The 227,619-nt window shown below is 39.0% G+C and overlaps 1 protein-coding gene and 2 pseudogenes across 4 annotated transcripts; 2 read left to right on the forward strand and 1 right to left on the reverse strand.

Moving 5' to 3' along the window:
* The first annotated feature begins 13,611 nt into the window (after positions 1-13,611).
* On the forward strand, positions 13,612-15,457 carry LOC128572133 (pre-mRNA-splicing factor CWC22 homolog; annotated as a pseudogene).
* Positions 15,458-25,314: 9,857 nt separating this feature from the next.
* ROCK1 (Rho associated coiled-coil containing protein kinase 1) lies at positions 25,315-185,939 on the reverse strand. 4 transcript variants are annotated; one of them, XM_053571384.1, is made up of 33 exons: positions 184,921-185,939; positions 147,165-147,246; positions 113,755-113,855; positions 113,078-113,215; positions 108,180-108,355; positions 107,320-107,404; positions 105,148-105,292; positions 104,706-104,844; positions 101,979-102,070; positions 95,088-95,247; positions 91,040-91,100; positions 82,712-82,800; positions 79,187-79,235; positions 73,785-73,920; positions 72,575-72,666; positions 72,223-72,469; positions 66,362-66,468; positions 64,855-65,005; positions 60,389-60,549; positions 57,564-57,748; positions 55,706-55,775; positions 52,581-52,675; positions 44,957-45,122; positions 42,701-42,794; positions 42,183-42,271; positions 41,641-41,829; positions 40,163-40,322; positions 34,104-34,174; positions 33,813-33,901; positions 32,182-32,260; positions 31,760-32,021; positions 29,527-29,734; positions 25,315-26,776 (listed from the first exon to the last, which is right to left on the reverse strand). In XM_053571384.1, the coding sequence occupies exons 1-33, from the start codon at positions 185,011-185,013 to the stop codon at positions 26,770-26,772; spliced, it is 4,068 nt and encodes a 1,355-aa protein (XP_053427359.1). In that variant the 5' UTR covers positions 185,014-185,939; the 3' UTR covers positions 25,315-26,769. The 4 variants fall into 4 exon arrangements, 3 of the variants coding, with proteins under 3 accessions (XP_053427359.1, XP_053427361.1, XP_053427360.1); XM_053571386.1 differs by having other exon boundaries at positions 82,712-82,797; positions 184,921-185,890; XM_053571385.1 differs by having other exon boundaries at positions 25,315-26,773; positions 184,921-185,890.
* LOC128571755 (motile sperm domain-containing protein 1-like) lies at positions 140,393-141,141 on the forward strand (annotated as a pseudogene).
* Positions 185,940-227,619: the final 41,680 nt, after the last annotated feature.

Below are 227,619 nucleotides of genomic sequence, written 5' to 3' on the forward strand. Positions count from 1 at the left end.
CAAGCCCATACGCGCAATTGTTCCAGAAACATGCTAACTTGATGTCTCTGTGTCACATGTTGGTAATTTTTACAGTATTTTCAACTTTTTATTTTTTTTTGAGACAGAGTCTCTGTCCCTGGGGTAGCAATGCTGTGGCGTCATAGCTCACAGCAACCTCATTCTTTTTTTTTTTCTTTTCCTTTTTTTCTTTCTTTCTTTCTTTTTTTTTTTTTAAAGACAGAGTCTCACTATGTCACCCTTGGTAGAGTGCTGTGACATCACAGCTCACAGCAACCTCAAACTCTAGGGCTTAAGAGATTCTCTTGACTCAGTAGCTGGAATTACAGGCACCCACCACAATGCTGGCTATTTTTCTGTTGCACTTGTCATTGTTGTTTAGCTGGCCGAGGCTGGGTTTGAACCTGCCAGCCTCAGTGTATGTGGCCACTGTGCTAACCACTGTGCTGCAGGTGCTGAGCCAGCAACCTCAAATTCTTAGACTCAAGAGATCCTCTTGCCTCAGCCTCCCGAATAGGTGGGATTCCAGGCACCAGCCAGAAGGCCCGGCTAGTTTTTCTATTAGAGATGGAGTCTCCCCTGTTGCTTAGGCTGGTCGGGAACTCCTGAGCTCAAGTAATCCACCAACCTCAGCCTCCCAGAATGCCAGTATTACAGGGGAGAGCCACCAGGCCAGGCCAGTATTTCCAACTTTTTCATCATTGTTAAGTCATGGTATTCTGTGATCAGTATCTTCAATTTACCATTTTAATTGTTTTAGGAGTGCCATGAACTATGCCAATACAAGACAGTGTATATTTTGATAAACATGTATATTTTGACTTCTCTACCAACTGGCCATTCCCCCATTTCTCGCCTTCCCTTCAGGCAAGCTATTTCCTGAGACATAACAATGTTGAAATTAGGCCAGTTAATAATCCTACAGTGGGGCGGCGCCTGAGGCTCAGTGAGCAGGGCGCCGGCCCCATATACCGAGGGTGGCGGGTTCAAGCCCAGCCCCAGCCAAACTGCAACAAAAAAATAGCCGGGCGCCTGTAGTCCCAGCTACTCGGGAGGCTGAGGCAGGAGAATTGCCTAAGCCCAGGAGTTGGAGGTTGCTGTGAGCTGTGTGATGCCACGGCACTCTACCAAGGGCAATAAAGTGAAACTCTGTCTCTACAAAAAAAAAAAAAAAAATCCTACAGTGACCTCTAAGTATTTGAGTCAAAGGAAGAGTTTCATGTCTCTCATTTTCAATAAAAAACTAGGAAAGAAACCAGGAACAGTGGCTCACATCCATAATCCTTGCACTCTAGGAGGCCAAGATGGGTGGATTGCCTGAGTTTATGAATTAGAGACCAGCCTGAGCCAGAATTAGACCTTGCCTCTAACAATAGCCAATTATTTAGAAGATCGTTGATGAAGGTGGCTACACTTATTTTTAATGCAGACAAAAGCCATATATTGAAAGAACATGCCAACTAGGACTTTCATAGTTAGAAAGAAGTCAATAGCGGGCTTCGAAGGACAGGCTGGTTTCAGGCTGATACAAAGGACAGGCTGGCTCTCTTTTTAGGCTGATACAACGGTCGAGCTGGCTCTCTTTTTATTTTATTTTATTTTTTATTTATTTTATTGATTGATTTATTTTTTCGGAGACAGAGTCTCACTTAGTCACCCTCAGTAGAGTGTAGTGACATCACAGCTCACAGCAACCTCCAGCTCTTGGGCTTAGGCGATTCTCTTGCCTCAGCCTCCCAAGTAGCTGGGACTATAGGCGCCCGCCAGAACACCCGGCTATTTCTTTGTTGCAGTTTTGGCCGGGACTGGGTTCGAACCCTCGACCCTCAGTATATGGGGCCAGGACCCTACTCACTGAGCCACAGGCACTGCCCTAGGCTGATACTTTCTAAGTCTTTTTATGGTGACTTTAAGTTGAACTCAGTGCTCACCATTCTGAAAATCCTAGGGCCTTTAAGAATTATGCTTTAGATACTCTGCCCTTATAAATAGACTAAGAAAACCTAGGTGACAGCATATCTGTTTACAGCATGGTTTACTGAATATTTTAAGCCCAATATTCAGATCCACTACTCAGAAAAGAGATTCCTTTCAAAATGTTACTATTTGTGGAAATGCACCTAGTCCCTCAAAAGCTCTGATGGAGATATGCAAGATGAATGTTGTTTTCATGCCTGCTAACACAACAAGCATTCCGTAGACTGTTGGTCAAGGAGTAATTTCAACTCCCAAGTCTTATTATTTGAGAAACTCATTTTTGTTAGGTTAAAGAATCACTTTCTATGGCAGCTATAAAGAATTTGGACAAAGGCTCAGTGCACGTAGCACAGTGGTTACGGTGCCAGCCACATACACCGACCTGCTAAACAGCAATGACAACTGCAACAACAAGAAAAAAAATAGCCAGGCATCATGGTGGGCTCCTGTAGTCCCAGCTACTAGGGAGGCTGAGGCAAGAGAATCGCTTAAGCCCCAGAGTTTCAGTTTGCTATGAGCTGGGTTGCCACAACACTCTGCCAAGGGCAACATAGTGACACTCTGTCTCAAAAAAAAATTTTTTTTGGACGAAGTATAAACCTTCCAGAAAAGAGTCACCATTCTAGATATCATTAAGAACATTCACAGGGACTGGGCACAGTGGCTCACACCTGTAATCCTAGCACTTTGAGAGACCAAGAAGGGTGGATTGCTTGAACTCAGGAGTTCAAGAATAGCTGAGCAAGAGGGAGACCCCATCTCTACTAAAAATAGAAAAGTAGCTGGGTGTTGTGGCAGGTGTCTCTAGGCCCAGCTACTTTGGAGGCTGAGGCAAGAGGCTCTTTTGAGCCCAGGAGTTTGAGGTTGCTGTGAGCTATTACACCATGGCACTCTACCCTGGGGTGACAGACTCTGTCTCAAAAAAAAAAAAGAACAAAGAAATCTTAGTTGATAAAACCATAGGAGGCAGGTTTGAGGAAATTGACCACAATTTTGGAAAAATTTCTATTGCGGATAAAATGCTGTCAAACAGCATTGTATGTTACAGATAAATCTTTCCTGAAGGGAAGAATCAGGCAAGAGAATCTTTTGAGTCTAAAAGCTTGAGGTTGCTGTGAACTATGACACCATGGCACTCTACCAAGGGTAACAAAGTGAGACTCTGTCACAAAAAATAAACAAATGTTTCTTTTTTATTTTTCAGACAGAGTCTCACTTTGTCACTCTTGGTAGAGTGTTGTGGCATCATAGCTCACAGCAACATCAAGTAGCTGGGACTACAGGCACCTGCCATAAATGCCTGGCTCATTTTTCTATCTTTAGTAGAGATAGGGTCTCATTCTTGCTCAACTGGTCTTGAACTCCTGAGCTCAAGCAATCCACCCACCTTGGCCTCCCAGAGTGCTAGGATTACAGGTGTGAGCCACTGTGCCCAGCTAAAATGTTTCTTTCAAAAACAAAAATATCCGGGCGGCGCCTGTGGCTCAGTGAGTAGGGCGCCGGCCCCATATGCCGAGGGTGGCCCCATATGCCGAGGGTGGTGGGTTCAAACCCAGCCCCGGCCAAACTGCAACAAAAAAATAACCAGGCGTTGTGGCGGGCGCCTGTAGTCCCAGCTGCTCAGGAGGCTGAGGTAAGAGAATCGCGTAGGCCCAAGAGTTAGAGGTTGCTGTGAGCCGTGTGACGCCATAGCACTCTACCCGAGGGCGGTACAGTGAGACTCTGTCTCTACAAAAAAAAAACAAAAAAAATATCCACAGTTGGACACAAACTGATTCTGGCTTATGTCTGAGATTTCCCTACCTATACTATACGTACTAGATTAAATTCAGTGATGCTTGAATACGCTGAGCTTTTTTGCCTTCTATGTCCAGGCCCTACAATGTTCTTCCCACATCCTCTCCCCTTAACTCATGTCTCACCTCCATGATACAAGCTAGGAACTTTCTTCTGCTCTTTAAGCAATTGCTTTTTGCAGCATTCAACATTTTTTTTTTTTTGCAGTTGTTGGCCAGGGCTGGGTTTGAACCCGCAACCTCCAGCATATGGGGCCGGCACCCTACTCCTTTGAGCCACAGGTGCCACCCAGCATTCAACATTTAATTATTATCTTTTAATATTTAACATGTTTTAACATTTCCTATTTACCATTTTTTAACAGTAGTTGCTGTCTTTTATACAAAGCACTTATATTTTATCTTTCCATCTAGATTATGATCACTTCTTTTACTTTCTTAAAAATATTTTCGGATTACTTCAGTTAGAGAATTCAGAATTATGACATACTCAGAAGCACTTTAATAATTATCCTTGGGTCATTACCTGAGTAGTACCTGCTTCGTAACTGGACAGTGAGTGTATTCTATCTTGTTTATCTCTGTGCCCCCAAGGCTTGGCACAGACCCAGCAGGGAGTAGATGTTCTATATATTTGCCGAATGAATAGATTAAGGGTATTGGTGATAGGAATTTGGAGAAGAAAGAAATTGAAGCAGGTAGGAGGCAAATGGAACCAGATGGTTCTAAAGAAATAGACAATGTAAAACCCCAAAGCAGTCCACTTCATTACTTCCGTGATTATTTATGGATTGGCTACTCATCCACCCAGAGAGCTCAGAATCTATCATAAAACGTGGAAAAAAGTATTATACCATCTAACAGCTAGGCATCTGGAGGACAGGAAGGAGACTAGCTAGAATAGAGCAGAGGACATCTGTCTGGGTCATAGGAACAGATAAGGTGGGCTGGGCAATATGGCATGTGGTGACAGACAGCCTGAGTGGTAGGATAAAAAGTGATATAGTATCTCCTTTGAGTGACATTTTCTATCTTCTTAAAGTCACTATTCATCACAAAGAAGAAAGGCAATCTGGAAATTTCCATGTGCTAGGCTTTTCCAAGCGATCTCTCATTCCAAAGAAAACATCTAACCTAAGTGAAGAATTTTTTTTTTAATATATTCTGGTTAAGTAAGCCTTTCTATTTTTTTATTGGACAATAATAATAATAATAATGTAAAGAAAGTAACATTCACATTGTCAAATACGAGTATGTCTATTATAGAAGGCTTTAACTCTGAGGTTCAGTATGGAGTCATCAGTTAACTTCTTATTTTTTTTCAAAGTCTCAAAAAATAGACAACTAATACTTATAAATAAAAATAAAAGATAATTTCGGGCGGTGCCTGTGGCTCAGCTGGTAGGGCGCCGGCCCCATATACTGAGGGTGACGGGTTCAGGCCCAGCCCCGGCCAAACTGCAACCAAAAAATAGCCGGGCATTGTGGCTGGCGCCTGTAGTCCCAGCTACTCGGGAGGCTGAGGCAAGAGAATTGCTTAAGCCCAGGAGTTGGAGGTTGCTGTGAGCTGTGTGAGGCCATGGCACACTACCGAGGGCCATAAAGTGAGACTCTGTCTCTACAAAAAAAAATAAAAAAATAAAATAAAATAAAATAAAAGATAATTTCAAAAAACAGATCATTCCAAATCTTATAGACAATAGAAAAAGAAGAAATACTTCAAAATCATTCTAATGATTAATGATTAATCTGGATACACCTGATATTAAAATTGGAAAAAGAGGCTCGGCACCTATGGCTAAGGTGTCAGCCACATACATCTGAGCTGGTGGGTTCGAATTGAAGGGACCGGGGGCAAATCCTAACCCTGCGGAGGGGCGGAGAAGGGGGAGAAAAATGGCTACAGTTTAAGAAGACCTTTTTTTTCTCTAGTTCTTTTTTTTGGCCGGGGCTAGGTTTGAACCTGCCACCTCCAGCATATAGGACCAGCACCCTACTCCTTGAGCCACAGGCGCCACCCTTTTTTCTCTAGTTCTAAATGAGTAATTGACCTTGGGTCTTCTGCAGAATGCCAGCACCTTATCTCAAAACTACTTGTAACATAGCAACCACATTTTTTTTGCAGCCAGAAAAAATAGTTTTTAACAAACTTTGTAGTAACTCTTTAATTGCTGGAAAGAGAGGGTTTTGACTGCAACACTACAATGTTAACTAACTCCCACCCAGAGATGTTAAGGGCAGTGGGAGACATAGTGGATATAAGAGAGAGAGAAGATAAAAAGGCTAGTTAGCAGGGTGAGGAAGGTGGGGGGCGGAGTCAGTCTTTCACCAGGGGCTGAGAGATTCTCAGCAGCTGCCCCCTGGGTGAAAGTTGGCCCTGGTGCCCCAGCCACAGCCTCCAGCGGGGTCAATTCCAGACGGAGCCAGCCAATCCAACATGCACTCCGTTGTTCTCACAGCCTCCAGGTAGGGCCAGTGCCGGATAGAGCCAGCCAATCCTAAACCTCCTAAGTTACCTCAGTGTCCCTGCATCGACCAACCCCCAAACTTGGTCCCGGTTTCCCCCGGGGAAACCCAAACTGCATCATGACAAAGAGTGTAAAACCCACCATCATTTCTACCTTGGGGTCATCCCCTCCGAGCAGAGTCCTGCCGGAGGTACGGCCCAAGCATGCTTGAATAAAGTCACTCCTTTGCTTTTTGCATGTGTGTCTGGTGATCTCTCAGTGGCGGAATTTGGTCTTAACAGAATCCAGCGCAGACCTGCCAAACAACAATGGCAGCTGCAACCAAAAAATAGCCAGGCGTTGTGGCAGATGCCTGTCATCCCAGCTACTTGGGAGGTGGACACAGGAGAATCGCTTAAGCCCAGGAGTTGGAGGTTGCTGTGAGCTGTGATGCCATGGCACTCTACCCAGGGTGACAGCTTGAGGCTCTGTCTCAAAATAAATAAACAAATAAATAAATAATGAAATTAGAAAAAGTATATTATTGTAAAGGGGAAATTACAAACCTATTTCACTTATAAATGAGGATGCAATATCCTAAAAATATTAACAAGTTGAATTAGAAATTAATGTTTAAGTAATGTACTTTGGACCAAAATTAAATCCAATTTATGTGAGAATTAGTCACTGTTTTCTTTTCTTTGTTTTTCTTTTCCTTTCCCTCACCCACTCCCTCCTTCTCTGTCTGCTCTCCCCTACCCCCATGCCCCACTGTGTCATTAATTGCCATTGATTGTCCTCATATCAAAGTTGAATACATAGGATTTATACTTCTCCATTCCTGTGATGTTTCACTAAGAATAATGTGTTCCACCTCCATCCAGGTTAGTACAAATGCTGCAAAATCTCCATCTCTTTTAATGGCTGAATAGTATTCCATGGTATAAATATACCATAGCTTGCCAATCCATTCCTGGGTTAAAGGGCATTTAGGCTGTTTCTACATTTTACCAATTGTAAATTGAGCTGTGATAAACAGGCTAGTACAAGTGTCTTTATAATAAAAGGTTTTTCTGGCTCACCTGTGGCTCAAGCGGCTAAGACACTCACATATGCCTAAGCTGGCAGGTTCGAATCCAGACCAAGCCTGTCAAACAACAATGATGGGGCTGCAACCAAAAAATAGCCAGGCATTGTGGCAGGTGCCTGTAGTCCCAGCTACTTGGGAGGCAGAGGTAGGAGAATCGCTTGAGCCCAGGAGTTGGAGGTTGCTGTGAGCTATGATGCCACAGTACTCTACCCAGGGTGACAGCTTGAGGCTCTGTCTCAAAAAAAAACAAAAAAAGTCCTTTAACAAGAATAAAACGTTTTTCTTCCTTCTGGATAGATGCCCAGTAATGGGATTTCAGGATCAAACAGGAGGTCTAGGTTGAGTTCTTTGAGGTTTCTCCATACTTCTTTCCAAAAAGATTGTATTAGTTTGCAGTCCCACCAGCAGTGTAAAAGTGTTCCTTTCTTTCCACATCTGCGCCAGCATCCGCAGTTTTGAGATTTTGTGATATAGGCATTCTCACTGAGGTTAGGTGATATCTCAGGGTGGTTTAATTTGCATTTCTCTAATAATTAGGGATGATGAGCATTTTTTCATATCATTGCTAGCCATTCATCTATTGTCTTTAGAGAAGATTCTATTCATCTCTCTTCCCCATTGATGTATGGGATGGTTGGTTTTTTTCTTGTGGATTAATTGAAGTGCTGGATAGATCCTGGTTATTAAGCATTTGTGTGATTCAAATATGCAAATATCCTTTCCCATTGGGTAGGTTGTCTATTTGCTTTGGTTGTTGTCTCCTTGGCTGTACAGAAGCTTTTCAGTTTAATTAAGTCCCATTTGTTTATTATTGCTGTTGTTGCTATTGCCATGGCAGTCTTCCTCATAAAGTCTTTCCTCAGGCTGATATCTTCCAGTGTTTTTCCTATTCTTTCTTTGAGGATTTTTATTGTTTCATGCCATATATTTAAGTCCTTTATCCATCTTGAATCAATTTTTGTGAGTGGAGAAAGGTGTGGGTCCAGTTTCAGTCTTTTACATGTGGATATCCAATTCTCCCAGCACCATCTACTGAATAGGGAGTCTTTCCCCCAGTGGACGCTCTTGTTTGGTTTATCAAAGATTAGGTGGCTGTAAGTTGTTGGCTTCATTTCCTGGTTTTCTATTCGATTCCAAATATCTATGCCTATGCCTCTATTTTTGTGGTAGTACCATGCTGTCTTGACCACTATGGCCTTGTAACACAGCCTAAAATCTGGTATGGTGATACCCCCAGCTTTGTTTTTATTACTAAGAACTGCCTTAGCTATACAGGGTTTTTTATGGTTCCATACAAAATGCAGAATCATTTTTTCCAAGACTTGAAAGTAGGATGTTGGTATTTTAATAAGGATGGCATTGAATCGGTAAATTGCTCTGGGAAGTATAGACATTTTAACAATGTTGATTCTTCCCAACCATGAGCATGGTGTGTTCTTCCATTTGTTAAAGTCCTCTGCTATTTCCTTTCTTAAGTTTACATAATTTTCTTTATAGAGGTCCTTAACATCCTTTGTTAAGTATGTTCCTAAGTATTTCATTTTCTTTGGGGCTATCATGAAGGGAGTTGTGTCTTTAATTAACCTCTCATCTTGGCTGTTGTTGGCATATACAAAAGCAACTGACTTGTGGACATTGATTTTATATCCTGAAACATTACTGTATTTTTAAATGACTTCCAGGAGTCTTGTGGTTGAGTCTTTGGGGTTCTCTGAGTATAAGATTATGTCGTCAGCAAAGAGAGAGAGTTTGACCTCTTCTCCCATTTGGATGTACTTTATTTTCTTTTTCTTTTTTTTTTTTTGTGGTTTTTGGCCGGGCTGGATTTGAACCCACCACCTACGGCATATGGGACCAGCGCCCTACTCCTTGAGCCACAGGTGCCGCCCCCCTTTATTTTCTTGTCTTGCCTAATTGTATTGGCTAGAACTTCCAGCACTATGTTGAATAGTAAAGGTGACAGAGGACAACCTTGTCTGGTTCCAGTTCTAAGAGGAAAAGCTTTCAGTTTTACTCCCTTCAGTAAAATTTTAGCTATGGGTTTGTCTTAGATAGCTTCGATCAGTTTAAGAAAGGTGCCACCTATGCCTATACTCTTCAGTGTTCTTTTTTTTTTTTATTGTTGGGGATTCATTGAGGGTACAATAAGCCAAGTTACACTCTTCAGTGTTCTAATTAGAAAAGGATGCTGGATCTTATTAAATACTTTTTCTGCTTCTATTGAGAGTATCATATAGTCTTTGGTTTTACTTCTGTTGATACGGTGAATAATGTTTATAGACTTGTGTATATTAAACCAGCCTTGCATCCCTGGGATGAAACCTACTTGATCATGATGTATGACTTTTTTGATGATAAGCTGAAATCTATTGGCTAAGTCCCCTGTTATGGTATTATAGGATATCATATTGCTCAAACTAAGCAAGGTCTGTTTCAAGAATCTGGAAGCCTTTAAATTGGGTGCATAAATATTTAGAATTTAAATGTCTTCTTGTTGTATTTTTCCCTTGACCAATATGAAGTGACTATCATTGTCTTTTTTGACTTTAGTTGCTTTAAATCCACATGAATCTGAAAATAAGATTGCAACCCCTCTTTTCTTCTGAATTCCATTTGCCTGAAAAATTGACTTCCAACCTTTAACTCTGAGTTTTAATTTGTCTTTTGACATGAGGTGTGTTTCCGGTAGACAGCAAATAGATGGCTTGTGTTTTTTAATCCAGTCAGCCAATCTGTGCCTCTTCAGTGGGGAATTCAAGCCATTGACATTTATTGGGATAATTGGTAAGTGTGGTAGCATTCTATTCATATTATTTTGTGAAAGTCCATTGCTTAGTTTTGTCTTTTGCATCATTGTGGAAACTAGGTTCTGTCCTTTAATTTCTGGGTGTTTACTTTGGTGAAGGTCCATTGTGATGGTCAGTGTGTAGAACAGGTTGAAATATTTCCTGTAAAGTTGCTCTTGTTGTGGCAAATTTTCTCAATGTTTGCATATCAATAAAAGATTTGATTTCTCCATCAATTTTAAAGCTTAGTTTAGCAGGATATAGAATTCTGGGCTGGAAGTTGTTCTGTTTAAGTAGATTAAAGAGAGATGACCATTGTCTTCTGGCCTGAAAAGTTTCATTAGAGAAGTCCACGGTCATCCTGCTGGATTTGCCCCTGTAGGTCAGTTGGCGCTTACTCCTGGCAGCTTGCAAAATCTTTACTTTTGTCTTGACTTTAGAGAAATTCATCACAATGTTCCTTAGAGAAGCTCTATTTGAATTGAGGCAACCAGGGGACCAATATAACTCTGAAAGGAATATGTCAGAATCTTTGGTGATATTAGGGAAATTTTCATTTATAATATTCTCTAGAATGACTTCCATTCCTCTGGGGCATTCTTCTTCCCCTTCTGGGATACCTATAACTTGTATGTTTGAACGTTTCATAGAGTCCCATAATTCTATCAGCGAACGTTCTCCTTTCTTTCTCTTCTTTTCTGCCTCTTTAACTATCTGAGTTATCTCGAGAGCTTTATCCTCTACCTCTGAGATTCTTTCTTCTGCATGGTCTAACCTGTTGTTGATACTTTCTATTGCATCCTTAAGTTCCCTAATTGACTGCTTCAGTTCCTTCAGCTCTGTTATATCCTTTCTATATTCTTTGTATTGTTCATCTCTTATTTGATTCTGTTTTTGGATTTCCTTTTGGTTATTTCCCACTTTCTCAGTAATTTCCTTCATTGTTTTCATCATCTGTATTTTAAATTCCCCTTCTGTCATTGCTAACATTTTTTTATAGGAGGAGTCCTCTGCTATAGCTACCTCGCAATCCCTAGAAGAGATCTGGACTGGTATTTCATGTTGCCAGGATTTCTCTGCTGATTCTTCTTCATGAGTGCTTTCTTGGATCTGTTTCCTTACCTAATTATCCTTTCACTTCTTCTTGCTCTTTAAAGTTTTAATGAGTTCTTTTGGTACGGGACCAGAAGGATAAGAAAATTGAAGAGCAAGAAGGGAAAAAAGATTTTAAAAAGAAAGAAAAAAGAGAAAGACGAGGGGTGAGTAAAAGGAAATACTGACAAAAAGAAGAAAGGCACCGAAAGAAAGAAACAGGAGTAATATGGGTGTATAGTAGGGTACCATGACCCAACCTTGAAGACCCCCAATCTCTGGGGCTGCTGGGTTGGGTGATTCCCTTGAGGTCAATAGCTCTTTGCCAGCTGGATCAGACACAGTACCCCACCTCCAGCAGGTAGAGAGGAAAGCCAAAAATACTATAAATCAAACCAAAACAAACAAACAAGAACACTTATGGAGTAATTATTGGGGGGAAACAAAACAAATAATAGGGGCAGAAACACTGGCAAAAATGAAATTTTAATTGTTAAAGAAGGCAAAAATGGAAGATTATATTTAAACTAGGACAGTGGGCGGGGGGAAGAAAACAAGAAAAATGCCAAGGAAAAATGTTGAAATTAAGAAAACAAGCAATCAAAAAAAGAACACACACACACACACACCCCCCGCCAAAACCCAAAAACCAAAGATCCAAACAGTATATGTATCTTGCTGAATATTGTCCAGGCAACAGGTGATTATCTGAGATATAAGATGTTAATCACAAAAGAAGAACACACACCTCCCCCGGCCCCCGCCAAAACCCAAAAACCAAAGATCCAAACAGTATATGTATCTTGCTGAATATTGTCCAGGCAACAGGTGATTATCTGAGATATAAGATGTTAATCACAATGTTGATACAGCTGTACAAGACGGAGACTGGAGGCCTCTGCTGATCTCTCAGACCCCTCAGGCTTGGGAGCCCAAAAGTCTCCTCTGCCCACTTAAAAGACACTCCAAACTATGAACCTTGGCCAAGCAGAAGCTTTCCAAGGAAAGTACTTACCCCTGAGATCTCTCCTGGTGTGGCTGTGTGCTTATCCAGTGTGCCAAGTCCAGACTCCCACTGTGCCCCTGAGGGCCAAGGCTGTGAATCTGCCACACTTGGATCTCCGCACTTCCCTAGTGTTTCAGTCCCTGCCTTTAGGCAGCTCAGTCACTAGATTATTTGCCCAGGGTCTCCTGGATGATCCCCACACTGCAACATGCAGGGGCAGCCCACAGCTGAACGATATTAGCTCCTTCCTGGCTCAGCTTCTCAGACTAGGGCCCCAGATAATGCCCAAAGTTGTCTGCACACACCAGCCCAAGATCCCCCAAGGCATCCCCAATCGAGTGCCCAAGTCCAAGAAAACCAAAACAACCCACAGGTAAGGCTTCTCCTGCTTGCAGTCTTGCTGTTGCTATGGGTACAGCTGAGGCTTCCAACCAAATAAAACCACCTACTACTTGCCAGATTTTCCACTGCTTCTGTCCTCCTCGTGGGGTCCAGAAGTCTCTCATCGGCTTCCTGTGTCACCAAAACAAGCCTCTGGGCAAAACCCACCGGCCAGAGATGGCTGGAGTCTTCTCTTGCCACTCTCACGGCACCAGGCTACACAGAATTGGTTGTAGCCCTGGAAGTCCTCCATTCCAGAACACTTCCCAAACCTAATATAATTCACATCACCTGTTGACCTAAAACAAACTTATGCATTCAATTAGGAAGTATTTATTGAACACCATTTTAAGCAAAGTACTGTTCTGCTGCATTGATAATATATAAACACACACATACATACATATGGTCCCAAATTACTTAAGGTTTGTCTTTTTCCATCTAGACTTTATAATTTAGTAGAGAGAGAAATATAAAAATATTAAAACTACAGATTTTATAAGAAAATTGAGTGATATTTGTTTTTCTTGTTTTGGGTTTTTTTGTTGTTGTTGTTTGTTTGTTTTTGGTAGTTGCTGGTAGACAGAATAATGCTTCCAAAAATACATTCTTGCCCTAATCTCCTGAATCTTTGAATATGTTACCCTTGAAACAAGAACTTGGGGCAGCGCCTGTGGCTCAGTGAGTAGGGTGCCAGCCCCATATCCTGAGGGTGGTGGGTTCAAACCTGACCTTGTTCCAACAGCAACAAAAAAATAGCCAGTCATTGTGGCAGACACCTGTAGTCCCAGCTACTCAGAAGGCAGAAGCAAGAGAATCGCCTAAACCCATGAGTTGGAGGTTGCTGTGAGCTGTGTGATGCCACGGCACTCTACAGAGGGTGATAAAGTGAGACTCTGTCTCTACAAAAAAAAAAAAGGACTTGCTGATGTGATTAAGTTATGGTTCTTAAAATGAGATCATATGGGTGGGGCCAATCATCACAAGGACCCTTATAAAAAGGAAGGCAGAGGTCAGAATTAGAAAAGGAGCTGTGATGACTCAAGACAAGGAATGTGGCCTGAAATTAACACAAGTGTCACCAAGAGGAATCAATGCTATATTCGAACACCTTGAAACATTCTGCATGAGTCTGAAATTGATAAGAGCGTTCAATATATGATTGAAGTGATGTTCGCTTGTATGAATGGATGGATTCAAGGACCACCCCGTTATCCTAGAAGGACTTGACTTAGTGGAGGAAGATGATCAGTTCACCCATATGCTCCCTTCGGAGGATAACTACAATCCAGAAGAGGTTCTTAATGTGTTCCAGATGGATCCTAATTTTATGGAGAATGAAGAGAAGTATAAAACTATTAAGAAGGAAATTCATGATGAAGGAGACAGTGATTCAAACACAGACCAAGATGCTGGAAGTAGTGAGGAAGAAGAGGAGGAAGAGGAGGGAGAAGAAGATGAAGAAGGACCAAAAGTGACTATTCACGACAAAACAGAAAGTGGTCTGGTCTCATTTCGTCATACAATATATCTTGCTATTTGGTCAAGTGTAGATTTTGAAGAATGTGCTCACAAATTGCTGAACATGGAATTCCCTGAAAGTCAAACCAAAGAACTCTGCAGCATGATCCTGGATTGTTGTGCTCAGCAAAGGACATAAGAGAAATTTTTTGGCTTATTAGCTGGGAGATTTTGTATGCTAAAAAAAAGTACATGGAATCCTTTGAAAGTATATTCAAAGAACAATATGATACCATCCATCGCTTGGAAACAAACCGATTGAGAAATGTTGCTAAGATGTTTGCTCACCTTTTATACACTGATTCCCTTCCATGGAGTGTTGTTGAATGTATAAAACCGAGCGAAGAAACCACCACATCCTCCAGTCGAATATTTGTCAAAGTATTTTTTCAGGAACTATGTGAATACATGGGTCTCCCTAAACTTCATGGGAGATTAAAGAATGAAACTCTACAGCCATTCTTCGAAGGATTATTACCCTGAGATAATCCAAGAAAGACTCAGTTTGCCATCAACTTCTTTACTTCCTCGATAGGTCTTGGGGGTTTAATGGACGAACTGCGTGAGCATCTCAAAAATACGCCATCGTGGCCCAGAAACCAGATGTTGAGAAAGATAAATGCTCCCCTTCCTCTTCCTCTTTCAGCGTCCTCCTCTTCAGAGTTTGACTCCTCCGACTCTGATTCTGACCAGCAGCCATAGCAGCTCAGAATCTTCCAGTGAAGAGAATGATTCTTCATCAACCAGCAGTCACAGCTCTGCCTTAGCTAAAGATATAAGGAAGAAGAGATATGGGAAGACCATAAGTAAAGAAGTAGATAAATTGATCAGGAGCCAGCAAACAAATGGTAGAAAACATGAAGAAAGAAGATTAGAACACAGGCACCAGGAAACAAGGACTGAGAGAGACAAATGGGCAGAAAAACAGAGGGATGGAAATTCAAGAGATTCAAATGGGAGAGACCCCATAACAAAGTGCATGACAGAAGTGTTCCCCCTGAGCGAAATAATGACAGTGGAGCTGTGACTGACGGAGATCAAGAAATGCACAGAGATTTGGAGAACGAATGTGGTGATCACAAAAAGAAAAGAGGAGAGAGAAGAAATTCTTCTTCTGAAAATGAGAAGCACAGACATTGAAATAAGAACAGTGAAAATTTTAGAAGAAGAGATAGATCAAAGTCAAGGGAAACAGACAGAAAACATGCAGGCTCTAGAAATGATGAAGATAGGTATCAAAATGGTGCAGAGAGGGACTGGGGAAAATCTACGCCGAACATTCCAGAGACTCAAGGAAAAGTCAGGATGGGCAAAGAGAAAAGTCTCCTACAAAGCAAAAACAATTCTACAAAAGGGCATAAACTGGGCATGCCTTATGTAAGGTTGAAACAGATTATTTTTCTTCTTTTACTTTTTTTTTTTTTTGTAAAGACAGAGTCTCACTTTATGGTCCTCGGTAGAGTGCCGTGGCCTCACACAGTTCACAGCAACCTCCAACTCCTGGGCTTAAGCGATTCTCTTGCCTCAGCCTCCCAAGTAGCTGGGACTACAGGCGCCCGCCGCAACGCCCGGCTATTTTTGGTTGCAGTTTGGCCGGGGCCGGGTTTGAACCCGCCACCCTCGGTATATGGGGCTGGCGCCTTACTGACTGAGCCACCGGCGCCGCCGAAACAGATTATTTTTTACATTGATCGGTGAACTTTGTAGAGAATTCTTGTATTAAGGACTGATTTGTATTTGTAAATTTTGAAATGTTTTGTTTATAACTTGTTTTATAATTGATACATCTCAAGGATCTTCCTTTAAAATTATTTGAAGTGGGGGCAGCGCCTGTGGCTCAGTCGGTAAAGGCGCCGGCCCCATATACCGAGGGTGGCGGGTTCAAACCCGGCCCCGGCTGAACTGCAACCAAAAAATAGCCGGGCGTTGTGGCAGGCGCCTGTAGTCCCAGCTACTCGGGAGGCTGGGGCAAGAGAATCACTTAAGCCCAGGAGTTGGAGGTTGCTGTGAGCTGTGTGATGCCACGGCACTGTACCGAGGGCTATAAAGTGAGACTCTGTCTCTACAAAAAAATAAATAAATAAAATAAATTATTTGAAGTGAACAGTTTGACCAGAAAAGGATGTAAGTCTTGCTTATATTTTGTGAATAAAATGATCAAATACTTGTTGAAAAAGAAAAAAGAAAACGTAAAAGTGATCATCTGGTGATGAAAACATTGGCCCCCTTGAGGGTATTATGGATCAGGAGGGATAACAGTAAGTGTGCCCAGAAAAAGCCCCAGAGTGTCTTTACAACTAAAGTCATGGGGGCGGCCCCTGTGACTCAGTGGGTAGGGTGCCGGCCCCATATCCCGAGGGTGGTGGGTTCAAACCGGGCCCTGGCCAAACTGCAACAAAACAGGTGTTGTGGCGGGCGCCTGTAGTCCCAGCTACTCGGGAGGCTGAGGCAAGAGAATCACCTAAGCCCAGGAGTTGGAGGTTGCTGTGAGCTGTGTGACACCACGGCACTCTACCGAGGGCAATAAAGCGAAACTCTGTCTCTACAAAAAAATAATAAATAAATAAAAATAAGGTCACTGGACCTGCACCCCTCTAATCCAGCCTTGATAAGTCACAGGTGATTCATCTACGTAGGGAGGTGCTGAGGGCACTGTTGGGTAATCTATGTTAACATTCCCAACTGTGAGACTACTCAACCGGTCTTCCAATTATTTGATCTCAGCTGCCATAATAGTCGAGGTATTTTCTTGCTTATTCATATTTGTATCATATACTTTCTCCCCTGAGGAAGGGCCAGAAAAACTTTCATATGCTCCTGATTCCCAGTTCGCCTCAGGTTGGGTTCCCACAGAACCTTAGGATCCTCCTCAATTTCAAAAATCATACCAACTGGGTGGCGCCTATGGCTCAAGGAGTAGGGCACCAGCCCCAAATACCAGAGGTAGTGGGTTCAAACTGGCCCCAGCCAAAACTGGAAAAAAAAAAAAAATCATACCAACCAGCACAATAACAGTTTACAAATACCACGATAATCCTGGAAGATAACTCTACAAGATCAGGAAAGGGGAAGTTTCCCACTTTGGGGAACTCTCTGCTCTTTCCCAGAAAATTCATGGATATTCTTTCTACCCCCAGCTTAACATATTAGGGAGGCTCAGTGCCTACAGCTCAAGTGGCTAGGGCGCCAGCCAAGTACACCAGAGCTGGTGGGTTGGAATCCAGCCAGGCCGCCAAACAACAATCAAAAAATAGCCAGGGGCAGCGTGGCTCAAAGGGGTAGGGTGCTGGCCCTATATGCTGGAGGTGGCGGGTTCAAACCCAGCCCTGACCAAAAACTGCAAAGAAAAAAAAAAGAATGGTTCCTTATGCCAGAAAGGCAAAAAGGAGTTTTGAATTTTTAAAAAGTGGAAAATTATGCTATATTCTAAGGATGAGTGATTCTGAACTATGACACCGACAAACACATGCTGGCCTAATAAAAACTTTCTTTTTCGGGGCGGCGCCTGTGGCTCAGTCGGTAGGGCGCCGGCCCCATATACCGAGGGTGGCGGGTTCAAACCCGGCCCCGGCTGAACTGCAACCAAAAAATAGCCGGGCGTTGTGGCGGGCGCCTGTAGTCCCAGCTGCTCGGGAGGCTGAGGCAAGAGAATCGCTTAAGCCCAGGAGTTGGAGGTTGCTGTGAGCTGTATGATGCCATGACACTCTACCAAGGGTCATAAAGTGAAACTCTGTCTCTACAAAAAAAAAAAAAAACTTTCTTTTTCTTAGAAAAAAAAAAAATATAGCCAGGCCTTGTGGCAGGCACCTGTAGTCCCAGCCACATGGGAGGCTGAGGCAAGAGAATCGCCTAAGCCCAAGAGTTTGAGGTTGCTGTGAGCTGTGACACCGTGGCCCTACCCCAGTGTGACAGCTTGAGACTGTCACGACCCCTAAGGCCCTGGTCTCAGTTGCTGCAGGAAGGAACCAAGCATGACACAATTTAGAAGTACAAGCTTGTGGGAGGCGGGCTAACCTTAAGTGCAGGTAGCCCAGAGCCTCCTCCGCAAGGGCTATTTATTAAGGTTATACACAACAGGTGTGGAGAGTTAAGGGCATTACATATGAGGGCTGCATGCATAAACATCGCCTCGTGCTCTTTCCTCACAACCTTCATGAAGATACTAAGCATCAATGTTTAACACATGCTCACTAGTGAATGACCGATCTTATCTCGTTCTGGAACACTGAGTTACTCGGGGGATTGCCCCCAAGTCACAAACCGTCTCTAGGCTTGCCAGGAGACTGTCCTGTGCTCAGCATTCCTTTTAATGTGATAAGAATCAGTAACTATCCTATGCAAGCATGGTGTCCGTTCCTCTACATGAGACTCTGTCTCAAGAGAAAAAAACAAAAAAACATATCATTAGGGATTAGTATAAAGGATAGACGGTCACACTGGGGGGCTGCTATTCCTTATTGGAGTAGTCTGCCCTCTATTGACTTTGAGAGTACACTATCCTTTGTCTTTAAAATTAGGGTCTCCTCACAGGGAGTTGACCAGTTCCTTCTCCAGAAGGTTCTATTTTTTTTTTTTTTTTTTTTTTTGAGACAGAGTTTCTCTATGTCGCCTTCCACAGAGTGTGGTGGAATCACAGCTCACAGCAACCTCCAACTCTTGGGCTTAAGCAATTCTCTTGCCTTAGCCTACCCAGTAGCTGGGACTACAGGTGCCCACCACAACGCCTGGCTATTTTTCGTTGCAGGTGTCATTGTTGTTTAGCAGGCCCAGGTTGGACTTGAACCCGCCAGCCTCAGTGTATGTGGCCAGTGCCCTACTCACTGAGCTACAGGCGCTAAGCCTGATTCTTCCTTTTAGGAAAGATTTATCTGTAACATACAATGCTGTTTGACAGCATTTTATCCACAGTAGAAATTTTTCCAAAATTGTGGTCAATTTCCTGAAACCTATGGTACCGCCTCCTATGGTTTTATCAACTAAGCTATTCTTTGTTAATTTTTTTATTTTTTGAGACAAGGAGTCTGTCACCCCAGGGTAGAGTGCCATAGTGTAATAGCTCGCAGCAACCTCAAACTCTGGGCTCAAAAGAGCCTCTTGCCTCAGCCTGTTAAGTAGCTGGGATTAGAGACACCTGCCACAACACCCAGCTACTTTTTCTATTTTTAGTAGAGATGGGGTCTCGCACTTGCTCAGCTAGTCTCAAACTCCTGAACTCAAGCAACACACTCTCCTTGGTCTCTCAAAGTGTGAGGATTACTGGTGTGAGTCACTGCGCCCAGCCCCTGTGATTGTTCTTAATGACATCTAGAATGGTGACTCTTTTCTGGAAGGTTTATACATTGTCCAAATTCTTTATTTTTTTTTTTTTCCGACACAGAGTGTCGCTATGTCCCCCTTGGTACGGTGCCGTGGCGTCACAGCTCACAGCAACCTCAAACTCTAGGGCTTAAGCGATTCTCTTGCCTCCGCCTTCCAAGTAGCTGGGACTACAGGCGCCCGCCACAACACCCGGCTATTTTTTTTGCAGTTGTCATTGTTGTTTAGCTGGCCCAGGCTGGGTTTGACCCTGCCAGCCCTGGTGTATGGGCTGGCACCGTAACCACTGTGCTACAGACCCCAAACCCGCACTACAAATCTTAATCACAGTTGTTCTTTGTTTTTATAATGCTTACTGCTCAAATCAGTTTTTGTTTGTCACCATTGGTAGAGTACTATGGCATCACGGCTCACAGCAACCTCCAACTTCTTGGTCTCAAGAGATCCTCTTGCCTCAGCCTCCCAAGTAGCTGGGACTATAGGCACCCACCACAACACCCTGCTATTTTTAGAGATGGGGTCTCACTCTTGCTCAGTCTGGTCTAGAACGCCTGAGCTCCGGCAATCCACCCACCTCAGCCTCACAGAGTGCTAGTATTACAGGTGTGAGCCACTGTGCCTGGCCCCTCAAATCAGTTTCTTTTTTGTGGTTTTTTGGCTGGGGCTGGGTTTGAACCCGCCACCTCCAGCATACGGGACTGGCGCCCTACTCCTTGAGCCACAGGCACTGCCCTCAAATCAGTTTCTTGATAAATAATACCTATATAAAAAAGCTGCTCTTGGGCGGCGCCTGTGGCTTAGTTGGTAGGGCGCCGGCCCCATATACCAAGGGTGGCGGTTCAAACCTGGCCCCGGCCAAATCTGCAAACAAAAAATAGCCGGGCGTTGTGGCGGGTGCCTGTAGTCCCAGCTACTCGGGAGGCTGAGGCAAGAGAATCGCTTGGGCCCAGGAGTTGGAGGTTGCTGTGAGCTGGGTGAGGCCACGGCACTCTACCAAGGGCCATAAAGTGAGACTCCGCCTCTACAAAAAAAAAAAGCTGCTCTCAATGCTCTAGGCAAATTTACTGCAAAATCGTTTATTCTTTTAGTGTTATTTTTTGAACAATATCTGTGTTTATTACACTAAATTAAATGCAAAAGAGTATTAAAGTGCTGGGAGCCATGGCTCATGCCTATAATCCTAGCACTCTGGGAGGCTGAGGTGTATTGCTTGAACTCACGAGTTTGAGACCAGCCTGAGCAAGAGTGAGACTCTGTCTCTAAAACTAGCCGGAGTTTGTGGTGGGCCCATGTAGTCCCAGCTACTCATAAGGGTAAGACAAGAGAATCCCTTGAGCCCAAGAGTTTTTTTTTTTTTTTTGGAGACAGAGCCTCATGCTGTTACCCTGGGTAGAGTGCTATGGCATCACAGATCGCAGCAACTTCCACCTCCTGGGCTTAAGCGATTCTCCTGCTTCAGACTCCCAAGTAGCTGGGACTACAGGTGCCTGCCACAATAGCTGGCTATTTTTTGGTTGCAGCCATCATTGTTGTTTGATGGCCCGGGCTGGATTCAAACCCGCCAGCTCAGGTGTATGGCTGGCACCTTAGTTGCTTGAGCCACAGGCCCCGAGTTGAGGCCAAGAGTTTGAGCTTGCTGTCAGCTATGACACCACAGCACTCTACTGAGGGTGACAAAGTGAGACTCTGTCTCAAAAAAAAAAAAAAGAATAAAGTAAAAAGTCAACGTCTTCCCTCTAAATACCATATCTACCTGACCAATTCCTTAGTAACCAATAGTAACTGCTGGAATGTCTTCTAACGGGTTATCTCCAAAGCGTATGTAACTCGGATTTTTGTATGGAAAGCCTGACATACAAAAGATCTCTCTTTAGCCAAGTATTAACCAATTGTCCTATGAGAATTAAAACGCCACGGCATTCTACCTGGGGTGACATAGTGAGACTCTGTCTCAAAAAAAAAAAATAGTTATTGCCCAAGCTATCCTATTTATTTAGATATGCAAGGGGAGAAATAAAAATGTTTAGGAAAACATTGTATAATTCAAAGCTTGTGAATAGAGTAATATTTATGTTATTTTATCCTATAAATATGGTTCTGCTAGTATGTAGAATAATTTATTTGTTAAATTGAATAAAGTAGCTTATTTGCCTGGGTCAATGTATAAAATTACTGGAAGTAAAGAAAATTCTTATTTCCTTTACTACATTCATTATGACTTTGAGATACGCCAAGATCTTTAAACTGTCAAAAAAGTCTCAAAGTCAAAACATAACTTTCAGTTATAAAAATTATTTTAATTCTCCCCATTCCTAGATACTCACCTTCCCTAATTTACACATGAGGAAACTGAGAATTTGAAATGTTTAATACTCTGTTCTAGTGCACACAACTACAAATCCCAATTTTCCAGATGGCATGTGAAAGTTAAAAGCTTGGGGGAAAACACACTCCTGAATTTGAATGCTGACTCAACCCTTGTTAGATTTTAGTATATTTCACATACTGTAACCTATTATTTAAGGGAGGAAATTTTTTTTTGTTTTAAGATGGAACCTCACTCTGTGGCCTTGCCTTGGTATCATAGCTCACAGCAACCTCAAACTCCTGGATTTGAGCGATCCTCTTGCCTCAGCCTCAAGAGTAACTGGGATTACAGGCACCCACCACAACACACGGCAAGTTTTTCTATTTTTTAGTAGACACAGGGTCTTGCTCTTGCTCAGCCTGGTCTTGAACTCCTGAGCTGAGGAGTTTTAACTGCCTCGGCCTTCCCAAGTGCTAGGTTTACATGCGTGAGCCACGGTGCCCAGCCGGGGGTGGGGGGGAAGTTATTTTCTTTCACTATCAAGGTATGGAAACAATGTCTCTTGGTTTTCTAAGTTTGGTAGCATGAACTCATCACACATTTATAGTAGGCAAAGATACAGAGAGAAAAACATTTAATCAGATGCAAAATAACACAAATACAGTAACAGATGATCCCAACGTTGGCCCCCTTGAGGGTATTGTGGATCAGGAGGGCTATCAGTAACTGTGTCCAGAAAAAGCCCCAAAGTGTCTTTACAATTAAAGTCACGGGGGCGGCACCTGTGACTCAGTGGGTAGGGTGCTGCCCCCATATACCGAGGGTGGCGGGTTCAAACCGGCCCCAGCCAAACTGCAACAAAACAATAGCCAGGCATCGTGGCGGGCGCCTGTAGTCCCAGCTACTGGGGAGGCTAAGGCAAGAGAATGGCCTAAGTTCAGGAATTGGAGGTTTCTGGGAAACCCAGCCCCGGCCATAAACTGCAAAAAAAAAAAAAAAAAAAAAAAAAAAAAGTTGTCTTTAATTATCATCCTGATAGCTGCTAATAATTTTGTTTTCTTTCTTCTTATTTTTTAATTGCTCTTGGTAGAGTGCCATGGTGTCACACTTCACAGCAACCTCCAACTCCTGGACTTAGGTGATTCTTTTGCCTCACCCTCCCAAGTAGCTGGGACTACAGGCACCCGCCACAACACCTGGCTATTTCTTTTTCGTTGTAGTCATCATTGTTGTTTGGCAGGCCCTGGCCGGATTCCAACCCTCCCATGTATGTGGCCGGCATCCTAGCTGCTGAGCTACAGGCGAGCCTACTTTTTTTTTGAGCCAGAGTCTCAGTCACCCTTGGTAGAGTGCCGTGGCATCATAGTGATACCGGAATTTCACTCTTCAGTAGGTCCTGGGTCTCCGGGATTCGAAGAATGAACCCAAGGACCACAGATCAGTGGTAGGATAGGACTTTTATTAGAAGTTAGAAAATAATACAGAAGTAAAAAGCACCAGAGCTTCTGGAAGGGGAAAAGAACTGAAGAACTCTCTTGGGAGTCTCCAAGTGGGCTCTTTATCACACGTGGCCAGGAGTTGATAGATGGAAAAACATCTTTTCAAAGTGAGTGAGTGCATTAACAAATGAATGTAGTTCCTCCTTCACTAGGGTGAGGTTATCAGATCCTTTACAGTCTTTGTTCCTGAGAAAGGATTAGGGTGTGCTCCTTCTCAAGGTGGAACCACCCAAAAAACCATCACAGGCTGCTTTGTTCATGATCTTATCAGAGCCCAGAGGGTGTGACCCAAAAAAAGGCAGTCTGCTTGTGCCTGGAAATGGAGGTCTGACCTCTGAGCTCACTTGGGCCTAGAGAATGGGGTGGGGGGGGGGTGGGGGTGGAGAGGGGAGGCTCCCTGTCTAGCCCTGAGTGGTGGAATCCTGTATCAATAGTTTACAGCAACCTTAAACTCCTGGGCTCAAAGTCCTCTTGCCTCAGCCTTCCAAGTAGCTGAACTACAGGCGCACACCACAATGCTTGGCTATTTTTTAGAGACCGGGTGTGTGTCTCACCCTGGCTCAGGCTGGTCTTGAACTTGTGAGCTCAGGTGATCCATCCATCTCGACCTCCCAAGTGCTGGGATTACAGTCATGAGCCACCAGCCCTGGCCCCTTTTGCTTCTTTTGTTGATATAGCATCTTACTTTTTGTCCAGGTTGGAGTGCAGTGGTGCAATCATAGCTCACTGTAACACTGAACTTCTCGGCTCGAGGGATCCTTCTGCCTCAGCCTCCTGAATACTTTAAATGAAGGGTGGTCAGGTTAAACTGAGGTTTGAGTTTAAACTGAAACCTCAAATGATGACTAGTGATCACAGTTGGATTATGTGAACCAATCAGTGAATAATGACAGTGGCTGTTCTTTTTTCTTGCCCACAGTTTGAATCCCTGGTCTCAGCTGAAGCTTGCAGGTGAGGGTGGATTGGGCTGGCTTAACACTAAACCTCCTTTCCACACTCCTAGTGGGTGCTCTTGTAATAAAGTGGAGAGGAAGCTGGAAGCTACATTTCCCAGACTTTCTTACAGCTAGGATTCTGGATGTGATTTACTTTTGGCCAAGCAGATGCATCTATACAAGGCAGATGTGAGAGCCAGGCTGTGCTAATGAAAGGGTCATGAAAGTGATTTTTCTGAGGCAGTATACAAAATTCTTACACTTAGGAACAAAGGAATAGTAGAAAACATCTAGGGTGGGCCATAGCAGATGGGCCAAGTGTGGAATGCCACCAGTGATAGTGTGGCTACCTGATCACAGCACTCCCCAGATCCTCACAATGTTGGTGTGCTAATTTAGGTTTGGGGGTGGATAGTTCTAAGAATGTTATAAGCAGGCTGTCAGAAACTGTGATGAAATTTTATCCTATTTGCAAGCTATCAGTTAGCTTGTCAGTTTCATGGATCCTACAGAAGACATGAGACCCCTGGGTCAGACTCAAATGACTTCATTACTCACAGCACAGCAAGTAGCATAGTGAGCTTCATGTTCCTGTCAGTTCTTCCCCCAGGTTCTAGGTGGGCAATGCAGAATGGCCCAAGGAGGACACAATGGGTTTGAATCACAGGTGAGGAACCTGAGGTTTAGGGGACCCAAATCTTTTATAATCTTTTTACCCTGGTGAGAGACATTATCTCTATTATATATGGACAGTAAACAAATCTGCCCTCCTATCAAGAGAGACACTATCTTCTTCCGAGGCTATTCACACTTCATATATCCTTGGAAAAGACAGTCCAGAACTAAAGTTGACAGAGTCTCTATTAACATGATGTGAAGAAAGGCTAGAAAACCACGGAGAATTGTTTCCCAACAGACATTAGCCAATGTTTTATTGGGACTAGTCACTCCTTTTAGAGCCCAAGACCAGGTTTTATTTTTCAAAAATATACTTTCATCTAGTCATAGAATTTAACAAACATTTGTATACAGTTACAGACTAATATTTAGTAAGCTTTCTATTCATTCCAGACATGAGAAAACACCATAGCAGTCATCAATAAAGATATCCATCCATAAATTACTTTTATTTCTCATTAAATGAGCACAGAGTCATTAGCATATTAATAACAGATATGTTTATTATTACATATCCATCAGTGCGGCTTTCATACCACTCGAAACATGCATATCATCCTAGAGACGATCAGTTTTCCAGTGCTTCTTATTTGACACACATTACTGCAAAGCCATTATAAATTACTGAGGAGGTATTTGGTTAAAAAAGAAACAATAAATCATACTGCCCACATGAATTAGCTCTTGTCATGAGACAAGAGTTTAACAGTATTTATCTGGTAATTCCTATGTTAACTGGAAAACATCACGAATGTATTGCCATAATTTTCTTTTTGTATTGGTGCAAACTTCTACATTTTTTGCAGATAGTTTTATAAAGTCCTTATAGCAGGTAGTTCGATGCAAAGATTGTACTCAATTTATGAAAGTCCAACAAACCTCTAAATATTTTAAATTAAACCAATTATCAATGAAAAAAACCACTGACACACATAATTTTTTGAAAATATGTTTTTTGAAATTTCTATACTTACTTATGGCAGTAAAATAATTCTCTCAAATTTAAGGCACTAAAAGGGCAATGCAATTCCCATTGAAAGTGTTCTAAGAATAATTTACATTTCAAACAGTGCATACATTTCTTATATGTTTGTTAACTTAATGTCTTTATCACTTAAAACCACAAAGAAACACATTATACAATTATAGAAATGATGTACCCCACAAAATGCTTTTAAAGTTGGTTCTTTTGCACAGTTAGTTCCTAATATCTCTAGTAGTAAAATAACTCAATATGGCTTGGCAAAATGCATAGATTAAATGTAATTTTTTTTTGTCTTCTCCCACGCCCCCAACTTGCTGAAACATACACAGAATTTTGTAAAGCATAATGTAAGATACTTAATTTCTCCATCCAGTCCTCCATGGGCAATCAATAGTAAGGCTTTTCAATTCTACAGTGAGGGCACTGAAGTTCAAGTGATACCACTGCTTTCCTAAAATAGTTTTGTAGAGTCTTGCAAGAGCACAAAAATTTAAGTCATTTAAAAAAACTTCAGTTTGTCTCATTTTGAGATATTTTCATTACTCTTTCCATGAGCTGATCTTGATAGTGATGGCCATTCCACTTGAAAGTGAAAGTCCCTTCCTCTCACTCATATGAGGAAAACTCTGTTCTATCACGATTGACAGGCATTTTCTTAGAAATTCAAAAAGGCAGCACCTTTTTAAAAAAAATATATTTACCTAAGCTTCCCCCCAATTGTACTTGCATTACATAGTAATAATTAATCTAATCTACCTGTAGGCAAACCCGCAATAAAAAAGAAAAAACCCTCAGTGTGTTGTGCCAAAGCAAGAACAGAATAACAGCAATCTTAACCCTGAAGCCTGTGATATTTGTGTCAAAGAAATAGCCTGTCTGCTTTGCATGGTTAAAGAAGCCTGGTTTTTCAGGTAGCTTTCCACACGATTCCACAAGGCACTAGGTTGCCTGGTTAACTGCTGGGAAAAGAAAAAAACCAAAAACCCTGTAATTCCAGAAATGCATTCAGTTTTAAAATACAAGAAACAAAAATGGAAAGGAAAGGTAAATACATATTATTATTTTTTTTTTTTTTGAGACAGAGTCTTACTTTATCGCCCTTGGCAGAGTGCCGTGAGGTCACAGCTCACAGCAATCTCCAACTCCTGGGCTTAGGCGATTCTCTTGCCTCAGCCTCCTGAGTAGCTGGGACTACAGGCACCTGCCACAACACCCGGCTATTTTTCGTTGCAGTTTGGCTGTGGCCGGGTTCGAACCGCCACCCTCAGTATACAGGCTGGTGCCCTACCCACTGAGCCACAGGCGCCACCCAATACATATTATCTTTAGATATAATAATTAAAAATTACACAAAATTTGGAAAATGGGGAAAAGGAAAAATATACCTAGTATTATCCCTTCTTTGTTTCTACTCTTTGTTGTTGTTGTTGAGACAGAGTTCTACCCTATGCCCTGAGAAGACTGCAATGGCATTGTAGCTCACTGCAACCTCAGACTCAGGCTGTGGGCATCCTGCTGCCTCAGCCTCAGAAGCCGCTGGGATTACAGGCGCTTGCTACGCCACCCGGCTGGGTTTTTCCATTTTTTTTCCATGAGTTGGAGTCTCACTCTTGCTTGGGGAACTCCTGAGCTCAAGCAATCCTCCCGGGTCAGCCTCCCACAGTGCTGGGATTACAGGGGTAAGCCACCGCGCCCGGCTTGTTTCTATTCTTTTTCAAACACATTTTCTTACTCAGCTATTATCCTATTTTATTCATTTTAGATCCAGCTTATACCCTATGTCCAGGGGAAGGTTGATGTACCATCGTACAAAATTAAATCAGGAATGGTGATACACGGTAGTATGGTGGCTGAAGAAGGTAAAAGAAGGAAAGGGGGCGGTGCTGGTGGTTCAGTGGGCAGGGCACCGACCCCATATCCTAGGGTGGCCCATTCAAACCTAGCCCTGGCTAAACTGCAACAAAAAAAATAGCTGGGCATTGTGGTGGTCGCCTGTAGTCCCAGCTACTCAGGAGGCTGAGGCAAGAGAATCGCCTAAGCCCAGGAGTTGGAGGTTACTGTGAGCTGTGTGACGCCATGGCACTCTACTGAGGGTGATAAACTGAGACTCTGTCTCTAAAAAAATAAATTAATAAATAAAAACAAATTTTAATAAAGGCTCAGCACCTGTGGCTCAAGCGGCTAAGGCACCAGCCACATATACCCAAGCAGGCGGGTTCCAATCCAGCCCAGGCCCTCCAAACAACAATGATGGCTGCAACCAAAAAGTAGCCAGGCGTTGTGGCAGAGGCCTGTATTCCCAGCTACTTGGGAGGTGGAGGCAGGAGAATCACTTGAGCCCAGGAGTTGGAGGTTGCTGTGAGCTATGATGTCACAGCATTCTACCCAGGGTGACAACTTGAGGTTCTGTCTCAAAAAATAAATAAAAGAAGAAGGAAAGGATAGGAGTTTATTTCACAGAATTAGACTTGGTTACTGACAACAGGAAATGAGGAGAATCAGTATTTGGTCTCAGCTTCCACTTTCCAATAGCTCTCTTAATAATCTGCATGACCTGATGTAAACTGCTTTATTCTCTGAGCTTCATTCAGCCATCTATAAAATGAGAACTGAATGAGATTTCATAAATTCTCTCCAAGAAATGGTTTAATTGTAAATGTGTATCATAGCATATATTTTTTATTTATTTTTTTTTTTTTTGGAGACAGAGTCTCACTCTGTTGCCCAGGCTAGAGTGCTATGGCCTAAGTCTAGCTCACAGCAACCTCAAACTTATGGGCTCAAGTGATCATCCTGCCTCAGTTTTCCACATAGCTGGGATTACAGGCCCTGCCACAAAACCCTAATTTTTCTATTTTTAGTAGGGATAAGGTTTTGCTGCGCTCAGGCTGGTCGAAAACTTCTGAGCTCAAGTGATCCTCCCACCTTGGCCTTCCAGAGTGCTGGATTTCAGGTGCGAGCCACCGTATATATTTTTAGAAAAATATTCCGTCAGAAAGTTAACCTCCGACCCTTGCCCCCGCAAAAATAAGACTTAACTGGGCAGTTTATTTGTAATAATATAATCACTGATAATATAAATAATACTGACTTCTAGAAAAACTATGCCAACATAGTTAAAAATAAAGATCAAAGTTAAAAATAAAGAAAAGATAACAAGTTTTATACAAAGCATTAAAAAGATTACCTACAAGTTGGTTAAAACATTAAGAGCTCAATATATGGCATTTACGCCAAGTGTGACAATAAAATTCAACACTGAAATAAATAAATATCACATTATATTTATTAATATTCTTAATTTCTGACAGGAACCAGTTAAGCTCATCTATGAATTAGGTATAAATGGTATCCTCTGTGTTGAAAACAATTAAATTTCCAATTTTTTTTTTTTTTAGAGACAGTCTCACTTTATCGCCCTCGGTAGAGTGCCATGACGTCACACGGCTCACAGCAACCTCCAGCTTTTGGGCTTACGCGATTCTCTTGTCTCAGTTTACCGAGCAGTTGGGACTACAGGCGCTCACTACAATGCCCGGCTATGTTTTGGTTGCAGTTTGGCCAAGGCCAGGTTTGAACCCGCCACCCTCGGTACATGGGGCCGGCGCCCTACTCACTGAGCCACAGGCGCCACCCTAAATTTCCAATTTTAATAAATGTCATCTAATCATTTTCACATTGTTAAAAAGGTTAACAATTCAATCCTTACCTGCTTTTTCCAGATGTATTTTTGACCACTTTTCGGAAAGACTGATTTGCAGTAGATCTTGTAGAAAGAGTTCGAGGGGAGGCACGAACAAAACCAGATGGTGGATTCTTAGGGATTTTCTTTACTAAATGTGTTACCCATTTTTTTTGTTCATCCTGAGAACATGCTAACAGCAGCATATCTCTTGCTGATGTTACATCATAACTTACTACATTAAAAAAAAAAGCACAATTAAAGTCATATAATTTTTTTTTAAAACTCTATCAAATGTACAATTTTTTAAGTTTTTTTTTTTTTTTTTTGAGAGAAGAGTCTCAAGCTGTTGCCCTGGGTAGAGTACCATGGCATCACAGCTCACAGCAACCTCCAACTCTTGGGCTCAAGGGATCCTCTTGCCTCAGTTTTTCTACCTTTTTTTTTTTTTTTGCAGAGACAGGGTCTCGCTTTTTGCTCAGGCTGGTCTCGAACTCATGAGCTCCAGCTGTCCACCCACCTTGGCCTCCCAGAGTGCTAGGATTACAGGCGTGAGCCACTACACCCAGCAATTTTTCAAGTTCTTAAAGTTTTAAAAGATTTACTATGGGGTGGCGCCTGTGGCTCAGCTGGTAAGGCGCCGGCCCCATATACTGAGGGTGGCGGGTTCAGGCCGGCCCCGGCCAATACTGCAACCAAAAATAGCCGGGCGTTGTGGCAGGCGCCTGTAGTCCCAGCTGCTCGGGAGGCTGAGGCAAGAGAATTGCTTAAGCCCAAGAGTTGGAGGTTGCTGTGAGCTGTATGAGGCCACGGCACTCTACCGAGGGCCATAAAGTGAGACTCTGTCTCTACAAAAAAAAAAAAAAAAAAGATTTACTATGCTTAGTTAAGGTTGGATAGCCTTTCTTTATCCTTAATTTAATTAAGGCTGAAATTTAAAAAGAAAATATTAATCATAACGTAAAAAGAGAAATCAAAATCAGAAATAAAAACTGTGTAAGTAAAACAGATAAATGTATTTAAAGAACATAAATTCCTTATCCTAAAATAGCTACAGTTCCCTCACATTACCTCCATTAAACTGGAAGACATTTTGTCTATAATATACCATGCTGGTCCAGGTAGTGAAAGCCAAACAAAAAGATAACAAGTACTCACTACTCTTTTTTTTTTTGGGAGATAGCGTTTCACTCTGTTACCCCACGGTAGATTGCCAAGGCATCATAGCTCACAGTAACCTCAAACTCTTGGTTTCAAGCAATCCTCTTGCCTCAGCCTCTGGAGTAGCCAGGAGTACAGGTGCCCACCACAATGCCCAGCTATTTTTTTTTTTTTTTTTGCAGTTTTGGCCAGGGCTGGGTTTGAAACCGCCACCTCTGGCATATGGGGCCAGTGCGCTACTCCTTTGAGCTACAGGCGCCGCCCAATGCCCAGCTATTTTTAGAGAGGGGCTCTTGCTCTTGCTCAGGCTGGTCTCGAATTCCTGAGCTCAGGCAATCCACCTGCTTTGGCCTTCCAGAGTGCTAGGATTACAGGCATGAGCCACTGCGCCCAGCCCTTCACCTATCACTCTTCTCCCCAACTTTAGAATAATTTCTTAGTGGCCTAATTATTTTTTAAGGGAAAGATTCTCTTTAAAAACATTATTTTCAAAGTTAAATCTGCAGCTGTGAAATAACAGAAGTATATTGCTCCACCAGTGCCAAAATATTACTACTTTTGGCTTGGCGCCTATGGCTCAGCAGCTAGAGCACCAGCCACATGCACTGGAGCTGGCAGGTTCGAATCGGCCTGGGCCTGCCAAACAACAGTGACAACTGCAACTAAAAAATAGCTGGGCATTCTGGCAAGCGCCTGTAGTCCCAGCTACTTGGGAGGCTGAGGCAAGAGAATCGGTTGAGCCCAAGAGTTGGAGGTTGCTGTGACACCATGGCACTCAATCCAGGGCCACATAGTGAGACTGTCTAAAAATAAAAAATATTACTACTTTGTTTTTTATGAGTAAGGGGGTCTTCTGTATTGTTCAGGCTGGAGTGATCACAGGTCACTGCAACCTTGAACTACAAGCCTTAAGAGATTCTTCCACCTCAGCATACCAAATCACTGGGATCACAGGTATAAGCTACTGTGATGGGCCAAAGTATTCTTTCTTATAACCTATTTTCAACTTGGTATAGATAATTACACTTGAAATTATTTATTTCACTGGGACTTGAAACTAAGTTTGTTATAAGTTGTAAAAATAATCATCTTTCCTTACCTTTACATGGAGAAATTAAATCTTCTTTTTTATCTAAGTGATCTCTGTGGCACTTCACATGGCATCTTCGACACTCTAGGGCTGGGGGTGGCTTAAAAACATGCCAGAGAGGTTTGGCACAGGCTTCACAATTGGCAGGAAAATGGTAGAGGGTAGGAATGAACTCATGGCCTTTGTGATTTTGGAAACTGGTTTTCTCTGCTTGTTGTACTGGTTCCATCTCTACATCTTTTCTACATTCACCTTCATTTGCATATAGTATCTGCATTCAGGAGCGGTGAAAGGAATAAGATAATACAATCTTAAATCCGTACATAAAATTTTCAAATATATAAAAGCATTTTTATATTTTACATTTACGTCAGAAAAGGACTTAGTACTTAGGTAAAAAATAACTTGAAATTATGATTTCAGATTTTTACCTGGAATATTTTAGGAATTTCTTCAGTTTCAGCTCTATACACATCTCCTTGGGTTACAGGTCGAACATGAAACAATTTACTAAAATGAAAATAAACATAGGCCTTTAAGAAAACTCATATATACCAAAGGACAGACATTGTCTGAAGAGGACATAAAGATGACAGTAAGTACAAAAAAAGATGTTCAACAACATTGATCATTAGGGAAATACAAATTAAAACTACAGAGAGTGTTACTTTACATCTATCAGATTTTTTTTAAAGAATAGTATTATTTATTTAATTATATCTATAGAACCATATGAAGTGACATGTAGAGACACTATGTATTATAATGCGGAAAAAGTAAATCGCAGATATATACACATCTATCAGATTTTAAAAATAATAATAACATCAAATGCTGGTGAAGATTTAGAGAAACTAAATCACATGCAACACTGCTGACAGAAATATAAAATTACACAGCCACCCTATAAAAGTATGATACACCCATAACATAGACTACTACCCAAAAATGAAAACTAAAAAAATTACAAATTGGATTGATTTCAAGGGAGATATGCTGGGTGAAAGAAAGCTAATTGCAAAAGTTACACATATTTGATTCCGTTTATATAACATCCTTGAAGTGACAAAAGTATAGAGACAGAGAACACATAAAAATGTTGCCATGGATCAGGGAGGAACGTAGGAAGGAGCTGCCTGTGGCTGTAAAAGGGTAGTATTGGGAGCCTTGTGATATAATGGTCTGTATTTTGACTGTCGTGGTGGTCATATGAATCTATGTATGTGAAAAATTCTTTTTTATTAGAAAGAAGGAAGTAAAATTATCATCATTTGGCGATGACATTACATAGTCATCCTTGGGTATCTGTGGGGGACTGATTTTAAGCTCCCCAAGGATACCAAAATCAATGATGCTCAAGTCCCATATGAAATGGCATAGTATCTGCATATGACCTATACACATCCTCCCATATAATTTAAATTAGATTACTTATAATATTTAATACAATTTAAGTACTATGTAAACAGATGTTATGCCGTATGGTTTGGGAAATAATGATAAGAAAAAAGTTCATACACATTCAGCACAGAGGCAACAATCATAGGCTTAACTACATTTTTTCTTTCTTTCTTCATAGGGATAGGGTCTCTCTTTGTTACCCAGGCAGGAGTGCAGTGGTGTGATCATAGCTTACTGTAACCTCAAATTCCTGGGCTCAAGTCATCCTCTTGCCTGAGCTTCCAGAAGTTGCTAGAACTACAAGTTTGCACCACCGCTTTTAGCTAATTTTTTAATTTTTTGGATAGAGATAGTGGTCTTACTGTGTTACCCAGGCTGGTCTTGAACTGCTAGTCTCAAGTGAGCCTCCCACCTTGGCCTTAAGTTAAGTTCTAGAAAAACTCCTGCCTTGAGTCCAGGAGTTGAAGGTTACAGATAGCTATGATGCTGCCATTGCACTCTAACCTAGATGACAGAGTGAGACCCTGTTTCAAAAAAAAAAAAATAAGAAAAAAGGAAAGATAATGTTATTTAAATAACACAAAATATAAACTGCAAATCTAAAAATAATTATCAAAAGTTCACACTCAACTACCTCAAAATTAAATCAAAGATAACTTACTCTATGTCCAAGACCATAGACGGATTGGATTGTTCCTTATCTTGTTCATCATTGTAGAACAAAATTTTTTTGCTGCTAACTACAACATACTGAAATGAGAAAAAAGAGGGAAGTTACAAGAGCACCATTAACTTGGTTTAAAGTGATAAGTGTAATATTTGCCATTTATGTTTAGATTATACTGTATTAACCTAAAATCAATGCTCATAAAAAAGCAGTTAATATAGTTTGTATGTTTCAAAGTAAAATACATTTAAAAAATCATGTAGGAAAGAATTAGGCATATGGTACCTGTTTTTTCCAGCCATATCGTTTGATATTTCCTCTATTTGGTACAGAAAGCCAACCTTCAATTCTTGATTCTAGGAGGAAAAAAAATGTAATAGTCTTAAATTGTAACAACAAGAAAAACTATTACAAGTTGTCTGACAGCATGCAGCAACAGGCAATTGAACACAAATGAATAAGTGCTAAAATTTGCTCTTCCATGCTTTAATCACACAAAGAAACTTTAATGGCCATACAAATATTGCAGAAAAAAATTCCAAGCCACTTTACCCATAAAAAATTAACATTTAGTACTCAATTACAAAAGTATGAAGTAACAATACCCTTAAGAGCCAGGCAAGACTGGAATGGATTGCAGCTTAAATGGGATATGACAAAGAGGACTTTAAATATTTAATGTTCATATAAAAATACTTAGCAAAAAGAAAGAAAAAGAAAAGAAAAATTATGCAGCAAGTAGAACAAATCAGAGCCATGATTTACACAAGAAAGAGCAAGCAAAAGTACTGAAGTGTCCTATTACTCACAGAAGATAAGAATAGAAGATAAATAAATAAGGAATGCAGGCAGAATCAACTAGATATAAAGATAAGAGACAAGCATTTTATTTGTTTTCTCAGTATAACATTCTGATAAACTTTTTGGTAAAATATCCACAACAATTTTAATGAAATTATCCAAATTTGGTTGGGGGGGGGGCACTTAATGGTAGTGGTAAGTCCAATTATAATCCTTCTCAAACTGATGAGAAATAAAGACTTTTAAGTTTGTGATACTACAATTTAATAAACAATAAAAGAACACGTAATTCAGCTGGTCAACTGGTAATATTTCAACTAGTTTGTGCATCCCAGATATTCTCTGATTATTTTCATCAAGACATTTTATAATTATTATTCTTATTTAAATGTAACTAATATTTATCAGAAATATCTGGGGATAAAGATGACTACACTAGACATAGTTATTATACATTAGATTGTAGGTAAGACAATTCATTCACTTTAAATGCTTTCTGTATCAATCTTACTATGCTTGAAACCAAAGACTAGAAAAGTAACTAATTTGAAAGGATGATATTATAATGTGACTGATTATACTATGGTTCAAATCATAATTTAATGGGAATATATGGTGTTCCTCTGTACATAATTTCAAAGCTATAAAGCTTAGTCATGCACTAATAGTAACAATAGGTAACATTTACTGAACATTTATTATTTACCAAATGCTTTATATATAACATCTCATATTTAACCTATGTATAATCCCACCAATACAGGATATTTATATCCTTAGGAATGTAGGATATGTTCTATTATGAAGAGATCAAGGCTTGGCAAAGTCAACTAACTTATCCAAGGCTACTCTATCAGTACCTGTCAAAGCTCTAGGGTTGAAACTCAGGCATTTTACAGGGTGTCCCAAAGGCTGCACACAGAATCGTCATACATAGGAAATTGTAGATAAGTAAGGTACCTTTATCTACAATTTCCCATTTTTCCTATGTATGGTGACTCTATGCACAACCTTTGGGACACCCTGTAATTTCTAAGCTTGTTTGTATAGTATAACACTATTTTATGCCTGAACAAACTTTGCAGTTAAATGAATTGGGGTTATTCACTCGATTTCCACCATGTACTTAATGTCTCCACACCTTTGCTTATGTTAATTCTCTGTAGTTGTTAAAAGGGGAAACAGTGAGATAACTTCAGTCCAAAATGAACCTTTTGTTCTCTCAACTTTTTTCTTCCTCTTTTTTTTTTTGTAGAGACAGAGTCTCACTGTACCACCCTCAGGTAGAGTGCCATGACATCACACAGCTCACAGCAACCTCTAACTCTTGGGCTTACGCGATTCTCTTGCCTCAGCCTCCCGAGCAGCTGGGACTACAGGTGCCCGCCATAACGCCCGGCTATCTTTTTGTTGCAGTTTGGCCAGGGCTGGGTTTGAACCCGCCACCCTCGGCATATGGGGCTGGCGCCCTACTCACTGAGCCACAGGCGCCACCCTGTCTTCCTCTTTTTTTTTTTGGAGACAGAGTCTCACTTTGTCACCCTTGTAGAGTGCTGTAACATCACAGCTCACAGCAACCTCCAGGTCTTGGGCTTAGGCAATTCTCTTGCCTCAGCCTCCCAAGTAGCTGGGACTACAAGCACCCGCCACAACACCCACCGGGCTATTTTTTGTTGCAGTTTGGCTGGGGCTGGGTTCAAACCTGCCACCCTCAGTATATGGTGCCGGCGCCCTACAGGTGCCGCCTAACTTTTTTTCTTTCTTTCTTTTTTTTTTTTTTGAGACAGAGTCTCACTATTGTCACAGCAATCTCAAACTCCTGGGCTCAAATGATCCTCTTGTCTTAGTCTCCTGAGTAGCTGGGACTACAGGTGCCTGCCACAATCCTCGGATAGCTTTTCTGTTTTTAGTGGAGACTGTGTCTTGCTCTTGCTCAGGGTGGTCTCCAACTCCTGTGCTCAAGAGACCTGCCTTGGTCTCTCAGAGTGCTAGAATTACAGACATGAGCCACTGTGGCCTCAAAATAAGATTTTTAAATTTGCAAAATTCAAAGCAGAGACTTAACTGATCATGACAAGATACCCCCTGAAAAGATTCCAGGCAGATCTCTAGATGTGAGAGATAATTAAATCAGAATCTTATTCTAACTGATGATGTCTAATAGAAATATTAGAAGTCACAGTATTGGCTCAGTGCCTGAGGCTCAAGCAGCTAAGACACCACCCACATACACCTGAGCTGGCGGGTTCGAATCCAGCCTGGGCCTGCCAAACAACAATGACGGCTGCAACCAAAAAATAGCCAGGCATTGTGGCGGGTCATCCCAGCTACTTGGGAGGCTGAGGCAAGAGAATCGCTTAAGCCCAGGAGTTGGAGGTTACTGTGAGTTGTGATGCCACAGCGCTCTACCCAGGACAACAGCTTGAGGCTCTGTCTCAAAAAAAAAAAAAAAAAAAAAAAAAAAAAAAGAAGTCACAGTATCAGTTCACCCAACTACTTAAAAAAACCCATTAAACTAAAAATATGACCATATTTCAAAAAGCCATTATTTTAACCATGAGTAAACTTAATCTGTTCAAAGTCCTTCCTTTTTTAGTCTTTAAGGAGTATCAAAATTCTTCAAGAATTCTTCCTAGATATGACTACAAAGCCTTAACTTTGTTAGGGGCCATTTTTGAGACTTTCAATTTACTAGCAAAATATCTGACACGAAGAGAGATAAATAACACTGATAAAGATTATCCATTAATTCTGACTTCCAACATGAAAGTCAAGATTCAGCACTGTTGAGATTTTGCAGTTTCTAGACTGAGAACACAGTAATAGGAAAAGAAGAATCCTATTTGCCTTATTTTATACTAATGGGGAATGGCCATCTTTTTTTTTCCTTTCTTACTTGGTTTAGGCTTTAAAACCTTAAACATAAAATCCCTAAAAGCACACCGATATTCTAAGCAACATACATAGAATGCAGCCAGTAGAAATATTTTTAAATCTCTTTGCTGAATGACTCCTAAGTCAATTTATTGGGACAGATTTCTGAAATGTAAATGTATTCCTACTCTAAGTCTGCCAATCAACCCATCTGACAATCCTAGTCTAAGTTTAGCCTCCCTGAATAAGCCAGGTGATAAACTCATCACCTTATTCTTTGTTAGTGGTCTCACCAACTCATTTTTCAATTTAAGTGTTCTAAATAGTATACACCAGTAATGTACCAGTCTCTAAAATGTTTAACCCAATGCAGAGAAAACATTATAAACAAAGTTAAAGGGTAGTGGGCAGAATAAAGGGGGGAAAGCCTGATCAAGATACTAAATAAGTTAAAATCCCTTTAGTAGATAACTCCAGGAGTATCTTGAATTTATTTTGAGCAGCCTAACTCCATGGTGAAAGTCAAAGCTGCTGCTACACCTCTCGCTAGAGAAAACTGTGGTTTTGTGAGTAGCAGCTGTTTAAAGTTTTATATGTTCTTGTGTTAAAACTAAGAATATACTTCATGATCACAACCACAGCAGCTGTATACAGAAGTCTATCTAATGCAGTAGTGATAAATTTAATCAGACTTTATTAAGTTTGGAGAAACAGGTAAAAGGAGTTGGGCAATGCAGTAGGAATTAAACTACAGTTTCAGTTCAACAATTGAAGGAATGTAGCCAAACACCTCCAAAAGTCATATTCTTATTGATGAGTAAGTCTAACTTTAGAAAGATGTTTAAATAACAGCTGAAGCTAGAAGTTCTTGTTAAATCCAAAGTGATCCTCAGTAATGAATCATGTGTGTAATTACACATTTTTCAAGAGGCAGGCAGTTTCAGAGAGCCAAAAATAGAAAAACAGAAAGAATTCCTTGGCCATTAGAATACAAAATATTCCTTCCCTGTCCTTTCTTTCTCAGATACCTGATTTTGGACTAGCAAAGCCATCAAAAAATGAGGGCAGGAATCATATGGTATACACACAGCAGTTAAATTCACTTCTTACTTTGAGACCCACTTTTTTTTTTTATTTATTATTTATATGCAGTTTTTTTTTGTAGAGACAGGGTCTCACTTTATGGCCCTCGGTAGAGTGCCATGGCCTCACACAGCTCACAGCAACCTCCAACTCCTGGGCTTAAGTGATTCTCTTGCCTCAGCCTCCCAAGTAGCTGGGACTACAGGCGCCCGCCACAACGCCCGGCTATTATATGCAGTTTTTGGCTGGGGCTGGGTTTGAACCCGCCACCTCCGGCATATGGGGCCGGCACCCTACTCCTTTGAGCCACAGGTGCCGCCCAAGACCCACTTTTTTTTTTTTTTTTAAAGTCTTCATCCTCTATGTGATAGTGGAGTCCCACTTTTTTTTTTTTTTTGAGACAGGGTCTCACTTTGTCACCCCTGGTAGAGTGCCATGGTGTCATAACTCACAGCAACTTCAAACTCTTGGGCTCAAGCAATTCTATTGATTCAGCCTCCCAAGTAGTTGGGACTACAAGCACCCGCCACAACCCCCGACTATTTTTTTTAGAGATGAGGTCTCACTCTGGCTCAGGCTGGTCTCAAATCTGGGAGCCTCAGCCTCCCACGTGCTGGGATTATAGGCGTGAGCTACTGTGCCCACCTGGAGTCCCATTTTCTTGAGCAAGAAACAGATCATTCATTTTTTTGCAGTTTTTGGCCGGGGCTGGGCTTGAACCCGCCACCTCCAGCATATGGGGCCTGCGCCCTACTTTGAGCCACAGGTGCCACCCCGATCATTCATTTTTTTGAAGTGATGTATCAAGTTTCATGTATCAAAATTCTCAAAAACAAGTAATATCTATTAAAGCTTGAACTAAGAATGTATAACATGTAAGTTTTTTTTGAAACAGAGTCTTAGTATGTCGCCCTTGGAGAGTGCTGTGGTGTCACAGCTCATAGCAATCCCAAACTCCTGGATTTAAGTGATTCTCTTGCCTCAGCCTCTTGAGTAGCTGGGACTATAGGAGCCTGCCACAACGCCTGGCTATTTTTTGTTGTTGTTGTTGTTGCAGTTGTCATTGTTGTTTAGCAGGCTGGGGCTGGGTTTGAACTCACCTGCCTCCTTTTACCTTACCTTACCCAACTCCTTTTTACCTATTTCTCCAAACTTAACAAAGTCTGATTAAATTTATCACTACTCCATTAGATAGGTTTCTGTATACAGCTGCTGCAGTTGTGATAATAAAGTATGTTCTTAGTTTTGGCACAGGAATTCATAAAACTTTAAACACCTGCTGCTCACAATAAATTCATAAACCTCTTTAGGTTTCTATTCAGGTACATTTTCTCAGGTCTACTTTAATAGCCTAAGCTCGTTTATAACTGTTTTTATTCTATCAAACACACTAAGTATATAATCATCATTAGGCCTTGACTATCAGAAATCAGAATTATTTTTTAAAATTATATGGGCACACAGCTATGATTTAACAAGAAAAAAAATTATATGGGCAAAATGACAGAAAATCAAAGGAAAGAAATACACACTAATTTCTATGTCTCTTTAAGCAAACTTGAATGATGTAATAGAATTATTCTTACCTGGAAGGTTTCCATCAGTTTCATCAGCACTAGGAAAACTAGCAACACTTGTAGAATCCGAAAGGTCCAAAAGTTTAGCTCGTAATTGCTCAATATCGCTCTCTTTGCTAGCCAACTGCATCTGAAGCTCATTCCTATGCGTACATTCTTCTACCAATTGCTATTTTTGAATAATATCAAGATAATATAAGTATTCAGGCTCAAATATTTTCCAACATTAAGCATTAACTGAAATATAAACAAGTAATTGAAATTGCTTGGGCGGTGCCTGTGGCTCAAAGGAGTAGGGTGCTGGCCCCATATACCAGAGGTGGCAGGTCCAAACCCGGCCCTCGCCAAAAACTGCCAAAAAAAAAAAAAGAAGAAAGAAGTTGCTAATACCTAAAATTTACTGTAAACTTGGTGAATGTTTACCACCACAGATTTTGACCCATTATAGAAATGTAAGTACTTTCTCAGTAATCATTACTTAGATAAACTCCTTTTCTCCTTGTTTTAAAGGAGTTTTTATTTATAAACTTAAGGGACATCCCCAAAAGTCAAAACAATAGAAAATGCTTTTCTTTCTTCAAATGAAATAGTTTATTTTTATTTTTACATTTTAAATTTCAGAATCTAATGGGGATAGAAGAGTTTGGGTTAAATGAATTGGTTATATGTAGTTTGAGTCAAAGTTGTAAATGTGTCCATTACCTGGACAGTGTGTGGACATAGGCTAAAAGGTATAAGAAACTTCTCGGGATGGTAAAACTATAAATGATGGAATTATGCTTAATATTTTGATTTCAGAAAAGTGAGTCTTGCCTAGAAAAATAACTAATCTAAAATATATCATAACTTCTATCCCAATTATGTCAATATTATAACAGCCATATTCATATTTCAATCTGAACCCAACAGGCAAAACCCTTGGTTGTCTCTGCCAAAACAGGGCCTGCAATCAAGCAGCTAACAATGAGTAAAAATTACTCAAGATGTAATAGGCAACAGAATGCCTCTTTAATTTTACACGAACATGGTTCATATTAGAAGTAATAATGACCAAACTGTGAAAAGTATAAACTGTGTGTTTTTTTGGTTTGTTTTTGTTTTTGAGACAGAGCCTCAAGCTGTCACCCTGGGTAGAGTGCCGTGGCATCGCAGCTCACAGCAACCTCCAACTCCGGGACTCAAGCGATTCTCTTGCCTCAGCCTCCCAAGTAGCTGGGACTACAGGCACCCACCACGACGCCTGGCCATTTTTTGGTTGTAGCTGTCATTGCTGTTTGGCAGGCCCAGGCTGGATTCGAATCCACCAGTTCTGGTGTATGTGGCTGGCGTATTAGCTGCTTGAGCTATAGGGGCCGAGCATAAAATATGTGTTTTTTATATGAGAAAATCCAATCTAAACAAGATAGAAGTTTTAATGTTACAGATAATAGGTAAATACAGTGATAACAACTTAAGAAATCAATCGCACATGCACACAGAAGCCTTACCGCTTGCATCTCATTCAGTTCCTTCTGATGTTTCACTACCATCTGGTTGAATTTTTCTCTTTCTTGGTTGAGTTCCAGTTGTAGCTTTCGATTTTCCTTTTCTTTCTTTCTCAAATCTTGTGTATTAGCTTTCTTTCTATCAATTTTAAAATCTTTTCGGTTCATTATTTCTGCCAGCTTGTTAACAGCCTATGCAAATATTATAATACCATTAGTAAAGATCTATACAGTAGCCATCCAATTTAAATCTCATTAAGTTAGGCCATAGTACTAGCAAGTAAGGTTTCTATGCCTTGGCTCCTATGTCCTTACTTTGTATAACTGTGCAACCTTACTAGACAAGTGATAGCTTTCTTAATCAAATTCCTATTTCACAAAATACATTTTCCATAGTTAAGAGGGGAAGAATTTACATTTGTTCTAATGACAAACATGAACCTATAAATCTCGGTTTTAGGAAAATGTGCACAAACAGCAATTATTAACTTTAAAGATATGATACTCAAATACAAAAACATGGAAAAAGCTGAAAGCATGTATACCTGGGTTTTAAGGGTTCGTTCGGTATTGATATTCTTTTCATAGGCAGCTTTAAGATTACTGATTTCCTCCTCCTTCTTCAACTTACACTCTGTCAACAAATAACATAAAATGTTACTGTATAGCTCAGGGGTGGGGAACCTGTGGCCTTCTGGATCTTTTGTGGGACCTTTTGACTGAATGAAAATTTCACAGAACAAATACTTTTAACAAAGAGATTTTTTTTCTGTGAAGTCTGGATTTGGTCGAGGGGCTGCACTGGAGGATCTGGAGGTTACCATGTGGCCTTCAGGCCACAGGTTCCAATTTCTCCATCCCAAATATCAATGTCCTTAATTATTTAAATTAGTATATACTACATAGTTAACTTTCAGTAATCTCATTAAGATAACTCTTAAGGCTACAGAAGCTATTTAATACACAAAAATAGATATTTAAAAAACCTAACACATAAGACAAAAATTGCTAAAGATTAATCACTAAATTGGTTTTAACATGATGATTTAAAATAACCACATACCCTCCTCTGCCCTCTTCATTTTCTCAGTTAGCTCTTCATTTTCTTTTCTTAATAATTCAATGTCTTTGGTTAGCATGCTGTTCGTTTCTTCAAGCTGAACAAACCACACAAAGGTTTAAGGTATAGAATCATGACTATCTTCATATTAAAAGCAATATTCTTTAAAATGAAACTTTACATTTTCTACTGAGCAAGACACGTAAGACATTACTAAACTATAGAAAATGCCTCATTTTGGGGCGGCGCCTGTGGCTCAGTTGGTAAGGCGCCGGCCCCATATACCGAGGGTGGCGGGTTCAAACCCGGCCCCGGCCAAACTACAACCAAAAAATAGCCGGGTGTTGTGGCGGGTGCCTGTAGTCCCAGCTACTCGGGAGGCTGAGGCAAGAGAATCGCTTAAGCCCAGGAGTTGGAGGTTGCTGTGAGCTGTGTGAGGCCATGGCACTCTACCGAGGGCCATAAAGTGAGACTCTGTCTCTACAAAAAAAAAAAAAAAAGAAAATGCCTCATTTCTAGCCAGGTGTTGTGGCGGGCGCCTATAGTCCCAGCTACTCGGGAGGCTGAGGCAAGAGAATCACCTAAGTCCAGGAGTTGGAAGTTGCTATGAGCTGTGACACCACAGCACTCTACTGAAGGCGATAAAGTGAGACTCTGTCTCTCTAAAAACAAAACAAAACAAAACAAAAAAAAGCCTCATTTCTAATTAAAAAAATGTGGATATGGGCGGTGCCTGTGGCTCAAAGGTGTAGGGCACCAGCCCCATATGCCAGAGGTGGCGGGTTCAAACCCAGCCCTGGCCAAAACTGCAAAAAAATAAAATTAATAAAATAAATAAATAAATAAAGTGGATATAATTAAGTCCAAAATTAAAAAAAATATTAATAGCTTTGGGCAGTGCCTGTGACTCAAAGGAGTAGGGCACCAGCCTCATATGCTGGAGGTGGCAGGTTCAAAAACTGAAAAAAAAAAAAAAAAAAAGTTAATAGCTTCCCCGAACTATTTCAGTGAAATCTCCCCTTTTATTAATATATATTATAAACCTAGATATTTAAAAAACCTAACATATATGATATTAATAAAAGGGGGGGAAAGAACTAGGCTGGACAACAGAGAATTTGTATTGAGTTCCAGCTCTGCAATTAGTTTACTATGACCCAAGTCATGATCTTCCTGGGCCTCAGTTTCTTCATCTGAATGATGATGCAAATGACAATAAAATATTTATTGTTTGCTTTTAGTGATATATTTATTAATCATTCTATCTGTATTATTTCATTTAATCCTGATAACAATCATGTGGGATAGTACTACTGTTTTATACATGAACAATCTAAAGCTTAGAGAAGTTCAAGTGACTTTGCCAAGACAATAAAACTTCTTAGAGCCAACACTAGGATTTGAACCTGAGCCTGTCTATACCAGAGCACTCGATGGTGGCATACATGTATATATACACTTCATCTGGCAGTCATCTGGAGTATTGGATTTCTTATAATGGATTTGTAGATTATCCAAAGAATTTCTCATCCCAAAATAGTTGCTCTGAGTTTCACAGAATTCTGGCTCATAAGATCAGTTGCAATACATGAATTTAAGCTAAGCATTTCTTCACATAAAATATAACTAATAACATTTATAGCCAGAAAGGAAAAAAGTTCAATGTATTGAATAAAAAAAAATTTTTTTTTAGACAAAGTCTCACTATTTTGCCCTTGGTAGAGTACTGTGGCATACCTCAAACTCTTGGGTTTAAGCAATTCTCTTGCCTCAGCCTCAGCTTCCCAAGAAGCTGGGCTACAGGCACCCACCACAGCACCTGGCTATTTTTTGGTTGCAGCTGTCATTGTAGTTTGGTGGGCCCAGGCTGGATTCGAACCCACCAGTGCAGGTGTTTGTGGCTGGCGCCTTAGCTGCTTGAGCCACAGGCACTGAGCCCGGCTATTTTTTGTTGTTGTTGTTGTTGTTGTTGTTGTTGTTGTAGTCACTGTTGTTTTAGCTGGCCTAGGCCAGGTTTGAACCCGTAACCACTGTGCAATGGATGCTGAGCCTAAATAAGAATTTTAATCATTAAGAACTGTCTTAGAAAAAAAAAAAAAAAGAACTGTCTTAGATTATATCAGCTGTTTTATAGATGAATACAGAATAACTATTATGTATAAAGTAGAAGTAAATACACGTATATACATATTCACCCTAACACTTTAAGATGTGATCTATTTTAAATCAAGTTACATAACATCTCATCATCACACTTACCCGACTAACAGTATGGTCTTTATCTGTAATCTCTTGTCTATTTCTTGAGGCAGCTTTCTTGCTCTCTTGGGTCAATTCGAAATACTGCTCTTCTAGAAGCCCTCGAGCCAACTGCTCTGACTCGGCTTTTGTTTCTGCTAGGTCCAACTGAGTTGCAAGAGTTTCTCTGCAATGGATTTTTAAAAGAAATTAATATAAACAAATTTAGTTCATTCTTCCAAATTAATCATATACTTAAAAACACAATTATCTTCAAATTATTAATAAAACCTAAATATTTTATTGCTTAAAATAAACTTTGAGGCTGGGCGCCCATAGTTCAGTCGTTAGGGTGCTGGTCACATGTTCCAGGGCTGGTGGGTTAGAACCCAGGCCTGCCCAACAACAACAACAACAAAATAGCCGGGCGTTATGTTATGGTGGGCACCTGTAGTCCTAGCTACTAGGGAGGCTGAGGCAAGAGAATCACTTGAGCCCAAGAGTTTGAGGTTGCCGTGAGCTATGATGCCATAGCGCTCTACTGAGGGTTTTACAAAGTGTGACTGTCTCAATAAAAAAAATAAAATAAAATAAAAAAACTTTGAATCCACTGCAGACTTTCTATAAAAGTAATGACTTCAACCTCTCACACTTAAAAAATTATACCAATGTGGGTGGTGCTTGTGGCTCAGTGGCCCCATGTACAGAGGGGGGTGGGTTCAAACCCAGCACCGGCCAAACTGCAACAAAAAAAATGGCCGAGCGTTGTGGCGGACACCTGTAGTCCCAGCTACTCAGAAGGCTAAGGCAAGAGAATTGCCTAAGCCCAAGAGCTGAAGGTTGCTATGAGCTGTGACGCCATGGCACTCTACCAAAGGTGACAAAGTGAGACTCTGTCTCTAAAAAAGAAATAAAATAAAATAAAATCTTAATAAAAAATTATACTAATGTAAAGAACTATTTGATCTTCTTCTTCTTTTTTTTTTTTTTTTGTAGAGACAGAGTCTCACTTCATGGCCCTCGGTAGAGTGCCGTGGCCTCACACAGCTCACAGCAACCTCCAACTCCTGGGCTTAAGCGATTCTCTTGCTTCAGCCTCCCGAGTAGCTGGGACTACAGGCGCCCGCCACAACGCCTGGCTATTTTTTGGTTGCAGTTTGGCCGGGGCCAGGTTTGAACCCGCCACCCTCGGTATATGGGGCCGGCGCCTTACCGACTGAGCCACAGGCGCTGCCCTAGAACTATTTGATCTTCTATATGCTTTGTGCTTAACTAAGTAAAGGTAATAAAGCAATGGCAAACAGTCAATTTTTTTTTTTTGCAGTTTTTGGCCAGGGCTGGGTTTGAACCCGCCACCTCCAGCATATGGTGCTGGCGCCCTACTCCTTTGAGCCACAAGTGCTGCCCTGCAAACAGTCTATTTTGAAATGAATTTATTGTGGATGTTGAAATGGAAGGCAGCATAGCACACTGGAAAAGTCACTGTCTGGCCGGGCTAGATATTTATTCTCTTCTTTAGGGATGCTGGGCAAGTTCCCAGATGAATCAAATCTATAAATTAGAGGCTTAAACTAAATTATCTGTGAGGTGCCTTCTAGTTCTGACATTCGATGAGCTTGCATCTTTTGGATAAGCTATTTTATCCAACAATCACCACTGTACACCCTGTATATAGTAGGTGCTCAAAAACTCACCTTCTATTTCCTAGTAAGGAAGTATTACAAATAAAATTTTCTGCCTTGAGCTAAAGAAGGGGACATATAGTAACCACAGAAAAGGAATATTCAGTCCTTTCACCCAAAAACTATTCATTTGAATATTTCCTTTGTGCCAAATACTGCTCTAGGAATTAAGGATCTTAGCAGTAACAAAGTTCCTGCCCACAGGGAGCATGAGACAATTTAAGAAATGAACAAGTAATATAAAGTATGCCACAGAGAATGATAAAAGACAAAAGGTAGGGCCGGGCGCGGTGGCTCACGCCTGAAAGCCCAGCACTCTGGGAGGCCGAGCGGAGTGGTTTGCCTCACAGGTTTGAAACCATCCTGAGCCAGAGTGAGACCCCATCTCTAAAAACAGCTGAGTGTTGTGGCAGGCGCCTGTACTCCTAGCTACTCAGAAGGCTGAGGCAAGAGTATCACTTGAACTCAAAGAGTTTGAGGTTGCTGTGAGCTATGACACCTGTGAGCTGTCAGGGCACTCTACCAAGGGCAACAAAGTGAAACTCTGTCTCAAAACAAACAAAAAAAGATGAAAGGTAGAAAAACCATGAATGTGGCTGATATTTTATTACAGGGAAATCAAAGAGGCCTCTCTGCTAAGATGACATTAAAGAAGAGGTGCCTGTGGCTCAGTGAGTAGGGCACCGGCCCCATATGCAGGCAGTGGCGGGTTCAAACCCAGCCCCGGCCAAACTGCAACAAAAAAATAGCCGGGCGTTGTGGCGGGCGCCTGTAGTCCCAGCTGCTCCGGAGGCTGAGGCAAGAGAATCACATAAGCCCAAGAGTTAGAGGTTGCTGTGAGCCATGTGACCTCATGGCATTCTACCCGAGGGCAGTACAGTGAGACTCTGTCTCTACAAAAAACAAACAAACAAACAAACAAAGAAGAGACACAAAGGAAGTGAACCATGCAGGTATCTGGGAATACAGTGTTTTAGGGAGAGGGAAAATCAAGGAACAAATGCCCCAAGGTTGGTCTGAATAAAGATGAGTTATAGTGAGAGATAGGGGGAAGTTGTGAGAAATGTTGTAAGGAAGATGAAGGAAGAAAACAACAGACATTGTAGGGTTTTCTAAGACAATGAAGGACTTTTGGGTTTTTTTCTGGTACTTTGATGTTTTAAAAAGATCATCCTTTATGTATTAAGATCAGACAGTAGGAGGACAATGGTAGAAGCAGGGATACCAGTTAGGAGGCTACTGAGAGATAAAGACTGGAGACAATGGCAGCTTGGACCAAGTCAGCAAATGGCACAGAGGTAAGAAGTGGTCAGATTCAATGTATAATTTTTAGATACAACTAAAAATTTTAGAGAAAATTTGTTAAGATTGCATACAAAGATTTAAAAAAAGACTCTAAGATGACTTTGAATTTTAGACTTAAAACAACTGGGAATAACAGAATTGATAATTTCTGAAATGGGGAAGAAGGGACGAGCAGGCTGGCAAAATGAGGGAATCAGGACTTTTCTCCAGACTTGATAAGCATGAGATGCTTACTGAACACTCAAGTAGAGATGTCCAATAGACAGCTGGATATACTACCCGGGAATTCAAGGGAGAATGTACTTGTACCTTGATGCTATTTAGAACCATGAGGCCAGATGAGAACCAGGAAGTAATCCCTTGGGCCCTCTAAACTGTAATGATCTTAGATATGAGAAGGAACAAAGGAGCAAAGAACTCAAAAGAGAGTAGCTAGTTCAGTTAGAGAAAAATAAGGTGTAGTATTGCAGAAGCCAAGTAAAGAAATTTGCTGCTATTAATTGAGGACCTAGAACTAACTATTGTCTTTAACTATTAGGAAGAACCCAGTAACCTAGTGGTGAGTCATTTTATTAGAGTGATGAATGCAAAAGTCCAACTGGAGTAAGCTCAAGAAAGAATAGGGACGGCTTGGGTGGCGCCTGTGGCTCAAGGAGTAGGGCGCCTGTCCCATATGCCAGAGGTGGCGGGTTCAAACCCAGCCCCGGCTAAAAAAAAAAAAAAAAAAAAGAATAGGGAGGGCAGCACCTGTGGCTCAAAGGAGTAGGGGACCGGCCCCATATGCTGGAGGTGGGGGGTTCAAGCCCAGCCCCTGCCAAAAAAACCCCAAACAAACAAAAAAGAAAGAATAGGGAAAGAGGACATCTGATACCTGGTATGCCACTTTACAAGTAAGTTTTCTATAAAAAGCAGCAGGGGGAGGCACCTGTGGCTCAAGGAGTAGGGTGCCAGCCCCATATACTGGAGGTGGCGGGTTCAAACCCCAGCCCTGGCCAAAAACTGCAACAACAACAACAACGACAAAAAAAAAAAAAAAAAAAAAAAGAAAGAAAGAAGGCTACATTGAACAGTTTGATGAGAATATTTCAGATTGTGGCTCAGCACCTTTGGCTCAAGCGGCTAAGGTGCCAGCCATATACACCTGAGCTGGCGGGTTCGAATCCAGCCCTGGCCTGCCAAACAACAATGATGGCTGCAACCAAAAAATAGCAGGCGTTGTGGCGGGCACCTGTAGTCCCAGCTACTTGGGAGGCAGAGACAGGAGACTCGCTTGAGCCCAGGAGTTTGAGGTTGCTGTGAGCTATGATGCCACGGCACTTTACCCAGGGCAACAGCTTGAGGCTCTGTCTCAAAAAAAAAAAAAAGAGAATATTTCAGATTGTATATGAAACCAGCACATTGGGCGGTGCCTGTGGCTCAGTCGGTAAGGTGCCGGCCCCATATACCGAGGGTGGTGGGTTCAAACCCGGCCCCAGCTGAACTACAACCAAAAAATAGCTGGGCGTTGTGGTGGGTGCCTGTAGTCCCAGCTACTCGGGAGGCTGAGGCAAGAGAATCGCTTAAGCCCAGGAGTTGGAGGTTGCTGTGAGCTGTGTGATGCCATGGCACTCTACCGAGGGCCATAAAGTGAGACTCTGTCTCTACAAAAAAAAAAAAAAAAAAAAGAGAAACCAGCACATTGTATCCCTTGATTGCACTAATGTACACAGCTATGATTAAATAAAAAAATTTTTTTTAAAGTCAAAAAAAATTAAAAAAGAGAGGGATAAATTTAGGATAGTGCAATGTCACAGATACTATGTAACATGGGAAAAAATGGCCTCAAGCAAAATGCATAGAGAAAATAAGGATAAGAACTGAGCAAAAACCAGTGTTTCGGGCAATTAAAAAAAAAAAGAGGTTGGTTAGTAGACAGCTCACTAACAACACATATCCCTATGTATAAGATAGACTGAGGTGTAGATATTACCAGGGACAGAAGCTGTTAATGTTCTTCTCAGGGCTATAAAAAAAAAAAAAAGAAAGAAAGAAAGCAAACATAAAAAGTAGCAGAAAGGCTGGGTGCTCACGCTTGTAATTCTAGAACTTTGGGAGGGTAAGGTAGGAGAATTGCTTAACATCAGGAATTCAAAACTAGCCTGGGCAACAGGCCAAGACTGTCTCTCTCTCTCTTTTTTTTTCTTTTTTGAGACAGAGTGTCACTATGTCACCCTCAGTAGAGTGCTGTGGCATCACAACTCACAGCAACCTCAAACTCTTGGGCTAAAGCGATTCTCTTACCTCAGCCTCCCGTGTAGCTGGGACTACAGGTGCGTACCACAATGCCTGGCTATTTTTTTGTTGCAGTTGTCATTGTTGTTTAGCAGGCCTGGGCCGAGTTCAAACCCATTAGCCTCAGTGTATGTGGCTGGCATCCTACTCACTGAGTTATGGACACTGACCTTGTCTCTTAAACAAATTTAAAATAAAAGTTATATATTCTAATAAAAAAATGAAGAAAAAACAATAAAAATAAAATATCTCCATTTTGTAACACCTTACCTACTAAGGATCTAAGACTAAGTGTCAATGGTTCTTAACAACAAAGAGAAGCAACCAGACATTAGGCTCAGTGGCTCATGCCTATAATTGTAGCACTCTGGGAGGCCAAGGTGGGAGGATGGCCTGAGCTTGGGAGTTCAATAGTTCCAGACCAGCCTGAGCAAGAGCAAGACCTCATCTCTAAAAAGTAGCCTGGCTCCTCGTTAGTATAGAAGGGAGTAACAAATAAATAAATAAAATAAAAACTAGCCTGGTGTTGTGGGGGGCACCTGTAATCCCAGCTACTTGGGAGGCTGAGGCAAGAGGACCACTTGAGCCCAAGAGTTTGAGGTTACTGTAGTTAAGAGGCCAGGGCACTCTACCCAAGGTGACAATATGAAACTCTGTCTCAAAAATAAAATTATATACATGAAGTAGTTTTTTTTGAAACAGTCTCACTATGTTGCGCTCAGTAGAGTGCCGTGGCATCACAGCTCACAGCAACCTCAAACTCTTGGGCCTAAGCGATTTTCTTGCCTAGACTCCCAAGTAGCTGGGACTATAGGCACCCACCACAATGCCTGGCTATTTTTTTGTTGCAGTTGTCATTGTTGTTTAGCAGGCCAGGGATGGGTTCGAACCCGTCAGAGTCTGTGTATGTGGCTGGAAACCTAACCACTCAGATATGGGCGCTGAGCCCATGAAGTTGTTTTCTTCCTTCTAAAAATGAAATTTGAATCTCTTTAAGCCACCAGATCAGGAATGTCCAATAATGACTTTTTACAATGTTCTGTATCTGTGCTATCTAATACAGTAGACACTAATCAAATGGGACTATTGAATACCTGAAATATGGCTGAGGAATTAAAGTTTTAATTTTATGTAAATGAATTAAAATTTAAATTTAATTGGTTGACTACAATATGGCTAGTGGCTACCATATTTGGACAGAATAACTCTAGATTTAACTACTGATCTTCAGGAAACATAGAGAAAGGGAGTGGGGAAATGTTCAACTAACTATGGAAATGAGATCACCAAAATCAAAACTGAAGGACAAAAGATCCAGTTTCTTCAACAAATAAACGTCGGGATAGTGATTACTCTTTTGGTGGGAAGAAAGAAGGCACAATTAAAAGGCAGGATGCAATGGGCTTCTGAAATGCATAACAAGGTTCTTTCTCATTCATGCATGATAGTTACGATGATACTTGTTAATGTAACTCATAAAACTGCATTGTTTTGCTGTTTTCTGTTTTTGCTTCTATAATATTTAAATAGTTTTAAATTTCTTTCAAAGATGGTTAAATGTAAAGAGAATATAACAATGTCAGAGCACTAATTGCAGTGTCTGTTCTAACACTATCTAGCTCCTGTATCAATCTCTACAGGCCAGTCAGCTGCACTCTAAAATGTGGTTGTTATATTTAAGTAGCTTTAAAGGGTTTTTTCCTTCTAAGGCCCTAAACACATGTAATGAAAATCAACCTACATGATAATACTAGGAGGAGGACCTTTAGGTATTTTTATATACCTTTTTTTTTTTTTTTTGAAACAGAGTCTCACTTTGTCACCGTCAGTATACTGAGTGCCATGGCATCACAGTTCACATTCTCTTGCGTCAGCTTCCCAGGTAGCTAGGACTACAGGTTCCTGCCACAACCCTCGGCTATTTTTAGAGACGAGGTCTCCCTCTGACTCAGGCTGGCCTCCAACCTATAAGCTCAGGCTATCTACCCACCTCGGCTTCCCAGGGTGCTAGGATTACAGGCATGAGCCACAGTGCCCGGCTATAAACCTTTATCTGATTTAGAAATAATGATCTGAAAATACAACATGAATTACTTATATACAATAATTTTTGTGTAAATTATTTATATACAAATAGAGGATAAAGACCCTTGAAAACAATTAATTGCCAAAACATTTTTGTCAGTTTAATGAACGTCTGTGCCATTGCTAGTGCTGATTTATTACACTGTTTCTTTACCATCAAGGTAAATTTCAGTCTGACTCGTTCTGAATTAGCCCAATGAATTGTGCTATACCAGTCCCACCAGAAAAATGGCACAGCTCACTGTTTCACACTTAAGAATGCCTATTGTATTGATTCTTGTTCTAAAAAAAAATGGACATACTTTTCATTTTGCAGTTCCTGTATTTTCTTTAAATTTTCTCTGTTTTTTTCTTCAATTTCTTCTTTAAGTTCTTTTACTTGGGTTTTATAAAGTGTCTGTAAAAGAAATGATAAATAACTGCTTATGGTAGGTTAAAACATGGCATGGCAGTTTATTAGAAATCACCATTAGATCCAACACCTCTACTCCCAAGTATTTATTCGTGACCAATGCAAATAAATTTCCATACACAGTCTTATGCATTAATTTTCTTTTCTTCTCTCTCCCTTTTTTTTTTCTCTTCTTTTTTTTGAAGACAGAGTCTCACTTTGTCACCCTCGGTAGAGTACCCTGGCATCAGAGCTCACAGCAACCTCATACTCCTGGGTTTAAGCGATTCTCTTGCCTCAGCCTCCCAAATAGCTGAGACTACAGGTGCCCGCCACAATGCCTGGCTATTTTTTTGTTGTAGTTGTTATTGTTGTTTAGCTGGCCTGGGCCAGGTTTGAACTCGCCAGCCTTGGTGTATGTGGCTGGCGCCATAACCACTGTGCTATTGGCACTGAGCCTCAAGCAATTTTCTTGTCTCAGCCTCTCAAGTAGCTGGGACTACAGGCACCTGCAACAATGCCTGGCTATTTTTTCGAGATGGGGCACTCCCACTTGGTTCCGGCTGGTCTTGAACCTGTGAGCTCAGGGAATCCACCTGCCTTGGCCTCCCAGAGTGCTAGGATTACAGGTGTGAGCCACTGCACCTGGCCCTGTGCGTTAATTTTCACTGTGGCATTGTTCACAGCAGCTCCAAATTATAAGCAATCCAAATATCCATCAACTCCTAGGTTAAAAAAATTGTGACAAAGCTACACTACTTAGAAATAAAAAGGAGCAAACTACAGATAAATGCAACATGATACATTTTAAAAAATATGCCAAGTCAAACAAACCAGATACTAAAGAAGGAGTATATATTGTGTGATTCCATGCATATGAAGTTCTAGAACAGGTGAAAATAATCAATAGTGACAGCCAAATAGTCATTGCTGGGTAAGATTGACTCCAAAGGGATGCAAAGGAACTTTTTTTCCTAAAGAAAATGTTCTACATATTGATTGTAGTGTGGTCACACAGGTGTACACATCTGTCAGAATGTATTGACCTGTATGCTTAAAATAGGCATAATGTATTATATAGAAATTATATCTTAATGAAGTATATAATAATTCTAATTACTCAAGAAAGTATTATAAAGAAACTCAGCCAGGGCCGACTGCAGTGGCTCCTGCCTGTAATCCTAGCACTTTGGGAGGCCAAGGCGGATGGACTGCCTGAGCTCACAGATTTGATACCAGCCTGAGCAAAAGCAAGACCCTGTCTCTAAAAATGGCCGGGTGTTGTGGTGGATGCCTGTAGTCCCAGATACTCGGGAGGCTAAGGGAAGAGAATCACCTGAGCCCAAGAGTGAGGTTGCTGTGAGCTCTGATGCCATAGAACTCTACCGAAGGCAACAACGTGAGATTCCATCTCAAAAACAAACCAACCAAATAAAAAAAGAAACTCAGCCCATACTAAGAATTTAAAGATTAGATCAATCCTTGAAATGAACCATGTTAGAAAAATCACTTCCCTTTTGGGTGAGCGGGATAAAGTGTGTGGTTGGAGATGAGGTAGAAGGAGTATACACAAATTAAGATTGAACAGATATTCTGTTAACATTACCAATGACATATGCTCCTCACAGTATGATGGTTCTTAATTAATTCACTAGGCTTTTGTCAACTCTGTTAGCAGATCAGACTCATTGTGTAAGTTGCTGAAGTTGTACAATAAACTTTTAGTTCTGATATCTATAAGTTTTTCTTTTCAAACCACCCTTTTTAGTTTAAAAGATGGAATGAAAAACAAAAAAACAGCAAGGGTCTGTGAATACCTGGGAAGAACTATTTTTATACTGTGCACTTAATTATCCCTCTAAGAAACAGTACTTTTCTAGGGGAAAATACATTTCTAAGGGAATGAAAATGAAGAAAGAGTAAGGACTTGTTCTAGTTCAAGTATTTATAATTTCTAAAATTAAACAGTCCATTTTGGCTTTTGAAACCAGGTTCTCATCTCTTCTGTCTGACTTCAAATACTGAAACTTATTTAAGTAATTAAAGGAATTAAAGAAGTAATCTGATATAAAACCCTGATTAAAGACAAATCACACATTTGCTTCTTAACAGCTTATCAAATTAAATATAATGTAACCCAATTATCATAAGCAATCAACAATCACGAGATAGGGTCAGGTTTTTATTTTATTTTCTAGAGGCAAAATCAAGAATCCCGGGAACCATCACAAGCATTTGACATCCATCCAAACATCTAAAAGCACTGGATGGTCACCCTGTGGAAGTATACGAACAGTAAGTGTACAGAATACTACAGACTACCTTGCAGGAGTTAGTAGTATGCACTTTGAATAATTAAGGTTAATATGCACTCAGGGAAAGAATTTCAACATCAATTTTTTTTTTTTTTTTTTGCAGTTTTTGGCTGGGGCCGGGTTTGAAACTGCCACCTCTGGTATATGGGGCTGGCGCCCCACTCCTTGAGCCACAGGCACCACCCTCAATTTTTTTTTAATTAAGGCTGGCGGGTTCGAACCCGGCCCAGCCAGCTAAACAACAATGACGATGGCAACAATAAGAAAAAATAGCTGGGTGTTGTGGTGGGCGCCTGTAGTCCCAGCTACTTGGGAGGCTGGAGGCAAGAGAATCACTTAAGTCCAAGAGTTGGAGGTTGCTGTGAGCTGTAATGCCATGGCACTCTACCAAGGGTGACATACTGAGACTCTGTCTCAAAAAATAAAATAAAATAAAAAACATACACCAATGATAGCCTAAGATGCTAACAAGGAAAATAGACAAAAAATAGAAAGTCACTGTAATTTATTTAGATCCTTTTATGTGAATGATTCTTTTTTTTTAATTTTTATTTATTTATTTTTTTATTAAATCATAGCTGTGTACATTAATATGATCATGAGGCACCATACACTAGCTTCATAGGTGAATGATTCTTTTTCAATGAAAAAGAAGTCACTTTTTTAAATGAATCATCTTGAATGATTCATTGAAAAAAAAAAAAAAATGATTCTCACTTACCGAGAAATACTGCTCGGCTTCAAGCTGATCTTGTAGTTCTCGCATTTGTCCTTCGTTTCCTCTATATTGTCTTCAGATAAAAGAAAAATAAGAAATAAATGTTCCTATTTATACTAGACTTCATATTATTCTTAGTTTGCTAAAGTTACTAAAATAATGTTGGTTTTGAAAAGCATACTTCAATAGGAAGGAAAAGCCAGAACAATCAATTGACAAATGAGGAAGACGGTAGATAGAGACAACTACATGTATATAATACACACCAAACAAAGAGAACAAACTCATAGAGCGAACAAACTCAAAAAGAGAAATACAATGCATCCCAAAGATACAGATTTTCAAGGATTAATAATTTATCAGCAGCCACTAGGCTTTCATATTAGATAGTAATAGGTTTGTATTTTCAGTGACTAAAAAGGCAGATGGCTGATAAAAAGTACATAATAACTGATGAGCAAGTTATTTTGGGAGAAGAAAAATATAAAACATATTACTTGTTAAAAATGGTGGCTCTAAAAGGGGAAAAGAATTTCATCAATATAAATCCAACTTAATCAAAACTGACAATTTTATCCAAGAATCACTAAGTCGTAAATAAAGCTGGCAACTGAATTTATTATCAAACAAATTTGGAAGAAATACAACTTAGTGTAAGAAGTGCCCATCTTCGATAGTAAATTTCTGAAGTATATATGTCCTTACATAAATTCTGAAAGCAATACTGACACCTAGCTTTCTACATGTTTCATGTAAGCAGGGCATATCACATCTCAAGAGTAACAGAATAAAAAATACACTTTACATTCTGAGATGAACCAAAGAAACAAAACAAAACACAATATAGCATCACCACGCCTAATTCTAGTCTCTTAAAAAAGGAAGTTCAGCTGGGCGATGCTGGCTCACACATGTCATCCTAGCACTCTGGGAGGCTGAGGTGGGAGGATCACTTGAGTTCAGGAGTTGCAGACCAGCCTGAGCAAGACCTTGTCTCTACTAAAAATAGAAAAATTAGCCAGGTGTTGTGGCAGGCACCTATAGTCCCAGCTACTCAGGAGGCTCAGGCAGGAGGATCACTTAAACCCAGGAGTTTGGCTGGGCCTGGTGGCTCACGCCTGTAGTCCCGGCGCTGTGGGAGGCCGAGGCGAATGGATTGTCTGAGCTCAGAGGTTCAAGACCAGTATGAGCAGCAGTGAGCCAGAGTAAGACCCTGTCTCTACTAACATCATCAAAAACAGCCAGCACCACCAGAGGAAGAAGAAAATCAACAAAAAATGAGTACTTCAAACAAAAAAGAATGAACAAGCAAACTGAAATTAAAAAAAAAAAAAAAAATTAAAAACAAAACAAAACAAACAAAAAACCCCCAGGAGTTTGAGGTTGCTCTGAGCTAGGCTGATAGGCTGAGGTCATAGCACCCTAGCCTGGGCAACAGAAAGTCTGTCTTAAAAAAAAAAAAAAGAAAGAAAGAAACACTGAACATTTTCTGTAGGGTATTATTGCCTTAATAAAAAGAAATTTATCTCTGATTTTTATAATTCTAATCTGAAGAAACATGATGATTTGTGTGGATATGAAAATCATAGGATAAAATTGTGTTTTTTATCCTAAACATAAAAAGTCAGATCTCCTTTTTGTTTCCCTTTAAAGACATGTATTTTTTATTTAGTTAGCCAGTCTTTCCAAAACCTGAACTCCCTTTTAAACCTTCTTTGCAAATAAATTCTTTTAGTTTTAAATGCTTTTTTCTTTCTTTCACAAACTCTAAGTACATAATCTGTACACATACAAAATATTTAACACATAGGCCACTGCCAAACACAAAAAAGAAAGAAATAACGTGATTCCCAAGGCTTACTTTGTAAGCTGAGCTAACTCAAATTCTAACAACCTCTTTGCTTCCAATAAAGTATTTATTTCCTGTTTCATCTGCTTTTGTAAAACCTTTAAATTGTCTGCCTCAAATGCTTGAGTCTTCAATTCATTTTGTAACAACAGCCGCTTATTTGATTCCTGCTCCAGTTGTAGGGTTAGATTCTTAACCTGCAAGTGAGAAAAATAATTGGGATCTTAAATTTCTTTAATAATTTATTACACGTTATTTGAGATTTACTGTTGCATCTAATTAATTAACAAATTTCAGAAATGAGTTTAGGAAAAAAATCTGGTTTCTTTCTACCCTGACCAGCATGGAAATTTTGGAGTTCATACAAAGTGACCATAAAAGCTATTTTAGGGCTGGTAGCTCATGCCTGTAATCTTAGCACTCTGAGAGACAGAGGCGGGTAGATCCCTTGAGCTCAGGAGTTTTAGATTAGCCTGAAAAAGAGCAAGACCTTGTCTCTACTAAAAATAAAAAAGCTAGCCAGGCGTGGTGGTGGGTGCCTGTAGTCCCAGCTACTTGGGAGGCTGAGGCAATAGGATCGCTTGAACCCAAGACTTTGAAGTTGCTGTGAGCTATGATGCTACAATACTCTACCCAAGGCACAGAGTAAGACTCTGTCTCAAACAAAACAAAAACAAAAAAAGCTATTTTAAGCTAGGTACAGTGGCTTCTGGCTATTGGTCCCATCTCTTCAGAAGGCTGGTCATCTATGAATATACCACTGCATTCCAGGCTTGGGCAACATAATGAGACTCCACTGCTATTAGACAAAGTCACGTTAGGGGGAGCGTTACAATGGGGTAAGGTTTATGTACTCTAGTCTACAACCCTCCAAATCTTACAAAACAAACGGAATGTATATTTAATTCAATTCAACAAACATTGACCAAGTGGTCATTAGGTGCTGGGACCAAAGAATTCAAAATTCTTACAGTGGTTTACAATGCCCTTCATGATCTGCTTTCTACTTCTGTAATCCTATCATTGTCTATTCTCTATAATCTGATCACCTTCTTCAGATCCTCAAATCCAATAAACTCTCAGAGTTCTTGTACAAGCTATTCAGTTTTAACTTAAATGTCATACCCTCAGCAAGGCTTTCCTTATCTCCTGGATGTGATTAGTCACACACTCCTACAGCATCTGTACTTCCTTTTAATTATTTGTCATGCTTGTAATTATTTTAGTATCTCTCTCTCTTGGCTTTCCAATAAAGTCAAGACCATACCTATATCTTACTTGCCTTAGTAATCCCAATTCCTAGCCCAGAACCAGGCAAATCAAAGATGGTGAAAAAATTGTGTTTTTAAAATGATCTTTCATTTTTTCAACGTACATTCCTCCTGCATGCTGCTTCTTACAGATATCTCTAAACTTTCTCCTTTCTAGTACATTCTATATACCACTGCCAGATTAATTTTCCTAAAAGAATGTTTCCACCTATGGCTCTCATGCAAGTTTTAAAGAACAGCAATACTTTGACCCTCAGGTTTATCCCACAACTACTCAACATGTCTCTTCTCTGGTCAGATCAAGTTCTGTTTTGTCCCTTACTTATCCATTTTCTTACCCATCTAGTACTCACTCTTACCCATACCTTTACTGATAATATTTCTTTTACCAAGACAAGCTCTCGGTCTCAAACTACCACCTTTTGAGGTCTTATTCAACCTCTAAAATCGGTAGCAACCTACCTTTCCTTATGAGGCCTTTCTACATTCAATTTTATTTATTATTATTTTTTTTGTGACAAGAGTCTCACTATGTTGCCCTTGGTAGAGTGCTGTGGCATCACAGCTCATAGCAACCTCAAACTCTTGGGCTTAAGCGATTCTCTTGCCTCAGTCTCCCAAGTAGCTGGGACTACAGGCGCCCACCACAATGCCCGGCTACTTTTTTTATGTTGTTGAAGTTATCATTGTTGCTTAGCAGGCCTGGGCTGGGTTCAAACCCACCAGTCCCTGTGTATGTAGCCGGCACCCTAACCACTGAGCTACGGGCGCCACGCCTACATTCAGTTTTAGAAATAAATTCTAAAATACATCAAGTAACTACAGGATATAATATCATTTTATTGTTGTATATGTGTATCCTGTGCTTTCTATCAATCTAACCTAGAAAAGACTGCACTGTTTAAAAAACAGAAGAGCAGGCCAGGCTCAGTGGCTCACACTTGTAATCCTAGTATGCTGAGAGCCCAAGGCTGGTAGATTGCCTAAGCTTAGGAGTTTGAGACCAGCATGAGCAAAGCAAGACCCTGTCTCTACTAAAAAGAGAAAACTAGATGGGTGTTACGGTTGGTCTCTGTAGTCCCAGCTACTGGGGAGGCTGAGGCAAGAGGATAGCTTGGGTCCAAGAGTATGATGTTGCTGTGAGCTATGATGTCATGGCATTCTACCCAGGGTGACAAAGTGAGACTCTGTCTCAAAAAAAGAAAAAAAATCTAAGAGCAAATACTTTTTTCTTTAGGATTATAGGACAGTTAACGATAAAAGCTGTTTTTTGGGGGTTTTTTTGTTTTTTTAAAGCAGATGGTCAGTTTCTTCTGGGGAGGCCCTCTGACACTTCAGTACAATTGACTATCAAAGTACAAAATGGTATAGTCCCTACAGAATGAACATTCAATAATTATTTGAAGATAAGAATTCTGTATGTAGGATGATCATATAGTACTGAACATAGATACATGTGAGTTATTTCAAATCTCCTCCATGGTATTTAAATTACAAATAACTCTTCATTCATAACATGGTAGTTTCTCTTTTAAAAATAAACAAAATCAGTTCTATTTTTCTTACTTCATCCTCCATCCTTTCTTTATTTTCAGTCAAATGCTCTAGCTTCTGCTGAGATTGTTTCAGATCAACATCTAACATGGAACATTGTTTCTCAATCTGAACAACCCTATTTTCAGCTTTCTCTCGAGTTTCTCTCTCTTCTTTCAGCTTTTTTTCCATCTCTGTGAAAGCAAAAAGTTATATATATTTAAAGAAAGAGAACTTTAATATATTTAAATTTACATGGGCTGTAAATTGGTTTCAAATCTCTCCATTGTTTTGATCCTGAGACTCTAACAGAGCTATTAATTATAGAAGTTCTCATGTTATTTGAGTTATTTGCATAGTACGAGTTTCTAAAGTAAAGGAGTCCTGAAATATGAGCGACGCCTGTGGCTCAAAGGGGTAGGGCACCGGCCCCATATGCTGGAGGTGGCAGGTTCAAACCCAGCCCCAGCCAAAAACTGCAAAAAAAAAATATTAATAATAATAATAAATAAATAAATAAATAAAATAAAATGAAACCTTCTAAACCCAGCCCTGGGCCAATGATATGAGAGATTATTCAGCACCATTTTCAGAACAGAAAGTGAAGCATATAGATGGAAAGACAGTGGAATAACAAAGGAGGAAAATGGGAGTAGGTCAGGCAAAAGCAAGAAAATATCGTTGTGCTAATTAATCTATACCTTTTTTGTTCTAGAACTTTAAAGACACTTCAGGCTATCAGCAAAACTCTAAGCAACTCAGACGAACAAAATTCCACAGCAGTATACTAGTCTACACAGAGGTTCCTCTTGTGAGATATGATAATGAAGGTTCTGAGAGGTTATGTGGGTAAACATTAGGACAAGGTTAACTTTTCCATGGTCATGTAACTGATAAGCTATACCAGGTTTCTGGCTTAGGGTCCTGGATAGTAAGTAGTACCTATACCATCACCCAGAGCCATGATAATATCCACCATTTACTGAAAGCTTTGTATGCACAGGAACATCCCAACCATTTTCTCATCTAACTTTAAAAAACATAATAAATACTGTCACCTTTACTATTCAACGTAGTGCTGGAAGTTCTAGCCAATACAATTAGGCAAGACAAGGAAATAAAGGGAATCCAAATGGGAGCAGAGGAGGTCAAACTCTCCCTCTTTGCTGACGACATGATCTTATACTTAGAGAACCCCAAAGACTCAACCACAAGACTCCTAGAAGTCATCAAAAAATACAGTAATGTTTCAGGATATAAAATCAATGTCCACAAGTCAGTAGCTTTTGTATACACCAATAACAGTCAAGATGAGAAGCTAATTAAGGACACAACTCCCTTCACCATAGTTTCAAAGAAAATGAAATACCTAGGAATATACCTAACGAAGGAGGTGAAGGACCTCTATAAAGAAAACTATGAAATCCTCAGAAAGGAAATAGCAGAGGATATTAACAAATGGAAGAACATACCATGCTCATGGATGGGAAGAATCAACATTGTTAAAATGTCTATACTTCCCAAAGCTATCTACCTATTCAATGCCATTCCTATCAAAGTATCTACATCGTACTTTCAAGATTTGGAAAAAATGATTCTGCGTTTTGTATGGAACCGGAAAAAACCCCGTATAGCTAAGGCAGTTCTTAGTAACAAAAATAAAGCTGGGGGCGTCAGCATACCAGATTTTAGTCTGTACTACAAAGCCATAGTGCTCAAGACAGCATGGTACTGGCACAAAAACAGAGACATAGACACTTGGAATCGAATTGAACACCAAGAAATGAAACTAACATCTTACAACCACCTAATCTTTGATAAACCAAACAAGAACTTACCTTGGGGGAAAGACTCCCTATTCAACAAATGGTGTTGGGAGAACTGGATATCTACATGTAAAAGACTGAAACTGGACCCACACCTTTCCCCACTCACAAAAATTGATTCAAGATGGATAAAGGACTTAAATTTAAGGCATGAAACAATAAAAATCCTCAAAGAAAGCATAGGAAAAACACTGGAAGATATTGGCCTGGGGGAAGACTTCATGAAGAAGACTGCCATGGCAATGGCAACAACATCAAAAATAAACAAATGGGACTTCATTAAACTGAAAAGCTTCTGTACAGCTAAGGAGACAATAACCAAAGCAAAGAGACAACCTACACAATGGGAAAGGATATTTGCATATTTTCAATCAGACAAAAGCTTGATAACCAGGATCTATAGAGAACTCAAATTAATCCACATGAAAAAAGTCAACAATCCCTTATATCAATGGGCAAGAGACATGAATAGAACTTTCTCTAAAGATGACAGACGAATGGCTAACAAACATATGAAAAAATGTTCATCATCTCTATATATTAGAGAAATGCAAATCAAAACAACCCTGAGATATCATCTAACCCCAGTGAGAATGGCCCACATCTCAAAATCTCAAAACTGCAGATGCTGGCGTGGATGTGGAGAGAAGGGAACACTTTTACACTGCTGGTGGGACTGCAAACTAGTACAACCTTTCTGGAAGGAAGTATGGAGAAACCTCAAAGCACTCAAGCTAGACCTCCCATTTGATCCTGCAATCCCATTACTGGGCATCTACCCAGAAGGAAAAAAATCCTTTTATCATAAGGACACTTGTACTAGACTGTTTATTGCAGCTCAATTTACAATCGCCAAAATGTGGAAACAGCCTAAATGCCCACCAACCCAGGAATGGATTAACAAGCTCTGGTATATGTATACCATGGAATACTATTCAGCCATTAAAAAAAAAAATGGAGACTTTACATCCTTCGTATTAACCTGGATGGAAGTGGAAGACATTATTCTTAGTAAAGCATCACAAGAATGGAGAAGCATGAATCCTATGTACTCAATCTTGATATGAGGACAATTAATGACAATTAAGTTTATGGGGGGGGGAAGCAGAAAGAGGGATGGAGGGAGGAGGGTGGGGCCTTAGTGTGTGTCACACTTTATGGGGGCAAGACATGATTGCAAGAGGGACTTTACCTAACAATTGCAATCAGTGTAACTGGCTTATTGTACCCTCAATGAATCCCCAACAATAAAAAAAAAAAAAAAAAAAAAAAAAACATAATAAATACAATTGTTAAGGGGCAATGTAGATTTACCTGTTCCAAAGCCTGGGCTCATAAAACCTCTATGGCCAATTATTAACCAGATTGGTGAGAATAAAGAATACGAGCAGGCTTGATGGGTAAGATTATTAGTTTTCCTTTTAACAAACAGGACTTAAGGTACCAACTGTCACACTCAGATTAGCAGGTTAAAAGGGAGCAGATGGTGAAGAAAAAACACCTTTTTTTAGAAGCTTGGCTATTTATTCAGTAAATAAATAAAACAGTGATAACTGGTAAGGATCACAGTTTGCTGCAAGGGTTTATCCATTTGTTTTTAAGGTGGGAGAGACTTATACACATTTACAACAACAAAGAAGGCAGTGGAGAAGAAAAGGTTGCAAATAAAGAGGAAAAAAGTAAGTTAGGGTGAGATAAGAGAAAAATGGATTTAAGTACAGCTAGGATATATTAGCCAGGACAGGAAAAGGATCATCCTCCTCTAAGATGACAGGAAAAGTAATGAAGATGGGTAAAGCAGGAGGACAGACTGGTAAAAGAACTAACACTTATCCTGTTGTTATTTTTTTGTGAAACAGGAGGAAATTTCATGTAAAGATGGAGAGATTAAGAAATGGCATAGGAAGCTTGAGAAGATAAATACAAGTAAGAATAAACTGCTGAGATAAAAATAACTCAGCCCAACTGAGGTCAGAAATAATACAATGGACCAACACTCCGCTATTTAAAGTGAAAAAAAGTGGCTGATTGGTCTGAACTAGGTTTGTTTCAAGGCATAATTTTTTTTTTTTGAGACAGAGTCTTATTATATTGCCCTTGGTGGAGTGCCGTGGCATCACAGCTCACAGCAACCTCAAACTCTTGGGCTTAAGCGATTCTCTTGCCTCAGCCTCCCAAGTAGCTGGGACTACAGGCGCCTGCCACGACGCCTGGCCTTTTTTTTTTTTTTGTAATTGTTGTTTAGCAGGATGGGGCTGGGCTCGATCCTGCCAGCCCTGGGGTAGGTGGCTGCTGCCATAACACTGAGCTATGGGTGCTGAGCCTCAAGACATAATATAGTAGAAATACAGAGGAATAAAAAAAAAATAAGGATACAGAATAAGAAAGCAGATAAATTAACAATTAACAATTCCAAATGGATCAGGAAGACAAACCAGGCAAGGGCTGAAAAACTGGGAGAAAAGAGATATTCCATAAACCTTTGTAGGGAATAAAAGGTAGCAGGGTGAGGGACTAAGGTGAAAGTGTATAATTAAAAAAAATTATACTCTAGGGAAAAGATGCCTATGTTATACTCCTATAAAATGAAGCTTTGATTCAAAAGAACTTTTTTAAATCAAAAGTTATTATTTCAAATTAATCTCATAAAAAAACATTAAAACCAACACTTACCACACATTGCAACAGACTTTGCCTCTTCAATAGATTGATGTTTGTCAGTTAAACGAGCTTTGGTTACCTTGTGTTCATTTACCTCTTGTTCAAACCGCTGTTGTAATGATTTAAGTCTATAGTTTAAATCTATCTCTAAATTATTCTTTTCCTGTGAAATGAGAGTAAGAATCATACAATAAACAGTGTGAGAGGCATGTTATTAAAGCTTACATTTAATGTCCAATAAGAAATAAATATCATACTTTAAAAATCACAATGAACATACATAACTGACAGCAAACTTCACCCCTCCCTTCTCATTTCAATCATTAACTATGGCGATGGCAGAGCAAGGTTGTGCTTGTGGTTATGTATAGGACAATTCTTCAGTTTATCTTATTTTTGCCACCACTTTAAGAAAATAATAAAACATCCTTATCAACATGTGCATCTATAGCGACATTTACTTTGACAAAAGAAAACCCCACAAAATGTTTCCCGTTTCCGTTTTGGTACCTCTTCTACGCTTCCTTCTTTTATCCTGTGTCCCTATTTACACCAGCTAGGCTATCACAAAACTATTTTAATTGTCACAAATCATGTCTAAAGGACAAGACTAATAGTGGCTTTTCTATGATTTTATCTGAAACTTTACTGAACCTCTAACATTTCAGGGAGGCACTGGAAAAGTCAGAGTTAGAACTGTTTATTATCTATTCAGTCCTTTTCTTAGCACAGTATGTAACAGAGGATAACTAATGAAATTTTTTATTCTAAATGCAAAGGTCAATCATTTTATGTACTTTTCTATTTTGCAAACTCTTACCAACTGAACTAAACAAGCATGCCTGGTCTACTTGGTCTATATAATACCAATATAAGGCTGGACAACTAAGTTCTCAAACTTATCCTAGAGTGCTACATACCTCACTGCTAAATATCACTATGGTCACCTTGAAATATTCCCCCTGGCAAGCTATGCACTGATGTAGTATGTAGTCCACACTTCAGAGAACTTTTTCTAGGATGAGTTCATGAACTTAATTGCTGGACAATTAAGTTATATGACAACAACTCTGATAGCCATTCCAGAAAAAGAGTTCTAAAATTGCTTTGAAGGGTAGACTAGGCACTGGCATATACTGTCCTACCTCATATATTAAGCCCTTGTTTTCCTTTTCCATAAGGCCTTATGGCAAGGATCGGTACCTTCACCTTACTCGTTTACAAGAAAAAGGGGAAACATTCTTTTAGAAAAGGTATTTCCAAAGCCAAAACAATTTGTGATGACCTGTTAACATTAAGCATCTAATGATTGCTAGGGTAAAAACAAAGAAAAATAACACAAAACCAAAGTCCTAAATAAAACACACGTCTATATCTCCACATACCAACCAACCAAAAAACATAAAAACTTTTAGCAATGCAACTATAAACATTAAGAATGAATGCTATTTTATAAAACCACCTGCTATCATCAATAACTAGTGAACACTACTTACAATTGGTACGTTAAACCATTTACCTTTTCTGAATGATTAAGCATGTCCTGAGCATCTTTTCTTTCTCCTTCCACTCTTTCAAGATTATGTTTGAGATGCTTCACCTCCTCTTGCAAAGATGTAATTCGAGCTACCAAGTGAGAAAAAAGTTCAAGTATATAGTCACTGAAATAAGGCTTTTGTTCAAGGTTACCATTTAGTTTTTTTTAAAATGTATTAAATTTCCTCTTTTTTTGAGACAGAGTCTCAAGCTGTCGCCCTGGGTAGAGTGCACTGGCCGTCATAGCAACCTCCAACTCTTAAGCTCAAACGATCCTCTTGCTTCAGTTTTTCTATTTTTAGTAGAGGCCGGGGTCTTACTTTTGCCAAGGCTGGTCTTGAACTTATGAGCTCAAGCTATCTACTTACCTCAGCCTCCCAGAGGGCTAGGATTATAGGCATGAAAAACCACAGCTGGCCCAAAATAAAATTTATTAAGCGTTTTCTTTGTAGTTTACACAATAAACACAATATACAGTGACCCTGCCACTCCTGGGTACTAGGTATAGACCCAATAGAAAGCACATACATAAGTATTTAAAAAAACACATACAAGAAATATCTGCACTATTCAAAATAGCCCCCAAATGGAAATAATCAGAATCTCTATTCCCCACAGAATGACTGATAAGTAAACTGCAGTGATTATACATAGTAAGTGAGATAAACAGGGAGCATAAGCTACCATCATACACAGGCAGTCCAAGGTGGTGAATGAGTTCTACAGGTCTGACCTTAAATTGAATTTGTATGTAGGATGGAACAGGCACATTTACCTATTATCTGTAATAGCCTCTGTTCATAAGTATGAGTCATACTTCAGTTGGATGTTTGTAACTTGTGGACTGCCTGTACAACAATATAGATGACCCTCACAAATATGATGAATGAAATAAACCAGACATGAAGGAGTATTCATTGCATGATTCCACTTATAAAACGTTCAGAAATAAGCCAAACTACTTTGTAGTATAGTTTGTGTAAATGTAGTGCAGTGTAGATACTATAGTGTAAATATTCATGACAGTGAATATTTAGAAGATGGAAAGAGGATAGTGACTGAGAAGAAGCGCAGGGGACTTCTGGGTTGCTGGTAATGTTCAATGCTGGATTCTTCTTAACATGGTGGTGTTCATGCTGTGAAAATGCCTTTAGACATATATTTTCTATTTATTGTATTTTAGTATATGCATATATACGAAGTTTCAGCCAAACAAACAAAAAAAAACTGACTTAAATCTAAATGTGGATCAGGCACAGTAGCTCATGCCTGCAATCCTAGTGTACTTTTGGGAAGCCAGGGATGGAGGAGGTTCACTTGAGACTGGAAGTTTAAGACCAGCCTGGGCAATAGTAAGACCTTATTTGTACAAAAATTAAAAAAACAAACAAACAAACAAAATGGCTTGGCGCCTGTGGCTCAAGCGGCTAAGGTGCCAGCCACATACACCTGAGCTGGCGGGTTCGAATCCAGCCTGGACCAGCCAAACAATAATGACGGCTGCAACCAAAAAATAGCCGGGCATTGTGGCAGGCGCCTGTAGTCCCAGCTACTTGGGAGGTGGAGGCAGGAGAATCTCTTGAGCCCAGGAGTTGGAGGTCACTGTGAGCTGTGATGCCACAGCACTCTACCCAAGGTGACAGCTTGAGGCTCTGTCTCCAAAAAAAAAAAAAAAAAGCTAGACATGGTGGCACATTCACGAGTTCATAAAAATAGTTTAAAAATTCACTCATTACTTTGGAAGATACTGGGTAAATGCCATATAACTCGCTGTTCTGTAAATTGATAAAGAATCAAGTACTCAATTTTCTTCTGTAAGTTGTACCTGAAGGAAATTGTATAATTGAGAAAAAGTTTCTCTTTATGTTAGTATTCTGGTTAATGAAGGGGAAATGATACAAATAGATGATCATCATTGCCAACTCCTAAAGAAGCAAATGATCTAGGCAATGATAATCAGTGGCTGCTAACATCACAAAATAGCCAGACTCCATATGACTCCTGGTGTCTAAACAATACTATTTACAAGTATTCTTGCCAAAGTCCTACCTAAAATAGATCAATGTTCTGTATCTAACTTTCAGTTTAAAGTATTACAAAGCATACAGCAACATGTTAAAATGACATCAGCAGATGAAATCAACAATTCAGAATGGGAGATACAGGACAAAACACTTGGTTTCTCCGATCACAAATAACAGTAACAACAATTATAAAGAACAAAAAAGCAGGGAGGAACATATAGGTTAAAAAAATTTCAAGGAACATATTAATAAAATTCAACTTTTAGACTTTGGATTTTAATTCATATAAAATAAATGCACAACAATAACAAATTATGAGATTATAGGAAGGACCTGAGCACTGATTAGATATTTTACAGTAATAAATGTCAACTTTTTTTTTTTTTTTTGTAGAGACAGAGTCTCACTTTATGGCCCTCGGTAGAGTGCCGTGGCGTCACACGGCTCACAGCAACCTCCAACTCTCGGGCTTCAGCGATTCTCTTGCCTCAGCCTCCCAAGTAGCTGGGACTACAGGCGCCTGCCACAACGCCCGGCTATTTTTTTGTTGCAGTTTGGCTGGGGCTGGGTTTGAACCTGTCACCCTGGGCATATGGGGCCGGCACCCTACTCACTGAGCCACAGGCGCCGCCCAAATGTCAACTTTTTTTTTTTTATCTTTAATAATGATATTGTGGTTGTGTTTAAAGAAAATCTTTACCTTTAAGAGATACTAAAATATTTACAAATTATTGATATGCTTGCTATCTGAGATCTGTCTCAAAATAATTCAATATCAGATTATTGAGGAGGGCAGGTGGGAACATAAAATGAAACAGACTGGCTATCAGATTAAGATTTTTGAAGTTGGGTGATAAGTACATGGGAATCATTGTAGTACAGGTTGAACATTCTTAATCCAAAAATCTAAAATCTCAAATATTCCAAAATCTGAAACCTTTTGAACACTGACATGACACTCAACAAGAAATGCTAACTGGAGCATTTTAGATTTGGGACACTCAACTAGTAATTATATATATGTATAGTGCAGATATTTCAAAATCCAAAATCTGAAATGCTTCTAGTCCCAATCATTTTGGATCAGGAATATTCAACCTGTATTCTACTCTGATAAATGTCTGAAATTTTCCAAAATAAAACACTAAAGAAAACCAATAAAACAATATTGTTAAAAAGAATTTTAAAAATAGTTAAATTATAAAATTTGTCTTCTTGCACTTTTTCTGAAGAATGATAAACTTTCTAGATGAAAGCTTATCACTCAGTTAAAATTTTCATTCCTCCATGACATTTTTCTCATTTTTGTTAAGCTTCTATGGCCTGAACTTTTGGAAGTTTTCTGTGTAATTGCAGCCTTACTGACACAGCTAGCCTTGGTATTGGCAAACTTCAGGCCTGCAATCTGTTTCTGTACAGACCTAAAGCTAATAATGGTTAATATCATTTGAAAGGGTTATAAAAAGTAAAGACTATGCAATAGAGATCAAATGCAGCCTGAAATATTTACTGGTAAATAATTCAATTATGTTTGGAAGTCATTTCTCATACTTAAGAAGAAGATTCTGCCCCACTAGTGTGCACAGAGGATATTCAATTAGGGAATAACAATCATGACCACCAGAAACCTAGCATCTCAAACTAAATTTATACTTGAGGGACCTGAAAGACCAGAAAAGATTAATGTAAAAATTATAACTTTTTTTTGCCACAATGCAACTTTATATGTATGCTGAAGCTCACAGAAGTTGTATGTATTATTTTAGTGCATATGAGCTTTGATTTACATTTAAGTTCAAAAGTAATAAAGGAAACATAGAAAAAGAAAAAATTAACAAAAAAAACCCCCATGCTATAAATTTTCCTTAATTTTCACTGATATCTCAAAATAAATTCAGCTAAGAGCCATTGTTGATAAGGACATGGACAATGGCCTCTGTCATGGAAACAAGCAGTTTAAACCTGTCATACACGGAAGATCACAAACTTAAAAGAATTTTAGAATTGGAAGGTTTTCCAGAAGTAACCTAGTCTCCTTGGTTTATAGATAAAGAAGGGAGGTGATGAGATTTTTATACAGCTAAAAAGCTGTTTAAACAGGCCTAGAAAAACAATTTAAGGAAGCCAAGAATGAAGTTTTCCAAAACTTCATATAAAGAAGATACTCTCTTGGTTATACTAAGATCTATTTTCAGCTTGGTCCCTGAGAGATAAGATTATGCAATACTCCTCAGCTAAGAACCAATAGAGATCTTAATTTCTGTTTCCTTAGTCACAAAAACTGACCCTGACCTCTCTCCACAAAATTATAGCTAATCATCAAGCCCCATGGGACCCAAACTATGTTCCCATCTGAGATTAGGGTTAAAATAGAACCCCTCCATCCAATTTTTCCGGAGAAATCTGGCAACTTCCATACATTACCTGTTTTGATTAGGTAGCATGGATGCTGCTGCTAAAAGAAACAGAAAATAGAAAAATATGGGACAAATGCATAAAGCCAGGCGTCTTTTGAGAACAAACTGAATTTCATTACCATTTGAAAATTACTCCTGGCTCAGCGCCTGTAGCTCAAATGGCTAGGGTGCCAGCCACTTACACTAGAGTTGGTGGGTTCGAATCCAGCCCAGGCCAGCCAAACAACAATGACAACTACAACCAAAAAATAGCCTGGTGTTGTGGCAGGCTCCTGTAGTCCCAGCTGTTAGGAAGGCTGAGGCAAGAGAATTGCCTAAGCCCAAGAGTTGGAGGTTGCTGTGGGCTGTGATGCCATGGCACTCTATCCAGGGTGATAGCTTGAGACTCTGTCTCAAAAAAAAAAAAAAGAAAAAAGAAAAGAAAGAAAGAAAGAAAAAAAAATTACTCTTTTATTCATTGTTCTACTCAACCTTTGCCTTTTAGATTCACAAAGACTGTCAACATCTCTAGTCCTAACCTTCCCAAGTACCTAAGTTTTCATTTGTAATGAGATTCTATCTTGGCAATTGAGCTTCTATTTCTACCAACAATGTATGAGGCATTCCTAGGTTTTAATAGTGATAATCCTCTTTGACTGGATTAGTTGCACTTTGAAGAAGACCTTTATGAATTAGACACATTTTTAAATTAAATTTTCAGTTAATTTAGCTATAAAATTGAACGAATATCCACATTACCTCCTCACAGGGATGCCTGTGAGAGTGAAGAATTACAATGTGATACAGATGTAGACATTACCCTGAAAGAGAAAGAACGCTAACCATTTCTAGTTTCACCAAAGTCATTTTCTTTATGAAAGCAGTATGATCAAAAATGTATCCTTACACTTAAAAATAATTAAGATGGTGAATTTTATGTTATTTGGGGGATGTTTTCACCTGTAATTAAAAAAACAAATTAGAAAAATTACTTTCCATTGACAGAAGAGTAGATAAACCAAATGTGGTATACATACACAATGAAATATTACTGAGCCTTAAAAAGTAAAGACATATGCTACGAGGTGGATGAATCTTGAAGACACTAAGCAGGTGAAGCAAGCCAGATACAAAAGAACAAACATTGTATGATTTCACTTGTATCAGGAACCTATAGTATATAAGTTCATAAAGAAAAGTAGAATGGTAGTAATCTAGGATTAGGGGAGGGGAAAATGAAGAGCTGTTGTTTAAAGGTACAGAGTTTCAGTGTGGGATGATGAAAAAGTTCTAGAGGTGGATAGTTGTGATGGTTGCACAACAACGTGAAGGTGTTTAATACCCAATGCACTGTACATTTCAAAGTAGTTACAACAGGGAATTTCAAGTGATATACATTTTACCACAAGAAGGAAAAATATTACCTTGAAGGTCTCCAATCATCTCAGAATCATGACCCCTGTCTCTTCGTTCAGCTTCTAATACAGCTTGTAGCTGGTAATAATCCTTGTCCGTTTGTGATTTCGAAGTCTCTAAAATTCTATTTCTCTCTTGCAATTCTCTGTTCAGGGACTCTAGCTGACTAATTGACTTGCTCATCTCTGTGTGACTCTTCCTTAATCTTACTGCTGTGTCCGATTCTGTTCTAAGTAAGTCATTGGCTTCTTCTAGCTATTTAAAATAGAAAGCAAGACATAGGTTTCTGACCAAGATACAACCAAACTTGTTTTCATTAAATATACTTTTAAATAAAGATACCTCATTTGAAAAACTTACCTGTTTTTGTAATTGTGCCAGCTTCTCATTAGCAAGCTGTGAATTCTGACTTACTTTCTTTAAGTCTTCCAATTGATCCTTTAATGTAGAAACTAGAAAATGAAGAAATAATATGTAGAAATTATAAAGTTTCCTTACAGGATATAAAAACTCCTTTTAAAAAATGACATTCAGTGATATGTATTAGGTCATAATAGTCAGCCACATTAGGTCCACTGCCACAACCAAATTCCAAGCTTAGACATACTTACATTTTAAATTCATCAAAAAGTAGAGCATAATTTTATAATATAGACTGCAAAAATGAATTTGTTGTCATTCATCTCTCATTCCAAATTCTTTTATTCTCTTTATATAAGATAAATCTATTAGTGTTATATTGTAAAGCTAGTTTTAATATTATGTATTTTTGAATAGTAGAATTACTTACGGAGTTCAGTACTTTAATAATAATACATAATTTATTTTATTTTTTTTTTGTAGAGACAGAGTCTCACTGTACCGCCCTCGGGTAGAGTGCCATGGTGTCACACGGCTCACAGCAACCTCTAACTCTTGGGCTTACGCGATTCTCTTGCCTCAGCCTCCCGAGTAGCTAGGATTACAGGTGCCCGCCACAACGCCCGGCTATTTTTTTGTTGTTGCAGTTTGGCCGGGGCTGGGTTTGAACCCACCACCCTCGGCATATGGGGCCTGCACCCTACTCACTGAGCCACAGGAGCCGCCCAATAATACATAATTTAAAAGGTTCCAATTGGAGGTAGAAGAGAACGAGTCTTTCTCCTTGTGTTTGTCTTCTGGTCCTTCTGTGTCTCCTGTCTCTTGACTCTGCTTCTCGTACAGGTGTTTAATAGAAGTATACATACACAAACCACTTCTACTTTAAACACAAATCATCTATACTTTGTTTCTATCATTTAAAGGCACTTTTAGAGATTCTTTTATAAGTTTAGGCATGGGTATTCTTTAAAGTTTCCCAGGAGATTCCAATATGTAAACAATGATGACAAAGTATTCTAGCTAAACACTACTTACTACTGACTTTAATATGTTATAAATTTAACTTGGGATCTAGGTTATTTCACTTATGAAGTATTTTAGAATTGTGGCTTTATACATATATCATGGGCAATAAATTTGAGACAACCCATGACAAAGAACTCAAGAATAGTGTAAGAAATTACAGCATTTTTAAAAAGTAATAATTTACCTTCATTTTCTACATTTCTCCTCTTTTCATTTTCCTGCTCAGCTTTTCTTTGGTATTCATTAATTCTATGCTGTAGTAACATTTTTTCCTTCTCTATTTGGGACACTGTAGATTCTAGATTTCTTCTTTGATTTCCCTGAAATTATAATGTTAAAAGTTACCACTGCAATTAGAACTCTTCTCACTTATTCAAGAGAGTACTTTGTTCTTAGAAACAAAGAACAACAAAAAGATACAGACAAATATTTAAGATGGATTTTTTTTTTTTAACAAAACTAGATTGCAACTTCTAATAGTGACTACTTTTGTTTTGAGAGACAGGGTCTCACTCTATTGTCCAGCCTGGAATGCAGTGGCACTATCACAGCCCACTGCAGCCTCCAATGCCTGCACTCAATTGATATCCCCACTTTAGCCTCCTGATAAGAATACCCCACCATGCTCAGGTAATTATTTAAAATTTTTTGTAGTGGGCAGCGCCTGCGGCTCAAGGAGTAGGGCGCTGGTCCCGTATGCCGGAGATGGTGGGTTCAAACCTAGCCCCGGCCAAAATCCACAAAAAAAAAAAAAAAAAAAAAAATTTTTTTTTTTGTAGAGACAGAGTCTCACTATGTTGGATATTGCCCAGGCTAGTCTTGAATTCCTGGACTCAAGTTATCCTCTGGCTTTGGCCTCCCAAAGTGCTGGGATTATAAACGTCAGCCACTATGCCTGACTAACAACTTTTTAAAAACAGAAGTAGCTTGGCTCTCACGAGACAGTGAAAAACTCCTTATTTGAACTAGATATGTAAAATTTTCAAAGCCTTTTAAATCTATGAATTTAAAATACAACCCAATGAATCTTCCCATCTTAAATTGAAAGTTGTTTTCTTAGTTTAAGACAAACAGATGGTATTATACTACAAATATAGTGGTTTATTACCAATCCTAAATTTAAGGCATAAAACATGAAAGGATCAGATAATAATTATATACTTATAAAGTGATTCAAACTCAAACGGTATCAAATAGTACAGAGTGTGCAGTGAATTTACCAGTTCTTCTATGTCTCCCTTAATCCTCTCGCTGTCTCAACAACTTGCTAATACTTTCTAAGATGTTCTATATATCTAACTACTCATATGTATTAAAAAGTAATCAAGGAAATAATTATTTTAGAAAAAGAAACCACAGGGGAGAAAAGGACTATAACTCAAATTTATACTAGTTAAAAAAAAATTATCTTCTGCCTCTGAGTTACCCCTACCAGCATATCTTGTTTCTGATGCTTCATTTTTATCTTTAAGACTCTAAGTATTGGGAAAACCTGTTTTATGGTATGTGTTTTTCTGGGCTTTTCCATCTTTAAACAAAAATTTTACATATATCATTCAAGATTATTTCAAATTCTAAGATTGTCTTCTTTTAGGCAATTAAAAAAATTAAAAATACAAAACTGTTAAAGAATTACACATTCATACAAGTTGCAAAGATAGTACAAAGAGGTCCTGTGTACCCTTCCACCGTTTCCCCCAATTGTTACATTATTTATAATACACTAACAAAATCAACAAATTGACATGAAGTATGTATAGTTCTGTCATTTTACCACATGTGTAGATTCAAGTAAGCACCACCATAATCAAGATGAAGAACTGTTCATCACAATGATCTCTTTCCAGTCACCACTTAGCGCCACACTCATTCCTGTTCTTTCATCTTTCACCCACACTCTAGGCCAATCAGTGGTCCTTCATGTCTAAAATTTGTCTTTTTCAGAATGTTATTTATTCATTTATTTATTTTTTTTTGTAGAGACAGAGTCTCACTTTATGGCCCTGGGTAGAGTGCCATGGCCTCACACAGCTCACAGCAACCTCCAACTCCTGGGCTTAAGCGATTCTCTTGCCTCAGCCTCCCAAGTAGCTGGGACTAGAGGTGCCTGCCACAACGTCCGGCTATTTTTTGGTTGCAGTTTGGCCGGGGCCGGGTTTGAACCCGCCACCCTCGGTATATGGGGCCGGCGCCTTACTGACTGAGCCACAGGTGCCGCCCCAGAATGTTATTTAAATGGAACCATACAATATAATTTATTTTATTTTTGTTCTGGATCTGGGCACTCATATATGACTTTTTTTTTTTTTTAATTGAGACAGGGTCTCTGTCTCTTGCCTCAGCCTCCCGAGTAGCTGGGACCACAGGGGTCACAATGCCCGGCTATTTTTTTGATACAGTTTGGCCAGAGCCAGGTTCGAACCCACCACCCTCGGTATGTGGGGCTGGTGCCCTACTTAATGAGCCACAGGCACTGCCCTCTGCCTGCCTTTTTATTTTTTAGTCTGACTTCTGTTGCTTCTTCATTTTCTCTTTTCTGCCTCTGAGTGGGTTACCTGAACGTTTTTTAGAATCCCCTTTGACCTACCTGTGCTGTCTGAATGTAATCTCCCTGCATTGCTTTGTCAGTGGCTGCTCTAGTTTTATTATATATACATAGCACATCATAGCATACTGATGTTGACATCTTATCAGTTTGAGGAAAGTATAAAAAGCCTTACCTTTCTTTATGACTCATTATTACCCTCCTGTTTGTAATTATCTTAAATATTTATTCTATATTCATAGAGAACCATAGCAGACAATGTTATAAACTCTGCTTCAACTGTCAAATATAAAAAATGTGAAGAGAAGCAAAGTGTACCGTAAGTACTCATATTTTACGGTTTTCCTTCTTTTTTTCCTGATAATTTAAGATCCCTTCTTTTACCACTTTCTATTTAGAGATTAGTTTTCCCTCAGCTGAGAATGTCATCATTTTCTTTTTATTTAGGAAGAATATTTCATTGAACATTAGAATTCTAGATTGATTATTTCTGAAGTGTTTATAGCAGCTGAAAAATGTGCAGTTTCTGATAAGAAATATGCTGTCATTTACAATGCTTTTTCCCTCTAGGTAAGGTGCTTCTTGCTGTATTTAAGATTTCTTCTTTGTCATTAGTTTTGAGAAGTCTGACAATTGTGGCTTGGTGTGGATATCTTTGGGTTTATTCTTTTTTGAGGCTCACTAAACTTACTGATTTGTGTCTTGTGCTTTTTGCCAAATCTGTGGCATTTTTTAGCCATCATTTCTTCCCACCCCCTTTTCTCCTTCAGCAATTTCTTTTTTTTTTTGTAGAGACAGAGTCTCACTTTATGGCCCTCGGTAGAGTGCCGTGGCCTCACACAGCTCACAGCAACCCCCAACTCCTGGGCTTAAGCGATTCTCTTGCCTCAGCCTCCCGAGTAGCTGGGACTACAGGCGCCCGCCACAACGCCCGGCTATTTTTTGGTTGCAGTTCAGCTGGGGCCGGGTTTAAACCCGCCACCCTCAGTATATGGGGCCGGCGCCTTACCGACTGAGCCACAGGCGCCGCCCTCCTTCAGCAATTTCAATGACAGAATATTAGAGCTTTATTGATACAGTTGTACAGGTGCCTGAAGCACTGTCATTTTTTTTCCCTCAACCACTTTTTCTCTGTTGTTTAGATGGGGTAATTTCCATTGTTCTGTCTTCAAGTTCTCTGATTTTATTTTTCCTCTGCATTATTCATTCTGCTGCTGAGACTATCCTTGCCAGACAACCCTAATTATCTGTGTCATCTCAGTGTTTATTGTTACTGTTCATTGTCTTTTCTCATTCCTAATTCTCATTCTGAGTAACTTTCTCTTCAAAACCAGACATTTTGTACATTATCTTACAATATTCTGAATCTTATTTAAATGCTGTTTTCTGGTAGAACTAAGGTGGTGCTGCCTCATTTCTGCCAGGTGGAAGAAGGAGTTCTGGCACCCCCTTATGTCTCCATACCATGGCTGGGGAGTGAGGAGGAAACTTGCTAATGCTCCTTACGTGGTGTCAACAAACATTGCATTGTGGAAAGGGGCTTGCTATTTTCAGTGTAAAAGTACTGACTCCCTCCTATGCCTCTTCTGATACCAGCCATGCAGGCAGAGGGAAGGGAGCCCCGTTACTGGCAGGTGGAAGTCTAGACTCCCTTCATGGCCTCTGCTACACTGGTGAGAGGGGAGAGGTCTGCTATTAACCCAAGGAAATGACAATTCCTTTACCGGGCCTTCTCTAACACCACTTTGATTAGAGGTTAGGTGTTACAGCATGGCAGAGGAGAAAGTCTAGGTGTCCTACTTTAGCATTTGCTGCTGCCAAGTGGGCTACATTTTTCCTTTGTTGTTCCTTGGTCTAGGGAAAGGAGCTTTTCTTTGGGCTTTTGTGTTTCCAGGTTGCTGGCCTCCTCCAACACCCAGTCTAGGATATATGTAGGAATAAAAGAAAAGACAAAAACCCTGAGTATTCATTTCTGTGTTCTCTTATCCATGTTTCAAAATCTGTTTAATTTATTTTTAATGTCTCAGGTTTTTAGTTGCACTTAGTGGGAAGAATAGGGAAAAGTACTTTACCTTTCTAGAGTTGGTACTATTCTAATTTTTTATCACTAAATCTGTCTTTGTAATTTGCACTCGGAAAGACTTGAGTAACTTGAATCTAACACATTTGAATATTATCTGTGTTTTATAAAAAGTGGAGGACATGCAGAAAGAATTCCTTAAACACTTACAGTCAAATACACAGTGCTACAGTTAAGTACATCATGACCAATGGCAAATTGGTAAAATGCTATCTAAATCTTCATGGATGACTATATGCATCTCCAAAGCTACAAAGGGAAGAAAGCAAACCATTGACAGATACTACTGCTTCAGGGAATAAAAAAAAATTCAAACAGCATAATAACTATCAGAGATTAAATCTAAAAAGGACACAAGAAGCAATATATTAGAGGAAGGCCACAGAGAATGTATTTTTCAGAGGACTCTTCATACACACAGTAGAAAGGTATCTAAAAGTTATCTAAGAGGAATCAAAATATACTTCATGTTTGCAAACATCTGAATCATATATGCTGTTTCCCTGATAAAAAATTTTGGTAGGTAACCATAGAAAAGATGAATAATTCTAAAATCAATATATTTCCCACTTGATCATGAGATTATATCAGTGTCGGTCCTTTTAAAGTATTTTAAAGTGTATTCTTTTCTATTTGTCTGTCTCTTTGTGAGAAGTTCCAGATTTAATTTATGATCTCTTGCTTTTTTCTACCCTTTCAACTATCAAGAACCACTGAACTGAAATATTTGTACTAAACTTTCAACATGGTTGCAGTAAAATTATACAAAGGAAACTAAACAATAAGCTAATCTTTACCACTTGAATATGCAGCTCTAATGTGAGGCTTTCATCATAATTCTATGGTTCTGTTTTGTATTTCAGCCTATATAGTTCAAATGCAATTTTCTCAGGAAATAAAATAATTTGAAAGGAGGAAAAATCTCAAAAGGGAAAACTTCTGATTAGGAAACAAAAAGTACCTCTTCATCCAATTCTTTCATTATTGTGTCTAGTTTTATATTTGAAGTTCTGTAAAAACAAAAGTAATACAGATTAGAAAATATATTCATTTCCCTATTGCCCAGAGTTGAACACTAATATTCCTTACTTTTCCATTTTAACTAGTGTTTATTAACCTTTTTTTGTACCATGGAGCTCTCTGGCAGTCTGGCAAAGCCTTTTCTCAGATAATATTTTAAAAAGCAGAAAAATAAGCCAATTATATTGAGATATAGTAATAAGGTTTTAAAAAATATGATCCAGTAATATCCTTATTAATATATTAAATCACAAGATCTAGTGGCAGTAATTTCAAAGTTGTGATGAGCATAAAAGAGATAACTGTAATATAAGAAAATAACTGTAATTTCTATTGGTAATAAAAAAACTCAAAGCTACTGTTAATAACTGTGGATTGTTGCCAGCGTTCAGAATTGAAGGAAATGCTAAATTTCAGTTTAAGTTAGAGAAAATATTCACTTTTTCTCATTCAAGTTTCAGGACCTTGAATTCTGTCCATGGACCTTTTGGGAAGTTTAGGGATCTCAAGTTACAGATCCCTAAGCTTCCTCATGCAATCCTTATTACTACACAAAAATTAGCTATTTAACCTTTAATACTAGATTAAGTAAATGAAGGGAAAGGTGGCATAGATCAAGTCAGTAAATGTACCTCTTGGCAACTTAAGCAAAAATTTGAGATAAATTTAAAGTGTATTATCTCCATTACAATTTTTCTTTGGTTCAAAATGTAATTCTGACCTCCAAACCTGTACATAAAAGTCTTCACATGGATGTCTCATCAAAAGCTTCACTCACCATCTCCAAAAATGAATTTATTTCCTCTGCTCCACAATCCTACCCCAATATAAATCTGCTTGTCCTTTACAGTCCCCAAGTAAGTGACATCACCTAGGAAACATGCTTGACTCGTCTTCCTCTTCTACTTCTACTTAGCTGAATAAATGCCAAGGGCCACCAATTTACCAGGACGTTCTTTTTAAAACAGCAAATTTGATACATATTTTTTACTTGATATACTTTATATTTTTAGTTTAATAACTTTTTTTTTTTGAGACAGAGTCTTAATATGTCACCCTCGGTAGAGTGCCCTGGAGTCACAGCTCACAGCAACCTCAAACTCTTGGGTATACGTGATTCTCTTGCCTCAGCCTCCCAAGTAGCTGGTACTACAGGCACCCACCACAACACCTGGCTATTTTTTGTTGCAATTGTTTAGCTGGCCCAGGCCAGGTTCCAACCCGCCCCCTAGGTGTACTTGGCTAGCGCTGTAACCACTGTGCTGTGGGCGGCGAGCCAGTTTAATAACTTTTAATCACGTCTGGAACAAATTCCAAATTTCTTAGCTTGCCCCCGGAAAGTACTCTGAGATCTACACACCGAAACCTTCTCAGCCTTACCACAGGGTTTTTATTCTCTTGCATCTTACTGGCTAGTCAAGCTTTTACCTTATCTCACAGATACCCATTCCCAGAACCTAACACTTCCTTCTACTTTAAATAATTCCTATTGACCCTTCTAGTTCTAGCTTTTTCTGATCTCTAAAAAAATACGACTAAAAAAATAAATCTCTGGATATATTCCTGTATCATTTTATTATTCTCTCTAGCTTTTATTGATAATTATCTGTCTTCTTTGCTAAATTACAAGTTCCATGTGGACTGAGGTTACATTTCATTTTGTACTATGTGGGGGGCAAGCACATTACCTGACACATTAACTACAATTTTTGTCAAGTAAATGAATGTAACAAAAATTTTAATCCAGAGAATTAGACTAGCTAGATCAGTCCTAACTCAATTTTGGTGGTGATGGTCGTGATGAACTTCTAGACAAAAATTTGTTTTTAGTCTGCCTGCTTATTTTAACTCTTGGGCTTAAGTGTTAAGCCAGCTGCTGCGTGGAGAGAGGCTAGAAGGAGGATAGGGAAAGCCAAACTTTAAAAAACAGAGAGCTAAATTTTTGTGAGATACAGGGTTCCAAACAAAGCTCCAGTGCAAATTCAGAAAGAATTTGTCAAATATTTGAACTTTCATAAGAAAGTACATCCAACTAAATAAAAATCATTCCACAATTCCTAGCACCAAGTTTTTATTTAAAAACACAACTTGGGTGGTGCCTGTGGCTCAGTAAGTACGCTGCCGGCCCCATATACTGAGGGTGGCGGGTTCAAACCCAACCCCGGCCAAAACTGCAACAAAAATATAGCCGGGCGTTGTGGCGGGTGCCTATAGTCCCAGCTACTCGGGAGGCTGAGGCAGGAGAATTGCCTAGGCCCAGGAGCTGGAGGTTGCTGTGAGCTGTGATGCCACAGGACTCTACCTAGGGCAACAAAGTAAGACTCTGTCTCTTAAAAAAAAAAAAAAAAAAACCTCACAATTTACCAATTCAATATATAATTTTTAAAAGTCTCCTATTTTATTTCCTTAAGGTTACACATTTTCATATGATTATTAGCCACTCTGGCAATTCTTATTTCTTCCTCAACTGATCCCTACCACCAATGAACCAGTTTGTCAACCCCATTTGCTTTTAATTCTGTTTAAAACATTTCTTGGGTGTAGAAATTTTTTTATTATTCATATAATAGTCTATACCTTGTTCTTCCATTTATTTCCATATTTTATACTTAGAAATTCCTTCTAAATCCAGGAACCAGTTAATGATTTGCTTATATCCAAGACCTTTTTTTTTTTAAGTTTGTATTATACACTTTCCTATATCATCTATCAGGAGTAGCCTAAAGTGGTAAGTTTTTTCCTACTACCCCCTCCAACTGCCCCAGGCATAAAACAGCCATTTTTTTCCAATTCTATTTGTTGAATACTTAATCTCTTTGTTACCTTTGCATTTTAATTACTCAATACTATTCACTAAGACCATAATTATAAAAAATAATTGTTTATAATTAACTCAGGATTATGCCAGGTTATTTAAAATAATCTTGACTACCCTGTATTTTACAAATAAGTATGCTGTTATTGGAATCATACCCACAGGAAAACTATTCAGAGTTACTGATCTAGAGAATCACAGTGGAAATTAAAATGGCTGCAACAAAAATTTAGTAAATTTTAATATTTGACATTTTACTTGTTTGTATTTATATTTTAATATTTGACTTTCAGAAAGCACCTTATTTAATGTAAAATAATTTGCCTCTTCTGTTACATAATTAAACGAAGAGAGAAAAAGCAATGAATCAGGCAACTAAGTAAATTAGCATATAGCTTTTTTTTGTTTGTTTGTTTAAGAATACTGCAAGGAGCAAATGTACTTTAAATGCTATGAGGAAACATGACCAACGCCACGCCATCTATGACCAATGCCAACATGAATATTACTTGTCAACTTACTCTTCCTTAATAGTAACCTTTATCCTCATCTTCCATCTACTTTCAAGTATTTGCAGAGTATAAGCTTTAAAATAAGCATCTGCTACATACAACTTTTAACATGAAAAACATAAGTAAAGTAAATTCTCACCTGCACTTCTGCTCCATTTCATCTTTTAATTGCATTTCATTATGTAGCTGTTCTTCCAGCTTATAGATTGTTTTTTGCAAACTTTCCTGCTTTAATTAAAAAGAAACCCAAGAAACTCATTCTACTAAGAGAATTTACAGAGAAATTAAAAATAGCAAGTTTGTGTTAATATTTTATTCCTTTTTAGAAAATAATTATTTAGTTTAATCTTACCTTTTTCTTTTCTATTTTAAATTTAGTAAGTATTTTCTCAATATCTACAATATGTGGGGGATTGGGTTAAGCATTAGTTATACAAAAATGAAAAAATTTTTCCCTGTTCTCATTAAGCAACAGTTAAACAGAGGGGGAAAAGGGATATGTGAGGGTGAAAAGAATCTATAATGTCCCAAAGACCCATACACAAAATATTAGAATACAATGTGGTAAATGATAATACGATTATATACAAATTGTTCTGAAGGATAGAGGGGGTCACTTTTAATTTTGCCAAAAGCATACAATGCGTGAGGTGAGAAATTCACCAAGCAGAGAAGGTGAGAGATAGGAGAAATTTACCAAGATGAGAGAAATTTACTAAGCAGAGAAAAGTGATAGAAGAAAGACATTTTGCCTAGAATGAACAATTAATCCAAAAGAAAGGAGACAGAAAAAAATAGGATATATTGTGAAATGAGAGGAAATTAAGCAATAAGCAGAATACAGAATATATAGGGAAAACAATTCACATTACACCTAAAAAGGTTAAGTGAAATCATGTTCCTTGTATACAAAAATAGGAGTAGGGGCTTGGCACCCATACCACAGTGGTTACAGCGCCAGCCACGTGCACTGAGGCTGGCGGGTTCGAACTGGACCCAGGCCAGCTAAACAAAGATGACAACTGCAACAAAAAAATAGCCAGGCGTTGTGCTGGGCACCTGTAGTCCCAGCTACTTGGGAGGCTGAGGCAAGAGAATTGCTGAAGCCCAAGAGTTTGAGGTTGCTGTGAGCTGCGATGTTACAGCACTCTACCGAGGGTGACATAGTGAGACTGTCTCAAAAAAGAAAAAAGGAGTTGGGAAATTGAAACTGATCATTTTAAATGACCTAATATTGGGATCTCAGAAGAATCACTCCAATAATAATTAAGTGACTAGATCAGGGGTCCTCAAACTGCGGCCCGCGGGCCACATGCGGCCCACCGAGGACATTTATCCGGCCCGCTGGGTGTTTTTGCCACAGCTGCCTGTCCTGCTTAGTAGCCGACTTGTCCCTGGCTGCAGTGCGCATGTGTGGAATGTGCCCCACACTCTCCAATTCCCCTCCCACTCTCCGACTCCACTCCTTCTCTCTGTCTCTCGACGACTCCTCTCAGTCTCTGGTGTAATCAGAGGAGTCACCAGGTTGCCTATGTAGAGTCTGCTGCTGCCTAAGGACTGAGGTAAGAACAAGTTAGGATTTTCTTTTTTTTTTTTTGAAGTTAGGAGGTCTTTTTTTTTTATTTTGCAGTTAGTAAAGCCTTTTTTTTACAGTTAAGGGGGCCTTTTTTTTCTGAAGTTAGGTTTTTTTTTTGTTCTTTTTGTTTTTTTTTTATAGATAAGGGGCACCTTTTTTTGAAGTTAGGAAAGCCTTTTTTTTTTAAGTTGGTTAGTTGGTTGGGGGTAGTTTCTAGGGGGGTTGCATCACAGTGATAACGCAAATAGTCAGAGCTCAGTGCTAATGCAAATTGTCAGTGCTCAGAGGTAATGCAAATGGTCAGAGCTCAGAGGTAATGCAAATAGTCAGTGCTCAGTGTTAATGCAAATTGTTAGTGCGCAGTATTAATGCAAACTGTCAGCAGTCAGTGTTATCGCAGTCAGTGGTCAGTGTTAATGCAAATGGTCAGTGCTCAGTGTTATCGCATGGGGGCCCCAAACTGGTAATCTGCCTAGGGCCCCATGGGAACTTAATCTGGCTCTGCAGACAGCCGAGGAGTAGGAAACCCAATTTAATTGCCAATAAGTGCATTTATATTCTGATTGCTATTCAGTCGTGTATGATGTTGTATGTTGTGTGCTGTGTAAGCCCCGGTTCACACTGTTGCGATCTCTGAGCAGTGCGAGTTCAGCCATATGCTTGTACAGCTGAACTCGCATTAGATTCTGAAGAAAAAAGGCATACGTGCCTTCTTTTTTCCTGCAGTGGAATCCGATCACATGGGTCTTCTCACCCATGAGATCAGATTCCTGTGCGAGTTCACAGATCACAGTGCGGTTCGCAAGGGTAGTGTGAACTGGAAAGGTGGTGGAGGAACCAGCTCTGTAACTGTGCCCGCACCGCACCCGTATGAGCCTGAGGTAAAAGTGGAGTTCCACCATATGGGCACTGGCAAGGCTGAAATGATGTGGCTGCACTGATGGACACCGATCAGACTGCATTGATGGGCACTGCTCAGACTGCATTGATGGGCAGTGCAGTCTATATGTCTCTGTGTGGGCAAAGTTACTGCTGGTATATTGTTTTTGTAGCACTGTATATATATATATATGTATATATATGTATGTATTTTACTAATACATAATACATATGTATGTATATATGTATACATACATAATATATGTATGTATTTTACATATATATATGTATGTATTTTACTAATAGTAATTTGGAATCCCTAGGAAACAATGATATCAAGAAAGAGAAAAATTGACTTGGAGTGTAGGATATTCAAAGAACAGTGGACTTATGATTACTTTTTCATGCAGTACAAGGAAAGAGCTGTATGTTTGATATGCCAGAAAAATATGATAGTTTGGTTGGAGAAGTGAGAAAAGATAAAATATTAAAACTGAAATATACATTGACAACTCAGCAAAATACTTTTGTGAAGCAGAAACAGCTAAATACTTCATTACTGTGAGCAAGTTTTCAAGTCGCCAAGATAATAGCGTGCACTGGCAGACCATTTGTGGAGGGAGAATTTGTTAAAGAATGCCTTTTTTCTGTTGCCAAACAGATGTGTCCAGAGAAGGCCGATTTATTTAGTACAGTGAGTCTTTCAGGACCCTCAATTACACGAAGGATTGAAGAAATGGGAGACAATTTGCATCAGCATTTGCAAAACTCCGCAAAAAACCTTTCCTATTTTTCCTTGGCACTTGACGAAAGTAATGATGCTCGTGATTCTGCACAACTTCTAATTTTTATTTGTGGTACGAATGACTATTTTGAAGTCACAGAAGAGCTTGCTGCACTGCAAAGAATCAAAGGAACAACTACAGGAGAGGATATTTATGAAAAGGTTTGCCAAACTATGAATAGTTTGGAGCTGGACTGGGCAAAACTAGCCAGTGTGAGAAGTGATGGTGCTCCTAGCATGGTGGGGGTCTAAAAAAGGAGTAATTGCTTGCATTAACCAAGAGATGGACAAACATAACCATTCTCATCCAATAGCCATACACTCCCTCATCCACCAACAAGCTCTGTGTAGTAAATTACTGAAGTGGGACTCTGTTATGAAAACTGTGGTATCTTGTATTAACTTCATTAGAGGTAATACACTAAACCACAGACAATTTTAGGAATTTCTGTCTGAGCTAAATGTTGCCTGTGAAGATGTTCCGTACCACACAGAAGTCCACTGGCTGAGTCGAGGGAGAGTTTTGAAACATTTCTATGACCTACTTCCACAGATTACAGCTTTTCTGCTTTCAAAAAACAAGTACCACAGCTCAATGATGCAGAATGGAAATGGCACCCTGCCTTTCTGACAGATGTAACAGAGCTAATCAACAGTTTCAATGTGCAACTTCAAGGAAAGGGGAAGCTCATCTGTGATATGCAATCACATGTGAAAGCATTTGAAGTAAAATTAGGCCTCCTGATCAAACAAGTGAAAGAGGAAATTTTCTGCCATCTCCCCACAACTCAAAATCTGTTAGGAGAAAATCCATTGATTGCATTCCCAAATAAAACGTGTGGATTCACTGGAAAAGTTGCAAAAGGAGTTCCAATTTAGATTGAAAGAGCTTCATCTCCATGAACAGGACATACAGCTTTTCCGTAACCCATTTTCTATTGACATTGAAAATGTGGAGACGATTTACCAAATGGAACTGGCTGAACTGCAGAATTGTGACTCTCTGAAAGATTCATTCAAGTCAAGCAGCCTTCCTAATTTCTATGCATCTCTCCCCTCTGAGACATATTCTAATCTCAGGAACCATGCACTCAAAATGGCAACCATCTTTGGTAGCACTTACATCTGTGAACAGACTTTTTCCAGAATGAAACATCTGAAATCTCCAACCAGATCTAGACTAACGGATGCACACTTGCATCACTTGTTATGACTAGCAGTGACAAATATGGAACCGGACCTTGACCATCTCATTAGCCCAAAGCAGGCCCATAGTTCCCATTGATATACTGGTAAGTTTGTTGATTTAACTTTACTTGTTCTTCATTTTAAATATTGTATTTGTTCCCATTTTGTTTTTTTACTTCAAAATAAGATGTGTGCATAGGAATTTGTTCATAGTTTCTTTTTTTTAACTATAGTCCGGCCCTCCAATGGTCTGAGGGACAGTGAACTGGCCCCCTGTTTAAAAAGTTTGAGGACCCCTGGACTAGATTAGAGGGCAGTAAAATTCTAAGAAAAGCAACCAGTTAAAAAGCTATTGAAACAATTCAGGCAAAATAGAATATGGATCTAAGGTAAGGCAGAGGTGGTAGAAATGAACAGGCAGAAATGAATAAAAGTGTCAATTAGAAAGCAGAAATTATGACCTGGAAACGAATTAGAGATTAGAACAGATATAGCACGCTTGTGAAAGACAGACAATGCAAAAATAACTGCTGGAGAGGGTATGGAGAGGGAATAGTGAGCTAGCTTTGGCCTACTATGAGGAACTTCAGAGGAATATGGGGAGAAAGATAAAAAGTCAGGCCTGGAGGTCCAAGGAGCAACCTGGACATACATGAGATTACCCACAGAACTCTGGGAAACATTTAATAATTGAGCAGAAAAAGATCCTGCAAAGAAGACTGAAAAATAAATAAAATTACAAAGGCAGAAAGAAAAAAAGGAAGAACATAAAAGCGTTACAAAAGCTTGAAGTTCCAAAGAAGAAGGAATAATCAGCCAAGAAGAAAAATGTTATGGACTGACAATTATTCATTGTATTTGGCAACTGTACAGTTGTTATTAGCATCTCTGCTAAAAGGTTTTCCAGGAATAGTTGAAAATTAGGTGATTTTTTTCACTTAATGCTAGGTAAATATACTATACATAATACTGAACATACACGGCACTCTACCGAGGGCCATAAAGTGAGACTCTGTCTCTACAAAAAAAAAAAAAATAAAAAAAAAAAAAAAAATAAACAGTCTTTCGCCTCCCCTATGATCTTAACAGAGAAAAGATAAAACACAGCTGCCACTGGCAGAAACTTATTGCTAATCATCACTGAACAGAATCAATCCAAAGAAAATACAAATCCTTTTGAGTATTTTTCAAGTCCTAATATACCTCTAATCCTATAGAGAAGTAATTCAGCGAGAGCTGGGTTACAGCAACTCCTTGTTACCTTCCCTAGATCAAAGATGCTTTATTTATTTTTTTTTTTTTTTGTAGAGACAGAGTCTCACTTTATGGCCCTTGGTAGAGTGCCGTGGCCTCACACAGCTCACAGCAACCTCCAACTACTGGGCTTAAGCATTCTCTTCCCTCAGCCTCCCGGTAGCTGGGACTACAGGCACCCGCCACAACGCCCAGCTATTTTTTTGGTTGCAGTTTGGCCGGGGCCGGGTTTGAACCCGCCACCCTCGGTATATGGGGCCGGCGCCTTACCGACTGAGCCGCAGGTGCCGCCCAAAGATGCTTTATTTTTAAAGATTTCTAAGCCCTTGTAGCTATGTAACTTGCTAAATATTTCTACTGGGATCAAACTTAAAAGAGAAAGATGACCTAACAAGTACTCAACAAATTCTTTCCCCCTTTTCTCACTTTCCCTTCCATCACATGTTCTCTTACATTTAACAGTAAATATATCAAGGAAAAAGAATTATATCAGCTTTTAAAAAATGTCTGCTACCATCTTTTCTTCTCTATTAAAAATATGTAGTCTATACAATTTTGATATGAGGACAATTAATGACAATTAAGGTTACGGGGGGGGGGGGAGGAAAAGCAGAGAGAAGGAAGAAGAGAGGGGGTGGGGCCTTGGTGTGTGCCACACCTTCCGGGGGCAAGACATGATTGCAAGAGGGACTTTACCTAACAATTGCAATCAGTGTAACCTGGCTTATTGTACCCTCAATGAATCCCCAACAATAAAAAAATAATAATAATAAAAATATATGTAGTCTATAGCACATGAAAAGTTTAAAAAAATGCTCTTAAGAAACTGATTTTTTTTAGGAACATCCTGGTCAACACAAAAAGGATCTTCTCCAATGTTAGCAAGTAAGATTATCTCATGAACAAGAGCTGTATAAACAATAGAAAAAATTCAAAACTAAAATTTATTTCCTAGAGTAATTTACTTCTCAGTGGATAAATTAGATGATGCTGACTATGATGCTTACTATTATTCTCCATTCCCCCCATTCTCTTCTAGCCTTGAGGACCCATCCTCTGTTCTTCCTTGCCCTAAAACCTACACATAGCATCATCTTGGTTCTGTTGCCCTATGATTTTAAGGTTAGCATCAGTTCAGAAGAGACACCACTGAGAAATCAGAAGGTAGAGAAAGGAAACATTCACTACTCCCCTGCCCTTCCCACTTCACTGTGGTTCTCCAGTGCTGCCTTCACGGGTACCCCCACACTGTCTCTGCTGTGGTTCTGACAGTGTTCTATGTTCCTCTTCTGTGTTGCCAGGCTTTCTCTGAGCTATGGTAACAAGATTTTCTCTCCTTGCCCCTTCAGTATAGGGGCAGTGGCTTCTGACTATCATTAGTCAATGGGTGTTTTAGCACCTTTCTTGTTACTTTTTTTTTTCTTTGTAGAGACAGAGTCTCACTTTATCACCCTCAGTAGAGTGCCATGGCGTCACAGCTCAAAGCAACCTCCAACTCCTGAGCTTAGGCGATTCCCTTGCCTCAGCCTCCCAGTTAGCTGGGACTACAGGCACCTGCCACAACACCTGGCTATTTCCTGTTGCAGTTTGGCCGGGGCCGGGTTTGAACCCGCCACCCTCGGTATATGGGGCCAGTGCCCTACTCACTGAGCCACAGGCGCCACCCTTTATTGTTACCCTTTACTGACAATTACAGTTATATTAATCATCTCATCAGTAAACTCTCATTTAACAGATGCATGAAAAGGTATGTATGTGCAACAGAATATTATTCAGCCTTAAAAAGAAAGGAAGCTCTGACACATACTATAACATAAACTTTGAAGACATGTTAAATGAAATAAGCCAATCACATAAGGACAAATATTGTATGATTCAGTTTGCATGCAGGACCTAGAACAGTCAAATTCATTGAGCCAGAAAGTAGAATGGTGGCTACTAGGACTTTTGGGAGTGTGGTGAAATGAGGAGCTATTGGTTAAGGGTATGGATTTTTAGGAGAGGATGATGAAAAAGTTCTAGAGTTGAATGGTGGTGACAGCTGCAAAACTATGTGAAAAATGCTTAACGGCACTGAACTGTATATTTAAAAATGTTTAAAATGGTAATTTCATGTTATTTACCACATGTCATTTAACCACACATACAAAAGAAACTCTTTTCATATAAATCTTTTGAATGTTACCTGTTTTCTTGGCAAGACTCTTAATGATGCACTGATTTGTCATATATTCCTAATTTCAAAGATTAAAAAGATGACCCCTATCAATCTGTATAGCAATTTATTTTTTATTTTTTGGAGACAGAGTTTCACTTTGGCACCCTCAGTAGAGTGCTGGGGCATCACAGCTCACAGCAGCCTCATAGTCTTGGGCTCAAGTGATCCCCTTGCCTCAGCCTCCCTAGTAGTTGGGACTACAGGCACCCACCACAATGCCTGGCTATTTTTAGAGACAGGGTCTCAATCTAGCTAAGGCTGGTCTCAAACTCATGAGCTCAGGTGATCCACCTGCCTCGGCCTCCAGAGTGATGGGATTACAGGCGGGAGCCACGGAGCCTGGCTTCTGTGCAGCAATTTAAAGCTTACTAACTATTCCTACATATTATTCCATTTGACACTAGTGAAAAAATCAGACTGAGAGGAGACAGTATATAAAAGTGCCATAAAAATCTAAGTTCACTAATTGCTTCTTTGCAAGCATCACATACTTTTACTCAATATCATGCACACAAATACACAATCTACAAAACAATTTCTTAAAAACAAACAATAAGAAAACACCTACCAAGCTTTTATCCACATTCGAGCTAGTTCTGTTATCATTAGGATTTGCTGAAGATAAATATCTGGGGGAAAGAAAAGTTTAAAAAGAAAACAAACAAAAAAGCTCTTTAATTACCAATAAAAACCAATGACAAATGTAACATCCTATTATACAGAGGTTGTCAAAAAGTTAAAACCTGTATTTTTAAATTTGTAATGCTCACGTCATGTTTGACTTCTGCAATTACAAGAAGTGTTCAATGCAACTTGTATGCATTTTGTTATCAGTATATATTGAGTGTTACAATTTTAGTACAGTTTTTCCTTTCCTAAAATGTGTATGTGTGTGTGTATATATGTGTGTGTGTTGTGTGAGTGTGTGTGTTTGAGGGGGCACCTTCTTATGTGTTCAGTATTATAGGACCCCTGCTTGTTAAAAATTAAGTAAAGGTTCATAATTATTGTAGAAACGTAATTCAGATATGTAGAAACGTAATTCAAATGTAATTCAGTTACACATATTAAAATAAAACCCCCAGTTGGGTCTGGAGTAGCTGCCTGTAATCATAGGGCTTAGAATTCCTGCAGCAAACATATGAATATTCATACCAAGTAGGATAAATAAAAAATATAAATAGTTTCAAGTTAGTTTATATCAGGTTTTTTGGCTGTAAGAGCACATTACAACAGGTTTTGCCACCAAACAAGTAAATAAAAACATTAGTTTTCAGAGCTTTTTGGATTTAAGAATCACAGATAAGGAAATACTGACTTACATAGACTTGTGCACCTGCCCTGCACTCGACTGTCCTTCAACAAACCATTACATTGTCCTTCCGTGTAAATAAAACATAAGCATTCTTGCCTGAGTGGTTGAAAGAACAATACCAAAGTTTGGGCGATATCCTGCTAATCTTTTAGGACTCTAAACCTTGCAGAGTTCTTTAAATTCAGTGAGAAGTTAGAATTATATATACATAAAAGCTGTTAGTGAATTTTAGACATCTCATTAAATTCTCATCTAAATAGATCACATATGTGAAAAAAATGTTCAAAGCTACCAAATGTTATGTAAGCTACCACTATTGCCACCATGCTACAATTACCTCAATTGCTACTTCTACCATCACCACCACTGTAGTCAGCAGCCTGATTAACCAGCAGAGCTCTCTCAAAAGAGATCAAACAGTTACAGCACATCTCACAGCTGCTAAGGGGCAGTTGTTAACACACTAGACAATTAATAGTGAATAACAGAAGATAATCAAGTATTCTTTAAGTAGCATTAAACCTACAAAGTATAATGATGTTCTAAAAGAAATAGGTACAAATACGTCATTTCTTAGGTCTTCCTTTAAAAAGTATTCCACTCCAATGGAGAGTCAAATAACTGGGAGACAATAATAGGGGTTACGCAGGTTTATAGAGGAAGGGACCTGTGTAAATGGCAAATTCTACATGTAGTGCAATTTAATCCCATTAACCATCCCAGAAATTCAATGTGAGATTGTTTATACACATACCGCAAAGCCAATGTAATCTAATTAGATCAGACTATGTGCTCTCTAAGCTATTGTCTAAACTTGATATATAAATGAAATTGACATTTAGCCTTTGGCAAAATTAGTAATATACAATTCTCTGAATGCAGCAAGGGAAATGTAAGAATGCTACCTGTATATATCCATTCCAGTTTCTATTTTCTTTCAAGGTCCTTTTGCATATTATATTGTTGCATTTACATAGAATCTGGTCATTTAGGTAACGTTTTATGAAAAAAAGAGCCCATTAGGAATGTAGGTAAAAGTCTAAGGCCATCGTACAAATAATGTATAATTCAGCTGTACTTAGGCAATGAAGATCTCCTTGTTAGCTAAAAGCATGTTTGGATTTCAGGGATAAGAATTTCAGAAGTTTTCTAAAGAATTTCATACCAGTATGTTCAAAATTATACTTACATGTTACAGCAAGGCTAACCAATATTTTGCTGATTCTTTAATTCTTAAAAGCAACCATACCTTTTTCCATTCATGTAATAAGCAATTACTTAAACAATATTACATACATTAGTTAATAATGCTGTCACATTATACAGTATAATTCAATTTTTAAGAAACTTAGCTATTAGTTCAGGATATGAAACACGAACTCAAGGAAAAACCAGAGAACATAATCGAGTGCAGGACAATTATAAGTATAATTAATGTTAATTTAACCTAAATAAAAATAGATAAAATAATTAACAGCTAGATTCTACTACAGAAAATCTAAAAATGCTGGGGGTTGTTTATGTCCTCATCAGTGTTTCAGAAACCAAGCCAAAAATTAACTGATAAAAACACAAAAAATGAAAGGATGCTTCAGCAAAAACTACCCTGAAGCTCTTCTATGTATGTATGGCAATATAAAGTAGCTACACTATTATAGTCATGAAATGTTAAGGAGAAAAAAAAAAAAAAAGATTAAAATATTGGACTTTTCAATGGGTCAAAACATCATCATCCAGGTAGCTAGATGGATGATGATGTAACAAAAAGTATTTAATACTACTTCACAGTGGATTATTGGAGAAGTTTCAAAAAGCAGAATTAAATTCCCTTTGTGTTTTTAAACTTGACCTGAATTGTTCTTATAAAAAATGCACTTATACTGAAATGACAAGACCCTTCACATAAACGTAAGTGTAGCTATAATAACCTCAAATTTAATAATTACTCCCAACAAATCAATTATCTAATACCACTCTAATGGAGTATAATTTAATTGGAAATACGTATTTTTCAAGTAATTAAAAAATAATAGTGCCTTGGCACTGTAGTTCAAGCGGCTAAAGCCCCAGCCACATATACCAGAGCTGACAGGTTCAAATTCAGCCCAGGCCTGCCAAATAACAATGACAATTCCAACAAAAAACCAGCCAGGCATTGTGGCAGGTGCCTGTAGTCCCAGCTACTTGGGAGGCTGAGGCAAGAGAATCACTTAAGCCCAGGAGTTGGAGGTGTGATGCCACAGTACCCTACCCAGGGCAACAACTTGAGGCTCTGTCTCAAAAAAAAGTAAGTAGATTTAACATATCCAGTAAGTGTTGCTTACTGTATTATATTTACTGTATTATACAGGTCTAGCACTTTGTTTAGATTTCTACTATCTAGTACTTACCACTCTATGTTGTATAATTTATCCATTTCCTCACTAGGATATAAACATCTCAAGAGAAGGTACTATATCTTATTCATCCTTCTCCATGCACCTTGGTGCTTAGTATATACCTGACAAAGAGTAAGTTATCAAATAGATCTGTTGAAGGAATGAGTGAATGCTTAGCACACTAAAACAATGTTGAATGTTTAACTTGTATCTCAAGTACATTTGAAAAGACTAAAGCTAACATTAGCTCATATTAATGATAATAGCTAACACTGATAGCTTACTACACACAAAACACTGTTCTGAATGCTTTCCTGTGTTTTGATTTACTTAACTCTTACAACAGCCCTATAAGGCAAGTAGTAGCAGCAGCAGCAGCATCCTTAGTTTTGAAGAAAAGGAGGCATAAAAGGTTAAATGCATTTGTTCAAACTCACAGTGTATACACTATGTGTTATAACATATGGTAAATTCATTAAAATGGGTTTGGAGAGGAATAATTTAATTTTCCAAGAGCTAAAAATTATGGAACTTTGATAGCACCAATACAGTGACGATAATGCTAGCAATGTTCATATGTTCTACTAAAATAGTATTATAAACTGTAACTCTTTAGATAATATTGGCCAAAGCATCAACATTAATAGTATCTTTTGTGCTATTAATTGCCATAACATGAGAATATATAGTATATAATTTAGCAAAACAATTTTTAAAAACAATATCCTAAATGTGGGTGAATCTGAAAAAAATTAAATATGAAATACTAGAAATATCAAGCATCAATGGAAAATAGCATTATTGTAAGATACATCTTTATACACCAGTAAGCTTACTTTAAAATGATTTAGAAATCCTGAAGAAAACAATATGAATGTGACAAAATCAGACCTATTCCTAAAATCACAGCTTAGAACACTTACCTACGATTGCTATAATATGTAAATCCTACAAAAGGTAGCTGATTGCCAACAAAAGCTTTAGGAATAGGAAATGTTTCTTCATCTCCTTTATCTTCTTCCAAGTCATCAAAATTACTAGTATCAATGTCACTACTTAAATCAGGTACGACTGGTGCTACAGCTAAAAACAGAAGCAAAATTAGGTTCATTTCAAATTTAATATACAAATAAAATGAAGTAATGAAGCACAAATTTTATATCAACTAGTGATGTTTTCTCTTATGAACAGCTTGCAAACCACAAATTCCATAGGAGTTGAATCCCATTATACTAAGCTTTAGTAGAATTAAACATTATGATATTGATCATTTTGTAATTCTAGAAAAAAATTACCGTGTAATTATCTATACCTCAAATATAACTTGTATATTAAAAATCAAGTATTATTAAAGTTTGTTTGAGATACACCAAAGTATCTAATACACAAAAGCACTTGGGATTACAGAAATGACTTTTTAGAAGCTATACCATAACAAACCATACTTTGAAAAGTTGGTTAGTTTCAAATACAGTAAAGGCATCCCCCAGGTTCCTGAGAACATCTTTAGGTCAAATTTGTATGTAACTCAAATCTCTGATGAACAGTGCATATATGGTAATAATAATCATGGTAAAAATAATATGGTGTAATGCTATAGTAATAATAATAATTAGAATACCCATGTAATAATGTTATAAAAACTATTGTGCTCTTCCTTTTAATTCAAACAAATGGAGTACAAAAACAAACTCATACAAAACTTTTAGATAGAATACAGGAAAAATCTCAAAAAAGAATGTTAAAGGTGAACTGTCCTCTAATGCTGCATCAATATAAGGCTAGTAAGAATGTTACACTTATTCTGATCTTCTAATCAAACCAATAATAACCTTTCCATTTTAATAATTAATCCATTAGTAATACCATGAAATCTTAGTAATAATTGATGCTTTCACTGGAGCACTGCCTTTCACATGTTCCATTATTCTCACTTTATCCTTACAATTATTCCAACAGTTAGTTGCACTACTAATGCCTAATGCCTTCTCAATCAATGATGACATCCGGCCTTTCACTGAATGCTTACTTACTATTTCTACTGTTGTTTACAAAGTTGTTTGTAATCAACTTTCTCTTCACTACAGGTTCAGGACTTGCAATGGAATTTCACTTTGGAAGATGGTCATAAGGGTAAACACAGACCCACAAAATCAAATTAAAATGTTAAAAGTGATGCTGTGTATAAGTGACCATATAAACAATGAGACTAGCTGGTAGCATAAAGATGTTGCAGCCACAAGTCACTCATGCCATGTGGATTTGCTTACATATACGTGGAAGAAACTACTCCCTGAATTATTCATTTAATTATTCATCATCCTTAGGGGAGCTTTGGAGCCCGTTCGTAAGTAGAGAATGCCGTAAATTGGGTCATAAGTAACCTGGGAACTGCTTATGGTTTCTTTAGTTTAATCTGCTTTATAGCAAACTAGAAATCAAGGTTACTTCTTTAGTTTCCTGGATATAATAATTTGGAACTGAAATAATGTTACTCACTTAGAATGATCAATACTCCTCTCCCTCACTTCAACATCTCCATAAGCTAAAGCCATAAGGATCAAAATATTTTGAATTATATTTTCAGACTAACTACCCCCAGAATTAAGTGATTAAGGATCAACTGAGTGAGGCATTTATGATATAATTATCGGGAAAAACGAGTAGGGATACAAAACATGGATACAACATCTTCAAGAATTATAGTCTTGATGGAAAAAAGTCTTATCAATATGTGACAATGTCTAAATATTCATGACACAGGAAAAGATACTATACGATACTAACACTACTATCTTCTTTTGGAGCTTGAATACGTTAGAAGGAATACATTTAAAATAAATTTTGAGAGAAATGTTTTTTCAGTTTAAAGATACTACAGCACAATAAAACATCACTGACTTACTAGGATTAAAATACTGAAAAATTATTTTCAACACAAACATCTCATGTTCCTTTATAGAAAAAGATGAAGATGAGCAAACAAACAAAAACAGCTCCACTAGTTTTATACTCAATCTCCTTATATAAAGGAATCATTTGTCTTTTTAATCATCTGAGTATTTTAGGCAAGAAATACATATTGTAGTACTATCTCAGATATACTGAACTGTTCACAGAACAAAACACATTTAGCTCAATGAAGCTGCAATACTATTAACAATAGTAAGGACAGAGTAATAAAACAGCTTTGCTAACATTCCCTTTCCTTACTGGCCACGGGGACTGTGTAACTAGGCAATACTGTTTCCTAACACTAACTGCCTAATTTGTAAAATGAGGGGGAAATAAAGATTGCTGCTCCTTGGAAAGTACTTGGCATAAATTTCATTTTAAACCAGTGGTTCTCAGTCAGCACCTAATGAATCCAGGGATGCTGGTAAATATACTCCTATGTTCAGGACAACCTCACAAAAAGATTTATCTGGGCAACTGCCTGCTTTAAAATTATCATATAAGGAAGATTTTCAAGAGAAGCAGAGTAGTGTTGTACAGTAGAGCTGTATTTTCTCTTGATGTTTCTAAGGGACCTGTTTGTTTTAAAGATGACATATTATTTCATAGTACTTTTAATTTTTATTTGATTTTTTTTCTGAGACAGTCTCACCATGTCACCCCTGGTAGAGTGCCATGGTGTTACAGCTCACAGCAATCTCAAACTCTTGGGCTTAAGTGATTCTCTTGCCTCAGCCTCCCAAGTATCTGGGACTATAGGCACCCACCACAATGCCACAACATTGTCATTGTTGTTTAGCAGGCCCAAGGCCAGGCTCGAACCCATCAGCCTCGGTGCATGTGGCTGGCACCATAACCACTGTGCTTTGGGTGCCAAGCCTCCTAGTTTTTAAATGAGACCAGTTCTATCTGTTTAAGTTCTGAGATACAAGTGAAGGAAATCCTGGAAGATTTGTAAAATTAATTATTTCTGCTTTGAAATTAAGACATGTAGCGTTTACACAGTGCCATATAACGGCAATCACTTCAGAACTCATAAATAATAAGAATAAAGGCAGCACTATTGAATTATCACTAATATATAAGGTATTCAACTTATTAACAAATTAGCTCTGATTAAGTAACTAATCACCTAAGAATATTGTTCCATAAAAAAGAATCCAGTTAATGTCACCAAAAGCAGGTTAGGGAATTCTAACAACCCATATCTCTACTGAAGCAACTACTTAACTGGCAAAAACTATCAGAAACAACCTCTTGAGAATTTTGGAATCTAATAAAAAATTTATAAAAAGTAGCCGGGCATTGTGGCGGGTGCCTGTAGTCCCAGCTGCTCGGGAGGCTGAGGCAAGAGAATCGCTTAAGCCCAGGAGTTAGAGGTTGCTGTGAGCTGTGTGAGGCCACAGCACTCTACCCGAGGGCGGTACAGTGAGACTCTGTCTCTACAAAAAAAAAAAAAAAAAAATTTATAAAAAGGAGGAAAGCATTTAATAAAGAAAGAGGCTGCTAACTTTTTGGAATTTAAAGTAATCTCTGTTCCTGGCTAAGATAACAGAATGGAGACTTAGTATATGACAAGGAGCACAGACTTTGCAAAAATAGTTTGGAAAAGTCACTAAATGAATGACTACACCTACAACAGTGACTTTCTAACCAGTGTGGCTCTAAACTGAGGGTGAACAAGATCAGGAAGCTCATGAACTTCTACCAGAAACCAAGCTATATTCTGTATCCTCTTCTGATACCACCAAGGAACATGAAGTGAAGACTAATTGCCTCTGTAACTTGGGAACATGTGAGTAGTAAAACTACCTCCCCAAAACTGTTTGTATAAGAAAGCAATTTTGCTAAAGAAAATGGAATGTCAACAAAATTAAAAAAAATTAACAACTGTTAAATAATTTTTTAAAATTTAGCAGGTTAGAGAGTCAGTTCAGAATAAAAGAATTCTTGGTATTTTAGGGGTGGGAAGTGAAGGGATAGGAAGAGGGTAAGGGCAGAAAAGAACAGTAAGTTCTAAGAATTCAATTTTTCTTTCTTTTATTTCAATAACCACAAAGAGAACTATTAGAATCAGGAAAAACCTACCAAAATGTTTACAAGTATGCCAAATCTAAATATACTATAACACAGATAACGATATAGCTCTTAAAAACATAGAGAAATGATAATACTAATAACATCACATAAAGATATTAACAGAGTATCTTTAAAATATAAATAAAATTTGCTTAATTTAGGTCAATGAAGTATTTCACTTGCTTTTTTCACAAATAAAAGCAGTATGAAAGAGGTTCAGCAATATAAAAAAATGCCATTGTTTTAGACTCTAATTTTTTGAGCTCCATAAGGGAAAAAAACTTTTGTTTGATCACTTTTTCCCAGTAACTGAATCAGAAAAATGTTCAGCACATAATAGGTGTTCAAAATATATTTGTTACCTCTTCTTCTAATTAAATCATTTTCAACATATAAAAGAAAATACATTCTCCTTATGTTTCAAGGTGATTTACTATGTGGTTATTATGTATTATTTACATTGCCTAACTTTGTTTGAAAAAGAACTTAATGCAATACAAAATATACTTCAATCCCATTAAAAAATTTTTCATATTTACGATCATATTTGTATGTTTTCAGTCTTCTTAAACTTTACTAAGAATGTAATCTGAATAGAAAAACAAAGCTTTTGGCCAGGCGTGGTGGCTCATGCCTGTAATACCAGCACTCCAGGAGGCCAAGGCAGGTGGGACTGTCTGTGCTCACAGGTTTGAGACCAGCCTGAGCCAGAGTGAGACCTCCTCTCTAAAAATAGCTGGGCATTGTGGCAGGCGCCTGTAGTCCTAGTTACTTGGGAGGCAGAAGAGATTCTCTTGAGCCCAAGAGTTTGAGGTTGCTGTGAGCTATGATGCTATGGCATTGTACAGAAGGTGACAGGAAGGGAGGGAGGGAGGAAGGAAGAAAAAAGAAAAGAAAAAGGAAAAGGAAAAGGAAAAGAAAGGAAAGGAAAGGAAAAGAAAAACAAAGCTTTTCCATGTAACCATTTGTCTCAATCCCTGTTCATCTCTTTGTTTTTTGTTTTTGTTTTTTCCTGAGACAAAGTCTCACTATGTCGGTAGAGTGCTGTGGCATCACAGCACAGCAACCTCAAACTCTTAGGCTTAAGTGATTCTCTTGCCTCAGACTCCCAAGTAGCTGGGACTACAGGCACCCACCACAATGCCCTGCTATTTTTGGTTGTCATTGTTGTTTGGCACGCCTGGGCTGGATTTGACCCCACCAGCTCTGGTGTATGTGGCTGGCGCCCTAGCCCCTAAGCTACAGGCACTGACCCCATCTCTCTGTCTTGCAATAATTTCTCTAATTACAGCATGAAGAAAATAATCATGTCACATATATTTCTGAAAAGGAGGAAGTCCTTTATTTACTAGTTAATAAATTCTCTTAACATCCGGCTGCTCCTGTAGCTTCTCCAGACAGCTGGCCATTCAATGACCTTCTTTGTTGTGGTATAATTTCTTAAATTTCCAGAAGAATTTATTTCCCCCTTTCCCTTCTTAGACAATTTTACACCTTAGTACAATGAATGTACTGTACTTGAAGGCAACATAACTGTTCTTTTAAAACATCTGGTAAGTAGAGTTACTTCACTAACACATTAGCAAATTTACATACTCTATTTCAGCAGAATTCACAAGATTTTTTTTCTCTCATAAATGAACTGTCCTTTACTGTCTCAACTAGATAGGCAGTTGACAAATAACTAATACATTAAAAGTTTCTAAAACTACATAGCTGAGTTCATGTCCATTATTAATGTTCAATACTATTGCTACCACATCAAATTACAATATCCCTTCTCTGATAAATAAATAGGAAAAAGAGACTTCAAACAGGAGAAAAATGAACTCTTTACCTCCCAACTCTACAAAGATGATGGGAATCTTTGGTGATATCTTAACTTTGATTCAGCCATGTCGCACAAAGTTTTCTTTCTGTGAATCGCCTTAATTTTAATTTTTCTTCAAAAAATAAGAAAATGTTCTAAACTGAAAATTAATTTCTTGTATATTACGTATTTTAGTATTTCTAAATTATAAGTTCCAAAGCCTAATGGAATCAAAAATACTACAATTTCCTGTTGCTGTATAAAGAGAATTAAAGTGAATTCTGACATTTATTAATAACACAATTTTTTCATGTTTTAGGTTTTAATGAAAACAAGAGAATAACTTGTCTTTTCACAAAATTTTTAATTTGAATCTCCCATAATGAGATAAGTCTTAAACAATTTGACAAATATCAAAAATCAAATTATGACTGCAAACCTAAATCCATTGCATTTATATTCTGTTCCATCTTGGAATCTTTTTTTTTAGCCAGGGTCTTCCTCTGACTCCCAGCTAGAGTATAGTGGTATCATCATAGCTCACTGCAACCTAAAACTCCTGGACTCAAGTGATCCTCCTGCCTCCACCTCCTAAGGAGCTGGGACTACAGACGAGCACCACCGTGTCCAGGGAACTTTTCCATTTTTTTTTTTTTTTTTTGAGAGACAAGTTATTGCTCTTGCTCAGGCTCCTGGCCTCAGCCTCCCAGAGCACTAAGATGATAGGCAGGGGCCGCTGCATCTGGCCCATCTTGGTATCTTCAGTAGGAGTAAGAGAAGCAGCAGTACAATTTCCCCAATATTATCAAATAGCCTCTCTTTAATTGGGCTAAGACAATTTCCATACAAAGTACCTGTGTGCCTTTGATTTTCATTAGATATGCACAAATACTATGCAAGGCAATTTCAGATTATTTACCACAACTACTTTCAAATATTTACTGCAATGTGCAAGAAAAAAAAAACTTACTGTCTCGAAGTGTTTCCCAAGCCCACTGATCATTTTTGAAGAAGAGATGTCGTTTGATTTCTTCTACACCATTTCGCCCTAATCTCACTTCTCTGAATAGAGAGGAGAAAAATAATTAATCATTTCTTACTATGTTTTATAACCTGTCCAGTTTATTTGTGACAGAATGCTAAATCTGTGTAGGATAACAAATACAGTTCTAAGTCACCCTTGAAATTATATTCATTGTCAGCATTATTTTCAAATAGAAAATATTTCTATTCTCAAATAGAAAATATGTTGAAGAGAACATTAAAGAAAAATTTTAAAAGAATACTAAAGAAATAATATATAAAACCATAGATTTGCTGATACTCTATGACTTTTTGTTTGAGACACATCCTCAAGCTTTGGCCCTGGATAGAGTGCTGTGACATCACAGCTCACAGCAACCTCCAACTCCTGAGCTCAAGCAATTCTCTTGCCTCAGCCTCCCAAGTAGCTGGGACTACAGGCGCCCACCACAAAGCCCAGCTATTTGTTGGTTGTAGTTGTCATTGTTGTTTGGCAGGCCAAGGATGGATTCCAACCCGCCAGCTCTGGCGTATGTGGCTGGCACTTTAGCCACTTGAGCTACAGGCGCCGTGCTGACTTTTTTATATTAACAAGGAAAACACATGAATCATCACCTTGTTTCATTAGCATAATAAAGCAAGCATTTTCCTGACAGTTTCTTTCTCACAGTGGTAAAGTTACATTTCTTTTTTTCCTAACCTTTAACTTTGGTAGCAACACTAGATGCTACCAAAAACTCTAGAAACATATTTTAAATTTCCATTTTATAATCTATTAAATATTTTTGACCAATCAAAAACCATTAACAACTAATTCTTTTTTTTTTTTTTTTTTTTTGTTTGAGACAGAGTCTCACTATGGTAGAATGCCGAGGTGTCACAGCTCACAGCGACCTCAAACTCTTGGGCTTAAGTGATTCTCTTGCCTCAGGCTTCCAAGTAGCTCATGGCTATTTTTTTGTTGCAGTTGTCAATGTTGTTTTTAGCTGCCCCAGGCTGGGTTCAAACCCGCCTGCTTCAGTGTATGTGGCTGGTGCTGTAATCACTGTGCTATGGGCGCCAAGCCAAACAAATAATTCTTGACACAATTCAGAGCAATGGGCAAGTTATTGATCCCTGGTTTCTTTTTGGTGAGCATAAAGATTTTTTAAATGTGACTTTAGCTGAATTGGAAAGAAGAACTCAGCACCTTTTGTTCTCTAGCAGTGATTATAAATAATGAGAATACTCTGAATTCTAAATTTTCTAAGTTAAAAGATAAATTAGATGTGTTACTTTCTCTAAAAAGCTTTTGTGTATTCTTCCAGACTAGATTAGAAAATCTCTCCAGCACATAGTACTTATCTCTTGGTAATTATCTCTCTGTACTATAAATGTCTGATTTGCAAGTCTAATTTCCCCAAAGGGCTAGGTCTTTCAGAAAAGGAGCCATGTATCTTCCTCACTTCTATATTCCTAGCACGAATACACAGCATAATATAGTTCTTTATATTAAAATGTAAAAGTTTCAAAAATTATATTTCCTTTCAAACTCAAAAGGACATAATGAAGGAAGATAAAGTTAATTTTAATTAAAGTAGATCTCAAATTGAAATATATTTAAAATTACTAGGCCTCCCTACTTTTAAAATAAACAATATACAATCATAAATAGGAAGTATAATCTTACAAATTCAGTTTTATATTTCAAAAGTAAACCACCAGGATACATATAGTATACCATTTTTGTTTCAAAACATATACATTAAAAAAAAAAATATATATATACATGTATATTCCATCTACATTTAGAAAAATGATTGCTGAATCTGAAGATAGAAAAAAAGACTGTGTCTAAAAGAAAGGAGGTAGAAAATACAACTCTGTGTGTGTGTGTATATATATGCATACACATATATTTTCTTATAGCTTTATACTATTTGTTATTTCAACAAGCATATATTGTAAATTATCAAATCTAAAACAGCATAAATTAGATGTATCATTTTTGTATCACTAGAAAATAAAAGCTCTCCATTAAATTAATATGTATCATTGATTATGAGATAAAATCTGATTTTAGAGATGTTAACATGTTTAAAAAAGCTTTTAGAACTCAATAAAATACACTATCATTTTTATAACTAGCTAAGTTAAAAATTCTACAACAAAAGAAAAACAATCTTCTGGTTTGGACATCAGCCAAGACTTTTTTTGGGGGGTTGGGGGGGATAGTCTCATTATGTTGCCCTCAGTAGAGTACCATAACGTCACAGCTCACAGCAACCTCAAACTCTTGGGCTTAAGTGATTCTCTTGCCTCAGCCTCCCAAAGTAGATGGGACTACAAGCGCCTGCTACAAAGCCCAGCTATATTTTGTTGTTGTTTAGCAGGCCCGGGCCAGGTACGAACCTGCCACCTTTGGTGTGTTGGCTGGCGCTTTAACCACTGTGCTACAGGCACCAAGCCCAAGACTGTTTTACTACCAATTTCTTAGGTATGATGAGCACGCTGAGATCCAGAAAAGACATCCAGAATATCATAAAATTGTATCAGGTTTATTGTCATGAATAATTTTCAAAATTATTAAATTCTAAATATTCATAGGCAGAAGATTCTATACAGACCTTAAAATCTGAGCAACAAGATGGGATGTCCTTAGAATTAATAGAAATTCAGTGATAAAATTATTTACCTGTCAGTAAGGAAGGCACAAATAAGATTTTTTGCTTCTTTTGATATGTCATTGTCATCAGGGAAGGTAAGTGAATTTTTATGGTTCATAATCTTACTATAAGTCCCAACCAGAGAATCTGCATAAAATGGTGTATCACCTGAATAATTGATAGAGAAAACAAAAGCAAAATACATATGAAAAAATCTGTTTCAAAGAAAGTCAAAGTTATCTGTTAAAAAAATTATGTGTTAAACTGAAAACATACTTAATATAAAAAAAAGAAAACATCACAAAGTTGCTCTAACCCTCTAAACAGCTTTAGAGCACATATAAAGCAGGTTTAGATCATTTTTGTTTCCTACAAAAATTATCATTGCTTAATGTAATGAATTTTATATAAGAAGACAACTGATGAGTTTTGAGGTGAACTCAAAGAGACAAAAAATCCTCCTCTACTTACCTACAAGCATCTCATATAAAAATACCCCAACAGACCACCAGTCACATTCTCTTCCATAATAACCATCGCCACCTTGGGATTTCAATACTTCTGGGGAAATATAATCAGGTGTTCCAACTGCTGTATCACATCGTACCATACCTTCCTAAAAAGAATGGCAGGTAAAATTATGAATTAGGATATAAACTCCCAATTATTTAAATTGATTTTTTTCTTAATATAATTTGTAGAAGTCCAAATCTTTGGGCTATAAAATTTCACATCATATCAAAACTTAATGCAAACTTGACAGAAGCAATCACAGCTTAATCATATGTGCATGCTGTTATACAATATTCATAATATATACTATATAATGCACGATCATTGGTTTTTATTTTGTAATAACAACCACTAGAAAGACATATTGTCACCATTTATTATTCCCCCAGTTGTGCCAATATAATGATCTCATTTTAACTGCAGAAAACAAGTATATAAGCCAAAGCAAATAAATCAAGGGGCTGATAGGATGGGGAATTTTATATAACTTATTAATATAAATGCTGACTTCATCATTTTTTGACTAAAATAGCTATTCAACTATACTTGAAACTATGAAAAAAACATGCAAAAGTTAACTATACAAATATAAAATGGGGGAACATGTATGGGAAAAAAATCTAACAGTGCTAAGCATGCTGAATTCCTATCAGATATGCATTTTATTATTTTAATATATTACTAATGTATAATTAATATATTACCATTAATTCTTAATATATTCTTTAAATTATATATATATATATTTTTTTTTTTTTTTGGTAGTTTTTGGCCGGGGGCTGGGTTTGAACCTGCCACCTCCGGCATACGGGGCCAGCACCCTACTCCTTTGAGCCACAGGCGCCTTTTTTTTTTTTTTTTTTTTGGAGACAGAGCCTCAAGTTGTTGTCCTGGGTAGAGTGATGTGGCATCACAGCTCACAGCAATCTCCAACTCCTGGGCTTAAGCGATTCTCTTGCCTCAGCCTCCCAAGTAGCTGAACTACAGGCACCCCCACAACACCCAGCTATTTTTTGGTTGTAGTTGTCATTGTTTGGCAGGCCCAGGCTGGATTCGAACCTGCCAGCGCTGATATATGTGGCTGGTGCCTTACCCGCTTGAGCCACAGGCACTACCATCTTTAAATTATATTTAAATTTAGTCACAGGGTTCTAAACTTACTGCCCAGTTTGGAATGCAGCAGTGTATTATAGTAGCTCACTGCAGCCTCAAGCTCCTAAGCTCAAGTGATTCTCCCACTTCAGCCTCCTAAATAGCTGGGAAAGAAGATGTGCACCACCATGCACAGCTAATTTTTTTTTTTTGAGACATGGTCTCACTATGTTGCCCAGGCTGGTCTTGAACTCCTGGCCTCAAGCAGTCCTTCTACCTTGGCCTCCCAAAATGTTGAGATTTTATATGCATGTGCTACCATGCTAGTCTGAAAATGCATTTTAAACCACCTCCCACCAAAAAGAAAAAAATATTTACACGTTATGCATTTTAGCTGGTATTAATGCTACAGAATTATAATTAAATGTTCACACAAAAGTTCTCATGCAATGCTTCTAACCAACAAATTTTCTTTTAAAATATTAAATGTAGCCTCCTCACTACTGCTTTGTGATAAGTTTCAAAGACTATAAACTGTTTCAACAGAACATAAAGCAGTATACTTGCTTCCTCAGCTGTGTACAGAAGTTATTATACAAATAGTAAGGACAGCTTTCTTTTAAGACCAAATCCTAAAACAAGTAGTAAAATCATTTGCAGATTAACATAAGGTAAGTAAAATACTAAAAAATCCCACACATTCTGAAATCCAATTTTTATGAGAGTCTAATTTTAACAATGGCAAAAGTATTTAGCGACATTTAAGCTAATTCCATTCCTAGTTACCAGTAGTGTATATTACAGAGTTGTTAGGAAGGATTTAGTAAATCTGGCAACCCACGTTTACCCTAAATAGAGAGGAAAAAATAAATCTCTAACAAGTTACTAATACAACATTGAAACCATGGTATCTAGTTTAACAAATAAGGTCACATCAATTCTGGACAAGTCCAGATATGGTTAGTAAATTCTTACAGCATTTTCTAAAGAAGCATCTATCTTGAATTACCAAAAACTAAATTCCCATTAATTAATTACCTTATTCATCTTCATACAAGTACCAAAATCTGCTAACTTCAAATGTCCAGATTTATCCAGCAGCATGTTATCAGGCTTCACATCTCTGAGGAGAAAAAAACAGTGGAGTATTTCTGAAACAGATTAGACACACTGTAAAGACTGGGTCATTTATTTCAGGTATCCTCACCCCATGTAGATAAGGAAGGACTCTTGATCCACCATATTTTCTACTCCTATCTATAAATTGAATTTCATCAGGAAACTCCCTTGTATGTTAATCCCCAGAAAAAGACACATCTATTTCTCTTTCTTTTAAGTAGAGTTTGATTCTTCCAGAAGGAAAATCAAATCATTTGAGACAGATTAACCATCAAAAATATAACCTTCAGACATAAAAGGTAATTGACACATAAGAAATAGATCAGCACATAAATAACCACAGGACATGGTCTAAGTCACTGTTATTTTTGATCCCTGACACACAGACATAGCAATTGCACACAGGATTTAAGCAGTACGTGCAGAACAAATGAAAACTATTCTAATGAATACATATGATCTATCCACTAACTAATTAAACTGTTAGGATCAAAGTTTTAACACTCTGACACATACCTTAGAAAACTATTTAACAATTTCTACTTTTCAGAGTACCATACAAAAAGTATATAATCTGATGAGGGATATTGAAGAAAACATATCAACATTAAATTGAAAGGCTAAAACAAGAACTTCAAGGTTTTAAATTCTGAAATCCCACTCGTATGTCATACAGGTTGAAAATGGGTAGATTTAGAGTAGGAAATGTTACTCACATACAGTTTATTTCAAGTACTTCCTTCAACAAATGAGACAATTTTAAGCATTTTTGTCATTACCTATGGATAAAACCCATGGAATGAATTGCATCCAATGCAAGAACTACTTCTGCAGTATAGAAACGTGCCCATTTTTCAGGTACATCATAGTTGCTCATTAAATTTACAAGATCTCCACCAGGCATGTACTCCATCACCATGTAGAGATAACGATCATCTTGGAATGCGTAGAAAAGCTATACAAATACAAGAAACAAACAAATTTGTTAATATGAAACAAAACTTTCATCTTAAAAGTATCAAAAATAGTAATATAAGATTTAAATAAAATAAACCGCAGAACAGTAGTTACAAGTACATTTCTTTAAAAAAAAAGGCAACCAAGTACCACAGAGACCCTTATATATGCAAAAAGACCATAAACTGTTACTCTGAAGAGTCAGATGAGGGAGACATGTTTTTCTTCATAGCTTTCGTTGCTTTTTTTTAGAGACAGAGTCTCACACTTTATAGCACTCGATAGAGTGCCCTGGTGTCACAGCTCACAGCAACCTCCAACCCCTGGGCCTGGGCTTAGGCAATTCTCTTGCCTCAGCCTCCAGAGCAGCTGGGACTACAGGTGCCCGTCACAACGCCTGGCTATATTTTGTTGCAGTTTGGCTGGGGCTGGGCTCGAACTCGCCACCTTTGCTATATGGCACCCTACCCACTGAGCCACAGGCGCCATCCAAATAACTTTCTATACTATTTTAATTTTTTAGAAATTTCAGCGTTTTCAATAAAGAACATATAAATCTCCTAAGCACAGAAAGATTGTTTTTTTTCTTTTTGAGACAGGGTCTCATTCTGTCATCTGGGATAGAGTGCAGTGGTGTAATCACAGCTCACTGTAACCTAAACTCCTAGGCTCAAGTGATTCTCCTGCCTCAGCCTCCTGAATAGTTGTGACTACAGGCACCCACCACTATGCCTAGCTAATTTTTCTAATTTTTTGTAGAGATGGGGTTTCACTTTTGCTCAGGCTGGTCTTCAACTCCTGATTTTAAGCAATCCTACTGCCTCAGTCTCCCAAAGTGCTAGGATTATAGGCATGAGCCCCTGCACCTAGCCAAAATACTAGACTTCTAACTTGTACGTTAGTGGAGTCTACTCTTAAATTTACATCAAGACCACAATTCTCAAGCTGGCTATGATAAATTTTCAGTGTTCCTTAGCTGTGTGGGCTTTGGTAGTTTGTTTAACCTCCCTGTGTACCTGTGAATATAATCCTTTCTAGAGAGTGTAAAGGATTATACCTTAACTTTTATACTTGTTAATCAGTTAAGCATACAGATGCCTGGCAGTTAGCAAGTGCATAATAAATGTATAAAGGATAAAAACATGAATTAATAAACACTAATTAGTAAACACTAATTATTGAAAGTGAGCATACCAGTAAATGAAATAATGCATAGGACAGCCCTCAACAACAAAGAATTATCTGGCCCAAAATGTCAATACTACTGAGCCTGATAAGAACAGTAGACATTAAAAGTTTAGTGGAGGTGTATCTAATAGGAATTAATTATCATTTAGAGTTGTTAAAGATTCTTGAATATAGAAAGCACTTGGGCAGTGCCTGTGGCTCAACGGAGTAGGGTGCTGGCCCCATATGCCAGAGGTGGCAGGTTCTAACCCAGCCCCGGCCAAAAACTGAAAGAAAAAAAAAAGCACTTAAATTAATAAATGCTCAAAAAAATAACAAAAGCCAAAGGAGGAGCCGTAACAGCTAACAAGAAAGTAGAAAGAGGGCCTTGGCTAGAGTCCAAGTAGGAAAAGTAAAATTCACTAAAATGAAATTGGCAAGAATATCAGGCAAATACAGAGGGCGCCAAAAAAAATGCACAAACATTTTAAGAAAGGGAAAAACTGTATTAAAATTGCAATGCTCACTATATAGCAATATTTGTGATTCTGTATATTTTATCTTTTATAATTACAGAAGCCAAACGTGACTTGTGTATTAAATTTTAATATAGTCATTTCCTTTCTTTTCTTTTTTTATGTAGAGACAGAGTCTTACTTTATGGCCCTCAGTAGAGTGCCGTGGCCTCACACAGCTCACAGCAATCTCCAACTCCTGGGCTTAAGCCATTCTCTTGCCTCAGCCTCCCGAGTAGCTGGGACTACAGGCACCCGCCACAACGCCCGGCTATTTTTTGGTTGCAGTTTGGCCGGGGTGGGTTTGAACCCGCCACCCTTGGTATATGGGGCCGGCGCCTTACCGACTGAGCCACAGGCGCCGCCCAGTCATTTCCTTTCTTAAATGTGTATACAATTTTTAGACATCCTCTGTTATCCAGTAAGTCCCAAAAGTTGCCCTATACACATACATAGGGAAAATGAGAAACTACAGCTAAATGTACTTTTATTAACAAAATATTTACTATAAAATATTTCTCTACATGATGCGGTGCCTGTGGCTCAAGAAGTAGGGCGCCAGTCCCATATGCCGGAGGTGGCGGGTTCAAACCTAGCCCCGGCCAAAAACCAAAAAAAAACAAAAAAAAATTATTAAATATGATAAAAAATATCAGTTAAAGTTTTCTTTTTTATGGAGAACTTTGGCACACCCTGTTTTATGTGATCAGAGCTGAAGTAAAAAGAAGAGCAAATTTATAAAAGAACTTTTAAAGTAACTATGAGGAGCTGAGAATTAAAGTAAAATAAGCCCTACAGAAAATGGTATCGACTTTTTTTTAAGTCTTCATGTTTCATTTTCTTAATACTGTTTAATAATTTCAGTTTCCAGGCTCAGCACCTGTGGCTCAAACAGCTAAGGCGCCAGCCACATACACCTGAGCTGGTGGGTTTGAATCCAGCCCGGGCCTGCCAAACAACAATGATGGCTGCAACCAAAAAATAGCCCAGCATTGTGGCAGGCACCTGTAGTCCCAGCTACTTGGGAGGCGGAAGCAGGAGAATTGCTTGAGCCCAGGAGTTGGAGGTTGCTGTGAGCTGTGATGCCACAGCATTCTACCTAGTGCGACAGCTTGAGGCTCTGTCTCCAGAAAAAAAAAAAAAAAAAAAAAAAAAAAAATTTTTTTTTTTTTCATTTTCCAGATTTAGTGATTTTAATTTTAAAAATATATTTTGGGGTGTGGGGGAAGGGTAAGAAACTAATCAGTATTTCATGACCATCCCAAATTAAAGTGTAAAATTTCTCATTTGGGCTCCTAATAAAAGAAACATTGTTAATTTGGTGGCAGTTTACCTATTCATAGACAGTGTATCCATAGAAACAAAGCACTGAGTACCTAAATAGTAAATTTAACTCTTGAAAGTAACAATTATGTAACACATCTTTTAACTTTCTGAAAATGCACATTCATGTATTAGTAGCTGTTTATCAAAAGCGATACTATTCCCCCACTGCCTAAACCTACTACCAAAGGACATTTACCAACCTCTGAACAAATGTTCAGTTGTCACAACCAGTGTGTGGGGTGGGGAAAGTTGGTTGCTGGCATGTCCTAGGTAGGCGCTAAGAATAGGGCCAAACATCCTAAGTGAGCATACCAGTAAATGAAATAATGCACAGGACAGCCCTCAACAACAAAGAATTATCTGGCCCAAAATGTCAATACTACTGAGCCTGATAAGAACAGTAGACATTAAAAGTTTAAGAAGTGTTATTACATAAATCTTCAACATTTTCCAGATCCTTTTTATTCTAGTTACTAGAGTACCTCTTTAGAATGATCTTCATTATATACTAAATCAATCAATCAAGCAATCAATCAATCATAAAATACATGTTAGAAAATTAGGAATGGTCTAGCAGAGGTCACTTCCTCCATATGAAATCTTTCACATTATATAAGATAGATAAAAACACAGAGCTACTGTCACTAAAGAGGTAGAAAACCCAGAATTACAATCTACCAAAAATTCTACTTGACCCTATGACTTTATCCAAGGTACCTCCACAACTAAAAATAACCAAAGACAACTACCACATTTATGAGTGGGGAAACTGTGACCCATAGATGTTCAATAATTTAGCCACAGCTTCATAGACAGACCCATAGCAGTCAAGGCAAGGACCCACGACTGACTTCTGGTGTATTTTTCTTTTTTTTTTTTGGTTTTTGGCCGGGGCTAGGTTTGAACCCGCCACCTCCGGCATATGGGACCGGCGCCCTACTCCTTGAGCCACAGGCGCCGCCCTTCTAGTGTATTTTTCTTTCTACTGAAAACCTAAGGCCAACTCAGTATTATTATTATTATTCCTTATTTATTATTGGGGATTCATTGAGGGTACAAGAAACCAGGTTACACTGATTACATCTGTTAGGTAAAGACCCTCTTACAATCGTGTCTTGCCACCAAAAGGTGTGGTACACACCAAGACCCCACCGCCTCACTCCTTCCCTCTCTCTGCTCTTCCTTTCCCCACCCCTCCCACCAACGCAGTATTATATGGTGACCTTGCTTAACTCAGTTTCCTCTCACTTTCCCTTCATTTCCCCCACTCCCTCCTCTCCACAATGAAAGATGAGTAGATACTTAAATAAGAGAATCTCATGTTTAGAAAAAAACTTAAAATTTCAATATTAAATGAAAGTATTTAAAGTTAAATGTTTAATAATGCCTTCCCTCAAATCAAAGTTGTTTATTTTAATTTTCTATATCATTTGTATTTAAAATATAGAATTTAAAATTCTATACTTAAATTCTACATTTAAATTATGTTTTCTGTATTTAAATTCTACAGAAACATAATTATTTTGCTTTGGTCTTTCATTCTAGACCTGAATCAATAAAATTAAACTTTATGACTTAAAAAATGATATATTAGATAATTTTGTAACTGCCAATACATTTGCTTTTACTGTTTTAAAACACATACTACAGCTTTTCAGATATATTTAGTTACAAGGTAATAAAGCAATAATGAAATAGTGGCAAAATCATACCTGAACAACCCAGGGACTGTTAGCAAAAGCCATGATGTCTCTTTCTTCCCAGAAAAAAGCAGAATCAGATCTCTTAATCATTTCAAATTTGCTAAGAAGCTTCATAGCATATACCTTCCTGGTGGACTTATGCCTTACCTTGAAAATTGAAAAAAATGAACCTTTTATGAACACTTACAGCTCACTGTTTCACAGAACTTATTTAATGATTCTAATACTTATTAAATAATTTAACATTATTGTTTTAGCTACTTTTATTTCTTCTCTTCTATTTGTTCCAATTAGCTAATCTCGATTACTAGAAATAAGTAATTATTTTATTTCCTGTATCATAGTATACTTCTCTCTATCCCCCCGCAGTTTATGCTGCTTCCTCTTTATAAAGCCTACTGATGCTGTGGTATGGTATAGCATTTTACATAGTCTAAATTAGGAGCAAAGATTTCTTTTCTGGTGCTTGAGACCTCTTCTCTACCCATGAAGGCCTAGGGAAAGCCTTTCCTACTGTTGCTGGATTTGACCTTGGGCTTTCATACACTTAGACAAGAATGTCTAGAGCGGTGTAAAGTAAGAATTCTATAAAAACAATACTTTGCCAAATAATAAATAAAACACACAAGTGGATTTTTAAAAATTTAATAAAATTTTTCTTTTAAAATCTCATTAAAATAACTTACCAATTGAACTTCTCCAAATGCACCTCTACCAATCACCTTTACTACTTCATAATCTTCAGCTTTCATTCGTAAATCTCTAATTTTATTTATTGTATCTTTATCTGTATGAAAAGAAAAGTTTATAATTTTAAATGACTAAAAAGCATTATAACTAAGATTATTTACTTTACATTCTAGTTCTTGAGAAATACAATAAAAAACAAAAAAACTTCATGAAGGATTATTTGATATGTAGTTAAACCTGAAGTTATAAAATAGAGAAAAATACAATGTGCTGAGATTTTTATTTTTTATTTTTATTTATTTATTTATTTATTTGAGACAGAGTCTCACCATGTTGCGCTCAGTAGCGTGCCGTAGCATCACAGCTCATAGCAACCTTAAACTCTTGGGCTTAAGCGATTCTCTTGCCTCAGCCTCCCAAGTAGCTGGGACTACAAGTGTCTGCCACAACACCCAGCTATTTTTTTGTTGCAGTTGTCATTGTTGTTTAGCAGGCCCAGGCCAGGCTTGAACCCGCCAGCCCCAGGGTATGATTACTGGCACCGTAACCACTGAGCTACGGGTGCTGAGCCTGTGCTGAGATTTTTAAAAAATAAATTCTAGAAGAACTTCGTTCTAGCTAATAAAAGCTTTTATTAAAATCTGACTTAACAGAATGCTTTTAAAACAAATGTCACACTACAAACAAAAACTGCAAGTAATTAGCTAATTTGTTCCTGGTATTTTAGGTACATATCAAGTTTGAGTTTAAGAAACTTGATGAATATTTTAGATTAACAGAATAATATTTTCTTTATTTTAGGTCAGTTTCGATGATCCTTTAAAAAAGATTTAATTAATTTAAGATAGTAAAGGCGAATATGCTAAAGAATCACAGTAAGTTTTCCAACTGGCAATCTTAATATTTTCATCATTTCATTTTTCAATTCAAGCCTGGATTTAAAATGCACAGTGAAAAATCACTATAATTATTTATATAAACCTGTCAAGCCACAAACTACAATAATTTAAAAATCCCCACTGGATAGATATTCTAATTCCTAATTTGGTCATAGATTAAAACAGGGCTATTTTAATTCACATGGGTCAACACTGGCATGAGATTACATGGAAAAAGCTTCACATTTCAGAGTTGCACAAAATACAGACCAGCTATTAAACTTAAGTTCTAGTTAGTAACGAAAGTTGCATTAACATTCTTGTCTTTCTTTTTAAGTGCACATTTAAACTCAAATGTTTGTGTACACTGTGACCAATAAACACATGCAATAGAGAACAAATTTCCACACAGGGATAACAAAGGCACATTTAACTTTAGTTACATATCCACCGCAAGATGCACCAGAAAGATATAGACAATAAATTAATTCACTGCAAAAATAATTACATCTACCATACATCAAGCTATATAGTAATCAGTAGAGATACATATAAAGATAACTTTACAACAGTTACTGCTCTTAAGTAGTTCAAACTATAGCAAATCAAACAGAAACAACCACTGAAAAGAATAATTCAGAGAAAATGCGTCAAGGGAAATAAGCATAGAGTTTTGGAGTACTGAGGCAGATACCTAACTACGCTTGTCTGGGTAGGAGATGGCTAGAAAGGCTTTCTGGAGATGCTAACACATGAAACAACTCTAAAATGAAGAGTAGCAGTTGGCCAGGCCAGAAAGAATGAAAGAGTAAACATCATAGGAAGATGCGCAACATAAAGCACAGTGGAACTGTGTATAACAAGTTCTTTCTACATTGCTAGAGTATACATTTGTAGCCAAGCCTGGAAGAAGAGGCTGGAGAGCCCCTTAAATTAGTTAAGGAGCTTGAATTTCACCTGTAGGCCAGAAGTATAAATTACTATTTATCAAAAATCTTGTTCACATTAAAGTAGGGGCTCATGCCTATAATCCTAGCTCTCTGGGAGGCTGAGGCAGTGGACTGCTTGAGCTCAGGAGTTTGAGACCAGCCTGAGCAACAGTGAGACCTGTTTCTAAAAATAGCTGGGCATTGTGATGTGAGCCTATAGTCCCAGTTACTCAGGAGGCTGAGGCAAGAGAATCACTTGAGCCCCAGAGTTTGAGGTTGCTGTGAGCTGTAACACTCTACCAAGGGTGACACAGTGAGACTCTGTCTCAGAAGCAAACAAACAAAGAAACAAAAAAGCGTTTAAAACAGCTCAATGTGTAAAACAGAGCAAAGAAACTGCTCTGCTTGGGGAGGGGAGGGTGTCAAAGGTGTCAGGGAAAGGCTAGAGACTCATCTACTTTATGAACTTCCATAATACAGTCCCTGAAAAGTCTGGTGGAATTTTGCTGGCAACTGAGAAGCACAATTTGAAAATCAGTACTATGGGCAGGAAGCCACGAAAAGAAATTAAGACAGATCAAACAACAGAGTCGAACTTATATTCAATTAAACTACTCTGGGCAATATGTAAAAGATGAATTCAATAAGGGCAAAACTGGATGTAGGGAGTACTGTAATATTTTAGTATTAAGAGTACTATAATATTTTAGATGAAATTCAGTAAAGTCTGAATCAAGATAATGTGTTACACAGGGTGGACATAAAGTTTGTACAATTTACTATGTTAAAACATTTTAAACTGCACATGAACTTTATGTCCAGGCTGTATAACAGCTTGTGGGGCTGAGAAAGGATCCTTGGCACTAGTTACAAGTTTAGAGCCAGAAATAGGCTGCAACATCTTAAGGAAGACTGCAGAAAAGTCATTTGAAATCCAAAAAATCATTGGCTTTCGTCTGCACTAATATAGATTTACACGCCAAGTGTTAAGTGCCTCTAGTTTTATGGTTTAACTCAAACTCAGAGTTTCTATGGCTCTTGTTTAACCAGCTCCTCTCACCAAGGGTTCAAGAATCTTTTTTGAGACAGAGCCTCAAGCTGTCGCCCTGGGTAGAGTGCCGTGGCATCACAGCTCACAGCAACCTCCAACTTCTGGGCTCAAGCGATTCCCTTGCCTCAGCCTCCCAAGTAGCTGGGACTACAGGCACCCACCACAATGCCCGACTATTTTTTGGTTGCAGTCGTCATTGTTGTTTGGCGGGCCCAGGCTGGATTCGAACCCACCAGCTCAGGTGTATGTGGCTGGCACCTTAGCTGCTTGAGCTACAGGCGCCAAGCCAGAGTTCAAGAATTTAATGGTAAAGTCTAACCAGTATAATTTAGTTTCCCAAACACTCAGGAATATTTATTCCTATATACCCCAATATCAGGGTCTTCATTACTATAAAGCAGTAATGTTAGCAGATCCACTCCTTGGGGATACTATTATAGACTACTCTTCCAAGGAATATGGCTCCTTTGAGATTTAAAAAAAAAAAAATGCATATGGCCAGCCTGCTTGAATTTGAGATAAAAAAAACAATGTATATGTATTTTTTGTAGAAATAGCAGTCTTGCTTTGTTTCTCAGTCTGGTAGGAGTTTGAGACCAGACTGAGAAGCACACCAAGACTCCTATCTCTGCAAAAAAATACAAATATTAGCTGGGCACATTGGTGCATATATGTAGTCCCCGTTACTCAGGGGGCTGAGGTAGGAGGATTGCTTGAGCCCAGCAGTTTGAAGCTGCAGTAAGCTACGACTGCGCACTAGTCTGAATGAAGACTGAAGTCCTTTCTTTAAAACAAGAAAAGAAAAAAAGAAAAGAAACCAAGGCATATACTGGAAGATGTTTTGCAAATCAATCTTAGATGAGTAGATGTTATCCCATCTCCATATTCCACACATGAGAAAGTGGGGCTGGGTCTTGGCTGGAGTCTCTGGGACAGTCAAGAGTATCCGTAAGAACAGTCCCACTTACTTTATTTGGCACATGGCTTTCTTAACCCCAATTCTGTGTTTTGTGTCATAATTAGTGACAATCCCAGCTTAGTCAATTCCTTCCTCATCCCTTATCAGCAAATTCCTACCCCTGCAAATCTGAACAATCTCTGGGACCTCTTATACACATTTAGGCAGCACAGGGCATTCCAACACATAGTAATACAATGGCTACTCATTTTTTTTTCATTCTTCATAACCATAGTATCCTCAGATTTACAACTAAAATTAATTGTAAATATAAATCTTATAATCCCAATTAATACCAAAACACCAAGATAGGACATAAATAATAAAAACAAGGCAGAATATTAAGCACAGGAAGCTGAGTGGTAGCTATTTTCTGAAATCATTTCCTAGTGCCACTAAGAAAAACAGAGAGCAAAAGACAAATTGGGAGGGAACATAAAAAAAAAAAACTTGTTGAGTTACCATATGTGAGGAAGAGATAAGAATCAAGGAAGATATATTTAAGACAAATATTCACTTGGAATCCACTATATGATAGATATTTTGAAAATTCGGTACAGAAATCATGGGGAGAGAAATAATAAGTAAGCATTAACTATAAAAAGACCAAGCTTTCGGGCAGCGCCTGTGGCTCAGTGAGCAGGGCACCAGCCCCATATACCGAGGGTGGCGGGTTCAAACCCGGCCCCGGCCAAACTGCAACAAAAAAATAGCCAGGCGTTGTGGCAGGCGCCTGTAGTCCCAGCTACTCGGGAGGCTGAGGCAGGAGAATCGCCTAAGCCCAGGAGTTGGAGGTTGCTGTGAGCTGTGTGATGCCACGGCACTCTACCGAGGGCCATAAAGTGAAACTCTGTCTCTTAAAAAAAAAGACCAAGCTTTCCAGAGTCTGTAAGGGCAGACTACACACAAGAGCTGATTCTTCAATCACTTCAAAGTCAGAGTTGATTTCTCAAATAAGCAAGCGTCAAGGAAAAGGACTCAATATTGTCTTGTATTTTAATTGACTACTGATGTTGCCTCCAGTGTCCTCAATTCTTCAAGCAGCTGTACTTGCCCAAAGACTAATGGATTTAAGCAAGTTTTTTCAGGGGTCCTCAAACTATGGCCCGTGGGCCACAGGAGGCCGTGTGATTGTATTTGTTCCCGTTTTGTTTTTTTACTTCAAAATAAAATACATGCAGTGTGCATAGGAATTTGTTCATAGTTTTTTTTTAAAACTATAGTCCGGCCCTCCAATGGTCTGAGGGACAGTGAACTGGCCCCCTGTTTAAAAAGTTTGAGGACCCCTGCCACATTTGTTTGGCTGCAGCAATCACACCCCCTCCAGTGAACAGGTTTCTCTGCTTGGCTAACAATTAACATTTCAGCCTCATTTTCCTTTAGTTTTGTGAAGAAATTCTAGTAGGATGAGATATGCCCATTTAAATTTTCTATTTTTCCAACTGCTGCTGTCTTATTAGTTGGGAAGATTATAATGACGGTTGGCGTGGTAACGTCCAATGTACACTGTACTCTTAGTGTAGCTATACCATCACTGCATAACAGAAATTATCTTCTGCCATTTAGCTTGATAAAATAACCCACACTACTCCACTGTGCCTGGAAAGGATATCTGAAGTACACTTTTCTCTTCTTATTTTGACACAATGAGTATGTGCTGGTAATTTAAAAACTAAAATGTGTTACAGTGATGCATATAGCACTCAAAATAGTCAAGCTGCAACTGCAGTGTGACTGGGAACAGACTCACAGTAACAGACTGTGCTGAGCAGCAGTGTGATCCCTGTTGTAGCTACTTAACCCAGATGTTACAGCACAAAAGCAGCCCATAGATAATAATGCACTTAAAAAAGTTTGGCAATGTCCTAATAAAACTTTATAAATATTGAAATCTGAACTTCATATAATTTCTCATTTATAATATATTATTCTTCTGTTGATTTTTCTTCCCCCTTCATGAGGCCCAGGCAAGCTCCTAACTCACTGTTCCCTGCTTGCAGGGCCAGCACTCTAACTACTGAGCTATGGCGCCCAGCCTTGACTTTTTTTTTGATCATCAAGAAATACAAAAACTGCTCTTAGCCCATAAGCCCTGCAGAAAACTGGCAATGGGTCAGATTTGTTCTGTGGGCTGTACTTTGCCAATCCCTGCTCTAGTGAAACCCAGCTCCCCTCTGAAAGCACAGCTTCCCCTGCAGCTCTCCAGTGGTGACCTGACCTCCCACAGGCTTAGACAACTAACCCTGGAAGTGAGATGGTGAACCCCACTGCCATCTCCACATTCCCACTCCCACATCTGTCGGCATTGATTTTCATTGTATTAGGTTATATCTCTCACTACCTCTCATTATTGCTGTAAACCACTGACTCTCAGGCCACCCTATCTTGCTGCTAGACAATTTTAGCTCCTGGTTTACTGAACTTCCCTCCAAGATTCTCCTGTCTTAATTCTTAATGATTTTAATGTAGGCACAGATAATATTTACAATACCCTGGCCTCTCAATACCTATACTTCTTCGATGATGGGTCTTGTTCACTATCTTATCTCAGCTACTCATATCCATGGTAACCTATTAGACCCAGTAATTATAATCTTCCCACAATTTCAATTTCCCATAATTTTGACATAAGCACTTTAACTTTCTGGCTTAGTCCATCTAACAGCTTAACTCCAACAATTCCCATCCCCATGAAGATCTCCAATCCATTGGTCCCACCCTATTCGTACTATCCCACATGACACCTACTTATAGCCTCTATTTCCTAACTACTCAACCTCAATTCTTAGCTATGTAATAACTGTCATTATTACTGTAATGTTTTCAGTTATTACAATCACTCCCTTGAATACACTATCTTCAATGTCTTGAGCTCTCTTCTCCTTCACTTTAGTTTGACAAAACCATAATGCTAGTGAAATCCCAACTCTCCAATTACTCTATGTCGGCATTAATGCAATCGAGTATCCTTCAATAAATATATAAATATATAATATATAAAATCACATTGACTGATTCTGCCACAACGCCCAGCTTCCCCCCCCCACCCCCAGTTGTCATTGTTGTTTTAGCTGGCCGGGGCCAGGTTCAAACCCAACAACCTCAGTGTATGTGGCCAGTGCCCAACCCACTGAGCTACAGGGGCCACCGACTGATTCTATTTTAAATTCATAATCACAAACATCAATCCGGCCCTTAAATCTACTTGACAATCTTATATGTCTGGTCTAGTCACTCTCCCACTTTCTTGAATATCGTATTTTATACTTTCTTCTTTCTTGTCATACTTCCCACACCGATACTCATTCACATCTACTGATCTTTTTGGTTACTACACTGAAACAAACGAAACAATTGGGAAAAAACTGCCAGGGACTTATTATCTTATAAATGCTCAATGTCCAGTATGTTCATTCACTTCTTTTTTTTTTCTTCACTTTTACTATAGAATACTCTTAAGTCATTCCCTCCATCAGTGCAGTACATGTCATCCTTTTTCAACAATGTAATCCAAGGACATTGCTCTTGTAATTCTTCCTGCTTTCTCCAGTATCACTAAGCTTTCCTTTGCCTAACTGGATCCCATTGGGCAGTTTTCTTTCCCATCTTAAACAGAAAAAAAATCTCTTGATTCCCCTTCTTTCACCAGCTATTCTCCATTACTCAACTCCCCAAGCATACTCTTTCTTCCTACGTATTTCCTCCCATTTGCCCTTAAACCACTTTAGGTGGGCTTTGGTCTATACCTTTCTATCATAACTACTTGTCAAAGTCACAAATAAGCACCAAGTTGCTAAATCTAATGACCAATTCTAAGACTTCATCCTGATAAATCAGCAGCTTCTTCTTTTTTTTTGAGACAGAGTCTCACTATATTGCCCTGGGTAGAGTGCCGCGTCACAGCTCACAGCAACCTCTAACTCTTGGGCTTAAGCAATTCTCTTACCTCAGCCTCCCAAGTAACTAGGACTAAAGGCACCCGCCACAACGCCCAGCTATTTTTTTGCTGCAGTTGTTTAGTTGGCCCGGGCTGGGTTCAAACCCACCATGCTCAGTATATGTGGCTGGTGCCATAACCACTGTGATAAAGTGCTAAGCCAATCAGCAGCTTTGACATGGTTCATTTGGTCACTCTCTCATGGTATGCATTCTTTACTTAACTTCCAAGATACCACATCATTTCAACAATACTGAGGATTTTTGTTTTTTCTCAACATCAGTAGTTACTTCTAGTTGCCTTTGCTGGTTCCTCCTTTTCTCTGATATTTCTTAGAAGGTTCAAGTCTTGATGGTGCTTTCTTTTCTCTCTACACTCCCTTTTTTTTTTTTTTTTAAAGAAACGTCTTTTTCCTATCACCCACACTGGAATGCAGTGGCGCCATCACAGGTCACTGTTACTTCATATTCCTGAGCTCAAACAATCCTCCCACCCTCAGCCTCCCAAAGTATATGGGTTATAGGTATGAGCCATCACACCTACCCAACACTCAAAGTCTTTGGTGGGTTTTAAAAAACATCTAAATATAAACTTCCAAATTTTTATCTCTAGTCCAGATATCTCTTAAACTTAAGACTTATATATTCAATTGCTTTCAAAATATATCCTCCTGGGAAGTAGATTATCTCAAATTTAATGGGCCCCAAACTGAAGAGTTATTCATACCCAAAACCTATACTTGTAACTCGTACATTTTAGCTGATGGCTCAATTTTGCTCAAAGCAACAACCTAGGAGGCCTTCATGACTCTTTTTTCTTCTACACTCCACATCCAATCTTTCAGGAAAATATGTTGTCTCCGTCTTTGAAATATATCTGGAATCTGATAACTTCTCCCCAACTACACTGCTACCATGCTGGACTAAGCCACCACCGTCTCTTTCTTGATTACTGAAATAGCCTTTTAACTGATTTCCCTGTGTCTATCCTTGCCTCTTCATAGTCTTTCTCAAAACATGATGACGTTCTCAAAACACAAGTCACATAATGTCACTTCTCTGCACAAAACTCTCTAATGTTTTGCCAACTCACTCAGAACAAAATCCGAAGACTTTACAATGGTGGACGAGACCATATGACTTACCCTCCCTTCTTACCTAGTTCTTAACTTGCTAATATCATCCTACAATTCTCTCCCTTGCTTAATCTTCTCCAGCCACACTGGCTTTTTCCTCAAACAGGCCAGGTATACTCCTCCCTTCAAGCCTGTGCACCGGCCTTTCTTCTGCATGCCACTCTCTTCTCTCAGACATCCACATGGCCACACCACCAACTACTTGAACTCTTCTTAAATGTCATCTTTAGGGAGGCCTATCATAGCCACTCAGTATAAAACTGCAAACTTCTCAGAACTTCCAATCATTTTTATGGTATTCTATCTTTTACCACAGCAAATATTAACCTCTGTTATTCACAGAATGACTGTTTCATGCAAAACAGTACTTGCAAAATCACAAGTTTGGGGGGCACTAATTCATCTGGACCTCTAAATAGGATTGTGCGACCATCTAGACTCTTTTAGGAATTTCTGGTTGTCAACTAGGTTGAGGCAGGGGATGCTGACAGAAAGCTAAGATTCAGAGAAGTGAATATTACTATGCACCATATTAAGAAAGAAATGAAATGAGCAAAACTGAGTCATAAACAAAAACTAAAAAGTCCTGACAACCACTAATAAGCTAATCATTCAACAAATAATCACAAGTTATCAAAAGGAACAATACTAAAATGTTGAAAATTTGTAATATCCAGGTTATAAAATTTTGAAGATTTTTCATAAGAATCTTTTAAAATCATACTTTATACCTAGTAAATTTAACTTCTATGAATTTATCCTAAGAAAATTAAATACATGGGACCAAGATTTCTACAATAAAATATCTAAAATTTTAAAGAGCAAATAATTTCATACATGGCATATCCGGCAACATTAAAAATTGTGCTGTTGAGGGTGCAGCAAGATGGCAGCCAGTAACAGTTTCCCTGCAACTGGGCACTGTGACTCTGGGAAGATAAGACTCCAGGCATCTCTGGCTGGTGGGATCTGCCAACAACCATCTCTTTGAGGATACAGGGAATCAACAAGGGACTTCTGGACCCCAAGAGGAGGACAAAAACAGTCGAAAACTAGCAAGTGGTTGTGTGTGTTCAATCGACCTAATCCCGCTGGCAGCCATAAGAACAAGCAGGAGTGAGACTGCAAACTGGAAAGGCCTTACCTGTGAACTGTTTCGGTGTTTTTGGACTTGGCATTCAGTTGAACCGCCTTGAGGAGAGCTTGAGCAGGAGTGTAGAGAACTAGGGCTTTGTCTAGGGCCCCAGACTGAGCCGCTGAGCCTGACGGATCTAATAGTGTTCGGCTGTGGGCCGCAGAGAGTCATTGTGAGAGAACCTCCCTGGCAATCTCTGCCTCAGGGACGCAGAGAAAGGGTTGGGCAGGAGCTAGTAACCTAGAGACTGAGCAGCCTAAAGGCGAGGACTGAGCTGCCTTACAGCCTTAATGCTCAGGGGCAGAGTGAGACCGGTTTTGGAGCCTTGGGCTGTTGCCCTGGGTAGAGTGCCATGATGTCACAGCTCATAGCAACCTCAAACTCCTGGGCTTGGCGCCGCCCAGACCTCCATAAGACCTGCACCGTGACCCCCGACCTGCAACCTGCGACCTGCGCCCACCGGACCTCCGCATGCCCTGACCAGGAACTGCGGGAGCCCTGCAACCCCGCATACGCCCTGGTATACTCTCCCTGCCTCCACACCGGCCCGCTCATCTGGCCAGAGACTCTAGTAGCTGCGTGCCCTCCAAAGCCCTCCCTGCCTCTGCGCAGAGCCCTTCTCCTGGCCAGAGACTGCTGGAGCCTTGGGCTCTCTGTGCCAAAGTCACTGGGTGCCAGGCACTCCCACAACCATGCGCACCACCTCTCGCCCTGTTGCTGGATCTGGGTGTGTCACACTCCAGAGCTGCTTCCACAACCACAACTCCCTGGCTGGGCCAGCCCCAGAGGAACTACACAGGGTCACTCCCTACAAAGATCCAGAAACAATAGAGTGATCCCGCTGGGATCTAATCTTGGAGAGACACCTCCCCAACCCTGAGGACGGCCAAAGGCAATGGTGAAAAACAATCATGAGGCAAAATCAACAGAAAAACTCTGACAATATGAATAATCAGAGTAGATCAACTCCCCCAAGGATCAATGGGGCAGACACAGCACAAGATCTCATGCACAAACAAATAGCTGAGATGTCAGAAACCGAATTCAGAATCTGGATAGCAAATAAGATCGAATTAGAATTCCAAGCAGTAACCCAAAAGATATCTCAAGAATTCAACGAATTCAAAGACCAAATGACCAAAGATTTTGACACACTGAGACAAGAAGTTGCAGCCCTCAAAGATCTGAGAAACACAGTAGAATCCCTCAGTAACACAATGGAGCAAGCAGAAGAAAGGATTTCTGACATTGAAGACAAAGCTTTCGAATGCTCCCAAACTCTCAAAGAGGAAGAGAAATGGAGGGCAAAAACAGATCACTCTCTCAGAGAGCTCTGGGATAATTTGAAGAAAATCAATATTCATCTTATAGGGATCCTCGAAAGCGACGAAGTGGCTTCACAAGGTACAGAGTCTTTTCTCCATGAGATTATGAAGGAGAACATTCTGGACATGCCAAGAGATTCTGAAACTCAGATAGCAGACAGTTTCAGAACTCCAACACGACTCAACCCAAATAAGACACATCATAATCAATTTCACTAAAGTTAATATGAAGGAGAAAATTCTGAAAGCAGTCAGATGAAAGAGAACCATCACCTACAAGGGCAAGAATATTAGAATAACTGCAGATCTCTCTGCTGAAACCTTTCAAGCCAGAAGAGGATGGTCATCAACTTTTAATCTCCTAAAACAAAATAACTTTCAACCCAGGATCCTGTACCCAGCTAAACCTAGTTTCATTTATGACGGAGAAATTAAATACTTCAATGACATTCACATGTTGAAGAAATGTGCCATAACTAAACCAGCTCTCCAGGATATTCTCAGACCTATCCTCCATAAAGACCAGCGTAATCCTACACCACAAAAGTAAACCCACCCAGAAAATTTTGATCAAATTCCAACTTCCACAGTCGCAAAAGGATGAAAAATGTCCACCGGACTCTCAAAAGGCTTATCAATATTCTCAATTAATGTGAATGGTTTAAATAGTCCTCTAAAGAGGCACAGGTTGGCTGACTGGATACAAAAACTCAAGCCAGATATCTGCTGCATTCAAGTATCGCATTTTACATTAAAAGACAAATATAGACTCAAGGTGAAGGGATGGTCATCTATACTCCAGGGAAATGCAAAGCAGAAAAGAGCAGGCGTTGCGATCCTTTTTGCCGACGCAATAGGCTTTAAACCAACCAAAATAAAGAAGGATAAGGATGGACACTTCATATTTGTTAAAGGTAATACTCAATATTCAATTATTAATATTTATGCACCCAACCAGAATGCACCTCAATTTATAAGAGAAACTCTAACAGACATGAGCAACTTGATATCCTCCAGTTCCATAGTAGTTGGAGATTTTAACACCCCTTTAGCAGTGCTGGATAGATCCTCCAAAAAGAAGCTAAGCAAAGAAATTTTAGATTTAAACTTAACCATTCAACATCTGGACTTAACAGACATCTACAGAACATTTCATCCCAACAAAATTGAATACACATTCTTCTCATCAGCCCACAGAACATACTCCAAAATTGACCATATCCTAGGCCACAAATCTAACCTCAGCAAATTTAAAAAAACAGAAATTATTCCTTGCATCTTCTCAGACCATTATGGAATAAAAGTTGAACTCAATAACAACAGGAACCTTCATACCCATACAAAACATGGAAGCTAAACAACCTTATGCTGAAGGATACATGGGTTATAGACGAAATTAAGAACGAAATCACCAAATTTTTGGAACAAAACAACAATCAAGACACGAATTATCAGAACCTCTGGGATACTGCAAAGGCAATCAGAAGAGGGAAATTCATAGCACTGCAAGCCTTCCTCAAAAAAACGGAAAGAGAGGAAGATAATAACTTAATGGGACATCTCAGGCAACTGGAGAAGGAAGAACACTCCAACCCCGAACCCAGCAGAAGAAAGGAAATAACCAAAATCAGAGCAGAATTAAATGAAATTGAAAACAAAAGAATTGGGGCGGTGCCTGTGGCTCAGTCGGTAAGGCGCCGGCCTCATATACAGAGGGTGGCGGGTTCAAACCCGGCCCCGGCCAAACTGCAACTGCAACCAAAAAATAGCTGGGCGTTATGGCGGGCGCCTGTAGTCCCAGCTACTTGGGAGGCTGAGGCAAAAGAATCACTTAAGCCCAGGAGTTGGAGGTTGCTGTGAGCTGTGTGATGCCATGGCACTCTACTGAGGGCCATAAAGTGAGACTCTGTCTCTACAAAAAAAGAAGAAAAAAAAGAAAACAAAAGAATTATACAACAGATCAATAAATCCAAAAGTTGGTTTTTTGAAAAGATCAATAAAATAGATAAACCTTTGGCCAACCTAACCAGGAGAAAAAGAGTAAAATCTCTAATTTCATCAATCAGAAATGGTAACGATGAAATAACAACAAACCCTACAGAAATTCAAAAAATCCTTAATGAATACTACAAGAAACTCTACTCTCAGAAATATGAAAATCTGAAAGAAATCGACCAATAGCTGGAAGTACACCACCTACCAAGGCTTCGCCAGAACGAAGTGGAAATGTTGAACAGGCCTATATCAAGTTCTGAAACAGCATCAACTATACAAAATCTCCCTAAAAAGAAAAGCCCAGGACCAGATGGCTTTATGTCAGAATTCTACCAAACCTTTAAAGAAGAACTAGTACCTATATTACTAAACCTCTTCCAAAATATAGAAAAAGAAGGAATATTACTCAACACATTCTACGAAGCAAACATCACCTTGATCCCCAAACCAGGGAAAGACCCAACAAGAAAAGAAAATTATAGACCAATATCACTAATGAATGCTAAAATACTCAATAAGATCCTAACAAACAGAATCCAACAACACATCAAAAAAATTATACACCATGACAGGTGGGATTTATCCCAGGGTCTCAAGGCTGGTTCAATATATGTAAATCTATAACTGTAATTCAGCACATAAACAAACTAAAAAATAAGGACTATATGATTCTTTCAATTGATGCAGAAAAAGCTTTTGATAATATCCAGCATCCCTTCATGATCAGAACACTTAAGAAAATCGGTATAGAAGGGACATTTCTTAAACTAATAGAGGTCATCTATAGCAAACCCACAGCCAATATGGTATTGAATGGAAATTGAAATCATTTCCACTTAGATTAGGAACCAGGCAAGGTTGCCCACTGTCTCCATTGCTCTTTAACATTGGAAGTTTTAGCCATTGCAATTAGGGAAGAAAAGGCAATCAAGAGTATCCACATAGGGTCAGAAGAGATCAAACTTTCACTCTTCGCAGCTGACATGATCATATATCTGGAAAACACTAGGGATTCTACTACACAACTTTTAGAAGTGATTGAGGAATACAGCAGTATCTCAGGCTACAAAGTCAACACGCTTTATATATACTAACAATAACCAAGCCAAAAAAACAGTCAAGGACTCTATTCTTTTCACAGTAGTGCCAAAGAAGATGAACTATTTGGGAGTATACCTAACAAAGGATGTGAAAGATCTCTACAAAGAGAACTATGAAACTTTAAGAAAAGAAATAGCTGAAGATGTTAACAAATGGAAAAACATACCATGCTTATGGCTGGAAAGCATCAACATTGTTAAAATGTCTATACTACCCAAAGCAATATGTAATTGTGACACAATTCCTATTAAAGCTCCATTGTCATATTTTAAAGATCCTGAAAAAATAATACTTCATTTTATATGTCATCAGAAAAAACCTCAAATAGCCAAAACATTACTCAGAAATAAAAACACAGCAGGAGGAATCACGCTACCAGACCTGAGACTGTACTATAAATCGACAGTGATCAAAATAGCACTGTACTGGCACAAAAGCAGAGAAGTAGATGTCTGGAACAGAATAGAGAACCAAGAGATGAATCCAGCTACTTCTCATTATTTGATCTTTGACAAGCCAATTAAAAACACTCAGTAGGGAAAAGATTCCCTATTTAACAAATGGTGCTGGGTGAACTGGCTGGCAATTTGTAAAAGACTAAAACTGGACCTACACCTTTCACCATTAACTAAGATAGACTCTCACTGGATAAAAGATTTAAACTTAAGACATGAAACTGTAAAAATACTTGAAGAAAGTGCAGGGAAAACTCTTGAAGGAATCGGCCTGGGTGAATATTTTACGAGGAGGACTTCCCAGGCAATTGAAGAAGAAGTGTCAAAAATACACTACTGGGACCTGATGAAACTAAAAAGCTTCTGCACAGCCAAGAAAATAGTTAAGTAAAGCAAGCAGACAGCCTCAGAATGGGAGAAAATATTTGCAGATTATACCTCGGATAAAGGTCTACTAACCAGAATTCACAGAGAACTCAAATGTATTAGCAAGAAAAGAACATGTGATCCCATCTTAGGGTGGGCAAGGGCCTTGAAGAGAAACTTCCCTAAAGAAGACAGATGCATGATCTACAAACACATGAAAAAAAGCTCATCATCCTTAATCATCAGAGAAATGCAAATCAAAACTACTTTGAGGTATCACCTAAGCCCAGTAAGAGTAGCCCACATAACAAAATCCCAAAACCAGAGATGTTGGCGTGGATGTGGAGAAAAGAGCACACGTCTACACTGCTGGTGGGAATGCACACTAATACGTTCCTTCTGGAAGGATGTTTGGAGAATACTTAGAGACCTAAAAATAGACCTGCCATTCGATCCTATAATTCCTTTACTAGGTTTATACCCAGAAGACCAAAAATCACAATATAACAAAGACATCTGTACCAGAATGTTTATTGCAGCCCAATTCATAATTCCTAAGTCATGGAAGAAGCCCAAGTGCCCATCGACCCATGAATGGACTAACAAATTGTGGCACATGTATACCATGGAATATTATGCAGCCTTAAAGAAAGATGGAGACTTTATTTCTTTCATGTTTAAATGGATGGAGCTAAGTATCCAATGTACTCAGCCCTACCTATGAAGCTAAATTATAGCTTTTTTTTTTTTTTTTTGTGGTTTTTGGCTGGGGATAGGTTTGAACCCCACCTCCGGCATATGGGACTGGCGCCCTACTCCTTGAGCCACAGGCGCCGCCCCTAAATTATAGCTTTTACATGAAGACTATCACCCAACTATAGCACAAGACTATGGGGAATGGGCCAAGGAAGGGGAAGGGAGGGGCAAGGTTAGGGTGGAGGAAGGGTGATGGGTGGGGCCACACCTACAGTGCATCTTAAAATGGGTACAGGCAAAACTTACTAAAGGCAGAACACAAATGTCTACATACAATAACTAAGAAAATGCCATGAAGGCTACATTGAACAGTTTGATGAGAATATTTCAGATTGTATATGAAACCAGCACATTGTACCCCTTGATTGCACTATTGTACACAGCTATGATTTAACAATAAAACATAAATAAATAAATTGTGTTATTTAATAAATTTAATTATACAGAATGATGGTCAGCATACAATCTTGAGCAAAGAAACAGAATAAACTGCATATAGTGTATGAACTCAATTTCTAAAAAGACAAACATATATGAGCATATAAATATGGATAGAAAAAAGACTGGAAGGAAATATGCTAAAATATGGCCGAGCAGTGGCTTACACCTGTAATCTTAGCACTCTGGGAGGCCAAGGTAGCTGGATTGCCTGAGCTCAGGAGTTCAAGACTACCCTGAGCAAAGCGAAATCTCATCACTACTAAAAACAGAAAAACTAGCCAGGCATTGTAGTGGGCGCCTATAGTCCCAGCTACTCAGAAGGCTGAGATAAGAGGAGCACTTGAGCCCAAGAGTTTGAGGGCTCCTGAAACTATCTTCAAAAAAAAATTAATTCAGTAAAAGAATAAATGTAGTTATCTTTGAGTACAGTGGATTTACAGGTTATTTTCTGTATATTTGAAGTTTTATGTAATGATTGTGTTTTGACTTTTCTAATTAAATAAGACTGCAAGACACTTGGTGGCGCCTGTGGCACAGTGGGTAGGGAGCTGGCTCCATATACCAAGGGTGGTGGGTTCGAACCCAGCTATGGCCAACCTGCAACAAAAAATAGTCGGGCGTTGTGGCGGGCACCTGTAGTCCCAGCTACTCGGGAGGCTGAGGCAAGGGAATCGCTGAAGCCCAGGAGTTAAGAGGTTGCTGTGACCTGTGACACCACAGCACTCTAAGGAGAGCGAGAAAGTGAGACTCTGTCTCTAAAAAAAAAAAAAAAAAATGACTTCAAGACACATTTCAATTTCAGAAATGTTAAGAGCTTTTTTTTAATGTCTAATAGGCTTGGCTTGGCGTCCCTAGCACAGTGTTTATGGCGCCAGTCACATACACCAAGGGTGGTGGGATTGAAACCGGCCTAGGTCAGCTAAACAACGACAACTGCAATAAAAAATAGCCAGGTGTTGTGGCAGGTGCCTGTAGTCCCAGCCACTTGGGAGGCTGATGCAAGAGAATTGCTTAAGCACGAGAGTTGGAGGTTGCTGTGAGCTGTGACGCCACAGCACTCTACCAAAGTTGACATAGTGAGACTCTTGTCTCAATAGGCTGGACATGGTAGCTCATGCCTATAAATCCCAGCACTCTAGAAGGCCAATGTGGGAGGATCATTGAGCCCAGGAGTCTGAGATCAGCCTGGGTAACATAGCAAGATACTATCTCTCCAAATAATAAACAAAACTTTTAGCCAAGCGTAGGGGCATGCACCTGTAATCCCAGCTTCTTGGGAGGCTGAGCTAGGAGGATTGGTAAAACCCAAAAGTTGGAGGTTACAGTGACCTATGATCATGCCACTGTACTCTATTCTGAGCAATAGAATGGGACCAGTCTCTCTCTCTTTCTTTTTTTTTTTTGGTTTTTGGCCGGGGTAGGTTTGAACCTGCCACCTCCGGCATATGGGACCAGCGCCCTACTCCTTGAGCCACAGGTGCTGCCCTCTCTCTTTTTTTTTAGAGACAGAGTCTCACTTTACCGCCCTCGGTAGAGTGCCATGGTGTCACAGCTCACAGCAACCTCCAACTCTTGGGCTTAGGCGATTGATTCTCTTGCCTCAGCCTCCGGAGTAGCTGGGACTACAGGCACCCGCCACAACGCCCGGCTATTTTTTGTTGCAGTTTGGCTGGGGCCAGATTTGAACCTGCCACCCTCAGTATATGGGGCCAGCGCCCTATCCACTGAGCCACAGGCACCACCCAAGGACCAGTCTCTTAAAAAAAAAAAAAAAGTCAGAAAAGATAAAATTTGGTAATAAAAGTTAAACACCCTATACTGTTTGGTTGCTAAAGAAGCCCAGAATACCATGCCTTCAGAGTTGTCAAAGCAGCCCTAATAAGCTCTAAAATTATCTAAATTTATCTGAAAAATTCACAAGAATGTTAATCTGATTGTGTTAATGTAAAAAATTATCTTCTCCCAAATCTTCAAATAAAATTAAGCTCCAGGAAAAGTTCCAATGTTTTGACAGTGCATGTGTGTACATATGCACCCACTCACATACATACAGAGTAATCCAGTTCGCTTAACAAAAAGACAAAACAAATCCAGACTCCTAAATTCAAACTCTTCAACATGCCCTGAAAGAACATTTTGATCTTGTCAGGAGCTCTCTAATCTTACATTTCTAGTTACTCCTCCCAACAATACTCTAGCAATACATAGTTACTTGTGATTGCCCACTTAAGCCACAGTTTCACATCTCCGTGCCTTTGCAGATATTGATCACTAGCCCAAAATGACTTCCTCTACCACCTTATTTGAGTAACTATCAAACAAAATCTAATCTTGTATTTCCTCCCTACTCATTCCTGTTTCTCTCAAGCAGAGGTGAGAACTCCCTCCTCTGGGACACTACTATTTCCATATATTTTACCTATTGAACTGAACTGGAATTGCTTATATAATCTGTTTCTTCTACTAGATTATATATTCCCATAATCCTTAAGGATACAGACTTATCCTTATACTCAATGATGCTTGTGAAACATTGATAACTTTTAATGATATTTACAAATGTAAAGAAAACTAGTATAGGCAGCTTTGTTCAAGGACATAGAAAAGCTATACATATTTACTCCAAAGTAATAAAAGCATATTATATAATAGAACCTCTGTAAGCTGACCACCCAAGGAACTGTAACAAACTCATCAACATATAGAGGTGGTCAACACGAGAAACTAGGCCTACTACTGTATTTGATACATACACATGGTACATGTCTAGTCTATGAAAATTAGGACAACTTAAAAACGGTAGTCAATGTAGGGAAGTGGTCAATTACGGAGATTCTACTGTATTTAAAAATTAGCCTTGGATTTCTCAAGACATTAAACACAGAATTGCCGTATGACCCAGCAATTCCATTTAGATGCATCTAAGCAAGAAAAATGAAAACATATGTCCACAAAACACTTCTTCACAAATGTTCATAATGGCATTATTCATAAAAGCCAGAAAGTGCAAACATTCAAATACGTATCAAGTGAGTGGATAAACAAAATATGACGTGTCCATACAATGAAATATTACCGTCAATTAAAAAGGATGAAATGCTGATACCTGAGACAACACTGATGAACGCTGAACATATTAATGCTGAGTCAAAGACAAAAGTAACAAAAGACCGTATCCTATATAATTTCATTTGTAGGAAATGTTCACATAGGAAATAATAATATGTGTATTATATACCCATTTACAGATGAGGACCCCAGGGCACAGAAAAGTCAAGATCACATTAGTAAAAAGTGTCAAAGTTCAAAGACCACATTGGTAAAAATTCTCAAAGTACCAATGTGACTTTAAATCTAGGGTTCTTCCCCATGGTTATCATACTACCTGCATTGTTTCAAAACAGACTGAATTAGAGAGTATAAAAAAAGAGATGTGCCTTGGGCAGCGCTTGGGGCTCAAAGGAGAAGGGTGCCGGCCCCATATGCCGGAGGTGGCGGGTTCAAACCTGGCCCTGGCCAAAAACTGCAAAAAAAAAAAAAATAAAATAAAAAATATATATATATATGTGTGTGTGTGTCTTTAGCCCCATTCTTCATGCCATGCCTGTTGATTAAGGGGCCAGTGACCATCTACCTTAACAATGTTAGATGCCAGAGAAAATGGGCAGGCCCCATGTTTGGGTTTTATAGACATTTCTTTCTGGCCCCATGGACTGAATCAAGCCTCTTTTCCTCTGAGATTGGCAATGGCCTTTCTCCCAGACACTCAGAAGTAATCAATAGGGCTTTAAAGAAAGTAAGCTGGTCTTGAAAAAAGTTGTTCCTCCTGATTTTTCAAACTGCTGAAATTAATACCAGCTTTCATGGACCATAAATACTAATTTATTGAGTACGTATTGTGACAAAGTCATTGCACTGTTTTACACATTTGTCTTGTTTTCATATCTCATTGAAACAATCATCATGCTTGTTCATCTCATTTTACACATGAGGAAACAACTTAAGGGAGGTTAAGTAATTTGCTTAAGATTATGATGTAGCAAGAGGTAGATGCAGAATCCATTCACAGGAGGAAGACTCCAGAGCTTGAACACAGCTCAGAAACCTGCATTTATCAATCTTATCTTTAGTTTCTTTTCTTCTTCTTTTTTTTTTTTTGAGACAGAGTCTCACTTTGTCGCCCTTGATAGAGTGCCATGGTGTCACAGCTCACATCAACCTGCAGCTCTTGGACTTGGGCGATTCTCTTGCCTCAGCCTTCCAAGTAGCTGGGACTACAGGCGCCCATCACAATGCCCGGCTAATTTTTTTGCTGCAGTTTGGCCAGGTCTGGGTTCGAACCCGCCACCCTCGGCATATGGGGCCAGCGCCCTATTCACTGAGCTACAGGCGCCGCCCTTGTCTTCAGTTTCTTACAACCACACCATTTATCTCTCTTTAATTTTGGGCAACTCTTTCATTCTCCAAAGTTTCTCTAAAGATAAAACATAAAGCATCTTTATGATGAAGCATGTTAATTCAATATTCCAGGGTGTAATCTGCCAAGATTTGTGGGTATAAACTAATTTAAAGTGCTTAAGTTCTTTTCTCTTTCCCTGAACTTCAATTCCTTAAGTTGTTTTGTGCGGTGCTCTTAGGGTTGTTTTTTGTGAGCTTTTTGTTTTTTGTTTTTTGAGACAGTCTTGCTTAGTTGCCCTGGCTACAGTGCAAGGGCACCACTGTAGCTCACTGGAACTTCCAACTCCTGGGCTCAAGTGATCCTGCTGCCTCAGGCTCTAGAGGAGGGGGAACTCCCAGTGCATTGCCATCACACCCTGCTCATGTTTCTATTTTTAAGAGAAATGGGGTCTTACTCTTACTTAGGCTGGTCTTTTTGAAGACTTTCTTTAATCCCTTAAGATCTGTGTGTATCACTACATTCTCTGCAAATTTCTACTGTAGTATTATAAAGGCACATATGTAGTATAAGTTCCTATTTGCTTCTGTGTGTATTTCTATCCACAAGATGGTAAGAGCTACAGTTTTTAATAAAAACAGTCTTACTCTTCATATGTCTTTGGTGAGTGGACACTCAAGAACTATTTCAGAAATTGTTTCATGTAATACACTTACCTTTTTCTCATCTATCTTTTTAATTGTTTTTAAATTTTTTATTATAGGTTTCTCACACCTCTTGAATCCAATTCTAAGGGGGAAGACTGGAGGTGGGGAGAATGACTTTTAAATTTCTTTAAAACTTTTCATAAGTGGGCGGTGTCTATGGCTCAGTCGGTAAGGCACCGGCCCCATATACCGAGGGTGGCGGGTTCAAACCCGGCCCCGGCCAAACTGCAACCAAAAAATAGCCGGGCGTTGTGGCGGGCGCGTGTAGTCCCAGCTACTCGGGAGGCTGAGGCAAGAGAATTGCCTAAGCCCAGGAGTTGGAGGTTGCTGTGAGCTGTGTGACGCCACGGCACTCTACCAAGGGCCATAAAGTGAGACTCTGTCTCTATAAAAAAAAAACAAAAAAAAAAAACTTTTCATAAGTTTTGGTTCACCACAGGCTACTAGCCTAACTCAATTTTTATAGATTTATACTACTTTCCTGCATTTTTGTCTGGATACGGACTCTTATTTCTGATACAATGTTCATATGCTTTCACCAATTTAAAGTAAAGGTGACTGTGGAAGAAGTATAACTGATACCTTCTAATACTCCTTTTTGAAAGTCCATCCTTCACTTGGAATCGCTTTTAATTGGGCTTTTATATAAATCTGATTAAATTTCATAAGCTTGGAGCACTTGTCTAACTGTGCCAAGCATTTCTTTCCTTCATTGACATTAACTCTTAGGTGATGGTTCTCAACGGAGTGCAACATAGCCCCTCGGGACATTTAGCAATGTTGAGAGACATTTCCAATTGTTATATTTGGGGATAGTGGGTTGGGCTATACTATTATAATTAAGAAAGTAAAGCCCAGGGCCACTGCTAAAGATCCTACAATGCAAAGAGTAGCCTCCCACCAGGTTGCTGCTCTTGAGCAACCCTGGTCTAAAAATGAACAGAATTGCTGCATCTCAAGGGCTTTGTCACATCCTAATGCTAATCATCCAGATTTTTGATCACAATTAAATTCTGAAAAGTAATTATTCTCATTACTTTCTCAATAATTACATTATTCCCAAAGCAAATAAAAATTATTGACTGTTCGTATGCTTTTATAGACTGATAGCTGCTGCAATAACATTACCACAGCTATAGGGCTAATTTTGTAATCTATAGTAAACTACCATAACATGTCATCTCTGGCTTCATTTTTCTTATTTGATACTCTCTATTACATTTAGGCTTTCAGGTTCATGAATTTTCTTCATTCATTGTTCTTTCCTCCTCTATTTCCTTCTTTTAGATAGTTAAGATTTGTTTGATAAGCATGCTTTTCTTTTCTTTTTAAAGAATATAAAAGTGTAAGTTTATTTTATATTAGAGAAAAGGAAGGGAGGGAGACAGAGACGATGGGAGGGAGGGAGGGAAATGGGAGAAGAGAGAGAGAAAAGAAGAAAGGAGAAGAGAGTAGGAAGTGAGAGAAGGGAAGATGAGGGGGTGGGGAGTAAGAGAATGGCAAGGCATCCCAAAGAATGGAAGAAAAAATGCCAGCTAGCACGCTTTTCTATTAACATATCATAATTATGAATCTTACAGCTAAATTCTACAACACTTATAATGCTTTGTAAGCATATACAATCATAATCACGGTATCAAAATCCCCCCTCTTCCTTCAAATGCTTCTGCTCCTAACATGTTTCTTCAAAAATAGGACTAACTCTCACCATGATAGCTTCATTTTATCTGGACTCTCTCTACCGTCTACTGAAGGCTCACCTAAAGAAATGTTTTTATCAGGTATGTAAGATTGACAAACATTTTCTTTATAGTACTCATTATTTAGGTATCATACACCAGAGTTTAGAAAACTAAGTTTTTATATTTAACTATTTAGTCAAATGGTTATGGATTCTCTTTTCTTTTTTAGTTTACACGCAATCCTCAACACGGATGAAATTTAACTGGTTGGAATACAGTTAGACCTAAAGATTTAAAATAATACATGAAGCTTATTTTAATAAGACTTATGCTGAATTCTTCAAAGAGAAAGTAGTTATCCCATATTCCAGGTGCATTCTTAGATTAATACATGAGATATATGTCAGCAAAAGGTAATTTGAAACAAAACATTTATCTTTAATAAAATAATTTTTAGCTGGGCGTTGTGGCAGCTGCCTGTAGTCCCAGCTACTTGGGAGGCTGAGGCAAAAGCCCAAGAGTTTGAGGTTGCTGTGAGCTGTGACACCACAGCACTCTACCTAGGGTGACACAATGAGACTCTGTCTCGAAAAATAATAATAATAATAATTTTAATGTACTCACTGATGAAAGCTATAGTCATATAAAAATTTCAATAGCATATAAATACTTATCTATGAATATTACTCTGTGATATATTACATAAAGATAACATTAGGAAATAAAGCAGAATGTTATAATTGTGTTAGAAAAATAAGATTACATTTATTTAGATTTACAATTCACCTTGATTTTGTTCAAATTTTCTTATTTTATTATGATTTCATGTTAGCCATGTATGTTGTCTTCCTTTAAAAATTAACTTAGGGCCATGCACGATAGCTCACATCTATAATCCTAGCATTCTGGGAGGCTGAGGGAGGTGGATTGCCTGAGCTCACAGGTTCGAGACCGGCCTGAGCCAGAGTGAGACCTTGCCTCTAAAAATAGCCAGGCATTGTGGTGGGTGCCTGTAGTCCCAGCTACTCAAAAGGCTGAGGTAAAGAGAATAGCTTGAGCCTAAGAGTTTGAGGTTGCCGTGAGCTATGACACTACGCACTCTACCAAGTTGGTTTATAAATGGTAAGGCTCTTTGGGAAACAGTTTGGTCCCCTCCCCCCCAAAAAATTAACTTACATGGAATTGGGTTTTTCACTCAAACGCACACATTGCTTCAGAATTAGGTTCATTAAATGAGCACTAAATTTCATTTTCTTTTTTTTTTTTTGTAGAGACAGAGTCTCAGTTTATCACCATTGGTAGAGTGTCGTGGCATCACACAGCTCACAGCAACCTCCTACTCCTGGGCCTAGGCAATTCTCCTGCCTCAGCCTCCCGAGTAGCTGGGACTACAGGTGCCCGCCACAACGCCTCGTTATTTTTTGTTGCAGTTTGGCTGGGGTCGAGTTTGAACCCGCCACCCTTGGTATGTGGGGCTGGCACCCTACCCACTGAGCCACAGGCACTGCCCCTAAATTTCATTTTTTTTTTAAAGTGCAGCTAATAAATACATATTTAACGGAGAGCAATAACCCGTTTTATATGCAGGTTTCAATGAGTTTTGACCAACACATACACACTCATGCAATTATCACCACAGAAAAAGTCACAGGATCCAAAAATTTTGTCACATCCCTTTCTACGCCCTGCACTCTCACCCCAAACCCGCTCTCAAAAGTTTTGTATTTCCAGAATATCCTATAAACAGAATCATATAGTATGTGGCTTTTTGTGCTTTTTTCACAAGACAGCATGCTTCTGAGGTTTACTGAAGAGGTTGCACATATCAGTAATTTATTTCTTTTTATTGCTGAGTAGCATCCTATTATCATGTGGTTATACCACAATTTGTTACCCATTGACCAGTTCATGAGTACTTGAGTTGCTTCCAGTTGACAGCAATTATACATAAAGCTGCCTTAAACATTTTAATAGAGTATATGTATGGACACGCACTTTCATTTCTTTTCAATTAATATCTACAAGTGGGATTCCTGGATCATTTAGTTAAGTGCATGTCTGATTTTATGAGAAATGGCCAAACTGTTTCCCAGAGAGCTTTACCATTTATAAACCAACCAGTAACATATCAGAGCTCTAGCTGTTCCATATTTCCATAAATATTTGATATTGTCAGTTTTTCAGATTTTCATCATTCTGATATAAGCATACTGGTATCTCTACTGTGACCATAATTTGCAACTGCCTAACAACTAATCACTTTAAGCAGTTTTTCACGTGTTTATTGGCCAATTGTACATCTTTTGAGAAATGTCTATTCAAATCCTTTTCTCATTTTTAAATTGAGTTATTTGTCTTTTCATATTAAGGTGTAAGCCTTCTTTTTCATTCTAGATACCAGTCCTTCACTAGGTATGTGATCTGCTAATGTGCTCTCCCATTTTGTGGGTTGCCTTTCTACTCTCAATAATGCCCCTTGAAGCACAAATAAAAGTTTTAAATTTGAATGGTGTCTATTTTATCTATGTTTCTTTCTTTCTTTTGCAGTTTTTTTGGCCAGGGCCAGTTTTGTTATCTACGTTTCTTTACTCGCTTGTTTTTGGTACTACATCTAAAAAACAAATGGCGCCTGTGGCTCAGAGGAGTAGCACGCTGGCCCCATATACCGGAGGTGGTGGATTCAAACCTGGCCCCAGGCAAAAAAAACAAAAAACAAATGCCTAATCCAAACTTATGAAGATTCCAAGTTATGAAGATTAAGAGCTTCAACTTTTTAACTCTTACTTTTGAGTCAATTTTCTGTATATGAGGTAGGAGTCCACATTCATTCTTTTGCATATGGATATCCAGTGGTCTGAGCACCATTTAAGGAAAAGATTATTTTTCCTTTCACATGTTTTGCAACTATTTTCCCCAGCCTATGGCTACCTTTTTTCATTTTCTTAACAGTGTCTTCTGAAGAAAAGAAATTTTTATTTTGTTAACATTTATCATAAAAAATAGGCTTTCTGAGGAGTCGGTGTTGCTGAGATTGCCCAAATGTTTGGAGTTTTTTTTTTTTTTTTTTTTTGTAGAGACAGTCTCACTTTATGGCCCTGTGAGCCTCACACAGCTCACAGCAACCTCCAACTCCTGGACTTAAATGATTCTCTTGCCTCAGCCTCCTGAGTAGCTGGGACTACAGGCGCCCGCCACAACGCCCGGCTATTTTTTGGTTGCAGTTTGGGCCGGGTTTGAACCCGCCACCCTCGGTATATGGGGCTGGCGCCTTACCGACTGAGCCACAGGTGCCACCCCATGTTTGGAGTTTTTAACTGAAACTAAGAAAAGTCCAAAATAGATTGAAGACTAAACAACAGAAGCTACAGCAAGGAGGATTCAGTGCCAATGCATCAACAAAAAAGACAACCAGAGTTAGTGGAAGGAAATCTTCCTGTTTTCATGTGTCCCATGGAGCTAATATTTTATGTAGATGATCAGTAAACACATAAGCAAGTGTTGACTCTGTCTTATCACTACGAGTTTGTCTTAAAGTTCAAAGTTTTGTGTACTACTCCAAATAAGTATGTTGTCATTGATGCTGCAGGTGCAGTAAAGCCTCAGTGTTGTGTGGATATTGTATTTGTCATACAGATGTTCAATCCTGTCACTATGGTGTAGTAGACAAATTCTGCCCCCAAGTTTCTGAGCAAAACCAGAGGAAAGCTTTGGGAAGGAAAGAGGTGGTTGCTACTCTCCTCCCATCTGCAAAAGAACAACAAAAGGAAGACAAGGAAAAAAGAATAAAGGAACATTTAAGTGAAAGTTTTGAGCAGCCATTTCAACCAGAAAACAGAGTTGTCTCCTCAGGACCTAGTTTACTATCTGTCTTCCTGGGAGTGGTGTACACTGCAACCCTGATGCTGCCTACACTGGGGGATGTAGAATCTCTGGTGCCTCTCTACCTCCAATTAAGCGTGAATCAAAAATTAGTGGCCGCTTACATCTTAGGTCTTATTATAGTGGCTATACTTAGAACATGAGCAAGTATTTCAGCTGGCTTCTAAAGGAAATTTATCTTTTTTTTGTTTTTTTGAGACAGAGTCTCACTTTGTCACCCTGGGTAGAGTGCTGTGACGTCACAGCTCACGGCAACCTCAAACTCTTGGGCTTAAGAGATTCTCTTGCCTCAGCCTCCCAAGTAGCTGGGACTACAGGCACCTGCCACAACACCTGGCCATTTTTTTTGTTTTAAATTACTCTATAATTTTATTTGAAGGACTCTAGCACATTGTGTTACAGACAGCAAGGATGCTTCTGAGTGACACCGAGGAAATTATTTGAAGAAATTATTTTTATATCTATATCTTCCCTATAAAAGACTTTAATTAAAGCATTTTTTATTTTCTCATCATTTTCCAATTTACTTTGATTGTTAAGGGTCACGTGTTCTTCAAAGTTAAAGGCTTATAAGAACAAATTGACTACCCTAAGACAAAAATTACATTTATTTCCTAACTAAGAACATCAATGTTACTAAATAAATTATACCTTGCCCTCAATCATTATAAATAGTTGCCATGGTGTTTCTAAAATAAGAGTTTTATAGATAATGTGTAGAGGATTAAAGAAAGGTACTAAGGGATCATGCTTATCCTAGGATCTCACAGAAGACAGGACATATTTAATTCATCTTGTGAACTACAGAATGGGTTTTTCGGACAACAAGCATATGGGATTTTTAAAAAACCTAATAGAGGCTCGGTGCCCATAGCACAGTGGTTACAGCGCCAGCCATATACACCAAAGTTGGCGGGTTCAAACCCAGCCTGGGCCAGCTAAAACAACAATGACAACTGCAACATAAAATAGCCAGGCATTGTGGCGGGCACCTGTAGTCCCAGCTACTTGGGAGGCTGAGGCAAGAAAATTGCTTAAGCCCATGAGTTTGAGGTTGCTGTGAGCTGTGACGCCAAGGCACTCTACCAAGGGCGACACAGTGGAACTCTGTCTCAGAAAAAAACAAACAAACAAAAAAACAACCTAATAGAAGAGAAGTGGTCAGGCTTGGTACCCATAGTTCAGTGAGTAGGGCGCTGGCCACACACATCGAGGCTGGCAGGTTCAAGACCAGCCCAGGCCAGCTAAAGAATGCAACCAAAAAATAGCTGGGCGTTGTGGCGAGCACCTGTAGTTCCAGCCACTTGGGAAACTGATGCAAGAGAATCGCAAAAGCCCAAGCATTGGAGGTTGCTATGAGCTGTGACGCCATGGCACTCTACCGAGGGCAACATAGTAAAACTGTCTCAAAAGAAAAAAAAAAAAAAGAAGAAGAAGAAGAAGTAGAATGGCCTGTTTGGTCTCAGAGTTGTAAAGGCATTTGTTGAGTTAGTTGGTTTACCCTGGCTTTACCTCCGGGGAAATCCCTTTATCTTTTCTCGCAAGCTCCTAGCCTGACTATAAGTGACTTGCCCAGACTGGGATTATCAGATACCAGGTGATTTATGTGGAGATGATTTTTCACCTTTAAACTGTAAGCCAAGTATAGGAAACCCTTGATAGCTGTTGTCTATTTTATATTAGTCACTAAGACTTTTGTTTTTTTTTCTTTGAGACAGAGCCTTAAGCTGTCGCCCTGGGTAGAGTGCTGTGGCATCACAATTCACAGCAACCTCCAACTCCTGGGCTCAAGTGATTCTCCTGCCTCCGCCTCCCAAGTGGCTGGGACTACAGGCACCCACCAAAACGCCCGGCTATTTTTTGGTTGCAGCCATCATTGTCGTTTGGCAGGTCCCGGGCTGGATTCAAACCTGCCAGCTCAGGTGTATGTGGCTGGCGCCTTAGCCGCTTGAGCCACAGGCGCCAAGCCGACCAGGACTTTTATTTAAGTTTGTATTTATTATTAAAACTTTGCCACAGCACAACTATTTACATTTCTTTATAGCCTCTTCTGATCTCTAACACATATGCAATTTTAACTGTTATTGTCATAGTAACTGATCTTTTAGGATTTTTATCTAAAAGTATAATGCATTATTAAGTCTCTTGAAAATAATTCATCTTTTTTACAGAAATGAACTTACACACTGCTACTGTAGTGTTCTCAAGGAGTATATGTAAACATAAATGTATGCCTGAGGTTGGTTTTTGCAGGAAACAGCACTCTGCTTCTAAAACCTTGCTTCGAGTCTTTCATAGGAAATCCCATTTTTTAACCACTTGGGGAGCATAAATCATTAAATGGATCATGTATATACATTGTGTAATGACTGAAAAGCAAATAAATGCAATCTTTTAATTTGTAAAAAATTATGTCTGGAGACTCTCTTTGTTCCTCTAAGTCCTTTGTGTGTGTGTGATAACACATTGTAAAGAAATAAAAATTACTTTAAAAAATAAAAGAAAATGGAGACCTGGAAAAAAAATAGTTTGTTGTCATTGTTGTTTACTAGCCAAGGTGGGGTTCGAACCCGCCAACCATGGTGTATGGATGGGGCTGGTGCCCTACCTACTGAGCTACAGGCGCCGCCCTTGCACCAAGATTGGCGGGTTCAAACCTGGCCCAGGCCAGCTAAAACAACAATGACAACTGCAACAACAACAAAAAAACAGCCGGGTGTTGTGACAGGTGCTTGTAGTCCCAGTTACTCAGGAGTCTGAGGCAAGAGAATACTTTAAGCCCAAGAGTTTGAGGTTGGTGGATTCAAGCCTGGCCCAGGCCACCTGAACAATGACAACTGCAACCAAAAAATAGCAAGACGTTGTGGCAGGCACCTGTAGTCCCAGCTACTAGAGAGGCTGAGGGAAGAGAATAGCTTGAGCCCAAGAGTTTGAGGTTGCTGTGAGATTTGACGCCAGGATACTCCACCTAAGAGTAACAAAGTGAGACTCTGTCTCAAAAAAAAAAAAAAAAAGAAAAGAAAAGAAAGAAATCCTTGCCTAACTAAAGCCACAAATATTTTCTATGTTTTCTTCCAGAAGTGTTATTGTTTTAGCTCTTACATGTAGGTCTATAATCCATTTTCAGTTAACTTTGGTGAAATTTGGTGAAAGTAAGGTTTACATTGAATAACTCTTGTCACCTTTGCTGAAAATTGAATTGACCATATAATACATTAACGTGTATGTATGAGTCTATTTCTAGACTCCTTTTTTCTGTTCCCTTGATTTATGTGTTTATTCTTTCACCGAGACTATGCTGTCTGAATCTTGACTTTAGTGCTCCAACTTTGCTCTTACTTTTCAAAACTATTTTGGCTGTTCTCGAACCTTCACATTTCCATATAAATTTTAGAATTACTGGTCACTTTATACAAAAATGCCTGCTATGGGTTTTGAGAATATGGAAACTCTATATGGCAATTAATTTGGGCACTACTAACAAATGTCAAGTTGCCCAATCCATGAATATTAAATCTCTTTTTTTTTCCTAATTTCTGTCTGCAACATTATATAGTTTTCTGTATAGATATGTTATACATATTTTGTGAAATTTACCTGTGAATTTGTTATATTTTTATTGCTATTGTATTTGCAATTTGAAATACAATTTCCTGAATTTGTCATGTCAGTTTCTAACTGCCTATTGCTAACAAATAGCATACAAGCGATTTTTGAATATTAATTTTCTAACTTAAAACCACCTTGAATGTGCTTATTAGTTCTTATAGCATTTTTGTAGAAACTTGAGAATTTTCTATATTGAAAAGCACAGTGCTACAATTAAAAAAGTTTCATTTCTTCAATTTCAATCTATATGGCTTTTCTTTATTTTACCTTATTGCCCTGGCTAGAACCTCTACAACAATGTTGAATAAAAGTGGTGAAAGAGGGCAGATTTGCCAGGAAAAGCATTTCGTTTTACAAAATTAAATACAATTTGAACTGTAGGTTTCTTGTAGATTCCCTTTATCAGGGTAAGGACATTTGTATCAGTTCCTAGTTTACAGAAAGATACTTTAAAATTATGAATGGATACTGCTTTTATCAAATGCTTTATCTGCATCTACCAAGCTATTATGGATTTCCTTTTCTAATACATTAATATGGTAAATTAAACTAATTTATTTTGAATCTTACACTAACTTTATAATCCTGCTATAAAACCTCACTGGTCATAATTTTTATATATTGCTACATTTGATTTGCTAAAATTTAGTTATATTATTCTCTATAGTTTTCTTCAATTTAAAACTTAAACTATACAAGTTTACAAGTTAAAAATTTACTTTAGGTTTATACTTTCATTTCATTTTATTTACTTCTACTGAAGCTATTAATGTTCCTATTTACAAAATGTAATATATAGGCATACTTAATACTAGCAAAGCAAGAGTGCCAGGCACGTTGGCTCAGACTCTGGTAGACTGAGGCCGGTGGATTGCCTGAGCTCAGGAATTTGAGACCAGGCTGAGCAAGAGCAAGACCCTACCTCTACAAAATAGCCCAGCATTGTGGCAGACGCCTATAGTCCTAACTACTGGGGGGACTTAGGCAAAAAGAATAATAGATTAAGGAAGCATGGGTGTCAATTTTTTGCTACCCTACTTTACAAAATCTCTCTGTCACACATACACACAGCCTTTGCACTAAGAGTGCTTACCCTTTATCTACCATCAAATAAGAAATAGTCAAGTCTTTCCTTTTCTTAGTTCTTTCACTATATTGTCAAGTAGGAAGGTAAGCAAATGTAAACACTAATACAATTTTGTTGCTATTTCAGTAGGATGTGAGAAACTAACTTTTATATTTAAAAGGTTCTCAATTCAGAACCTGGCACAATATTCCAAAATAAAATTAAGACCAAAAAAGCATTTTTTTAAAAAAGAAAAAACTAATTAAAAAAAGAAAAAACTAAAAGAATGTAAAATTGTTAAGTAAAATTCTGAGGTAACATCTCAAAGGGTAGAAATGATAAAAAGAAATTACAACTAAGTAAAAAGATATAACTATTTATAACCTTTCTAATAACTGTAACCAAATTTTGAAATCAATTTTGTAATTTTCTAATAAAAATGGAAAGATAGGCTCGGCACCCATGCCCAGTGTTATGGTGTCAGCCACAGACACCAAGGGTAGCAGGTTCAAACAAAAAATAGCTGGGCATTGTGGTGGGCACCTGCAGTCCCAGCTACTTGGAAGGCTGAGGCAAGAGAATCGCTTGAGTCCAAGAGTTTGAGGTTGCTGTGAGCTATGATGCCAGAGCACTCTACTGAGGGTGATATAATGAGACTGTCTCAAAAAAAAAAAAAAGGAAAGACAGCACCAAAACCAACCTAATTTAAATGTATCAGTATTTATGGCTTAAGAACCATAAATAAGTAAATGGGATGGAGAGGATTTTATAGTCTAAATCTTATTATCAATTCTTTTTTTTTTTTATTGTTGGGGATTCATTGAGGGTACAAGAAACCAGGTTACACCGATTTGCATTTGTTAGGCAAAGTCCCTCTTGCAATCTTGTCTTGCCCCCAAAAGGTGCGGCACACACCAAGGCCCCACCCCCTCCCTCCTTCCCTCTCTTTGCCCTTCCTTTCTCTACCCCTCCCTCCTATTATCAATTCTTTAAGAATGTAAATGCAGGGGCTGTGCCTGTGGCTCAAAGGGGTAGGGCACTGGCCCCATATGCCGGAGGTGGTGGGTTCAAACCCAGCCCTGGCCAAAAAAACGCAAAAAAAAAAAGAATGTAAATGCAAAATTATTTTAGTAAGTTATTTAATTAAATTTTAAAATGCTGAAATCCAAAAAGGAGTTTTTAGAAAAGAACATCTGTAAAGCTTAAATATAAGACAGGTTTTGTGGAGAAAATTTCCCCTATCTCCATAGTAGGAAGGCTTTTCATATGTATCTACCCTTAATTGTTGGTTTTAAAATATAATAGTCAACTCATTTATAAAAGAAAAATAGAGGACAAATGTAACATTATTGAAATTCAATACATATATTTGTATGTATATACATATTTTTAACACATTTACTTTATTTTTCATTCTGATAGACATCCAAACTGGCTAATAAAGTTTCTTTCACGCTTCCTACAAATCTTAGGTAGGAATTAGGGATGAAATAACCAAAACGTAAACAGAAGGGGGGGAGGGGGAGAGAAGGGCTTGAATAATCTAAGTCCATATGTAGTTATATGCAGTCTGTCATTAATCTCCCTCCACAAAAAATTACTTACATCTGCTTAAAAAGTTGTCAATGTTTTTGTTTTTTCTTAAGGCAGGAAAATCCAAATCATATACCAAAGCATCCAATCCATCCTAAAGAAACAAAAACACAATTAGTTTCTTTGCTCACATTATGAACACTTTACTTTTATGAGTAAAGAAAATAAAACATGCTTTAAAATTCCATTTCCCCTCTCAACACATCTTGTGTACAGTTAACACTTCTCCAACGTTACATGAGTAGTGGGAGAAAAGAGTTATTTTTATCTCATATGTACATTTTTGACTTTCTAAATTTGCCAGGTAGAGGAGTAGGAAAATTACCACAGTTGGCCACAAGTGATTTTCATGCACTTGACCCTGATAAAAGAACGAAATTTTATTCTCACTTCCCCTTACTGTTGCATACCTTCATTTCACAGATACTCATCCAAATCGTAGATTTGTGTCTACAGATACTATACAAGGTAATGGCTTTACTAAAGTTAATGAAACATGAAGTTTAATGTAAAATAAATTATCCATAATCACAAATGCAAGTTATGCACATTTGAAATTATGAAAATGTATTGTGTTTTCACTGGGTCCTCTTTCTTCTATGAGGCACTTTCTAAGGCAACCAGTAGTAAAGGATCAACATTAGCTTTTTTGCTTTTAAGTGATTACTTATTACTGAAAGTTGTAAGTGGCAGCATCCAGACATGAGACCAATTAGTGAAGAGGCAAGGCATTTATTCAGACTGTCCCTGCCATATGACAAAATCAAAAGGAAAATTCAGATAATACTTACTACGCAGTCTTCATTACTAAGTAACCTACGGTAAATATTGTTTCTATCACTGAACAGCACTAGGGAAAAGAATGATTTTTGAGTCATGCTTAATAATGTAATAAATTCCAGATGGGTCAAGAGACTCAACCATGAAAGAAATCAAGCAAATCTATTTTTTTTAATTGTATATTTTGGGGTCGGGTGTGGTCTGGACTGCCTGTACTGCCAGCACTCTGGTAGGCCGAAGCGGGTACACTGCCTGAGCTCACAGGTTCGAGACCAGCTTGAGCAAGAGCAAGACCCCCGGCTCTAAAAAGAGCCGGGCGCTGTGGCCAATACCTGTAGTCCCAGCTATTTGGGAGACTGAGGCAAGGGAATCGCTTGAGCCCAAGAGTTTGAGGTTGCTGTGAGCTATGACGTTATGACACTTTACTGAGGGCAAAAAAGTGAGACTCTGTCTCAAAAACAAATAAATAAATGAAAAATAAAAATAAAAATAAAATAAAATAGTATATTTACACGTTACTGTTGGGAGAACAAGTCACATAACCTTTCTAAGCCTCAGGCTGCTTCTTTGTAAAATGAGTATAATGACTACCCACCTACAACTCACAACAGAGTTGTGAAAATCAAATGAGTTAAGTACATGAAGTGTTTGGTTCTGAATAGTCCCACTTTCCTCTCTTTCTTTTATTTCTGTAGGTGACATTTGAAAGCTATATAAGTTAGTCCACATATTGATAGGAACAACATATACAAAAAATAGACATCTTAGTCATGTGGGCATAAAACCGTAACAGTAAATCTCAGATCACAACTTTAAACCCTTTCCCAATGTAATAATCCCAAGGATATATATATTTTTTCCATGTGAGCATTTGACTTTTGGATGACTACAGCATTTAACCATAACTTGTGGGGCAGGGGCACAGTGGTTCACTCTTGCAATACCAGCATTTTGGGAAGTAGAGGTGAATTCCTAAATTAAAAAATTAGCTGGGCAAGGTGGCAAGCACCTGTAGTTCCAGCTACTCAGGAGGCTGAAATGGGAGGATCCCTTGAGTCCAAGAGTTCAAGGTTATAGTGAGCTATGACAGCACCACTCAATCCAATGTGGGGGACGGAACGAGACCCCACCTCAGTCCTCCCTCCGTCACCCCCCTGTCCCCTGCAAAATACATGATGCACTTGTTAGGTCCTTCATGAATTGCGTATGGCCACTAGGTGCTTAGATCCATTATCTTACCCTTTAATTTTATTACAGTAGCATGGGAAAGAGTATTGCTTTTTACCATCAACTACAAACAAAAGTATGTGCCTTTATCAGAGTAATAAAATGGCAAGAAGGTATTTCTTCTAGCATAATCTAAATTCCAAAGTATGTCAACTGAAGCTAAGGGGAGTCAAGACAATGGGGTGGGAAAAGGGATGCAGGCTTCCACTTTAATGCAGTGGAGAAACTGCATAATGCAAGCAGTATATTCATCTAACCACAATTGGGCCAAGGAATCCTGTCTTTTATTCAACACTCCAAAGTTCTGTAAAGTAATGCAGGCTAAGGTCTCCTCATTTCCTAAAGTCCATATTCTGGTACCAGGACTCAGAACCTAACAGAAGGTAACATTCCTCCATGTACAAACATTCCATAAAGAATGATCATCAAAGCAGATAGTCCTACTGCTCCTTCACTTAATGATTTAACCATGAAGGAAAGCTACCTTCTACTTTCACATGTCCATCACATAGCATAATCATCAATTCAGTAATGCAGAGGGTTTACAAGAGAAAGTCCACTCGATGTCAAAAAATTAAAATAATGAAACTTTTTGCTACTAATAATTGAAAAATGGTACACCAGTTGTAGCAGTTATATTTTTTTTTTTTTGGCCGGGGCTGGGTTTGAACCCACCACCTCTGGCATTTGGGACAGGCGCCCTACTCCTTGAGCCACAGGCACCGCCCCAAAGCAGCAGTTATATTTTTAAAAAAGGTAGACACATTAAGAGAAGTACTTTCACATATACACACAAGGACAGGCATAATTAATTGCCAAGTAGGACATTTTATAATAATCTCTAAAGCATGAAAATTTCACATTTCCTGAGAAACACTGATATTGATGGGGGGCAATTGTGTTATCTTAAAAGAGAGCTCAAACAAAAGGAGAAACAGAAAGACAATATTCAACAAAACACTATTGCAAACTTCAGTTTTCTGGATAGTTCTGAATTACAAAAATGAGAGTCCTCATTTTTTTAGTGTTTTACACTAATGGTACGAGACATAACACATACATTATAAGGTATGAGAATGTAATGGCACCTTAAAAGATGGTATACTATTACAACATTTATCTTTAGGTAAATTTTCAAAATCTAAATGATTACTATTCAAAACCTCATAGAAATTTTTTTTAAAAACTACAAAAAAATTCATTGTAACTATGGCAACAAAACCATGGTTTCTGAAAAACAAACGTTTAATTAAAATAGGCTGACCATTGGTACTAAAAGAATGCTGCCACACTTCAGCAATAGAGGATGTATCATTTAGATAAATATTTTTGGTGTAAACAGCAAATGGTTGTTTTAAATAAATTACTTCACTAGATAAAGAAGTAAGAAATTTCTTGAAATTAAGCCCTAATAAGAAAATGAAAAAGAATTTCCCTAGGAAATTTTAACAACCTAATATTAAATGCAATTTGAATCTGTTTAACCAGTGTGAAATTCATATCAATGCTCCCAAGAACAATTACAGTCAAAAATTAAATATACAGGCGAGATGAGGTGGCTTACAACTATTAATGCCAGCAGTTTGGGAAACCAACACAGCAAGCTCAGCTATGGACAGAAGTTCAAGACAAGCCTGGACAATCTAACGAGATCCTGCCCCTACAATATATAGAACAATTAGCCAGGAGTTGCGGTGCTTATGCTTCTAATCCCAGACACACAGGAGGCTGAGGTAGAAGATCGCTTGAGCCCAGGAGTTCAAGGTTATAGTGAGCTATGACACATGTACTCCAGCGTGGGCGACAGAGCATGACCCCATTTATGAGTGTACACACACACACACATACACACAGAGGTTCTAAATTATCCAATACAATAAACAATGGCTCTTCCCAGTCTCCAAACATAACTGTTTACACTCATTTTCTCTACATGCATACAGCTAGACTTAAACTCTAGGGAGCTACCAGCCAGTTCCCAAATAAGCCAAGCTCACTCTACCCCACTGCCTATATCCCTGCTCTACTCTCCAGCTGGAATGTGAACATTTTTATATTCAGACTGCCTCAGATGTTTCCTTGTGCTACCTTCCCCAATATCTCAAGACAATGTTAATAGTTACAGTCTGCGCTACTACAGAAATTATTATATTTAATTGCTACTGAAATCACTTACTTATAAATCTTCTCCTTTGTAGGAGAAAAATACTTTCTGTCTCTCAAAGTTCAGAGATTAGTAGGGAGGAAAAGTAAATACAAAATACCAACTGTTGTAAGTAGGCAGGAAGTATATAAACAGAGAAAGGATTATTCAGTGCTTCATAAAGGAGATGAAATTTGAGCTGAACCTTAAAAGGAATACAATGGAGACAGGGCAAGGCAATCTAGAGAGAAGAAAAGCAAGGAAAATTGAGAGAATACAATGGTCTGGACTGGGAAGCGTGAGAAAAAAGAGGCACAGAAGACAAACTTTCGGTGGCTTAGGGAATGTTTTTTTGTTTTTTTTTTTTTTGTGGTTTTTGGCCGGGGCTGGGTTTGAACCCGCCACCTCCGGCATATGGGACCGGCGCCCTACTCACTGAGCCGCAGGCGCCGCCCAGCTTAGGGAATGTTTTAAGGTGTAACATACCAGGCTCAGACTCTGGGTATTGATATTCTGATATCCATTTGGAAGCATAGGAATTTAGGGGAGGAAGAAGAGTAGCATACTGACTTTTATTTTAGTAAAATCTATCCATGATAAAGACAATGATTAAAAGAGAGATAGGTGGAAAAGGGAGACAATTAGGAGAATATTGTGGTAAAATAAGCAAAAGAGAATAAAAGAGGGAACTAAACTGAGGAAATAAGAATGAACAGTAGAAGCAAAAGGATCTGATGAATAACGGAAAGAGCAGCAGGAAGGGTTAAGAATAATTATGTGACCCCTTGATTGCACTAATGTACACAGCTATGATTTAACAATAAAAATAAACAAATTAAAAAAAAGAATGATTATGTGATTATTATATGATTATAATAACCATTATATATCCTCTAGTTGATGTGAGTAGATAGTGACTTCATTAACCAAGGCAAAGAATTCGGAGGAAGAAGATACATATTCTACATATTGTAAATTTAAAGTCCCTGTGGGACATCATTGTATGGATAACTAGATGGCAGCTGAAAATATGAGTGAGTTCAACAGAGATTGGGACTATAACGTAGATTTGGGATCCATGACAGCACATTAAATTCTTGAGAACAAACGCAATTACCTAACCCGAATGAACATAGGGTGAATAGAAAAAAAGTGAAGAACAGAGCTCCGGGAAAAAAACGACGTTCAAGAAGTAGAGCAGGGCCGCGCCTGTGGCTCAGTGAGTAGGGCGCCGGCCCCATATGCCGAGGGTGGCGGGTTCGGACCCAGCCCCGGCCAAACTGCAACAGAAAAATAGCCGGGCGTTGTGGCGGGCGCCTGTAGTCCCAGCTGCTCGGGAGGCTGAGGCAAGAGAATCGCGTAAGCCCAAGAGTTAAGAGGTTGCTGTGAGCTGTGTGATGCCATGGCACTCTACTGAGGGCGTACAGTGAGACTCTGTCTCTACAAAAAAAAAAAAAAAAAAAGAAGTAGAGCAGAGCAAAAATGGTTGATAAATACATAGAGAAAAAGTGAGATTAAGTAGCATCATGAAAGCAGAAGTAACTCCTAAAAGGAATTTAGCAGAAATGCCTAAGAAAAAACTTCAAATGCCACAGAGAGATCATACAGAATGAAGAAGGCAAAAGAAGTCAAATCTTTTGTAATCAAAACATCACAAATGATGGCTGCACTGTTAGGTAGCTAGCTAGCAATCCAGTTCTCCTGGAAAAGGACAAAAGTAAGGACCCTCAGGCCCCCATCTCAGTGCCGCCCACCTTAATTCTGCCCCAGGTGACTGCTCACACCCGGGGAGGAGGGACCACCATACCAATCTACCAGTTAGAACTTAGCATGCCAACTGCAAAAGGATAAGGAGACTCTCTAGCTCAATGGCTGGGCCTCACAGGTACAGAAGACTCTTCAAAGTGACCTAAAATAACCTTAAGCCAATTTAACATATCACTGACTTAAATCTATACTGCAGTCCACATACCACCCAATGGGCTCCCAGGCTCATTGGAGGTCCATGCACACAGTAAGACTCTGAACCGCAAGGTACGCCGAACCCAGATAAAAGCATGGAGAGGCATTATTCAGAGCCTTTTTCCTTGTGACAATGGGGGCTGTTTGCTGTCCATGCCCAACATACCTTACTCTATAAGTCTATTTACTCTGTAAATCTTTCTCTTTCTCAATAAACTTTGTTTCACACTTGCCTTACTTTGGGGTGTCTGGCCATTTTTTGACCAAAAGCACACTAAGAACTAAAAACCCAGTCAGCTGCCTGAAACCCCAACATCTTAGGATGCAGGCAAGTGCCTTGAAAACCAACATTTCTTGGTGCCGTGACTTGGATAAACCTGATTTGGATTGTTCTGCTCAATAAGCCAACTTGCCTTTCCCATAAGACTCTGTAATTCACAGACTAGATAAAGCCAGCTCACTCCTGCTATAAATCTTTCCACCTTACAGCCAGCGCTTGAGAGGGTGCTGGCACTAGCTTTTACTTTTCCACCTCTCCCATTTCTCAAACTACATGGTTGAGTTCTTGGCTAAACCTAGAAGTGTGATAAGGAGCTTGGGGACACGTAATAGGAGAAGTCTTTTTCATTTTGTTGAACTTTAGGGAAGAGGGTTCTAGCTATAATTCTTATGCTTCCAGCTTTGTGTTGGTTTCAGTAATAAACCTTTCATTCTGATTTGATAGGGTGCTTACTTCCCTTCCCATACTGAAACTAAACAATGTTTCCTCTCCTGGTTTTTGCCTGTGCTAAACTGCCATGACTCTCCCAGTGGGGCAGGATTAAATCTCCCATTTAGGGGTGGAGGATGGTTAAGTGCAGTGGAGCCTCTGTGGTTGACCACCTCCACATGTTGACCAGTTTGTTACAGCCCCTGGGATGGTCAACTTACAGAGGTTCCACTGTTATTTACCCCCCTGGCTTTACTAGGCTTTTTCCCTTCACTTTTAAGCTGCTTCTTTTGCTCCATTCCAGAAAGTGCCTTCCTTTTTGTGGCCGGACACCCAATCAACTAGTGTAGTACTTTTACTAACATAGGTCATCATACCAATAGATACTGCTGTCCTAGTACCTGTAAAAAAAAGAAAGAAACTGAGAGGCTCTTAGGTTTGAGCTGTGCACAACCCCTCTTCCTACAAATCAAAAAGGAACAGTCTGGACCAATCAGCTGCAGTACCTGGGCTATTACCTGGGGATATTCAGCTCTAACAGACCCCAGTCGCTATAGTCTCTCCCCTTTCTCTTCTTGTTACTCCTCTTTTCCTGCAGATGGCCACAGTCTGTTACCTGAGAAATGCCAGCTCTAGTAGACCCCAGTATTCTCTGGTAGGGCATGGCCTTGGCCTGTTCCCTGGGCCAACTCAGCTCTAACCCACCCCAGTAGCCCTTCTCCGACTGAGGGTTGTACCTGGGGGGAACCCAGTTCTAAAAGGCCCCAGTGTATCCCCCTTCTTCCCTCCTTACTTTCATTCTCTCAAACTGAGACAAGTTTCACCTAGACTGTCTAAAGAAGAAACATTTATGGTTCGGCGCCCATAGCACAGTGGTTACAGCCGCATACACTGAGGCTAGCGGGTTCAAACCCAGCCTGGGCCAGCTAAACAGCAGTGACAACCCCAACAAAAAATAGCCAGCCAGGCGTTGTGGCAGGCGCCTGTAGTCCCAACTACTTGGGAGGCTGAGGCAAGAGAATTGCTTAAGCCCAAGAGTTTGAGGTTGCTGTGAGCTGTGATGCCACAGCACTCTACCAAGGGCAACATAATGAAACTGTCTCAAAAAACAGTTTAATCTTCTTCTGCACAACCATCTGGCCACAGTACAAGCTAGACAGCAGAGAACAGTGGCGTTCACATGGGATTCTAAATCACCCCACCATCTTATAATTGGACCTCTTTTGCAAAAAGGAAAGGAAAATGAGCTAAAACACTGTATGTACAGACTTTCTTTTATTTACAAGAAAATCATTGGTGGTGTACAGCATGAATAGAGCTAAGACAGACTATGGTATTAAGAAATCCTTAGGTTCCCTCCTGTTTCATGCTGCCCCCATACCCAGGGAAGCCTGGAGGTGGTGCCATCTCTACCACTGCCAGGGGGAAAGGCGGCTCACAGCTCCTACCCTTGGTAAAAGCAGGGACCAACTCTGGTCCATAAGCCCTTTAGTTTAAAAGAAGTAAGAGAACACTTTCTAGCTGTGCCCAGGCTCAAGGCTGCCCCTTTCAGCACAACAATGTAAATGACTTACTGCCAAAAATAGGCATGCATTGTGGCAGGTGCTTGTAGTCTGTTGCCAAAAACTCGGGAGGCTCAGGCAAGAGAATCGCCTAAGCCCAAGAGCTGGAGGTTGCTGTGAGCTGTGTAGTGCCACTGCACTCTACCAAGAGTGACAAAGTGAGACTCTGTCTCTAAAAAAAAAAAAAAATTCAATTATTTTATGTAACATGAAATCGATACTAAATCATCAGGTGTGTCCTGAGCTTCCACCACTAACGGCAGAGTCTATGTCCTGAGGAGCACTTTGTCAGTTTGGACGCCATTGTTTTAACTTGGACCTAAAATCAGCTGAGACCGAGCATGACTTAGGGAAGAGGTGGTATTTTGTGAGAAGGAAAGACGCACAATGAGTGCCCATGCCAGGCTGGGAGGCAGCCTGGGTGGTGCACTGGGGGGTGAGGGGGGAGGCTATTAATTAAACCATGCACCGTGCAGGGCCTTCCGTTACTTCTGCTGGCATCTGCCAGAGTAACAACAGGGGAAGAGCTTCCTAATACATTGTGCACTCCCAAGTCTACCTGGGAATCCCAGACTCCCAGCTTCTGGGTCATCCACTCAAAGTGGCTGCTAAATCGCAGAGAGCAGCCTTGATGCTGTGGATCTGGACTTGTTCCAAGGAGGTTTAGGAGGAGATGAGATTCAGTACCAGGGTACGGCCCCTGTTCCCATCTTCCAGAATCTGTGAAACAGTACCAGGGTACGGCCCCTGTTCCCATCTTCCAGAATCTGTGAAACAGTACCAGGGTACAGCCCCTGTTCCCATCTTCCAGAATCTGTGAATGGCTACTTCTTCGGACATAATGGGGAGGGGTGGCACTGAGGATACCCGGGAAATGTAAGGTCTGAACAAAAGTCTTCTCTCAGGAGCCCAAGGACACTCCTGCAAAGTCTTCCTGGTGGTGACTCAGCTCTTAAGATTTATAGAAACTTAACTTCCTGGGACTTTGAAACTAAAGCTTCCTTCACTTTCTATAAAAGCTCCCTGCTTTCTCCAGCTCAATGCAGACTGACTGATGAGAAGGGTATCCTTGGACAAGGAACCCTTGGTTGGAAATAAAAGGTCCATCGGGCCTGGTTTTCCTGCAATAGTACCAGTCCAGAAATCAAGGTCCTTCAAGTTAATGTTGGTGAAAGACAAAAATATATTCATTTTTTATTTACCTTTGAGCATTTGTATGCAAAATATATACTTTTGAATTTTTCCTATTCTCTTCCTCAAAAAGGATGAGATTATCAAAAACAAAATATATGTAAGCAGTTCATTTGTACTGTTCCTTGCCCCGCCCCAAACTTACTAAGATGGCACCACTCACCCCATTTGCGTTTTCCTTTTGTCCTAACAGAAAAGCACTCAGATGAAGCAAGGAAGACCCAGAATTATTTTGACTTTGTGAGTATCTAAGAATTGGAGAGGTCTAGATTTAGTCTTCCTTGGCTTTTGAGAGCCTTGTACTACTGCAAAGTCATGTAGGAAATGATACTTTCTCACCACTGTAAAAACACTAACTAGAAAGTACATTTGCTAAACTCTCCCTGGGACTGTACCCAGATTGGAATGCATGGCAACTTCTGGGTGGCCAACTGAGAGGTCGACTAATAAGTGACAACAGACAGGAATGATCATGACAGAGCTGTTAAGATTCCAGAAAGGGAAAGAGCCAGCGACCTATTAATGCTCACAATTGTAACCTCAGCTGCTGCCTAGTGCCTAGTCTATTACTTAGTGCTCAGCGTGTGTGTCCCAATTCTCTTTGAATCCCAATTCTGTTCCCACTTTTGCTACTACCTTCACCTGAATTTGTGAAGGGTTAGAATTAAATGAGACAAGATACCAAAAAAAAAAAAAAATCATCAGGTGAGTTCATATTTATATTTTTCTCTTTTAAAACTGTAGGATAATTACAAGTAATCCACCAGCCTCTTTCCAGCCCAAACTAAATAAGAGTTGGGGAGTATGTGGGTATCAGGAAAATTGAATTGAAGTTAAAAGCTGCATGCAAGTCCAGGCAAAAAAAACATTAAAAAAAACTCTGAGGAGATCACATCTAGGCCTTCATCTCGGACTAATTCTAAAACGCAGCAGGCTAGCTAGGTGGCAAAAGAGTGCCCTAGTACACAGCAAATCTGAGGTGTGTTTGGTTTGAATATAAGAAATTCAGTGAAATCACTGTCCAAACAAACACTAGCTGAACACAAGCTAGAAGATTCGTGACATCAGTAATCACCCATAAAAAGGAATAGTCTTTGCAAAAATTCAGAAAGTTCTCAAAATAAATTGACTACTATAGCCATTAACAAAACAAAACAAAAAAACCAGCAAACCCTAGAGCAGTGGTTCTCAACCTTCCTAATGCTGAGGCCCTTTAATATAGTTCCTGTGGGTCACGACCCACAGGTTGAGAACCTCTGCCCTAGAGAATAAAGAAAATCTGATTTCCAAAATTACCATATTGTAACAATTAAGTAGCCAATTTTCTTTTTTTTCTTTTTTTTTTTTTGTAGAGACAGAGTCTCACTCCATGGCCCTGGGTAGAGTGCCGTGGCGTCACACAGCTCACAGCAACCTCCAATTCCTGGGCTTAAGTGATTCTCTTGCCTCAGTCTCCCGAGTAGCCGGGACTACAGGCGCCCGCCACAACGCCCGGCTATTTTTTTTTGGTTGCAATTCAGCCGGGGCTGGGTTTGAACCCACCACCCTCGGTATATGGGGCCGGCGCCCTACCTCTGAGCCACAGGCGCCGCCCAAGTAGCCAATTTTTAATAAAGTTGTAAGATATACAAAGGAACAGAAAAGCATGGCTCATTCAGAGGAATAAAATAATGAACAGAAACCATTCCCAAGGAAGCCTAGACACTGGACTTAACTTGACAAATACATTTAAAACTGTCTTAAATATGTTCAAAGAGCTAACAGAAAACACAGAAAATGAACTAAAGGAAACCAGGAAAATTATATATGACCAAAATTAGAATATCAACAAAGAGGAGAAAGTATAAAAAGGAACCAAACAAAATCTGGAGCTAAAAACTGCTTTAAATATAAATGAATTGAACTCTTCAAGCAAAAAGACAGACATGACAAAATAGACTTAAAAGAAAAAGAAAAACAGCAGAAAACAACCATATATGCTGTCTACAAAAGACTTGTTTCAGGTCTAAAGACACTAATGGTTTAAAAGTAAAAGGACAGGGAAAAATATTCCACACAAATAGTAAACAAAGAACTGAAGCATGTAAACTAATGTCAGACAAAATAGACTTTAAAAAAAGAAATGGTTAAAAGAGATTTAAAAAGACATTATATATTGGCAAAAGGATTAATTCACCAAGAAAATATAATGATTACAAGCTTATACGAATGAAACATGTATGATATATAAACAAAGAAGAGCCCCAGGATATGAGGCAAACATTGACAGAATTGGAGTGAGAAATATACATTCTATGAGTAGCTGAAGACGTCAATAACCCACTTTCAATAATTAATATAACCAGAAGAACCCTATAAACTAACTGAGTGCTGTGGCATCATGGCTCACAGCAACCTCAGACTCTTGGGCTCAAGTGATTCTCTTGCCTCAGCCTACCAAGCAGCTGGGACTACAGGCACCCACCACAATGCCTAGCTATTTTTAGAGACAAGGTCTTGCTCTGGCTCAGGCTAGTCTTGAACATGTTAGCTCAAGCAATCCACCTGTCTCAGCCTCCCAGAGTGCTAGGATTACAGGTGTGAGCCACTGCGCCCAGTGCAAAGCAAGTCTTAATAACTTTGAAAAGACTGAAATCACACAAAGTATCTTTTCCAATCAGAATGGAATGAAACTACGAAGCAATAACAGAAGCACAACTGGAAAACTATACACATGTAAGTATTACAAATGTACTCTTCAAACAATCAAGAAACAGAAACAAAAAAATAAGACAGTTTATTTAAACCCCAACATAACAATAATTACATTAAATGTAAATGATCTAAACAACAACTCAAATTAAAAGACAAATTGGTGCCGAGTTGTTGGGTTGCATCTGTTGTCCCAGCTACTCAGAAAGCTGAAAGTCTGAGGCAGAAGGGTCCTTTGAGCTCAAAAGTTTAATGCTACAGTGAGCTAGGACCTTGCCACTGCACTCCAGCCTGGGTGACCCTCAAACTCCTGGGCTCATGAGATCCTCCCTCCTGAGCATCCTGAGTAGCTGAGACTACAGAACTACATCACATCACCATGTCTGATTAATTTTTTCACTTTTTGTAGAGTGGGGTCTCACTATGTTGTCCAACCTGATCTCAGACTCCTGGCCTCAGGCAAAGCCTCCCCAAATGCTGGGATTTATAAGTATGAGCCACCAAACCCAGCCCCCCCATGCAATATTAATCAAAAGAAAGCCGGAGTAGCCATATTAAGTATCAAACAAAGCAAGCTTGAGTTTAGAACAAAGAAAATAGCCAGGAACAGAATAAAAACTTAGCTGATAATAAAAGAGTCAATCCACCAAGAAGAGATAGCAGTTTTGAATAGGTATTTTCAAACAATTGCCAAATAAGTAAAACCAGACAGAAATGAAAAGGGAAACAGACACATCCATAATTTTAGTTGACAACTTGAACATCCCCTCTCAACAAGTGATAGAACAAGGCAGAAAATCAGAAGAGAAGAACTCAACACCATTAATCAACAGGATCTAACTGACATTTACAGAACATTCCACCCACTAACAGCAGAATACACATTCTTTACACCTGCTTGTGGAATAATTACCAAGATATCCAGTGCCATAACTCAAAACCTCGGCAAATTTAAAAGAATTAAAATCACAGAATGTGTTCTCAGATCAAAATGAACACACAAACTACAATAAATAACAGAAAGACAGCACAGAAATCCTCCAAACACAAGGAAACTAAAGAACAATCCATGAAGAGAGAAAAATCTCAAGAGAAATAAAAATACACACATTATAAATAAAAATTAATTACAATGTATCAAAATGTATGGAATGCAGCTAAAATAGTGCTGAAAGGAAATAGCACTAAATGCTCATATTGGGCTGGGCGTGGTGGCACACACGTGGCCTGAGCTCACAAGTTCAAGACCAGCCTAAGCAAGAACTAGACCCCATCTCTAAAAATAGCCAGGCATTGTGGTAGGTGCCTGTAGGCCCACTTACTTGGGAGGCTGAGGCAAGAGAATCACTTGAGCCCAAGAATTGGAGGTTGCTGTGAGCTATGACGCCATAGCACTCTACCAAAGGTGACAAGATGAGACCCTGTCTCAAAAAATAAAAATAAAGATAAATAAATGCTCTTATTAAAAGACAGTAATGATTTTGAATCAATAATCTAAGTTCCTTTCTCAAGAAACTAGAAAAAGAGTAAAATTAACCTAAAGCAAACATAAGAAACAAAAAAAATCAATAAAATTTAACAAAGAAAAACTGCAAAAACTTGAAGCAAAAGCTGGTTCTTCGACAATATCAATCAAATTGACAAACTTCTAGCAAGAATAACAAAGAAAGAGATGACGCAATTTATCAATACTGAAAATAAAACAGGTGTTACCATTAAAGATTCTGAAAATATACAAAGGGTAATAAAAGATCATGAAATGCTCAACATACAAAATTGGTAACTTTGATAAAAGGAATACTTCTAAAGAAGTACAAACTAACACAACTAACCCAACATGAATGAAATAATTTCAAGAGTACTATTAATTAATAACGTAAACCCTAGCAAAAAAGAAATGTCCGGAGCCAGCTGGTTTCTCCAGGAAATTCTATCGACTGTTTAAAGAATTAACACCAATTCTACACAATTATCTACCACAATATAGAAAAGGGGGCAACACTTTGCCAACTTACTTTATGCTGCCAATAGTATCCTGATACCAAAGCCAAATAAAGTCAGCATAAAAGAAGAAAACTATACACCAGTATCTTTCAAGAATATAGACCAGTGGTTCTGAACCTTCCTAATGCCACAAACCTTTAATACAGTTCCTGTGGGTCACAACCCACAGGTTGAGAACTGCTGATATAGACAAAAAAGGTTCTTGATAAAATATTAGCAAGTACAATTCAGCAAAGTATAAAAACAATTATACGTCATAATAACAGGGTTTATTACAAAGATACAATACTTTTTCAATATTTAAAAAAGAAAATTAACCAATATAACGTACTATATGAACAAACTAAAGAAGAAATATGACATGGTCTTATCTAGAGATGCAGAAAAAGTATTTGACAAAATCCAACACCCATTCATGAGAAAAACTCTCAGAAAAGTAGGAAGAGAGGTCAACTTCCTCAACTTCATAAAGAACATCTACAAAAACCTATAACAAATATCACCCTTAAAGACCAAAGGTTTTCCCTTAAAAATCAAGAACAAGGTGGGTGGCACCTGTAGCTCAAGGGATAGGGTGCCGGTCCCATATGCCTGAGGTGGCGGGTTCAAACCCAGCCCCGGCCAAAAAAAAAAAAAAAGAAACAATTTAAAAATCAAGAACAAGGCAAATATGTCCTCTCTCATCACTCTTATTCAATACAGTATTGGCACTTGTAAGTAACTCAGTAAAGCAAATAAAGAAACAAAAGGCATACAAATTAAAAAGGAAAAACCAATTGTTCATCTTTGCTCAGATGATATTACTGTATAGAAAATCCCAAAGCTATGAAAACAAACACTTAGAACTATTGAATTCAGCAAGATCATAACATCATCAGATGAACATGCAAAAAACAACTGTATTTCTAAACATTAACAATGAACGCAAAAGGGCGGCGCCTGTGGCTCAGTCGGTAAGGCGCCGGCCCCATGTACCGAGGGTGATGGGTTCAAACCCGGCCCCGGCCAAACTGCAACCAAAAAATAGCCGGGTGTTGTGGCGGGCGCCTGTAGTCCCAACTACTCGGGAGGCTGAGGCAAGAGAATCGCTTAAGCCCAGGAGTTGGAGGTTGCTGTGAGCTGTGTGAGGCCACGGCACTCTACCGAGGGCCATAAAGTGAGACTCTGTCTCTACAAAAAAAAAAAAATGAACACAAAAAAACAAAAATTAAAAATGCATAACAAAGTAAAAATACAATACCATTTACATTTGCTTAACTAAAATGTGACTACTTAGGTATAAATTTAACAAAACATATATAGGACTAACGCTGAAAACCACAAAATATTGATAACAGAAAAATAAAAGATGTAAATAGAGAGAATAAATATAGTATTCATAGATTAGAAGACTAAACACAGTAAAGATGTCAATTCTCCCAAAATTGACATACAGGTTTAATGTAGTTCCTATCAGTTCCCAGCAAGAGTTTTGCAGGTATAGGAAAGATTATTCTGAAATTCATATGGAAAAGCAAAGGAATTCAAATACCAAAAACAAATCTGAAAAATAAGAATAATGTAGGAGAAATCACTTTCCCCAATTAAGCAGCTAAAATAATCAAATGTTGGCTCAGCGCCTGTAGCTTAGTGGTTAGGGTGCCAACCACATACACTGGGGCTGGGGGGTTCGAACCCAGCCCAGCCCTGCTATACAACAATAACAACTACAACAAAAAAATAGCCAGGCATTGAGGCAGGAACCTGTAGTCGCAGCTACTTGGGAGGCTGAGGCAAGAGAATTGCTTAAGCCCAAGAGTTTGAGGTTGCTGTGAGCTGTGATGCCACAGCACTCTACCGAGGGTGACATAATGAGTGGTTCTCTACCTTTGGACTGTATTAAAGGGTTGCAGCATTAGGAAGGTGTCTAGCATAACAGGAGATGGATTCTCATATCTACTTCTGCAATCTATTGCAATATATTATCTTGGTTGAAGTATGAAAATCCAATTTCACACAGGTAATGAACATACAGATGTTCCAAATTATGTTGGGGGAGGGATTATGTCCTGATAGATCTATCATAAGCTGAAAATAGCAAGTTGAAAAGGCATTTAATGCACCTCATCTATCAAACATCAGCACTTAGCCAGCTCAGTAAGTGTTCAGAACACTTACATCAGCCTACAGCTGGGCAAAAATACTTACTTAATGCAAAGCCTATTTTATAATAAAGTATTGAGTATCTTAGGTGATTTATTGAATACTGTACTGAAGTTGTACTCAAAGTACATTTTTTACTGTGTATCACTTTCACCACATCATAAAGTTGAAAAATCATCATAAGGCCAACCATTGTTAAGTCTGGGATTGTCTGCAGTTGAAAAAGGGAAGAGTACTTTAATGGTCTTTTTCAGATAATTGTGTAAATTCTTTGGTACTACACCAAACTTCACAAGCAGTGTTTCTTTTCTTTTTTTATTGAGACAGAGTCTCACTTTGTCACCCTTGGTAGAATGCCATAGCGTCATAGCTCACAGCAACCTCAAACTCTTGGGCTTAAGCAATTATCTTGCCACAGCCTCCCTAGTAGCTGGGACTACAGGTGACCGACCGCCACAATGCCTGGCTATTTCTTTTTTTTGTTGTTGTTTGTTTGTTTAACAGGCCCAGGCCAGGTAAGAACCCACCAGCCCCAGAGCATGTGGCTGTCGCCCTATCCAAGTAGTGTTTCTTAACAGAATTAGAAACGACATCAGTGAACTTTCTAAATTTACAACATTAAAATTTATTGATCTATCTTATACTTTGAATGGATCTTTTATTTATGTATGATTTTAAAACATTCTGCACTAGGCACTTAGAAAATATTGGCTCACTGAATTATGCAGCTCTTCCAAATGTTGACACATTTCTTCATACAATGTAGAAAAACTACATTTATAAATGTTACAAACTACCTCACAGGAAAAGTCTTTAAGCATTGAGACACTGTCAAGCTCACATGGCAGATACAAGTTACCCAAAATTCTAATTTTCACTAAAGCTTTAATTTTATCACTGGTGACAAATATTATCTGTTTTCAACAATCATACTTCGAAATTCAGCCAATACAGGTCATTACCAAATGATACATTCATACAAATCCATACATAAACACATCCTTCCTATTTGAGGCTATATTATTGACAGCAACAATAAATGTTCAGTTCTGACACAAGACGATTAATCCCTTCTTTGTTCTTTTAAGTTTGGCTTTTGAGGTATAATTTACATAAAGTAAGAGTCACCCTTCTTAGGGTTTCAGTTCTATAATTTTTTTTTTTTTTTTGGAGACAGAGCCTCAATTTGTCACTCTGGGTAGAGTACCGTGGCATCACAGCTCACAGCTATCTCCAACTCCTGGGCTCAAGCGATTCTCTTGCCTCCGCCTCCCAAGTAGCTGGGACTACAGGCGCCTGCCACAATGCCCGGCTATTTTTTGGTTGCAGCCGTCATTTCTGTTTTGGCGGGCCCAGGCTGGATTCGAACCTGCCAGCTCAGATGTAGGTGGCTGGTGCCTTAGCCGCTTGAGCCACAGGTGCCAAGCCTAGTTCTATGAATTTTGATAAACACATACAGTTATGTAATCACCACTACCACAACCCAGGCACAGAGTACTTCCATAACCCTAAAAGCTCCTTATACCTCTAAATTTAGGTATTCCTAAATACCTTCTCCCATTCCTAGCTCCTGATAAATATTCAGTTCTAACACAGTTAACTCTTCACTGAATATAGGCATATTATTTTAATATCGTGCCAAAGTCATCCCGTATTTTATCTCATACCAATTGCTGAATTGTAACTATTGTCCGCTGCTTAACAATGTGCATGATGCTGCCATTAACAATCACCATCATAACTATTCATTATTATCCTATTTCAAGTTACCATACTTAATGGCTTAGATTGCTCACCACTGTTTTTCCAGACAAGTCAAATCCACCAGAGATAGGTTTTAATAAGCAGCTGTTAGAATCTTGCAACATATGGCAGATTTGGTCACAGATCTGGCTCTCATCCTCTATCTAGACAACTGTCTCTAAGATAAAATATTATAGGACTTACCTTCCCCCTCCAACCCTGTCAATAAATATTTATTAAGTCTTTCCCCAACTACTTCGTATTTCCTCTTCTATACTGCACTCTTTATCAATTCCCATTCTTTTCAGCCAATTGAAATAATCTTTATTTAGTACATTCCAGATATGAAGTACTCTCCTAAGGGCTATGGAAACACTTTGTGTTTGTTATTTATAACATGAATGCTCTTTCTACTACACTACAGACTAAAGATCAGGAAGACTGTTACTAACTGGCTATATGCCTTTAGAAAATTCATTTATCTTTTCTGAGGTTTAATTTTATTTATAAAGTAGGAATAATATCTGCCTCACCCAGCCCATGAGATTGTTGAAAAGATTAAATAAAATAATAAATGTTCAAGCCTTACAAAAATGAACATTATTGACTTTTGACCCCTCATCCAAAATTCAGGGTTACTGGGGAAGGAAAACCCCCCACCTATCCCTTCATAGTAGTTTTTAAATATGTTATCCCCCATCCCTTATATCAATGGGCAAGAGACATGAATAGAACTTTCTCTAAAGACGACAGACGAATGGCTAACAAACACATGAAAAAATGTTCATCATCTCTATATATTAGAGAAATGCAAATCAAAACATCCCTGAGATATCATCTAACCCCAGTGAGAATGGCCCACATCACAAAATCTCAAAACTGCAGATGCTGGCGTGGATGTGGAGAGAAGGGAACACTTTTACGCTGCTGGTGGGACTGCAAACTAGTACAACCTTTCTGGAAGGAAGTATGGAGAAACCTCAAAGCACTCAACCTAGACCTCCCATTCGATCCTGCAATCCCATTACTGGGCATCTACCCAGAAGGAAAAAAATCCTTTTATCATAAGGACACTTGTACTAGGCTGTTTATTGCAGCTCAATTTACAATCGCCAAAATGTGGAAACAGCCTAAATGCCCACCAACCCAGGAATGGATTAACAAGCTCTGGTATATGTATACCATGGAATACTATTCAGCCATTAAAAAAAAAATGGAGACTTTACATCCTTCGTATTAACCTGGATGGAAGTGGAAGACATTATTCTTAGTAAAGCATCACAAGAATGGAGAAGCATGAATCCTATGTACTCAATCTTGATATGAGGACAATTAATGACAATTAAGGTTATGGGGGGGAAGCAGAAAGAGGGATGGAGGGAGGGGGGTGGGGCCTTAGTGTGTGTCACACTTTATGGGGGCAAGACAAGATTGCAAGAGGGACTTTACCTAACAATTGTAATCAGTGTAACTGGGTTATTGTACCCTCAATGAATCCCCAACAATAAAAAAAAAAAAAAAAGAAGATTGACAGTGAGAATGCAACCAGGTGGTATTTAAGATGGTGAGGGGTTCAGGATTATTGAACTTAGAAAAGGGGCCATGCCATCAGTCTTTGAGGACTTGACAGGCTGTCAGGAAGATTCTATAGGCTTTTCTGTACTTGTCAAGAGGGCAGAACTAGAACACAGAGGCTCACAGTTTCCAATTTCAGCTTCTGGACAATGAAAGAGCCTTCCAGGAAGTAATTCTTCCCATCCATGGACAAGGCAGAGAGCTCCCTTTCTCTGGGAGTGTTTAGCAGAAACTATTTTTTCATCACTTTCTTCAAACCTTACCTAAGTTGACCTGCACTGCTCTGGTTTCTTGCAACTCTTAAGATCCCTATATCTGATCTAGTTGTAAATGATCTAGTTGAAGACATAGAGGCAGACAGAAATGTGTTCAGTTATCACTAAGGGAAACAACAAGCATATTGTAAAACCACATGCTGTCAATTTTGCTATAAGACAACATAATTAAGTATTAAATATGTATTCATTGAAAAGAGATGGCAAGAAAATGAATATTAATATTTGGCCCATAGGAGATGCTTTTTCATCTTTGTATTGTTTTAATTTTTCCAACTTTTCTACAATTGACTTATTTTTAAATGAGATAAATGTCATATTAAAGCAAATGTGTCTCCTAAAAAAAAAAAAAAATATGTTATCCCCCAGAAAGATAAAGTTTAGATTTAAACAAATTAACCATATCTCCTAACATGATGTCAACCATTTCTGGCTTTTGTCATGGAAACTAATAAGCAATAGCCATTTTCTAGTAATGCAACAATGACAAACAAATATTTATCAAAAACTTAACAATGCACCAGGCACTCCACCAAGAACTACTGATACATCAGTGAACAAGACAATCAGATAAAGTTCTCATGGAGCTTACATGTAGAGCATCAATATCTCAAAATATAATAGCTCAGAAGTCTAAGAGCTATTTAAGTAAGCAAACTTTGTTTCCACTTTAAAAAAAAAAAAAATCTCTTAGGAAAAGTAAAATTCCAATCATTTTAGAATTTGTAAAAATATTCGTTTTTCTGTATACGTGCATATAGTTGGCCCTTAAACAACACAAGACTGAAGTGACAGATCCACTTTTAACCATGAATTTTTTTTTCCGATAAAAGTTATACTGTATAACTGACTGTATAACTACTGTATAACTACAGTCTGCCTCTTCTGCCTCTGCCACCCAGAAACAGAAAGACCAACCCTCCTCTTCCTCCTCCTCCTTAGGCCACTCAATGTCAAGATGACAAGGATATGGACCTTTATAAGATCAATTCCACTTAATGAACAGTAAACCCATTTCTCTTCCTTTTGATTTTAACATTTTTCTCTAACTTCTCTGTAAGAATACAGTATATTCTACATACTCAAAGTATGTGTTAATCAACTGTTTTTGTTATTGTTAAGGCCAGTTTAACAGTAGGCTATTAAGTTTTAGGGGAGTCAAAAATTATACACAGATTTTTGACTGTGAAGAGGGCACTCAGCCCCTGTGCTGTTCCTGAGTCAATTATAATAAACTACTCTTTTATAGCCTCTTCACATTAAAACAATTTCTTCCTATTGAAGAAAATATCAAGTTCTATCTTTTTTGCAGGTAAAGAAACAACATACTGAAGAGTTACAATAATGACAGAGGAAATCACTTTATTTGGATTCTGTTCCTCCTTCCCCTCTAAAAAAGATAACATCAACCAAACAAAATCAGCTTTTTCAGCATATGTCAGAAAATGTTCATCTTCTTTCATAGAGCCTGGTGTTTTCTTAACCATATTTTTTAAGGGCTATGAAGAAGCAGAGAAATCTGCATTTGATTCTGATGTGGCTGATCCATGAAGAGGTATTTAGAAAACCTCACATCACCCAGATATATCACCAAAGTAAAGGAGCATACAAGCATCCTTCCTTTAAAGAACCAAATGTGGCTAGGTGCAGTGGCTCAGGCAGATAATCCTAGCTAGTACTCTGAGAGGCCAAGGTGGGTAGATTGAGTTCAGGAGTTTGAGACCAGCCTGAGCAAGAATGAGACACCGTCTCTACTAAAAAACAGAAAAAAACTAGCCAGGCATCGTGGCAGGTACCTGTAGTCCCAGCTACTTGGGAGGCTGAGGCAAAAGTTCTCTTGAACCCAAGAGTTTGAGGTTGCTGTGAGCTATGATGCTCTAGCACTCTACCCAAGGTGACTCTGTCTCAAAAAAATGAATAAATAAATAAATAATGAAGAACCAAATGTTATTCCCTTTGGTACACTCTAACTCGAGTCTTTGGCAAATGGCTGGCAATACTTATTCTAATGCCAGATAATGTAATGTTTTACTTTAAAAAATCAATTTGAACTTCAATTTCCACCCCTCCACGGAAATCTTGGTATAAACTGGCTAATCTGCAGTTCTGACCTAGAAAAGCACATGTTGCAGGGCTAACCCTGTCAAATACCATTCTTTTGACCACTGTGATTGGGATTCAGACATGAGGTCTGACAATTAAGTTCATGAACTTGCCACTGTGTGCGTATGTTGGCAGCACCATACACGGCAGCTCAGTAGGGTTTCATGATCTTGGTGTATCAGTTTCTCACAGTAGCATTCATGTCAACATGTAGCAGTGTCTTGCTGAGTGGGATTCACTATTGCGTTTTGTGTGCTGCTGTGAGAATGTTAGGGCTTAGAGCAAGAAACAAACATTGATAAATTTCTTGCTAAATTTGGCAAAAGTAGAAGTGAAATCAGGGACATGTTAGTCCAAGTTTATGGGGATAATGCCAGGAAGAAAATGACATAGTACAAGTGGATATTAAATGTTTTTCTGAGGGGAGAGAAAGTGTCACTTATAAAGTGAGGTCACGTAGCCAGTAACAAGCAGAACTGATGATAACACTGCAAAAATTCATCACATTGTGCCTCAAAATCATTGGCTGGCTGGGAGAAGTATAACAAACCAAGTAAACATCAATAGAGAAACAGAAACAGGAAAATCTTAACTGAAAATCTGGGCCAACAACATCATGACAATGTACCAGTTCACAAAGAAATATTTAGTGAAAAAAATTTCTGTGAAATGTTCAGCCAGTAAACAGATAACTATAGTTATCCTCCCTACTCACCTGATCTGGCCCCCAATGACTTTTTCTTCACCTGAAGATAAAGAAAATAGGCCAGGTGCGGTGGCTCATGCCTATAATTCCTAGCACTCTGGGAGGCCAAGGCCAGTGGATTGCCCTGAGCTCACAGGTTCGAGACCAGCCTGCACAAGAGCGAGACTCCCATCTCTAAAAATAGCCAGGCATTGTGGTGGGCGCCTGTAGTCCCAGCCCATACTTGGGACGCTGAAGCAAGAGAATCCCTTAAGCCCAAGAGTTGGAGGTTGCTGTGAGCTATGGCACTCTACCAAGGGTGACAAAAAAAAAAAAAAAAAAAAAAGATAAAGAAAATATTGAAAGGAAGACAATTTTGATGACATTCAGGATATCAAGGGTAAAATGACAGCTCTGGTGGCCATTCAAGATTTCCAAAACTGCTTTCAAGGGCAGACGAGGCAGTGGCATCAGTGCACAGCTTCCCAAGAGGAATACTTTAAAGGTGATCATAGTGATATTGAAAGCATAGTGACAGTGAAATGCTGTCATAAAGTATACAGCATTTTTTCTACGATGAGTTTGCAAACTTAATTGTCAGACCTCATATGGGTGCATGATCTGAGTTATCAAATCAATTAGAAACTCTATTTAAAGTTTAAAGGACTTTTCCCCACTATACCTGAACAAAGCAGTCTTAGAAGCTACTGGCTATCATCTTGTAGCCACAGGGAGCAAGCAGTCTATCTGAGAAGGGAGACAATAGTGAAGAAGCGGGCCCGGAAAACCAGCTGCCAGTCACATCATGTGAAAAACTTTTAAGGCCAGAAAAGATATTATAAAGCCTTTATAATTGACACAGTATCAGCAGTGTGTCACAGTATATATTGACACATTATCAGCATATGAACAGGCAAGAGAGACCAATAGAACAGAACAGAAAGTTTAGAAATATCCCCATAGACATATGGAAATTTAATATATGAAGAAAGTGACATCTAAAATAAAAAAAAATAGGCATTTTAAAATAAATGCTATGGAGATAACCAGACAGCCATTTGGATAAAGATAAAATTGGGGGCAGGCACAGCAGTTTATACCTCTAATTCTATCACTCTGGGAGACCCAGGTGGGAGGACTGCTTGAGTTTGAGACTAGCCTGAGCAGAGCAAGAACCCATCTCTACTAAAAATAGAAAAATTAGCCAGGCATCGTGGTGGGTACCTGTAGTCCCAGCTACTTGGGAGGCTGAAGCAAGAGGATCATCATTTGATCCAGGAGTCTGAGGTCACAGTGAGCTATGACAATGACACTGCATTCTGCCCGGGGTGACAGAGTAAGACTCTGTCTCCAAAAAAAAAAAAAAACTTAAAATATATCATACCATAATATATTCCAAATGGATATCAATGTAAAAACTTAAATAGAAAACCATTAAGCGAAAACATGGATGAATTCCTTTGTAACCTAGACATGGAGGACACCTATGACTCAAAATCTTGACACAACGGAAGATAAATTATTAAATTTGAATACATTTTTCAAAATCTGAGGCAAAAAAATGAAATGCACAAGTCTAAAATCAAACGAAAAGCTGCAAAATTAGTTTGCATTTTACCAAAAGGGCAAAGATCTCTATTATATAAAGAACTTCTAAAAATTGAGAAGAAAAAAATTTTAAATGGACAAAAAATATGAACAGGCAGTTCACAGAAAAAATTCAAATGGTCCTTAAAATATGAAAAGATGTTTAACTTTACCCATAAGAAAAATAAAAATAAAAATTACTCTGAGACATCACTTCTCACCTACTACCCAAAGACTCAAGAGTTTCATAGCATATTGTTGGTAAGGGCAATAGACAAACTTAAATATTATTAGCAGAAATATAAATAGCATAACTCCTAAGAGAGGGACAATATTGTACAGCAAGCAAAATTATATATATGCATGTGCCTTTGACTCAGCCTTCTTACTCCTAGAAATCTACTCCTCCAAAAACTTTACTGTTAAAAACATGGAATGAGCTGTACACAACGTTGCTCTCTAATAGCAAAAGGCAAATATTAGTAATTGAAACATCCATCTTTGGGCGGTGCCTGTGGCTCAGCGGGTAGGGAGCCGGCCCCCAAATACCGAGGGTGGAGGGTTCAAATCTGGCCCTGGCCAAACTGCAACAAAAAAAACAGCCCAGTGTTGTGGCGGGTACCTGTAGTCCCAGCTACTCAGGAGGCTGAGGCAAGAGAATTGTCTAAACCCAGGAGTTGGAGGTTGCTGTGAGCTGTGATGCCACAGCACTCTACCAAGAGCAACAAAGTGAGACTCTGTCTCTACAAAAAAAAAGAAAGAAAAAAAGAAATACCCATCTTTAAGAGACTGAATAAACAATGCTAGCATCCACAAAATGGTACACTATGCTGTCACAAAAAGGAATGAAGATCACACACCAATATAGGGTACAATGGACACTACTTTTTGTGTCAGAAAGTGGTGATAACATGAACATGTATATATATTTGCTTTTATTTCTAAAAAGAAAACTGGAATATTAAATCTAAAAATAGGAAAGGGAAAAGAACTGGGCAGAAAAAATATGGGTGGAAGTGAGAATCTTCTGAATGTATCTTGTAAACTTTTAAAACACATTAATTGTTTTACATACCCCCAAAATAGAAAGCAATCTTAAGTATTGAAAAACCTGAAATGAAAGAGCCTAACTGATGTCAAGTTGGTAAAATTACCAGTATAAAGTACTTTTTCTTCTTTTCAAAAATAAATATTAATATCATAGCTATAATTACTGAAAAAAGACAAGAAACAATCTCAACCCAGTAGCAATGAGTATTCAGAGTATCATTCTCCACCAAAAGGGAAGTTTCCTGAAGGAATGGCTGATTTCCAAGTGTGAAGCAAAAATGTATCAATTGAACCTGGGCATCTTATTGTAGCAAAAAACAATGAAGCTCTATCAATTACTATGAGGGTAATATACAAATAACATGGACTCAACCTGAAGAGACTTCTATTAGCAAAAAATAGGAAAAAGAGAGTATCAGCAAATATGATATAAACTGACTGAAACACACCAAAAATATTTAAGATGTTTCCATAATGATGCCAAAAATAAAAGAACAAAACAAAACATTAATAAATAAATGCTGGCTGTATCTTGTTTGCTAACACTTTTGGACTGTATCAGCAGACTTTTGCGTGTCAGCTTTTCAGGTAACGGGAGGATATATTCCTCTGGCTCCCTTAATGCTAGATGAACATGCTCCTCTCTGTCAGATAGCCCTTTCCCACACAGCTACCCTCTCCAGTTGCTCTCTTCCCTTGATCCTTCAGGCCTAGAGGTGGTAGCAGCTCCCTTTCTATTCCTGGTCCTCGGGTAGGAAATCACCGCTACTGGTTTCCTTAAATATTGTCTATATTTCTATAAATAGTCCTTTTCTTTTCTTTTATTTTCAAGAGACAGAGTCTCACTTTATTGCCCTCAGTAGAGTGCCCTGGCATCACAGCTCACAGCAACCTCCAAATGCTGGGCTTAGGCGATTCTCTTGCCTCAGCCTCCTGAGTAGCTGGGACTACAGGTGCCTGCCACAACACACGGCTATTTTTTGTTGCAGTTTGGCCAGGGCCAGGTTCAAATCCGCCACCCTAGGTATAGGACCAGTGTCCTACCCAGGCACCACCCAATAGTCCTTTTCTTAAACTTCCCTCAAATTACCCAGTTTGTGCCAGGTCTAGGAAGTAAAGCTCCAAATACTATGAAAAGTAGCAATTAAAGAGAGAAACTGAAGCATTCAACCTGGATTTCACACTTTGTATTTCATAGTCAACAGCCCTAGAGGCTAACTGAAAGTTCCAGAAAAATTATAGATGAAAAATGTTAAAGGAATGATAGAATTAGAAAATCATGATTTTTAAAATTTTTTTTTTGTGTGTGTGTGTAGAGACAGAGTCTCACTTTATGGCCCTCGGTAGAGTGCCGTGGCCTCACACAGCTCACAGCAACCTCCAACTCCTGGGCCTAAGCGATTCTCCTGCCTCAGCCTCCCGAGTAGCTGGGACTACAGGCGCCCACCACAACGCCCGGCTATTTTTTGGTTGCAGTTTGGCCGGGGCCGGGTTTGAACCCGCCCCACCGACTGAGCCACAGGCGCCGCCCGAAAATCATGATTTTTTATGGTGCCCCATGATCATACTAATGTACACAGCTATGATTTAATAAAAAAATAAAAGAAAATCATGATTTTTGCCATCCCTAATGAAGTAACTGATTCAGCTAAAGATCATCAATGTATGATGGAATCATTACATGAAAGGGTAATGAGGGATTTTACATAGGAAGTTATCACGGTTTATTGTCACCTGAACAGAATGGTCGATCTCAGTTGGCCAGACATTATGTACCTCTCGATGTAATGCAAAAGAAAATACACACAATCGATGAAGTACCCCTGACTGAAAACATGAAATAATTACATCAAGCTTTCAGATCTATCATTTTGTAGGAAATACGAGGACACAAGAAGTTATACATCACAAAGTAACAGAAATAGAAAAATCCAGAATGTGAAATAAGGTCCTATTGAGTACCACTGACCTACCTTCTTCAACAAGACATGGAGAAGGTTAGAAAAGTTGGGGGAATGGGACTTCTCTATATTAAAAAGAGATTTAAAAGACTCTCAAAGGACCTAATAAAAAAAAAGCGACATGTTGACTTTGGTTCCAGATTCTAATAAAGCAACCACAAAAAAGACTTTGTTTTAGAATCAGGGAAATCTAAATATGAACTAGAAATTAATAATGCCAAAAAACTATAATTTTGTTAGGCATGATAATGGCCATTGTGGTTATGTAAGAAAATGTCCCTTTCTTTGTTTTGTTTTGTTTTCCCAGAAATGCTTATTGAATTATGTAAGGGTGAAATATCAATATCTGGAATTTACTTTAAAATATTTTGGTAAGAAAAAATGGCTGATAAATCAAGTGGGAAAAATTTTTGAAAATTATAGAACCTGGGTAAGAGGGGTTCACTATCTTATTCTCCCTACTTCCGCATATATTTGAAATTTTTTATTATTGAATTATCAAACAAAACAAAAATCCATGTTTTTTCCACTGTAACTATAGTTTTTGATCTTGAGTATGTCTAAGAATCCACATCTCATACAGAATCCTAGGACTCATCCCAGAAAATTCCAATTTTGTTTGTCTGGGCATAGGCCCAGATTCCATTTTTAACAAGTTCCTCAACTTAAATCTGATACAATCTACAGACTCATATCTGAAAATTATACATTTAGACTGCTTTACTACAAGTAAAGCAAACATTAAAGGAAAGTCATGATCCTATCTCTTACTCCTGCAAGCCTTACCCTACACCTGTCTTAGTAGATAGACATTTAATTAATCCTTTCTCTGAGACTATAAATTCCATGAAAGCAGGGCTTATGTTTGTTTTTACTTCACCATGGTGTCCCCATTGCATACCAGAATTCCTAAAACATAGTACACACCAGATAAACATTAATAACAGCAAAGAGAAAAAAGAAGAGTTAACTATAGTCCACTGTTTCAAAATTAGTCCCAGACAAGAATCTGAGAAAAATTTCAATTTATTGCCAAAAGTCTGGTATAGGAAGTATGGACCAAAAACAAAGGGCATACGTTAGCTTACCTTTTAAAATATAATACAAGTAAAAAATAACCTCTTGCATCTCTGAGAAATCAGACTTTGGACATTAATTTGAATATCTACTTTCTACTAATTGTTTCGGAACTATAATAAAAATTTGCTTCATATCTCATAATCCCGAACAGGGAGAGTAGGTGTATTAGAGAACTATATTCATTCATTTTAACGAATATACAAATGAGAGATTACCACCTTCTCTTTAAAAAGTAGAAACCCCGGGCGGTGCCTGTGGCTCAGTTGGTAGGGCGCCGGCCCCATATACCGAGGGTAGCGGGTTCAAACCCGGCCCGGGCCAAATTGCAACCAAAAATAAATAAATAAATAAAAATTAAATTAAAAAAAAAAAAAGTAGAAACCCCTACAGTTATGAACATAAGTCACAAATTCAAAAAATATCAAGTGCCAAATATCACAATTAAATTTAGTTTAAGAACTAGTTCCAAAAGCAACACTTATCAAACATAGTTCCTATTCAAACACATCTACCCCAGCATCATTTAACTGTTTAAATGGTATTACTTAAATAATAAATAAATAAATGACAATTTAAAAACTGATAGAACTTTATAGAGACAGAAAGGACATCAAAAACTACCTGGTCCACATCTTTGTTGTACAAATAGGGAAAATGAAGTCCAATTAAGAAAAAATTTACTTGGTCGCTTAGTTTAACAACAAAACAAGACTATACTAATGCTTCGAATTTCCAGTCCGGTTTTATTTTCACTGTACCATGCAAATAGCATTTTTTTAAAAAATATATATTTTCTATTGTGACCTGCAGTAATATCTGTTCACTTCTTGTACGTAAGTGTGTGGCATCCAACAGCTATGCTATGAACTTAAACTAAGTGGATATACCCCATTTTTAGCAGGAATGGGGATTATCTTCAGCAACAGAACTCCATATGTAATATTTCCTGATATGTAGGCTTTTCTATCATTTATCATAACAGAATCTATAATTTTCACCATAATATTCATAACACTAAAACTTAAAACTTAAACATAACACTAAAACTAAAGAGGCGTAGTGGCTCATGCCTGTAATCCTAGCACCCTGGGAGGCCAAAGTGGGAAGATTTCTGAAGCTCAGGAGTTTGAGACCAGGCTGAGCAAGAGCAAGATCCCATCTCTACTAAAAACAGAAAAATTAGATGAGTGCCTGTGAGTTCCAGCTACTTGGGAGGCTGGGGCAGAAGGATCACTTGAACCCAGGAGCACTCTCTAGCCTGGGCAATAGAGTGAGACTGTCTCCAAAAACAAAAAATAAACAAATAAAAAAATTATAATCATGAAATAAAACTAAGTGTGAAGTTATACAAAGTCCAATGTAAAAGTGAGAATTTACACTTTGTTCAACATAAAATTTTACCTGTGGTTCTTTCTTCTGGATTAGAAACATTTCTGACTCAAGGGATTAAAGAATGACCCAATTCATGTCTCAGCTGTTACTCTGAGCCACTTCTGTATATACCCTCAGGGTGACTGTAGAGCAAGAATCCCTACTTACCCAACATACACTCAAAGTATAAAAGAAACACAGAAAGAGAACAAGATAACAACTCAATCTCCACAAATTGGCTTCCAATTGCTTTTTATATCAATCTAAACTCCTGGCACAAAGTAGATAGATACCAAGACTAAGTGAATAAACAGTCTTTAAAAGCCCCACCCCATTCTATTGAATCCGCTTTCAGTTACAGCTAGCTTGGATGGTTCAATAACGCAGAACTAGATTATGAATTTATGAGCAGCCTGAGGTGCCAGATCTATTACTGTGCACTTTACAGAAGACAATAAATATCAATTCCAGCCTAAGCACCATGACTGGCATATCACAGGAATATTATAAATATGACAATAAGTTACCAATTATCAAATGCTTACTAAATGCCAAAAGTTGTAATCACTGCTTTGCCTATATAATTTATCACTGCAATAATGTAGTTACTATTATCTTCACTTATTTTCCAGAAGATAAAACAGGCATTGAGAGGTTAAAATAATTCACCTAAAATCCTTCAGCAAATACATAGGAAAGCCTAGATTTGAATCCAAGTTTAGATCCTACACAAGATTTGCTAAATGAACGAATGAATCAGGAGAGTAACTTTTTTTTTTTTTAAGTTCCTGCAACATAATAACATCAAAACTGGTCTAGAATGGCACACGGGAGGCAACTCAACTGCTCTTCGCGTGGAAATCAAGATCAAGAGATTTCGGAAGCATAATTGTTTGGTACCTAGGCAGGTGGTGATCCTTGGTCCCAGTGCCAGTGGGGAAAAAAAAAACAACTGGTCCAAACTAACCAGATATGCAACTAATATTGGTAACACCTATTAACTCATAAATCATGAACACTGACAGAGATCCAGCTTTAAGCTCCAAAGATTTAATAATTTCTGGTCTTTTCATTCCACCGACAAGTTAAATACAATCCCAAAGGTGATCAATTCAACCAGCAAGGCATTTATACAGCAATAATCTAGATCCTGCAACACTATCCAAAATCTGTTTTAATAACCAAATATGTGGACTAGGACTGTCAGAAAAGTTAACAAGAGAAATTCCAGTTTAGTGACAGGGACAGTAGTGGAGTTAATGACAAAACAGTTAAGTTTATGGAAGGAAAGCTTGTTTGGGGATATGAGGAATTTGAGTGATAAAATGACATCCGAGTAGGAGGTGCCTAGAAGGCAGTCAGATATTTAAGACTTGAAAAAAGATAAAAGACTAAAAATAAAGATTTGGGTATCATGATCTTTTCCAAGGGTGTGAAGAGAAAGATAAGTGTTAAAGGCCCATGAGGTAAGGAGAAAAAGAAGTCAGCAGTGAAAAGATAAGAAAGCACTAGGTCACTGGGCCACTCCCAGCCCCTTCCCTTGCCCTCCTCTTAACTCCTTCCTTCCATTTTTAAATAAAAAATTTTAAAATAAAAAAAAAGAAAGAAAAGAAAGCACTATATCAAAGCAGCCCAAGAAAAGAGAATTTAAAGGAAGAAAAACGTGGGGCTTGATGTCTCATGCCTGTAATCCTAGTTTAACTCTGGGAGGCAGAGGAGGGTGGATTGCCTGAGCTCAAGAGTTCAAGACCAGCCTCAGCAAGAGCGAGACCCTGTCTCTTAAAAAAACAAACAAGCAAAAAAGAAAAAAAAAAAAATAGCAGGGCGTTGTAAAGAGCGCAACTTGGGAGGCTGAGGCAAGAGAATCGCTGGGGCCCAAGAGTTTGAGACTGCTGTGAGCTATGACGCCATAGCATTCTACCAAAAGCAACAAAGCATTAAATTTTTTTTTTTAAATTAAAAAGAAAAAAGGCAACAAAGTGAGCCTCTGTCTCAAATAAATAAATAAATAAAATAAGAAAAATTCAAAGACTGAAACTTTTGCAGAAATTTATTTGCATTTGCTTTCCATATTCTGGAAAACTGCCTAATGAGAAGTGGTAGTAACAAATATGCCACAAAAGGGTACGCACTATTCCAGCTAATACTGGTTCCCTTCCTTCTCTTCCACCCACCAGTTGCTATACCTCCACCAGCTAGACGAAAATTGGTAAGAAAGGTCATGTTCTTAACTGGCATCCTGAGCAGTGTGCTAATAAACATGCTACATGTAGGACAGCTATATTTTTATAAAATGTGCATCAAATTTCACAACAAATACATCCTTAACCCTCCTATCCATTTTGCTTTTTTCTTTATAAATTTACAAATCCTAAGCATTTTTCCCCTGCAAAGATTAAACAGATTTAATTAAACTCTATCCCTACTCTGTCTTCAGAGGTACTCAAAATCAATGAGAAATGTTTACAAGCCCTAGATAAAATAGATTCTATGGTAAAGAAGACAGAAAAGGGAAAGTAGTTCCTGCTAATCATTAAAATAACTATAACATGGACAGTAAGAAAAAGAACCATTAAGACATTAGAAATAATCTGACTTATAAAAAACTAAGGTTGAATAATTTGAATGGCCCAAGAAACAAGTAAATGGTTTTCAAAATATGCCTTAGTATTTGCAAACTACCTTAGCATTTATATTTATAATATGAAAAATGAACTCATTTAGTTATTGAAATAAATTATAAGTGTTCAAGAAAAGGTTAAACAGCATCTTAGCAGGTTTCATCAGCTACATTATTTTACAGCTACTATCCCTTATCTGAAATACTTGGGACCAGAAGAACTTCGCATTTTGAATTTTTTCAGATTTTAAAGTATTTGCATATACATAATGAAATACATTGGGGATAGGACCCAAACCTAACACAAAATTCATTTATGTTTCATATATACCTTGTACATAAAGCCTAAAGGTGATCTTACACAATATTCTTAATAATTTTGTGATTGAAACAAAATTTTGACTGCATTTTGCCTGCAACCTATCAGAAATGGTATTTTCCACTAGTGGCATCAAGTCAGTACTCAAAAAGTTTAAGATTTTGGAGAATTTCAGATTCCAGATTAGGTATACTCAACCTGTAATATTCATCATTAGTACCTCAATGAAAAAGCTGTTCTGTGGGAAAGGTGATTTAAAAAGACATTTGCCAGCAAATTATTTTGAAACCAAGAGGTTTAGGAATTTCCATTTTTGAGAATGAATCTAGTAAAGGTAGTGGAGAATATAATAAAGGAAGCAGAAAATAAACAAGTGACAAGGGGCGGCGCCTGTGGCTCAAGGAGTAGGGCGCCGGTCCCATATGCCGGAGGTGGTGGGTTCAAACCTAGCCCCGGCCAAAAACCAAAAAAAAAAAAAAAAAAAAACAAGTGACAATCTCATTTTTTGAGATTACAAAAAAAAAATCTAGAACTAAAGTATTGTATATGGCACATAATATATACTCAATGAAGTATCAGCTAAATCAACAAAGGTCAAAATAATAGAGAAAGGTTAAGTATTATTAAAGGAGCATTGTCCCTATAACCTATGAGAAGTCCAAAGTCCAGATAGGGGAGACTAAGAACAGGCTCGCTTGTTCATTGTGACTGTTGAAAATATAAATTTATCTAAGTATGCATGTTCATATTTGTATATGTACACACACACATAAAATATATAAAGAACAGAAGTGAAGTCACCTGATGGGTCATTCTGAATGGTAGAATGAATAAATGAACATGCAATGATAAACATACAATATTATGCAAAGAAAATGTATCCTAGATACCATTACAAAGCAGAAAAAAGGATTCTTGTTTCCAAAGAAAAATCCCATCTTTACCCAGTTCAGATTGATATTGTAATAAAAAGTTTTCAGGAACAGCTATCAATAAATAGCTGTGGATGTAAACAGAATAAATGGCCATGATTATAAGATTACAAGAGGAAAAAAACAACCAAATCTTGTCTGATGACTATTCTCTTTTCAAAATATTATTTTAGAAGTCTTGGACTCAGCTCAGCGCCTGTAGCTCAGTGGCTAGGGCGCCAGCCACATACACTGGAGCTGGCAGGTTCAAATCCAGCCCAGGCCTGCCAAACAATGACAACTACAACCAAAAAAAAAATAGCTGGGCATTGTGGCAGGCACCTGTAGTCCCAGCCTCTAGGAAGGCTGAGGCAAGAGAATAGCTTAAGCCCAAGAATCTGAGGTTACTGTGAGCTATGATGCCATAGCACTTTACCCATGGCGACAGCTTGAGACTCTGTCTCAAAAAAAAAAAAAAAAAAAAAAGTCTTGGACTCCATGACACCTGACTGTTGTAATTCTGAAGACCTTGATTGTTTATTCCCTTTAGTCTTCCTCTTTATCCAATCTTCATCTTTCACTCTCAGTTCTCTCTGTTTCTCCCTTTTATCATTTTATCAATTTCAATTTTCACCTTTGTGCAAATGATTTCCAAATCATTACCTGTAATTATGAGCTCAGTTCTGTATTTCCAACAGTCTATAGGTCATTTCTTCAGGGTGGTCTCATTACACCCTCAAACACAACAAATCCAAAACTGAATTTATCTGTAAGCCTCTTCTTCCCAAGTGATTTCCAACCTGACTTTGCTATTATATTTTCACCATTCTCCTTATAATTCACGCTCAAAATTTTTGAGAGTCATTTGACTATTGCCTCTCTCTTTGGTTGCCCCCTCTTCTCCCCAACCCTGCCAATTAAGTTCCATCAATTCTTTCTTTCTCATTCTTAAGCCCCAATTTTGGGGTTCAAACATTTCTGGACTATTACAATGCCAAGGCACACTAGTCAGGCCGCCAGAGTGAGACTCTGACTCAAAAAAATAAAGAAGCTAGAAGACAACTCAAGAAAAAAAGTTACTAAATTCTCCTTACAACATCATTTCATGAATAAGGAGGTCAAAAAGCAAAATTAAAAAAAAAAAAAAAACCTATGCACTGGACCCATAAACAGAGGGTGGCGTGTTCAAATCTGGCCCCGGACAAACTGCAACAAAAAAATAGTCAGGCATTGTGGCAGGCACCTGTAGTCCTAGCTACTCGGGAGACTGAGGCAAGAGAATCGCCTAAGCCCAGGAGTTGGAGGTTGCTGTGAGCTGTGACACCTCAGTACTCTACCAAGGGTTACAAAGTGAGACTCTGTCTCAAAAAAAAAAAAAAAAACCCTTCCCGGGGCAGTGCCTGTGGCTCAGTGGGTAGGGCGCGGGCCCCTTATACCCAGTATGGAGGTTTCGAACCCAGGCCTGGCCAAACTGCAACAAAAAAATAGCTGGGCATTGTGGTGGGCGCCTGTAGTCCCAGCTACTCGGGACGCTGAGGCAAGAGAACTGCCTAAGCCCAGGAGTTGGAGGATGCTGTGAGCTGTGAGGCCAGGGCATTCTACCAAGGGCAACAAAGTGAAACTCTGTATCCAAAAAAAAAAAAAAAAAGACCCTTCCCAATCTCACTCATCTTATCTCCAGTCTTACACCACACTGATCCATCTTGTGCACATCTTATACACAATGAATCTTGTACACAACTACAAGATTCATCTTCTTCATTCATCCTGGCATGGTCTTATTTATAAACATTTCATGGCCCCAACACACTACAATCGAAACTTCTAGCAAATCAAATCCTCCACAACCTAACCCCAATCTATCCTTCCAACTTTATTCTCCCCCATTTTCCTAAACTGTCAAAGTCTATCATGCCTCCACCCTCTATTCATGTTATCCTCTACTTTCCCATCCCCAATATCCTCTATCTAATTCCTATCCATCCTCCATAATTCACCTTGGCCCTCTCAATTCACAATGATTGGAATTTACCACATTTACTCAGTCCATTAAGTGTTTTCTTTGTTTCTGTGTATGAATGTGACTTATGCTTGTCTTCCTAAATCAGTGGTTCTCAATCTTCCTAATGCAGCGACCCTTTAATAGTTCCTCATGTTGTGGTGACCCCCAACCATAACATTATTTTTGTTGCTACTTCATAACTGTAATTTTGCTACTGTTATGAATCGTAATGTAAATATCTGATCTTAGGCGACCCCTGTGAAAGGGTCGTTCGACGGCCAAAGACGTTGCGACCCACAGGTTGAGAACCGCTGTCCTAAATAGATTGGCCGTTAAAAGAAAAAGTTCATGATTTACATTACCCTGTACCATCCACATATTAATAAATATCTGCCGAAGTTCCCACCAAATGAAGCTATACCAAGAAGCTAGAAGAGGCGTGGCGCAGTGGCTCACATCTGTAATCCTAACACTCTGGGAGGCCGAAGTGGATGCATTCCTTGAGCTCAGGAGTTCAAGACCACCCCCAGCAATACCAAGACCCCATCTTTACTAAAAATAGAAAAACTGAGGCAAGAGGATGGCTTGAGCCCAAGAATTGAGGTTGCTGTAAGCTATAATGCCAGGGCACCCCAGTCAGGCTGCCAGAGTGAGACTCTGTCTCAAAAAAATAAATAAACGAGCTAGAAGATAACTAAAGAAAAAAAGTTACTAAATTCTCCTTATAACATCATTTCATGGAATGAGGAGGTCAAAAAGCAAAATAAAATTAGATATGTGGAAACTGTATAAATATTAAAAGATGAATTAAATCTTTTAGAAGTTGTTCTAATTCCTTCCATTTATGTCATTTAATAATAATAAATGTATCTCAAATAAAAGTCCTAAAATGTATCTTTATTGTCTCTTAATAGGAAGAACATCCATAATGTGGGAGAGACATTTCAGATAACCCACAGTACTCCTAATTTCACAGTCAAGAATGCTTAGCCTTACAGTAATCCCGATAGCTTTGGGAAGAAACCTTGGAAAACCCACACATACCAAAAAACTTATGCAGGTTTTTAGAGTAACTGTAATGTATGTTAATTTTAAACAATCTATATAATTTTCCTCTGATTCAAGATGTAACTTTTGAATGCTATTATTTCTTTGAACAGCATTATTGTTTCCTTAATGTTAATCCCCAAAATTTTGCATGTCTGACATTGTTTCATTGAAGGTACTGTAAAATCCTATCCATACACATATACACATACACACTCCCTGAAGCTTAACAGATTATGTGGTTTTGTTTGGACTAAAATAGAAATACAATTTTTAGTTGTTCAGAAACTTATTTACAGACAACCATTCGTTTTAGGGGAAATTGATCAAACTCAAGAACTCCTCAATCATTTACAGATAACTGTATATGTTATCAACTACAGAACAATCATTAAAGCTCTGCAGAATGTGTTAAAAGTGACAATGTTATGTACAACACCACCAAAAAAAAGCAGCTATATTATCTGATACTTTTGAAACCAACAATACTGAAAAAGGAGTTAATATTGTGATGACCTATGATCAGTTCGTTATCTTGGTTCTTACTGTAAATAGTTTAGCAAAAAGTTCCTTCATACTCAAGCCACCTATGACATTTTGGCTCAAAAATCACTTCCTCAATATCGATTCTCCATTGTCACTTCCAAGTCTAAAAACTAAACTCCTAGGAGCTAAAACGCAGAAATGCAAAGTCATCTTTTCCAATGTTACTGTCAAACCAATCAGGAAGATTAATATTACCACGATCGCCATTCAACAAACTACGTAGTAATGTTTACGTGATAACTTTTTATGATGCCTGCACTCATAAAGTGAGTCAGAACTAAGTTCAGAGAGTAGTACAGAGCCAGTGAAACGGTAAATAATTTATGGCCATGCCACGAGATCTTAACGATATTCCAAGATTCTCCGCGAACAGAAACCTGGTGTTTTCCAAGATGAACATACACACCTGAGACTTTCTTTTGCAGCTAACCAGACTGAAAGCAATACATTTAGAACCCCAGACAAGCAAAAGTACTACTCACCAGCAAACAATCCGAATTCACTTCCGACTTGGGATCCCGCAGCAGGTTGTCGATTTTTTCAAATCGAGTCTCAAAACTGTCCCCAGTCGACATGTTGCTGCTACAGTGACAATACCCTTGTACCAGCACCAGCCCGGAAAGCAATTTCAACCAACTTCCTCCGTGGTGGGTTCACAGCCGCGGGGCTGAAGAGCCGGAACGTCTGGGTCACCAGGTGCGCCCAGTTCTCCCTCCTCCCCCTCACTGAGGGGACCTCCGCTCTCCAGACCCCCGGCCGGGGGCAACGGCGACCCACAGCCGCTCGGACGCCCAAAGTCGCATCCCACCCGGCAGCCCTTCACGACAGCCGACAGCGCCGTCGCCGCTAGCCTCGTCGTCCCGGCGAGGTGCTTCAGCCTAGCGGGCCCCCGCCGCCGTCGCCATGGAGGGGTCCCCGTCCCGAGATGGGCAGGAGAGGCGAGAGAGAGAGAAGCAGGGTGGAGACTCCTCGGGGCAGCAGGGGAGGGAGAAAAGGAAAGGCGAAGGCGAAGGGCGGGTGAGGAGCTGTGCCAGCTGCAGCCGCCGCTCGGGCCACGGGCCGGGCCCGCTCCACGCAGAGGCGCCGCAGGCGGTCTAGCCCCGCATCCCCGGCTCTATTTGGCCCGGCCTGACGCACCGATTCGTCTTGAGGAAGAGCTGGTCCCCGCGGGGAAGCCTCACTCTCTCATTTTTGTCCCGTCGCTGCTGGGGTTGCTGCTACGGTGTCCGGCGGGGCAGGGCGAGGTCGGTGCCCGATGGAGACTTAGGAGAGCACAGGCAGTGAGGAAGACGACAGTCGGGTCCCTGAGGCTGCTTATGGGGAGCTTCTGGGAGGGGCTCCGTCCCGGCAGGGGAAAGGGCGAGTCGCGGCGGCGAATGCCTGGGGGGTGGGGCGAGGGGGGCCGAGAAGGACTAATATGTCCGCCTTCCTGTTCAAACAAACGGAGACCGCCGGCGCGGACTGCGCATGCGGGGCGCGGACGGTCGGAAGGGGAACAAGCCCGGCCGCGCGCGCGCGCGGCGGCGCCTCCGCAGGGCGTGGTCGTGCCGCGCCGGAGGCCGTGCTGGCTGGAGAAGAGGGCGGGCGCGGGGGAGGAGCCGACCGGGTGCGGCGGGTGGCTCAGTCCCCTCCCGGGCGAGCATTGGGGAGCCACGCAGGGCTCTGGAGCGGCCGTGGAGGTCTGAAGACCGAGCTCTTGCTACTTCTACTAGCTGTCCTAGCTGCTGCCCTAGTTCTGTTTCCTCTAGGCTGCAGCCAGTCGGGAGAATTCTGGTTAGGAAAGAATGCTTGTTATTCTTGTTATCGTCGAGATAGGTTCGTTCTTGGGCAAGATAACCTTTTCATCGGCGGCAGGTACCAGCATTTTAGCATAGTGGGGATTGGGTTTCGGTGGTATCCCATCGTTAGCCTTCCTTGAACCCCACAGCGTTTAACTTGTTGGTTAGTCAGTAGGAAAATAACGAAGCACTACAATGTTCAACCCTCCCAGGCCGAGAGTGTATGTCAGGGGAGAATTAAAATACCGCCTTTGCAAGAGATAGTCAATGGAAGTAAACGTTCTCATTAAAAAATTAAGTCCTTCCTATTAGTTCTTTCACGTCGCTAACATCCTCACTGCAGTTCTCTCCTGGATGTGTAATGCTGCCGTTTCAAATAAAACATTCGGAAAAACTTAGAATTGCGATTTTTATCAGAACTAATGTAGGACATGAGAATAAGAGGCATTTCCTCCTAGTTCAGTTGCTTGATTAACTGTCGTGGAAGGAGGTAAAAGACTTATTCAACCTGCTGATAATGTTCCTCACTGCTTTCAGTAGGAAATCTATCGTGATTTATTTCTAATCAATCTTAAATTCAATCCATCTTTATTTTTGCCCAGAGGTGAAATTGTATATCGCTAGAAATAAAATATGTGGATATTTTACCCCACATTGAAAAATGCTACAGATGAACCCAATCGTCTTTCTTAAGCGTTATACAGAATCCATCAACCTTGTGATGGAAGTCAGAGATTAGGAAAATATTATTCTGTTTGCAAAATATCTTTCTATTTTCATTTTATTAGATACAAAAAATATTTAGTTACAAAATCAAGATGGAAAGTAAGTCTTCACAAAAATCATAGCATAGACAGAGACAAACTTCAGGTATTTGAATAAATGCCTTTGCAGTGAGTTTTCTTGGCTCCAATATTTTAAATCATGTGAGTTAGATTTATTTTTAAGCATAGGGCTTAAAATAAATCTGGCAGTTGCCCTAAAATACATTTTCTAAACCCTGCTTGTCCTTTTTTTATTACCATTTTTAGGTATTCTTAGGAATTTTGCTGTTTCTCAGAGAACTGCAAATATTATGTTGCTTTTCATTTGGACACAAGAAAAAGTGCAGGTAGCTAAGACAATTTATTAGTGGCACTGATAAATGTTAAGTGGGAGTGATAACCAACCCCGCAGAGTTACTAGTAATATATGTGGGGTCTATATATTCTATTTACCTGCAAGACTATTCTTTATAGCTCACAGCATCCTCTAACTCTTGGGCTCTAGCCATCTTTTTGCCTTAGCCTTCCGAAAACCTGGGACTACAGGTGCCCGCCACAACACTTGGCTGTTTTTAGAGATGGGGTCTCGCTCTTGCTCAGGCTGGTCTCAAACCTGTAAGTTCAGGCAATCCACCCGCCACAGTCTCCCAAGTGCTGGGATTATAGGCATGAGCCACCTTACCCACCCAAGACTTTTCAGATGATTGTAACACATCAGAAAACAATAATTGTTTTTTACTATAAGACAGATAGACTCTACATTAATTTTTTTAATAAAAAGATCCCCATCTGTAATAAAGCCAAATGATAACAACATTAAAGTTATGTTCCAATTTTAAAATTCTATCATCTAATTGTATACTCTGGTTTCTCTTCAAATCGCGTAAATCTTTCGCCTTTTACTATCATCTAATTGTTACTAACTTTTTTTTTGAGACAGAGTCTCACTGTGTTGCTCTTGGTAGAGTGCTATAGCATCACAGCTCATAGCAACCTCAAATTCTTAGGTTTAAGCAATTCTCTTGCCTCAGCCTCCCAAGTAGCTGGGACTACAGGCGCCTACCACAATGCCAGGCTATTTTTTGTTGGTGGTGTTGGCAGTTGTCATTGTTGTTTAGCTGGCCTAGGCTAGGTTCAAACCCACCAGCCTCAGTGTATGTGGCGGCGCCATAACCACTGTGCTACGGGCACCAAGCCATTGTGACTTACTCTTAAAAACGTTGTGAACATTTGAAATCACTCTTTTTTTGAGACAGAGTCTTAGTTTATCACCCTTGGTAGAGTGCTATGGTTTCATAGCTCACAGCAATCTCAAACTCAGGCTCAAGTGATCCTCTTGCCTCAGCCTCCCAAGTAACTGGGACTATTGGGGGCCCACCACAACACCCAGCTATTTTCAGAGACAGGGTTTTGCTCTTGCTCAGGCTGGTCTCGAACTCCTGAGCTCAAGCAATCCACCCACCTTGGCCTCCCAGAGTGCTGGGATTATAGGCATGAGCCACCATGCCCAGCCTGAAATCACTCTTAAGGTATGTTAACTTTGCAGGAGATGGGAAGGATGGATTTTACTTTGTTATCCAAGCTGGAGTGAAGTGATGTGATCATAATTCACTGCACCCCAGAACCCCTGGGCTCACAGGATCCTCCTGTCTCAGGCTCCCAAGTAGCTAAGGCTACAGGTGCACACCACTTCACCCAGCTGATTTTTTGCTATGTTACCCAAGCTAGTCTTGAACTCCTGGGCTCAAACAGTCCTCCTACCTCTGCCTCCCAAAGGGCTGGGATTACAAACATGATTTACTGCAACTGGCCAAGAACATAATATTAATTTTTCAAAGTGCTTACCATGTGCTAGGCCCTACTGCATATACTTTTTCCATAATATCTCTTTAAAACTGTACCACCAATGGGAAACTGAGGTGCAGAAACCTTACTTGCTCAAGGTTATGAAAGACACAGTTTGAAACAGAGATAATCTATTAATAACTACAGAATCCCCACTCATAACTATTGACTGTGCTAACACTATCCAATCCTAATAGAGTGAAAAGTATTTAACAATTGTGTTTTTTGCATTCGTGCATATTTAAGTGCTTCTGTTTAAAAGAGTTCTAGAATTTGCAGTGAGTTCATTATGATTACAATCACTGGAGAAAGATGGGAAATGATTTTTGCAGGTCAGAATAAAATGGGACTTCATAATGCTCAGTAACACTGGATTCACTAAAGGTTCTCAAACACTGGGGCCTAGAAGCAGTGGCAGTCCTGGGTGGGATTTTCATAACTCTCAGCAAAATGACAGGAATAAAGACATAAGTTTTCACAAAGTAACTAAGTCTAGTTTAGGACTGTCCTTGAGTCTGAAATTCTCTTTACTACTTAATAAAAAAGAACAAAACATTTCTTTTGCAAAGCAAGAATCATAGCAGACAGAACATTTTTAAAATGTTCTTAGCCAGCAGTTAAAAATTTAAAGTTGATTCTATGCAAATATTTAGACTAAATTAGTTATATCTTAATTTTTATGAATTTTGGAATTCAAACATCTGGAAACATTTAGTTTAGATGAGACTGGTGCTAAAATTTAATGAGGAGACTGCAGTGCTGAAAGAATTTGAATTTGGGAGAGATCATGGAAAATCAGGAAGATCTGAGTATAGACTTCAGTATAGTCAAATTGTAAAAAACAATTAAGTTCAACATTATTTTGCTTTTGGTTATTTGATAGGACATAGACTCAGTTTAATGTTTATGGAATTTTTTTCATAAACATTGACGTGGTAACTAGCTTCCAAAGATGGTCCTCAATGAACCATGTCTGCTGGTATTCACACTCTTGTGGAGTTCCCCTCCCACACTGAATCTGGGCTGGGGCCTTGTGACCTGCTTTAACCAGTACAAAGCTGCAAAAGCGGCACTGTGCCAATAAGAAGCCTAAGCTTTGAGAGTGCCTGGCAACAGTTTTGTGCTCTGGGAAGTCAGATAAAACTGAGATCATCACCATGGTGTGAGGAAACCCAAGCTAACTAACCACATGAAGAGATGGCATGGAGGACAACTGAGGAATCCAGCAAATCTTGACAGCAGAGAGACCCTAAACTTATGGCCCATTCCAGCAGCCCCCCAGCCTTTGATGGCACATGGGGTAAAAACAAGCTTATCCCTTTCAGCACTGCCTACACAGCAGAACCATGAGCAAATTATAAAATGGTTACAGCCACTTTCAGCCACTAAGTTTCAGGGCAGTTTCTCAGCAATAGATTGTAAAACAGCTGAATGTCAGGAAAAGAATTATTCACAAGTAAATATATAGAGATATAAATTGGAAATACATTTTATGCTTTTTAATATTACCCATTATAAAAGGAAGCCGTCCACAGTAGAGCATTGTAAAGGAATGACATACTAACTCAAGTTAATGTCTTTACTTCAACGGAACCTCTGGCTAAAGGAAATGTAAGCACTTTTTTTTTTTTTTTTGAGGCACAGTCTCACTCTGTCATGCTAGGGTTGAGCGCCATGGCGTCATCATAGCTCACAACTACCTTAAACTCTTGGGCTCAAGTGATCCTCATGCCTCTGCATCCCAACTAGCAAGCAGCTAAGACTACAGATACCTGCCACAACGCTGAGCTAACTTTTTCTATTTTTTAGTAGGGACAGGGTCTCACTCTTGCTCATTCTGGTCTTGAACTCCTGAGCTCAAGCGATCTGTCTGCCCAGCCTCCCAGAGTGCTAGGATTACAGGTGTGAGCCACCATGCCTGGCCAAGAAATGTAAACACTTTTTAAGCAAATTAAGGAATGCTTTTTTAAAAATTATTATAAAGTTATCATCTCCTCATATAAACACATTTTACCTATACAGTAGAACCTCCATAGCTGACCATTGACTATCTCCTTAAGTTGACCTAATCGTCATAGACTGGGCATGCACCAAATGTACATATCAGTACAGTAGGCCTAGTTCCTTATGTTGACCAGTTTGTTACAGTCTTTTGGGTGGTCAACTTACCTCAATTTAGAGCATAATCATGTCTATTCTGTTTCAAAAATACAACAAAAATGCATGTACAATTGTACATCAATTGTAATTTGATGCCATAAATTGCATGTTATTTGAAAAATGCATACCACGAATGTTTAAGAATATGATGTGGCTAAGTTCCTATAGAAATCTTTGCTAACATTTATAAGAAATATGATACTTATTATGTTTAATATAACTGTCCAAAGGGCATTACATTTTTTATTTATTTATTTATTTTTTTTTTTTTGTAGAGACAGAGTCTCACTGTACCGCCCTCGGGTAGACTGCTGTGGCGTCACACGGCTCACAGCAACCTCTAACTCCTGGGCTTACGCGATTCTTTTGCCTCAGCTTCCCAGGCAGCTGGGACTACAGGCGCCCGCCACAACGCCCAGCTATTTTTTTGTTGCAGTTTGGCTGGGGCTGGGTTTGAACCCGCCACCCTAGGCATATGGGGCTGGCGCCCTACTCACTGAGCCACAGGCGCCACCCGGCATTACATTTTTTTTTAATGTAAAACAACGTCATTTGATTCTGAACAACTTTAGTAAACAAAAAGTTGTGAAAATTTAGACTTGGTTCTGTTTTAACAGGTTGGTTTTATACGATTAATGTTTACCCATAAGTAGCATATATGTACATATTTTTCTAGATCTGAGAAGTGAATGGAGAAGAATATGTTCCTTTACCTAAGAGTACTCCTTTTGAGATCAACCAAGCTTTTCTTTCCTTTTACTTCCATAGGACATGCAGGCTTGAGAGTAGAATGTAGTTTGACATTTTTAGAACTACTATGGCCTTGGTGCTTCCTAGGCAGAGGCATCTATGAAGATTGCAGCAAGGAAAAGTGTAGGGCAAGCTGTGAACACAGAGTACCTTCACGACTTCTCCTGACTCACCCTGGAATGCCTTCCTCTAACATCTGTTTTTTATTTCTTAGAAGCTGCTAGTCCATTCAACTGCAAAAATACTTGCATTGACCCTAGAAACAGAATGGAGAAATAGAGGGAAACAGATTTTTGTAAAACAATTACTTCCCTGCCTTATGCCATGGCCATCCTGGGGACCTTACAAAGGTTACCACTCTCACCAACCAAGCATGCAAATCACTGTGCATTACAGTTTATTCCAAGGGTGAGCTGTTATGTTTGTGAAACCCCTGAGATGAGATGGTGGGTGTGTGATCATAATAAGAGAAGGAAGCCCAGATCAAGGAGATAATAATAGATACACAGATGGTTGCATACCCTTTCTCATATTTTACAATTGCTTCCTATCCAAATTTCCCCTGCCTACCCAGCACCACTCTACTGAGCTCCAAGGCCAAGTGTGCTTTCTGACACATTGCTTTTTAGGTTCTTACATCTTCCTCTTTAAGGCAAATTGGCAAATTGCCTTTTTTGGCAATGACGGTCTCTTTACCGGATATCTACTTCTCTTTTTTTTTGTCACAACTTTTATTACTCATCTCAGTCCCAACTTTAAGACTTCCACACCAAACACCTGGAAACAGAAATATGTTTCTGATATTTCACCATATTCCCCTCCCTTCCATCATTCAAGTCCTTTTTTAGGCAGGAGAAAGTATAACATCCTCCCTAAAATCTCTGTAAGTGGAAGAGAGCGCTCATTCCCCACACCCACACATCAATACATAAATATTACCCATGTATCCTGTATATATACCTTGTCAGTACCTATGATACTTTATGCATTTTTACCCTTTTTTTAATCTACACGCAGTGTACTCTATCAGTTGAATTTATACACTTGTTTTTCTTTATGTGTTCTTTGTCATTACTGCTTCATACAGTCCCTAGGGCACAGGCTAAGAACTTAAAAAGCAATAATCATGTTTTTCTTTTCCTTATAAAAATAGTGTGTGCTTATTTTAAATTTTTCGGAAAATATGGAAAAGTAAGCAGAGAACAAAATTCACTCATATTCCCACCACCCAGGGGGGTAGTGCCTGTGGCTCAATGGAGTAGGGCGCTGGCCCCATATGCCGAAGGTGGTGGGTTCAAACCCAGCCCTGGCCAAAAACTGCAAAAAAAAAAAAAAAGGACCCCACCACCCAATTACAATTACTGGTGATGTTTTTGGAGTTTTTCTTTTAATCATTTTTTTTTTTTGGCCCTCTGCAAACATTTCTTTGTTTTATATGTATAATTCCTGTGTGCTGTTTTTTCCCCAGCTTACATAATCTTATGTTTACATCAGATGTAACTTTTAAAACCTGCATAATATTCCATCCTAGAAACTTAACTTAGTTTATTTAATCATTACTCTGTTCATCTATAAGTAATGCTATTATAAATATCTTTGTGTATAAATCTGTCTTATTTTTATTTTTTATTTTTTTATTTTTTGAGACAGAGTCTCATTATGTCGCCCTCGGTAGAGTGCCGTGGCATCACAGATCACAGCAACCTCAAACTCTTGGGCTTAAGCAATCCTCTTGCCTCAGCCCCTTGAGTAGCTGGGATTACAGGCTCCCGCCACAATGCCCAGCTAGTTTTTTATTTTTAGTAGACCCAGTCTAGCTATTGCTTACGTGGGTCTCAAACTCCTGAACTCAGGAGATCCACCCGCCTTGACCTCCCAGAGTGCTAGAACTACAGGCGTAAGCCACCAGGCCGGCGAATTCAAAAATTTGAAAAGTATTTCTTAATGAAGTCTTCTGGTTTTTGTCACCCATGCTACACATATTTCTCACTGAGATTATTTCTGGAATTATTTCTCACTAAATTATTTCTAAGAATTGTGTTGCCGTTCCAAATAGGTCTTATTTTGCTTATTTCATGATTATGGATAAATTTGGCATCTTCTACCCAGCCATTTTTGTCAGACTCCTACTGTATCTATAAAATTCTCTTAAATATTTGAAATTCCTATCTATATAGATAACTCCCATATCTTATTAAATGTAAGACACCATTGCTTGTAAGATACATAGTTATTTTACATACCACCAAAGGAAAAGACATGTACAAACTATGACAAACGACTGATTTTGACATGTATCTCAATTTCAGAGAGTTTAAAATGCGAAAAAGGGGAAATCTTATATTTGACAACGTATCATATATATCTAAATAATGATGATTTATTTCTTATCAGCAATGATATTTCACATTTATTTCAGGTCTCACTATCTTAGCTAGAGCAATAGAAGTAGACAACAGGTCTTTTGTCTTTTGCCAGTTTTCTTTAGAAATAATTCATCTTTAAGCACATGTTAACTTTTTTTTTTTTTTTTTTTTTAGATAGAGTCTCACTATGTCACCCTCAGTAGAGTGCTGTGGCGTTATAGCTCACAACAACCTCAAACTCTTGGGCTTAAGCAATTCTCTTGCCTCAGGCTCCCAAGTAGCTGGGACTACAGGCGCTTGCCACAACATCCAGCTATTTTTTGGCTGTAGTTGTCATTTTTGTTTGGTGGGCCCAGGCTGGATTCCAACCTGCCAGCTCTGGTGTATGTGGCTGGCACCTTAGCTGCTTGAGCTATGGGCGCCTAGTCAGCACATGTTAACTTTTTATTTAAAATAAATACTCTTAGCCAGGCACTGTGTTTCACACCTGTAATCTAGCATTTTTGGAGGCTGAGACTGAAGGATCACTTGAGGCCAGGAGTTCAAGACCAGCCTAAGCAAGAGTGAGACCCATCTCTACAAAAAATAGAAAACTATATGGGTGGGGTGATGCTTGCCTATAGTCCCAGCTACTTAAGAGGCTAGGGCAGGAGGATTGCTGGAGTGAAAGGAATTTGAGGTTACAGTGAGCTCTGATGACACCATTGCATTCTAGTCTAGGGAACACAAGGAGACCCTATATCTAATAACAATAATAGTAATATTCTTTATCATGTTAAGATAGTGTCTTGCCTTATCTCCAAAGTAGCTATTTTTTTAATTTTAAATTTAAATGAAGTACCAGAACAATCAAAAAGTAGCTATTTTTTGTAGAGATAGTGTCTAGCTGTTGCTCAGGGCTGGTCTTGAACTCCTGAACTCGAAGGCTTCTCCCACCTCAACTTCCCAGAGTGCTGGGATTACAGATGTGAGCCACAGGCCTGGCCCAATACAATATCTTTCTATTGACTGATATAGTGACATCAGTCAAATACTAACATCATATTGATTATAATGTGCTTTGCTTTATTTAACATTTTCCCTCAATTTTTATTGTCAATTATTAGCCTTAAATTTAGTTAAAAAGGAAACTTTATAGTATTATGGAAGATAGAAAAATACAATCTCCTTCCACAAATGGAGGGCAACCATAAAACTAAATAACACAAGACCATATTGTAAAATTCTGTTATGTACTATTGCTTACTTAAGGATCTGAGCCAATTGTCAACTTTTTGGAGGGGGAAAAAGATATTAGCAGGTGCTAAATATTAGAGCACAATGACATGCACCTGTAGTCCCACCTACATGGGAGGCTGAGGCGGGAGGATCACGTCAACCCAGGAGCTCAAATCCAGCCCAGGCAACATAGTGAAAACCCATCTCTAAAAAATAAATAAGTAAATAATAAAATAAAAAATACAGCAGTTGGCTCGTTGCCCATAGCACAGTGGTTACAGAGCCAGCCACATACACTGAGGCTGGTGGGTTCGAGCCTGGCCCAGGCCAGCTAAATAACAATGACAACTGCAACAAAAAATAGCCTGGCATTATGGCGGGCACCTGTAGTCCCAGCTACTTGGGAGGCTGAGGCAAGAGAATCACTTGAGCCCAAAAGTTAGAGGTTGCTGTGAGCTGTGATGCCACCGCACTCTAATGAGGGCAAGATAGTGAGACTCTGTCTCCAAAAAAAAAAAAAAAATACAGCAATAACAGGGTAATCCAAAGCAAAGCAGAAAATTACATTGATAACATCAGCCTGTGAACAGGACCAAAATCTCCAACTATCAGAATCAGTAAAGTTGAGACATATAAAAGTTTCTTTAAAGGAAAGTATTAAAGATTATGTGGGACACAAAACTCAAACTTTCTTCTGGAAGTAATTAGACTACAAAAAGAATCAAAATAGAATACATCCTCACAATAATTAAACTCTACTTAGTTTCATCTAAAATCATCTATTGAATCAATTTTTTAATCTTTATTAGGAATGTGTTTAATGTTTTGTCAATTGCTTTTTTGTATATGTTGAAGTTATTGTATAGCTTTTGTTGTACTGAAGCTAATGACTGATATATTTATCATATAAATAAAATTCCTAATATTGTGTTACCCTTGTAGTTACGGAGATACACACACACGTTCATTCCAATATACAGTTGATTTCTACCATCTAATAGTTTAAGATTTTCCTATTTGTATTGACAAGTGTATTGTCACAGTTTTAGGGATTTTTGTTTTGGTTGTTGCAAGAAACAAAAACCAACTTAAGCAAGAGCAGGAAGTATCACTGGGCATTATAAGGGACTAAAACTTAGCACTGTGAAGCTCTGATGAACCAAAGACACTCTGTCCGTCTTTTCAGGCCTGAATCATTCTCATCTTTGCTTCTTATGAATCAATTTTATTCTTTTCCCTGTGCCAGGAAACCAACGTATTCTATTTTTCTCTATGCATAAGCCAAATATAACAACTTCCGCATCATACGTATACAATGTATTTAAATACTAACAGAAGTTGAGAAGTCTCTTTTTCAAATCAATATTATATAGTTTTTTGTTTGTTTGTTTGTTTTGGAGATAGGGTCTTGCTCTGTCTCCCCAATTAAAGTACAGTGACGTCCTCATAGCTCACTACAACCTCAAAACCCCAGTCTCCAGGGATCCTCATATGTTAAGCTCCCAAAGTGCTGAGACCACAGGCATGAACCACCACAGTTGATAGGACTTTTTTGCTTTATAAATTTTTGCACTAAAAATTCATTAGACTTGCTCCATTGTCTTTGTTAGACTTAGCACCACTAAGGGAAAATTTTAAAACAACTTGTTCTTTGCTACGTTATAGGCACATTTTCCTGCTTAGGTCTTGTAGGATCCTGAAATTCAAAAACTTGACTGGTATAAAAATTTCTTTAAAGAAAAGTATTAAAGATATATATAGGACACAAAACTCAAACTTTCTTCTAGAAGTAATTCAACAACAAAAATTAAAAATAGAATAATGTCCTCACAGTAATTATAATTTGTATAATAATAATTTGTGGCTTAATATTATTCCATGGAATACATATATACTCTACTTAGTCTCATCTAAAATCACCTATCGAATCACAACCTTAGGAATGGACCTCTTACTATGATACAATATTTTTCTGCAAGAGAGAATTCTTATAAGACTCAGGTCTTCTAACAATTGCAATCAGTGTAACCTGGCTTATTGTACCCTCATTGAATCCCCAACAATAAAATAAAATAAAATAAAAATACAAACAGAAAAAAAAAAAAAGACTCATGTCTTTTTTCTCCTCAGTAAAACTGTCTTCTCATATATGAGTTTATTGCTTAAGGCTCATTTATTTCATTTTCTTCTTTTGGCATATCTATTATCAATACTTAGAGTCCTGTCATCCTTATCTCTCTTTATTTCTCTCTTTTTCTTCTTCTGCCTTCTGGGAAAGATTCCCAAGTTTGTCTTCTGAAACACTGATTTGATTTTCTGCACTGAGAAATCTGCTGTAAATTGCCTCTAAAATGGATATATATATTTTTTGAGACAAAGTCTCACTATGCCACCCTCAGTAGAGTGCTGTGGTGTCACTGCTCCCAGCAACCTCAAACTCTTTGGGCTTAAGTAATTCTCTTGCCTCAGCCTTTCAAGTAGCTGAACTACTGGTGCCCACCACAAGGCCCAGCTATTCTTTTTTTGGTTGTAGTTTTCATTGTTGTTTGGCAGGCCCAGGATGGGTTCAAACTCGTCAGCTTCAGTGTACTGAACTATAGGCGCCAAACCTCTAAAATGGATTTTATTACGTTACTGTTTTTTTTTTTTTCTTTGAGACAGAGTCTGAAGCTGTCACCCTGGGTGGAGTGCTATGGCATCATACAGCAACCTCCAACTCAGGCTCAAGAGATCGTCTTGTCTCAGTTTTTCTATTTTTAGTAGAGACAGGGTCTTGCTTTTGCTCAGGCTGGTCTCAAACTTGTGAACTCAAGCAATCCACCCTCCTCGGACTCCCAGAGTGTTAGGATTACAGGCATGAGCTACCTGCCTGGCCGAGTTACCGTATTTTTTTAAAATTTCAGATTAATGTGGGGGTATGAACAGTTACATTTCATAGTTTGCATTTGTGATGTTAAAGTCTGATTTGTAGGTGTGTCTGACATCCAGGTAGTTTGCCATATTCCTATGCAATATTTCTGCTGGGTGAGAATTTACTCACCCACTTCTTCCCTTTCCCCTCTCCCTTTTTTGGATTTCATTGAGTTTTTCTACCATGTGAGTATGTAGGTGTTGATCTACTAGTTCCAGCTTGGTACTGGGTACACGTGATGTTCGTTTTTCCATTCTTGTGATACTTCACTTAGGGGAATGGTCTCCAATTTGATCCAGGTTGTTGCAAAAGATACATAATCTCTTTTTTGTGGCTTAATATTATTCCATGGAATACATATATACCATGGAATTGATTAATCCGTTTGTGTATTGAAGAGCACTTGGGTTGTTTCCACATTTTTGTGATTGTGAATTGTGTAAGTGTCTTTATGATAGAATGCCTTTTTTTCCTTTGGGTAAATACTGAGTAAAGGGATTGCAGGAGCAAATGATAGTTTTACTTTCAGTTCTTTGAGGAATCACCATACTGGCTTCCATAGAGGCTACGCCAGCGTGCATTCCCATCAGTACTTAAGTGTTCCTTTCTCTTATCATCCATGCCAGCATTTGTTATTTGGGAACTTCATGATGTAAGTCATTCTTTCTGGGGTTAGATGATATCTCAGTGTGGTTTTGATTTGCATTTCTCTGATGATTAGAGATGATGAGCATTTTTTCATGTGTTTGTTGGCCATTAGTCTATTTTCATGAGAAAAGTTCCTGTTCATGTCTCTTCCTCACTTTTTAATGGGGTTGTTTGGGTTTTTTTCTTGTTAATTTGCAGATTCTGGTTATTAGATCTTTGTTGGATGGGCAGCATGCAAATATGCATTGGAGTGCATTTTCATTTTTTTGTACTACTTCATGAATATTTATCGAAGATTTAGAGAAGAACTATTAGGTGTGATTATTTCTCAGCCACTCCCCTAATCCTAAAGTATGGGTCCAAGACCGTTTAAAAGACTCTTTACCACTCTCCTAATACTTTAAGTCCAAATATGAATATAATTTCTTCATATTAAGTATTTGCCACTCTCAGGAGTCTCTTGTATAAAGCAAATATTTTCCAGTATCATCTTGGCTTGATAACTTTAGGTCATCAAGTAAGACTAGTTTACTCTGACAGCGAGGGAGTGAAGTGCAAAAGCTGATGCCAGCTTAATGTTGCATTGTCCAGTATTCAGATAAGCACTTTAAATCCAGTGGGGAGCAGAAACTCTTTGACTGCTCTGAAACTTCCCTAGTGTCTCAGGAAATCCCTGAAGAGTCATTGCTACTTCTTAGTTTGTAAGTCATCAGAGGAGAAAAATTGGAAACACAATCATATAGTGCTACTGGTAATCTATCCCAGGCCCTTTACTATAAACTGATAGCTTTCTAAGATTTTTGTTTTGTTCTGTTTTGTTTACTAATGTAAATTTTAGTTGTTATGAAATCTTCAAGCCCACTATGAAAAACAGATAACAGTGGGATGCCCTAACTGAAGCAGGAGGTAGTAACACAAGACGCCCCCACTATTTACTTTCTGGTTATTAGATCTATCTAATATCCCCCACTATTTTTGATCCTGAAAGTGCTCCTTGGACTGCCTATAGCTCTGAGTAACATAACTTCTAAATTATGATCCTTAACATCATTGAAGGATGTTTGTGTAAAGCTACTCACTGAAGAGAAGGCTGAGAAAAGACATCAAGACATCTCAACATAACTGGAATGCTTGAATTCTGACTTTGGTCAGTTATTTTAAGAATATACTTGATTAGTATCATCTATACTTAGTCCTCTTACCCTCTGACAACTACTGAGAGAGTTCCATTGGACCGTGTGATCTCCAAGACCTCATCCTTTCATTAATATCCTTACAAATATCCTCAATTTTTTTCTTATGCCAAATATAAAGACGTGACTTACAGTTCTGATTAAGATGGAGTACATCTATAATATTGTGGCCTATCTTTCCTGCTAATTACAAATTAAAACTGGACAAAATACAAACAAAAAAATTACGTGAGGACTATTTTTTTTAATTTCAAAATATTACAGGGGTACAAATGTTTTGGTTGCATGTACTGATTTCATTATACTTGAGTCATGCCCATCACCCAGATCATGTTCAATGTATCCATTAGGAAGGTTTTCACCTACCTGCTCCTCCACCCTTCCCCCTGCTTGATTTCCACTGAGTTTTACTTCCCTCTGTTCACATGTGTGCTCATTGGTTACTTCAAGTTTAATATCAAGTACATGTGGTATTTGTTTTTCACCTAAGGATGCTTAAAAGTAAATAAAACAGACAAATTGTAGAGTATAGTCAAAATATGAAGAAGCAACACCTATGAGAATGAGTCTTCTATTTTTTCCCTCTCTCCTGCAGCTTCACCTGGAAGGCAGGCCTCAAATGCAGAACTTCTCACTAACAGTGATCCAGCCAGGCTTCTTCTCAAAAGAAGCCTCATCTTTGTCCACAAAAGAGCTGGGAAAGGAGACTTCTTTTTTTTTTTTTTTTTTTTGGCCGGGGCTGGGTTTGAACCCACCACCTCCGGCATATGGGACTGGCGCCCCACTCCTTGAGCCACAGGCGCCGCCCGGGAAAGGAGACTTCTGTGGGACATAATGTAAGAAGGAATCCTGAAGAGAAGTGAGTTGGCGAAGCTGCTGCCTTAAGAATATGTTAAGAGGCTCAGTGCCTGTAGCTCAAGTGGCTAGGGCACCAGCCATATACACCGGAGCTGGCAGGTTCATATCCAGCGCCGGCCCGCCAAACAACAATGACAACTGCAACCAAAAAATAGCTGGGCATTGTGGTGGGTGCCTGTAGTCCCAGCTAGTTGGGAGGCTGAGGCAAGAGAATCGCTGAAGCCCAAGACTTGGAGGTTGCTGTGAGCTGTGATGCCATAGCACTCTACCCAGGGCAACAGCTTGAGACTCTGTCTCAAAAAGAAAAAAAAAAAAAAAGAATATGTTAAGAAACTACACAAGTCCCAAGTTTACCCTTGAGCTGCATATACATGGGACAGACCTAAATCAACATAGTAAAGGCTTTGAGAATGGAACTAAGACTTAAAGCACCATTCAAGACTAGACTCACTCTAACTTCTTAGAGGTGCATGGGTTGAACAGGCCCAAAGCAGCAATGATTAGACTTTGAAAACTGAAATGAGATTGGAATCACTGCCCACAGAAAGTGATTTTTAAAATTTTCAGTCTGCAGTCTGAAGCTACCTGAGTTGATTGCCTGCAAAAATAAGTAGAACAAATAATAAAATAAAATAAGAAAAAAATAAAGTAATAAGAATAAAGAAAAATATTCCTTAGAGGATTTTAACAGGACTCATATCCACACAATTTAATATTCAAAAAGTCCAGAATACAATTCAAAATTACTTGATGAACAAAGAACCAGGTAAGTGTGACCATTTCTGAAGGAAAACAGACAATTAATAGTAGCCAATTCCAAAATAATACAGATGGCAAAGTTATCAAAGACTTTAAAGTCTTCAAAAGACTTTAAAGCTAAGCTCGATGAGTTAAAGGTAAGCATATGTTAAATAAAATGAATGGAAAGATCCTGGGCATGGTGGCTCACACCTATAATCCTAGCCCTTGGGGAGGCTGAGGCAGGTGCATTGCTTGAGGTCAGAAGTTCAAGACCAGCCTGAGCTAAAGTGACACCTATCTCTAAAAATAGCTGGGCATTGTGGCAGGTGCTTGTAGTCTCAGCTACGCAGAAGGCTGAGGCATGAGAATCGCTTGAGCCCAACAGTTTGAGGTTGCTGTGAGCTATGATGCCATAGTGCTCTACTGAGGGTGACAAAGTCTCAAAAAAAAAATATGGAAAGATGGGGCGGTGCCTGTGGCTCAGTCGGTGGGGCACGGGACCCATATACCGAGGGTGGCAGGTTCAAACACGGCCCCGGCTGAACTGCAACCAAAAGATAGCTGGGCATTGTGGCGGGCGCCTGTAGTCCCAGCTACTCGGGAGGCTGAGGCAAGAGAATCGCTTAAGCCCAGGAGTTGGAGGTTGCTGTGAGCTGTGTGATGCCATGGCACTCTAGCAAATTTGGCCATAAAGGGCCATAAAGTAAGACTCTGTTTCCACAAAAAAAAAAAAAAAAAAAAAAAAAAAATATATATATATATATGGAAAGATGTAATTTCTCTTTCTCAGCAAAGAAATGAAATTATAAAAAAAGAACAAAAGAGAAAATTTAGTATAAAAACATATAGTCTCTGAAATTTAAATTTTACTGGGCAAGTTCAATAGTAGAATGAAGATGATAAAGGAAAGAGTCAGTGGACTTGATAGTTGAATAGAAATTATCCAACTTTAAGAACAAAGAGAAAAAAAGATTGAAAACACTGAAACTTTAGGGAGTCAAGGAACTATATCAAAAGTCTAACACTTATAACATTAGAGTCCTGTAAAAAAAAATTGGTATAGGCCAGGGTTGATGGTAATCCCAGTACTTTAGGAGGCCAAGGTGGGAGGATCACTTGAGGCCAGGAGTTTCAGACCAGCCTGGGCAACATAACCAAAACCCATCTCTACAAGAAAAGTATTAAAAAATTAGCTAAGCATGGTGGCATATGCCTATAATCCCAACTACTCAGGAGGCTGAGGGAGAATCACTTGAGCCCAGGAGCCCAGTGAGCTATCATCATATACAACGGCACTCCACTCTGTAGAGCTGTGATCACATCTCTGTTCTACAGAGTGAGATCCTGTCTCTAAAGAGAGAAAGAGAAAGATTGATACAGAAAAAACATTTGAAGATAATGGCTGAAAACTTCCCAAATTTGCTAAAAGACATTAACTTGGAAAAATATGCAGGTTCTAGAAGTTCAGAGAACCTAAAATTAAATACACTAAAAGAAAAGCATAATCAAACACATTATAATCAAACTACTGAAAACTAAATGTAAAGAAAAACAATCTTACAAGTATTTAAGGAAAAACGACACATTACACATATAATCTCTATAGGACAACAATGATGTTAATAATTATGTTGGCTTTCTCACCAGAAACCATGAAGGCCAAAAGATAGTGGAGCAGCATCTTTAAAATGATCAAAAAGTCATCACCACCATTCTGTATCCAGCAAAAATATGCTTCAAGAATGAAGGAGAAATGTATAATTAAACTCCAAATTTTGATAAAGTTAGTAGTCCTGTTGAGTTTCTTTAAAAAAAAAAGTGAAGGAGAAATAAATACATTCTCAGATGAAGGAAAACTAAGAAAACTCATAGCTAACTACAAGAAATGCTATCAGAAGTTCTTCAGACCAAAGGGAAATAACACTAGGTGAAACATGGAACTTTAGGAATAAATGACGAAGAATAAAAATAGTAAATAGCTGGGTAAATATAGAAGATTTTTTGCCCTTTTTTTCTTTTAGTTCTTTAAAATATGTATAATTATTAAAATAAAAAATTTTGACTTTGATAAAGTTTTTAATGCATGTAGATTTAATACATATGACAACTATAAGAAGATTGAGGGACCTATATGGTTGTAAGGTATCTGCATTTTACTTAAATAGTAAAATGTTACTCTAAGTAGCATTGGTACTACCAACTATGGTACTACCCAGAGCAGTTATTCTTAACAGGGGAAGGAGAAAGTTTTGACTACTATTACTGGAGGTAGGGGAATGACTAGCATCTACTGGGTAGAGGTTAGGAATGTTACATTTTACATTGCACACATGGAACAAAGAATTATCTGATTCAAATTATCACTAGTGTTAAGATTGAAAAACCCTGCCCTAGAACTGCCAGAAAGGGAGAGTGGGAGTGTTAGAGAACAGATAAAATGGAGTGGAATACTAAAGCTATTTGAATAGTCCAAAAGAAGGCAGAAAAGAGAACAAAAAAGAAGACAGGACAAACAGAAAACATAATAAAATGATAGCCTTAAATCTAGCCACACTAATAATACATTAAATGTAAATGGTCTAAACACACTAATTAAGAGATCACAGTTGTTATATTGGCTTTAAAGAAAGAGCCACATGTTGGCCTTAAGAAAGATAGTTTAATTATAAAGACTTAGGTTAAAAGTCCTTTTAGATAGAAAAAGATACACCATGCAAACAATAGTCAAAAAGAACTTGGAGAAGACAGAACAGTACTAAATGGATACACTCTTTGAGACAGAGTCTTGCTCTGTCACACTGGGTAGAGTGCTAAGGCATCATAGCTTACAGCAATCTCAAACTCTTAGGCTCAAGAGATCTTTTTGCCTCAGCCTCCCAAGTAGCTGGGACTACAGGGGCCTGCCACAATACCTGGCTATTTTTAGAGATGAGATTTTCCTCTTGCTCAGGCTGATCTTAAACTCCTAACCTCAAGCAATCCACCTGCTTCAGCCTCTCAGAGTGCTAAGTTTATAGGAGCTGCCATGCCAGGCTCAAACAATAGAGTTTTTAAATACACGAAGAACAAAAACAAACCTTTACAAATTTGAATAAGTTGAAACCATACAAAATATTTTAACTGACTATAATAAAATATTAGCAACCAACAACTTAAAGTAGTTCTTTTTTGTTTTTGCATAAGGATGTCAAATTGTTTGATTGCCAGTTGCTGAAATCTGTCCTTTCAATATGTAATTTCTTTGGTATCTTGGTGAAAATCAATTGACCAATTTTGTGTAAGTCTATTTCACAACAGATTCTCCATTCAATTGATCTATGTATTTTTCCTTTTCCAGGAAAAGGAAAGTATGCTGTTTTGAAGTCTTGAAATCTAGTACTATGACTGCTCCAGCTTTGTTTTCATTTTTAAAAATTGTTTTGGCTTTTATAGGTTCCTTGTTTATCCATGTTTTGTTTTGTTTATTTTCAGAGATGGAGGTGTCTCTATGTTGCCTAGGCTGAATGCAGTGGCTTTTCACAGGCATGATTATGGCACACTATACCTCAAACTCCTGGGCTCAAGCAATCCTCTAGCCTCAGCCTCCCATGTAGCTGGATTAAAGGCATGTGCCACTGTGTCTAGCCATGTAAATTTTAAAATCATCTTGCCAATTTCTACAAAATACCCTCAAGTGGTTTAGATGGAGATTACATTAAATCTGTAAATCGATGTGTGGAATATTGGCATTCTAATAATATTGAGTCTTCCAATCCATGAACACAGTACACTCTCAGTTTTTTTAGGTCTTTTTTTATTTCTTACATCAATAATGGGGGGGGTGTTAGCACATACTTTATTAGATCATGTCTAAATATTTCATATTTGTAAGTTATTGTAAATAGTATTCTTTTTTTTGAGACAGAGTCTCACTATGTCACCCTTGGTAGAGTGCCATGGGGTCACAGCTTATAGCAACCTCCAGCTCTTGGGCTTAGGCGATTCTCTTGCCTCAGCCTCCCTAGTAACTGGGGCCACACTAGTGAAACCTGGAATTTTCTTTTTTGGAATTTTTAACCCATAAGTTTATTTTCTTTAATAGGTATAGAGTTCTATCCAATTATTCATTTCTTCTTGAGGGAGCATTGTTAGTGTTTTTCAAGAAATTGTTTATTTCATCTAAGTTACTGTATTTCTGGGAATAAATGTTTTCATCCTATTTCCCTATTAAACGGTCCACATATAATATGTTCGAAGAGGACAGTGATAGCCCCTCTTTATTCCTAATATTAGTAATTTGTCTTTTATCTCTTTCTCCTTGATCATTTTGGCTAAAGGTTTATATACTTTATTGGTCTTTTCAATGAATCAGCTTTTGGTTTCATTGTTTTCTTTACTACTTTATTTCTTTTCAGTTTTATTGATTTCCATTCTTCTCTTTATTATTATTTCCTTCTTTCTACTTGCTTTGGATTTCTTTGCACCCATTTTTTTACATTCTTAAGCTGAAAACTTAGGCTACTAACTTTATACCTTTATTCTTTTCTAATATGAACATTCAGTTTTGTACATTTTCTCCTAAGTACTGGCTGCAATCCACAAATTTTGATATGCTGCATTTTCACTTTCATTCAATTAAAAATATTTTCTAATTTCCCTTGAAATTTTTCTTTGGTTCATGGATTATTTAGAAGTGTCTTGTTTTATTTCCAAATATTGAAGACTTTTTTTTCTTTTTTTTTTTTTTGAGACAGAGTCTCAAGCTGTCTCCCTGGGTAGAGTACCGTGGCATCATTGTAGCTCAAAGTAATCTCCAACTCTACAGTTCAAGTGATCCTCTTGCCTCAGTTTTTTCTATTTTTAGTAGAGACAGAGTCTAGCTTTTTGTTCAAGCTGGTCTCAAACTCGTGAGCTCAAGCAATCCACCTGCTGTGGTCTCCCAGTGTGCTAGGATTACAGGCCATGAACCACCACGTCCAGCCTGAAGGATTTTCTTGATGTATTTCTGTAAGTTTCTTGTTTAACACTGTTCTGGTCAGTTAATATATTATGTGTATGAATTCCCCCCACCAACTGATTTTTTTTCTTATGGTACAATATTCATCACATAAGATTTACCATCTTAACCATTTTTAAGTTTGCAATTCAGTGGCTTTAAGCGTAGCCACAATGTTGTGTGACTATCATCACTATTTCCAGAACATCTTCATCATCCTGAACAGAAACTCCATACCCATTAATCAATAAACTTACCATTCCTCCCAGCCTCTTGTAATCTCCAATTTATTTTCTGCCTCTGTAAAATTGCCTATTCTGTGCATGCTTTAAATTCTTTAAACTTAAAATTTGTTTTATGTCCCACACTAGAGTCTATCTTGGTAAATGTCCCAAGTGTATTTGAAAAGATTGCATATTCTGTTAATGTTGGGTGGTATATTCTAAAAGAGCTAATGTGGTCAAGTCAGTTGATAGTATTATTCTTTTATGCCCTACTAATTATTAATTAATTCGTTCTATTGATTTGTGAGAACGAAGTGTTGATGTCTCTGTGTGGATTTCTCTATTTTTCCTATTAGTTCTATTCATTTTTGTTTTCATATATTTTGAAGCCTTGTTATTAGGTATATACACATTTATGGCTTGGCGCTTGTGGCTCAAGCGGCCTAGGCACCAGCTACATACACCTGAGCTGGCAGTTTCGAATCCAGCCCAGGCCCTCACAACAACAATGATGGCTGCAACCAAAAAATAGCTGGGTGTTGTGGTGGGTATCTATAGTCCCAGCTTCCTGGGAGGCAGGAGAATGGCTTGAGCCCAGGCGTTGGAGGTTGCTGTGAGCTGTGATGCTACAGCACTCTGCCCAGGGTGACAGCTTGAGGTTCTGTCTCAAAAAAAAAAAAAAAAGAATTATTAAATTTTGTGATGAATTACCCATTTAAAATTTTGTTTGTTTGTTTTCTTGAGACAGAGTCTCACTTTGTTGCCCTCAGTAGAGTGCTGTGGTGTCATAGCTCACAGCAACCTCTAATTCTTGGGCTCAAGAGATTCTCTTGCCTCAGCCTCCTGAGTAGCTGGGACTACAGGCGTCTACCACAATGCCCTGCTATTTTTTAGAGGTGGGGTCTTGCTCTGGCTTAGGCTGGTCTTAAACCTGTGAGCTCAGGCAATCTATCCGCCTCACCCTCCCAGAGTGTTGGGATTACAGGTATGAGCCACTGCACCTGGCCCCATAATAATAAAGGTTTGAGTATACCAAGGCCCAAAATGATGTCTCTCACCTACAATCCCAGCAATTTGAGAGGCCTAAGCAGGAGGATCAACTTGAGCCTAGAAGTTTGAGACCATCCTGATCAATAGCAAGACCTTCTTTCTACGAAAAAATTAAAAAAACTATAGCTGAGTTTGGTGGCATGTGCTTGTAGTCTCAGCCACGGGGGAGGCTGAGGTGGGAGGATCATTTGAGCCCATGAATTTGACACTGCAGTTAAGTATGATGATGCCCCTGCACCCTAGCCCAGGTGACAGACCAAGAGCCTGTCTCGATACAACACAACACAAAACAAAATAAAATAAAAACCAAGGTCTAGGCTTGGCGCCAGCAGCTCAAGCCACTAAGGCGCCAGCCAAATGCACCAGACCTGGCGGGTTCAAATCCAGCCCCGACCTGCCAAACAACAATGAAAACTACAACCAAAAAATAGCCGGGCATTGTGGTGGGCGCCTGTAGTCCCAGCTACTTGGGAGGCTGAGGCAAGAGAATGGCTGAAGCCCAAGAGTTGGAGGTTGCTGTGAGCTGTGATGCCATAGCACTCTACCCAGGGTAACAGCACTCAACCCAGGGTGATAGCTTGAGGCTTTGTCTCACAAAACAAAGAAACAAACAAACAAAAAACCCCCAAATGTCTAGCATCTCTAATCTAAAGAGCCAAAACTGAAAATGCTTCAAAATTTGAAACTTTGCAGCTGGCAATCTGTAGAAGATTGAAACTGGACCCACACCTTTCACCATTAACTAAGATAGACTCTCACTGGATAAAAGATTTAAACTTAAGACATGAATCTATAAAAATACCTGAAGAAAATGCAGGGAAAACTCTTGAAAGAATCGGCCTGGGTGAATATTTTATGAGGAGGACTCCCCAGGCAATTGAAGCAGTATCAAAAATACATTACTGATCAAACTAAAAAGCTTCTGCACAGCCAAGAACATAGTAAGTAAAGCAAGCAGACAGCCCTCAGAATGGGAGAAAATATTTGTAGGTTATACCTGGGATAAAGGTCTAATAACCAGAATCCACAGAGAACTCAAACATATTAGCAAGAAAAGAGCACGTGATCCCATCTCAGGGTGGGAAAGGGACTTGAAGAGAAACTTCTCTAAAGAAGACAGACGCACGATCTACAAACACATGAAAAAAAGCTCATCATCCTTAATAATCAGAGAAATGCAAATCAAAACTACTTTGAGATATCACCTAACCCCAGTAAGAGTAGCCCACATAACAAAATCCCAAAACCAGAGATGTTGGCGTGGATGTGGAGAAAAGGGCACACTTCTACACTGCTGGTGGGAATGCACACTAATACATTCCTTCTGGAAGGATGTTTGGAGAATACTTAGAGACCTAAAAATAGACCTGCCATTCGATCCTATAATTCCTTTACTAGGTTTATACCCAGAAGACCAAAAGTCACTATATAACAAAGACATCTGTACCAGAATGTTTACTGCAGCCCAATTCATAATTGCTAAGTCATGGAAGAAGCCCAAGTGTCCATCGACCCACGAATGGACTAGCAAATTGTGGTACATGTATACTATGGAATATTAAGCAGCCTTAAAGAAAGATGGAGACTTTACCTCTTTCATGTTTACATGGATGGAGCTGGAACATATTCTTCTTAGCAAAGTATCTCAGGAGTGGAAGAAAAAGTATCCAATGTACTCAGCCCTACTATGAAGCTAAATTATAGCTTTCACATGAAGGCTATAACCCAACTACAGCACAAAACTATAGGGAAAGGGCCAAGGAAGGGGCGGGAGGGAGGAGGTTTTGCTGGAGGGAGGGTAATGGGTGGGGCCACATGTACGGTGCATCTTAGAATGGGTACAGGCGAAACTTACTAAATGCAAAATACAAATGCCTATATACAGTAACTAAGAAAATGCCATGAAGGCTACGTTGAACAGTTTGATGAGAATATTTCAGATTGTATATGAAACCCACACATTGTACCCCTTGATTGCACTAATGTACACAGCTATGATTTAACAATAAAAATAAATAAATTTAAAAAAAAAAAGAAACTTTGTGACTGCCAACATGTGAGCGATGCCACAGTGGAAAATTCCATACCTGACTTCACGTGATGGGTCACAGTCAAAACATGATGCACAACACTCTTCAATGAAATTTGGAAAAAGAAGTACAGGTTGAGCATCCCTTATCCAAAATGCTTGAGACCAGATGTGTTTCAGACTTTTCAATTTTTTTTACATTTTGTAATATTTGTATATATATAATGAGATATTTTAGGGAAAGGACCTGAATCTAAACATGAAATTCATTTGTGTTCCATATACTCCTCATATACCTAGACTGAAGGTAATTTTACACATAATTTTTTTTTTTTTTGAAACAGAGCCTCAAGCTGTTGCCCTGGATAGAGCGCTGTCACATCATAGCTCACAGCAACCTCGAACTCCTGGGCTCAAGCAAGTCTCCTGTCTTTGCCTCCCAAGTAGCTGGGACTACAGGCACCCGCCATAACGCCCGTGTATTTTTTGGTTGCAGCCATCACTGTTATTTGGCGGGCCCGGGCTGGATTTGAACCCGCCAGCTCAGGTGTATGTGGCTGGCGCCTTAGCCGCTTGAGCCACAGGCGCCCAGCATTTATATATAATTTTAATAGTTTTTGTGCATGAAACAAAATGTGTGTACATTGAACCATCAGAAAGCAAAGGTGTTAGTGGCACCCATAGCTCAATGGGTAGGGTGCCAGCCACATACACCAAGGCTGGTGGGTTCGAATCTGGCCCGGGCCTGCTAAAATCAACAATGACAACTGCAACAAAAAAAACAGCCATTTGTTGTGGCAGGCACCTGTAGTCCCAGCTACTTGGGAGACTGAGGCAAGAGAATCGCTTAAGCCCAAGAGTTTCAGGTTGCTGTGAGCTGTGACATAACAGCACTCTGCCGAGAGTGACATAGTGAGACTCTGCCTCAAAAAAAAAAACAAAAAAAACAAAACAGCCACCCGTATAGACAGCATGTGGTTGTTTGGCATGACCATCATTCCAAACTCTGAATTTGTATGCTACCTATGAGCAATCAGCTATACTTATTCACACATAAGTATCAAATAGTAAAAAATAAGACATATCATTAATACAGTTGAAAAATAATGTGTTTAGGTGGCACCCATAGCTCAGTGGGTAGGGCACCAGCCACATACACCGAGGCTGGCAGGTTCGAACCTGGCCTGGGTCAGCTAAAGCAACAATGACAACTGCAAGAAAAAAAATAGCCGGGTGTTGTGGCAGGCACCTATAGTCCCAGCTACTTGGGAGGCTGAGGCAAGAGAATCGCTTAAGCCCAAGAGTTGGAGGTTGCTGTGAGCTGTGATGCCACAGCACTCTACAGAGGGCAGCATAGTGAGACTCTGTCTCAAAAAAAAAAAAAGAAAAAGAAAAAGAACGTGTTCAGGATAACTAAGCAGCACAGTAGCATCACCAGAATAATACCTGTATCCTTGGTTAAAGAGCAGCAGCAGCAAAAAACAAAAGCAGGATTTCAGTCTCAACCTGCATCACTGTGTTTTGACTAAAAAGTTACTGTACACCGTATTTTATTTGTATAGGTGAGAAGAAACATCATAAGCAATTAAGGGACCAGAAAGTGGGTTATCTAGGGATGTTACTTCATCCCACATTTCCCAGTTGCAAGTCTTTTATCTATTATAATTCAGTCAGAAACATAGTAGTTTACATGTTTCTAAGAATGAAACTATTACATTTACAGAACAAGTTGACAGCTGTCTGGTGACTGAAATATCTAACCTCCAAATGCAAGGCAATCTAACAACAGTAAAAAAGAAAAATTTTAGAAAGCATTCTGTGGAAATAGTTGATTGAATGAAGTTTGAAATCTTAAATGGAACCCTCTATGGTGTTTTTCCTTACATTTTGGAATCTCTAATCTGTTTCTTTATCTTATACTCCCTTGAAACTGTTGTTCTCCCAGCAAACAGCAGTGGGACTAAGCCCCAGAGTGACCCTCTGACCCTAACACCAGAGCATACACACTACCACTCCCTAAATGCCAACCTAAATTCCTAAGGGAATTCAGAATAGTGGAGAGTTTTTTTGGGTTGTTTTAACAAGGCAGCATATGCCAGCATAGCTTGCAGTGTAATTGGCGGAGGAAATAGTATCCCCCACTATCTATTTATAACTATTATTTCCCTGTCAAGGGTTACCTTAAAAAAAGGCTACAGGGCAGTGCCTGTGGCTCAAAGGAGTAGAGTGCCGGCCCCATATGCCAGAGGTGGTGGGTTCAAGCCTAGCCCTGGCCAAAAACTGCAAAAAAAAAAAAAAAGGCTACAAACGAGAAAACGGGCCTTTCTGCTACAGCAAAGGGACACTATGTTTGGTAAGATTTGGCAGAAGAGTTAAATGATGAAAATGGCAAGTATCTTTTCTAATCCCTAAATTTCTCTTCTAGCATATGCAGGTTATGATAATGCCTGCCTCAGAGGGTCATTGTGAGAAACAAATGAACTGATAAGAAAGAATTTAACAAACTATAAAACTCTAAGTAAAAGTTATTAAATACTGCTTTTTATATGCACCAATATGATCTATCATCTTAATTATTTAGTTTAAACTGGAAAAGTTGATACTTTAGTTTGTATTTTTTTCAAATTCCTTATTTACTTTGTGAAGACAGACACATGGTATTTCAGCAATTCATTTTTTAAAGTCCTTTATTCTTTATCCTTACTCCTCTGTTTTCTTTTCTCTTTTTTGTTTTGAGCCAGAGTCTCAAGCTATCGCCTTGGGTACAGTGCCATGGTGTCACAACTCACAGCAACCTCAAACTCTGGTGCTTAATTGAGTCTTTTGCCTCAGCCTCGCAAGTAGCTGGGACTACAGGCACCCGCCACAAAACCCAGCTACTTTTTGTTGCAGTTGTCATTGTTGTTTTAGCCAGCCCAGGCTGGGTTTGAACCCACCAGCCATTATTTTCTGTGAAGCTATTTTTAAAGTATTTTAAGCATATGAAATATTTCCATGAATACACATGGTACATTTTATCTTTGAAAGACTAAATTTGAAAAGCTCGAAATCTTTCCTCTGCTATTTCTAAAATATATTGCCTGTCTTCAAGTTCTCAGAATTCATATCCAATCATCACTACAGCTCAAGATATATATATCTTCTGTCACAGACAAGGCCAGTGGCAAATATAGCTTCACTGTTTAATCAGTTCATTAATCTATGAAAGCATAGTTTTAAAGCAGTGTTTTTCAACCTTTTTTATCTCACAGCACATTTGAACCTGTAAACTTCTACAGCATACTTTAATCATGTTGATAAAAAAAAAAAGAGTAAAAGAATGTATTTACTGTGCTTTGAAACTTCTTTTGAAAATAATTTAATTAATTATCTTTAACATTTTTTGTAAAAGAAAAAAAATTGTGACACACTTAAGATGCTCTAGCGGCACACCAGTTGAAAATCAGTTTTAAGGGCGGTGCCTGTGGCTCAGTGAGTAGGGCGCCGGCCCCATATGCCGAGGGTGGTGGGTTCGGACCCAGCCCCAGCCAAACTGCAACAAAAAAATAGCCGGGCGTTGTGGCGGGTGCCTGTAGTCCCAGCTGCTCGGGAGGCTGAGGCAAGAGAATCGCGTAAGCCCAAGAGTTAGAGGTTGCTGTGAGCCGTGTGACGCCACGGCACTCTACCCGAGGGCAGTATAGTGAGTCTCTACAAAAAAAAAAAAAAAAATCAGTTTTAAAGTCTGCACACAAATTATGTGAGGTTGACAAAAATAATTAAAATATAATAAGTTAGGCTGGGCGTGATGGCTCATGCTATAATCCTAGCACTCTGGGACGCCAAGGCAGGTGGATAACTTGAACTCAGGAGCTCGAGACCAGCCTGAGCAAAAAAAAAGCAAGACCCTGTCTCTACTAAAAGTAGAAGAAAAAAAAACGAGGCAAGAGGATTGCTTGAGCCCAAGAGTTGGAGGTTGTTGTGAGCTATGATGGCACAGCACTCTACCCAGGGCAATAGCTTGAGACTCTGTCTCAAAATATGTATATAAAATAAGTTTAAAAAATCTAATGTTATATTTTAAATTAATTGGTTTAGCATAACTACATGAAATTTTTTACATTGTTTAAACTAATTTAAAGATTTTAAATTCCTTGTTTACTTTATGAAGAGAGACGGTATTTCACAATTTATTTTATTTTATTTTATTTATTTTTGAGACACAATCTCAAGCTATCACCCTGGGTAGAGTTCCGTAGCATCGTAGCTCACAGCAACCTCCAACTTGGGCTCAAGCAATCCTCTTGCCTCAGTTTTTCTATTTTTAGTAGAGACAAAGTCTTGCTTTTGCTCAGGCTGGTCTTGAACTCATGAGTTCAAGCTATCCACCTGCCTCAGCCTCCCAGAGTGCTAGGATTACAGGCATGAACCTCCGCACCTGGCCACACTATTTATGGTAAAGAGTCCTTTATTTTCTATTCCCTCCTCTGCTTTAGCATCCTCTCTTTAAGCATCATGTATCTAAATGAACATGACCGTTGATAGAAGACCTAGGAATTACTACTGAAAAAGCATACCCTGGAAAAATTCTTTAAAAAGCTTTCTAAAAATTCTTTAAAAAGTTAGTTTGCCGATTTGGTATTCATTTTTATTGAAATTTTCTTTGCCAACACGAAATGCAGGAAAAATTCAGTTATTTGATGATCTCAATTGCTTGCAGTCTAAATAAACAGTAGTTTTATGCATTTTGTACTAAGCAGGCAACTAGGAGAGGAGAAAACATATTCATAGTGACTAAGAAATGGCACTTGTGAAAGATAAAAACAAACATTTATAAGTTTATGAATTATTCATATTTCAGCTTCTGAACAAATATCTATCCATATTCATTATTGTTTCTCACTATAAAATCTAATGACAAGATTTGCAAATTGAAGCACATCAAAAGGTTAAAAATTTCAATCAAAAGTACTTTTTGGTGCAGCACCCGTAGCCCAGTGGTTAGGGTGCCGGCCACCTACACCAAAGCAGGTGGGTTCAAACCCACCTGGGTCTGCTAAACAACAATGACAACTGCCACAAGAACACCAACAAGAAATAGCTGGGCATTGTGGTGGATGCTTGTAGTCCCAGCTACTTGGGAGGGTGAGGTAAGAGTATCACTTAAGCCCAAGAGTTTGAGGTTGCTGTGAGCTCTGATGCCATAGCATTCTACCAAGGGCAACATGGTGAGACTCTGTCTCAAAAAAAAAAAAGTACTTTTTGTAGGTCAGGCACGGTGGCTCACACCTGTAATCCTAGAACTCTGGGAGGCTGAGGTGGGTGGATTGCCTGAGCTCATGGGTTCAGCTCATGGGTAGCTGGGACTACCAGCCTAAGCCAGAGTGAGACCTCATCTCTAAAAATAGCCAGGCATCATGGCAGGCATGTGTAGTCCCAGCTACTTGGGAGGCTGAGGCAAAAGAATTGCTTAAATCCTAGAGTTGGAGGTTGCTATAAGCTGTGACGTGATGGCACTTTACCGAGGAGGGTGACATTATAAGACTCTGTCTCAAAAAAAATAATAATAATTTTCATGAACAGGACACGAACCACATGTCCATATCAGCATAGTAGGCCTAGATACTCATGTTGACCACCTCTGTATGTTGACCATTTTGTTACAGTCCTTTGGACTAGTTTTGAGAAGAATTGGCATTCTTTATAACTGGTAGAATTTAGCAGTAAAGCTATCTGATCCTGGGTTTTTCTTTGTCAGGAATTTTTTTATTACTGATTCAATTTCATTACTTGCTATTGTTCTGTGCGGGTTTTCTATTTCTTCCTGGTTTAATCTTGTAGGCTTATATACATGTTTAGGAATTAATCCATTTCCTCTAGGCTTTCCAATTTATATCATATGGTTCTTCATAATAATCTGCAATGATCATCTCTATTTCTGTGGTAATGTCTCATTTTTCTTTTTCTTTTCTTTTCTTTTTTTTGGTAATGTCTCATTTTTCATGTCTTATTTATTTGAATCTTGATATAGTTTGGATTTTTATTCCTTCCAAATCTCATGTTGAACTTCGATACTCAATGTCGGAGGTATGGCCTGGTAGGAGATATTTGGGTTATGGGGATGGGTCTTCAAAAATGCCTTAGTGGGGGCGGGGCCTGTGGTTCAGTGAGTAGGATGCCAGCCCCGTATTCTGAGAGTGGCAGGTTTGAACTCAGCCCCAGCCAAACTGCCAAAAAAAGATAGCTGGGCATTGGGGTGGGTGCCTATAGTCCCAGCTACTGAGGAGGCTGAAGCAAAAGAATAGCCTAAGCCCAAGAGCTGGAGGTTGCTGTGAGCTGTGATGCCACAGCATTCCACTGAGGGCAACAACAGTGAGATTCTGTCTCAAAAAAAAAAGAATGCCTCAGTGCTGTCCCTTAGTGGGAGTAAGTAAGTTCTCATTCTATTCTTTCATGCAAAAGCTGATTTTTGTTTTTTGTTTTCTTTTGTTTTGTTTTGAGACAGAGTCTCACTCTTTTGCCCTGGGTAGAGTGCCATGGCATCCTAACTCACAGCAACCTAAAACACTTGGGCTCAGGCAATCCTCTTGCCTCAGCTTCCCGAGTAACTGGGACTACAGGCATCCACCACAACACTCATCTAGTTTTTCTATTTTTAGTAGAGATGGGGTCTTGCTCTTGCTCAGGCTGGTCTTGAACTCCTGAGCTCGAGGAATCTACCTGCTTCAGCTTCCCAGAGTGCTAGGAATACAGGTGTGAGCCACTGTGCCAGGCCTGTATTGTTGCTTTCATTAATTGAATTCTTTAGTTCTGGGATTTGTTTGGTTCTTTTTCATGATATTTATCTCTTTAATTTCTCATTCAGATCATCAGTTGTTTTCCTGATTTCCTTGTATTGCTTATCTATGTTTTCTTATATCTCAAATGAGTTTCTTTAGTATCATTATTTTGAATTCTTTTTCAGGCATTTAATAGATTTCCTTTTCACTGGGATCAGTTACTGGAGCAATATTGTTTTCCTTTGTCTTGTTTCCTTGTTTTTCTATGTTTCTTGTGTCTTTACACTAATATTTGTACATGTGGTATAAGAGTTGCTTGTTCCAATTTTATGGATTGGCTTCCATAGGGAAATTTAGTATAGTCTCCATGATTTCTTTGACGTAATAGTGTCACTTGTGACCATGAGTTACTCAGTGTCTCAGGCTGTGGTTGTTAGTAGAGGTTGTTACAAGCCTTTTCTGGGGATGGGGACACCAGGTGGTCTGCTGCTCAGACACCAGTGGGGGTGGCAGTGGGCCAGGGAGGCCAGTCTTCTGGTCCCCCGGTGGTATACATGGGCACCAGTGGTGGTGGATCTGGGTGGGCCTGTCCTTGGGCTTCCAGGCAGCTTGCTCTGGTGCTATCAGTACCAGCAGTGGGCCAAGTGGGAGAGTGGATTCTCAGGCCCCTGAGTGGTATGTGTGGCATCAGTAGTAGCAGAAATAATGGCAGGCTAACCTTTAGGCCCCCAAGAAGTGCATGCAGCATGCCAGTGGTGGTGGTGGTGGGTTGGGTGGCCAGACCCAGGGCCCAATGTAGTGCGTATGGATGGGTGCTGGTGGTAGTGGTGGCTGCAGGTTGGGTGGACCACTCCCTAGGTCCCTGAGAAGTACTTCTGGGTGTCAGCAGTGGGCGGAGAGGACCTATCCCCAGGCCTCCAGACAGTGCACTCAGGCAGTGATGACAGGTGGAGTGGACCTATCTTCAGCCTCCTAGAAGGTATGTGTGGGCATGGGAGATAAAGAGTGGGAGGCACAAACCCCAGGTCCCTGGGTAACTCTTACAGGAACTGGCAATAGCTATGGTAGGAAAGATGAGTCTGTTCTCAGGCCTTTGGATGATACACGTGGTTGCTGGTGGTGGTGAGCAGGGTGGGTTAATCTCTGAACACTCAGATGATGTGTGAAGATGTCAGCAGTGGGGGGAGAGGGAGGACCGGTCCTCAGTCTCTGGGATGGCACCTAGGTGAGCCAGTCTCCAGGCTCCCTGAAGGCCCGTGCAGCCCTGCTGCTGGAGGGAGTGGTATTGCTGTCAGTGGCTGTGATCCTGGGAGCACATGCTTTGACCCCTTTTGTTGTTGAGAGCAGCCTTCCTGGTGCTCTGCACTGTACTGCCTGTTCTCTGGGGCTGTAGGACTCTGTCTAGGGTTAAGTGCTAGGGACACAGCCACACTGCTGGGGTCAGTCAGTGTCATGACACTGCAGCCCTCTGGTGGACAATGAGGGGACGTCAACGGGGCTTTAGGAATGGAGAGACGCAGGGTCTGGATGTAGTCTGCTGGGGACTGAGCTCTCAGAATGGCACAATGCCACACCTGCTTGGGTCCCAGAAGGTGTGGGATCCAGCACCACTTCCCTCTCAGCAACAATGCTGTTATGAGGACTGCCGGTAGCTCCCTCTATTCTAGTCTCAGGGCCTGTGAAGACCAAGGGAATTTCCAATGGCTAGGACTGCAGGGGTCCATAGTGGGAATCTGGACCACTGGGAGCTCTTACTTATCTGTTCCTCACCATAGAGAGCTTTACCTGGCTCTGAGCCTATCCCAGCCTCTCCCTCTATGGCTCAGAGTTTCTCTGCCACCTCCCTGCTGAATGCCAATGTTCCCTCTGAGAAGCTCTAGTCTATATGCAGTCATTTGCTCACTGTTTTGGAGGAGGCAAGTGCCAGGCACTGCTAGGCAGCCATCTTGATGCCCCCTCCAGAAGTAGCTTTTCAGTGATTGCTCTAGTTATTATATTTTACACATGTGCAACTTACCAGTTTACTGGTATTGACAATTTGACAAGTGTAGAAACCACACTTTCCTTTGTGTCTTTAACATCTTTTTTTTTAAATGCAATTGTCTTAAGCATTTACTGTACATACATTTAGAAGCAAACTGGGCAGAGATGTTATCCTAGATGGGCCTGCCAAAAACAGAGGAGCCTTTACAAGAAGATGAAGCATTAAAGAAATCATGGTGTTGATGTCTTGCCTGTCGGGACCCTCTAGGAGCCAAAAGTGGTCAATATCAACGCCCAGAAAAAAAAAAAAAAGACACCTGTTTCACAATTGCAAGAAAGTAAATTTTGTAAAGAATTCAAGAAGTATTTTTCTTTAGACAGTGTCACCCTGAGTAAAATGCCATGGCTCTCATCATAGCTCACAGCAACCTCAATCTCTTGGCTCCTAAGATCCTCTTGCTTCAGCATCCCAAGAAGCTGGGTCTACAGGCACCAGCCATGAAGCACAGCTAGTTTTTCTGCTTTTAGTAGAGACGGGGTCTCACTCTTGCTCAGGGTGGTTTTGAACACCTGAGCTCAAGCAATCCACCTGCATCAGCCTCCCAGAGTGCTAAGATTACAAGCACGAGCCATTGCACTTGCCTCAGTTTTCTTCACAGAGGACCCTGAGCCTCAGATGAGAATCAAAGTCCCAGCCACACCCTGATTTCAACTTGGTGAGGCCCTGACTAGAGGAGCCATGAGATAAATTTTGTGTTGCTGTAAGCTGCTACGTCTGTGGCAATTTGCTGCACAGCAATGAAAGACTAATATTCAGGTTCGGCGCTTTTACTCAGTGGTTAGGGCGCTGTCCACATACACTGGGGCTGGAGGGCTCTAACTCAACCCGGGCCTGCTAAATAACAATGACAACTGCAACAAAAAAACAGCCAGGCGCTGTGGTGGGCACCTGTAGTCCCAGGTACTTGGGAGGCTGAGGCAAGAGAATCGCTTAAGTCCAAGAGTTGAGGCTGCTGTGAGCTGTGACACCACAGCACTCTACCAAGGATGACATAGCGAGACTCTGTTTCAAATTAATTAATTAAAAAAATAAGAAATAAATTTTAAAAAGACTAACATTCATAGTTCTTGCTTTGGAATTTTGTTAGATGAGACTAGAGCAGCTTTGAGTCTAGGGCTGATTTTGCCTAACTACCAAAGCAAAATCTTTCTACCCAATACTCTGTAAACTAGAAAGTTTTTCACTCTGGTTATGAGAACAGAAACTGTTTCCACCAAGTTATTTGCTCTAAATACTATTCCCTCTAATCTTTTCCCCAGCCTGAAGTGGTTTCTTTGCATATGTGTGTTGATCAGTGCTCAGCTGAAGACTCCAAGGGAATTGCTTCCGCTCTCTGGAGTTCTTTCTCTTTGTGTTGACAGTACTTTTCCTTGTAGACTCCTGGGCAACCTTGGCCTCCTGAGACTCTTAAGTCAGCAAGTCTCCTCCACTCAGGGAGACTGATGGGCTCTGCCTGACTTCTTTCCCCAGAGCCCCAGCCTAGGAATTCTCTCTAGATACATTGGGACAATCATAGGATTCATCTTATTTGTTTCCCATCTTACACCCACCTCTGTCCTTTGTTACCCATGTCTACTATCTTGAAGCTAGCATTCCACATATTTTGTCTGTTTTTTCAGTTGTTTCAGGTGGGATGATCAATCTGGTTCCTTTTACTCCATCTTGGCTAGAAGCTGAATTCTAATGCTATGGTAGATACTTCCCCCCCTTTTTATAAAGACAAGTTCTTTCTCTGTCACCCAGGTTGGATTGCAGTGGCCTGGTCACAGCTCATTGCAACCTTGAATGCCTGGACTCAGGTGATCCTCCCACCCCCGCCTCTTGAGTAGTTGAGACTGCATTGTCATGCCTACTTACTTTTTTTTTTTAATTATTATTTTTTTGTAGAGACAGAGTCTCACTTTACCACCCTCGGTAGAGTGCCATGATGTCACAGGACTCATAGCAACCTCCAGGTCTTGGGCTTCCGCGATTCTCCTGCCTCAGCCTCCCGAGCAGCTGGGACTACAGGCGCCTGCCACAACGCCCGGCTATTTTTTGGTTGCAGTTCAGCCAGGGCTGGGTTTGAACCCACCACCCTTGGTATATGGGGCCAGCGCCCTACTCACTGAGCCACAGGCACCACCCCCTAGTTAATTCTTTTTATGTTTTGTGGAGACAAGGTCTTGCTGTGTTGCTCAGGCTAGTCTTGAATTGCTGCCTCAAGTGATCCTCCTGCTTTAGCCTCCCAAAACTCTGGGGTTATAGATAGGTATGAGCTACCATGCCCAGGCTGTGGTAGGTACTATTAAATTTTCTTGTCTTTGCTCATACTGTTATATCTTCTAGATTATCCACTTGGTGAACTTTTTCTTATGTTCCAAGACCCGGTCAAATGTTCCTTCCGCTATATAGTCTGATCCTGAGAGCCACAGAGCCAATGGAATAGATTCCAGTTCAGGTTTGAAGCCCTGAGAACCAGGAGTGCTAAGGGCTGGGGAAGATTAATGTCCTAGTTTTAGAAGTCAGGCAGAGGCTTGGCTCCTGTAGCTAAGCGGCTAGGGCGCCAGCCACAAACACCAGAGCTGGCAGGTTTGAACCCAGCCTGGGCCTGCCAAACAACAATGACAACTACAACCAAAAAATAGCCAGGTGTTGTGGTGAGCGCCTGTAGTCCCAGATACTTGGGAGGCTGAGGCAAGAGAAACTCTTAAGTCCAAGAGTTTGAGGTTGCTGTGAGCTGTGATGCCATAGCACTCTACTGAGGGTGACATAGTGAGACTGTCTCAAAAAAAAAAAAAAAAGAAGTCAGGCAGAGAATGAATTCACCCTTCCTCTGCCTTTTTGTCCTATGTAGGTCTTAAAAAGATTGGGTAGTGCCCACCCACATTGGGGGGTAGGGTACCTGCTTTACTCAGCCACATCTTCAAATGTTGACCTCTTCCCTATATACAGTCACATATACCTGGGCATCCCATGGCCCAGGCAATTTGATACATAAAATTAACCATCACACCTACTTTTAAGGAAGTCATAGCCTAGGGAGGGTTTATCCTTTTGAGCCAATAAGCAATCAAAATGTGGTAAGAGAGCACTCTGTCCAAGATGCTGTAAGGAAGAAACATAACAGAATAGAACAGTCTGCCAAAGCATCACAGAGTGTTGTTAATCCATCTGAAATTTGAGAGCTAAGTAGGAATCTATGGACAAAAGGCCTGTTGAAAGAAATTCTACTTGAGTAAATAAAGGGTGGAAATACTGGGAGATAGAGAGAACCCAGTATGTCTGGGTAAAGGCAAGTAGTTTTAGCATGGCTATTTCAAGGCTGCTTTCTTTATTCATTTTTATTTTGTTAATGTTCAGAAAAAGCCACTTCATTCTTCAATATTTGTTGAATGCTCACTTTATGCCATACTTTGCTAGACCCCTGGGCTTCCACGATGAGTAAAAAGAGGTTCAGTCTCTGCTCCTATGTAGAAAACATATTAATTGCTGAAGGCCTCGTATAGATTATACATAGCACAGATAGGATAAAACAGCACCCGATTATCAAGGTAGGCCAAGTAAGTTCTTATGATGCAAGCACACGAGGCAGACATTCCAGATGGAATATTTTCAGCACACTTTTAGGCCACTTCTGATCATGAGTGGCCTGGGCACCTGCTCTGTGCTCAGGGAATGCAAACTAATGCTAATATTAGCTTAATCAACACATAGGAATGAAGGGCAGAAGGAAGGAAGAAAAAGAGGAAGGAAGGCAAAACTGCTGCCCCCATAGACAATTAAAAATATTTTTGTTCTACCTCCTGTTTTTATATTACCCATGCTACTCTTTTTATTAGTCCATTATATTTAACAAAGTTAAATACCAGACTACAGTGATACTGAACAGACTATATTTACATGATTCGCTTTGTCTTCTATCTCAGACCTGTATTCAAAGAAAACGGGTAATTTGCAATTTTGAAAAGAAACAGCTAAGTCAACCTAAAATTAAAAAAATCTAGAAGAATAAGGGGGGTATGTTGGACTCTGTTGCTAAAGAATTAACTATTATCTGAGTATTGCATGTGTGTTTCAAATAGGAGATTGCACAGGAGAAGAAGAGTTTGATTCTAATTTTCTGTCCTGACCCCATTTAGATGCTTTTTTCTTTTCTCTCTCTTTTTTATTTATTTTTTTGTCTAATGTGTTCTTCCTCAAAAGGGCAGAATCCAAGCCTGATGCAGTGTGAGAAGAAGGGGTTAGTCTGTTCTATAAACTGTTAGAGAGATTTAAAAAATAGGCAATCTAATTGACTCATGCATGGCTCAGAGCCATATAAATGCTTGCAAAATTGCTTCCTGTGAAGTAGTAGTGACCACAGAGAAGCAGAAGTAAAATGGAAGCAAGAGAGAGCTCTTAGGAAATCTTTAACAGGAGCTAAAACTTTTGTTAAACCTTCTGTTTCACCTTGTGAAGAGACATCTTTTGGAAAATTAAATGCCTTTTCAACAAGCACCCTGCAAATCAAAATTCACATAATATGTCTATAAAATAAGATCTCTTTGGTATTAAACTTCATTTCCAGAAATATATTGTCTTTCAGAACCCAATCCTGAAGAAAAACAATTTTTTATCCCCAGGACTATGGCTATATTGTTACTAGGAGATTCGTAATCTGCTTTAAACATGTTACTAAAATAGAAGTTGACATACCTATTGTGTTTGTTGTTTACATTTAATTAAAGGCATTGCTTCAAATATATTTATGTGTTTAAGCTATCAACAATATACATGTATAACTTTCTTCATACTTACTTTTAACAAAATTGCTCTTTTTTGACTGGGCACAGTGGCTCACACCTGTAATCCTAGCACTCTGAGAGGCTGAAGTGGGTAGATCTCTTGAGCTCAGGAGTTCGAGACCAGCCTGTGCAAGAGCGAGACCCCATCTCTAAAAAAATAGCTGGGAGGCTATACTCGGGAGGCTGAGGCAAGAAGATTGCTTGAGCCCAAGATTTTGAGGTTGCTGTGAGCTATGACACCACAGCATTCAACCCCAGAGTGACCTAGTGAGAAACTGTCTCAAAAAACCCAAAAAAACCCCAAATACAAAAAACTGTTCTTTTTTTCTGTCTTCTTTAAGACTCTCTATTCCTGTACTGAGTGGCTCTATCTGTGTTTGTTTCCTAGTTTCTCTTTATGCTCTGCTGAAAAATGCATTATACAATCACTCACCATCATTTCTTTTTTCCTTGCCAATCATACTCCAAAAAGTTTCCCATCTGTACTTTCCTTTTACTAATTAGTCAGCTGAAATATACAATTCATTTATAGTTTTCATCTCCAAATTGGTTGATCGGTTACCTACTTGGATGTAGGAAATAATTTCCTTCTGCATAAGACTTCATCTGAGGGCGGTACCTGTGGCACAGTGGTTAGGATGCTGGCCCCATATACCGAAGGTGGGTTCGAACACGGCCCTGGCCAAACTGCAAGAAAAAATAGCCGGGTGTCGTGGCGGATGCCTGTAGTCCTAGCTTCTCAGGAAGCTGAGGCAAGAGAATTGCCTAAGCTCAAGAGCTGGAGGTTGCTGTGAGCTGCGATGCCAGAGCACTCAACTGAGGGCAACAAAATGAGACTCCATCTCTAAAAAAAAAAAAAAGACTTCATCTGAAAGCCTGAGTTGTACACACATACCTATTAGGAGAAAAAAAATATTCATTTTTCAGTGTACTATATTTCCTATTTTGAAGGTGAATTCTCTTTCAGCAGAAATCTCTTTTAGAATAAATTGTTTTTTTGAGAATGCATGGAAAAGTTATTTTGTCCCAAATGGCAACACCAAATCTCCCAAACTTCTAGCTCTCTGAGGATATATCTGATCCTAATCTAATATTGGACTTAGCCCCAAATTGAAATTCAGCAGCCACTATTTTTGTACATTTCTAGAATTGAAGAGAAGCAATGGTGATTCACTATGCTTAGAATAATTCCTAGCGCATATTAAATAAATGTAGGAAAAATGAAGAGAAACACAGAGAGAAGAAGATGTTTATTTATTAATTTATTTTTAGAGACAAAGACTTGCTCTGTTGCCTTGGCTAGAGTGCAGTGGCACTATCATAGCTTACTGAAGCCTAGAATTCCTGGGCATAAGCCATCCTTCCTCCTCAGCTGCCACAGTAGTCATGCACCACCACACCTGGTGAATTTTTAATTCTTTTTTGTAGAGATGCGGTCCTGCTATGTTGCCCAGGCTGGTCTCAAACTCCTGACCTCAAACCATTCTCCCACCTCAGCCTCCCAAAGTGCTGGGATTATAGGTATGCACCATCATACTTGGCCAGGAAAATGTTTTTTAAAAAGAAAGCAAGGTATAAATCCTAAGTTTCTTCCCTCGACTCAGAAAATTTTCCATATGTGCTATGACATAGTATATGTCATATATACCATGTTTGCTGTTCCAGTTTGCTGTTCCAAACTGGGCTCCAACAATTTGAAATTTCCTATGGGTCTCATGAGATATTATGAAAATTTTCCAGATTAAAAACATTCTCAACTATTCTCATATGGAATTTAGGGATTACAATTAAAATATGTGGAAGAAGGGAAACCGCAACCTTCAAATTACTACCAGGATATGTTCTGGCCTTTTCCTCATAGTCTTTGTGGCTTAGAACAAGAGCAAAGGTCAACTGAAGTTTTGAGAAAATACTGCACTTCTTAACCCAAAGAAGGCAGGGGAAGCAGAGCCATAGGTCATGGTGTTAGCCACTGCCACTGAAGTTTTGATCCTTCCCTTAGGACAGCCAACAAATACAGAAAGAGACCTATTTCTAGCATATCTAGATGAAGGGTAGATGGGTAAATTTAACTCCTACTTTGCTGTCCTTTGGCTGGAGCTGCTTGGCAGAATGATTTGCCTTCTCCGCTTCCAGATTTATATACGTGAGTATAACTTTACCCTGTGAAAGAAGACTGACACTCAAGTTCTGTGGATAAACTCTTCACCTGTGTTGACTCAACTCCACAAGGCAGGTCAGGCAAATGAAGGTGCTTGTTGCTAACACACCAGGCTGTTTCTATGGCAGCCACTGCTGTTTGCTATTCTCTTGACTACTAGCACATACACCTGTTCCTTAAGAAATATGTTTGTTTTCCATCATTATAAGGCAAATACTGAGCAGAAAAATATCAGAACTACATGACTGCAACTTCTCTGTAGGTTTCCAGCAGAAATGTAATGCATCAAATACAATTTGATATGTGGAAAGGGAATTCACATATCCATGTGACACCTACGTCTTCAGAGGTAATAAAATGTTTTTATATGATGGACTAATTCGTTGTTCTTTTTATAACCCACCATGTGCCACATAGGGTTTGAATCAACAAGGGTGTATTGTTTCCAAGGCTACCCTCACCTTTATCCTACATAGTGCTCATTGGGTAACTGTCTTTTTATGAATTTTTCAAAGATTTCACATGATGGCTTCCTTTGGAACTAACTTTTTTTTCCCTCTCCTACTAGCATCTAGTTGTCATCAAAATTGCCACCACTACTGACTATAACTACCAGCCAGGACCCAGGAGTAGGGTGCCGAAGTGCAAAATTTAAGGAGGCTCTTACTTTCATGGCCACATAAATGCACCACTGCCAACACCCACCCAAAAGGCAGTAAATCCTGAGTTAAGGGTGCCTTGTTCCTAATGAAATCACTAATTCCTAGGGTTCTTAATCTCTCAATTCACTTTTTTTTAATTTTATTTTTTATTGAGACATAGTCTCACTATGCTGCCCTCAGTAGAGTGCCGTGGTGTCCCAGCTCACAGCAGCCTCAAACTCTTGGACTCAAGTGATTCTCTTGCCTCAGCCTCCTGAGTAGCTGGAACTACAGGCACCCGCCACAATGCATAGCTATGTTTTGTTTGAGCAGGACCGGGCTGGGTTTGAACCCACCAGCCCTGGTGCACATGGCTGGCACCCTACCCACTAAGCTACAGGCGCTGCCCTCTCAACTTACTTTTCACTCTTATTTCTCCCAATCATATAAGACTCAAGCATAGACTGTGTGAATTGGGTTAGAGAACAATTTAACCAATGCTCATTGCCATATTCTGAACTATCCCTCTTCCCTAATAGTGACTATCTAAGCAGGATTGTTTGTCCTCCATGGGAGCAAATTTCTTCTTTTTTTTTTTTTTCATGTGAGCAAATTTCTGTGGCCCAGTCATTTTGTTCTTTGAAATATGTCCACACATTCAACTTAGGTTCCAAAGTAAACAAGGTTTGAGTTACAGACAAGTCTTCAATAGCTCATAATTGCCATGCTTTGGAAAGAATCTTCACTTGATAATAGTAGCTACCAAATGTAGCATTAAAAGCTATTGATTATTAGGATGTCTATTAGCCGAGAATTTGACCCAGCTAAAGAGATTATATAACCAAACAGAATGGATTGCAAAGACATGATGACTCATGTAGCTACAAAACTAGCTTCAGAAGGAGATTATTCTTTTCTTTTCAAAAGATCTCTGCAGTGCCCTCAAAGGGCCTCCTCTCTTTTTGCCTAGTCAGTTCATCTTTCAAATGTTTTATTCTAGAATTTCTCTTAGCTTTTCTTATTCTGCTTCAGAGGCAACACTTGCCAAAAGGCATTTGGACTCTGATCCCTGTACAAGTAAAAGGGCCTGCACCTGTCAAGGGAGCAAACACTCTCCTTATGATAAGGGTGTATATCCATCTGACTGGTAAGGTTGCTTCATCCAACTCTGCCTTGACTCAAGATTCTGTTTTTTTTTGAGACAGAGTTTCACTTTCCCTCAGTAAAGTGCTGTGGTGTCATAGCTCACAGTAACCTCTAACTCTTGGGCTCAAGCGATTCTCTTGCCTCAGCCTCCCGTGTAG

This window comes from Nycticebus coucang, chromosome 19 (genome assembly GCF_027406575.1).
Source record: "Nycticebus coucang isolate mNycCou1 chromosome 19, mNycCou1.pri, whole genome shotgun sequence".
NCBI lineage: Eukaryota > Metazoa > Chordata > Mammalia > Primates > Lorisidae > Nycticebus > Nycticebus coucang.

Bases quoted from the DNA above. Each gene is read 5' to 3' on its own strand.
- ROCK1 (XM_053571384.1), bottom strand. From the start codon at position 185,013: ATGTCGACTGGGGACAGTTTTGAGACTCGATTTGAAAAAATCGACAAC. The intron at 32,261-33,812 runs GTAAGTTATCTT...TTTTCATTTTAG, and splicing joins TCTATGGTCTTGGACATAGA to TAAATTGTTTCATGTTCGAC. The intron at 29,735-31,759 runs GTAAGGAAAGAT...TTTTTAATGTAG, and splicing joins TTTAATTTCTCCATGTAAAG to TAAGTTATGATGTAACATCA.